The sequence below is a fragment of the Camelus bactrianus genome, chromosome 20 (assembly GCF_048773025.1).
Source record: "Camelus bactrianus isolate YW-2024 breed Bactrian camel chromosome 20, ASM4877302v1, whole genome shotgun sequence".
In the NCBI taxonomy this organism is placed as follows: domain Eukaryota; kingdom Metazoa; phylum Chordata; class Mammalia; order Artiodactyla; family Camelidae; genus Camelus; species Camelus bactrianus.
Genome location: NC_133558.1, coordinates 31834509 through 32122866, shown reverse-complemented (window position 1 = coordinate 32122866; position 288358 = coordinate 31834509). Strand labels below are relative to the sequence as shown.

Genomic DNA, 288358 nt, shown 5'->3' with positions numbered 1-288358 from the left:
GTCGGCAAGAAAGATCTCATTCTGCCTAGGGTAGATATGGTCCCAGTTACTGTTGCCTGTTGGAACTCCTTACTGCTTGTCAGGCACGGTACTAAATGCCTTATGTATATGGACATACGCAGCCACGTTGACACTCTGTGAAGCGGGTTATTCATAGTCTCCATTTTATACATGAGGAACCTTTACCCAAAGACGTGAAGTCCTTGCCATGGCCATTGAATTATTAGATGTTGGAGGCATAATTTGAGCCCAGATCTTTAAAACTCCAGCGCCTTAGGGAATTACCACTGCCTTTAGCACTTCCTTTGGGGGAGTGGGGGTAATCCATACCGTCAATAATAATTACAGCTTATATAAGGCCAGTGTTCATTATATGTCAAACACTGTACATGCATTTCTCTTAATTATTGCCACAATTTTATGAGTTAGGAATTATAATTCCATTGTAATAGTATTATGCCATTTTACTGATGAGGAAATGGGGGCAGAGGAAGAGAAAAAAATTATGGTGGAAGATAAATTCTAATCCAAACAGTTGTGTTAATTCCAAAAGTTGTGTTCCTACCACTGGAGTTGGTATGTTGGTTCAACAGAGGTGTCTACATCGGGTGCTGCTATGAAGATACTCTTTCGGGAAGACCTGCATGCAACTGATAAGGTTCCAATTTGTACTACTATTTATAAAATTGTTTATGTAGACTATCAAAATTGTGACGCCCTTAGAAAAACTGGTCAGAAGGGAAATTTGACCACGTCTACATAAAGAACATTTCAGAAATTTAGATAACACCAAAAGGGGCCGCCTTTTCTCAAGTGTTCTTCCCCATCCCTGACGTTTCCCTGAGCTGCTTGCGTTTTTATAATTAGAAGTAAAAGCTTACTTTTAAGAATCAGTTTTTCATCTGAGCGTGGGAATTTTTTTAATTGGCTGATCCTTCTGAAAATTACATGCAGCTCTCTTCCAGGGTTAAAAATCTTAGGCATCTTTTGTAGTAGTCCTCATCAGGGGTGCCTCTCAACTGGATTCCCTGAGGGACCCCTTCCCCTCTGCCCTTCTTCTCCCTTCTACCAGGTCTCTTCATTATCCCTTGTTCTATAGCCAGATGTCAAGTGATCATTTATTCTGCCAGGCTGTCCTGCCCTAAATCACCCCCGATAAACCTCTCCTCACTCCTTTTCTCTATAATTTTACTGCTCTTTGCTATAATTTTTCCAAGGACAGGGATGTTAAGTCCCCTCAACCAAGATACTGTTCATCAGACTGCTGTTACTGGTGTCCTTATCAAGAGGAATCCATTTATTATGTAATAGTGACACCATTTCAGTCCAAATACAGAGGAAACCTTTCTCACCACGCTGGAGTGTGTGTATTAATTATCAAGAAGCAGATGAGTTACCCAAATGCAGGCTAGTTCTAACTCTAGTTCCTAAATGAATCCACATACCCGTATAAATGTGTAACAGCTTTTAACAAAATAAAGACAAAAAAACAAGACTTTACAAAAGGATCAATGATTTTTTAAAAATTGGTTAGGTGACATTTTTTTTTTCTTTTGCTAGAACACAATAGCTCAGCAGGGCCATAGTGCTGTTTGAATGAAGTTTGAATTCATGACTCCCTAAAATATGATTTTAAAGCAAAATACACAAGAAAGTGAAGGTAAGAGTCTAGCAGTTTTGTCCCCTTTGTGCTTTAATGTAATCATCTTTACCTCCTCTGTTTGCCATAGATATGATTACTTCCCTATGAGCCAGAAAAGAAAGGCAATTATTCTAAAAGTACCGGTGAAAAGTAAGATCATGCGTTTTAGTGGGAAACTATAAAAATGCTTTGCTATTTGCAGAAAGTGTGGACTGAAACTCTTGCATGAACTAATCTATCATTGGCATATAGGGGAAAGTGAATGGGTATTGAGACCATTATACAGTTGGGGGTAAATTATGTAACTTCTGTGAGTCAGATTCCTTATCTGTAAAATGAGAATAATTAGATTTATCTTGAACTATGGCTGTGACAGTAAGTTCCACCACGTGTAAGACATCTGATACATTATAAAGCATCCTGAATCAGTTCTCATTGGTCGTCTGCTTGGCTGAAGCATTGTTTAACAGATATTTCAATGCTTATCACCGTAAAAGGCAGGAAATACATTGCAGCAACTAACTTTAAAGATAAACCATATGTTCTGAAATGACTTTAAGAATTTGTTTCCCTAAGTTCCCAGCCTTAACCACTTTGAATAAGCCTGCAAGGTCGTTGGGGAGTGGCTGCATTTTGTGAGTTTAGGAACCAGTTGTCCTCCCAGAGGCCCTGTAATTTTACGAGCAGAGTCATTGAGCTCCTAATTGAAAGTCATTTGGAAAAATTCAATTTGATATTTAAAGAGAAGTCGTTAAATGCAAATATTAATGACTCTCATGAAACCACTGATTTCAGTTTAGAGGCACTCACTGAAGCCCAACAAATTGGAAACTGAAAGGGAGGCCGTCAAAATTGATAAAGTGTCGTCTGCATTAGTAAACCTTTCAGCTGGAATTTGAAAAGCCCAGAACGGAAATTTATTTCATCAAGCAACTCTGAGTTGCTGTTTTTGTTTTTTGTTTTTTGTTTTTTGTTTTTTTAAATATTCTTCTGTTTAACTTCAGTTCAAGAAGTGTCCTGAAGATACGTCTATGTTGATGGAAAAACCATCCTGATCTATAGTGATTTATACGGATAGCCTGTAAACAAACACTTGGGTAGCTAAGTTCGCTTTGTTTGTAATTTGGAAAGAGTGCTGATCTGTCTTTGGCTTTTCTTACCTTAAAATTGTGAACATCTGTATAGCTTAATTTTTTTATCCCCAAAATGAAGAAATGAAAATAATTTTTAAGGCAACCAGAAAGGAACCTAACACAGGCATCGTTTTGAGTCCTTCTGTTGTTGGGGGCTTTATTTCATTTTCTTTAGCATATTATCCAACTGGTTTTCTAACACAAGGAGTGACTCCTTTAGCACTGCTGCCATACGTAGCTGGAGTTCATCTCAGCCACTGATATCTTTTTTCCCCCTCCAAGTGTTGACACTCACGTCTCCCAGCTCTAATGGTATCACTGAAAAAAATAAAAATGCACCTCCAGTCACTGCAGAGGCTCCTTTATGTGCTGTTCTGATTTATTCCTAACCAGGAGTGGAAATAGGTGTCATTTCCAGAGCCCAGTTGTTATTCTGTCTGGATCCTGGGACTCTTCCTTCTGCAGTGACATTGTTTGCCAGGCAAGCCTTTTGCAGGAGGTTTTTTGGTTTTCTGTTATTAATGTTGTCTTGAAGAGTGAGTCCATTCATGGCTGTGCTGGTTTTACAAAGATTCCGTGACGAAGAGAAGCAGTTAGCATGGCTGTTAGCCATTTAGTATGCGAGGGGGAAAAAAATACTGGAAGATGTGTTTTTAAAAAGGATACTGGAGCAAGGGTAATCCCCCGCCTTTGGTTTCCTGGAGAGGTCTGGGGAGAAAAGAAAATGTATCCAGAACACCACTGAGTCTGTGGATACATTTCTCATAGTTGGTAAGAGAGAACCAAATAGATACACGAGTAAAATTCCATTTTGAGTATGATTTTTAATGGTACAATTGGTCTCCATGTCAGGAGGTGATATGAATTTAAGTTCCTTATATATATATCACTCTGCAGCATAAGGCAGAAAATAATTTTTAAGAGGAAGGATACATATATGTGTGTGTATACACAAACACACACAGAGACACACACATATATATATACACACACACACACACACAGACACACACATCTCCTTGCTCTACCAGTTGAAAGAGCCTTTAAACAATGAGCCCAGGAGTAGTAAATCCACCTGGCACCTGAGATCGTGTTTTCTAATGCCATTCTCCAGTAAAAGGAACAGGGCTTCTTTGAGAAGTGACTGATCTTAGGACTAGGGCAGTGAATCCACAAAGGGAATCTGGAGTGTGTGATAGTTTCAGAAAATAAGAAAGTGCAAAAAAAAAAAAAAAAAAAAAAAAAGAAAAGGAAGCCAAAATGTAATGAGATATCTTTAAAGTAATTAAAGAACCACCATTTGTATCTCCTACAACATAGATCAATCTTAAAATCATCATGCTACATACTATATGATTCTGTACATATAAAAAGCACAGAACAGGTGAATCTACAGAAACAGAATGTAGATCAGTGGTTGCTTGGGGCTGGTGGAGAATTGGGGGTTAATGGGTGGTGACTACTTACAGATGCAGTGTTTCTAAATGTTCTAAACGGAAATGTTCTAAAATTGATTTGGGTGATAATTTCACAACTCTGAATATACGAAAATTGGCAAATATTATACTTTAAATGGGTGGATTATATGGCAAATGAATTGTGTCTCAATAAAGCTGTTTCCCAAATCAAATTGCTAGAAATAATTACTAATAATTATTGAAAGTTCAATGTGTGAGACATTTGCTGCTCTAATTCATATATATGTATATCTAGATATAGACACACATACATATGCATGCAAAAAATATGTGTGTATGTGTGTGTGTGTTTATATATGAATCAGGGCAGTGAGTGCTTAGAACATAAATAGAAATATATATATATACAATATACATGTTATTCATACATGTACACATGTATATGTGTACATGCATATATAAAAATCTCTAATAACTTACTGAACACTGTGAGAAAGTTGAATATTACTATCTCCACTTTACTAATGAGGAAACAGCGGTGTTAAGCAACCTTCTCAGGTTTCGGAGTCTGTAGGTAATGGGGGCTGGAGGTGGGTGAAGGCAGACCCCCCGATCCTGAGTCACCTTCTGGGCAAGCTCTCCGCATTGCCTCTGGCATGAGGAACCAGCACTGAGGTTTCTGGGGGGCTGCTGGACCCTTTCTCCCACGTCACAGCCCTTGTGCCACTGGAGACAAGGACACTATCTTGATGTGTTTCAAGAAAGGTCTGTCATGGTGACATAAAATTCTGTCAAAACTGTTTTCCTGATGGGGTACGTGGTTGCTTATTCTCTCCTCATCAATTTAAGTGTTAATCTCAAAGTGTTTTTATGCACAGAGGTCTGTGTTTTTAAGTTTATCTACTGCTAAGGAATCTTGAACTTCCTGATCACCGTCGGCGCTTTAAATTCATGGTGGATTTCACAGCCTCTGATGATGATACCATCAATGTAAAATTATAACTCTGTGTAGGGAATAATGTTCAGAAAGAAATGATGTAAACTAAAATGACAGAAAGATATATCTATGCAAATATTATTCGTAATGAGCACCAAGGCAAAAAAGAACATTATAAGTGGAGAAATACATTAAAAAATGAATGTATCCTTTTCATCTTTCGTGGGGTAACAGGAGCTGTTTTAAACAAAACAAAAAGCCATAAAAACATTAAAGGAATTTATCCTTATACATTTGTCTTGCTCTTAGAAAGAAATTAATATTCGGGGAACATATTATCACAGACACTTCTCTGCTATATAATAGTTGCAACTACATCTATGTAAAATTGAACACAGATGTGTATAGGGAGTGAAAGGAGGACTGTATTGAATGACATTATTAGTGTTTTTCTTATTTATTCCGATAAATCCCTCCAGTGCTACTAAGGCAGTTTTCATAGAGCTCAAGGAAGTGACATGGAGAATCTGTTATGTGTAACTCATAAATAAGAAATAATATAAGGATTAGAATGTGAGACAGGGACAGCCCAGGTCCTGATGTAAGGGAATGATATAAAGGCAGAAAGATAGAAACAAGATTTCTTTCAGTTCTTGGACGTCTTTGATCCTAAAAGAAGCAGCTGCATCCAGTAGCATTTTCCACGGTATATATTTTCTTGTACCTTAAGTGTCTGTTGCATTCAGTGTGCCTCCTCATGACATTGCTTCTCTCTTCTTGGGCTTGTAGCAATCTCATTACTTGTCATATTCTCCATTAAGAGTAGGAGAGGACATCTACTGAAGAGCTACTGTGTGCCAGGCACTTGTAGAATGTTTCTAGAATGTATTACTTATGATCCTTCAAACAGCTCTGTGAGACCTATCAGCTTCCTCATTTGCAAAGACAAATCAAGAAAACTAAGGTACAGAAAGGCTGAGTCACCAGCCCAAGGTCTCATAGTGAGTTTCAGAGGTGAAATTTGGACTTAAATACGTGTAATTCAAAGTCCATGTCCTTTCCACTTTGCCTTCTGATCTCCTCAGGATAGGGACTTTGTCTCTCTCAAAGTGGAGCTCTATCTGGAGCTTCTGGAACAATCTCAGTGAATTTATGTTTAAGTGAAATGAATTAGGTGAGGTATTGTAGTGTCTTGTAAATATGGCTGGACCAGGAGTCAAGACCTTTGGGTTCTAGTCATGGCTCAATCACAGATGAACAGGAAAGGGTTTTTGAGTGAGTAACCTCACCTTCCTGTGCTTTCATACTTTGTTTCCTCAACTATAAAATGAAGATTCCATGATCATTTTAGTGAGAGCTCAGATTTGAGCACAAGGTGTAAAGATTTTTAACCCTCACTGTGGTACAAGCATCTCGTTTCTGTGTTATCCCTGTTCATAGAACGGTAGCCACAGAGAGTTTCCTGTAACAGTGTTAAGAGAAGGTCATAGGTTTTCAGTCCAGACTTTGGAACCCAAATAAGACCAATAATTCATTTCTTAGTAATAGGAACTTCCCAGTAATTCCCTTGAACGCTAACAGGAAACAGAGCATGTCAGTGTATCTAAAGCATCCTCCTGTTGCTTGGGGTGGCGGTGCAGTCTGTGTTAGCACATCCTTAACTATGTTTTTAAATTGGCTGTTTTTTTTATGGGATGTCACAAACGTATTTTCTTTGTTGTAGATCTCTTAGGAGCAGTAAGTGGCCTGTTGGTACTGTCCCTTTCTCTGACACTGAGCCGCTCTTGGGTTCCTGATATCCTATCTTCTAGGGTACAGTTTATCAGTCTGGGCTAGATGTTCCTTCCTTGGACAGCATTGCATGGAAAGCATGCGTGGAAACCACAGTAACTCACAAAAGAATACGCTACCCCTTGCCATCTGCAGTTTAACTTTCTGAAGTCTCAGGTACCCATGGTCAAATGCTGTCCAAAAATATTAAGTGGAAAAATTCCAGAAATAAACAATTCATAAATTTTAAATTGCGTGCCATTCCAAGTAGTATGGTCAGATCTCATGCCGTCCTGCTCCCCAGCGTCAACCTGATGTCCAACCATCCACATGGTCATGACTCGGTGACCCAGAATCACCCAAAGCAGAAGACCCTCCTTCTGGTGCACAGCGTCAGTCGTAGCCTAACCCTCCGTCACGGTGCACACGTCGCTCGCCTCACTTCACCTCATTACACAATCATTTTACCATCTCACGTCATCACAAGGAGGGGAAGGGTGAGTGCAGGACAACAGGATATTTTGGGAGAGAAAGAGAGAGACCACATTTACATAACTTTTATTACAGTATGTTGTTATACGTGTTCTACTTTATTGTTGTTAATCTCTTACTCTGCCTAATTCATAAATTAAACTTTATCATGGGTGCGTATGTATAGAAAAAAATAGTATGTATAGGGTTTGGTACGTCCGCTGCTTCAGGCATCCTACTGGGGGTCTTGGAACATACTCCTCCGTGGGTGAGAGGGGAACCTACTGTATTGCTTTTCAAAGTGCTCCAGAAATTGAAGCTGCGCTTCTTTGAAAGCCTCCCGGAGAATTTGCCCAAGAGCAGCATCTCTTTGCTGGCATTTCTCATTTCTGCTCTGATGTGGACTCCACTTATAATTACATGGTGGCTTTAAAATCCATTTTAGGAGGTATAGTGAGGCAGGATTAGACAGTTTATTAAAATATGCTTTTTTTTTTTTCTGTAAGGTGTTCTGCTTTTCCCCATCCTAAGCCTTCACACACTTGGATGTGATTTGAAAGTTGAAAATAGGTGAACTGGAAAATGAAACTGTTAACAAATCAGGGAGATGTTTTTCCTTGTACTAAATAGAAATTTCGTACATTAATTGCCAGGCATATGCTCACAACTCTGGCCCAACTATGTTGAAGTTAAATGACTTAAGGTTTCAGGACTTGAAATAGTCTCCAGATGACATTTGGTAGGTAAAGAGGGATCTCGGCTTCCTTGCACTGACTGGTTCACCTGGCAGAGTGGAGCTTTCCTTTGCTTCTTCCCGTTTTTCCTTTGTTATGATCCAAGGCAATGGCGAGCCTCCGAGAATTTTGACAGGACCCTGTTGCCAAAATCAGGAAATTGGGTCTGCTTGGCAGCTGACTATCCAGGGACTACATTTGTGCTGGCCATTGATTCCAGGTCCACACTGGAGCATTCTAGTTTTAATTCTCTATTTCCAGAATTACACGTTTCAAGCTGCTGTGATCGTATGATGTGTGTGTTGCTGTTGCTTAAATTACTATCATTTCATTCCAAACGGTTTGTTACCTTCACGTTGGGGAGTGAGTTCTCTCAAGCAAAGGCAAACTTAAATGAAAAACCCATTAACATCAGGCCATTTAGGCTTTCTTGACTCCTGCCTCTGTCCCCACCCCCGTGCCATGAGGGTCTAGGTTGAAGAATAAATGGGGAAACCAGGCCAGAATGAGATGTTCTGTTGTGACCTAGACACTTTATGCTTCCCCTGCCTGGATTCAAAGTAAATAAATTTGAACAACCAAGCCATCTAAATTAAACTCGGTTGTAGATAAATTGAGAAGTAGGTGTCCTCTCCTGTAGGGACTTTAGAGGATCCATTCTGTGGCTCCTTCATTTCTCTCTGAGGCAGGAAAGCTGACTTGAGGGCTAACAGCCTTGGTGGTGTGGCTGGACAAAGCCCACCACTGCCCGGCACGTGGAGGTTCAGAAGGGTGACCGGCAATGAAGGTTCTCATCAAGACCAATTTGCCACATCTCCAAAGTTACTTCAATACAAATCAGCCTTTCTGTCTCCATAATTAAGAGAATGTAATTTTCAATCAACGTGATTATTGGCTGCTTCCATACTAATTCTAGCTCTAATCTTCTTATAGATATTAGATTAATGCTTAGGACTGGAGAAATATTGGAATGGCTGGCTTCCAGTGTCAGAGAATTGTATAACACTGCCTTTATACAATTATGCCTCCGTGGATATGTATAGGTTATTTGTAACTACCCTTTCTACTCTGATTTTATATGTGAAAACTCTGAAATTCCTGCTAGCTAGGTAGAATTTCTCAAAGTCGCATAATTTCTTGGTGAGTAGAAAGGACCACAGTGCACATTACCTAACCTTCATGCTTTCATTCCCCCAGTTTTCCTGTGGTATCTGTAATATTAAATGCATGCAAATTCTACTCCACACTGCTGCTTTGTGAGCTTACCCTAGCTTCTCCATGCAACAGCCTATGTACTGAGATCTCTACCAGTAAGGGTGGGCACCCAATTCTATCAAATAGGAGAAAGATTTGTGACTCGTTTACAGTTAAAGTTACAACCTACTCCAATAGACAAATCCATTTTTCTGCTGCGGCATTATCAGCATGAGCCCTGGGTAGGGATTCATCCCATTGCAGGGCCTGCCTATCAAAGCAGAAGGTGATGTTTCCTGTGATACCTACGGCCAGGACAGAAACCATGCCCCAGTCTCTGTTAGGGTGTCAGCACGCAGGAGGAGGCAGCACTTGATAGTGGGTTTTCAAACAGAATTAAGATGAATCACAAATGAACTATATATAGCAGGCTGGGATTGCCAGTATAGTTCTGCAAACTATTGAATGAGGAAGTAAAAGACATTGACAAGAGGGATTTTTTTAAAAACTGGGTAAAGGAGGAGTTAAGGACATTACCTAAAACTTGTCATTTAATAAAGAAAATCACAGAGCATGACAATTCATGTAATGCTATAAAAAAAGGTTTAGTTTTGAATCAGTGAAGCTGACTTAATCAATGAAATTATCTCTGCTAACCTTTCTTACAATATTTGAAATCATGGTGCCACTCCATTGAATTTAATTGAACAAATGTTTATTGAAGCCCTACTATGTCCCCGCCACTGCACCAGATGCTGAATTCTACTACTGAACAAGGCTGACACAATTCTCCTCCTCATGGAGCTTACAGTTTAGCAAAACTATGACCCAGAGAGATCAGCTTCATCCTGCCAACACCCAAATATCAGATTTGTTAACACAGCAAAAAGCAGACAATGACTGTGTAACATCTTGAATGATCTAGAAGCATCAACATTGTTCCAAGTTCAGCTGTCAGTTCAGGTCTCTTTAACTTGTACTGCTGTACTGAGTTCAAATTTGCTTATGTTTTGCAACAGAAATCTATAATTTCCCAGTCAACCACAAATGTGTAGAATGTTTTAAAATGCAAAATATATACACCACTTTTGTCAGACTGAAAACAGAAAGAATGTTTATACTGTAGTCTACAAGACTGGTGACCTTTCTTATTCCAGAGTGAAATGTTTGGTCAAACAGTTGCCTGCTGTGATTACAGTGGCAGACACATCCCTCAGGCTTGTGGAAAGAAAGAGCAGGTTGCCGCTTGTAGCCATTATCAACAGCCTGCTGCACAAGAAAAGAAAACTGAATAAAGCCAGCCAGTCTGCCCTCGGAGATGGAAGAGAATACACTTTGAATGAGGGAGGTATTCTCTGCCCAAAACCTATAACCTGAGCTGACTATGCATCCATTAATCTGGGACCTCACAAGCCGTAGAGTCAATGGCTTCTGCAAAAGCAAATGCCTGAGCACAACCAGGACTGTGTGTCCTCAGCCTTTTTCTGGCTCCATCAAAATTCACTTCTGGACATAGGAGTTAGCCTGAGGGTAGGGAGGGGCCAAAGCAGGGGCACTACCTTCCCACATCCTGCCCACTATTAAATTGAGATGCACAGACAAACTAGAAAGATACTTCAAGTTTATAAATCATGTCTTCAGAAGAAAAGTCATTTCTCAAGAAGAGACTTGGAAAGCAGTCTATTTCTCACCCCCCTGTGACTCAGGCTGTAAAGGGTTGTCAAAACAGTTTGGTTCATCAGGCTGTACTATGCAAAGTGGTCATGGCACTCTCCTAGTGCATGCTAAACCAGCAGAATTAAGCAATTAATCTCTGAGAGTCCTTCAAACGGCATATTTTTCTAAAAGGAAAGAAGTAATATCGTCAGCTACATTTATGCTAAAAAGTTGGGGTAAATTAAGAGGAAGGAAATGATTTGAGAGCCGAACTGGCATCCTTCTAGCTTATCTTCATTTAATGGTTTAGCAAGTCCATGGGTTGGATCTTGCTTTCCAATTAAGTGTATTTATCAACGTGGAGCCATTTTCATTCCTCTAAAGATTAAAAATTGATGCCTTTGTTCAGTGGGCAATGATTACTCATTTCTCTCTACATTTATGTTAACTTCATTGCTTATAACTTCTCAGTTATAACAAAATTTTCCCATAAAGTTTTTATTTTATTTTCTCTGACTTCATTCATTACAGCCAATAAAAACAAAACCTTCATGGTCTGTAGTTGTGCTTTCTTTGTTTTTGTTTTTAGCTCAATCTTTGTGCAGTGACTTCCTTTTCTATATTGATGATATCAACCGTTTTTTAATTCAGTCCTACAGGTCTCTCTGTAATAGCTTCCACTATAGGTAGGATTGAAAGAGGACAAAAATCTACTGATGACACAGAAGAACAAATTTAGTCAACTAGTCAAATAAAGTGACTGATCTGAATACATCAGTGTTTCTAAACCTTTTTTTTAATTATTGCCCCCTGCCAAGGAGGTGTTTATTTTTTTTTTTCCAAATTCCCCCAATGAACTAGTAAGACAGATACACTGTGAATCTAACTATGTATTTGGGGCTTTTTGGAAGGACACAAACCATTGCAGTTGCTAACACTTTTCTGTCCCTCAAGAACCAATTTTTGCCCCCAAGGAACAGACGAAAAGAGTCTTCAGATATTTCCACCACAGTTTTGTACAAGAAATTTAATAATTTATTAAGTATCTGGTAGTGTAGACCAAAATGTTTACCTGTAGAGCAGAATTTCTTTGAAGTTTTATTTAAAGCTTCTTTTTATAGTTTCCATCCTAAGTCACAATATAGCCGCATTTTCTTGGTCTTACAGAACATTTCTCCAAAGCCTTTCATTAAAGTAGACCCACTGTGAGAATGTGTCATGGGTGCCCTGTGGTGGTGTGTATACATCTGCTGTAATACAGTGTAGCTTCCTTTATCACTGATATTCCCGTTCAAAAGTAGCAGCAGAAGGCCTGCGTGTTCTTGCACACTGCCTGTGGATGGCAAACATGACTCATGCTGATACAGTGCAACTCAACAGATAATAATAATTAAAAAAAAGATGACAACGTCTTTTTTTAGCTCCTAGTCCCTGCTTCCTGTCCCTTTTCCACCTAATTCCTGGCATCCTTCTTCAAAGAAAGAGAGGGAAAAAATAAGTTTCTCTTCTCAAAATATTGGGGCTACCAGTGAAGAAGGTTGCACAGGAAACATGAAACCAGAATGTGTTTGCTGGGATAGAGAGCCAGTGACATCTCTGAATGTATGTCTGCCTACCAGATCCCTTTCTCTCTGCCCGAAGTCTCTTCATTTCCAGGTGTTACTACAATAGTGAAGGATGTATGGTAGTCTCACAATATGTTGGTAAAGAATTCATAGATGGTCTCCACCCTTACTCCTGGAAATCTGATCTTGGGTTTGCCATATTACAGCACTGATCTCAAATGTCGTCAAGTTAATAAAAAGTAGAGTACTAGACAGATTGTCTTTTGAAGTCACACCAGTAATACATATCTACTAAAAGGAAATTAGGGGAGAGAACAGGAGTCACAGTAATAATGATACTATAAAAATTATGTCATCTTTTATCCGACTACCTAGAGATAACTGGTGTGACGTAACCTCCTTCCAAGTGGATAATAAATACTCTTTCAGACATTTTAAATTTTTGTTTGAATTATATTACACTTTACACCCGCTTGTTATGGACTAAGTGTGTCCCCCCCACCCCCGCCCTGCAAATTCATATGTTGCAGCCCTAATTCCCCAATGTCACTCCTTTGGAGATAGGACCTTGAAAGAGGTGACAGAGATTAAAGAAGGGTGGGGCCCTCAGCGAATAGAATTGTCCTCATAAGAAAAGGAAGAGACACCAGGAACATACAGGTACAATAAAAAGGCCATGTTAGGACACAGCAAGAAAGCAGCATGTGCAAACCAGGAAGGTCCCACTGGAATCCAGCCCTGCTGGTACCTTGATTTTGGACTTCAAGCCTCCAGAACTATGTGGAAATAAGTTTCTGTTGTTTAAGCCATCCAGTCTGTGATATTCTGTTAGGGCAACCCGAGTGGACTAATAATACACTTATATAATGTTCTTTGGATCATTTATTCTTATACAACAAAATGTTTTTCTTTTAATAAACATGCCTCTACCATTACTTTGAATAGTGTGAACTCGTATTTATCTCAAATGAGGAGGCAAAGATGTGCCTGTCACATTCTAGAATTATTAAAAAAAAAGACCAGATTAAATAAAAGATTAGGTTTTATTTATTTATTAGGACTGGTTCTTCAATTTTATGATCATTAATGGTTGGCTTCTAGTTAGCACACTTTACACACCTATGTGTGCTTCATTAATTAGTTAACTGACCTGCTTTCTTACCATCCCTGCTTGGGTTATAACTAGAAAGAACACATCTGGTCTTCTGTCTTCTGCACAGTTGTCTTACAACTGTTCCTCATAACACTTGGATGGGTATTTTGTCTGCTTTTGTTCTTACAATTATGAGTTTGAGAGCCAAATCTGATATGTACCGGGAAAGACTAGGCTAGAACTTCCAGCAGAACTGGGTGTGGAAAGAGATACTTCACTCCACGTTGGTACTGCTCCCTATTCATAAGATTTTTTTTTTTTTTTTTTTTTTGCAATCTTATGTCCAGGTGATGTCTATGGCAAATTATTTGGGCCCAGAAATTAGAACTTGGTTTGAAACTTAACACTCAATTTTCATACAAAAATTTATCTTTAAGGATCGATGTGAAGGAGGTCCCAATTTTTGCTGCTTAAATCTGTAAACCTGCAGGCAAATACTTAGGAAAGGGTTGAGTTTCCAGTAGCTGTTACAGAATTGTTTCAGTGTAAGACCGTCCTTGGGCTCTCAGAACTAGCGTAATCCAGATTCCAAGTGCTAAATTATACATCAGCTGTGGGACAAAACACAGAATAAAGTGGGTCATAGTAACTTGACTGGTCTCTGAGTTGACAAGAGTCTTTGCACAGTGAGTTCCCCATATAGTCAGAGGTAAAGTAAGGACGCAGAGAGACACTGTCATTATCTCACTTCTTATTCTAAGCATCACAACCTGCAGCTTTCGAAATGAACATTGTTCTCATGAACTCTGTGTTATTGATATTCATAAAGTAGAATGCAGAATCTTGATTCATTACTATGCAAACAGCCCTCCCAGGACGTCTGCATATTATTTACATTTTCTTTGGAGAAATTAAATGAGCTTAAAGTCAACATCTATGCATTGTTGTCTTTCTCACCCTCTTAGGCTTACACACACATATATATACCAACATCGTTATTATTAAGTGGACAGAAATTGTAGAGATCAAATTCACTTAGCATAGATTTATTTCCATAGGATTACAGTTTCTACATTTAACTGTAGCCTGTGGAGAGGATGCCAATCTTATCAGTGCTATGAATGACATGTCTGTGTTTTATATAGCTTATCTTGAAGTTTAAAATATCTCATTGGAGCAGGATCCAATTTCTAATAGCACCCTCTTCTCAAGGCCTGTTGTCTATAGCCACTGCTTCATTATTTGAAGTTCTTGTCACTTCCTGATTTCGAAGATGGCATGCCATCTCTCCAAAACTGCCTAACTGCTTAAAGTTGTCTTTCTGTCCATTATTTCCATAAGATTCTCAAAGAAGGGAGTTGCTCCAATAAGCTGAGAACCATGAACTCGGACGCCCTGTGGGTAGACTAAAATTGTGCTGAAGGGATGGTGAAAAAATTCCATTCCTCAGATCCTACCATCCTTGGCTTTTCTCTTTCAGTGCCTCCTAATTCATCCCTCCCCTGCTCACACTCACCTCCCTTTGTGCAGCTAAGCCTAAATTACATGATTCTTCTCATGTTTTAACTATAAAGGACACACACACACACACACACACTGATACATTAAATTCTGGAGGGACTGTTGACCCACCAAACAGTACCAGCGGCCCTGGGATGGCATGCAGAAAGAGAAGCTAAAACGGAGCATTGCTGGGATATGCCTAAGGATTTTTGGCAAATACTTACGTGGAGTGTTTCTTCCCCCTTCTAGATGCATTTGTGATTTTTCTGTGTCTTTGGTTTTTAGTGGTTTTATCACGATGCACCTAGGTGTGATTTTCTTAGAAATTATCCAGCTTGTGATTTGATAAATGTAGACTGATGGTTTTCACGAAGTTCAGGAAATTTTCAGCTGTGTCCAGATGGGCTTGTACCCCTAAAAGAAACATGATTGCCGCTGACCAGTCTCAATTCATCACTCCCTCTACAAACTCAACTCTTGCCTTTCATTTTCTTAGGGTCTCTGCCTCTGGGAAGTTTTGTCCCAAAAAGAAAAAAAAAATCTTAGTGCCCTGTCTTGATTCTCAATAGAGTGGTAACATTTCAGAATTGACCAAAAGCAGTGATTGTTAAGGAATGTGCTGTGGACTTCTGGAAAGTATTTTTGAAGAGATGTTGTGGTAGCCAGCCTCATGATGGCCCTCCAGGGATTCGTCCCCCCATAGAATTGGAAACTGGCATGACTTTTATTCAGTTTGGTATCCTAGTTAGAATAAGAGCAGTGAGAATTATGCTTTACAAACATTGCATTATTACTACATCATTGTGATATGACTTCCTTGGTTGTACAACAAGAGAAACATAACATTAGAATTAAGGCAGTAACGACGTGTGCAAACCAAGCACAGTTCCCTGACACAGTCCTTAGTAAAAGCTTTTTGGCTAGGTGAGAATTGGTGTTACTGCATGCAGGTTAGTTATTGCTTTGAAGGATAAGCTCTGAATAGCTTCATTCATTAAAAAACAAAATCTCTCCTACTGGCCCACTGTGGCCAGAAGAAGCCTTCAGTAATCTCCACGTGCGTCACTGGCCATCATTGTGCCCAGGGTCTTCCGATACATCTGGCTGAACATCTGTTTTATTTGTACAAGATCAGTCTCACTTCAAGTGACCACAGTCCTGACCAGGATGGAGCCATCTGTGCCAGCACCTTTCATAGAACAGCAGAGCCTCTCAGCAAAGAAGGCAGGGCAGTTTAGGACACACTGCAAGATGGTCTTCCAACCACTTTTCAAAATTTCTGGAAAACTCACGGCCAACGCTGCTTAGCAAAGCTCAGTTAGTCATCCTGGAATAAGCCTCCGTGGTAGCTTTCAGCGGAGGAAAGCTTGTGGCAAGAATCACGTCAGAGCAAGATTCATCTGTCCCTAATATCCCCTCACCAGCTCCGTGGAGGTGCTGAGCATCTTCCGGAGCCAGTCGGTGGTCAACGTTCTGGTTCTCGTGACAATTTCCCTGGCACGTGGATATAAGTAAATCCGATATTCATACTTTGGATAATTCTATCCCACCTAGGGCTGACCTGAGTAAGCAGTAGGATTTAGTAGAAATAAAGGCGTGTGACTTTCAAAGCGAGGTCATAAAAGGCATTAAAACTCCTCTCCGTTCTCTCTTGGACTAATCTCTCTGGGGAAAGCCACTGTCATATCATGAGAACATTCAAGCAGCTCTATTAAAGGGTCCATGTGGCAAGGACCTAAGGCCTTCTGCTGAAAGCCAGTCCTGCCTTGCTGACCACCAGCCAGGGAACCACCTTAGAAGCACATCTCCCAGTCTCAGTCAAGTCTTCAGTTGCCTACAGCCCTACCGACATCTTAACCCCCATGTCGTGAGCAACACCAGGCTAGAACCACCCAGCTTTAAGCTTTCTGACCCACAGAAACTGTGCGATGATGTTTATTGTTAAGCCATTATTTGGGAGACTAGTTTGTTTGGACAGCAAGAGATACCTAAGACATGCCATGATAGTGCATGAAAATTCAGGAGAGGAAGATAAAGGGTAAATCCAGTTAAAAGCATGTAAACAGGAATCCAGGGACCCCTCTCTCCATCTGACCTTATTTCCAACATCCCTCATTAGTAGACCTACCATTTGTGTAATAGCAACTGAGTATTGCTTCAGACGAGCCCAGTGAACAAATCCATCAGATATGATTGTCTCCTTTTCCAGTCTTTACAAAACTGCTTCCTGTCATTCTGTCCAGATTTCCCCCAGTTTTTGGAACTACACTCTGCTCTTCCCATTCCCCTCTCCAAACTCAATAAACCTTATGTTATGGACTAAACATTTGTATTCTCCTAAAATTCACACTTGAAGTTCTAACTTCCAAGGTGATGATATTTGGAGGTGGAATCTTTGGGAGGTTATTAGATGAGATCGTAAGAGCTCCTATAAGGGGATTAGTCTCCTTATAAGAAGGAGAAGAGACTTCAGGTCTCTCTCTCTCTCCACATCCACGCAGAGAGATCATGTGAGCACACAAAAACGGTGGCTGTCTATAGCCAGGAAGAGGGCTCCCATCGAGAACTGAATCTGCCAGCTCCTTGATCTTGGACTTCCCAGCCTCCGAAACTCTGCGAAGTAAATGTCTGTTGTATAAGCCATCTCATCTAAGGCATTTTTTATAGCAACCCAAGCTGATTCAGACATCGTATTAATAAGAGCTAACTTCATCCCCTGCAAAAAGAATTGTATATTACAACAAAAGCTGTGGTGCCAATGGAACAAATACATATATATTAGATTATTATGAAAATAAGAAACCCAATGAAGCAAATGAAAAAATGAAGGAAAAGTGACACTTGGGTGTCTATGTAATCATGGTTGTAAACCACACCATTTCTCATGTTGGTTTCTCATGCATCCATTTACATTAACAGGAATTTCAGGGCATGCTTTTTGAGCATTTGCCTCTTTCCACAACTGTATGTACTTTTTTTTTCCCAGAGGCTGTGGGGAATTTTCAAACCCACTCTGGGAAAGACCATCAGCTGTCTGTGTTTGTGTTTACTCAGTGTGTCATTGGACAAAAAAACATTAAACAATCTTAACTGCTGCCGATATTCCTAAAATGAAGATATAAGAGTCAGAGAACTAGGCAGCCCCTCGGTCCAGCCCACACACTGAAAGAAAAGTTCACTTCTTTTAATTTTCCCCACTCCTCTCTGACCCAGAGCTTTCTCCTCCGTTTGTTTATTATAATAGTACCTCAGGGAGGTTACGTGCAGATGGAAAAGCCTAAAGAACAACACGAAACATTTACTCAGGCTGCTGAAAGCATTTCAGGAAGGGAGGGCAGTTGCATAACCAGTTGTCTTAATAATCCCTAAGTGAGGTTAGGAGACCCAAGGAGGACGAAGGTGAGATCTAGAGAGCGATGTTGAGAACTCAAGTGAAACATACTTGTTTTTTTAAAAACTTATCTTAATTTCCTTGGCTGAAAGCCTTATGATGTAAGTTTGTACGAATGATGTGTCCTTGAACCACACAGTATCTTTGCCATGGCTGTGTTCAGCACCATTTTAGGAAAAATAAACACTGCATTGTAGGGTTTCATTTATTTTTTTTCTCTCCTATCATTCATAGGAGAGACAAATGTAAATGATCGTGTCCAGTATTCTGTAAGAGAGACTTTTTCCCCCCAGAGGAAAATCCACCTTTTGGTTTTTCACTGAAATTTTCTTAAGAATATTAGTGGGCTTAAGTGGCAGCTGATAAAATTTTACTGATTCTAAGAAGATTCTTCTATCTCTCCAGAAAGATGACCGCAAGGCATAGCTCACATTAGAGCCTCTGTTCTTTTGATTTAAAAGGGAATTTCATTCCCTATTAAAATGCAAACACCCAGGGAGAAATTAACAAAGAAAATTGATTAGTTAAGTATGTGTCTTGCATGCTGAATCTGATCTTTAATCTTTCCTCCTTAATAATGAAATCAGAGAAGACATAATTATCAATGACAATGCATTCTCAGGAAATGATCTTCTAGATACATTCCAATTAAGAGGTCACTAAGTGGTTGCTGTTTTAAAAGTTATAACACCAGTGAGTTTTTCATGTGAACAGAGGATGATAAAGTCTAAAGTCTTTGGCCAAAAGACAAACCAGTGATTCAGTATTTCATTCACCAGCAACCTTTATGAGCAGAGACATTCCTGTGATCCCTGACCACCTAACCATCTTACTATGTAGAAAGCATGAAAGTACTGGACTTCTGAAGGAAGGAAGCTGGAACCATCAAAAGAAGAAAATTTAGCTGGCATTGATTCAGCCAGCAAAATGAAAAACAATAAAAAAAGAAAAACAACAGAAGTCTCAAGATTAAAAAGCACAAACATCAGTTTAGGGCCCCGGTGGTGCTTTTTCACCTGTGTTGTATATCTAGATTTCCAGAGGCTTCTTCCCAAACCCCATGCTCTTTAACTAAGTGCTCTCTCCTTTAACTCCTCACTCAGAGGCCCTTGGATGATCTGTGACTCCCAAATCTTCATTGTCAGCCAGGATCTTTCTTCTGAGAGCAGATCCGTACATCCAAGCACCTACTCTCCATATCCAGATGAGATGCCCTCAAGGGAATTCAAACTCAGCAGGTCCAAGGGTAAAGTCATCATCTTTCTCCCAAAGCTGCTTCTTATCTAGGGGTGCCCTCTCCCAGCAAGTGAAAGAACTGTCCATCTCATGTATAAGGGAGAACCACAGCCGCCAAGCTTGAAATGGATTGTTTCATCCCTGACAAAAATATCTCTTTAACTACTTTTAATTTTATACCTTCAATATTTCTATGCTGTCTTCTCTTTCCATCCCCCAAATTTCCAAGAGGAAATTCTGGTCCAAGCTGGTATCCTGTCCTGCTGGTCTGCTGCACTAGCCTGCTAACCACTCTCTCTTCTCCCACGCATGCTCTCAACACTCCATTCTCCATAGAAAGTGCAGAAAGGTCTTTTTAAATGAAGCTCTTATGATCCCCCACCCCCTAAAACTCTTACGGAGGATTTTCGGGCTGAGTTCTTTGAATGGCTGAAAGCCCTTGTTTTTTCTCACCCCGACCTTCCTCCTCAGCCTCATTCTCTTCTTCCAGGTCCTGTAGTGCCGTGATTCCTCACAGGTCAAGACTTTTAGACATGACCTGTCTTCCATTAGCCTGCAGTGTCCTCCTCAAACCACTTTGCCAAGACAGCTCCGATTCATCCCTCATGTCTCAAATCAAATGGCCTTTCTTCACGGAAGTCTCTGTTCCAACCCCTCAGATTAGATGGTTTTCCCTAATCCATTACCCTGTCATTATTTTTTTTAATCATAGTGCTTATCCTACTTCTCATTTATAGATCTGTGGGATTATTTGCATAATACCTTTTTTTTTTCTGCCGCCTTCCCATTGCTACTGGTCCATGAGGCATGCTTTGATGACCTCATTCCTGGCACATAGCTGGTTGAATGAATTAGGAGGTAACTTTTAAAATGAAACAAAACAAAAAGCGGCAGCCTCTGGAGGAATCGAGTCTGGTGTACTTCACAACATGAAGACATAATTCTGCTAGTAGTCATCTGACTTTCCTGAATTGTAATGCAGGTAAAGGCTAAATTAGTAGGGGAAAATAATATGAACTCAGAGGGAAAGAGTTAAAAGGAAAGACATTATCAATAAGACTGTTTTGAACATTCTTGAGAATTGCATCAGTTTCCCAATAATTCAAAATGATTACTAGATTCAATTTTGAAAATTGAATATTATTACCTAGAAGATTCATTCTGAATTTAAGGTCAGTTTAAGGGCTATTTTATTACTTGGAATTGGGCATCCACCTACACGGATGTGTACACATGTAAAATTGTGTGCATTATTCCCTTTGACCATCATTTTTAATTCAGGGAAGTCATTCGTTTTTCTCTCCTTCATTTTAACATTTACTACAATTTACATAATGTGATTTTTTTTTTCCATTTAAAACTATATTGGAACAAACACAAGTCTACCGTTAATTCAGGTTGTGAATCATTGCCACGCTGAGACTGACATCATGCGTAATGTTTTCAATAAATTTTAAGTAATATTTTTATTATCTTTGCCATTTTTTCTTGAAAGGAGGTTTTGGAATATTCATAAAATAACTGAATTTGACCATAAAAATGTGGTTATAAATAACCAAAATCAATTCCTGTTTGAAATATATGAAAGTTTTTTCCTTAGCCCAGTTTTTAAAAAAGAGTTCAGTGTTTATGTGAAGTCATCAGGAGAGGACAGCTCATGTAAGCAACTGCTAGGTAGTATATAGATGCACAGAGCAAACGCTTGAGAAAAGGGATGGTACGTGCAGGTAAATCTCTCCTATTCATAGAATAGGCTACTGGATGCTAGTGTTTTCTAAGCAGAGGGGAATTACATCACTTTATTAGAGAGAAGGCATTTGAAACGAGATCTTGGAGCACAGAGTCAGGCAGCAGATGTGACATCATTCTTTTCTGCCTTGTCATTTCCACCTTGGACAATCTAAGAAAGGAATATGCTTTAAATAAAACATTTTTTTTTCCTCTAGAAATATGACCATATGCCTCCTATGTATTATTTTGTTTAGTTTTTCTAAACCTCTGTAAAATATTACTGAGTTGAGCACATCTAAAATGTATTCTTTCCATTAAGTTATTATTCAGTATAAGTTATATTCAGTATAAATTTAGATTAGGCCAACAGTTAAGGAAAGGCTTGAGGGCTGTAGGAAGCTTATGAAATCTGGCTGGATTCCTATATTATAACTCCGTAGGATTCCCTGTTTCTCTCTCTTTTTTTTCCCAGCGAATTTGAGTTAATTTCTGCCTTTCCTACAAGTAATTCCATATAAGCGATACTGGCAGGAAATGAAAAATTACAAACAAATTATTTGGGGATAAAAAACCATTTAAATGTCTGTTGTCAGTGTCCTTTTCTTGGTGAAAGCATGTTCCAAATCTATTTTGCACTAAACAAGAAAATATTTCCCCTCTTTCTATGCATATCTACTGTGAAATCATGTAAAGTAAAAATAGACAAATGAGACCCTATTAAACTAAAAAAACTTCTTCATAGCATAGGAAACAATCAACAGAGTAAAGTGGCAGTCTATGGAATGGGAGAAAATATTTTCAAACCATGTATTTGGTAAGGAGTTAATATACAGTATGTATAAAGAACTACAACTCAACAGCAAAAAACCAAACAATCCAATTAAAAAATGGACAAAGGACTTGAATAGAAAATCAACCAAAGAAAATACACAAATGACTAACATCAAATGAAAAGATGCTCAACATTGCTAAAGAAATGCCAGTCAAAACCACAATGAGTGATTATCTCATAACTCTTAGGATGGCCGCTACCAATAAATAAATAAATAAATAAATAAAATAATAAGTGTTGGCCAGGATGTGGAGAAATTGGATCCCTTGTGCACTATTGTTGGGAATGTGAAAGAGTGTTGCTACTATGGAAAACAGAATGGAGGTTTCTCAAAAACCTTAAAAATGTAATTGTCATATGATCCGGAAATCCCACATATAGGTATATATTCAAAAGAATTGAAAACAGAATTACAAAAAGATATTTGCTCAGCCATGTTCATAGTAGCATTATTCAAAATAGTCAAGAGGTGGAAGCAACCTCAATGTCCATCAACAGATGAATGCATAAAGAAAATGTGGTATATACATACAGTGAAATTGTTTTCACCTTAAAAAAAAAAAAGGAAATCCTGTCACATGCTATGGCATGGATGAAACTTGAGGACATTATGCTAACTGAAATAAGCCAGTCACAAAAAGATAAATACTCCATGATTCTTCTTATATGAAGCATCTAAAATAGTCAGTCCCTCAGAAAAACAAAGTAAAATGGTGGTTGCCAGGTGCTAAGAGGTGGGGGGAAAGAGGAGTTATCATTCAATGGATATAAAGTTTCAGTTTTGCAAGCTGAAAAAGTTACAGCCATCTGGGGCACAATGATGTGCTTGTAGTTACTACTGTTCTGTACACTTAAGAGTGATTACAATTGTAAATATTATATTATGCATTTTAACTCTGGTAAAAAAGTAAATAAATAAAACAAAAGCATGGGAGCCCAATGATACATGTATTATATTTACTTCTTTAGAAGTGAGTCTATATGATTCAGCTTAAAATTTGCATGTGGGCTGGCTTCCTGCAAAGGCATCAATGAAGCAGGAAACTAACTGGTTTGAGGAAGCATCAGAGATTTCTCTCATTCTTCACCAGTGAGTGAAATCATGGAAAATAAAACATCAAGCCTCAGGTTTTGGCCTTTTTAGTTCAAGATGTCCAACAAAACTCTATTCTAGCGACTTTTAGACATGTAAAGGCAGAATTTAGGTCAGGGCTAGAGATCAGCCACTTATAGAGAGGTGAGAAGAAAGCTATGGGACAGAAGATATAAATAGAGGAAGGCTGAGGGCTAAGGAATGAAACTTGGGAGACATTCAGAATTTGTGGCTCTAATAAAGCTAGAGCTAGAGCTAGACGAGGAAAGTTTAAAAGGTCGTAGAGGATCCTCAGTCACAGACTTTTAGCCTGAGCTAAACGATCATGAGTCTATTCCCAGTAGCACCAAAAGAAAAATAATTTTCCCACTAAAACAAGTGGTTTTGGTCTCTTTTACTATCTTTTTTCAGTCTAACATAGTAGTCAGTTCTCATAGGACATCTTTTCTTTCATATTTTATAAAGCATCATTGATGTTCCACCAAAACCTTAGGAAAAATACCCCAAATCCAATTCTAAATCACAGCTTGATGCAAGTGTTGGAGAATGGGGGAAAAAAAAAAAGCAATTAAAACGAAAAGAGCACAAAAATCACCAAAGACCTGAGACACAGAAAAAGGGAAATATATTTGGAGAGTTGAAGAGACATTCATGCTTTAGAAAAATTGAATAAAAGAGGAGATTTCCATCTAATTGCTGTATAGTCAATTTTGCAATGATGACAATTTGCATGTTTAACTGAAAAGAAAATAACAGGCAACATCTGAATGCAAATGAGCGCTTTCGGTTTTTTTCTTTTAATGGGCAGGTAAAACAGTTACACAAAAACCAAACACTGAACACAGAGAAAGGAATGCTCAGCATTTAATTTAATGTTTAGCCAGGAATTTTGGTAGTTTCCCCAAATATGTATGTACATATACAAATACTCTGTAAAAAGCTATGCAAAATGTCATATGTGTGTGTGAGAGAGAATGAAAACTTAAGGTCGTAGTCATAAGCTGCCTGACCATTTAACTCAAGTTTAATTTTAGCCAAAAATTTCCTGTTCTTAACTGCTTAGTGAAGGTATAGCCAATTTGACATACCCATTGTTAAAGCATTAGTGTTAAGAAATAATGCCGAAACCCAGAACCAAAACCAAAATAGAACCAAGGTAAGGGTAAGAGACTCAACCCAAAATTATTGAGGCTGGCTTTGGAGTGAATAATTGCTAAAAATGTCATTTAGAGACAGGTCAGAAACTTTTGTTTCACTGTCCTGCCAGACCGCTGATCATGTTGTCCCCTGCAGTTAGAATGCTGCAATTATAGTCAAGTGGGAACTCAGAGAGGGGAAATGCATTTACTGAGACATGGACAGGCAAGTTGCAAGTGGACAAAGTGAACCAGGAGCTGGGCTTGACGGATACATATTTGGTCTCCGCTCCTCAGGAGTTCACGCTCTTCCAGCCCCTGTTCTGCCACCTCCACCTCCATGGAATGACAGAGACTGGGATCTACCCAGTCTTGTGGCGGTGCCCATGCAATGTGGCAGGCCAGTTGCACAGTCTGCCACCTTGGACATCAGTGACATCCATGGCACAGTCAGGGAGGCCCAAGCTTGTGGTTGCAGCTTCCCAACGTGGCATGTCCTGTGGCTCCATCCACTTTTGTGTTTCACCTGGACTGCTTACCTCCAACATCAGATGTAGCTCATTTCTGTAGAATTTTGCAAGAAGTAGACCTGCAGGGAATCAGTCTCGGAGAAGAGAATCCTTACCGAGAAGGAATCAATCACAGGAGTAAAGGGGACGGGGAGTTGCTTCTGCAACTAAGAAATGAATCTCATTTGGGCAAATCCTACATTTGGAAGCTGTTTCTACAATGAGAAAAAAAGGAATTTAGTAGCATGCTGAGGATGACACAGCTTATAAATGATGAATCAGGATTTAAACCAGATGGCCCAACGCTAGTACCTGCTTCTTTAGCTGTGGAACAGGACAGCAAGTCTGGGGCACTCTGGGCTCCCCTCTGTCATGCACTTGTCCCAACTATTCATTTCTCCATCTTTCCTGCTGAAGAGTAAGCTCCTAAAAGGCAGAAGCTGTTTTTTTTCTTTTTTTTATCTTTTCATCAGGTCAAGTAATTAGTAACTCTTTTTTGTACTAAGTTGCTAGTTTTATCTCATTTTTCCCTCAGTCTGGGAAATTCTAGGATAGTTTGTTCTATTCCCAGCCATGTCCATTTTGGAGCTAAGTAGCTTCTATGTTCATGGTACAAGTCTTAGCTGTACATCAGCCTTACCACCCATACCTGTGGCATCATATCTTCCACCTGGAAGAAAAACTGACCTCCACTCAGTCCCTAAAGGCACTGACTACGTTATAGGAAATCAAGATCATCTTACTTAGTAATTATGGTCTGTATATTTTTAAATCACATGATCTTTTTAAAGTTACCGTGTGCTAACCTTCTATTAACTCATGTAATACACAACAGTCCTTCAAGCTTAGCACTCTAGTTGCTCAACCTTTGACTGGGGACTGACGTTTCCAGACAGAGCACTGGGAAATGACACTGACTGTCAGGCAGCTGCCTCTCTCCCTAGGGCAGTGCTAAAAGCAGGAGGCCTCAAAGCTCTAATTTGGACTGCTTTCTCTTCATCACGTCAGCTGCTTGACTTTGGACAAGCTATTGAAACTCCCTAGGCTCTGGTGGTAGAAGTAACAGTAGCAAGAAGGAGGAGCAGGAGCAGGAGGAGGAGGAATGCACACATGCAGTAGAGGATTGTAGCTGTAATTAGAAACACTGTAAGTAGAGTGCCTGCAATAGACAAGGACTCTAATAAAAAGTAGTTACGGCTGAGGTTCTAGCCCTGGTCCTGCTGTGAAGTAGGTACGTGGTTTATGGAGAGTCACATCACCACTCTGGGCTTCAGCTTATTCGTAGAACAGAGGAAGTCTGTGATCAATGGCTTCAAGTCTTTCTACTTAGAAAGGTCAGGGGATGAGAACTGTGGTAAAGCAGCTGCTATGTCACTCGGGATCTAAGAGTCATTCCTTTATATGTCCTTCAAGAACTCAGAAATGTAAATTCTCGTCCTGGACTACCTGTTCCTTAGAGTTCTTAATTTTACCCCATGAGGTGGTAATATGCATCCATCAGCACATATTGTTTGCACACGTATACACTGGTGCACACCTGTCAGTGTGTTGTGAATATTGGGCACTCAACACGGAAATTTTACTCTGAAGGACAGTAATATGATAATGTGTGTATGAATTATGACTGTCGCTATATGAAAATTTTGAGTAAATCTCAGTTTGCACTCAGTAAAGTGAGGTGTGAAATTGACACACATTTATGAAGGTCAAATGTATTAGGGGCTCCTGTGTTTGCCATTTAATGAGAGGAGATAAATAAAAGAATAATTAGATTTGTGAATGATAAACAGGACCTAGATTTAGTTCACCTTCTCTGCTTCAAACACCAGCTCAAGTTTGCTGTGTAGTATTTCTTTATGCATAAATCTTTGGGAGATTGCCACCACATATGTTTGTTTGTCCTATGATTTAAGCTAATGGATGAAAGCTTAGACAAGGTACAGTGTCCAGGTCCACTTTTATGAAAACCAGTCTCTTCTCTGGGAAATTTTACTTAAGTTCAATAGCTGACTAAAGTGTCAAATAATGAAATTTGTATTTTAATGGTGAATTCTGAAATCATTTCAAATTTGGGCTGTTAAGAATACCCATCCTGTGTTCCTGAAGAATGTCATTCTAAGTGAAGTAAGCCAGAAAGAGAAAGAAATATACCATATGAGATCGCTCATATGTGGAATCTGAAAAAAAAAAAAAAAAGAACATAAATACAAAACAGAAACAGACTCACAGACATAGAATACAAACTTGTGGTTGCCAAGGGGGCGGGGCGTGGGAAGGGACAGACTGGGATTTCAAAGTGTAGAATAGATAAACAAGATTATACTGTATAGCACAGGGAAATATATACAAGATCTTGCGGTAGCTCACAGCGAAAAAAAAATGTGACAATATATGTATGTTCATGTATGACTGAAAAATTGTGCTTTACACTGGAATTTGACACAACATCATAAAATGACTAGAACTCAATAAAAAATGTTAAAAAAAAAAAAAGAATACCCATCCTGAGTGAGTGCAGTGATTCAATCAACAGTGTCAAAACCAACTGCACTTTGAAATATTGGGCTCTAGTTTGCATATAGATTTGCCATCGTATGCTGTTGAACATCTTTCAGCGTGTATTGGGGTTATGTTCCTGTTATTTACATGCGTAATTCTGCCTCTTATCACAAGGTGGTTAAGCATCCCCTCTACCTGAGGATGGATCCTTATCTTGTCATTTTTTGTTATTCCCCACAGCAGCCATTGCTGACTTACAGAACCAACACATCACTGCATTTGAAGCAGCTCACCCAACACTTAGTGACAGTGTAAGCATTTGGGAAAAAAAAAAAATTCCCAGATTTTACCAGGATGACCAAATACCATGGTATGGGTTTGTCTTCTAAATCCTGAATTCTTAAAAGAATTATTAAGCTATCCCATGCTTCAGGAAGAAACACAATAAAACCATCTCCCAAAGATGAAAAGCCATTTTACTTTTTAAAACAACCCTTAATAGTTTTTACATTCTGTCTAAGAAAACATTCAGTGATATTTGCAGTGGCAAACTATTCTTTAATTCAGCTTTGAAAAGCAGGGACATCATGTATGCATGGACACAAAGTCCCGGAGTTTTTAGAGCGTACGTAGCGGGTCCCTTATACAGAAGTGTTAAGGATCTTCAGGGATGCATGTTGGTGGCTAGAGTCCTGTTTTTGGAAGGTGACGGTCACTCCGGCTCTCTGCCAGCTTTCCATCCTGAGGACCAGAGGTCAATGAAAGGCTGAGGAGAAAAACAAGTATATCCAAAAGCTGAGAAACACAGAAGACTTAGGTGTTTAGAGAGAGTAGTGTTTGATAGTAAGGACTTCAAATCAGAGACTGGTCTTATCAGGGTCTGATACTTACGTGATCTGTGCTGTCAAAGGATTTGTTTACATTCTACGAAATTTGTTTAACTTATCAGTATTATATCATTACCTTTCTCTTAACATTATTGTTATTGTTATGGTATTGGATTTATTTACTTTGTGCATTTTTTTTCTTTGTTTTGGTGGTCTTTGTGTGTGTGTGTGATATAAAAGAAGAAGGGGACACTGATGTTAGTAATTCTGGAGAGATTTTCTCCAGTGAGCGTGCTTTCACGGAAGCCTTTCATCCTTCCAATTCTGATCTTCACTATGTACAGGCCAGGGTATAGAAAGCCGTGAAGTCTGCCCCTCTCTGCCCTACATTCGGTTCATTTCAAGATTTATATCAGAGGCTGAATGAAGACCCAGAAGGCCCAGGTATGTGGATGATGTAATACTGACACAACAGATTCCCTGGATGGCAGAAGGAACAGGCCAGAGAAATGGACATTTGGAAAAAAAAAAAAAAAAAAAAGAGGTGGGGAAAGGGATGAAATCTAATAGGAAGTGAGGCAAATGTCCTTATTTGCTCTCATTCCCCTGAAAAGAACTACACACATGCAAGACAGAGGAGACAGATTCATGTGAAAATACCAGGGTGTAGGCTCTCTCTACGAGGCGTCTCCACCCATTACCATATGAAGGGGGCCTGAAACTCTGTTCATCTTAGAATCATTGCTCTTGTGTACTGTGCCTTGAGGACCATTGCTCCTGCCATATCTACCCACTCCTACTTCTCTTTTATAAATTAGGATGAGTATTTTAAGTGTATAAGATGCTGCTTTAGATGCTTTCTCCACTCCTAAAATGTCAAGATAAAGGAGCAAGAACTGGGAGAAGTAAGTACCATTTAGAGTCAGAGAAACCTCTATTTGAATTTATATACGTATTATATACACGCATAGATCCAGGGTCTGTCATGCCAGCTGGGTGCCTTAGTGAAGTTATGGAACATCTCTGAACCTCAGTTTCCTCCTCTGTAAAATGGAGCTGATAATACCCAGGATTTTCATGAGGATCGTAATAATGTGTTTCAAGCTTTTAAGAGTCACTTTACAACATGTATCTCCCTTCACTCTCTCCCACAGAAGGCGGCGGCTGAGATTATAAAATGCTTTCCTGCCAATACCACTTCTTTTCAGTGACTTCATATTTTATTTAAGGTCCTTATTTTTGAAAGTAGAGATATACATTGTCTTTTTTCAAATTTTTTGGGTTTTTTTTTCATTTTTCATTTTATCTTATTTTGTGGGGAGAGGAGGTAATTTATTTAATTCATTTATTTATCTATTTATTTATTTTTAGGGGAGATACAGGGGATTGACCCAGGACCTCGTGCATGCTAAGCACACACTATACACTTGAGCTATACCCTCCCCCTGAGATGTACATTGTCTTTACCAAAGGAGGAAATACCTTGAGGTGAGCCCACCTTGAAATCTTGGGTCTCAAGGTAAATACTATAATCCGTGTTTAGGGAAGACTAAGATAAGGAAAGACAGGAACCCAAATACAAGTTCAGTAGCCGAAGAACAGGGTAGATAGTCAGACTGGGAAAGTGAAAACACAGGACGGAGCTGAAGGCACGTCATGCAGAACAACAGGTCTGTTGCTGCAAAGGGCAGAAGTAGGAACCGAGAATGAGAGTCACCAAGGGACTGCCTTGGGTTTACTATAAATAGGACTTACTTACTATAATAAGAATTTAGAGCCAACAAAATTGAAGGATTAGATGACAGTCTGTCAAACATACTGTAGATACGGTTCTGCATTGAGTGAAGCTAAATAAGCAGGTGGTGACAGTATTAATGACATGTGAACAATATATGAACATACAGATATGAAAATCACTCATTTCCAGTTACGCCTGTGTGAGTCTATTATCCTATGACGGATGACACAGAGTCTGTCGAGACTTGTAAGAAGAGAAACTGAAGGCAATGATAGCATCTCTGTGGATGACTTGAAATATATACTTGTAAGGGATGTGGCTATTGCCTCCAGTGCCCTCACCTCTAAAGATAGCAGGACGCCGGCCCTCTCTCAGTATCGCCAAGTCATATCCAAGAGTTAACCACTCACTTGCATGCAAACCTATGGGCAGCAGATACCTCCACGTGTCTGTTCTGTTCTTACTCTCCTGGTTTGGCTCCCCTGTTCACACATCTTCTGACCAAACCAGAGCCGACTCACAGCAGTCACTGCCAGTCATGGGGATGCCTCGTCCAGCCATGAAAGTTACATCTGGAGGTTCCCATTGCTGGGTTCTGTGCTCTGGGCTCCACACAGAAACAACACCAGCTTCCACATCTCTGGGCCATTCTTTATCTCTTGGGTCCTGAAGCAGCTCCACTTATGCCCAGAATCTTCAACGTCCCAATTTGCCTTTGCATCTGTCACTCTGTCCCTGCTCTGCCAGTTCAAAAACCAAGTCAAGGGACCGATTTGGAAGAGCCTCCACATCCCCTCCATCCTTTTCCTCCAGCCTTTAACTCTTCCTTTATAATTCCCTGGTCCTGCACTACCCAACCAAGACCCTTTCTGTTTCTAGTTCTCAGTCACTAAGCAAAAGCATCAATTCATACAATCAAATAGATTTGAGTGTAGGTTTCTGTTGGCCATGAAAGGAGACAACATGTCAGTGGTGATATACAGAAGGAAGGAAATTATTGTTTATTTTAGCACTAGCGAGCACAAATGCCCTGTTCCATATTTTTTCTCAAGAGGAAGGCAACTTGTAAACCCTTTTAAGATAACTTCAAATATGCTAACATTATGATTCCACAAAGAGTTTTCTTTCCTGCACTATAGAAATAGGCCATTAGATTTGCATGTCTAAAGGAACTCTTCAGTAATTGCTTTCCTTAAACACAATTAGGATGGTCAGCCCCTGAAACTGCAGGAAAAAGGAGGACAAAGTAAATGATCCAACTTTGTTTCACTGTGTGTATTACAGAGGAATAAACACGTCTCCTTTAACAGCTATACCTGTATTTTAATCTGACTTTATAATGTGAGAGGACAAATTGCATTGACCTTTTTTTAAAGCCCTCGTCTGCTTGGTCTCCAGGTATGGGAATTTTCTGGTCTGAAACAGAGACTGATTTAAGAGTCTGCTTGGAGGGAGGAACTGGATGGAGATAATACAGCTAATATTCCTGTAACCAAGAAATATTATGCCCCAGAAGGAAGAATTACATATTTTTAAATATGTAACCAGCTCTGTGTCTAATTAGCATTGTAATTTTGGAAAACTTATTTTACCTTTCTGAGCTTCAATTTGGTATTCTATAAATCTAGGATATTAGATGTCTAAAATTTCCTCCAGTTCTAAAAAAAAAAAAAATGCATCTATTATTCCAAGCCACAAAGAACTTGGGGAGCTTATACACAGAAACATTTTTATTTCCATGTTTCTTTTGTAGAGAAGGAAGGATACTTCCTTTTCTCTCTCACCTTCCTACTCCCATGAAGTTAATTAAACTCAATAAAACATTTATTATGTAGGCCAAATGTTTTCAGTGTCTGGAGTTTTGCTTTGACAACTGCGTGATTAAACTAATTCTGTTGCCATAGTTTGAAAAAGCCGACCCCCTTCTTTCCACCTGGTTTATCCGAGTAGGTTTTCAGGGGCTACCTCCAAAACAAGATTTCTAAGAAACTGGGAGTGGTTCAGTTTTAATAAACAGAACCTCTACTCATATATTCCACTGACAAGCTGTATGAGCTTGTGTAAGGACCTTAACTACCATGTTCCCCTAGATCCATCTGTGAATCGTGGCAAATTTCCTGCCTTCTTCACAGCCTTGCTTTGAGGATCAGTTGAAATATTTATTTGGCCAACCCTTAACTAGTGTTCGCTTTTAAACAGTATGAAACAGTGTTTAAAATAGTGTTATTTATAAAGCAAACAGTATCCCACCCAAACCTTTATTTTTATTCTATTTTATTTTTTACTGATGTGTAGTTGATTTACAATGATATTTTTAGGTGTACGGCAGTGATTCAGTTATACCAATACGTATATATTTTTTTCCCCAGATTCTTTTCCATTATAGCTTCTTACAAGAAATTGAATGTAATTCCCTGTGCTGTGCAGTAGGTCCTTGCTGTTTATGTTTTATATACGTAAACCTTTAAATAGTGTTCTTTGTGGAGGCATTATTTGAAATGGTTTATAAACATCAATTCCATTTTCAAAACAATTTTGGTGATTTGGGGCTATTATTATCCACATTTTAGAAATGAGAAAAATGAGACCCAGAGAGGTTAAGCAACTTACCCAGACTTTCACAGCTTTTAAATGTTTGGTCTGGGATTTTGACACAATCTCCTTGGACTGGGGACCCATTTCTGTAACCCCTATGCTATGCTGTTTCTCACTTTGAAAACTCCAACATGTTGTACAAACGTTGGGCACTAAACATTATTGTTTACTGTTACTGCTTCTTTTGAAATCCTTATTAACCACCAACAGCAGTAATCAGAGAGAGATGGAGCGACAGCTACAGCATATGTCATTTTTCCACTTAGAAATGGCTTGTTTCAATAAAAAGGATTTTGCAAAGTGTATTTTTACTCATAATGTGTGTACATAGACATTCTCTTTGTAACTGTTGCCTTTATTTTCTTTTAATCAAGTGAAGGTTACTTTCCTAAAGAGAGTTCTCACTCATCAACACGCTTGATGGAAATGCAGAGGCACAAAGAGAGCAGGGTCTGTTGAGGAAACACGATGAATCAGGAAAGCAGTTTATACACACTGTGATTGTTTACCTTTTTGTGTAGGTATCAATACAATGTACTCAGAAAGCATTCTGTCTTTTCCATATCCAGTATAATATTTATAGAAATTTAGTTAACTCTGCATGATAATAAGTTAACCATTTATAAGGTGCTTCCATGTGACGGGCACTATGACGGGCTTTATCAAAAAACATGATTCTCTTTAATCACAATAAGGTCAATGCCAATTAACCTAATTAGAAGATGAGGAAGCTTAGGCCCAAGGTCACACTTGTAGTCAGCAAAAGAGCTGGGATCAAAACTCTGGTCTGTCTGCCCAAAGAGATGTTTTTCCTAAGAAGACATACAGATGGCCAATAGGCATGTGAGAAAATGCTCTGCATCACTAATCATCAGAGAAATGCAAATCAGAATCAAAATGAGGTATCTCATATCTGCAAAAATGCCTATCATCAAAAAGCCTGTGAGTAATAAATGTTGGTGAGGATGTGGAGAAAAGGGATTCGCATGCTGTTAGTTGGACTGTAAACTGGGCAGCACTGTGGAAAATGGTATGAAGGGTCCTCAAAAAACTACCACTCTTTCAATTTAAGAAAATGAAAAAACATTTTTTAAGCATTCTGATCTGTCTAACTTCAAAGTAAATCCTCATTTTCATTTTGCTCTGATTTTATTTTTTAATTTGTTCCTTTCATGTTTGCAGAAACTAAAGGAAACCACAGCTGGAAGGGGGTTAAAGTACATGCTACAATAATAGTCCACAGTTGTATTTATTAAGCAGTGAGCTATTTCTGTATGTCACTCTCATTTTTACAGCTAATAATTTATAATTGAGTACAATATTTGATGATGATCAATTGATTTCAATTAGTCAGTTTGCATCCATTGGTTTATATAAATTTATAGGTAATTCTATTTTTAATAGAGGTAACTGCTTCATAAAATTTCATATTAAAAAGATCCTACATACTGCTAATATTGATCTATTGCTACTTATCTTAAAGTTTGGAAACTTAAGTTTGCGCTTGTACATTAAAAGTCTGGAGAGAGACTGTGATTGCTAGTTTTGCCCTTATGCTTCACCACCTCCCGTCAGTACTGATGGTGCAGAAGAATTTCCCGTTTCAGATGAAGGCCCAGAACAGAGGCACGTCTGTAAAGGCACATTTGGGAAAGGTCCTCAGAAATGAGATGGTGATCACTTCGCTCCTTTGCCTCCTGTGTATGAAATAAAATGAAATGAAAATATTTCATAAATTTGAATTAATTGTGACAACTTAGAAAAACACTTCTACAAACAGTCCTCATCTAAAAAAAAAAGTTCGCAAAATTATCTTAGAAGTTAGGGATTTGGATTTCTGAGCATATAAAAATATGAAATAAATTGTTAATTTTTTTTCTTATTTTTTTATTGAAGTATAGTTGATTTACAGTATTGTGTTAGTTTCTGGTGTACAGTATAGTGATCCAGTTATACATATATGTATTCTTTTTCATATTCTTTTCATTTAGGCTATTACAAGATATTGAATATAGTCCCCTGTGCTGTACAGTAGGACCGTGTTGTTTATCTATTTTATATATAGTAGTTTGGATCTGCTAATCCCATATTCCTAATTTATCCCTTGCTCCTGCCCCTTCCCCTTTGGTAACTGTAAGTTTGTTTTCTATGTCTATGTGTTTGTTTCTGTTTTATAAATAAGTTCATTTGTATCATTTTTTAGATTCCACATGTAAGTGATATCATATGATATTTCTCTTTCTCTGTCTGACTTACTTCACTTAGTATGATCATCTCTAGGTCTATCATGTTGCTGCAGATGGCTTTTTTTTTTTTAATAGCTGACTGTATTCCATTGTATACATATACACCACGACTTCTTTATCCAGTCACCTGCTGATGGACGGTTAGGCTGCTTCCATGTCTTGGCTATTGTATATGGTGCTGCTGTGAACATTGGGGTGCATGTATCTTTTTTAATTAAAGTTTTCTCCAGATATATGCCCAGGAGTGAGACTGCTAGATCATATGGTAACTCTATTTTTCATTTTTTAAGGAACCTCCATCCTGGCTTTTCATAGTGGTGCACCAAATTACATTCCCAATTTCTGTTCAGCTCCCTAGAGCAGCCCTCAGCCTATGTGTGACCTAGAGCTGTGGTTACCAGCACCATGTTAAAGTCAAGATGGGTTTGCATATTTTAAGTTTAAACTAGCTCTCAGGTATGGTCAGGGTCATAAAGTCTCCTATTTCTTGACGACTGAGGGATCAGCAGTGGGTGAAACCAGGTGGGCAAGTGGAAAGATGGTTTGAAAAGCTCTGGTTACATTGTTTGAAGGGTTTGTCAAAAGGTGCTAGTACTGAAACAAGTCCATCACCAAATTCAGAACTGTCCAGCTGCCATGTTTATGGACAGATACCCTATGTCTGGTGTACAGTCAGAACTCAAGAAGATACTAAATGCCACAAAGGGCAGGAAAATTTTCTGAGATTATTTTAAGAGCAGTTGCCTCAAAGGTGACGGGAGGCTCCTTCCTGAGAGGGGGTGGTGCTCCTCCTCGGTCCAGCCTCTCAGGCACAGCAGCCAAGACCTCTCTGAGCCAGCCGTCTCTGCCTTCTTGATATGAGTTCTTGAGGGGAGACCGGGCTGAGGGGACTGGGCTTGCCATTATCCTGTAGGGGGGAAGGATGAAATCTGTGAGGTGGATGAAGGGTCCCTGCACCTGTCACGATTCGCTCCTGCCTCCCTGTAATCACAGAAGAGCCCCGACGGAAGGTATTCCCCCTCTTAACCATCTCTCACGTACATACTGAGTTTCAATTCTCCCCTGACACCCTTTCTTGACTTCTCTCTGTTAAAGAAAACCAAAGAAAATAATATTGAGTGTCTGTCGTTCTGTTGTTTCTGTCAGGTTAACAAAAGTATACATCTTCCCCAGTCTCCTCTCTTGTTTGGCGTATGTTCTTGTCTGTTCTTAGCAAATGTATTACATATGTATATTATTGTCTTGAGTTTTTTTCATAGATCGCAACACAGTCTGGCAGTCTGGGCTTTGGACTATTCTGGCCATTTTGCTACAGACCTGCCTGCTTAATTTAAGGCATTAAATTCACACTGTCTGTTCAGTGATCCTAATGATCTGTGTCAATTCTCTCTCTCTTTTTAACCATTTCTTTTATTTTTATTTAAAAAATTTTTAAATTGGAGTATGGTTGATTTACAGTGTAACCCATTCTTTTAAGTGCTGACCTCAGAGAGCTCTGTGAGTAGTCAAATTGTTCTGTTTTCTTTCTCTCTGCCATAGAATTATCAAAATTTTGTCAGGATTTTATCTAGAAGATCCGATCGTTTTTGTAACATATTTTATTTAAAATCGTTAACTTAATAGAAAAATGAGCATGGGTTCACTGTAAAATTGTTTTTCAATAATAGAGAAGTTTAGAGAACAAAACAATACATTTTTCCTGTGCCCATACCAATTTTTATTCCATACCCAGAGGTAGTTGTCATTCATATGTTGACGTTTGAATATTATTTTCTAGGCATTGGTTGGAGGAGGTCATGGAGAGGACGTGACTGCTGGTTGACCTGCAAACTGAACCCAGACAATGGAGGCTCCTCACCCTCTCCTAGTCCTTGGAACGTACACTCTGCGCACTGTTCCCACAGTGGGGCACAGCCTGGAGAGAGCACTTTGTCGTTGAGATTATCAGGTTGGGGTGCGTGACTGAACCCAGTTTCAAGACTCTGGCGGGAACTGTGGAGATCTGTTCATCTTGTGACACCCAAGACAAGCCTCAAAGTAAGTTCTCTTTCTTTTTAAACCTGTCACGACCACAGTGTGGAGTGGCAGCTTCTTCCTCCAGTCTCTCTGGGCCCTCATGTATGGGCCTTAGTTTCAGATTTCACCTGGGGAACTCTCAAGATTTTGAACTAGTAGAATTTAATTTGGCAAGAGGTGTACTATCTGGATGTCTAAACACGAGAATTTTTTAAGGCTTTATGTCTGTTCTTTGATCATCAGTTTATAAACTAAAGTATCATAATAATTAAAGTTACTAGAGTGTGTGATGCTGGTGTGTCACAGTGCGTGGGGACCGGCGATGGTCCTGTAAGTAGTTATTTGTGTTGCTGTGGAATCATGGTTCTTTGTGATCCAGCCCGGAGGTGTGGGACTTCAGGCAGGGTTGCATTAACGCCCCAGTACTGGGGCTGAAATGGCATAAGTGGTCGAAGATTATCAATTGTTTATATATTTGACAGTTAAAGATCTTTGTAAACCACTGCATTGTCCAAATGTGTATTTTATACTCAACTCTTTTTTTTTTTCTATTAAAGTTCACTGTGAGTTTGAAATACCTAAGTGTTGGAAATATAGCATTCCACCCAAACATGGCAAATCTTGGTTATGGATAAATGATACAACTGTGGGTATCTTTTTCGGCCTTTTGAAAATCTAATCTATCCACGGTGGGATTGTTTTTAGGTCAGTACATCTAGTTCCTTTCACAGGATTTGATAGCTGCACGGTACTGCATAGCTGGTCTATCAGTTGTGGTCCTAAGAAGAAACACGTGTGGGCAGGACTAAAGAAACCAGCAAGGGACAGTGACACATCCAAGGGTCTGAAACAGAGCTACCCCCTCAAGGACTGAGGAAACAGGGAGAGAAGGATCTTTGGTCCTGGAACCCAGTGAAGAGTGGTGGGCGTTTGGTAGGAAACTGCTCTTCCAAAATTTGGGGAGAGACTTGCAATGTGTACAGACCATACATTTATAGAGAGCAGCGTGGCCTCTCTTGCAATTTCCTATCCACTTGTCCCATTGTTGGAGGAGAGAAGGGGAGGAGGAGCAGAAGAAATAGGGGAGGAAAGAGAAGAAGCCGGCTAACCTTCTTCCCTTAGATTTTTGCCTGCAGAGGGATCTGGCCTGGAGAGCAGGAGATGGCTTAAATCAAGGTTTGCGTTTTTGATGAATATGTCGGACTGGACATTTAAAAGGCTGAAAGGAGACTCTGTTTAATAAATTAAACAGGAATGATTCCTTTAGAGTAAATCATAAGGCTGCCCAGTTAACCTGAGCTGAGTAGAGGGGGAAATAGCCCCACTGAGCAAAAACAATAGGACAATGAGATGCGAAATAGTTTCTTCATGACTTCCCATGAGCCGTGTTTGCTCACATGGCGGTTACACTTCTTGATCTGATGATCCTGGGATAAACTGTTGTGTCTCCCACTCTAATTACGTGTTTATCTGCTGGTCCTTATGTTTCACTGGGTTTCCTTTGCATGTTTTAAACTGATGTGGCTAGAAGAATAAAGGCTTCTGATTGTTACAAGTTCTTAGGAAAGTAGATCTCTAGTCATAATAAAATAGGTCTCTTTATCCAAATAAATAATCTTCACATTGAAGTCTATTTTTTCTTTTATTAATATTGTCACCCCATTTTTTAAAATACGTTTTTACTTGGCATTTTTTTCCATCCTACATTTTTTAACTTTATGTCGTTTTGTTTGGGATGTGTATCTTGAAAACAGCATTTAAGTAACGTTGTTTGACTTGTCTATTTGTTTTTATTCTGTGTTTGTTTAATTTTTTTACCCAATCCGATATCTGTCTCGTAGGAAAATTGAATCCTTCGGGTTCATTTTGGTTAGTTTTCATCTATCTTTTATTTATTTTATTATTTTTATTTATTTCAATGTAATGAGACTTACATATGGTAAGTTATTTTAGGTTATTAATTTGTCATGGGGGCTTATTACCTCTATGGCTCTTTTCTTAGGGTTTTGATCAGGATTTCTATTCTAAGTGATAGATACACCATTCAGAGTAATGTAAGGAAAAGGCGTGCATGTGTGTTTATGCATATAGGCTGAAGCAAGGAAAACAGAACAGTGAAGGGGAAGCTGGCTTCAGTGTTGACAGAAAATCAGGGCTTAAACAGTGTCAGGTAATCTCTCCACATCTCTGTTATTGATCTTCACTCTCTCTCCTTGTTGGCATCACTCCCTGAGGCTTCTTCTCCACGTGAATGGTGTCTCCTATTTGAATAGTGATACCTACAGGCTCATGGTCTTAGAGCGCAGCATCTTAAGGGAGTAAAAAAACACATTGTTTCTTCTGCTCACTGCTACTTGAAATTATCACTCGCTATTGGCATGTCACTTTATTAACCCATCTCTCAAATCTCTACCCATTTCTCTACCCCTTAGGTCTGCCTTTAAAAAGACAGAATAAACTTCCTCCCAAGACTAGTAGATGAAGTTTAAAGTTTAATTTCTGTAGTAATTAAAAATGCATTCTCTGGCTTGGTGTTATTCACCTGACTGTCTTGTATTCACATTTTTAAAAAGAGAACTGCTTGGGCAAGTCACTTTACCTTTTGGGATTTCTTTCTTTCTTTTTTTTTTTATGAGAAAAATGAGGTGACTTTGAATCGGATGATCTCTGAAGTTTTTTTTGTTTTTTTTTTAAATCTTCAGATCTCCATGAATCTGTGACTGTAATCTCTGCCTTGCAGGAATTCTGCAAGAATTAATGTTTGTGAAATAATTTCAGAATCAAGGATGAAAGGTTTTATGTGAGTGCCAAAACCTCTTTTTTATTAAATGAAGCTTAGCAGGCAAGTCTTTTCCATCTCTTCGTTGGAGAGACGGAGTGCAGCAAGGATTCAGACGGACTGAGTTTTGATCCTGTGACTACTGTTAGACCAATGGTTGTTGCTTGGGACTTGGGTACCATGACTAGAAAGAGAGATTGTGTCAACAGAAGGAGAAGGGAAGGAATTACATGCAAAGACAGACATCCCGTTTCCACGAGGCCTCACTCATTTGGGATCCATCTAATTTTCCCTAGTAGTTTAGATGTTTTATAAGCTATATTTTTTATCTTAGTAATTTCTATTACTATTTTGTCTATATTTTAATTAATCAATTAATCTAAGATATTTTTCAGTATCTACATCCAATGTTTAACTGCAACAGAAATTTTAGCATGTTTCCACATCCCCTCACCCACCTACCATGTTGCTATTACCTGAGGATTAAAATTTTCAATTTTATAAGCTATGTTCCAATAATTATTTGTCTTAACTATGCTCTCTCTGGCCTGTTTGTCCTCAATAATAGTAATTTTGCCAGCATTTACCTTGCCGTTAAAAATCCTCAACCCAGCATGTGGTTTTGAACTTCGTTAAAATGGCCACTAAGAGAAATTACATAGGAGACGTTTGCAGGGAGGTTGTTAGTAAGAGATCTACACTTGTTTATGCTCCTGGCAATACCTCGGTGAAGCAGGAAGTGCAAACAGGCGTGATGCCAAATTCCAGAGGAGTGGAGACTCCAGGGATGTCCAGGAGGCCTGCTTCTATTGGAGGCCCCTTACCACGTGCTCAGTCACTCTGAAGACTGGAAGCAGATTTCCCTGTAAGGCCTGGAGCTGTGCAGACTGGCGACTACTTTCCAGTGCTCCTGCTGTTTGGAAAGCCCCCTCCAAGCATGCGTCGGAAATCTGGATCAGCTCTGCATCAGCTATGCCAACCTTATTATTGCCAGGAAGAAAGCTTTCTCAAATAAAAAGAAGATAAACAAGCTTCTCTGTCATACCAATTCCAGACAAAAATAGCTGACATGCTCTTTAATAGGAAGCAAATTGCTATAGAGGTGCAGGGCTTGTTTTCATTTTAAGGAATCTGTATCCAAGTACTTACGACTTCAAAAAGAACGTAAGATACAGTATGCTCTTTATTGGGCATCTTAAATGATTTCATTTTTACGATATGTTAATTTTACTTCCAATCTTCATCTCTACCTTACAGTTGATGGCAATTCTTATTTCCATTATTTGAATCTTTTTTTTCCCCATAGCCACTCAGGGATAGAATGAGGACAGTTCTAGGGTTTCCCCAAACCCAGAAGGATTTGTGTTGAAAGATCGCTCTCTTTGTGCAGTAGATAGTATCAAACATAAGTGTGATTTGACCAAGGGAAACATTCATTCATAATCGTGAAATTCCCCCTGTCCTTTTAGGCTGACACTTACTTTACTTTTTTGTTTGTTTGAAGCTAATGTAACTCCTATGTTTGCTATTTTGTGCCTGGCATCAAAATTTCCATTTTTCTTGTGGTAATCGTGTGGCACGGAACTGTGGTCTTGATGGTACTTGAAGACGTCCCCAGTGGTTGCTTGCTCCTGGGCCTTACCTGGTGTCTGAGGACGTCAGTTTGGGTGATTGCGGCTGGCAGCCTTAAAAAGGGATGCGGGGCCATGCTTACTAAGACTGTGAGATCCAGCTGCATTGGTGGGACAGATAATGCACAGGAACTCAGCTACCAACCAAGGACATACATGGTTAACATAACTTCTCCTCTACTCGTAACTGCCTTCTCCTGAAGTTGACACCTACGCCGTCTCCTTCGTGCCTCAGCCCTTGACCTGACTCAGCCTATTTCACATATATCTGAAAAGATGCACTGTGGTTATTTGCAGATGGATCTAACGTCTGTATTTATGATCTCTTTGATTTTCCTTCCCCTCAGCAAACCTAGCCTACACCATGTACCTGTGCTCACTCTTACAATAGCTTCCTACTAAAGGTCTATCTTTCTGACTAGATTATAAGCTCTTAGGAGATGGTGGCTGTGCCCTACTTATCCTTATATATACTAAGGTGCTGGGCACAGAGTAAGTGCTCAGTGAAAAGTTGAATTCAGCAATTCAGAGACCCAATGTGGACCTTGTAGAAGCAGGTTGGATGGCACCTTGGGATAGTTCTTCCTCTGTTATTGGCCTTTTCATTAGTGACTTGTTAATTGCCAAGGAATGAGAGTGATTTTTGGAGCTGGGCAGAGTTGAGTTTAAATTCCAAATCTGTCATTTATCTACATTAAGATTTAAATTTCTGAGGCACATTGTTTTTGTCTTTCAAATGGGATAATGCCTCTTTTAAAAGGTTTTTATAAAGACATTAAACTATTCATCATTATTTTTGTCACGTCTTATATGAATTTCTCCATCCTAACAAGAAAATGCAATTATGTCTATCTTTAGCATGATTGTATTAATGAAAGTCTTTGAATTCAGATCTTAACAATAGTCAAACACAGCTGCAAAACTCTAGAGCTAATGAAACCTTGGAAGTTATGAAATCTAGTGGTTTTCAGACTTACATAGCTATGGGATTTCTGTTCACGCAAAATCCTTCTAGGTGACTCAAAACTGAACTTTAATCTCTAGGACGTTCTGGTTGAAGAAAAGGTCGAGGTAGTTCAGCCCCATCTCTTTTGTCTCCCCTTTTTCTCCCATCCAACGAGCATCAGCTAAGGAATTCTCTACGTTTCTAGGACTCCTCCATATGCATTTTTGGGTGAGGTCCAGCCCTGTCATTTCACAGATGAAAAGAACTTAAGAGTCAGAGATATATTACACATTCAAGGTGACACAGCTCATTAATATCAGGTCCGAGGCAAGAATCACATTTCTTAATTTCCATTGTGGTGCTTTTCCTATTCATTACAGGGCTGCCCATGCACATAGTATGAAAAGGATAATTGGTCCCATATTGGTCTTTCAGGCCGAGCTCATCCAGATAATCACAATAACAGCAATATCTAATTTGTATGGAAGGTTTACTGTGTATCAGACATTATCTACGTATTTCAGAATCACTTTCATCTAACCATTGCAGCGACTCTGTGATTTGAATACTGTTATTACCCCCATCTGACGATGGCGAGATTGAGTACCAGAGAGGCCAAGTAACTTGCTTACAGTTACCCAGCAAGAAAGTGCCCTGGTCTGTGCCAAATTCACATCTTCCCAACGTGAAAATCCATATTGAAACACTATACTCCAGATACTAAGAAAATAAATATGGATCTTGTTTATATCAGTAATCGTTAAAAACTTCAAGGCCAAAGATACTGACTCCAATCGGGGAAAAGAAAACATTCATTCTGTCTCAAGTTTTCTACTGCATACATTTGAAAAGAATCTGTTAATTATTTTGCTTTATGTTAATAAGCCTTTTTTGGATTAAATGCCATTAATAACCATGACTTTTTAAACTGTGCTTGCATTTCTCAGGCACATTTAAATTTTACAAGTCTTTATTTCCCAAGAGGAAGTTAAATTTAGTCCATATTGTTTCTAAGAAAACAGTCTTTGATCTATGGTAACATGCTAATATTAAACCTTTAAATTAAATAACAAAGACATATAATCATGACTTAACTAGTTGCTGTAAATTAATCTAGATTTATGTTGCAAAAATTGTTGTAACAGGAAATAAAATTATGGATGCTTGTGGTTGCACTCCTGTATCAATTTTTCTTTATATAACTACAAAATTATCCATTGTAAAACTCAAATATTTAATCAATGAGTTATTTTCAAACTGATTATTTTAGTGTGTTCACCTATTTTTTACTTGTCTAATGCAATGAGTTTTATATTGATTATGTACTTTCATATTTAGAAACTCTAGTGGTTCCCTTGTGTCTAAGTTCTCCAGGGCAGTGTACAAAGCTCATCACAGTATTGCCCTCAATTGTTCTCAGGTTCATTATTCAACATCCTCCCACACTGGTCCTCTCCTGCAAGAACAATGAACTTCAAGCCATCGCCCAAGTACTATGTCCCCTTAGGTCTCTATGCTTTTGCACATATTTCTTCCTTATTGAATCTTCATACTCCTTTCTCTACCAAACTATTCCTTCTTCACACTATTTCTAGCTCCACACTCAGATCATTAGCTCCTGCCTCCTCTGTACTTTGACTGCATTCTGTTCATAATATAATTATAGAATTGAGAGTAACTTATACTTGTATTTGCATCTATCTATCTATCTATCTATCTATCTATCTATCTATCTATCTACCCACCCATCCATCCATCCATCCATCCATCCATCCATCCATCCATCCATCCTGTATATCTATCTATCTATCTATCTATCTATCTATCTATCTATCTATCTATCTAACTATCTATCTACCCATCTACCTACCTATCTATCCAACCATCCATCCATCGATCTATCATCTACCTATCTCTAGGGAGAGAGAGAACACAAGCAATTAGAGAAAGAAGAGCATATCCTATTTATCTTTGTATCCCCACAGCCTTGCAGAGTATCAACAAAAACATTCCAACTATTTCTAAATAATTTCGTCTTTTTTATTAAGTCTGTGAAGTGTGGCATAGACATTTTAATTCTGATTTTGCAGAGGGTAAGATTAAGTTGCAAAATCACAGAGTAAGTTGAAGCCTTAACTGCCATCAGAGGACAGGCATCCTGAAAACAGGTCTAGAACCTTTCCCCCTTTACCAAGGAATCACAAAAACATTCTATTTTTCATAGAGATAGAATAGTTATATCTCTCTTTTCTGTTAAAATCACTGTGGAGTAAGTTCCCTTGTTCCACAGGAAGAAGAGATGCCCAGTGCTGGGTAGGCATAAGTTCTAGGAGCTATTTACGGAAGGGCTTGCCAAGAGTACTGTGTATTCTGGGTGCAAATAGATTTCCTATCATTCGTATAATCTCCTTTTTAAAACTACTTTGTCGAGGTATAATTGGCATACAAAAAATGCACATGTATAAAGTGTACAATTTGATCAATTTTGACACATGTACATTCCTAGAAAATTATGCCAGATTGTAAACCTATCCATAAGACCCACAGTTTCTTCCTGCCCTTTGATAATCCACCTCACCCTGTGCCAGTCCCCAAGCAACCACTGATTTGTTTTCTGTCCCTATAGATGAGTTTGCTTTTTCTGGAGTTTCATATAAATGGAATCCTACACTATGTGCTTTTGGTAGAGGAAGGGGGCGGGATCGGGGAGTGGAAGTTTGGCTTCTTTCACTCAATATAAAAATATTTTGGGACTTGCCTATGCTGTTATTCATATTAATAATAATACCTAAAGTCACTGGTTGCTCTAGCCTGCTGTGCTTTCAAGGAGGAGGTAACACATGTATCTTAAAAATATCTCTTAAAGTATCATTCTCTACTCGCATTTACCATATTACCCTGACTCTTCCTCATTTTCTCAGGCTGCCAAGCACAGTTCTTCCCTTGTGTTATCCTTTGAAATACACATTTCTAGACTGTATCACGTTTCTTGAAAAAGAAGGCTTTGAGAAGCTACCCCCAAGAATTTAAAAAGGTAAAGTTATTTTATGGTTTGGTCACACCCCGTATGTCTTCCAGTGTCCTGTCAGTGCTGTTCTTAGCTGATTGTATCACCCAGCGGTAAGTGAGGCCCTTGTGGGCTTCCTTGTCATCTAGCTGATCTCAGCATTTCTTCATTTTCTCTGAAACGTAGCCCTGCTTCCCCCTTTCCTCACTGACTTCATCAGCCCAGCAGTAAGTTCTCCCAAAATGCTCCAGGTAAGTTCCCTCACATGGAATCTTCTCCTTGGCCATCGTCATGATTCATAGCTTCATTTTCTCACATTATTTTTTTTTTCACCAATTAGTCCTTTGGCTCCACCATAATACTGTCATTCATCCATAGAACTTTTTTTCCCATTGTCTTTGTCTTTCAGAGAAAGAAAGAACATGCTGCTTCTGGTAAAATATATTCCTTTTTATCTGGAATGCCCTTTCCTTCTCCACCTCATTTTGCCAATCATTTTTTCTAGACTCACATTGAGCTCTTCCCCCAGTCTTCCCTAAACCACCTATGCTGAATTTATGCTCTCCATGTGCTCCCACAGCACTTGGTTTGCATCACTATTGTGCACTGAGTACCAATAACTTTGTCATAGGCTAACTTAAGTATAGATATCTTTCTGTTGCCTGTGAAGTATCAAGTAGCAGCTTTGAATCCTTGAAGATGCTTTGCACCTAAGGGATAAGCGTATTATCTCAGTAGCTTTTGCGCCATTCTCCCTTCCCTGAATAGATGCAAAAAGGTCCTATGGTGAGCTTCCTACACCCATCCTTATGGACCAGTAGGTCTCTTCATGGTCAGTTTCTTTCTTCCCCTTCCAAACTCCTTCTTCCTTTAAAGTGGCAGGTGATTAATATGTGGAGGTGGGAGAAGGGAGTGAGAAAGTGGTAAGAGGGGGTTGGCTCTATCTAGGATTAAACGTGGGAGGAGAGTTGTCAGATTTAATAAAGAGATTCATTTCAAGCAATTCCTCTCATCCCATATCTTCCAATTAAGTGAGTAGAAATAACTTGTTTCTTCTGCTCACTGGTGTATGATTTTAAATTATCACTCATTACTGACATGTCATTTTATTAACCCATCTCTACCCATTTCTCTATCTATTGAGGCTGCCTTTAAAAAGGTAGAATAAACTTCCTCCCAAGGCTAGTAAATCAAATTTAAGGTTTAATTTCTACAATAATTAAAAATGCAATGTATGGCTTGGAGTTATTTACCTGACTGTATTGCATTTATGTTTTAAAAAGAGAACTGCTTGGGCAAGTCACTTTACCCTTTGGGATTTCTTTTCTTTTTTCTTTTTTTTTTTTAATGTGAAAAATAAAGTGAGTTGAAGTGGGTGATCTCTGAAGTTTTTACCTTCAAGTCTCCATGAATCTGTGACTCTATTATATCTGCCTTGAAGGAATTCTGCAAGAATTAATGTTTGCGAAATAATTTGAGATTCAAGGATGAAAGGTTTTATGCTACTGCCAAAAACTATTTTTATTAAATGAAGTATGCCAGGGAAGTCTGTTCTGCCTGGGGGTAGCTGCTGTCAGAGTCCCCAGCACTGCCTGTGCCCAACACAGCCTCAGAAAGGGGCAAAAGGAAACAAGAATTCACTAATGGAGTCGGCAATTATGGTGAGTGGAGAGCACAAATATTCTGAAATGCAAACCAGGGAGTGATAACATGCACATTCAAACATTAATGTTTACAGAAAAGAGTCCATGGAAAGATCTTGCCTTGGTGTCCCTATTAACGCTCACTCATGTGCCAGGGAAGAGGAATTGGTGAGATCTCTGTGCACCTGCTTGCACTGGGAATCCCCAGTAACTTCCTCCTGCTGAACCTTTCCATGAATGATCCCTTCTGCACCATCAAAGGAAACCTGTTTGATGACCCCATTTTGGCCATCGAAGTGACTGAAGTGATTACTGAACCATTGCATTGGAATTCAAGACAACTTAAAATTATCAATTCAGTGTTTCCCATGTTTCTCATATCGATAAACTGAGCTTCAGAGCAGTCAGCAGACCATCAAAAATCACAATTAATGCATATTTATAGCAGGGCTGAATAGCAGACCTGTGACTCGTAACCCAATGCGTCTTTCACCACAGTTTTGTTTTTTTTTTTTAACAATTTAACTCTTTTTATTCTGCTCATGAATGATTTAGATGAGGAAGATGGGAGAAAGAGGGTGCACCATGAGGTTGCAGAGAACCAGGGGCACAAGTCAGTCCATTCCACCTTCTGTGTCTGAGGTGGGGTCTCTAAACCCAATAAAAGGGGAGAAGGTAGCTGTAAGGACTCAGTTTGCTTCCGGACCTTTTCTGGAGCCTTTCTGTCCAGTTGTCACTGATGAACGATGACAAGGCAGCAAAGACCAAGGCCACACCCACGACAGCCTCTTGGAATTTCCAGAATAAGTGTTGTTCCGTCAGAGCAGAGGGGCAGCATTTAAACTCCTTCCTCTTAGATGAGCTGCAAGTGATTTTCTCCACACACCCTGTGGAGTCGCACTCAGGTTTCACCACAGCTTAATATCTTAAAAGTTAATTCTAATCTCAATACTAACTGATGGAAGTGTAATGGACCCCCCTCAACTGTGTGTTGACACACGCCTTCAATGCTTTAAGCCAAGAGATTAAATCAGAGAAATGAAAATCAAAACCACAATGAGATGCTACCTCACAAGTGTCAGAATGGCTCTCATCAAAAAGACAATAAATAATAAGTGTTGGCAAGGATATGGGGAAAAGGGAACCCTTGTGCACTGCTGGTGGGGTGTAAATTGGTGCAGCCACTGTGGAAAACGGCATGGAGCTTCGTCAACAGGTTAAGAATAGAATTATCATATGATCCAGCAATCTTAGTTCTGGGCATTTACCTGAAGAAAACAAAAACACTAACTCAAAAAGATATATGCACCCCAATGCTGTTCATGGCAGCATTGTTTACAATAGCCAAGATATAGAAGCAATCCAAGTGTCCACTGACAGATGAATGGATAAAGATGCCATATATATATATACACACACACACACACACACACACACACATACACACAATGATATATTACTTAGCCATAAAAAATAAAATCTTGTCATTTGCTACAACATAGATGGGTCTGAAGATTATCATGCTGTGTGAAATAAGTCCGACAAAGAAAGAAAAACACTGTATGATCTCACGTACGTGTGGAATCTAAAAACTAAACCAAGCAAACAAAACTAAATGAAAATAGACTTATAGATACAGACGTCAGACAGGTAGTTGCCAGAGGGGAGGTTGGTGAGGGGCTGGGTGAAATAGGTGAAGCAGATTAATAGGTAGAAATTTCCAATTATAAAATAAATCAGCCACAGGGATGTAATACACAACCTAAAAGTATGGTCAAAAATATTACAATAACTTTGTGTGGGGACATCTGTCACTAGACTCAATGTGGTGTTCACTTCACAATGTCTGTAAGTGTTGAGTCACCATAAAACTCACCTGAAATGAGCATAATATGATACATCAACTGTATTTCAAAACTTAAAAAAAAAGATTAAGATAAGTAAGCAAAATGTGCTAAAACATGAAGATTGTGTCTACCCATATTTTCCCTCACCTCAGTTATCCTAAATTACAGTAATTTTGCCCAGATTTGCCTTGCTGATGGATACCATCAAACCAAGAGATGGTAAACTTTCACAATACAGGCACTATCAGAGATTGTTTACTGCAAGATTTTCAAGCAAATTGCAGTGGAAAAAGTGGCTATGCTAGACACTTGTTTACATAGTAAATGTGCAAATGAAATTCTGGGTGTGTTAAAACTCTGAAAAACTAACTATAAGGACTAAATACTTAAAGGATGCTTCTTTAAAGGATGACTAAATGCTATTGTAACTTTACTTCTGTCAAGTGTGAAGCAAAGACTGAAGGTGGATAGTTGATGAGCATTACACATGACTTCTTTTAGTGATTTGAACATGTGTGGATTCCCGCTAGCTGTCAATGCTCATTCTATATTTTGGTGTATTGTCTGCTTTATTGAGTGGCCAGCCCCATGCATGGAAAGATGACAAGGGACAGAGATTCTGCAGCCCTTGGTAACCTGATTTCCTCATGGAATAGTTCTTTTTTTTTTTCTTCTCCTTATGAGATTTTTTTTTTTTCCCCAGCCTAACATGGAAGAAAGATGTGCTTTCCAATCAGGTTGATCTCAGTTCCAATCCTAGCACAGAAACTATTAGCAGGATGACCTCCTATGAGGCTGCTTCAAATGGCACTCAAAGTACCTGCATGGCAGGGCTGCTGTGAGGATTAGGGACAGTAAAAGTTATGCAGCGTGGAAAGTGCCCAGCACATAGCACCTGTTTTCCATGGAGGAGTAATGTTTTCATAAGCTTCCCTGGGAATAACTTTCCCTGCAGTCAAATACCCAGTGATCATGTAAAAACGACTCTTGATAATTTATAAATATTGACACAAAAGATAGTAGGTGACTCTAAGAACTGTGTGCATTTCTGAATCCATATTTACTCAATATTGTTCATAATTAGGTTTGGAATTGTAACTGACATTAAATGACCTATTTTAACTTTAAACAGATAATAATAATTTTTCTGTAACAACAGTATAGGTTCTAAATATTTATTGACTAAATCAAAGGTTAATATACTAAGAAGTATTAAAATGGATTAAAAATTTAGGAAATAGCTCTTAGAAACTACAGAAAAATAGTGACGTCGAATTGACCCCTAAGCTAAAACAAACTTCTGTTATCAAAGAAGGCAGATGGACAAGATTAAAGAAAGAGAACAAGTAGAAATGAAAAGAGAGGAGACAAAGTAATCTGTGGCAGTGCAGGGTATGAACAATGAACAAGCCATAGTCAACATGGGAGGCATAGCATAGGACACAATGTGAGACTTACAGCATTGGGAATAAGAATTTGTAACGCAGTTGACAGATGCAGTGAATGCTGTCCCGATGAAAAGATTTTCCCCAGCTTGCAGAGTGGGATTTATCCTCTCTACGAAGAGCTGGTAAAGGGAATTTAAATTTAAAAACAAAAAAAATTTATCAAATCTTACACAAGAATGCAATTCAACAATGGGGGTTTATGACAGTGAGTGGCAAAAATTAAACCAGTAATCTACATGTTCATTCTCAAAAGATTCATCATTGAATTCCAGTCATATTTTATATGATTACTGGTTATTTTTACAATGACTTATGATTAACTACCTTTTAAAATGTGTTAATATTTTCTTACCAATCATTAAAATCTGTTAAAACAATGAGTTCTACATAGGGTAGCCAATTGTGATTCTTCTTTGTTTTATGGAGACAGACTGACAGGGCATATATACCCAATTTACCACTTAGTTAGTGACCGTAACTTCCCAGAGTCTCAGAGCCCAATATTATGGAAAGCATTAAATAAATAATATTTAGAGCATCCTTAAAACCATGTCTGTCCTAGAATAAGTGCATTGTAAGATGTTCTGCTGTCATTATTATTTAACTAGTCTTTTGAGAATGTTCACCTTATCTGGCCTTGCTACCATCGCTCCCACCCCATCATGGCATCAGTGTACCTTTGTCTTCAACAAGGGCACGCTAGCATCAGAGTGATGCTTACCCATGTTTCTTTACCCCAGAGATTTGAGCAAAGCCTATATGTTAGGAAAAGTGATAGGTGCCTTTGACTTTGTGAAATACGTCCATTTCCACTGCACTAAAAGCACAGAGCCTTTTAGTCCCTCAAACACTTTATTGATATTCTTACACTGCATGTTGGACTTTGCCAGAGTTTTGTTCAGAGCTTTGAAATAATGTCATCTTCCACAACTCACATTCACATTCACACAACCACCCAGACTTCTGAGTGTTCATCTCCTGCATTGCTTTTGTTTGATTTAGTCCATCATCATCTTTAACACAATCAACTCATAGTGATTTAAACAGAGGCCAAAAAGTCAATTGCTTTTTATGAAGAAAGGAAGCGCTGGAGACTATAAATCACTTACCCATCTTGGAACTTGGGGTTTTCATAAAACAGTAGATTTTCTTAAATCAAATTGACATATTTTTGAGCAGCTACACTATGCTAAGTGAGGCAAATCAATCGGTACTGACTGGAAAGACCCACACTTCGAAATGGGGCACCCTAAAATGCCATCAGTGGAGACTGAAAAAATACAGAGTATTGTTTTGTGTTTCATCAGATCAACCAAACACTGGATGCTTGCTTCCCTGTAAAGTTTCTTGCAAGAAATGACAAGGAATCTGTGAGACTGAGTAACCTAACATGCTCACCCAAAAAGATTATTTTGATTTTGAAATAAATGTAATTAGTAGTTAAACTCTCAATTTATTGCAGCCAGCTCAGTTGTGTATTATAAAATGGCATTTACATTTTAACTGAGAAGTTGCTTTTACATTAATATGTCCTGCATGTTGCCCATTTTATCTGAGGGTTAACTTCTTAAGAGGCAACCACGTAATAGTTTCTTTGAGGACAGAGACACTTCATTACAGTTGACCTTTGTCTTGGCTGCCTAACTCATGAATAATTGAGAGCTGAAGGAAATGACAGCTCACCCAAGAGCAGGCTAGTTCTTTTTCGGTAGTTATGACTTTTTCACTTGCCTCATCAGCTTTCTCTTGAGAATCTATACGCAGGCTTTGGAACAAGGAAGATCTGGGTTTGAACCTAGGCTCTGCCATCTAGTGGTGATGAGAACTTAAAAAAGTCACTTATCCTCTTGGAGTCTAAAACGCTATGGACCAGTGAGTACTGCCCACCCAGGACTTGCATGAGGATTAAATCAAATAGTGCATGCAAAGGCCCTGGATCTTAGTGAGGGTGCCATAAATTGTAATTATTATGATCAACGTTATTAACATTATCATTGTTGTATTAATAAGTGGTGTTATGACAGCACGACTTTATTGAACTTGCTATTGCATCACTTAAAAGCATAGAGGTGCTGGTTTGAGTACGTGTCATAGGGAATGAAGACAAGGACTGGGTATGAGAATCTGGGTGTTGGGGCTTCTGAAAGTGTCAGATAGGCCAGAGGAGGGAAGCACCAGGGGAGGTCCCAAGGGATGAACACCAAATCCCATTTCACAATTTTTCTAGGCTGGAGCTTGTTCTGTCTTAAAATAAATGCTATGTCACCTCACTACACAGATAAGACAGAGCACAGGAGGGGGTGGCTGGGCAGGTGGGTAAGTAATGGGAGTGGAATTGGGAGCAGCCTCCATGTCTCCCATTTCAGTGCTTTAAATACTAGGCTGTTCCATCTCTGCTTAAAGTGGACTTTGCTACAAACAGCTCTTTTGCATTTTCAATAAAATTCTGAAACTTAAGAGGAGCTGAAGCTTAGAGTATTAAGGTAAAGAGATTCTTCTTATCACCTCTTTAAGATCACTAGACTATTAACATAAAGGAATTCCTATTTGCACTTTTAGAAAAGAACAGGAATAACAAAAATCTAGGACACATCTTCTCATTTGTGCAAATGACAAAAGCAAAGCAAAACGTAGTAACTACAGAGAGTAGTGGTGAGAATGTTTAAGTTCCTCCTATACATGTGATGTTTTTCTCTTCAGACATTCTCACTTTCTTGATCTGAAGCTTTCCCTCAAACTAAAATAATAAAAGTTAAAGGGAAAAAAACCCCCACAAATGTCACTTTTTATTTACATTATTCTATGGCCGTCTGCTCATAGGGACACAGAATTCTTGGTTCATTAGTTCATCTGTAAGCAGACTTACCCTGAGAAATAAGTCAATGTGCTTCTTCCCTCACCTCCATACTCTCCATTCTTACCCATTTTTCACTGATGTATATTTCAAAAAAGAAAAAAAAAGAAATGGTGATGATTTAGCAGTTTAAATTTATTTGAAAATTCTGATTTTTTTATCCAAGGATATTCTTATACAGAGGTCTGCAAACTACAGCCAAATCTCGGCATCTCTTTTGGTATGAATTACGAGCTAAGAATGGGCCTTTCCCTTTTGGATTACTGAAGTCAAATCAAAGGAAAAAATGATTATTTGTGGCATGTGTAAACTATATGAAATGCAAATGTCACTGTCCATAATGAAAGTTTTATTAGAAATCAGCCACACCCATTCATTTACTCATTGTCTGTGGCGCCATTCATGCTCCAACAGCAGAGTTGAGTAGCTGTGACACAGACCATATGTTGCACTCTCATTGCTTTGCACCATTGCTTGGTTCACTACAAATCACAGTGACAGTACTAATTCTACAATGTTTCTGGTGTCTTGCATATCACTGTACCACATTAATTTTATTACCATTTCATTCCGTATCAAAATAGGAAAAGAAGAAAAAAGTAGACAAGTATTGCAATCTAATCATACAGTGGACCATGGATTATTTCATTATCAAATTAGATCGCAAAATATCTTTTTTATTAAGCAATGACAGTATAGCAGTGCTGAAGAAGTGTTGATATTTTCAGACTATGCACTCATCACATCTCCAACTCATGGAAAGCAACAATCAGAAAAAGTAGAAAAATGTAAATGGAATAACTAATCACAACAGCATTTCTTCACACACACACACACACACACACAAACCCTAAAATGAGGCTGCAACTAAATTTCTCAGGAGCTCATTTATTAGCCAAGCAAGAAATCTATTTACCAATGTTGGCTTAGCGATTGAAGAAATGTAATGAAAGAAAGTAATTAAGTATCAACTTTTAGGCAAAAACAGTTTCTCAAAGAGTTGAAAACATTGGGAACAACACCAATAGTCAATTAAAAACAAGGCAAGTAATCTTGATGAGTCAAACAATGTTATCAATACTAGTCTGTTGTTGCTTATCAGTGAAATCAGTGATAAATTTTAAGTGGCTGAAGAATTATTTTCTTTGAATAATCTGCATGGAACAAATAGAAGTGAGAACGTTTTCAAGGAAGTTGAGAAAAACTAATTCAGTACAACCTGAAATGGAATCTGCTAAGATGTGTTACTACTGATGGTGGTAAGAACGTGTGGAGCAGAAAAGGGCTTGGCTTTTTTTTATTAATTCACAGAGCTTGTGAAGAATTAAAGTGCTCAAGCTTAAGGTTATTCACTGTGCTATTCAGAAGCAGTTATTTGCATAAAATATTTCAATCCATCAGGTGTTACTAAACCAGTGGTGTCAACAGTGAATTCCACTCACTTTTGTGAACTTAATCATTGTCACTGGATGTTTGTGGACTCGTAACCAAGAAAGAAATTTTTCTGAATGAAAAGAACTTCTCTTAAGCACTGTGATCAAATACTGAGCAGTTTTGAAATTAGGTTTGCTGTTAACTTGATAATGTTTCTTCGTGAATAAGAACAAAGGCAAAAGAGCACTTACATTATGGTCGTTTCCACAACAACTGAAGTTGTTGGAATCACAAGTAACTTTTTTATAGTCCTATGCTGTCAGAAGTTAAAACACCAAGCGAGGTCTCCATTCTTAGACAGATTGGTAGTGGGCTAAATTGCAGTTCAGAGCTAAAACTACAATCACAGTAGCATTTTCCTGACCTTGATGAAAGTGCAAGGGAGATTTCCATACTTTCAAATCAATTTAACTGTGTTAACTGAGGAGCTTCCATCTAACCTTCAAATTGGAAGTTATTAATCTGCAATATAATGGCATGTTAAAAGTCAGACACCAAGAAGGCAATGTAATAGAGTCTATAAGTTCTTCCCAAGAGATGAATGTGTTCAATTAAAAATCGCATGTTTGTGGCTTGTTACCAGTATTTGGCAGTACCTATCTGTGTGAAAAGACATTTCATAGATGAAATATACAAAATCTCGTTTCAGATCAACATTAACAGATAAACATTTGCAACCAGTTTTGATGATAGAAAACACAAAATTTGAAACCCCAACATTGTGGGTTTACTGTCCCCGCTGTAACAAATTAATTACCACAACTTAGTTGGTTAAAGCAATGCCCATTTATTATCTCACAGTTTTGTAAGTCAGAAGTCTAAGCTGCTGCATGGCTCTGCTTAAAGTCTCACAAGGCCGAAATCATGGTGTCTGCAATACTGTATTCCTTTCTGCAAGTCCTGGGAACAGTTCCACTTCTAAACTCATTCAGTTGTTGGACAAATTCAGTTCTGTGTGGTTGTGGAACTGAGACCCTCATTTCCTTGCTGACTGTTGGCCAGGGGCCAATCTTGGCTCCTAGACGCTCCCCAGGTTCTTTCTCGTGCTTTCTGTGTGGCCCCTCCACCAATAGAGGGTCAAATCCTTCGCATGTTTCTAATCTCTACCACTTCTTCCACTGCATCCTCTGTCTTCAGCCTAAGGGTGTTCCCTGTGCTTTGAAGAGTTCATTTGATTAAAGTAAGCCCAGATGAATAACCCAGGCCAATCTCCCTATTTTAACTTCCATGGTTTTGCTTTTATCTGTCACTTCCCTTTTGCTGTATATCATATGTAAAGGATCCAAGGATTAGGATGTGAACATATTTTTAAAGTCATAATTCTGCCTATCATATACAACTAAGCAAAATGTTATTGCCCCAGAAGAAATCTATTCTTTTTATTAGCAGCTGTGTTACAAAAAATTTCTACTTTATTCTTATTATATTTTGAATTTTGTTAATTAAAAGTGTATGGGAATTTGTGTTTCTCTCTTGTTCTATAAGTACTGTCTAATATCCTCAATTTTTCCATTGGCCCATAAATCTAAAATATTTACTATCTGGTCCTTTACAGAAAAAGTTTACTGATCCCTCTTCTAGTGGAAAAGTAAATTGGTGCAGACTTTCTGGAAGGAAGTTTAACAATATGTTTCAATAACTAATACCAAAAACCCCAAAACCCAAAAAACTGTGCTAGAAACTATATTATGAGGAACTTTTCCTAGGAAACTAAGTACATGTGTGTTCAAATTTAGCAACAGGGTTTTTTTTTAATCATTTATGAAGGCAGAAATTTGTAGCTAAGCCAAGTATGTACCAATAGGAGGATGGTTAAATAAATTAAAATAAATCCATTTGGTACAAAAATTGTAACAAATGAAGCTATTTTTATCATCATTGCTTATATGCATTTTAATGTTTTTAATAATGCATACTTATTATGTTTTGAAGCAATAACTATAATTAAAAGCTATTTTTATAAAATAATTGACTTAATTTTGTGGGAACATTAAAAGAAGCAATTGAAAAAGACTTTGGTCTAAAATGGTTAATCCCAAAATAGAGCTTTATAACCATTATTTAGAGGTATGAAGAAATCTCCCAGAAAAAGGGCTAAGAAAGTAGTAAGTTATTTCTCAGGAGTGACTGAGAGTTGGAATTTTTAGAGCAGGGAGCCTTGCTTTCCATTAGAAGTTCTGTGTACTGTTTGATTTTACTTTGATAAAAGTGTAAAAATAGAGAATTATGCGTGTGTGTGTGTGTGTGTGTGTGTGTGTGTGGTTTCTTCTTTTAAGAAATGTGGGGTAGAAGCTGTCCTTTCCTCAAGAAATCGTTACATGCCACAAAACAGAAATGACTGAGGGACTGAAAGGAGAACTAATTACTAAAATTGCTCCCTGTGATCTAATAGACCAGAGCTTAAGTCAAAGAAACATAAATTAAATGAAATCTCGCAGGACCTGAAATAATTATTTTGTAGGTCATATTTTTCCTTTTGACCAGCATGTTCTAAAGTCTTCCTTCTACATTCATTTCCTAAAGAGGACTCCTGAATTCTCCTAGCTGTAGAAAGCCTTCCCTTTCCATCAAGAGAATGGAAATCATTAAACAAAGGTCTTTTTTTCCTAGGGCAAATCTGACAAGGTGAAGGAGTATTTCCCTTGGATACATGGAGAGGCAAAGCAAGAAAAAGCCAACAGATAGGCAATTTGTCTAAATAAGGAAAAATCCAAGATAGGCTAAGAACACAGAAAATTCTACACAGCAGCCTGAATGTCAGAATGAGCTGGGGCTTTAAAGTAGGCAGTCCTGACTTCAAATTCCAGTCATTCCTAACCCTCTGAACCTTAGGTCTAGTATCCGTTAATTGTGAGTGAGTGATATAGATGTCACGGAGTCTTTAGACATTAATTAAATAACAAATATAAAGTAACTAGCATACTATTTAGCATAAACGTTCAACATAGCTGGGGTTCTCTGCCTGTTACTGTAAACTTCTCCCCTTAACCTACACCTTTTTAAGTATCTACAACCATGTAAATAATCTAAACGTATCTATTGATACACTTAGACACAGCTTTTAGAATGAAGTATTCCTTACTAATGAAGTAATTTCTTTCATTCTATGTATTTTGAAGGCAAGAAGCACATCTAATAATTTTCACATAACTCTACGTAACATGCATCCTTCTATTAAGGTATTTGAATATTTACAGTCAGTATTCTGCTTAATCTGCACAGTGGCATACGAGGTGTGAGCTTTTATTATCCCCGTTACGGACAGCCTGTTACAGATGAAAAGGCTGAAGCATAGAACGGTTATTAAATATCTTGTCCAAGGTGATTCCACTAGAAGGAGGCAGAGGAACGATCTGAGGGCTTTGAACCAGATGTGTCTGTCCAGAGACCAGGATTCTACTGTGTGCATTGCCATCACCCGTGAAACTGATGGGACATGTTACTGACATTGCTTTCATGCGTCTCTTTGTGCGCTGAGGTGCACTAAGGAGGTGTATTCTCTGTTTTCAGTGTACACATCCACATTTAATCCAGCACCAAATTGGATCTACTTTCACTTGTAAGAGACTCTCAAATTCTTTCATTTCCCACCATCCCTGTCCTTATTACCTTGATCCAGACTGCTCTTGCCATTGGCTCAGCCTGCACCGACCTCCCAAAGGATCACCCAGTCTTCACTCTTGCACCCCCTAGTTCACTGTCTACACTGTAGGAAGCTGTGCTCTAGAACCCAGTCTGTTCCCGTGACACTCCAGTGAACTCCCACTGCTCTGAGGAAGAACCTTCTCCTCTTCCACTCCCCCGGCAATGTGGTCGCCAAGAAAGGAGCTGTCCTGTCCAGCTTGCCTTGGAGGCTTTGCAGATTTTGCTTGTTCACTAAGTCTTCAGTCAGCGTGCAAATGAACCCGGTTTCCAATCTCCTTTATGTTCTTGCACCTGCTCATTTCTTCAGCCTCATCTTTTGCTACTTCTGCCCTTGAATTTACACCCCAGATACAATGAATATTGTTTAGATCTTGAAAATCACCTAAAAGAGAAGCGTTATCAGAAACACATTGCACTGAAAAAGAGGAAGGTAAATTCCAAGAACTGGAAAACCGGGAGAGCTGAGGCTGGTGACAGGGTGGATAGGAGGGCCAAACAAAAAGACACTTGGTAAGAAAAGGAAATGGACAATGCACATAAGCAAACAGGAGCACAGACCTGTGTCATCAGCCACAGGGACTTGAGGTCAAAGGTTGTTGTGTCTTATCCTTAGTGACACATATACTTGTCCTATTTCCCTCAGTTCCTTCTGTATTTTTCTTTCACTGGGAGAGCAATTCTGGAATGAGTTAAGTAGCTATTAAGCTACTATATAGTTATTCCATGCCAGCACCCTTCTAGAAAGATGGGGTGCATTGCCTTCATGAAAACCATAGTCTAGGTAGGAAGGACATACTGATTATTTCTACACAATAGAAGAAAGGCTGCACTAAATCTTACAGCTGCTCGGCAAAGGAGGGGCACTTTGCCAAAGATGAGGGCTCACAAAAAGAGGTTTCCTCACCGTTTTTATAAAGGCCTGTTGCTTTTGTTTATGTCTACAAGATGACTGAATCTCCAGATGTTTAGTCGCAAGTTTTCTGGACATGCATGGTGGTTCATGTAGACCATGTGAATGGTCATATGATTTTTTTTTTATTTCCACTTGAGCATTAATTCATTTATGTTTGTATTGCCTTTCCTGGCTGGAAGGTTGAAATTTTCCCAAAGGTCACAGTGGAATTCCTCTCTTGGCTTGACAGGCTGAAGACCAAATTTTTGAATGTCAAATGCACTTATAAGTAGTCTGAGTTTGATGCCTGATGCCATTTCACTTATATTTCTTTCTGAAGAAATGTGTTTTCCCCAGCGTGAAAACTCTATTGGAAATTAAGTCATAGGCAGGTTCCGCTGCAGCAGGAGGCGGGTTTTTCCATGTCTCTCTTCTCAATGTCTACACCATTCTGGGAGGTGGGGGGATGGGGAGTAACCTAAGGGGCCGAGGTGATAATCATATGAGTAAAGCAACTAGGTCTTTCATGCTTTCATCCCAAATATTCCACCCCAATATTTTCAGCAATATGCAGAATTGAACATGCAGAATGGAAAACTGCTCACAAATCAGAGTTGCAAATCCTGGGAGCACTGGCATAGCAGGTGTGATCCCCACCCTGGCAGAGCCGTGGAAGCCCCCACCTCGAATGTAGGTAGTAATAGCACTGGTTGTAAAATATTTAGAGAAATCACAAGACTAAAATCTGGTCTGCTTTTTATTATCACAGTGTGCCGTCATTTAAAACAACATCAGTGGCAACTTCCTTTCTGCGGGGTCCTCTGCACCCTCTCGCTGTTTAAGCCTCTCTTTCTCCCCCACCTGCTGGGCGAGGGCCGCTGTTGGCAGGCGGGGAGTGTTGTTGTCATCTGTTGCTGTTCCCTTTGCAGTGACATCACTGTTGGTATCTGATGCTGCGATAATAAAGGTGGCGTTGTAACAAGGGCGACGTCCCTGCTGCCTCCCAGTTAGAACACCTCTTCCCTGCAAGTACTGTGCCCACTTCCACTCAACAAATGGCCTCATAAAATTCTTTATTTGGCCAGGCTGTGATGGGAGACTGCCTTTTCGGGAAATAGGATGTGTCTTCACAGTCAGGCCTGAAAGCGATGAGAACAGTAATTCATGAGCACTGCTCCTTTAAGAGCAGGTTTCTCCCTGGGTCCAGTATGTACCACCAAAAGCCCAGTTTGGTAACCAACAACCTGTTTTGAATATGAGCACAAACTTTGTGGAGAATGTGTAACTTCGTAACAAACAATATGAAGAAATATCCTACTGAGTTCTTCCCAAAGAAAAGAGAGTGATTTTCTAGAGTAATTAGCAGAACACCTTGCTAGGAATATTTGAGGAAAAAAAGAATTCCTATTGGAAGGAAGGGAAGGAGGGAAGAAGAGGGGGGGGAAAAAAAGGAGGGAAGGTAAAAAAAATTTTTTAAATAAAAAATTAAAATTAAAATTAAATGAAAAAGGACTGAAGGGGAAATATGTAGGAAATCCTTCAGCTTTTGTAGAGTAAACCTGATTGATGTGTACTGCATGTGGATTTAAAAAGAAAAAACAAAATTAAATTCAAAGATACTTTTTTTAAAAGTGTGTTCTACTTCTACCTACATTAAAAAATGTTTATTTAAATGATTAAAAATTGAATGAGCACAAAGCAGCACCCCATCTTTGTGCATTGATCCAATAAGACTCTGCACTGTACTGTATTTTGACAGGCAATTTTTAATCTTCAATCCAGACTCTCCCCTGTGGCCACAGTATTCTAAGTATTTTTCCAGCCTCTTTCCGCCTTTTTCTAGGCCAACAGCAAAGCTTGTGATCGCGCTGTACGTGGGGGCCACTCCCAGTCCTCAGAGATTGCACTTGATAATATGTAAACAGTAACCTGGAAAGGGGAGCTGAGATTTAGTAGGAAATCAGAGATTACTCTTGTTAAGATGTAGCAAACCTAGCAAGGAACTCCATGAACTCGAGTTCCAGAAGATCACGGCATCACAACTGGAGTGAAATTAATACCACGTTAGCTCAATTCTAATGTTTTGCATTCGTTTACAGATACAAATGTAAGGGGTACTGACATTTAATGATTGGACCAAGGTGACACAGGAGTGAAGCAGGAGGAGAAACTAACTAATGATTAAGACAAAAGCAGAACCTTGATTGCCTGAAACCTGCTTCAGAACTTTAACCATGTTCCACCGTAGGAAAACAGTAGTTCTGGCAAAAATACAGTCCTGATGATTTATTTATAAATGGTATATAACTGGATGCCTACACCCTTTTGTTCCTTTTTTGAATATGCAGTGTGGATATTTCACTGTCACAATGAGAACGGTGCTTACTTTAGGTTTTAAGAATACAGGGAGCAGCAGCGTGTCAGTGAGACTAAACCTGTAAGCCACATTCGATGCACAATCTTATATATGATGAATTTTAGATTATCAATTGAGGCAAATCCTTTCCAAACCTCTTATAATTTTCACTAAGGCAAGATGTTTGCACGGACTCTTTGGGTCAGTCAGTTTCATTCTACACAGATACGGTGATCAGAGTGGATTTTCTAGGAGAATAAGACTTGTACATGTATATCCTACTTAAATTAAGGCAATTTTTAAAGATATCAGATATCCTTTGTGTACCATTATAAAGTTTCTTAACATAAATACATGACAAATCAGACAAGCATTTCCTTTGTCAGATTATAGCTCTATTTTCCATTCAGAAAATGTGGTCTCCAAAAACTAATTTGCTCCCGAAAGAAAAACTCAGAACCAAAGTTAGTGTTAGATGCCCAACATCCAAACATCCTTGCCATCACCCCATGCGTCCTAAAGAAACTTTTGTTTAAAGCAAAACACAAGACAAACTGACAAGATAAACCCCATATAAACTTCCATATGACAAAATGCTCAGCGAGGAGGCTGGCCCCATTCCCAGCCCCAGCGTGAGTCCAGATTGGTCTAAGCCAATTACTATGTTACCATTCCTCTCACCAGTGATTGATTTAGACACTAGCACGGGAAATGCAACTTAAGAGGGAATCTGTTGGAGATCTTCTGGGAAATACTTCTTCACTCTTAGAAGAGATGCAGAGAAAGAGGCAGCTTCCTTTCCCTTGGGATCTTGTTTCACCTGGATGTGTTGCCCGAGGATCTAGCAGGGGTCCAAGCCCATGCTCTAGGGGTGGGTAAAGCAGAATCAGGAAGAGGACGTGGATTCCTAATGACCACCCTTGAACCTCTAAACTATTTGGCTCTATAATGGCCATTCTTCTGGACCTCCTGTCATGTGAGATAAGAAGTGGCCTTAGTATTTAAACTAGTTGCAACTGGAAACATCCAACATGATAAAGACCAAAACTGCCTCTAAAACTTTCCCTCTCAGATGTGCCCTTCCTGGATACAACATGCCTTGCCAAGAGGTGTGGGAGATCCAGTGCAAACTCCTTAAAGCCATCACACATGGAGCTTAAGAGCGTTTTCTTAAAGCCCCAGAGCCAGCTTTGCTTGAGATGTCAGTGGCAGAAAAACAAATCCCATGTGAAATGACAGAAGGGTACCAGAGGTTCACCTTGAACACACAACAGGGGTGTGGGGCAAGAGAATCCAGGAGAGGGATGCAGGAGTTTGCACCGTGATCATCATCCCCACCTCCTCTTCTCCCTAGACGCACAGCTAACTTGCACTATTCAGCCTCTCTTGTGACTAAGTTCTAATGTAAGGAATGTCGGAGGAGGTGATGTTTGCCTCTTTCCAGACTGAGCCATAAACCCTCCAGATGGCTCTTCCAGGCTCTCTCCCCCTTCCAGCTGACTGGCTAGGAAATGGCCTTAGGAATGACCTTGGAAGCCATGAGTTAAAGGTGGATGAATGGCTTATGGACATAGACCTCTGCATTCTACCTGTTCCTGCAGGAATATCCACAGTGGACTGGCAACCTTGAACAAGATATAAACTTTTTTGTTTTATACTGCTAAGTTTGACAGGTTAACTTGTTACAATTGTTAGTATTACAACATTAATTAGTACAGAAAAATTACAGAGTTTAGGTTAACAGTGATGTGAGCAAAGTGAACTAGTGGGTTAATAGAAGCCAGGTTTATGAACAAGGAAACTGAGGCTCAGAGAGTTAGGCGTCTTGCCCAAAATACTCAGGAAGTAACTTGTAGAGCTGGCCTAGAACTCAGCTGTTCTGGGTCCAAGTTTATGTTCTTCTGGTGTCCTATCCTGCAAGAGGACAGGTGGATGAAACTCAATTGGGTTCCATGTCTTGAAAACTGATCGTGACCAAGATATATCAGAAAAGACAAATCCTGTATGAGCTAAACAGTACAGATTATTGTGTTGTTACTGTTTTAGTCCCTAAGTGCACTACTTTCAACTTTATACTAAGCTTTATTTTAAATCACATTCACTAGAATTATCATGTGATTGCTATCCACTGATGTTTTAATGCAAACTGGCTTCCTCTAGGTTGATCTAGAATATTGCTAACATTTCCCTGCTTTTTAGCATGTAATTTATCTTTCTAATGAATTCATAATGGTACTTGGCATTAAGTTTTTACAGTATCAAAATTAAGGAACCATGCCTCTCTTCTTTCCCTTAAACATTTTTTCTAATAAAAAATAATATGTTTCCATTAGAAAAAAAAGTGATTTAAAAACCACCCACAGAGCCAGTTCCTCACGGTCAGAGAAGGAGGTCACAAGCAAGCAAGGGGAAGAGACTACAATGACCCACCTGGCGACAGACGACATTTGGAGACATAAGTATGAACTCAGATTTAGCTTAACATAGATGCAGAGAGTTACATAAAGAGCTATTTATAGATACCCATATACAGGGATTGGTATAGACCCGTGCATTTCCTTTCTCTGTCAGCTGGGAGGGCTTAGAAGCAATAACATCCCAAGAGCAAGCAGCACATATGGCACCCAGATCTTTGTTTCTAATACAATTCGCCAATAAAACAAAGCCGGGCTCCTTGGAGAAATGGCTGATTCCAGGACTGGGGGCTGGAAAGATACAAGATGAGCCTGGAATGTCTTATGGTGCCAGAAAGAAGGAACTTAAAAAAATACCCCACAATGATGTAGTATCCTGAATGTCAAAGGGATACAGGAGCTCATGGAAAGAGCTCTCCATGGCCAAAACTGGAACAATTTGAGTAACAAGATAAACAGAGTAGTATCAAATTATAACCCAAAAATATAAAAGGAACCTGGAAATATCCATAAGTCTGTACTGATATAAAATACTGAATAAAGGGATAGAATAGAATCAAATAGACAAATATCCCCTGCAGAAAAATTCCAACTAACTTATGGAGACTCCAACCTCAAGAAAAAAAAGGAGGTGGACCATAACTCCCACTCCTTAAGTGTAGGCTGTACACAGTGACTTCCTTCCAAAGAGGACGGTTTGGAAAGGCAGGTGGAAGAGGAGTGAATTTACAGTGGAGAAACCTGACAAACACTACTTCAGGTAGGCGGTCAAGTTTCACACCAGTAGTGACAAGTCACATAGGTAAAATGTGCCCTTGACGTGCTGTAAGGAAAGTGGCACTTAACCTCTGTGTTATTCCTCCCCTGAAACTCCTAACCCCCGTCTAATCATGAGAAAAAACATCTGACAGTTCTCAGTTGAGGGGCAGTTTACAAATACCTGAGCAGTGTTCCTCCTATCTGTCAAGGTCATCAAAAAACAAGGAACTGTCACAGCCAGGGAGACCCTAACGAGACATGATGGCTAAATGCAATGTGGTATCCTCAGTGGGACCCTGGGACAAATAAAAGGACATTAATAAAAAACTAAGGAAAGCTGAATAAAATATGGACTTCAGTTAATTGACTTGAGTCAATATCGGTTCATGTATTGTAATGAAAGGACCACACCAGTGTAAGATGTTGATAGTAGGGGTCTGGGGGTGAGAAGGGCTCTCTGTACTCCGTGTATCTTCATAACTTTCCTATAACGTAAAACTACCCTAAAATTTAGAAGTTATTTTTTTTCAAAAAGCTACCTATCATCTTCCAGTAAACACTTTGATGCAGATTTCATCTTTTTTCTATGAGTCTATTTTTATTTTTCCAAGTGGTTTCATACTGTGCATACTTTCTCACTTAGCATTTAGTGAATGTATTTTCATGTCATTATAATCTTACAACACGATGTGTATTTATATCAAAGTAGATCATCATAGGGATGTATCATAAATTATTTAGTCAATTATCCATTGGTAACTTTATTCTTCTCTGATCCTGCTGAATTTACTGAGGAAGGAGGGGTGGGACATGGAGAGAGTCAGAAGAGAGGAATAATTCTGACATATTTGCTCATTGTGAGAAAGAGAGGGGTGGATCTGACTCAAAGCTGCCAGGGATCAAGAAACAAGAGACCAACACCAGACACTGGTGTTGGATCTGCAAATAACTCTGAGTGTAGCCTTGAAGTCACTTAACCTGTACAGTTCTTTATCTATAAAATGTCTTTATCTATAAAATGGAGTAGGCAACTTGCTCAATACCATCCATTCCTAAAATCTATTATTCTATATTTTGCAAAAAGACTATTTCTTAGGCAATTTCATGTAGATGATATGGCCAGATATACTTAATGAAGAGGGTGTAGAAAATGGGTGACAAACACACTTCCTCTTTGCTATAGGGCCAAAAACAATTTCCCACCACTTGGCACTAATGGAATACATTGCATGACGTGACAGTTGGAGGCAAAGGGGACTCTTCCTGCTGAAGGAGAGGGAGGACTAGACCCTGAATGTTGCAAGGACACTGAGTTCAGCTGAACTTGGGAAAATTCTGTCTAACGGTGGTTCCTAGAAAAATTAGTGGTTTCTTAGATGTGAGAATTTTGCAGCCTGGGCTGGGTAGAAAACTGTCAGGGATATTATAGAAGCTGTTTCTGCCCTGGGTAGGAATTCAAGCTGAATGGTCACCAAGAATACTTTTCATTTTAAAAGGCTAAGACTTTACTTTAACCTTATGAACAACACCACTTTTAGACCCCTGACCGTAAGCTTTGCCCCTGTTTCTGAGCTCTCTGCTGTCTCATTGGTCTCCTGAACTGAAGAACTGATCCATTAGCAAAAACAAAGGCATCTATTAAGCAGATAAGTCCTTGGGCTTGTTTGTACGCATTGATGGGTTCATCTCTAAGCATCTTATGAAGGATGGGCCGTTTCATTGTGATTAAGAGAGTGTGAGTGGAGTCATCTCTTGAAATTCAATCTTCTCTACTAGGTCAGTGCAGAAAACAGAAATGTTGGAAAGCAGATCTCCAGTTCACAATCAAACTTAAGTACTTGGCCTCAAAATTTCTTCATATTCTTTCCAGAACGTGAACTTGTGAAAGCCCCAATAGGTAGAAAATACTACACACACACACACACCACACACATTAATATTAAAGTTTTTGAAACTGCTCTGATCTGCAGAGGGTTCCTCCCCTTCACACTGTTAGGTTTTGAGGGAGGAACTGCACCTGGAAGGAAGTTTTCTTTCCCATGTGGTGAAGGTGCCTCACTGTTTCACACATTAGTTGACTCTCATGTGTTTCCTCCTACCTACCTACCTACCTACCCTCTTTATTCCGGCAAAGACTATGTGGTGGGTGTCCCAACCTGTTCATTTCTGGAATTCCACTCCTAGGAAAAAAATTAGATAACCTCTCACTCACTTCATCTCAGAATAATTCAGTCCTCAGGGGTGATGGGTGGAAGGGGAAATGGAGGAAGGAGACTGAAACAAACCAGCTTTAAGAACTTTTGGTCCTAAATTTCAAAAGTGCAGATAGTGAATGTAAGATTTTATGAGAAACCACATATTGCCTGCGGATGTTCACTTCCAGCACGCGCGCGCGCGCGCACACACACACACACACACACACACACACACACAAACACAAGCACAACACACCCCAAGCCATAGGCGACTGCTATTCGCAAACGCCTCCTCTCCAATCACCAGAGCAAGGAAGGATCCCCAGAGCCTCAGCGCACCGCCAATAGCTGGGGTCTCTGGCAGCCTCGGCCGCAACCGACCAGTCTGGGGAACGACAGCGTGGAAAGCATTGCAAGGAAATCCCTTGCATGCTTTGTGGTTTGTTAAAAATGCAGCATCATCCTCTCCGCTCCCTTTCTGGGGCCGACAAGCCGAATTCGAGGGCACAGGGAAACCAGAGGGGTGAAAAGGCTGCCTCCTCCGGGAGCCCTCGAGTCCCTCCTTCCACGCGCGCCGCCCCCCCGTCCTTCTCGGGCTCGGATCGCCACCGCTCCAATGGGCCGGCGGCGCCCTCACCATGTCCTCTTCTATTCACTCCAGCGGGGAGAGAAGAGGGAAAACAAAACTCTAAAAATAACTGTCAGCCTCTTAAAAAAAGGAAAGCTTAGCTGCCACCGCCCCCCCCCCGACCCCGCGCTCCCGCCCGTCTCTTCTCCCTCCTCCCGCCCCCCCTCGTGGGGCACATGTCTGCTTCTTACAACACCGAGCCACATGGTTCCAGTTAGGCGCCGAACCCCACCAGGACGGAGAGGAAATCCACATCTGTGGGACGCTCCGCACGGAACCACCTCCAGCCAGGGAGGCCGGGGGACTGCAGCACCGAGATGAAGGGCTAGACCGCGGGATCGCTGCTTATGCGGTGAGAGGGGGCGCGGGAGGCGGCCGGGGCGCAGGGAGGCCGGGGAGGGGTGGGCCCGGGGCCCCCGCAGCGCCCGCCGCCCGCCCCCGCGCGCGCGGTCGGCATCTGCCCGCCTTGCTGCAACTTGCTGCAGTGTTTGAAAGAGTAGTAGGAGCGCAGGGAGGTGGGGCCGGGAAAGACCCGGCAGAGTGGTGGGGGGTGAGCGCGGAGGGGGCGGGGGGCCGGCCCGGAGGGGGTGGGACGGGAGCGACGAGGGTAGCCCGGCGCTTACACATGTCACATGTGCTTTTTAAGACGGCCGGGAGCGCCTGCGAGCTGGATTTGGTGGAGGATGCTGCGGCAGGTGCTTCGCAGAGGGCTCCAGTCGTTCTGCCACAGGCTGGGCTTGTGCGTGAGCCGGCACCCGGTCTTTTTCCTCACCGTGCCCGCAGTCCTGACCATCACCTTCGGCCTCAGCGCGCTCAACCGCTTCCAGCCCGAGGGCGACCTGGAGCGCCTGGTCGCGCCCAGCCACAGCCTGGCCAAGATCGAGCGCAGCCTGGCCAGCAGCCTTTTCCCCCTGGACCAGTCCAAAAGCCAGCTGTATTCGGACTTACACACCCCCGGGAGGTATGGCAGGGTGATCCTCCTCTCCCCACCCGGGGACAATATTTTGCTCCAGGCTGAGGGCATCCTGCAGACACACCGAGCCGTGCTGGAAATGAAGGTGAACCACAAGGGCTATAATTATACTTTTTCCCATCTGTGTGTGTTGAGAAATCAGGATAAGAAATGCGTGCTGGATGATATTATTTCAGTGCTAGAGGATCTCAGGCAGGCTGCCGTCTCCAATAAGACAACAGCCAGGGTGCAAGTGAGGTATCCCAACACTAAATTAAAGGTAGGCTCCTCCTGCATGCTTCTGCCAATTAAAGAGGCAGCGCTTCATTTCTCGCCCTAAACAAGCAAAGAGAATGCAGAGGTCTCATCCTTCAGACTCAGAAGCTGATGCTTCTTTCATTTTTGGGGGGAAATAAATGATGGGCAACTGAGTGAAGAAAACAGGCAATAAATGGCACGACTAGATATTAAGAAATTCAAAGCCAAACAAAACAAATGCCAAAATGAAAAACAAAATGGAAAAAAAAAAGTTGTTTCTGAGACCCTGCAATTACATCTTTGTTCAGGGTTAATAAATCAATGAATGGAAGGGGGAGGGGGAATCCTGAACAGTTTGGGGGATTTCTTTTCATTTTGGGGCTCGATGTATTTCTTATTACTGACTACACATCCACCTGGTGCCATATCCACCTATTTACATCTTCAGCCTGGCTTTATGTGGACATGTAGGGAGTTTGTGTTTCGCTGCCCTGTGTGTGTGTGTCTGAAAGCAGTGGGTGTGAATGTGGTAGGGATTCCAGGAATTATGTTATGTGTTTGCAGAGCAAAAGAAGCAGAGATTTTCTATGTGTGAAGATGGGGATGTGCAGCTAACTGATGTACTAGTTTACTGAGTCCTGTCATCTTCCTTCCCCTCCTCAAAAAAAAAGAAAAAAGAAAAAAAAAATCCAAACCAGAGCAAGACTGTAACAGCCCAATACCAAAAGAAAGGGGAAAATCACAGTCAGCAAAAAATTGCCGTGAATGATTATTTCAGCATTAAATATATGGTGCTGTTTAAACTCTCAATTCAGATTTTGATGTTCAAATGAGATTTCTAAACTCATTCCACACTGTCAGGACTCAGCTACTGCAGGCAATGAGGCATGCAGTCTCCAGGTGACTGAAGTTTCAGGGACAAATGTGACTTCCAAAGGAGTCACTGCACCATTTGAGTGCTCGACCCTGTGCATGCTCAGAGGCTGCACAGCCAAAAATTCCCAAGACAGGGGTTTCCCTGGAAGAAGGAATTTTCTGTCTTCTGAGGTATATGAGTATGTGTGTGTGATTCTGGGGAGATCATGGAATGGGAGGAACCCCCGTTTCAATAAACGAGTGGCCTGAAGTAGGAAATCACTGTATTTCTATTTACCTATTTGATATAGTCGGCATCTGTACACAGTTTAAAAATAACTTTCTTGGGATTTTTTTTGAGGTAAAAAAGCTCTTTTTCCTGACTTGAAGGAGGATTTAATGCACTTAGAAACCAGGGATTCCTCAGGAAACCCCATAACCTGCATCCTTTGAACATGCTGTCCTCGTTGAAATGCATCAGTGGCTGACAGGGTTTCAGCCCCTTGTTCAGAGGAACAGTCCCTTGGGGTCTAGTGAAACTGGACAGATGATTCATCAGCTTGAAATCTAGGTAAGGGCTTGCCTGCCTCACACTTATTGAAGGGAGCATGATGAATGTATGTAGTTGGGCAACACACTTTCTGTTTCCTGAATCCTTGGCCATCGACATTACTGCTTACTCAAGAAAAGGATGCAGTAAAGAGGCAATCTTCCTCGCCTACAGTCTTTTGACTGAGTTCTGTCCTAGGCTTTTACATCCGGTGTAAAGAAAGATTTTGAAACTGTGACATATTTAAACTTCAGTTTGTTTTTCCTGTTGAGGCAAGTTTACAGTTTATTCACATGCAGTCTTGGTTGGATCCCTTAATTCCTTTGGTCGGCAGTGCTCTCCAGGTGGAAGGACTTTGTCCAGTCAGCCACTGTGGGGTTTCTCTTTGTCTGGCAATATCATTATGACATTTACAGTCCAAACCCTCGAGGTCTCTAATTCACTCCTTTAATAATCATTGCTTGTGTTCCTATGATTTACCAGGTGCACCTCTAGGCACATAAAATAGCATCTGAGGCAAGAAAAGCAAGGTTCTTACCTTCATGAGGCTTAATCGTAGATGCCAGGGTCCTCACTCCGAGTTACGTGCAAGCAGGGACTCTGAAATCCGTGGGTCCACCATGCTGGGCCTAAAATAGATGCTCCATCTAAACTTTCTGGCTGATTGGTTGGATGCTCTACATCTTGGTAGGAGTCAGTAGATAATCATAAAAGAATGTGGAGTAACTGATTACAAAGAGCAAGGTCGTACTAGTGGAATTATTCTGCTAACCGTATCAAGAACAGGTGAATTATACACTGGCTCTCTAATCTGTAAAGCCCTTCTCCTGCTCCATTCTGATTGCAATGTCTCCTCAGATGCGTTGGCTTGACTCTTCTTTGCATGGCGTCAGTGGGGTCCTTAAGCTATGTTTGGGTAAAGGAATTTGAGAATCTTCTGAGAGCAGTGGGCCCTCTCGAGCACCTGGATGTAACATCACACATGCTAATGTAATACAAAGTGTAATCGATAGGATATGGGGATACCTAGAACCCCAACAGAGGGTCTTCAAGTGGAGAACTCCTTGGCACAGAGCAAAGCGAGATGGCCTTTTGTTTTGATTCTATGTGATTTGGAAATGATTTCAATTCCTATGTGACAGTGGTGCTCAAGCAGTCCCTGGGATGCTGACCCATGACAGAGTTTGAGAACTTCTATTGTATGGGATTTGAGGGAAGTTTTTAGACATACCTTTTTGGCCCTCTTATTCATTTTGCCTTCCTCTGTCCCACGTGGGTCCCTGATCTTCCCAACTCTGGCCAATATGGAAAATTTGAGTGCTGGATGATGCTGTTGGTGGGCAGAGAATCGATCGCTGAGGAGAAATGCAGAATAAACAGCAGTGGCTGGATAATGTGAGGAGGAATTGGCAATCTCTTACATAAAAGAAGCAGGAGGTCAGAGCTTGGTGATAGTCTGAAGACGTGTAAGCACTGACTGACAGAAAGAAGAGGTCAAGAACCTTGGTTATGGCAATCAGAAGGGCATCTTCCGAGTATTATAAAGACACCCAAGTAGTTCTGAGCACAGAAAGGTTTAGAACTTCTGATAGGCATGATTATCTTGACAAGGTGATCCAGACAAGTAGGGACACAGGAAGTTGCTGGTTTAGGATTCTAAACAGAGGCTCTGATAAAGCTGATATGAAAAAAGGTGCAGTCAGCCAAGAATGCTACAGAAGTGAGACATGTACACATTTTCAAAAGCTGTGTAGAAAAGATGCCAAAATCTGAAACCCTTACACCTGTATGAGATGAACTCTACAATTGTGGCTGTCCTTATAATCTTTATATTGTCGAGTCTTCTATTCCCCACCCGTGGTAAACCTTATCCAGCTCTATGCAGACAGAATTTACATCACTGATTAGTTTGTTGATTAATTTGCTCATTGATGCTGAAACATCAGAAAATTATCATCACTGTTCAAACCTCTATGACACCCTTTTATTTCAAAGGTATTCTCTACACTGTTCAGATTTCTCTACTGTTTTTTGACCCTAATAATTTGGGGGCCATTTTTCCCCACTTATTTAAACACCCATATTGTATACATTAATACAATGCGACCAGACTGAATTTTGAAATTAAACACCTAATGTTTTGTTGGAACCAGTCTTGATTAAATTGAGACAGGCACTCAAAATCCTTAAGCAAGTACTGCTCTAAACCCCAAGAAATATTTTCATTATAATTCAAGGGGCTCAGGTGGTTGCAGGTAATAATTCCCTGCTTCTTAGGTAGCCCATCACGACCTCACTTTGCCATCTGGATAGTTCCAAGAAAGTCATGATTTCCACGTGTCCCCAGTTTTTTTTTATTCTAGCCACTGAAAAAGGCCAAGTAAAGAAGCAGATAAATGTGGCCCATGGCAAATGGTGAGAAAGAAATGAAGCAGCTTTGCTTCTCCTGCAGCCTGTCCTCCTTGCTAAATTCCATTAATACACACCTCTGAATAGACGTTGAACTGAAGTGTATGTACTCCAATGTATCACATTTAAGAATAGGACCACGTTTAAGAATAGATTTTCCTACCTCTTAACAAAGGAGTGTTTCTTTGGGCACTTTTTGAGTACGTCATCCTACTTTGGAAGTTGTTGCCATTCATTACTTCGTTCCAGTCTCAGTAGAAGAGCAACTTAAGCCAACACGTAAAGTAAGGACCAACTTTTTTTTTTTTTTAAAGATTTCCAAGAAAAGTTATTTCATAGACTTCTTTCCCTAATTCATTCTAAAACCTCAAAAGACATCTCTGTCAGGATCTTCTCTGATATTTAGATTTAAGCTTACATTCCTGATTCTATCTCTTAATAAGGGAGAAAAAAATTGCTACTTTATCGAATGTTCGTTTCTGTTCTAACTGATGTGGTGTTTTATACACCGCATGTCATTTTTGCAAGCTTATGAGTCGGAGTATTTTTATCCCCATTTTGTAAGTTAGGAACCTAAAGATCAGGAGGTTAAGTGACTTCTAAGAGGTCCCCATGGAGTACATGTTGGAGCTGGGATTTAAGTCCAGGTCTGTCAGGCACTGGCGTTTATATTCTCACCATGATGCTATATTAAGTCCTTGCACATCCTGCACCATTCTCTGTAGCGACAGCCCTTTTTACTAAGAGAGAGCTAGGGCCGTAACTCCCAAGCCATCCGAGATCCACGCTAAGGTACCGCCACTGCTCTTGCACCCCAGTCCCCGCCGTCAATCACTCACTCAGAGGGACCAGCCCAGGTGAAGTGAAGCCTCTCTTCCCTCATTCACCTACAAGGGAATAAAGCTCCTAGTCTGGGCAAACTCTGTCATGGAACCTGCCACAAAGAGTGTAGCAAATTTCCCTCTGGCACATGATTTCACCTTTAATGCCATTTCACAGCAATTCAGAACAAACTAAGGTGAGGTTCCAGGATCAGCTGAGAGTGGAGAAAGCCTGAGTGTGGTCCACGGTTCTGGGCCAGGGGCTTATGTGCCAGGCAAGTTTGAGAACTTCTATCTTAAACTGACATCAGGAAAATAGAATTGTTGAGACAGCATGGGATAACACGATGCAGGCTAAATTGAGAAATGTTCAGGAGAGATCTGAGTTTTAACCCCAGTTCTGTAAAGACCAGTTTTGTGACATTGGACAAGTCCCATCACTGATCTGAGCTTCAGGCTCTGCGATTCTTCTGTAACATTCCACTGCGTCATAGATAAATATCATGACAGTGGATTTCGGGATATGTTCTAGAATATTTCTCCTCCGGAGTAAAGTAGATGTACTTGAATAGATGTGAACTATGCCACTGAATGTTGATTGTGGTTTCCTCAAGCTGCTGTTTCAAAATGAGTTCATTCATTAAACTTTTATGAATACCCAAGTGGACAAAAGACTTGCTTGGTGTTGGGGCCTAGATTCTGCTCCTTGGCTTACCAAAGACCTACTTTAAACCAAATTAAATAAATTGCATAAGTACTTATTTATGCTTCTTTCTAGAGTTTGGGAATTCAAGGATTAAGGAGAGTTTTTACAAAAGGAGAAGAGAAACAGTTCTCACGGTTTTTCTTATTTTCTCGCCGTCAGCTGAGCTGATGGTGGTTTTCTCCGTGGTTCAGGACCACCAAGGGCTTGGGGGTGGGGTGGGGAGAAGTCAAAGAGACTGACAGCATGGTGGAAATGTAGGCGGGGCTAAGGCCATGCCCACCCCACCCCCAAAAGACAAACACTCCTTTGCCTCTCTTGCCACTTTTGGCAATAATTAGCTCTCAAACTTTTTTCTTACTCTTTTCTCCTTTGAAAGTTATTATAACTGAAACAGGCTATGATGTTGTGCTTTTCAAAATATATCGTATTAGGAGAATATTTTGCATTTTAACCCATTAGCCATCACACCGTGATTGGACCACATTGCTTTTAATTCAGTTTAGAGTTGATCAGCATATGCTCAGACCTGTTCCAGATACACCCAGACATTTCTACACATGCTCAATATCAACATTTTTGAAGAAGAAATCTGGCAATTCCAAGGGTCTAGATTTGCAGAAGACAGCTCTAGATTGGATAGCAGGTCTATTTCTTCCCTAACTTTAGTTAAGCAAATCACCCGGGCCCCATCTACAGGGTGGAAACATGGAAGTGACTCAGTTCTCTGGATCATTTCTGCCAGGGTGCTGGGGGAGAGGGTTAGAGCCGTCACAGCCCTGGCAGCCGGAAACATTCGGCGATGCTTCTGCCCTAGAAGTGTGCCAAGCTGCATTGTAAGCTACACAGTTAATTTCCTTTCGTTTTCTAAGACCTTGCTCCTCAAAGTGTTGCGCAGGGACGGGCAGCATCGGCATCACTTGGGAGCTTGTTGGAAACGGAAACTCCCCAGGTCTCACCACAGACCTACCAGCCGGAACCCGCACTTTATCAAGTGCCCCAGGTGACTCAGATGCACCTGAGAGTTTGAGAAGCTCGGGTCTAAGACACAAGAGGGACTGTAGCCTTCCTCATTCCCAGCTTGAGTTTGTAGTAGCCCATAGACGCAGACCGAAAACACGGTAAGAAAGCTGATCGAGCCTGTAGCCATGCCATGTGGACGTGTGACAGAGACGCTGGCGAGATGCCTGGAGAGTCATCAAGCAGCTGTTCCACGTGGGGAAGCCCTCGGCCCTTTCATCTGTAGTTGGTTGGGCCTGTCACCTGGTTAGGCTTAAAGCTGATTACTGTAGTTCAGTATTTTCCAAAAACCTTGAAATTTAATCTAACGATCTCTTCAAGAAAAAAGAATCAGCAACGTTCTTCTCGAGCCCCTTTGCAGTTATTTTACGATAGTGGCAACATTAAGCCCTCGTTAGCCTGATTATGGTGATACTATATGAGCACACGAGGTACAGGAACTCTACATAGGCGCAAGCGGAGCGGGGGGAAATGAAACAGAGTTAGAGTGGAGTGTATTTTTAAAGTGGCCTGGCAATCCACGCCTTTCTCAGACAGGATTACTATGGCAGAACCATTCATCGAAATCAAGGCTTATTCTCTGTAAGGCGGGGGAGTTCAGGGCCTCTGAAAGGCACCTGTGCGCAGCTCTTGAAATGCGTAAGTTTAGTCACTGGATTTGTGTTGGAACAGCTAGTCCTCTCCCTCCGGAGTTCCCCTCCCAGCAAGGAGAGGCTTCACCTGGGCCGCTGTCTCCTTCCTCTCCTGTCTCAAAGGCCAAGAGGATGGCTCTGGGTCTGGAAAGCAGAAACACGTTTACAGGGTTCTTCCAGCTTCAGGAGGGTCTGAAAGCAGCTCCAGGTGCTCGTGGTAGACAGAGGCTGGACTGCACGTGTAGGGCTCAGTCCCTAAGCTCTGTCTGCCCCTTGAACGTTCAGGTCTGTTCTCTCACCTCACCAGGTCTCAGTTATGCGAGGGAGAGAGTGTTCAGTTCTCATCGTCACTGTGGGGCATGCTAACGTGGACAAGTTGTACCTCAGACTCAAAAGTCGTTTGTAAACACTAGCAGACTAACAAAGCTATTGCTGGGTGTCTGCTCTGTGTCTGGCCCTGGCTGGGAGCTGGAGATTCAGTGAGGAACAAAATAGATGTGGTGCTTGACCTTCCAGGAGCTTGAGTCTAACACGAAAAACAAAAATCACATGGGTACGTTCATAATTACAGATTATCACGAAGAAAACTGCATGGTGCTGTGAGAGAAGGATTCCAAGTCTTGGGCTGTGACAAATGACCTTCTTGAGGAACTGACTGGGAGCTGAAATCTGAAGGGTGACAGAGAGTTAACAGGCAAGGCTGGGTTAGGTGGTAGGACCAACAGGAGGGAGGGGAAGTCATGGTACCTTAGATGTGTTGAATGAAAGCCCCTGAGATGGAAGTTAAAGAGTGACCGTGGTGAGGGCGCTAAGGGCCACATTAAGAACCTCTTGAGAGCTGGTATAACACAGTTTAGATCAGGACCTATTGAGCTCCATTGTCCAGGTCTACATCTGTACTCTGTTCCTTTTGCTCTGTAACTTTGTACAAACGTTTTAGCCTCTTTGTAACTCAGTTTCCTCATCATAGCCCCGACTTCCTAGCATTAAGTGGATTCAGTGAATTTATGATACCTGGGGCGGAGCTTCTCAAACTCCATTTGTCACCTGGAGTTCTTGTTTAAAATGCAGATTCCGTTTCAGTAGATCTGGGATGGAGTGAGATTTGGCATTTCTAGCAAACTCCCAGCTGATACTGATGCCTCTGGTCCTTGATTCACACTCTGAGTAGCAAGGGTATCAAGCACTTAGAACAGCGCCAGATTCTTTGAAAATCCTTAAAATTCAGATGCACTTGAGAGTTTGAGAAGCTTAGGTCTAAGACGCAAGGGAGACCCAATGAGACTTCCTCATTCCCAGCTTGAGTTTGAAGTAGCCCATAGATGCAGACCGAAAACACGGTAAGAAAGCTCCTTGAGCACTGATATTCTGCCCTTGTTCTGGAATTGGTTGATTGACTTCTTTGTGAACTCATGGTGAGATGAAAAGCCCTTTTTGTTTCAACCCTCAAAGCTGAAAGTCTTTCTATCCTGTGGTAGTCATTGCTGTTTACTTAATAAGCAGAGTAGGAGGGGTTTGCATCCCTCTGCTTTTGAGCTAAAGAGCTTGAGCTGCCTCCAGAAACCTTGTTCTGCACGTGACCTCTCTTCTCTAAGGGCAGTAAAGAACAGATAAGAAAACTGTGGGACTTTGGTTTCAGTGTCCCCTGGACCTGGAAATATCTCAGAGGTTGTATATTTGTATCATTTGCAATAGAGCCAACCTTAACCTCTCTCTCCTGTCTGGGCTTCCCAGACATCAGCCTCTATTGAGCCTCAGCTTCTTACTGGCTCACTCCCTCACCATTCCCATATTTATAATTATTCCCACGAACTAGTCTTTGTCATTGTCTATTCTTTAAATATCCTCATTCAAGCCAGACATTGATTTTCTTCCATGTCTATAACTCTTTGAATGGCATTCTCTCCATTCTGTCATTGACTCGGGTGCAGAATCTCAGTCACCTATGATTAATTCTTCCTTTCCCCCTCACCCCCACCCAGCCAAAGACATAGAAACAGCGAGAGCTAATTCATTCCATGCCAAGGTGGCCCTTAGAACAATAGCATCCCCATTGCCTAGGACCTTGTTAGAAATGTACATTCTTGGGTCTCAGTCCAGATCTACTAATACTGGGGGTTGGGGGCCACAAGCTCCCTAGGTGATTCTGATCCCTGCCGACATCGGAGGACCTCTGTTCTGCAGTAGAGGCGTTCAACCTTGGCTGAATGTAGGAATTATGCCGGGAGCTTTAGAAATACTGATGTGTGCATCTCCTCCCCAGAGATTCTGACTTCATTAGTCAGGAGGTGTCATGGACACTGGGATTTTAAAAACCTCCTCTGGTGATTATCCTGGATTACCAGGGTTGAAGTCTTCTTTTCAAATTTCTTTTCCTCCTCACCGTCTCTTCCTCGGGCTTTTAACACCTCTTACCTATTTTATCTAAGCAGTAATCTAGTCTCTCTCACATAACTTCTCACACTTGGAACCTTGCCTGTGTAGCAGGATCATCTACCTCTTTTGATTATGTTTTTCTCTAATCAAATCCTGCAAGAGCTCCCCATTGCCTGGAGAGGACATGACAAACCATAGCCCTTGAGAACGTCCCTTGGCTGGGCCCCAGCTTGCCATGAAGTTTCAGGTTGCAATACACCTTATGCTGCAACTAAACCACAGCAAACCCATCCTGAATTTTCCTGGCTTTTTTTTTTTAACCTTCATTCATACTGTTCCTATGGCTTGAAATTTCTTTCATGGTGTCAAACTCACATCTCTTACATTTGCCTTTTCCATGGAGCTATTCTCAGTGCTTCCAAAGGTAGGAAGCACTTTTATCCACTTTAGAGGTGCTTTGAAGGCAGTTCCCCTAATCACAGTGTAACTTGTGTTATAGACTTAGGGCAAATCTTTGCTGACGTATAACTGTACGTGCCTAATGAACCAGTAATGCTGCTAGCCCTCACTGCATACGTTGATTTGCCTCGGTGGGGTTAGCTAATACGGAGGAGTCTGTGGAACGACCCCTTGGGGGAATTTGCAAGGGAATAGAGAAAGAGCCCATCCAGTCAGTCTGCCATTCTCAGGCTGGGCTAAACCCTCAAGAAAGATGGCCACAGAAGGACATCGAAAGCTGTTTCTATGAGTGGTCCTGAGATACATGAGCCACAAGCAAGACGGCTTTGTGCTTAGGACACAAAGGACAACCAGACAAGAGAGAGAGACACTTTCGCCAGCTATACACAGCACATGTGTGACTTCAGCCCAGGAGAGGCTGAGGGGAGGTGGCTTGAACACCTGGTAGGGTTACCAGATTTAGCAAATAAAAGTACAGGCTACCTAGTTAAATTTGAATTTGAGATAAACAAGAAATAATTTTTAAGTGAAAATATGTTCTAAATACTGCCTTCTCTGCTTATCTGAAATTCAGATTTAACTGGGTGTCCTATATTTTATCTGGAAACCTAGCACGATGGGAATTCACAGAGTGCCATCTGAAGACCCCAGCACAGACTTCAGAGTGTCACGGGACCAGCACCATGTGCTCAAAGGCAAGGAGTGGCCCATCAGCCAGCGGGCCGAAGAGGCAGACCATGAAGACCTAGTTGGGAAATAGTAAAGATCTTCTAAAGACCCCCGGAAGTGCATGAGTAAAGCTTTTCAGGGGCCAGAGTTCCTGTCTTACTCAGATGGGGATGCAAGCAAGTTAAATTTAAATTTCTCTTGATGTAACCTGATAAGTGTACTGAGGCATTAGGAAACACAAGTTACATTTATTGTTTTAATAGCTCCAAATGTTTACTTGCTAATGAAATGAAAATATAATGGATACATGAGAGAAACTTGTCTAGGACTGTGCTGGATAAACATTCCATTTAGAAGATGTCTTTTGTTTTATATTTTATCTGTGAGAAGACGAAAAATATTTATACATAAATAGAAGTGCAGTTAAAGAAATTAAGTTATAAGATAAGTAAGCCTTGGGGATATAATGTTCAGCATGGTGACTATAGTTAACAATACTGCACTGTATATTTGAGGTTGCTAAAAGAGGGATGTTAACTGAAATTATGGTAATCATTTTGCAATAAACACATAAATCATGTACCCCTAAAATGAACACAATATGATATGTCAATTCTGTCTCAATTTTTAAAAACTTTAAAAAGGATGAAAAGACACTGCCCGCATTAGCTAGAACCTATCTGTATTAAACAGCAATTGATTATAAATGAAATAATTTAGGTCAACACTATGGTTTCAGAAGGATTTTTTTTTTTTTTTTGGAAAAGATCCATCAATTACTCAAGTTTAAGAGTCATTAGATTGGAGAAAGGGATATTTATTTAGCTGCCCTAGGACTGAGAATATCATAAGCAAAAATACAGAGGCCATAAAATCTAAAGTGAAAGATTTGATCATTTCTATTCATGTGATGGTAGAGAGTGAAATTAATTTCTTCAAGCATAGGGACTTGGGTAAAGAAGAACAGAAGTCCTATGAGAAAGAGAAGAAGGAAGGAAGGAAGGAAGGAAGGAAGGAAGGAAGGAAGGGAATAGATGTTGGGTGAAGACTGGTGAAAATTTGTAGGGTGAGAGTATTAGCAAGCCAAAAGCTGAACCCCTAGACAGGACAGGTTTCCCTTCCCATGAATGAAATGTGGCTTTGGAATCAAAGATGACGCATGCTCTTAGTCGTTTGTACACCAGCACTAGTAAGTATACGGGCTATTTAGGACCCATCTTATTTTCCTTCAAGATTATAAGGCTTTTAAGGGCAGGAATCGTCACTTGTTCACATTTCTAGTTTAAAAAGAATGCGAGGAAAGCCCAGCTTGTTAGTTCTCCCTTCCCAGGATCCAGGTCTCCCTGCACAGTGCAGTCTGGTGCATGATCTCAGCAGGGCAGGTTCCTGGGCGTGTGAAGCAGGGCCTGAGTACTGGGGCACGCGGTCAGGGCGGTGGGCAGCAGGCGGTGCCCCGGGACACAGACACCCTGCTCAGCTCCGGGGGGGTGGGGGTGAGAAGCTCAGGGGCTGCACTAGTTTAATGACCCCTTTTCGGAGATTGAGCAGACCTCTCTAAGGGAATAGCATACAAAACTGGTACTGGCAGCTTGACATTTATTGTTATTTCATTCTTTTCAACCTTCGTTACCCTGGGGATTATTTTTAAGGAATTGGACCCTTTCTAGGCTGTGAAAACTTTAGACAGTTCTTTTAGTAACTAATCGCATGTTATCAGCGTGTCTCTTGCGAAACAAAGTTCATTTGTATTTTTAGTTAATTTATCTCAAGGAGTCGTTTATAGACTGATGTTACTCTAGTAGTCTTCTTCCTGATAAAAGAGTATTTAGGTAATTGATAACTAAATTGACATAAGATTCTTCATTTCCGATCTTCTCCCTCAGCTCTGTGTCCTGAACTTACTGGTGATGTTAAAGTTATAAGCATTGACAGTGTGGCCCATTTCGCCTAAAGCAACAACCGTTTCTTATTGCGGTGGGTTCTTCACGGGGGATAGAGATAGGGGAGCCTCTTATTGATTAAGCCCTTTTTCAGAATTTTAAGATAATGGTGAAGAGGACAGCAAAGAGGAAATAGACAAATCTATGTTTGAACTCAGTTTGATCATTTATTAGTTGTGTGCCTTTAGACATGCTACTTAATGTCTTTGTCCTTCAGTTTTTCTATGTTAAAAATATGATTACTATTTTCTACGCTACATTAGAAGTATTATTAATATCCACTTGACAGGTTTTAAAACTTTTGAGCACTTAGTAGTTTCTTCATAAGTTGTAACTATTTTTTTTTGCACATATATTTTTACTGAAGGGTAGTCAGTTTACAATGTTGTGTCAGTTTCTGGTGTACAGCATAATGTTTCAGTCATATATGAACACACATGTATTCTCTTTCATATTCTTTTTCACTGTAAGTTACTGCAAGATATTGAATCTAGTTCCCTGTGCTGTACAGTATAAACTTGTTTATCTATTTTATACATAGTAGTTAGTATCTGCAAATCTTGAACTCCCAATATATCCTTTCCCACTCCCTTCCCCCATGATAACCATAAGTTTGTTTTCTATGTCTGTGAGTCTGTTTCTGTTTTGTACATAAGTTCATTTGTCTTTTTTTTTTTTAGAGTCCACATATAAATAATATCATATAGTATTTTTCTTTCTTTTTCTGGCTTACTTCACTTAGAACGACAATCTCCTGGTCCATCCATGTAGCTGTAAATGGCACTATTTTAGTATTTTTATGGCTGAGTAGTATTCCATTGTAGAAATATACCACTTCTTATCCAGTCATCTGTTGATGGACATTTAGGCTGTTTCCACGTCTTGGCTATTGTAAATAGTGCTGCTATGAACATTGGGGTGCATGTATCTTTTTGAATTAAGGTTCCCTCTGAATATATGCCCAGGAGTGGGATTGCTGGATCGTATATGGTAAGTCTATTTTCAGTTTTTTGAGGAATCTCCATACTGTTTTCCATAATGGCTGCAGCAAACTACAATTCCTACCAAGAGGGTTCCCTTTTCTCCACATCCTCTCCAGCGATTATCATTTGTGGACTTTTGAATAATGGCCATTCTGACTGATGAACCTCATCGTAGTTTTGATTTGCATTTCTCTAATAATTAGTGATATTGAGCATTTATTCATGGGCTTATTGGTCATTCATATGTCTTCACTGGAGAAATGCTTGTTTAGGTCTTCTGCCCATTTTTGGATTGGGTTTTTTTTTTATTATTAAGTTGTATGAGCTATTTCTATATTCTGGAAATTAATCCCTGTCTGTCTCGTTTTTTGCAAATACTTTCTTCCATTCTGTATGTTGTCTTTTATATAAATCCAACATCATAATAACACCAAGTGAAAAATCACAATCCTACTCACCAATTTTACAGAATTATAGACCATTTATTTCCAGTCTTTAACTGTAAAGTTCACAGTTGCCACATAGGGTGCATGTCTTTTCTGCTTGTTTATTGTTTTTTTTTAAATAAGCATTTTCATAATTGTTTTTTTTTGGTAGCTCAGAAGTCTGGCAAGTGACTGTGACATAATTTACTTAATTGCTCATTTATTGTTATCTAGAGAGTGTATCTAGGACAGTGTTTTTTGGAGCTGATTCCCACAACCCTTAACAGACAAAAAGGAGAAAGCAAAATATTCTGGCTCATCAACAGAAGCTGTAGGAAAAGAGCATTTTCTTATGTGATTTGAAATGTCGCTTTCATAAGCGTATGCACTTATGAAAGCAAGATACAAATATAGGTCAACAAGTTCCAGGGGAGCAGGTGTCCCAAGAAAAATCTTGGATAGAATTTAGAAGGACCTGATTTATTTATAGATCAACTCCAAAATGCTGTAAATTGCTTTGCTAAGGACCACATCCAAGAGTAAGCTTCTAAGAGTACCTAGTGACTTATCTTATTACAAAGTAATTTTTACTGCTTTTCACTTGGTGCAACTCAGTGCTTCTCAAAAGGACCACTTCAGGAACTTTCCAATTACAAGATGCCTGGGTCCCCTCCCCAGACTAGTGGAATCAGAATCTCCAGAGAAACGGCCTGAGAATTGGGATTTTTTTTTTAAGCTCCTTGTATGATTTACAGTGGATAACCAGGTTGAGAAACATCGAGGGACCTTAAACCAGAAGAAGGTTCCCCCATCCCACCTGACTCCTTGCCAGATGCATAGGATGCGCAGGATGAGAGGATAAGGGGATAATGCTATTTCCCCCGCACGCCCGCTTCAAGACTCATTCTGGGATCTCAAAAACAAGAGATTTGTCCTGACAGGAGCCATCTCAGTACCATTTTCCCGCCAGAAAAGCTGCCTCCTTAGTTGCTCTGTAGCTGAAGTAAACAACTTCCTTCTCTCCTGTAATTCCCTAATCTGGTATTGATTGGCCAGAAATATGATATCTTCATCAATTTGCTCTGCTCCAAAAATATCCTGGATTGACAGTCACTGGGAAAATACATCCCCTGACACTTTAAAAGGCATCCTTTCTTAATACATTTCTGCCAGAAGATTAATAAAGAAAACTTGTAGGCACATGGTAAATACTTATTACTATGGTGATAGGGCCAAAGGTAATAAATCTTGATAGCTCAAAGAAGTATGATACTTCCAATTCTTATTAAGTTGTCATTAGCTCCTTGATTTCCGTCAAGGTGACCTAAATTCATTCATATCCTGAGGTGGTCGGTGTTTGCTACTTTGTAACCAATTCATTAACACTATTCATTGTTAGCCCATCCTTTTGATAAGCATGTATAAGAGACAAAGAAATATGTGTTGAATGGATGACGGTTCGAGTGAATTAATTATTAGGCTTTATAATAGTCCCGTTTTGAGTTTTAAAAGCATCATAGTGAAGAATTTCAAAATACTCCCAGTCTTAGCTTAGTCAGAATTGACTTAATCTTCACCCAAATTCCACACCTTCTTTCTTTTCATCTGTGGAAGTCATATTATCCTTTTCTAGACAGATGTGGTCTGGGAAGGCTAACGACTAGTTTAGCAAGCTTGGGACTTCTAACTCATTCATAAACAGGTCTTGGCATCCCCAGATCAGTGTGGCAAGCCGATTCATATTAGAACCGTATTAGCACAATGTCTAATTAAAGGAAAAGTATGTTCATTAAAGCGCAATGAATATTTAAAGTAGTTTCAACGACATAGGAGCCATAACAATCCAAGTGCCCTTCTTGGGTCAGTAGAAAGCTTTCCATTATCATCCCAGTGGATTCACAAATCTTATACTCCCTCTCTTATTATTTTTAAACGGCAATTATAAATCACTTGATACCGTGAGGTGAAAGGATGTTTTTCTTGTCAATGTGAATGATGTGGTGTGCGCTGCTAGCCACCAGTAACTGGAAATTGTACACCACAAAAAGAAAGCCAAACATTTGGTACCCCACTACCACTTTTATATTAAATAGTTTATCTTTGGCAAAAAGTAAAAGCATTTTACGAAGTTGAATCCGTACTGATAGTTTGCGTAGGCATATAAAATTGGGAATTGACCTAACTTTTAGTTACTGCTAAAAAAACAAAAAAGCATTAAGTAATTGTGACACGGCTTAAAGGAGTTTGACATAATCATCATAGTACATGCATATATCTTTCCAAGGGTTCCTTGGAAGAGATTTGAGAAGGTCATCTCATCTACACGCTTCAGAAAGCTCTGTATATATAAGTTGCTTCAATATACTATTCACTATTTAATGTCTCTCCAGAAGAAAATTAATCTTCATATCTATTTTTAAATTTTTAAAAAAATTTTATTAAAGTCTTGTTGATTTATAGTGTGTTAGTTTCAGGTGTACAGCAGAGTGATTCAGTTTTTTTAAATATATATATATATGTATATATACACATTCTTTTTCAGATTCTTTTCCATTATCGGCTATTCCAAGTTGTTGAGTACAGTTCCCTGTGCTATACAGTAGGTCCTTGTTGTTTATCTGTTTTGTATATAGTAGTGTGCATCTGTTAATCCCAAACTCCCAGTTTATCCCTCTCTGCTGCCTTTCCTTTTGGTAACGTAACTATTTAAAACAAGTATTTCTTTTTGTTCTTTTTTCAGTAAAGGAGAAACCTGATCTTTACTACCATTTGTGAACATCTTCTACCTGTGACCTTGGAAATGGTCATTACATTCTCTTGGACTTCTCTCTGCTGAATAATCTCTTACACATAGACCTCCTTCTCCACTGCATAGCCCTTTTGTTTTAAGCAAACTTTAAAGTTTGGCAAATTAATATGTCTTCCGAGTCTTAATCACCTATGTTGTGTTCAAAAGATGGACAAGTATTTTCCCTGCTCCGCGCTTTCTCCTCTCTGTGTTTGCCTTATCCCAGTGAATAATTTTTCTCAGTAGAGATGTATTCTGTGCTTACATTGTTTCAGACACTGGGCTAGGCACTGGAGATAGAGATAAGTTACTAGCCCTGCCTTCCAGACGCCTATAGTCTAGTGGGGAAGGAAGACAAGTAAATAGAAAGTAAATGGGAACTGGAATCTTAAAGATTAGTTCAAAACGATCCAGAGCACTTAGTAATCCAGGATTGGTGCTACATCAGATTCAGCCTCCTCAAGGGGTCCATAATAAAAACAAACACTCTTTGCTGGTGGAAGAAGTCTTTCAGGGACACTTATTTCAACTGGTGATAAATGTTTTATTTTTCAAAGTGTATTCATTAAAATTAAGGTCAGTAGAGATCTGCTTTCCATAAGCAGGGAAATATTTCGCCATGATCAGTTACTCTGAAGGTTATGAAGTCAGCATAAAATCCCAGACTTATAAATATAGACTTAAAAAAGGAATACAAAGCAGGAAAACTTGATGGGTATGGACCAAGAAATATCAAAATGAAGAAACATGAGCGTTGTTAGTCATCCACAAGACCTGGCCAGAAAGTTGTTGGACAGTGGAACTTTCCACGACCCCAGAAATCTTCCTTCCCTGAGGTCTTTCTTCTCTAGCAGTTGTAACTGATAAAGTAGTCGTGGGATTATTAACCGGCAAGAATGATGTGTATATGCAAGTACGAGGCATCTTTAATAAATTGTGAAACAGTCACAGCTAAGGCAGTGAAAATGGTGAAGGAACCACAGCTCAAATGCTGAGCATTTTTAGAAGGACAAAGGATAAAGAGTTAACTCCTAATTTTGAAGGATAATATCTGGTTTGATAAACATCTCTGACTTAGTGCCTGCTAGGGTGGTAAATCAGCATTTTTATTCCCATTAAACAAATTAGTTAAATCTCTCTGGAACAGGATGGGTAAATATAATCCACAAAAGGGGTCTTACATCTTTACTGATGGAAAGGATGTTAGCTGTCTGCTTCTGAGAGCTAATGTTTATATCCAGCGGCAGGGCATTAAGTCTGCATTAAGAGACATAAAATGGAAAATGTGCCTTTTTCTCTTTTCATAAGGATTCCTTGTACTAAGAAAGTGAAGTGGGGCATTAAATAATCGCCCAGTGAATTCAGTCTTCATGAACAGAAAGTTAACATGTTGTTATATCTGACTATCCTAAAGCAGCACTTTTATTTTTCTCTGCTTTTTCTCAGTAATTATTAGTTCTCTGAGTTTTTGTTCTTGTTTGTTTAATTCACACATAGGAAGACTACAAGTTGGGAACTCTCTTTCTTTGAATTTTTTGGAGGCAAGGACCGACCACGGTGTCTGTGGGAGTGGTTCGACTGTATAATGGTGCGAGGCCCCGTGCTCTGTCTTACAGAGCTGGTACCCTTCCAGAGAACATGCGGGATTTCATGGGGTCGCTCAGTAAGGCGCTACGTTAGAATATCTCCATTCTCACAAAGAGGAAACTGAGGCACAGGTGTGGTTAGGTAACTTGTCAAAGTCTGCTAAGACTGGAGTGGAGCATGTGTCCCTCCTGCAACCCCTAAACTCTCACTCCTAAACCACTGACCATACACTGACCGCGTGGGTCCCTCAGTCTCTAGTCTTGGTTGTATTTCTAAAGTTATTCCTGGTAGTTTTCATGGGAAACTCAAGATTCAAAGTAGAATAGGACTCACTGTATTGTCAGATTCATCCTCACCCAGAACTAATAAAAGTCTATCCCCTATAGCATTTCTTTTCCAAAGCAGTTTGGGCAGTTTTATTAAGTTCAATTTATGTGCACCTCACTTAATTGATCGAATTTCTGCCACTTTTCTTGGAATATTCCTCTAAAGTCCTAATAAACCTGACTAATAATCATGACACTTTTTCATTAAAAAACTCTCTCTCTCTATTATGATATTCCATTATTCCTTTTTCTATTAACAACATAGATTGACCCTAAATAATTCTTTTCTTTCTCATAAGTCATGCTGATTCCTAGTGTTTATGAAGACCAGGAATCAAGGTCCACGTCCACATGCTGGCTTTGTAGAATAGGAAGCATTGTAAATAGAAACATGTTTGATGTAGTTTTAAAATGACCTCTTCCTGTCCCAAATTTAGACTAGGGAAAAGTGGCAGCTGAAGTTCTTCTAATTTTATTTAGTAACCACCCCTCTGAGGGTACCCAGAATACTTGAAGGTATGAGGAATAAACATTTATGAAGTTCTTACTAAGTGCAAGGTAATAATTGATTGTGTGTTTCTGAAGCAGTCTGAAAGCCTGTCCCTACATGTCACACGTGTACAGTGAGTGTGTCTGGCAGTAAATACCCCATGAGGGATGCAGACCCTACTTGCTGTAGAAAGCAGTTCAGAGGAGCAAGCGATCGCCTTTCCCTTTCCCTGAGGCTTTAAGGATGAATTGGGGTTTGAGCTGGTTCCAAAAACAAAGGTTGGAATCAGCTGAAGAATTTCGGGGAGGGTACTTGAGACAAAAGAAGAACCGCTTGGGTGCTCAGTCCGCATTTTTGTTCACATTAAGCAGATGGGGGAAATTATTTTCTTTCCTAGAATTGGCCCAGGTGGGCTAATTAGAGTCATAGAACGCTATCTTAAAACAGTGAGTTATAGGCTACCTCCCGCCTCCCCCACCCAAGTATGCCAACATTTAAGAGCTCTGAAAAACTGTGCAAGTTTTCTAGGTCAAGGTTTCCTAACTCGGCACTACTGACGTTAGGTCTGATAATTCTTAGTCGTGGGGCCGTCCCGTGCATTGTAGGATGTTCACAGCACCCCTGCCCTCTACTCTCTAGACTCTGTTAGTGTCTTCCTCCTCTCCCCAGTTGTGACAGCCAAAAACAAATGTCTTCACATTGTTAGATGTCCCCTGGGGTGCAAAGTTGCTCCTCCTTGAGAACCACCAATCTAATTCAGAATTCTCTTCTCCTCCTGTAGCACAGGCCATCAGGAAAACAGTCTTTTTATCCAACCCCAAGCCCTGATATTGCACGTGTAAGTCCTCTTCCACGTCAGGTGTGCTCAGCCCGCTTGGCAGGATGCCGGGCTCTCATCTCTGGAGAGTTTCTGGGACGCCCGGTGAGAACCACTAAGAAATGCTCACTAATATCTCTTCTCCACTGAGGAGACCTAGGCTTGTTCACTTGTCAAAACTATAGTCCGTTTTAGATTAGAAACCCATTTCAATTGTAAATTCCATTGGTGGGAGAAGCTCAGCGTTTGGGAGCGAGCACAGCTGGTGCTTCCTGGATGTTAAATTATTCATCTTCCTCATTTTGGAAGCTCAGAAACAGCCGTGCTGAGACGCTAAATCCTCAAGGTAATATTGCAAAACCCAGTCCCTGGTACTAAGGAGGGAAAAGGCCTGCTAAATCACAGGAGCCATCATCCACGGCTTTAGGAGAAGCTGTACAGTGAATGCTGTTTGCTAACTTGATTTTTCCCCATTTTGGTAAAGCAGGAATACAAGTTTCCCTGCGAGAATTTTGTGAAGCTCTGTTAAGCGAAATCAGCCTTTCTACCTTTATATAGTCTCGTGCCTGTGTCATTCATGCATGTAGTTCATTTTTCAAGTGAAATATTTTGATCCTCTAAAAAAACATTTTCTCCAGAAATCAGAAGGTAGTCATGGAAATGGGGAAGCACTTGCTCAGTTGCAGTTTGTAGAAAACAGGTGACTTTTGAACAATCGCTTGATGATAAATATTTCTCATTAATGGCTCTATCCTCACACTTGGCTATTTATTGCATAATCCATTTTAGTCCATATTGTCCTAGTACCTGTCCTAAGCTCACCTGGGATTCTCATATTATATTCAAAGCTGCGTTAGATCTTGCAGAATGCACAGCTCCTAGCAGTGTCCTACAGCAGTTCCTTAATGCTTTCTTAGGTAACTAGTAATCTTAGAACCCTTTATTTCTGTGCACTCAAAGAGGTACATTCTAACCAAAATGCCTATGTTACATCTTAACGAGACAATATTCTTCTTCATACATGACAGAGTCCCTACGTGTGCGCCTCCACCTGTATGCTCAATTCAATGGAGATTCTGGGTTATGGGACTCAACTGAGAATTTGTAATGCTCAGTGACTGCAGAAACCTTCGTTTTAATTTAGGCTGCTTGAGTGGTTGACCCCCACCTGATATAAATATCAAAACTATCAAACTTCAAATTTTTCCTTCGGTCAGGCTCTCTAGCTTTGCGTTAGCTCCTCTGAGAGTGCATGTAGACAAAGGTAGAAGGTAATAGAGGAAGCCTGCGGGCAGCCATTGCATGATCAAAGCAACACAAATTTCTAAACGACCATTTAGTTCTTTATCCAGGAGACTTCTCGGATGCATAGCTAGACAACAGTTGGATTCCCCCACTGGAAACGAGCCAAGTGTGATGTGTCACAGCTACGTTCTTTGGGAAAAAAAAAAACTTGTTGTAGGCATTAAAACAAGAGAGAGTTCTAGTGAACAAAATCTCAGCTTGGGTTCATTTATTAAAGACTCTCTTCATCTTATGAAAGCAAAGGGGGAAAAATCTATTCCAGTGACCGAGCCCATGGGCCAGGCAACCCAATATTCAGGCTCTAACTGTGAATCCAAGACATCCCAAGCAATGCTCGGTTTATGGCGGTGGTGCCAGGGGAGACAGCGTGAACATCTGTCCTCTTTTTCCTTCATGATGCTTTCTTCAGGAGTTTGGAATGTAACCTGAGCTTCTCTAGCTTCTTAATAACACGGTTTACTTTAACATACCTGAAAGAGGAGCATTTAATTCAGACAACCTTCATTTTACTATGTTGCAAAGATGTCTTCTTTGGGAAACCTCATTTTACATACATTTTATTTTATTTGAAATTTGACAACTTATGTCATAAAACAGATGTTATCCTGCACAGTAAGATGTGTATTATTAAATAAGGTGTTGGACTTTTTAAAAGTCACAGTGGAGAAACTGTTCCAATATAAGATCAGTGAGTTTGGAAGCGGACAATGGAAGGAAAGTAGAAGTTGCTGGAGAAATTTAAAACTAAAGATCCCTAAAGAAAGCAGAACCAACACAATTCAAATGCTAGTTTGTAACTAATACTAAAAGGTAGAGAAGAATTAACCCATCCTATCAATTAAATGCATATTTGCTTAATTTCAGAAGAAATCGTAGTGCTGGGAATAAATCTGACACTTTAAAATCTGTCTGAATTCCATTCAAAGGAGAGTGAGTGGTTCACTCAGAACACTTTGTAAGAATGGGCTTTCCCAACAGAGCTACTTGCATCTCGAATTCTTCTATTTCTGTAAAGGAACACCCCCAATACAAATGAGTAAGAGAAACAGATTTAAACATGGATGTATAGCTGTGAATTGATGACCCAACCATATGGTTATGAAAAGGCCTTAATAATGAGAGAAGACATTTGGAAATTAGTTAAACTAGTTCAGAGATGCCAAGTTTTACAGTTTATTTTCTGATTTGTCCTCCCAAGTAACTTATACTATTTGTTCTCTGGTATTATTTAATTAATAAGTGTGAGTATTTACTCTCTAGCTTTTTTGTTTTCTCTGAATGTCTGATTCAAATAAATCGTGAAGTAGCCAGGCTGGCTCGGCCACAGCTAAACCCAGATGTGACAACTGTTGAAGATGAAGCTAACATTTTTATGTAGACATTCAATGCCTTGTTTAGAATTTGTTTAGCCCTCCATTCATTCAGCATGCCTTTTAACGAGACTCTCCTAGGAACCAGAACTTGTGCTGGACCCTGGAAAAACCAAAGGGCATTAAATCCTGCCCCCTCAAGCTGCAGAGCTCAGTGGGCAAAAGCTACATCTCTAGAATCAGACAAATCTAGGATTCGACCCTGACCTTGTCACGTATGAGCTGTGATACTGGACCATGGACAGTATATCGCTAAGCCTTGACTTCTTCAATTTAAAATGAGGATAAAGATAGGAATGATCCTCGAGGTCACTGGAAGGATTGAAACGAGAAATACGTTTCAGTGACTATCACAAAATAAAGAAAGAGTAAATGTTAGTGTTTATGCTCTAAAGGGAAGAAACACATTTTAAAAATGAAACACAATTAAATTGTAGAGGTCTCTGGCGTGGGGGTCTCTGACAGTGCACAAGGGATCTCTTGGCATCTCAAGAACAAGAAGAATGAAAAGGAACTATCCTATGTGAGTGTAGGCATTGTTGGAATAGTCAAAACCTGCAATTTTAAAAGATTTAGGGAGAAGAGGGTATAGCTCAAGTGGTAGAGTGAATGCTTAGCATGTATGAGATCCTGGGTTCAATCCCCAGTACTTCCTCTAAGAATAGATAAATAAACCTAATTATCTCCCCTTACCAAAAAATGAATAAATAAAAGTATTAGAACTCAAACATTTTTAAGTAAGATCAAACAATTACTCTACCCCCCATTTCTGCTGAGTTAGAGGAGAGAACAGAATTAAACTAAAAGATGAGGTGGAAGGAAAATTTTGTAATTCTAAAGGTTGTTAGTAAAATTTATCACCTCCAAAGATGTATTTTTAGAAATATGACATGCAGCTGTCTTCCCTGGATGATTTGGATGCAGGGCTGACTGGAGCCAGAGGGATGAAATCTTTAGGCTCTTCCTCGCCTCCTATGATTGATGTAGGAATGATATGCAGAGTTGACGACGTGTCATAAACCATCGTGGCAGAGATGGAAAGGCTGTGGGAGAAGGTCAGGAGAAATAGGTAGCAGTTATATTTTTAACAAGGAATGGAGCAATCGCCTGTAATGTGTGGCATTGCATAGTCTTTTGAAGGTTTCATGTGGAAACATCAACATGTAAATTCTGCTTACAGACGTTGCTTCGAATTGCAGCCTCCAAATCTTACAGTGCGATTGCATTGAAGCCCAACAGCATTTCAGCTCGTTAGACACTGTTTGACAGCGTTTTGAGGGCTTTGTCATTTGCAATGCATGTCAAAAATATTTGGAAATTCAAACCTCAGAATTCCTCTGTTCCTTCATTGGCAAAATGCATGTCACTTATTTCAATAAAAAGGGATTCTAAGCGCAGTGAATCATGGGAGTAAATAAAATCGGAACATTCAGATTATCTGTTTTGCCTGCTCTAGAGCAGGTGCCAGCATGCTCCTCTGTAAAATTCCAGATAATGCATAAAGAAATCAGGGTGACTAGGTACCCAGTACACCTTACTTACAAAAACAGACAAGGGCCAGATTTGGTTGGTGGGTTGTAGTTTGCCAATCCTCAGTTTAGATTTTTAAAGCTACTTTTTCAAAACGATTAATAAGATTTTCCTGGGCTGAATATCAGACACTCCCACCTGAAATCTGGGTTGTGTGTCTCTGCTTTCTTTCAGTCTTCAGAATGCAGCATCTAGAACTGCACTTAGACTCGGAAGACTCAAATCTACAAAAAAAAAAAAAAAATTAGACAAATGTATTGCAGGTTTGCATCACAAACTTGCATTCAATTTAGAGAGAATTTGTGGACACTGAAAGGCGGGGTGAGAAGGCTCTCGTTCCCGATGACATGAGAAAATCGTGGTGTGTCAAAACCTTCCGGCAGCAGGGGAAAGAAAATGTCATATTTCTCCTCTTGCATATCCAACATTGCTCCCGTCATGAAAATGCCTCAGGATGCAAGCACAAAAATTAAAATATTAATTAAAATACATAAAACAACAGCAGTCAACTCCCCTTGTAAGTAAGACCTATGCTGGGCCCCGGAATGTTTCAATCGGGAAAAAATGAGGTTCTCCATGCTCCTCTCTCCTCCCCCTCAAGTCCCTGAGTTTCTGCATTCTAATTATCACATATTGTAGACAGTTTTATTTTAGATGTTGGATCAATGGTCTAGCCTGAAAACTCTCTGCTTCTGCCTCCAGGTTAAGTACCATCCCTTCTTTAGATCCGCAAGAGTTCCCTGTAACTTTCAGCGCATCTGATGAGCTCTCTGCCCTCAAGGAGGCTGACAGTCTCACTTTTATAAATACTTGGCGTTTGGAAGCACGTTTTCTTATTTTTGAATATTGTTATGGGCTTGGCAACTTTTTTTGGTGGCAGTTCTTAGAGACATACCTTAAAGGCTGTTCTTAGAGCAAGCTTTGGACTCCTTTGAAATTAAGGAGTGATACCATTTCGAGGTTGAGATCCTACGCATGCCATGCCATTATAAATCACGCTTTATAGCAAACCTGCTGTGTAAGTTGTCGCTCTAAAGACTTAACTTAAGAGTGAGGAAATGTACAGAAAGTGAAAGTATGCTCGAGGCGGAACTCAGAGACAGACGAAGAAAGTGAGGAAATAAAATCTAGACATTTCAAGTCAGAGTCTTTTGATTTGGGGCATCAGAAAACACTGCCTCTTAGCATGAAAAAAATAATTGGATACTTTGATCAAAAATGGACAGTATTCCCCTAGCAATTCTGTGAGGCGTAGGCCTCAGATTAGCTTCTCTAGTTTGTCCCAACTCTAATAATATTTCTTTCCTCATTTTTTAAGATTTTTTCCCCCACTGTATTTATTTTAAGGGGGAGGAGTGATTAGGTTTATTTACTTATTTATTTACCATTATTAGTTTTCATAGTACTGGGACCAACCCCAGGACCTCATGCGTGCTAAGCATGTGCTCTACCACTGAGCTAAACCCACTCCCTCCTTACATTTTCAGCTTAGTCACTAGCACAGTCCCTCCGTTGGGTCCCCAGTAGAAACTCAACAAATACATTTGATTCATTTGCTAAGGAACTAGACCCAAGACCACTGATATTCATCAGAAGTCAGAGTAGACAGCAATTTGGCAGTCTTTCTTTTTGGCTGCTGTTCCTTGGATAAAAATTAAACAAATGAGAAAATACAGGCAACTGTTTGTGGGGCTGGATTTTGTTGGCAGTTGTTCCTGATTAATCACTTTATTGATTGATGTAATATTTACTAAGTTTCCACAGCATCTGATGTTGGCCCGAGTGTTTTGACTAAGGCAAGTCCTAGAAACTGCAGAGTAGAACTGCAAGGTAGAAAAATAGGAAGGAAGAAACTGCAATGCAGTGGCCGGGGAAAGTTGCCTGAGAGAGCTTCCAGCAAGCAGCATCGGGCAAAACAAGACTGGATCAGCGTTCCCATTCTCAACTTCCATTTCTCTGTCCAGGGTGCTGAACCGATATTTCTATCCCAACTTTCAGCCTCTGTGAAGGACTTGTTTTATAGGGAGCAGGGACCCCTCTAGCCCAGACATAGGTTGGAGCTTATATTTGTATTGTATGGAGTTGCATTTGCATTAGCATCCTCATTTAAAAATCAAATAACTCAGATTCCTGGAAGGAAGTGGTTTATCCAAGGACACAAAGCTAGAAGGAGTGAACTCAAACACAGGTCTTCTGGCTCCAGGTTCAGGTGTCTGCCTTTCTGCACACACCTGCTAAGAGGTTATCTGGAGCCATTCTTACTCCCACGTAGGGAGCCCTTGTTTGTGAGCCTGTATTTGATTCAAAAGTTGCTTAACATGGGTGGTGAGGAGTGACATTACTTTTTCTCTTTTCTTGGAGTTAACCAGGGAGAAGAGAAGGAAGTGTTTATACCTAACGACATATCATAGGTTAATACTACAGCCCTATACAGAGTGTGAACTTTAAGAAACGACCAGTCTTTTCAGTTCCTATGGTTATGACCTTGAAAACCAAGATTCTAATTAGTTCGTCAGTGTATTTTGTGCATGTCGTAAACTGTACCCATCCATGGGAATTTCACAGGGCGTTGCCCTTCCTTCCAGCAAGGCAAACACTTTGAAATTTTATACTAGTTACATAAATATTCACAAATAATTTCAGATGGCTTTTAAAAAGGTCATGAAAACAGAAGAAAGAAGAAAATGAAAATGTTATGACACATATGCTAGCAATTGTGGTCAAATGGTTACTCAGTTACAACTCCGAATTTAGATCAGTTTTCTGGATGCTAAGAGATACAACTGAAAACAGAATGATGTTTTCAACAGGAAAAACACAATTCTATCCGTTTTTCCTATCACTGAATCTTAAAGGATTGACGTCCTGGACAATAATCCCAGTGACATCTTTGGCAAGCACGGAGGGAATTTTATGTAGTTGTGGCTATCAGTAACTTATGATTAAAAAAAATGAAAGCATAGCATTAAAACAGGTTAATGATGGGACTTCAGCAAGGGTGAGGTGTGTAGACCTCTCTTATTCTCACCAGAACCAAGGAGAGATTTTTAACAAATCCAGCAACGTTGGTGGGCGTGTCCCCTAGGCAGTTTTTGCCAAGTGTTACTTTATTTAGCTACACATTTGGTAGGAGGTGAATTTCAGAGTGTTTGAAGTGGCGTGCTTTGATAGGGACCTTTAGGGCCGGTGTCCTATACTCCTCAGAATGGGAGGGTGAATGCTTTCTGGAACCAGAGGAAGTAGTAGCAGAGTTGCTGTTCTGTTATGAAATTTGAGAGTCCAATTAGATTCTCAGTGGGATAGAGGCCCCCATCCTCTCCACTCTGTGGTATGACTCAGTTTACTCACTAAACTGAGCTTGTCACTGCTAAGTTCCTTAGGGACCGGTTTGTAAAACAAAGCTCATCTCACTGTAATAATAATAATAAAAAAAAAACCTGTTAATTTACACATAATGAGTTGATATCTGGATGGTAGTTTAAACGTTTTATTCAGAATGGGTACCTGCCATGATGGGTTTTTGTTATATCAGAGATGCAGGTTTGCAGATGTTTCTGGGTAACCTAAAGTGCATGGTACCTCTCATTGATGCTTCACCAAAATGAGATTGTGCCTCTTTCTGGAAAGTACAGTGAGGCAGCGTTGTGGGCCAGAAAGGGACGCGGTCTTGGAAGCTCGATGGCTGGCTTCTCATCTTGACCGCATCTGTTGTTATATGTGTTGCTTTGGGCAAGCCGCTTGACTTCTTCCTGTAAAGTGTGAAGAATAATAATAATACTTCTTTCACGGAGTTGTGGAGGGAATTAAAGCATAGGAAAGCACCTGCCAGTGTTTCTGACATACAGTTCAAATGCAATGGATAGGTTTTATTTTTTTCTTCCTCACTCCGAGCCTGCTCTTTTCCAGACTATGAAGTTTCCATGCTATAGCACACTCATTACTCCTAATTTACAAGCATCCTATTGGCCCACGAATTTATAATTTACCATTGTAGCTTGCTCATTATGAGAACCAGAAAGCAAGACACACTTGATCATTTTTCCTTCCTTCCTGACTCCTCCGAGTCAAAACCTGACTTACAGTCCAGGTGCCACCGAGGGAGGGAGGAACTTGCCCCTGGACCACGGTGGCTGTTCTGTCTGTGCTCCATAAGGAAAACGTTAGGATGAATGCTTACAAGGTTCATTGCTGCATTTCAGAATGGAAGAAAACAGAATCGTTGTAAATAAAGATGAGGATTGGACATAAAATTGTAAAAGAGAATGCAGGGAAAGTGGGCAAGCAGAGCCAGCGGGATTGATGAGCTGGTCTGATTATCCTGTGAGAGACATGGTTCTCTGTAGCTCGAGTCTGACTCATGCATGCGCCTCAAGTAAGAATTAGAACCATGCCATCATTAGACCTTAGGACTTAAAACTGCCTTACTCTCTTGCCACTCAAAGTGACATCCACTGACCCACAGCATTATCGTCACCCAGTGCATGTCAGAAAGGCAGACCCTCAGACTCCACGTCAGACTTACTTCATCAGGACCTGCCTTCCTACAGCAGCCCCAGGTGACAACTCCTGTGCACACACAAGTCTGGGAGGCGCTGGCCGGGCCCGTGCCCACCCCCTGGAAGCTGCAAGTTGGACATGCATGTCTTTTGTATTTTCATCTGAGTCCCTGATAAAAAGTGTCCATTGAAGCAATGAACAAGGTTGAAGACAGAACTCGTCAGTACACCTCTGAAAAATGCTCTCAGGTCGAGTGTGAGATCAGTGGTTAAATCAGTGTCCTGCTCACTAATGGAAGTTCATCTAATTAAATATATCATCACCCCAAGTATTTGTCTTCATTCTTTTCTACAATAACATCATGAGAGACCTTTTCTCTAACATTTCAGTTGTGCCATATATCATACGTAAGGAAGAATGTAGAGAGACCTGTGTAGTTTGAAGGGTAATTACTAAGCAAACACCAGGTAAACATCACCAGGCTGGAAACATAACTCATTGCCAGCAGTCAGCCTTCCTGTGAATTCAGTGGTCACATCCACTGCAAGTAATGACTTTTTATGATCCTCTCTTTCCTTGTTTTCCTTTATAGTTTTTTCATCGAAGTGTACGTTCTTCAATAATATGATTCTGTTCCACCTATAAGCATTATGTAAGTAGAGGTTTACAGCATGTGTTCCTTGCTGATTTTGCTCAGCTTTGCATTTGTGTGATTTGTCCGTGTTGATGTGTTTAGCTCTAATTGGTTTCTTTTCCTTGCTGTTGTAGTCATTCACTGGCCCCTGATTTCACAATTTATTCTAACGTTGATGAACGTTTGTGTTGTTGGCTCTTTGGAGCCATTACAGATAACATTGCCATGAATATCTGTGTACATGACTCCTAGGACAGGCGTGCAAAGTTGGTCCAGGCTACCTAGCTGAGAGAGGAATCTTGGGGTCATAGAATCTCTGCATCTCCGACTTTACTTGATGATGCCAAGAGTTCTCCAAAACTGGTTCTGTCGTTAACGTTCACATTTACATTCTGACCAGCAGAATAAGTGAGAATCCTGTCACTGCCCAGAAGAGACGTTTTCAGATGCTGCCTTGGTGGAGCCTACATGTGCTTGGTCCTCTGTAATTCTTTGTATATCTGTCTGTGAGTCTGCTTTTGCTTAAAAAAAAAAAAAAAAAAAAGAGAAAAAGAGAGCATTTTATTACCCTTACCTCTTATCTTAACTGTTCACCCACTACTGCCTGAAATATTAAGCTTCAAATCAACATCAATCCTTACAGAGGCATGTGAGAAATTCACCTTCTTTCCTTTTTTTAAACCCAAGGTACACTTGCCTGTCCGCAGGCCTATCCTTCTGATCCCGCATCATTCCCCGTGGTTGCATCAGCATGCCTGCTGGCAGCTCGTGCTCTCTGGGAGCAGTGGGTGGTAATTAACCCGGGTCAGGAGACAGATCATTAAAAAGCACCATTCACCAATGTTTTCATCATCTTCTATTCATTGCTCAGCTTCAGTTCCTTTTCCCCTATATTCTTTCCACCCCTTCATTCTCGTGGGAAGAGAAGACAGAAACTCAGGAGTAGTTTTATTCTTCACGTCTTTCTTTTGGGTCAGCCACCAAGAATAACGTGACTCGCCCACAGCAGTGAGCCTATTTCTTGTCTGATCTTCTTGGTCCACACAAAGAAAAACAAAAGTCACATATCAGCAACAACAAACAAAAAGAACTTTTTTTTTCTTACGTTTAGCGTTTGGTGGCTTCTGTGGGTTTCTCCCATCTTCCTTTCTCCATGTAATTCTATTTGCATTGTCTAAATGGTATTTTAAAGACGTTCTCAGCCTTTGCGCTTTCTTTTTCTGTTATGGAGTTACGTGTCCTAGATTATGTCAACTTTTTCTTTAAACCCTTGAAATCCTTTCTGAAGCTCACTGTGCATGTCTGATTAAGCTCAAGCTTGATCAGAAGGAGATATTTTAAAAAGAAGAAAAGAAAAGGCTCTGATCTGTGTACACTTCCTTTCTGATAACAAGACCCTGACTTCTAGGGTGTGCGTACCTCTTTCTTCCCTCCGTATAACGTGCCGTCATAAAGCGCTTTCCTGCTTCCTCCCCTCACCTCTTTCACCTTTTCTCCCGGCCACCCAAGAGCCTCGAGCTGTCTTGCTAGCATAACCTCATTCTCCTTAAACTGTGTCTCTTTTGGTCCCCTGCTTTTAACCATGTCTCTGCTAACATAACATACGGATTCCTAATTTCTTGGAATTAGAAACTAGGCAAGCCACTTAAGTTCTCTCTATAAAACGTGAAGAACAATAATACTCCTTTCACTGAGTGTTATTAAACGTCTTACCATGTTTCTGGTGTGAAATTTGACTCATCAGCACCAGGCTCACATTGAAAGCACAGGAGAAAGACATTCTTCTGGAGGCAGGATTCTCCAACTTGAGCGTACATTAGACTCACCTAAGAGCTTATGGAAACAAACACGGCTGGACCCTGTTCTCTGAGTTTTTGATTCAGAGAATTAGAATTTAGAGAATTTGCATTTCTACTAAGTTCCCAGATGAGGGTGGTGCTGTCAGGTCCAGGGAACACCCTTTGAAAATCACTGTGAAATCGAGTGAAATATTAGAATCTTCTGAAGGATTGATTTTCCTAATTCAGAGTGAGCCAACTTGTCTTCTTGCTTTGTTATTATAAAAGACAGTTTGAGCTGTTAGTGTGGATTCATATGTTACCATCTTCCAAGTGTTTCAATGGTAGATTATATGTATTAGGAAAAATCACGATATTCCAATATCATGTATTTCTCTGCAAAATGAAGAGGCCATTAATTATCTACCACACAGATAGTAAGGGGAAAAAAGATTATTTAAAGAAGACAAGTAAGGAAAAAGCAGTTACATTTTGCATTTGATACACAATTTTGTGTACAAGACTAGCAGAGTGTCATGAAGAAGGGGTTTTATTCTTTAAGAAATGTGTCTTCTTTCTGCAGGATGAACACAGAATGTGTGTAACAGCTATTCTGGAAAGGAAGGTACTTCACCATTCCTGATATGGTGGCTCATTGCCCAGATATCTTTAACCAGCATTTTATTATTACCCAATTCTTCAAGACATTTTATCTTCTAATCATTGTAGGGGGAGTGAGAAGATTAAGGACATAAAATCAAAATGTTCATTGACTGCAAAGGGAGTTTATTCTGATAAGAGATGGTGCCTGCAGGGATGAGGTCTTGAGTGATGCTGACAGATCTGGAAAAGTGCACAGGTCGCCAAGCCTCCAAAGGGAAGGAAGCAGCAAAGGAATGGGGAACACCCTTCCTCCCACCCCAGCATGCTCCCTGTGAGACTTTTCAAGTATGTTTGAATATTTCAAACCCCCATTCAAACATTAACAACACAACCATTTTCTGAAATCACAGAATATAAACATCGTTGAATGCTTTCCCACCCTCAGCTTTGTTCTCTGAGATGTTACCCGAAAGGTCGCCGGATCATCTTCACTTTTTTCCAAGGGAATTAAGAGTACAGTCAACTCCTGATCTTTACATCTGGGCCTTAATTCTAGCCCCTTTTGGGGAGGCCCACATCCGGAAGCCCCATCTCTCAGGACCTGCCGTGGCAACCATACCCAGTCCCCTGGCCGCGACTTCCCTTCCACAGATGTGCTGTCGCTCAGGTCTAAACCTGCTTACTTAAAACCTGCTGTTTTAGGTCATGTGCACCTGTGGGGTTTCTTGCTTTTTGTTTTTGTTTTTTATAAAATAAAAGTAACTTACATCTATCCCACAAAAGAAATCCCACAGCTCATTTTAGTCAAAAGGGTACAGTGTCTTCAAGCTACCTCATTTTCTCCATCATCCACTAGCCTATTGTCCCTCAGACCTCACCATGCCTCAAGAGGTGCTGCCTGTCTAGCTCTTTAAAACCTATTTACTTAATGGGTTGTTCTTTCAGGCCCTGGCTCTGTGCCTTCCAAGGTATCAGGGCGTTGCTCTGGGCTGACCTGGGAGAGACGCCACATCCGAGCTGATCGTTCCCATCCAGAAGGGGGATGTCACCCTCACGCCCTTTGTCATCTAACACACAGCGACAGCATCTTATGGTGAGAATTCAGGCCCAAATAAGAAGTGAAAGCAAAGCTGAGGTTGTCAATGCAAAAGATATTTGAGACACGGTAGAAGCCCTGTGAATGCACCTGGCGCTGGTCTGACTACCATTTTGGCAGAAAGAGGAAGCCACGCAGTGCCTGGATCTCACCCCTCTGCCAGCAGCTTTTCCGTCCTGCCCTCTCTTCTCCTGTGATCCGGTGTTCTCCACTATTCAGAAAGAAAGCTTTTTAGCTGATAAGGCACGTGTCACTCTTGGTTCAACAAATGATTTTTGAGGACCTATTCTCTTGTGAGGAATTGCAAAAACAAAACAAACACACACATTTATTCTGCCTCCAGGGCGTTTCCAGTACAGAAGGGGAGAACAAAATAATGGGACTACCTTAAAAATGATAAAAGCCACAGGAGCAATCCAGAAAATACCACCTCAGAGGGAAGAGCTTCCTCCCAATTTAAATTTCTTGAAATTTTTTGTCAGTTCTCACTTTTTGTTTACCACTGGTAACAGAAAATTATCTCGCAGATAAGTGAAGTTATCTCAGACAGTTCTGAAGTTCCCTTAGAAATATGGTGACTTGAATGGTCATATATTGATCCGACGTGAAAAACCTGCCCATTTTATTATTTAATTCTAACCAGCAGATGTAGTAAGTTGCTAACATTATTCTTCATGCAAATAAGCTATTGCTTCATAAATAGGAGCTCATTTGGGTTATTTCTTTATTATTTAAGCTAATTTCTGTCTATTCAAGGTGTTGCTCTGGTAAATTAAATTAGAATTTTGGACCCCTACCCCCTCAACTGCCCCACCACACACACACACACTCACACACACACACACACACACACACACAGCCATTTCCTTGCTTAAAATATCCTGCTGACTCATGTGGCCCTGAGTGATCAAATGCCTCTTTACAAATAATTCTGAGCATATTCAATGACCTAACCTAACACGACTCTTTTCATGACTTGTTCAGTCTTCATAGATGTCTGGCTGTGAAACAGGAAATTCGTGAGATCACCTCTAAGGGTTTTCTTTGTATTGTGGACAGCAGAGGAGAGTGTGGCTTTTTCATACTCACTTTACCTGGGCTTTTAAAAAATATCTGAGATAAATTTTCTGGAATCTGTAGTTACTATGTGCTAAACACATGATCCAAAGAAGTCCCTGCTTCTGTGGAGAATAACCAAGTCAAGGACAGAGGATACATCATAATAATGAAATGCAGATTTCTCATTAAAAGGCAAATCCTTCATCTCCAAAGGCTGAACAAGATGCAGCATCACTTGACTGGCAGGAATTTCCTGTTAAGGAAGTTTTCCTATTGAAAAAACATTCCAGCTGAAGACTCTTCTTTGGATCTGAACCACTATCATTTCAACAAATTGGAACATTTGAGGGTATTGTAAGCCCATGTCCTATGAAAATTTATTCTGAGATAATTAAATAAGTGTCAGCAAATGGGTTGCCATCCATTATAATCCCTCCTTTGTTTAACGTATTTTTCCCATCAGGGATGGTGAAATGTTTTGTCAGTATAGACTCTGCAAGGAGTGTTTTCGGTTTTCTGCGCTGTTTCGCCTTTTTATGAATTTTCCTGTCCTTATCATCCTCATTCCCATGGATTCTCCCCCCAGCATCCAGTCTTCCCACAGCCTGTGAGCTGTGTGACCCCTCTCAAGTATTCACCTCTAGCCTGTCTTAAACGAACTCCCCATACTTTCACTGGTTTGTATCTCCATACACGAGTCTGCTTGATGTTTTTCAGGGACCTAAGACTCGATGTTTAGAGCTCCGCCCCTGGTCCCCTCATCCTGTGCAAATGTGGTCTTCAGCTCGGGGAGCGCCCCCATGGTCTGCAGGGCTCCGAAGCCCCACTGTGGAATCACTACCTATTTCTCTCTTCTTTCCTTCCTTTCTCACACTCACTCAGGCACCAAGTTCTATCCATTGTACTTCCTAAATAGCCCTTTATTAATGCACTTTCTCTTCTCTCTGTTGCCACCTGTTCCATTTAGGGGTTCACCACCCCTCACCTGCACTTCTGTTGGAACCCACTTGTCTACCGTTCTGTTGAAATTGTTGTAACATCCCAACACGACACACATAGGCATTTCAGACCATCCTTCCGTTTGCTACCAGGGGCGACTTCTAACCCATGTATCTCACCAGGTCACTTTTAGTTTTAAAGACTTTCAGCGGCACCAGGTTCAGATTTCTTCGGGTGGTACCCAGGGTCCCTTGTGATGTCTCCCTCGGGATCATCTCCCTTTTCTGTTCCAGATGAGCAGTAACAAACATCATTGCTCAAACTGCTGTTGGAGGCAGTGGTGGGCCTCCTTTGCCCTCCTACACCAGGAGCCCTTTATCGTTCCAAACTGGGTAGCTCCGTCCTGAGTGCCACTTTGTTCCTTTAGAACCTCACTCAGTATTTCCTGGTAAACAGCTCCAATGCGGTGCAGACAGCTGCTGGCACTGGCTCTGAGGGAGGGTTGTTTTTGGTGTGTGTTATTATTGGTGTTTTTAACAGTGCACTGACAGCAATATGCATTTGAAAAGTCTCCCCTGAATACCTGCTTATGTAACTGATTGCAGTGGCTTCAAATAGCCCTGATCTTTTTCAGCCAAAACAGACACCCACTTACCAAGTGAACCCTGCTTCCATAAAGTGCCTCCATGTAAATGAAGGATGTTAGCTTTTGTCTTTACATAAACTCTGTAAAAAAGGAGAGCCTTTCACCTTATTCATAAGGAGGCCTGACATAGTCGCCTCGAATCCTCTATTTGCAAAATGATAGGGAATTAATCTGTGCTGCAGTAAGGGAGAGTGACAGAGAATGTTCTTAGAGACCAATGAGCCAGGCTTTTATAATTTTATGTCTGCAAAATCGCTTCGTTTGTAGCAGGTGCTCTGAAAAACGCATTCTTGGTTGACTGTGTTCAGTTGAAAGCAATGTCTTTGTGTCCCCTTTCTGTACTTGCATTTCTTACCCTGCATTTTTCCCTCCTCTTCACTTTGATCGAATCAACTCATCTGAATGAAGATATCTGCGATCAATGGGGAAGATGAAATACGTGGAGTTTCTGTTGACACTGTGTTAGACACAGTGTGCTTGGCATCCTGTGAGCAAACATCGGTGACGCCTCTGGCCTGTCACAGACTATGGGAGAGAACACTGAATACCGAGAGCAAGCATGACGTCTTGTTCTGAAACAAATGCATTCAAACCAAAGTTTGCTGCAAATTACCTCGATGGCATTGTTTTCCTTGGAACAGTCCAGTAAGGTGATCGGATGACACGTCAACAAACACAAAATAAACCGCGTGGGTGTAGGATAACCTTCTCTGGGTTTTGCCTGCTGCCACTTTATACATGAGATTTAAAGACGAGTGACAAAACCGGGAAGCTCTGGGAGGCTCCTGATGATTTCATCAGGCGCTGTTAGCTACAGGAACTTTGAGTGGGGCGGCTCACTGTATGGTGGATTCAGGAGTTTTAGTTCTTATTTCCATCACAGTGTTGGCTGCAAAGAAAGCCACAGAGCTGCAGCCGGCCCCGTTTTCACTGTGGAGTTTGTCACATCCAGAAGCCCCACCTGTCTGATGCCGACACGCAGGCCTGTCTCCATGTCTGAGCCCAGCGTGTCTTGAGAAGCTCACAGTGCAGGAGTGTAAACTTCATGAACTCACTTGTCCCAGAAAATTTACTTTGGCAATAAATTGTTTTCTGGACTAGGGAAATCCTATGTCTAGGTGATCATTTGGAGTTTATTAAAACAAAATTTGAACCAACTCTTTTAGGTTTCCCCTAAAAATACCAAGTACGGTTTTTCCTCCGAACCCGCACGCAGCTGGTCATATGGCAAGTGGACAGTCGGGATTGGAACAGTCAGGATCTTTTGTTCCTCCTTTTAGCTAAATATACCCTACTTAGCGAGCCCTGGAAATGTTTTGTGTTTGCAGTGTAGGCTGAGGGTTGATGGAATGTTTTTGGTGCCAAGGGGCCATGGTCTGTTTTTAATTCGTTTTAAAATCATTGAATCCCTCAACCATCATATTGTAAGTAGCTGTGAGACAGCCCCTAAAGATAATACCGGGGGTGCCATTCCTCATCTAATATCATCAAACATGTCTCATAATAAAGCTCATGTGCTAGACAGTCCTGTTTCACAACTACAGAAGGAGGCTCAGAGAATCTGAGTAACTTTCTAAAAGTCATGGCGGTTCTAAGCGGCCAAGTCAGCCATCAAATCCAAGTTCTTCAGACTTTGAACTAAGCGGCTGTCGCCAGCCATGTGGCCCGTGATGCTGAGGTGACCTGGCGTCACCACCAAGGCAGCCAGGTCATGTGACCTGTCATGTGTGCTGTATGTGTTTCCTCTGCAGGATGGGGAGGGATCTCAGTCCTGTTCTTAACATTTTGTAAGAGCAGCTTTGGAAGAATTCTCTGTACTAAAGTTCTGTCCTTTGCGAAGAAAGGTGGTGATTTGTTGAAGGGAAAAATATATTGAATGTCAAATTATGAGAAATGGGGCTGCTGAAACTTGGCACTATTTGGGAAAATTCAGAAGCAAATTGAAACCAGCCTCAAACAGGAGTGCAATTTTGATTAGAAGCCTTGTCTCCAAACTCCATGAAATAGGGCTAGGTAATATGAGAAGTGACACAGCTAAGAGGGATATTTATGTGTGGCCAAGCAGAAGCTGCAATCATGTTTATGTAGTGAAGGCAATTACACTCCCAAAGGCTGGAATGTGGGTTGATCCGCAGAAAATCGGCCCAATTTTGAATGATAAATTCACAGTGATGATTACTATCATTATAATGAGACTATCTTAAAATTTTCCCCTCTTGCCTAAAAATATAAGTAAACCAATTGTCAAAACCAGATGGGATTATGCGTCATATGTGTCTTTACTCACCGTAACTTACTACCGCCTAACTTGTTAAGGTTACCATATGTTCCAAACCAGAAAAGGGGATATAAGATCAAATTAAAGGTTTTAATTTGTGAATATTATTAAGTAAAAAGCCTTATGTAGGTATGAAACTAAGAGCATGTGCAAGTTAGCATTCCATGCATTGATCTCATTTAAATAATAAAATAACATGAAATGTTACCTGCCTTACTAAAGCTAAAGTCTACAGTCATTAGACATAACTTAATATGCTTCTGGCTTACTTCCTTGCTTAACATACTTAACTCGCTTGAGTCAGTTTTTTCCTACATCAGATGAGCATTTGTAAGTGGATTGCAGAGAAACTTTAATATTAGCCTCAAACAAAAACAACCAGAAAGGTATTTTTTCTTCCTCTCAAGGAATAAAAAGGGAAATTTATTTTCTAAATCTTTAAAGATTTCTGGATAATCTTTTGCAGTAAGTTAAATTATCAAGCAAAATCAAGCACTTTGCTTTTGAATTAATTTTTCATTCAGGTATTTTTAAGGTTTTAATTAATTTAAAAAATTTCACCTCCCAGAGGTGCCCAGATGCTCCTTTGCTAGACATCCAAGAATATAGTTTAAAAATTAGCTCATGTACTTGACTAAAATCTGTCATATCAACCCAGATGTTGTTAACATAGTTACAAAGGTGAGCCCCTCGTCTCCTGTGTTGAGAGAGGTAACATTTAGCTCCCACATGCAGCCAGAAGTGGGAGACCACTTACGTTCTTGGCTTTATTGAAAAGCTTTCAATTATTTTAATATCTTTGAGGCTGAATGCCTTGGTAGTGGGAAAGAACAATTGTAAGGCTCTCATTAGAGTGTCTGTCACACACAGCACTTTCAAAGCATGTCTGTCCTTTTGGGGATTAAAAAGAAAATGTAATTTAGCGAAGATAAAATGGACTTAAGCAAGCGTTGTATTCTTTATCTGGCGTTTTACTGACATAGTTCAATAATTATCCCTAACTGTGGCTTTGCGGTTGTTGCCTTTCAAGTAAAGGAAGGACAGAGGTAGGAGCTGGGAGAGGAGAAAAATGAGGGAATGGGGCCAGAGGAGAGGAGGTAGAGAGTGGAAAAAAAAAAAAAAAGAGAGAGAGAGTGGGAGAGAGAGAAAGGAGGGGTAGGGGAAAAGATGGATCAAGAAAGAGGTAGGAGGGAGGATGTTCCTATAAGACCATGAGGTCTTCAGACCTGATTCAACTTCAGTAGAGAAAAAAAGTGTTACCCTTGTTGTATCAAAGATACAGGTAACCTCATCCACAACTGCAAATGAAGTCTATACCATTGGCTTCTTCTTTTACGATGTCGATTTCTGTACATTTCCTTGAGGTGCATGCCCGCAGCTAGTCCCCTTTAGCCAGAAAAAGGTACCACCTTCATTTCCTATCTTCACTGAACTCGGAAGTCTAGTTGGAGTGATCAAACAAATAATGGTAAAAGGCAACACATATTCATTATCAGAAGAGGCTGCTTAGAATGAAAATGTAATACAATCTTGGAAAGCAAAGAAAAATAGAAATTAGGAAAATGGAGTCCATAAATGGTAACACTATCTTCAAACTGCCTAAATTAATGGCATATCTCCTGGAAGTTTTAATCAATCTTGTAATCTAGTGCTGTATGATTATAATTATCCAGATAATGTAAGAAAAAGAAATCAGCTTTTGCTTATTAGCATGATGTTTTATGCATAGCAAATCCTCAAACATATTTTTTTGTTTGATTGGTCAGGTAATTTGGCCTTTGTTTTCTGATTAAAGGAAAAAAATGCATGGGAAGGAAAGATACAAAGACAGAAAATTAAAAAGAACCTCATGAGGAGCATTTTGGAACTCAAGTTCAGTACAAGGGGAGCAATGCTGAGCCACCAAGGTCCTCATGGTCTCTTCTCGGAAAATAAAACATTTAGCCGAGGGCAAGGTCAGATCAGTTAAGTGTGTGTTAATGCTTTACCCTATGCTTAGAAGCCGGGAATCTGCTCTTACTCACCTGTAACTCTTAAGTAAAATACTGTTGTTCGTTACGTCTCAGCGGGCAAAACCACAGTCCTTCATGAAGAAGAATGAACCAGCATAACTCAAGTTGACTTGGAAGCCACGAGGCAAACTGCTTAGAACTTGAGCCTGGGTGTGAGGGAGTCCCGACCCCTGGGCTTCCCTCCTCTCCCACCGCCTGTTAAGTGAAATTTGATTACAAGTCTTACCTAATTTACCCCTCCCACTTCTACTTATCCTTTATCCTGTTCCTTTAGCACACTTATTTTTATTATTTTAGTTGATGAGTCAATAGGTTTTTTTTAAAAAGATAGTATAAAATAGCCTAAATAACCAAGAAGGCAGACATGACCTATAATTTTCTAACAAACAAGAGCCAATGCTAAAATTTTGACAATTTCCTTTGAACCTTTACACGTGCATGTTTATTTTCACGTGGTTGAGTTCGTGCTGTAGGCATGTTACTCTGCAGCCCTCAGCAGTTGTCTTGATTCTTCAGGAGCACCTTCTGAGTTCTAATGCCCTGTGTGGCTTTATTTTCTTGTCATCTGATGGGCTTTGTTTCCATAACAGAAGTATAAACGCTTCCAAAGAAGAGACTTCATCTTCCATTTATTTGTCACAGTCTTGTTTTCTACACATGGACTAGAATTTTCCTTCCTAGACACTTAACATGGGTGTTGTTTTAATTTGTTAGATTTATGGAGGTCATTAAAATAAGGAGGTTACTTTCAGCAACCCCTGCACCTCTAGAAAGTAAGTTTTTCTCCAAGAATCCCTCAGCATTCTGGAAGACGTAGTTCTTTGGGAAAAAAAAAAAACCCCAGGTGTGGGGGAAATTTAGTTCCAGAATAGTGTGCACTCTATCACATCTGAAAATCTTTTTTTGATGTTCGTCCAATCAGTTAGGTAAGTCTTGGCTTAGATCAGTTAGGTAATCAGTTAGGCCAATCAGTTAGTCCAATCCGTTAGGTTAAATCTTAGATTAGATGATGCTGTGAGGAAGGCAAAGGAAAATGACCCCATGTCCCGTCTCTAGTGTCCCCCCCAATCCCCAAGGCACACCTAAAGTTCATTTTTCACATTACAGCCAAAGAGAGCTTTGGAAGAGGCAAATCTCCATACTCACTACCGGTTCCGATCTCTGCATTCCAGTCTTGCCTCCACCTCATTATCAAAGTCCCAGGAGCGCAGTATGCTTACCCTCCTTTCTAAGCCTTTGCACATGCTATTCATTCTGCCTGGGAGACCGTCCCTCCCCATTCTCACCAACTAAGTCCCCCATCTTCACTTGGATGACTGTTATTCATGCTTCAGGTCTCAGCCGAGATGCCACCTTCTTTGGAAAGTCCTCTTAGTCCCTCCTAGGCTAGTGATTCCATCTCACAGAGGTCTGTCTGCCTCTGGAGTCTGTTAGTCTGGTCTGCTGTTCCGCCCAGAAGTGCTGATGGCCCAGGTGTCACTCTCCTTAGAGAGCATGTGGTTGTCACCTAGAGTCTTTCTGGGAGAGTTTCTTAGCCCAAAGGAAAGGCTACAATGGCTAATGGTGGACTTTCAATCCCTCCCCGGAAGGAGGCTGTCTGCATTCCTCGAGGGCTCCTGCCAGCTTCCTTTGTATGGATCTGCATCAGAGCTCAGTCTCCTTTAACACAGAATATTTGTCCGAAGGAGTCATTGTGATCCCTTTGTGAAAGACTCACTTAAAATAGTAACATTATTTTTAATGGAAATTTCAGAGATAGGGTCACAAATATGAGTTACAGAAGAATAAAAGGGTCACTGTTATATGCTACGCACTTAATGTGGATATTGATTCTACTTCCACACGCTACATATAAATGTGTGTAAAGGTTTTGTATGAGTTCAAGAGAAATTAAATGTAGTTACCCTAGGTGATAAGCAAACCAGTATAGTACAGAGGATGCTCATGAAATAGACACCTGAAGGAAAAATGAATTTACTACCTAAGAAATAAATTAATTTCTCTGGGCTACTGAGAGATGATTTACATCTCGGTAAAGTGAGGCAAATTCTTGATCTTTTTCCATTTGAGGAAAATTCTGTCTGGAAATTACTCTAAGAGAAGAAAAAGCTACCGGGTCTAGATGTCAAAAAAGGATAAAAAGCTTCTTGTTCCTATGGAAATGAACATGGGTCATCTTGTGTTTCTTATTTATTTTTTTTTCCCTTGGGGCAGACTTCTTTAGCCTACTTTGTATTTGTCTCATGATTTTACCACGGATGAATCCTTAAATACAGAGCTAACGAGGTCTTTAGAGAGACTATAAGCCAAATATTTTATTTTGGAGATGAGGGAGTTGGCATTCAGAGAAGCCAAGCATTTTGTCTTCTCTCACCCTGCGTGGAGCAGCAGGACGGGAGCTTACAGCCAGGTGTCCGGACCCTGCACCCTCTGTTCCTCCCATCTCATTACAGACATTTGCTGGGAAGTGTGGAATGATATTAGAGGGCTAAGTAAATCAACAGTATCACTCAAATATTTAATTTATGACGTCCTAATAATATCCAAACACTATTCTAAGCGTTTTGTATGCATGAACACCCTTGACCCTCACTGCGCTTTATGATTCTTACTTTAACCAATAATAAAGCTGAAGAGACATTCACAGCTCGTCAGTGTTGACCCTGGGACTCTGAGTGAGACAGTGGACTCTTGAGTCTGTGTCCGTAACTGCTATTTTGTTCTTCCTTTCATTCAAGTCTATTCACAAATTAGTCAAACATATGCACAGCTGTGTTAAGACTATGAGCCAGAAACGGGAACCAGGGGATTGGCTGTGCAACGTGGCTGTTTAACCTGACGCTGACTTCCTCTGGCTGAGCCCCTGGGTCCTGGTGGGTGACTTGAGGCCACTTCTGAATACTGCTTCCTCAGAGAGAGGCTGGAAGAGTTACCCAGGATAATGCAAATCAAGCTCTTAAGTCTTAGGGCTGAGTCTGCCACACGTGCAAAAGCTAATAGGCTAGAGCGCTTTGTTAGCCTTATTTTATCTTCTCGTTGGCTGAAGTGCTTATTTCATGTCAACAACACAGAAACCTTGCGCTTTTAACCTTCCTCTTTGGAAAAAAAAAATCAAAAACACACCACTGCACTGTTCCAGCTTAGTAATAGGACCTGAGAAATCTGATTTATTCTTTATTAATGCACTTTAATGCTTTAAATTCTTCATTTGGAAAATGACTTTTGATTCTTTTTTCAAACTAATGACGTTGTAGGAACTTGCTTTCTCGTCATTTGCTCGTTTTTGCTAAAGTGAAGCTCTAAAGAGGAAATTCAAGATAGCTGATGGTTTTATTTAATCCTATGTTGTGTGTATATCCAGTGTTGAGAATAAAACAAAGAGAGATGTTAGGAAATAAACATGATTTTTAAAAAATCTTATTTAAACAAACCACCACCACAAATTGTACCTTTCCTTTAGAAACGCCCCTACCTACCGTACATGGGGAGATTTTCCTTCCAGCAATAAAGGTCAACTGACCAGCTAAAGCTTTCCAGTATCCTTGCTGTGTCCACCTCATCGAAACTCACGAGACACGGAGTGCCAGCTGAATGGCAGCTGTGCTGCCGAAGTATCTTGCAGTCTCAGAAAGCGTCCTCATGTCCACCTCGCACTTGTGTGAACAGACACGACACCGACTTCCCTTTAATTTCAAAGCATCGCTGAGTCATTTTTGTTCTCTGCACAATAGTTTATGACAGTAGTTCGATGTCTCTTTCCTCTCCTCTCTCTTGGAGAATTTGTCCTTTGATCTTGTCTCTATGAGTTTAATTTCCTCTTCCACTGTGGAGGTGTGGATGGGGTGGGTGTAACTTTAAGAGCTACAAAGTAGTAAACCTAGTAAGACCGAAAGAACACCAGATCTTGTTTTTCTGGCATTACTGCTCCTGGAGCAATAGCGTGATGAGGTGCCTTCCTGGCCGTGAGACAGCGATGTGACCTGAAATTCTATTGATTTCACAGTGGCACAGTTTACCTTCCAGAGGTGGCCTGGGATGACACTTTTTCATGCTGCATCAAGAACCCAAAATACTGCAGGGACTTCCTAACTGACCTCCTTCCTTTAGAGTCACCCTGACTCCCTAAATCATTTGCCACAGTGTAAGGAGAGAGCACTCCGCAGGGTAAATCAAATACCAGTCCCCTGCTTAACACTCCCCAGTGGTTTCCTGTTACAGGACAGTTAAGTCCAGCTCCTTACTAGACTTAAACCTTTCATGGCCCTTACAGAAGAGGCCCCGCTTCCTTCTCCAGCCTCAGTCCCATCACGTCCTTCAGTTTCTTGACCATCAAGTGCTGTTCTTTGCCTCCAGGCCGTGATGCATGCAAATCCTTTCCCCAGGTACCAAGTCCTCGCCTCTGTTCACTAGCTTACTGAAAACGCTTGGTGCGCAGTGAAAGTAGACTAGATAAAAGAAATCTTAAAAAGTATAAAGTTTACTTTTTCTCTACCAGCCTCTCATTTCTATACACACCTCTCTTCATCTGAGTTCCTCTTGTCCTCAGACACTTGGTAAAAACCTTTTACTTTTTCCTGTCTAAATGAAGTCGCTGCTTAAAAATAACCTTTGAGCAGCGAAATACACCTCAGGATGAATTCACTGAGTCAGAGATTATGGAGTGTTTCATATATACCAGGCTTTGTTCTAGGCCCAGGGAAATGACCAGCGAGCAAGATAGGAAAGGTGCCAGCTCTCAATAAGAATATGTTCTCATGGAGGAGACAGGAAAGGAGGAGTTAAATCATTAAGTAAGCTTATTTCACATAGAAATAGTTAGTAGGAAGAAGATAAAATAGGGCTAAGTAAAAGAGTGACTGCTAAGAAGGAGGTGACCACTTTAGAGCGTGTGGTTCAGAGGGTCCCTTTGAAGCTGAGACCTCGGTGAGGAAGTGGCCCTGGCCATAGAGGACCAGACAAAGGGTCAGCAGGTGCCAAAGCCATGAGGGGAAAATTAGTGCATTCCAGGAGTAGGAAGAGAGACCCGAACAGCTGGAGCAGAGTTCAGGGAACGAGGTCTGAGGGCTAGACCAGCAGCAATGATGTGGCCTCACTGAGAACTGTCCAAGCAGGCCTGGGCTTCAGAGTGAAGAACAGACTGAGGAAGAGCGGAAGTGGACCTAGGGATATGGGTTAAATGGGACTTAAATTCATCGTAAGCTGGTGATGTCAGTGCAATTCACGGAGTGACAGAGCTGAAAAATTTCTTCAACGGCATGTAAACATTTTTACTCATATGCTCGTGTCACTCATTTTATAGATGAGAAAAATGAAACTTAGAAGGGGAAATCAACCAGCCAACGGCTTCTTATCCGATTGGCCTGAGATGCACACTGCAGCCCAGGTCGCATGACTCTGGGTCACATGATTAAGTGTCCGCTCCATTATTCCCACCTGACTTCTGGCAGATCCTGGGCCAGTTGGATAATTGCAGTATATGTTATATTCACTGTTTCTCTGACACAGAAGCACCTATAAATTGATTTGTTTGGGAAACTACCGCCACTTACAAAATAGTAGAACTAGCTCTTACAAGTAATGTATAAAAGTGTCTTTCTCAGGACGATAGTGAGTAGGGTGACTGGGCCGATGGTTTGTACAAGGTGCAGACTGTTCAGTAGAGCTTTGGATTTAAGGGTGTCCAAAGACCTTGTTTGTTTTGTCTTGCTGCATGCTGTAGGGTAGATCAAGACAGAGAAATTCATCCTATTTGTTACATTCATTTAAATATAATGAGATGAAAGCATATCTTTTATGAAGTAATTTTTGTAAAAAGTGGAAATTAGACAATTTCAAAAGGGATGAGAGCAGCTAGCCAAACCTAATATAGATCAGCTACTTAAAAATCTACACTTTGCCTTCTTTAAAATTTTGACTTTTGTCCAGGCACATTATCAGCACCCTCTTTGATCACTATAATCTCCAAATGAGGCCTGAGGGATGCATAAATCTTCGTTCCGCTGCTAAAGATCCCTGAGAAGTCTTTTTGATGACAGAAATGAGTAAAGACAGATAGAACTGTTCCTTCTTAGGTGAACAAATAAAGCTTCTGAAATACTTTCTTTTTCAAATCATTCAAAGCACAGGTCAGTGTCACAGATAGGATTTCAAAGAAGTAGAAACCAGGGTAGCATGCTGGGGCAGGATTTCCTCCTCTTTCCCCAGAGCTGCGCTCCCTTTCCATCTGCATCTCACCGGAGGACCCCACAGAGTTTACTTTAAAGAGAGCCTTGGGAATCTACAGCCAGAATTTCAGTTTGATTTTTATATGGAATAAAAAAAAAAAGATGGGAAAATTACAAAGATGCCGTGGAAAGTGGGAGATATACCAAGCCAAGGGGAAAACAGCCCTCAAAGTACGTTCTTATTTAGAAATATGTTTTTCATTGAGAGTTGGTCAGGTTGAGTTAAATAGAAAGATCGTTTTTATTTAACATGCGAGGGGAAATGGGTCCACAGAGTGAGTACAGAATTTGTCTCTTGCAATTCTTGATGCTCCTACCAACAGTATTTGTACTCTCTGTGCATGTCTCGAACTTTTTGTGTTTCAGCACACTCTCAGGGATGAGGGTGGCTTTGGAGCAGATACAGACAGGTGCCTCAGATGCAGGTGTCTGGTCTCAGCAAGTCCACAGCACTTGTTACAGGTGCCTCTTGAGTGTCCAGTGCCTCACATCTCTGTGAGAACAACCGTGGTTCCCACACTGTTGGGTTTGTTACCCCCCTGTACTGCCCTCCTAGAAAGAACTGCTTCCTGTTCTGACTCTACACTTTCATATCCTCACGAGATAAAGGTCTTGCCTGATGCAGCAAACACACAACCTGTTCACGGCATAAATTTTCTTTTGTGCCTGTGTCTCTTCCAGGACCTGACGCACACTTTCAGAACTGTTCTCCATCTCTCGCAGCCCGCTATTGGGTTTGACATTCCATCTGACAGCCATTGCCACTGAAGTACACGACAGTTGAGGCGAATAAGATATATCCAAATTGATTACAATTTGGCGACCACTGTCAGGGATTTCTTTCTGAGTGTCAGGAACACGGGTTGAGAAGTACTGCTCTGAACCTGTTGCCGCAACGCAGTGTCCACCTTTGTGTTCCTTAAAGATGAGCGATCACCTCTCTTACACATACCCTCCTCTTATGATCTTGTCTACTCTACTTCATGTATAATCTTGAAAACGAGGTGATTTTCAACAACCCCACCTGAGGTCTTATCAGTCTCATGTCAGGGTATTGTCCAGTGTGTTTTTCTGGCCAGCCTACAACTGAGGCAGTTACTTAAAGGGAACGTGGGGGGAGGGTATAGCTCAGTGGTAGAGTGCATGCTTCACATGCATGAAGCCCTGGGTTCAATCCCCAGTACCTCCACTAAATAAATAGATAAGTAAACCTAATTGCCACCCCCGAATAAAATTTTAAAAAATAAATAAAGGAATATTGTGATGAGGGAACAGGTGCTCACATTATATTTAGAAAACATTTCAACCCTATTAAATTATGTGTGAAAAACAGGATTTTCCTCAATTTGTTCTGCAATACACAGCTGCACCCCCCAGAATATAAAGGAGTATGGATGTTTGTAACATTTCGTGTGTGTTTCGCATGCATGTTACTGTGAGTGTGTGTTAACCCTAGTAAGTTTAGCGTCTTTCTGTTACATATATCATCCTTTTAATTTTTGAAAAGTTGTTAACTCATGCCAGGCTTTGCTTCTGGCTGAAACTGAATGCTTAAACTTGATCCCACATAAAGGAGTTGTCATAGAAGGAAAGGGTGAGAGTGAAGGTGTGGATGAGATGCAAATAATGTTCATGTACATTTCCCTATGCATGTGGCCAGTCTTGTATAACTTCATGATGCCCTGTGCACCTTCTCTGATCCCCTTCACCTTGCATGGTGTCCCATGTAGCCCCCAAAGGTTGGATATGAATTCCTAACATGCTGCTCCACCCACATTAGTTCCACAATCGCTAGAGCCTACCCATTTGCCTTTTGCGCTCCTTCACATAGAGTAAGACTCTCTTCCCTGGAGTGTGCCTCCCTCTGGTAACTTAGGTCTCCCCTTTTTTCTGTTTTCAAGGATGGGAGGAGCAGTTTTATTGGACACCAGCTGGGCGGAGTAGTGGAAGTGCCAAACAGCAAGGACCAGCGGGTCAAGTCAGCCAGAGCCATTCAAATCACCTACTACCTCCAGACCTATGGCTCTGCCCCCCAGGACCTCCTGGGGGAGAAGTGGGAGAATGAGTTCTGCAAGCTCATGCGGAGGCTCCAGGAGGAGCGCCGGGGCCTCCAGCTCTACTCCTTAGCATCCTTCAGCCTCTGGAGAGACTTTCACAAGACCAGCATCCTGGCCAGGAGCAAGGTCCTGGTGAGCCTCGTGCTGATCCTGACCACGGCCACCCTCTCCAGCTCCATGAAGGACTGTCTGAGGGGCAAGCCCTTCCTGGGCCTCCTGGGGGTGCTCACCGTGTGCATCTCCATCGTCACGGCAGCTGGGGTTTTCTTCATCACCGACGGAAAGTACAACTCCACCCTGCTGGGAATCCCGTTCTTCGCCATGGGTAAATATCCATCCTTGTGGTAATTGGATTCTTACCGGTTTGGGGCAAGGTAGTACATTTCTTGAATTCTCAGGTGGGAGTCTGTTTTAATTTTGCGTCGGTGTGCCTGTGGGATGCGCTGACATTGACTTGGGGTGGTGTCTGTCTCACCTGATTACGTCTTTTTCAGTAAATTATAGACTGACCAACCCGTCTTCCCATTTGCCCCAGGGACTTCAGTGCTGTCAAATGTTTTTCAAGTACATGTGATTGCAGTTCTCTACTCAGCTTCCTCAAAAAATTGCAGGTTGAAAATTACGGGGTTAAGGAAATTCAAAACCTGCTTCACACAAAATGTTGTGGTTCATATTCGTGCTGCATCCTCAAGTTGATGGTGGCGAAGAGTGGATATCATGGGATGAAAATTCTGAGAACCACCGATATGTTCTAATCTCAAAGAACCTCTTCCTTAAGCTTTGATTATTAATTCATTTCAAAGTTTTCACAGAGGATATACGCCATTTTCCCATCTCATTTAAACTAAGCATTTCCTGCAGCCACTTAGAGATGTGTCCTCAAATTTTTCTGTCGCAGGTGAATTTAATTCATGAGTCTCTTTAGTCAAGATTACCCTTTCTTGTATGTTTTTTCTCAGATGTACATAAATGGTCTGGAAAATGGTATGTGAGGCCATGAGAGTGTGTGTGTGTGTGTGTGTGTGTGTGTGTGTGTGTGTGTGTGTGTGTGTGTTTGCCAAAGAGAAGATCAGGTCTGGGAAGAAAAGTGAGTTCAGCAACAAGATTGATGGACCTTATCAGAAAAGAGAGGATCATGGTGATATTTGTGGTACCACCAAAGAGCTCTGTCAGATGTGATACAGCTCCCTACCTGCAGCGATTTGGAGGTTAAGCTGTAAAAATGGCCTCGAGGTGGTAAACTGACATACACAGGAGAGTCTTCAGCTATCAGAGAATTGCCTTTCGCTCCCCAGGTTAACATCAGCCCTAACTTACAGTTTTATTATCAAGTAAAAGAAGACGTAGACATGTGGTCAGAAAGTCTTCAGGGTGATCTGGGCCCTTTTCCTTTTGACCTAAACAAACACTCCTGCGAGCCACACTGCAAAGTGGATTTATCTGGAAACCCATCTTCCTTGTGGCCCTGTTAGTTCATCTCGGTATAAGCCTCAGTTTCCTCTTGTATCAAATGAGGCTAATAATGGGATGATAATAATCATGAGGATAAAAAGTCAAAGAATTGGCTTTTGCACATAATAGAATGTACCTAAAACTAACAGTCTAGAGTAAGCACTCAGTAAGTATCACCAAGGTTTAGTCGTTAACCTGGTGTGGGAAGTGCAGCAGACTCAGTGATGAACAGAAAATAGACCCTGACTTCAAGAAATAGAAAGTCTTCCTTGCATTCTGCATATCACCTTTAAAAGCATGTTCATCTTGTGAACAGAAAGAGTTTTTCTAGTTACTAAAGAACTGTATGAAATTTTTTTTTCACCAGTGATGATGGGCCTAGATTTGAACCATTTATACTTGTTATATTTTAGGGGCTAAGTCTCTTGACTTAAAATAATAATATAAGAATCATGCAGCGTGATTCACAAAGATGAATGGACAAATTAGACACGTTAGAGCCACGAGGACTTGTAGTAAAACTGGTGGAAATCTAATTAGGTGGTGGAAAAGTTGACCAGGAAAATTCTATAGCATATAGAATTACAGATTCCATACACGTAAGGAGAAAACTTGTCTCCAGTGATGCTGAGTTGTATCATAGGCTCAGATGTGAGATCACAGTGGTGTTTTCATTCCTTAAAAATAAAAATAAGAACACTGAATGCCACAGTGAGGAAAATGTCCAGACCCTAAAACATAACACTTTTTACACTTTTCTCCTCTCTTGGTCACGTTTTCAATCATAAATCAGCCCTGGACACGGGCAATGCTGACTCCCAAAGCCTGGTAGATGGTTGCTTTTCAGCATTCCTGCAATTCATGTTCATAAAATATTCTGAAAGGAACTCTTCTGCTATGTTCTGAAAATATAACACCAGTAGACCCATACATATAAACTTACTTAAAATATGTGCTCCATCAAGGGGGAGCTGGTTTTGTTGTGCTTCGTTTTGTTTGTAAAATGATCCTAATCGTAAAGATACCAAGATTGAAATGGCAGGAAGGGATAGGTCACAGGACGGGGACATCTTGGGTTTCATCCCAGCTTTTCCACTTTTGTATGTTTCGTTGGGCGAGTTATTTAGAGTCACTTTGTCCCAGTTCTTCATCTATTAAATGAAGGATCTGGACTCCTCAGTCTTCAATTTTGAAGATCCTCCCATGTTATTCATTTCATCCCTCAACCAAAGTTAGAATTTGATCATTCCTTTATAAAACCATTTAAAGTTTGTATTATCCTCAACCTTCTAATCTCTATTTCTCCTTTGTTGACTGTGTGTGTGTGAGAGAGAGAGAGAGAGAGATTGCTTTAGAATGAAAAATCACAGCCTTGCGTGCAGAGCCTCAGACACACGGAGCACATCTCTGTGACGGCGGTGAGATGAATGCGATACTGAGCATCAGTAAGTTGAGTCGGGCAGATACTCATCTTCTGCTGGTACCCACAGCATTGGTTAAAACTAGTCCTTTGATGAATTAGTTTACATGGTGTCAAAACTGCATAATCCAATGTTCGTCGGCTGTAAGGGAAAGAAGCCCAGCTCTTTTTTGTAAACTTCTTTCTCTTCCTATCTTCCTGCAAGGATTTCTTTAAGGGAGTGAATATTCACTCCATTATGCTGCAGGACTCAGACCGTTCATCCTCATTAGAACTGATCCCTGAAGCTGGGTCTGTTGCTGAGGTGTTACGCTTTCCACCATCCTATTTTTGACCATCTATCTTCCTTTTATGCTGCATCTGATTGTTCTTTTTTCTGACCACTCATCCATTTAAAATCCCCAATGTCATTTCGGAGGCGTGCACACTGAACTTTTGTATCCTGCCTTTTTTTACGCCTGTACCAATTTTTATGTTTTGGCCTGACGTTCCTACAACAAAGGTATGTTTGTCGAGTTCCACACTCCAGATTTAGGCTTAGAAAAGAAGGTGACCATAGGTATACGTTCTCTCTAGAAAAGATTTCAGAGAGAGAAATCCAGACTTAAAACACTTTTTTTAAAAAAAGCCTAAAATGACCTCTTTTATCTCCATCCTAACGTCCTTTCTCTATACAAGCATAAACTGATGAGAAGGCCACTAATTTAATTTATAACTCATTGTCAGCTTTTTTTTTTTTCACCTCATTTGCTTTATGTGGATGTGTTTCCTCTTTCTGGAAGGAGAAATATGGGCTAATATCACACACAGACGCCAAGCTGGCTCCTGCTGCGTCTTGCTGATCTTCTGTGGACAGTTGCCAGGGACATTAGTGCCTTGGTTCACTATTATTTTTGCTGTCCATCCTGAAATTGTTTCAAGGGCCAGGAACCTTACCTTAGTCAGCCTGACGCCACCGGACATATGCAGATGACGCTTTTTTTTGTTTGTTTGTTTTTCAGGTGAACCCAAGGTTCCCAGATATGAGACTTTCTCATTTGTAATCCAAAACTGAGCTCCATACTCATTTATTTATTAATATATTCAAATATTTATTTAGCACCTACCATGTTCCAGGTATTTTTGTGTTCTGGAGTAAAGGATATTGAACAGAACGGATCAAGTTGTTGCCCGCCTGGATCTTACTTTCTAAGCCTGCTCGGGGAAGGCATAGGACAATGAATAAATAAATGTAAACTGTGTCGTATTGATAAGTGATGTAAAGCATAAAAATAAAACAGGATAAGAGATAAAGAGCAGAGGTGGTCAGAGAAAAGCCTTTCTAAACACGTGAAATTGAAACAGAGAGCTAAATAAAATGAAGAAGCACCCCTGGCTCAGCTGAGAAAAGAGTGCCTCTGACAGAAGGAGCTATCCGTTCCAAGGCTCCGAGGTGGATCTTACTTGGTGGAGTTCAGGAAGAGCAAGAAAGGGAGTGTGGCTGGAGCAGACTCGGCAACGGTCCGAGTATTGGGAGAGGGAGGGTAGGGCCAGGTCATGTAGGGCACTGAGAACATCATACTTAGACTAGTAAGCTATTGGGAGCGTTTTGAGACAAGAATGTGAACTGACTTAGGTTTTATGGAAATGAGGCTCAATGGAGCAAGAATGGTTCTAGGAAGACTGTGTAAGAGGTTGTTGCAAAGTCTTCATGGGATTTAATGGGCACTTGAAACAGCGTGGGAGCAGTGACACAGTGACAAAAAGGGATTAGGCCCAGGCTATATACTGGAAAATAGCATTGACAGGATTTGCTGAGGACTGGGTATGGTATGTCAGAGAAAGAGGAGCCATGGATGACCCCAAGCTTTGAGGACTGAATAACTAATCGAAAGCAGCTGTCATTGGCTGTCGTGGAGATTGTGGGAGGAATCAGTCACGGGGGGAAAATACAAGAGTTTAGTTTCCTATCTGCCGAGTTTGATACCTATTAAGTATCCAAGGGGGGAAATGTGGAGTTGGCTATATAAGGCAGTGTATGGGTCAGGTTCAGAAGTAAAATCTGTTAAGTTGGAGCTGAAAAGTATAAAGTGTGGATTCATCATGGCATAGCTAATAATGAAAGCCATGGAATCTGATAAGATCAACTGGAAAGATAAACACTGATGGAAAACAGAAGTGTAAGACCTGAGCCCGGGAGCATTCCGATGCTTACAGCTTGGGCAGGTGAAGATGATTCAGCAAGTGACACTAAGAAAGACCATGTTATCGAGTGAGATAGCAGGAGAGCCGAGAGAGAGCAGTGTACCAGCAGTCAAGCAAGGGAGGTGTTTCACGAAGGAGCAAGGGATCAATTGTTCCAACAGCTGCTCAGAAACCGTGCTCACTGAGAAGTGGTCGTTTGATTTGGGAGTTTGAAGGGCACTGGTGACTTTGACAAGAGCTGCTGTAAAGGAGTGCTGAGGGTAATTTAAAGTGGTTCAGTAGAGCTTGGAGGATAGGAAGTGAAGACAGGGAGTAAAGCTAATTCTCCAAGGAATTTTGCACTAAAGGGAAATAATGATTGTATACTACCGGGGGTGTACAAGTGAGAAAAGCTTCCTAGTAAAGCGGAGAGATGAAGGCTGCAGTAGCAATGTCACTGAGGAGGAGAGCGAGGACAGGATTCAGAGCATGGCTAAAGTCACCGGCTTTATATCAGCACCTAGACGGTTCATCTACAGTGAAGATAAAGGAAGGCAAAATGTGTGGACAGATCTAGATGGACTGGTCCATGCCGGGGTGGGACCATGTGGAAATTCTCTTCTGTGGCTTCAGCTTGCTTCATCAGTAAAATAGAAAGCAAGTCATCAATGAAAAATAAATTTGGGGAACATGAAGGGAGTTTGCAAGAGTCACTTCGGAAAAAATGGAGAATGAATTAAAGAAGAAAATTTAGGTGAACAACTAGGAAGCTCGAGGGCCCCCTTGAAGTTTACATTCATGAATTAAAAAATGAAATCAGTCAGTGTGGCTGCTGACTCTGTACCCACTCCAGCCATATATAGCTGCTTGGGGGAAGAGTTGAATAGGCATTCAGGTGAATTTCATCGGAAAGAAACTCCCAGGGGAAACAAAAAAAGAGAGGGAGAGAGGGTGTACAGTGTATGCAAAAGAGTGACTGTAATGCCAGATCATGGGAACTGTAATAGGGTCAGCTAGACCACGTTGCAATAACAAATAATGCCTTAAGTCCACTTCACTTAACACAACGAAGATTGATTTCTTGCTCATATCACAGTTTGGTGTGGATCAGGAAACTCTTTCTGGAAACACTTTTTCAAAAGAGATTCAGGAATATAGGATACCTCCAATCTCACAGCAGCTTGTCTTCTCAGACTTTGTGTTCCCAGCCATGGACACAAAAGAAAGACTAATTAGAGAAATCACACCCACTTATACCGTTACTTCTCATCACCTTCTGTTGGCCAGAACTAGACATATGACCATAAGGTAAGTGCAAAGGAATATGGAAAATTTAGGAGAGTAAATGGATTATTTTATGAGCATCAGCTGTCTCTTCCACATAAATTAAGCCGAACGATAAAGATAATGAGGATTTATTCCGCTTCATCATCATGGTTTAAAAAAAAAGTATTGCACGAGAGCAAGACAGAAGTCCCAGGGCTGCCCTAGACCTAGAAGTGACATGGCTTCACATCTGCCATATTCTATTGGCTGCATGCCAGTCACTAAGGCCAGCCCAGATTCCGGAGGAGGGCAGTGGGATGCCGCCACTGGAGAGAGTGGCAGCGAACTGAGAGATTGGCAGAGTCACATTGCAGGGGAGCATGTGGAATGGGAGCCATGGTCGTGGCCATCTTTGGAAAGTACAGTCCGCCACACAGTTACAATGTGAGTGAGCTGGTAAGAGGTGGATTCTAGAGATTCTTGCTATAAAGGCTTCGAGAAGAGATTATTACTAATGAAATGGCTGTGATTTGATCATTTGGGGATGGAAGACAAACGTTAGATGTGCCCTACGCTATGGGAATGAGAGTCCCGAACAGAGACCTAGAAATCGTGGGCCTTTGCAATTGCTCTTTGAGGGGAGATGTATGACTTCACAGTAGTACCAGTAGTCCCACCCAGCAGAGTGATTCTGTTAAATTGCAAGGCAGATCCTATCACTTATCTGCTCAGATTCCTCCGAGAGCTTCCCACCTAAACCAAACTGAACAGACACAGATATTCAGTGACATCCAACGTCCAACAAATCTGGCATCTGCTGCCCCTCTGACTTCTGGTCCAACCTGTCTCTCTTTCTACACTTGGAAAGCTCTTCCTCAGATATCTGTGAACTTGTTTTCTTACCTCCTGCAGGTCTTTATGCTAATGTCACCTTCTTGGAGGGGACTTTCCTGGCCACTCTATCCAAAACCACAAGTACCTCACCAGCATTTCCCATCTCCCTCTCCGCTTCTAACATACAGTATGTTTTACTTGTTGACTTGTTCATTATCTGTCTCCCCGCAATAGAATGTAAGCCCCTGAAGGATGTAAATTTCCATGGCTCCATTCACTGCTATTTTCCAAATACTTTAAACAGTGCCAGCCTAAGGTGGGCACTCAATAAATATATGTGGAATTAATGACTGAATGGTCTCTTAGCATTTCTCAAATGGGTGATGATCTACTAGAGAGTCATTAAACTTATTTAATGTATCATGACCCACATTTATATTTCACTTAAGGAGAAGAAAAGAGAATAGAAAGGGACGGGAACTACCAAAAGGTGTTGCACATAGTAGTGAAGCATTGAGTCATACTTTTGTTTCAGTTTAATATATCTGTTTGAATAATAGATCATGATGTGAGATGCATTTCCTAATGTGGCCCATGCTCAACATTTTTAGATAAAACACTGTCTAGAAACTTGTTTGGGCTAATGTCTCAAGCAGACATGGTGACAGATGGGGATTTGTTAATGGGGAGGCCACCGGGAGAACTCATCAGCTCCACAGCCAGCTGCCTCTCTTAGTTCTGCTGGAGACAGTACCTGGGCTTAGGAAAGGGAAGGTGTTGCCGGGGACCTAAGGGGTTACTTCTTGGGCACTTTTATTTTCCTTGACTTGAACCAGCACACTATTTGACACATAATGAGCTCTCTGAGTTTCAATGGTTAGCTCAAGTTTTTTTTAATGATTATGTTATGATTTTGGAAATGTTTCTCAAAAAGTTTGTTTTGCCACAGGACCTGTTTTACTCAGGGTCATTAAACTCATCAAAAGCGCTCCCCAAATAACCCTATTGCTAAAAGTTCTCTTACGGGAGCTGCTTTTTTAGCCATGTCAATTATAGCCACCCTGCTCTTGGTGAAAAATAGTTATCTCCTTTGGGAAAAGGTCGGCCAATAATGTGAAAATATTCCAATGTTTAGATGCTTGGAATCAAAAGACTTGGAATCCAGTCTAGTCCCTGTCAGTTCAGGTGACTTCTCTTTGGACCCCCCCCACTCCCCCCACCGCCACCATGTTTTCTCTTTCACAAGATAAAGAAGTTGGATTGATTGATCTTTAACATATTTTCCACTTTTACTCTTTGATCAGTGAATCATTTATTTGACATATGGGCTATATGCTGTCTCGTCTAGATTTGTGGCTCTTTGGGGGCTGGAACTGGGTATACTTTGGCATCTTTTCCAGTGTCTAGTCCAAAGTGCCTGTAGCACACACTTTACAAATGTTGACTTAATGATGGCTTTTCTAAGAGAAAGCTTAACTTTTGGGTATCTTTAGCTTGGATGTCTTACTGTTCCTATTTTTACAGGTTATTCTTGAGTTTTAATGTCTTTAGATTGGTCTCTATTCTTTGGTGCTTGTGAAACGGACCTCCAGGGACAGAAGTTTTTAGTAAGTTAAGATGTAGTGTCACTAACTGGTTTTTGTAGACCTTTAGAAGGAGTTGGGAAGGGAACAGATCTTGACCTAGCAAGCAAGAAGCTGAATTTTATGCCAAGCAGTTGAGGTAGCATTGAATAGTATATACTTTTTATTGTGTAGTACTGTCCAACATTAGTAGTAATTATATCCTGACCTCTTAAGAATCTTATTTTCTTTGGAATCCATATCCACCTTTTGCACGTTTTATTGCTAACGAGCTTCCTCTGGTGGTAGCTGGAGTTTAGGAGTGAGGAAGGGTGCTGTTACATAACACAGCTTTCCTCAGGGAGAATGGCTGTGTGCCCATTTTGGTGATGTTGTTTATCTCAAGAATAGCTGACATGCTAATTTAAACTTTTATAATGGAAAGATCTGTAACTAGACCTCATGCTATCTAATATGGTATGCCCTTGATTTTTAGTTCTTGAATCAGACAGTGAATCAGGCCTGAATATGTAAGCAGACAGGGAAAGGAGAAAGACATCAATTTATCCAGTACGTGGTGGTACATTCCTGTGTCAGCTCCCATCACTTCTCCAGCATGGGCATCTAAGCCCTCCTCAGCTACACACCTATCACAAGCAACCTTAACTATCTTCCTTACTTGACGTTGACTTGACTGTCATGTCAGAATGTTCCAAGAAAAAAGCATCCCCAATGCAGGAGAGCTGCAGTTGCCAGCCGGGTCGGGATCTCTGCAGTGCTGCATCAGGGTAAGCACTGTAGTTCAAGTTCTTGACACTTGAAGGGTGAGAACGCACTAAGGCTATGCCATTGCTTTTCTGTAAAAAACAAATTCTCATCCAGATTAAAAAAAAAAATCCTTTAAAAACTGGAGATTTACTTCCTGGATTCATTTTTTTTCAAGCCAGTATTTCTATACCCAGTCATCAAACAAAAACAGAAAATCAGCAGAGAAAAAAATGAGATAAATACTGTGTTGGTTTGAGGGTCCTAGAGGCCAGCCTTAGGCATCCAAGAATTGAAGACTCCTTGTGCACTGAGACCCACCTGCCTTCCTGGAACATGGTGGTTCATATAAGCATCAAATACCTGTGTGTCATCGTGGGTGATTTCCTTTGTAATGAGACAGCAATGCCTTCATCCAGACCAAGGCAAAACTCCATGATTCAAGCCTTGGCTTATAGATATCACTGGGTTACCCTTAGAGAAGTTATAACCCTGAGCTTGACTTTAATATAAAGAAGACGCTGCTACTTTTCCTACTGCTTCCTCACTTTGACTTGGCCTGAATGGAATAGGAATATGTCCTGGCCAGGGATACTTCCGTAACTGTTTTCATTTTAAATGGAACATCCTAAACTAAACATTATACTTAATCATATAAATCAGTAAAGTATGAGTTAAGATTATTTACTCATTGTATTTGAGATGACGTAATAAAAAGCATTGAGTATAACCATAAAAGTCAATGATATAAACCAAATAATGAAGGAAAGGGAGATCATTTTATCAGGAAGAACTGGGTATAAAATTAGGTTCAGCTACATTTTAGGACCCCCACCGAAAAAGTGGCAGATGGGGGGAGAAACAGATTAGACGGCTCATTTCATTGAATGAAAGCCAATCAAGATCATACACACACAAAGAGAAACCAGTGGAAGACCACCGAACTTGTAGATTTTTGAATGAGACTGTAGTGAATATAATGAGGACTCATTATAATAATTAATGGCAAATTGATGGATTTGCTCTATAATTCTATCACCTTTCCCTTCCTTTCCTCTGTCAAAGTCAAGGGTCAAAGCAACTTTCTATAGTTTACTGTGTTGGCATAATATTTTGCAAATAAGAAATGCTCAATAATTATTTCTTGAATGAAAGACTTGTCATTTCACTAGCCCACAGCCAAAGTAAAGATTATTTCTCTAGAAATGGATAAAAATCTGTGTTTGGAATTATCCATGTTCTTTTTACAAATTTTAGAACCATGGCTTTTAAATAAAGCTGTTGAAAGTGATTATGCAATGAGGAGATTCTGGATTTCCAAATATGAGAGTTTAGTCTAAATGTATCTTTTGTTTGGTGTCTCATGTACCTTTAAAGTTATCCCCATGGCCGTTTTATCATGAGAATGGCTTCCTTATTTGCCCAGAGAAAAGCAGGGAGCTGTTCCCATTAAATGGGGAAGTGAAGTCATGAGAACTATTCTCAAGCCTGCTGTGGGACCAAGATCAGAACCTGTATGACTTGATTTTCCTTCCCTGGTTCCTTGACTCTTGTTAGCTGTTCTCAAACTCAGCCTGGGGGGATCCTCAGGGTGTACTGAGGTTACAATGGGCCTTGAAAGGAATTAAGCCCACAGAACTCCTGGCTGCTCCTTCCTGCTCCTGAACACACACGTCATCCTGATATTTTTATGTGGTAAATTTCCATAGAGATTTAGTTTGAGGAAAAATTCCTATAAATTAAAAAAAAAAAAGGTTTGAAAATTGCCTGCCCTCTACCATCCTGTAGTGCCTTCTTTGTAATAAAATGGAAGGCAGAAGCCAAGCTGGTGATGAGCAAAGTTTATTTTACAGCCTGAGTGACTGTGCTTTGATCCATTGCTATATCCACCTATTGCCTGTAGTCTTTTTATTGAAGTATTTCTAGAGGCATGATTTCTACTTAAGACCTAACTTTCTCTCTTGCAGACAAGTTAACCTATATTTTAGATGCAGAAAATCCAAAAAGATGGAGGCAATGAGGCTGTGTGGTTGCCGGGAGAACTGGGTAGGATTGCCAAGAGATTCCAAAGGGTAGAATTAATTGTAATTTTACTGAATTCCGGAGTTAAAATGTCTGTCTTACAAGTCAAGAAATCATATTATAAAGGCACAGCGGCAAAACTCGATTCTCAGTGAAAGAAACCCATTAACTAAGTTGACAAGGGTAATACGTTAGCCAAAATGTTCTGGTAACCTTTTCAAAAAGTGGTTTATACCAGCTAGGCTTCCCTTTATCAAGGTATATAAAAAAGACCAGTTATTACTCAGAAGGCTTTGTGACAAGCGTTAATTAAAGCACACTGACGCCTGATGAATCTCCTTGTTCCCCACGAAGAATGCTGCTAAAGTGCCCACCACCCATGCCTCCCAGTTTCCGTGTCCTTCTTCCCCGCGAAGCTCTGTGTACACAGTACGGATGCTCACATTGCTAGACCTTGCCCTTCTCTGTTGGCCTCCTCCATTGATAAGCGTTCTCTCTAAGATGACTATGTCAGTAAACAAAGGAAGTGAACGGTGTTTCCACTGGGATGAGGAGACATTCTTTCCCCTTTGGTTATTTATTGATGAGATGAGTTTAATCCTCAGAGCATGACCATCTTTTTATGATTTCTGGGTGTTTGAGGTTCCTCCTTTCTGTTGTCCCCATGAACACTGTGTTTTTCTTTTTGGCTGTCTGTTTATCCCATCGTCCATGCTGCTCATTCTTCTCACTCTTATCCTGAAAGATGAAAACTCTACAGCAGTAGCAGGTTCTGTGAGAGTTCCTGTGATCCCCACCCTACCCAGGCACCGTTACCAACACGCCATCCACACACTCAGCTCAGCACTGTTGTATGTCTACAGCAGTCTGGCCAACGGAGGGATGTCTGTCAAAGGAGGCCCGTCGGCTTTGTCTCTGCGCAGCTTCTAATTCCGGTCTCCTTCACATTCTTCGCTCAGACCAAAACCAAACTACTGTGTGTCCAAAGATACAAGGCTATTTCATGTCTCATGACGTTCCCCCTCCTAGAGATGCCCTTTTATATCTACCTTGTTCTAGTTTTCAAATCTTAAATGCCTCTTGCTCCCAGGGCTTTTCTACTGACTTCCAAAGCCCAAGAATGACTGGTTTCCTTTTTTGCCTACCTTTGTGTACAGTCTTCTCTTCACTTCCACGTCAGGCTGCAAAGCTTTCATTAGAAAGGGTCAACTTTCTGTTCTTGTATGTGTTTAGCAACTAGTACTGGGCCTAGCACAAGATAGGAAGTATTTTAAAATTATTTTTGGACCAACTGAATGAAGGACTGCTCCGCCATACTGGCCCATGAAGTATAGACCCCCTTCACCTTGGGTTCCTCGAAAAGCACTTGTGCCCGATACGCTCTGCTTGCACTCCTCGTTGTCGCCAAGCCGCCCTGGTCCTCTGGCTCTGGGTTGAGGCATCAGAAGACGAGGACAGAAGGAGAAAGAGGTCAAGGTCTTTCTCTCCTGCTCTTTCCCTCCCCGCTTTGGCACTGTTTCTGGCCACAGCTCCAGCCTCTGAAAGGCAGCCACTCCTCCATCTCTGCAGCTCTTACTGGACCTCGATAGCACTATTTCTTCCCTTTCTTCCTTTAGACTTAGAAGTGGTAACAGCTTCCTGCTCTTGATACTCTCTGGGGAACTCAGCATCCCTTGCTACTGGTGTTTTCCATTGGCTCTGCCCAAAGCTCTGTAAGTAGTTTTTCTTTTTTTCTTTTTTTTGGAGGGAGTAAGTAATTTAGTTTATTTAATCTTGTTTTTTTTAACGGCAGTACTGGGGATTGAACTCAGGACCTCGTGCACGCTGAGCACGTGCTCTACCACTTGAGCTATTCCCTCCCCCCCAGTAGTCTTTCAATTAAGGCCATTTTATTTATACCATCTGAGGGATTTCAATTTGTCTGGCCAAGCCTTTCAATCTCTTGCAAGATATACAGCACCCTGATATTTTGTTGGATCTGAAGTCCTGCCCTCAAGTCGATCTGCCTGCCTTAATTGTTCTTGACTCTTACCAACCAACTTCCGTTAAGCACACTGGATCCTACCCTCTACCAGCCCAGCTCCAGGCTATCAATAGACCTAAGGTGCAGTCTGCATCACCTACCTGAATTTGATAACCAATTGACATCTAGGTTCTGCCTGCCATTTTGGACGTCTTAAGTCCACAATGTCCAGCTTAAGATGTGCAGAGTGTCTCCTTTTAAAGGCCAGCCTTGTGTCAAGATTCCTTTCCCATTTATTATTTATTATTCCTATACTTTGCATTTATTATTCCTATACTTTGCTTTCTCCAATAAGTTGAAGTTTTGAGGGCATGCAAGCTTCCCATGCAGACTTGTTTCTGTATCTTTCATGGCTATTGTGATAGGTCTCTTTTGAGAAGGGTCCTGCAGAAAAATGTTCCAACACCCATGTTTTTACCATCACCCTTGGTAAAACTTGGGGCCGGCACTAACAGAGGCTATGCCATCTGAGAAGCAAGAGTGAGAAGTGATCTCGCTGGAGTATTCCATGTCACCATACTCACTTTTAGGTCATGGTGGCTATTTTCTTCCTTGAACCTAGTTTAAGCTAAAAGTAGTTTGATATAAAACTGTTGCCTTACAGTCAGATTTTCCGAATATATATAAAAAGAGGCGGCCTGTCCTTGTTTTGTGCCATGGTGCCTGTGATTCTGCAGCTGAAAATAGTGCTGGCGCTCCTTCTTGGCACATTGCACTGCAAGCTTCTATCTAATTTGCTGTCCACACTCGCCCTGAAGTCCTTTGCAGCATTGCCACTTTCCAAGTATTTCCTTCTCAGTGAGCTTCTATGTCTTCCTTTCCATGAGACTATTCATTTTCCATTTTCATGGTTGAGACACATCCTTCTACCAACCTCTCTTCTCTCTAGAAACCCTGTTTTCTGTTCCTGGGGAGTAGTTTTTTTTTTGTTGTTGTTCTAATTCATTTGTTTCTGTTATTACAAAAACAATGCACTTTTAGGAAAACAATGAAAGTCAAAGTATAAAACCATCATCCAGAGATAACTGTTGATAAAAATTTCAAAGTTCCCCATTGCATTTGCAGCTCCTTAGTGATTTTTATTTTTATTTTTTCCACCTTTAAGGAAACCTTGCCACCAACCCTATCTCTAGTGATTTTTAGGTGGCAAGGATTGTTAGGGTGTTTTGTCTTTATTTTTTACCCAGCATTTTTCGTGTTTTCAGCTAAAAGGTTGATCCAGATAACACAGTCTTGTAATATCAGGAAGCAGAAGCAGCCTCAGTATCACTTTTGATGACTGTATATTATTCTAGGCCCTGTTTTTAGTGTTTTCTTGAGATGTATGTGTTGTGTACTTAATGTTAATATTAACTGCCTCTAACCCAAATTTGCTCTTCATGTAATTTCATAGGTGACAATTTGTTCATTATCTTCAGTTTCTGATTCAATAGATAATATTCAAATGCAAGCTTTTTCAGGCTTACTTCGACTGTAGCCCACATATTACTTTTTCTTTGAAAACCAGGTATCTCCTTCCCAAAGGAAAGGGTTTGCCACTCTGAGAACTTTAATCTGAATTTAGACGCAAAGTGTCTCCAAATACGAGGTGAAGTAGAATGACTTTATCTAGAGTGTGACACTTCTATGTCATCAGTGTGGACAGTGATGGTCAACGTGTCCCCCACCCTCTCCCCTCACAATGACTTACTCCTCATATCCGTGTTGAGAAGGCTGAAAGGATGCCGGCCACTGCATTATTAGATTATATTGCTGATCATCCTGTCCTACAATTCGATATACATTTTGAGAGAAAGTAGAAATAATGTTCATGGAGATTCTTAGAGCTTGCAGTTCAAAAATATCCAACTTTGGAGTACACTGGGTTCCAGTTTCATTAGACCAGACTGACAGAAAAACATGATACATCTCCACTAGGCAGAACAGCTCTAGTGATTTGATGACAGTAAGGTACAAAGACTTTCCTATAAAGCAAGTGAAGACAGTTAAGAACAGATACATACTCTTTAATCAAAAGCTTCTGAAAGTAAATGCCTCGGGGACAGGCTGCTAACACTGTCAGGTTTACACTGATGTACACAATATACTATTACAGGACAATAGGGAATGGTGGGGACTGGTGCATTAGAGAATATGTAGACAGCCAAAAGGCATTGAAATTTAATTTTTAAAAATGCACTATCTGTATGAGATACTTCTGCAGACCAGATTGTGTGGTCAGGGAGCCAGGAAAACTGACAGTGGAGATTTAATAATAACTAAAATGTATTTAGCACTTAGAATGTCCCAGTAATAACATTTTACAGGTATTCATGTACCTAATCCTCACAATAATCCATTATATGTCAACTTTTATTATAGATTGGAATAATGAGACAGAGAATTTTACTAAGTGCCTGAAGGTCATATCAGATAGTATGTTGGGGGAGGTGGGCCTTGGTACAAACATAGGAGCACCCACTCCAAGTTCTTTGTCACTAACCATATTGTCTCTTAGTATGTCTTCATTAGTAGCTAATTATTAGACTAATTAAATTTCTAGAAACAAAATTAATACTGTGTATCAGATTCTCTGAAGACTCAGATGTATTTTCCAACCGATAAAAGGAAAAGAAGTATATATAATATTAACATAATATTATAATATATCATATTAATGTAATAACTATATACATATACAGACAATTATTCTGTTCAGTGTAATTTGAAATTTAGCATGAAGCAGGTCTGCTTTGGCCTCTATTCAAAACTATTTTAGATACTGAAAAACCAAACAAGCCAAAAAAAAAAAAAAAAAAAAAAAGGCAAACAAAATTTTAAAAAGGAAAAACTCACCTCAGCAAAGATAACTTAACCACAAATTTTCCTCACCATGTAAACTCCAGGTATATTGCTAAAAACATCAGTGTGTTTGAATAAAAATTTTTCTGTTGAAATGTTAGACTTTCTATACCTGAAATGAATGGTTAAATATAGGGCAGGGTAATAAAAAGTTATCTGAATATGGATATACAACATAAATTGAAATTGAATCAGCAACGATTTTATTTAATTAAAACTAGTTTTTTCACCTTCTGCCAAATGAAAGATTTCTTCTAAGACAAGAACATTGAATGGAAATAGTTATAAAGTTTTCTTCCTCCAGTTTTTATGCATTTCTAATTTTATAGTGAAAAGAATGTTTTGACTAAATCAGTGGCTTTCATACAATGTCTTCCTATCTTTGCCTGTCCTTTGTTACCAACAAATGATAATACAAATAATTTTATTACGGTTCAAAAATATTAGACTATTCTAGCTAGTTACTTCATAAAATTCCGTGTGTCCTGGCATCTGTCCCTGTACCACTTGTAGGTTTTTAGCATGTCCTTCATTTTGTGCTGTGTGGCTTTTTCCAATATTTATTTAAGGCACAGAGAACCAATCCTATCGCCATGATAATTTTTACTCAACTATGTCAGCATAAACGAGCAGGAAGAATGGAATCTATGCCCAACAAAGGCAGCAGTCAGTAAGAAGTCAGGTTCTGCAGAGAATTCCAAGGACTCACACGGAGAGATTTATTATGTTTTATGAATAAAAGTCGGCTTTCAAACTTAAAAGATGTGTTGGAATGGTCACAATTAAATTGAGAAATTCCCCTATTATTTGTTTCATTGCAAAGAACTGAGTTTACCCCACACTCATGTAAACTCATAGAGGAAATCTTAACACGGTTGAAAAAGTGAAAACTTGTCTTTAGCCACAAGCTTAAAGAAAATCTTAAATTATAAATTGTGTAACGGTTTCCCCTACCCATTGGAATGTCTCCAGTCTAAGTTATATGTCATGGCTATTTTATTTTAGGTCACTAGGGTTCAGGGCAGGCTTCCTCAAAATATGCCGCTGTGGCACACTGATTATTTTGAATTGAAGTTGCTCGAGAAGCAGCTGATACAGAAAGGAAGCTCTGACCCTCCTCTGTTCCCCTTAAAGCAGGAAATAATCTCCCATGTGGAAGGTGCCTTCTCTGCCTCTGAGGTAGAAGGGACCCCCTGTTTCCAGAGACAGGGTATTTGGGGCCGAGAAGCCTGTGTAAACAGACCCTGTTCCTTCTGTAACTTACTACCCCAAGCCTAAACTCTGTTTAGAGACTTCCTTACGATTTAAGCACCCAAAAGCTAAGTTTCTTTGTCTTGTCAATTTCTCACAAATGTATCATTTCTTTGTCTAAAAAGTATAAAAGCTGCCTGCTCTGGCCACTTCTTAGGTCCTGTCTCTAGAAGTCTCCATGAGAACAAGTTAAAATTTGTTCCTTGTTCTCCTGTTCATCAGTCTTGTGTCAGTTTTATTACTAGTCCAGCCACGAGACTGGGGTAGAAGGGGAAACTTGCCCTCCCCCTGCCCCCCACCCCAGACAGGTGCAGCTCTGACAAACTGCATGGGCATTAAGGTGTTAAGCCATACTTGTATTAACATTTATTTTCCTTTCTGATGCATAATAATTGATAAATATCTTCAGAAGCTGTACCCATATATGAACCTTAGGCACTCTTTGATCTACACTGAAGCTTTATATGAAATAGCAGCTTTTCTATTTAAAAGCATCATTTTTAGGGCAATTATCCTTAAAATCATTGTTTTTAAGATTTAATGTAGTATAGGACAAAGTAGGGAATCCTTGAATTTTTGGTAATCTTTTTCAGTTGTTATGAAGTCAATGATAGTTATCAAGTTTAATAAGTATTTATGTAGGAATATTACTAATGAAGAATATTTATAATAAAACACTGATAACTTATTCATATAGAGCCTCTCATTTCTATTTAAACATACCATATTACAAGGTGGAGGAAATACGTCATTCTTTTTGTTTAAATGATACCTATGTTGTACTGCCATGAAGATTTACATACGAACTGGGTTAAAATGCCATCCGGTTTACTGAAATGCCTGATATTTATGACTTATAGTAGTTTTGTAAATGCAAAACTAGAATTATCCTGTTTTCTAGGTTCAAAGATTGTAATGACAATGACAGGTTAACATAGATTATCATAATCTTTAGAGTTTTAAAATTTGAACTTCATAAGCCTTTAAGCCATAGCATAGTTTGCTGAGTCTATTGGTAATTTATTATCTTCTTTATTTCTCCTTAATATGTTAAAATAACTTCAGGCATTAGCCCAAATTTTATCCTATTACACACAAAGACTGAGCTTTGTCATATGGTTGCACTATAAAAAACTAAACTTGGAAATCTAAGTTATTTGCCCTTCAAATCTTGAAATACCAAATGTTCCTTCCTAAATAGAAAAAATATATATATATTTTTTCAAAACTGTTTTAATGTCATGCTTTTAAATTGCTCTCAGAATGTCTGTCTGAATGGTAGGAAAACTAAATATTTAAACCACTGAGAACTAAATCTTTCTCTTCTGAAACTCAAAAGCATATTTTGAATCATGCATAAGTCCAGCATTGGCATTTTAAGGCATCATCAAAACTTCCTTTAGTCATATTCTTTTTAACACATTAAAATTCACTTTTTTTTTTTGCAGAAACAAACCAAAAAAGCAGACAAAAAATACTTTGCAAACTTTCACATCCACACAACTTTCTTTCCTTCCTCCATTTTACCTTTAACACACTTTTCTTGCCTTTGTCCTGTCATTTATTTGACTTTTTGACGTCTAGTTTTTAATTTTACCCTAACTTTTAGAAATGTGTAATCTGTATAAGTAATCTTCCAAGTGTGTCTCTAGATTTAATTTAATATCTTCTTATATTTATTAATTAAACTAAGTTATATTTAATTAATTATTTAATTCAATTTCATTCTGAAGGCATTAGGGCACATTCACTCTGTGCTTTTCCATATACATAATATATATATTATTTTATAGTCCTTTTAAAATGTTTTTCAAAGTTATGTATCTTGATATGCATTAGATACCCTTAAAAATATAACCTTGTTTGGAAGTCAGTTTATACTACATTTATGAGTTAATTCATCATTTCATTCAGAGTTCTGATTGAACACTGATTATCTGCTGGGTACTCTGCAAGGTAATTGGGGAAAAGAGGTAAGTCAACTGACGTGGTCCCTTCATTCACGGGGATTAAGTTCTAATTTTCATACATACGAAAAAATAAGGACCGACTTGGGATATAATCTGAGATATTTTGCAGAGATAAGTAGTGAGCACCATGAAGAAGCCAGAAAAAAGGAAGGTCAGGCTGAGGTTGTTTTGCTGAAGAAAATTCATGGGACGATATGATGTCAGCTTCATAGGAAGACAATTCTTCTAATTAAAGATGTAGCTACAGACATTTTTAACAGCATATCTCCTTTGCAAACCACTGAAAGCAAAAAAAAAAAAAAAAAAAAAAAAAGAGTCAGAACCCCCAACAACAAATTGTGAAAAATACCTGCTCTGTTGGACCAGGATGACAGAGATGGCGTGTCCACGTGTACCCTCCTCCTTGGTCTTATGGCAGGCTGCAAAGTTCCTGACAGTTAGATGTCACAATGCTGAAAAGAGCTCAAACCGTCTATCTAATAGATATGGAAGCTGAGACAAACCTTAGAGAGTCAGAGGAGTGTCTCAGAGATCCCAGTCTAATGCTGTAAAAGGTTAGGGAAAATGGAGCCGAGGACAGAGAAGTCTTCACTGATATGGACAAGCCTGGATGAAGGCTGGAGGGGGAGCAGTGTGAACTACTTCAATCTGAGGGGACCTATCATTTCAAGAGGGTCTCCACGAGTCATACAGACGGTCTGAAAAGCAAAAGCAAAAAATATTTGGGCAAGCAGGCTGGAGGACACGGAGGAACTAGTGAGGGAGACTCTCAGATGGCCAGCCCAAACTGAGACCGTGAGCCCACCTCACCCCTGCCAGCATCCCCTCAGGAGGCGGCAGTGGCTGCTCCAGATAGAATTGCCTGCATTCTGTAACCACAGAGGCCCAGGGACACAAAATGAAGGAGAAAGGAATATATGCAAAATGCAGATGGTGAAGTTCTACCAGGAGAGCAGTCTATCCCAAAATGTGGAGAAACTGCAAAGCATGGTTCATAGAAGATACTAAGAATTACGATCATGGGGGGAATAGACACAAAAGAAAACAAAAAAAACTGAAATGACAGCAAAAAAGGGAAAAATAAGCTGGTAAAGCTCAGAGGGAAAAAAGAAAAGGAAAAGAACTATTATTACAGAGAAGAGCTACTTTGAAAGTAACAAAAGAAGCAAAAACATTTAGAAACAGAGCATAGACTTGAGGAAATCAGATAAAATGGAATAAAGAAGAGCAAAAACAGGAAAGCAATTAGAGAGAAGATGATTGAGAAGGAGACAAATGTATTGACATAATGATAAGCTATGATTTTCTGAGGGATAATACAGAAATATGAAACAAATAAAATATTCATAATTACCCCAATTGTCCTTCAAGCATTAAGATTAAAGATGGATAATCTCCTGTTATAGCTCAGAAAATATAGCACACATGACCCCTTCTTAAAAAGAAGTTCCTTTATAAAACAACATTAAAAAAGGTATCAGATTAAAAACTCAGGAAGGAGAAACAGTGATAAAGCTGTTGAATATAGAACCAAAGTTACCAATTCTTGTTGTCATAATCACGTTGCTCAGAGATAATGTTGTAAATACGTCTGTTTTAGTTATTGATTGCTGCATATCAAATTACCCCCAAGACTTGCCAGCTTCAAACAGCCATTATTATCTACAGTTTCTGGGAGTCAGGAACCTGGGTGTGGTTCAGGTGGATTCTCTGTTTCAGAATCTCCTAAGCAGCTGGAATTCACTTTCAGCTGGGGCAGGATCCTTTCCAAACTAATTCAGTGTTTGTTGACCAGATTCAGTTCCTCACAGACTGTTGGATTGAGGGTCTCAGTTCCTCAGTAGCTGTTGGCCAAAAACCGTTTTTAGTTCCTTGTCGCATGGAGTTCTTCCAAATTAGAACGTGCTTCATGGAAACACAAGAGGGTCTGAGCAAGTTGGAAGGCATAGCCTTTCGCAACCTAATCACAGAAGTGACAGTCCATCACTTTTGCTCTCTTCTATTTATTAAAAGCAAGTCGCCAAGTCTGTCTCACACTCATTTTCCATGAAGGTATAATTGGCATATACATTATATTAGTTTCAAGTGTACAATGTACTGATTTGATACTTGTATATGTTGCAAAATGTTCAGCACAATAAGTCTAGTTAACATCCATCACCATACACAGAGAATTTTTTTCTTGTGATGAGAACTTTTAAGATTTATTCTCTTAGCAACCTTCACATATGCAAACAGTATTGTTAGCTATAGTTGTCATGCTGTACAATACATCTCCATGACTTAATTTTATAACTGTAAGTTTGTATCTTTCTACTCCCTTTGTCCATTTTGTCTATCATTCCACCTCCTCCACCTCTGGCAACCACCAATTTGTTATCCATATCTATGACCTCAGCTTTTTTTAAAAATTCCACACATAAATGAGATCATGTGGTATTTGTCTTTCTCTGACTTATTTCACTTAGCCTAATGCCCTCAAGGTCTTGCTGTCACAAATGTCAAGATTCCATTCTTTTTATGGCTAAGTAATATTTCATTTTATATACATGTCACATTTAAAAAATCCATTCATTTTTTGATGGCCATTCAGATTGCTTCTAAGTCTTGTCTATTGTAAATAATGCTGCAGTGAACATAGGGGTGCGTATATCTTTTCAAATTAGTGTTTTCATTTTCTTTGGATGGCTACCCATAACTGGAATGGCTGGATCAGAGGCTGAACTTTTTTAATCTCCTTATATTGGCAATATAAATTTCTTCTTTTGTGACTGACAATTTATATCCTTTGCCTATTTTTAAGTGGGGTATATTATTTGAATTACTTATTTATAATTTCTACTTTTAGAACATAGTCACCTGAGGAATATTGATGAATTGAGATTTTTAGCAGACTTTCAGCCAGATAGAATTCATTTCCCATCTGGGAGCAGCTTGCTGAGAAGGCTCTGAGGAGCTCATCCTTTGTCTCTGGGATGGTAGAACTGTGTGTTTGAGCCCACTCTTGAAAGACAGCCAGGAAAGTATTCATTCCCTAGGTGCTGAACCATACCTAATAAGGGCTTCTTAAGGTTTTGCGAGTTCCAGCAACAAGCTGAGTGAGGTATATCAAATGGAATAGCAGTTTCAGGAAGTACTTTGTCAAAGTAAAAAGCATAAGAAATTAGAGAGTGATGTGGTCTATTAAAAGTCCCGAAATGGTATGACCAACCTGGAAGAATAGGACAGACAAGGCATCTGCGAGTTAAAGGGAGGAAGACGTGAGATCAGAGAATAGAGGAGTTGAAGGCTTGTTTGGGAACCAGTCTCCAACTTATGACCCATCCCGTCTGGCCCCCATCATATACAAATGGCCTGGGACGTGGGTGTAAAGTTGAAGAAGCACATGGCACTCAATGCGCTTTCCAAGAGCAGACATTTCCCTATTTGTCTTTGTATGCAGGGTGCTAAGCACAATGCCAAGTTCACGACAGGCACTTAAGAACTACTACTACTTTAACTGAAGAAGGAGTGTAGTAGCACCGTTAGGAGAGGGCCTAGGTGGGTGTAACCCTGAAACACGGATGCTTGGAGGAAGGGAGGTATGGAGAGTGATGACTGGGAGTTGGGTGTGGTTATGAATGTCAACTTCAGGGAGTAAAAATGATCCACTGAAGACAAGGCAAAATTGGTAGCTAGGCAAACTCTCAGGAATTGCAAAGTTGATGGAAACCAAGAAGGTTGGGAATAGAGGTACTAGGAAACAACAAAGGGACATCTTGATACCGGAAGCATTCCCTAAGTGAATTAGCAATTTATTTACTTATTCAGTAACTCTACATTGGCCACCCCATATGTGGCTAATAAACTACTTACTGGATATATGATTGAGAAGGTATATCCTATAACTTCAAGAAGCAAATAATTACAGCAGAACGTAAAGGCCTGATAGAGTCTCAGTGGGGAAGCCTAAACCAGCCTTGCAGGTGGTGAAGGCTTCCCAGAGGATTTAAGCCAAATGAGGACAACTGTGATGACTGACAACTCAGAGTTCATTAGTTGAGCTGAAGGAGGAGAGTTAGAGAGGAAAGTTGGCCCTCAGAATCTTCACTTTCCACATCCGTGGATTCAACCAAATGCAGGCCAAAAATATTTGAAAAGAAAACCCAGAAAGTTCCAAAAAAAACCCAAAACTTGAATTTGTAGAGTGCTGGCAACTATTTGCATAGCATTTACATTGTATTTATAACTGTTTACATAGGACTTACTTTGTATTGGTTATTATAAGTAATCGAGAGATGATTTAAAGTATGTGACGGGAGGCTGAGCACAGATTATATGCAGCTACTATGCCTTTGTATATAAGGACCTTGAACATCCATGGATTTGGGCATCTGGGAGTGTGGGTTCTGTCCGGCAGAAGTCCCACCGAGACGGAATGAATTACTCGAGACTCTGTGGGAAGTCAAAAGAGCAAGAGGGAGTCGGGGACCAACTCCACGAGCCTCTCAAATGCTCCCACATTTATTGTGTACAATCGAAGGAAAAATCACCAACATCTGTGTGATGGAAGGTAGGAACTTAGGGAAAGACAGGATGGGATAGAGATTGTTGAAGTCACAATGAGTACAAAGGCTTAGTTTATCTTTAGGGAAGCCATGGGGAGAGGGGAACAAGGTACATTCTTTAGACATAAGATGTTAATTACAAAGCAGACCACCAGACCAGTCAGTTCCTTGTCTGGGGTAATAGACTATCTACAGAAGGCACACCCAGCTTTTATAGCTGAGGGCCTGGGTCATTACTTTGCAAGGAGCCGAGTGCTATCTAAAACCTCAACTACGCAAGCAGGGCGTTGTCTCTGCTTTTTTAGGGCAAGGAGACAGGAGTGCGGATGCACAGGCGCCAACTTGCAAAGCAGTTACTAAGCACATTTGTTCTTCTTAAAGGTGACAGGCAGCTGGGGTCTGTTACAATTTGTTGACCCAATCATGGGCTCCCACATGTGAGGGTCCTGGAACCAATCTCCCATGGGTACCAAGGGATGACTGTAAATTCCTGAAAGGGACAGCAGAGTGCACCAACATATGACACTGAGACAGGGTTTGGACCACTCAGGGAACCTCATGTATTTCAGTGCTACTACAACCTGGAAACTGCAATGGAAGCAGGCTTATAATTGCTTGGATTTTAAAAAATTTGAACCGCTAATCCTATTCTTAGTAGCAGGACCTAAGATAACTAAATTTCCTGAAAACTGTTTTAGAATTGTTACGAGTACAATGAGACATAAGAGTCAAAGATCAGCTAGAACACAGCGAGAATTTGCATTTTACTGGAATATGTGTGTGCAGGCACAGAAATGTACGTTCCGTGAGGGACCAGGCGCAACTCTTTTTCACCATTGAATCCTCAGTATCTGGAGGGATGCCTCATAGATAAATACTTGTTAAAGGAGAGTGAAAGTGAATGATGCTGCCACAGCTTGATTATAAAAAATGCAGCTTAGTATGAACTGTTTTAAATTCCAGATTGGTTTTTGGCTGGTATTTTTACATTTATTGGACAGCTTCCCTGTTCGCCAATAATTTGTGGTCAGCAAATAAAAATCAATGTTAATATTAGCTTACATTAAACACAATTAGAAAGGGAAATCTGCAAAAAAATAAAAAATAAAAATACTATGCTTTCCAAAATCAAATATTTCTCTTAGATTCTTGCAGTGTTCTCAACCAGGGGCAATACTGCTCCCCCACAATTCAGCAATGTCTGGAGACATTTTGCACTGTCAGGGTGAGAGGAATTCTACTGGCATCTGGTGGGTAGAGACAGGATGCTGATAGACATACTTCAATGCACAGAAGGGCCCCCAAGACAAAGAAATACACAGCCCCCCAAATGTCAACAGTGTTGTGGTTAAGAAATCCTAGATTTTTAAAATCAGGGTCTCTGCTTATTTGGTACAGATCATCAAAAGATGGTTTTATTTTTGAAATCTTTGAACTTTTCCAGCTCTCAAAGTCTATATTTTTATTAAGTGACTGTATTTGGCTCCTTGATAGAACAAAATACAGTAGGAAGCATGGAGGAGAAAATGAATTTTGGCTCTTGAGTGAAATATGCTTTGAAGAGTTAGCCATTTGCCTGCTGCTAAAATGAGATGAGATATTGGAGCCAACTTTTTTCTTGTTTTCGTTCCAGGATGGAGCCTGGGAAAAATTAACAAGTAGGAGATGTCTCTGGCATTTCTCCTAACTTACCTCTTCTCATTACTGGTGCTCACTGCCCTCCACTTCTTTATGCCTTCTCTTTGTGTGTTAGCTCACTCGTAAAGGGTCCCATTATTTGTATACGGGATTGCCCATATATGAATATATATGTCCCTCATGCTTCCAAAAGTGTCCTTCTCTTGGTAGCCTGTTCTTAACCACTTGAAAGGGCCCCGAGCCAGTGTTAATAGCGTACAAAGGCTTTGATGTACATACTTGATAGCTGTGTTTTCATTTTTTAAAGAGAGATGGTAATGCCTAATCCGAAGTTACTGGTCAGTAACAGTGAGATTTCCAGCAGTGATTTACTAGAACTCTTTGAAGCAAGGCTTCAGCTTTGCTTTTGCCCTTTAGGAATGAATTTGTGTGTAAATTCTACCTCTGTAAACATAAGGATTTATAACCAAGGTGAGTCTTCATTCTTGGCTATGGTACTGGCTGTTGTTAATCACTGATCATAGTTAAACTCCCAAAACATTTCCACATTAATAGATATATAGCTGCTTCTCTAGGCATCCTGAGTGCCCACCATCACCCCCTTTGACCCAGCCCCACTGCGGACCCTTCTTCAGCAACTACAGGGTTAATACCTGCCCCAGTGAGTGCTTTCTAGCTCCAGCAGTTTCTGCTCTGTTTGGCTGTGTCCAGTGGCCACACACACACACACACACACGAGGTTGTTAAATAGTTTGAACAGTGTTTTGATTACATCCCCAGCTACAACTGTGGTCAAGTTATTGTGTCATCATTGTTGGCAGAGGTGGTTCTTATCTTAGATCCCAATAAGCAAAAGGGTGAAAAGCTTCCTTTTCTTGATGTTTGGGCACTTGTTTGAATATTTTCAAGGGAAACAGAAGACCTCAAATATGAACCAAGATTTGATCTTTCACAAAATCTTTTTTTAATTGAAGTATAGTTGATTTACAATATTGTGTTAGTTTCAGGTGTACAGCAAAGCGATTCAGATATACATCTATATGTATACACACACACATAGATACTTTTCAGATTCTTTCCCATTATGGGTTATTACAAGATACTGAGTGTCATTCTTAAAGATCCAAAAAATATATCTTTGTGCAAGAAAGTTAATAATGGTTAAAAATAATCCATGGCAAAAATATCACCATTCTGTTTGTATCCATTTCCAGAGAATTAAAAATAATGGCATAAGTTAATCATAGTTTTCTGACTCATAGGGCTAGAGAGTGCAATGTAATGATATTTACCTAGAGAAAGAATGGTAAATGAGGAAATGAGTAACGTGAAACAAGTGGTTTAATTATCAGACGGCTAAAAGCATGTTATGAAAGACTATAGATCCTATAGAATCGTGATGAAAAGTGGATGACATCATTCAACTTCTAAGCACTACGATTTGTTAAAAGACAATCTCTTCAAATTCAGAATTAAAGATATTTTAATAGTGATATTATTACTATTTTTGTAGAAGTCCAATCAATACACAACGTGTGAAGACAAGAGTCAAAAATAATCCCACATCTCACCACTCAGAACAGTCATCATTAATAGTTGGTGAGCCTCGGTCTTGCCATGGCTCCGTGTGCCTAGGCAGACATAAGGATCAGTGGATGGATGAAGGTTTAGATAAATACGATAGATGGATAGATTGGGGAATAAAATGATAGTATGCTATATGTTATTATAAGTGATGACATTTTATTTACTTTAAACTTGTTAAAAGCCAAAGAATTTTTGGAGCTAAAATTTTGCTGAACTTTACACAATACTCAAAAAAAATAAGAGATTCATATCTAGGATTTCTATGAGTAAAAGGAAAAGACTATGCAAAACATTACAAATTGAATTTTTTAGTATTTGTTTCCCTTTTTAAGCTCCTCTCTCCATCTCTTCCCTATTATGAAACATTTTGAATTCGTCACACTTTATTTCCTTCTTGCTCCCTCTTTCCCAGCTCCTGACTTTCATTTGTTACTATGTAACATTTTCTAACATAGCCTTTATCCTCCTAGTTATTTAGTTTCACCTCTACATTTAAACGGAGTCTGGGCTCACTGACAGCCTTTACGCTGAATCCGTACACAATTATTCTGCTGTTTCATGATTGAGTCAATAACTGTCCATTACCTATTGACTTGCTCTCGCGGAATGTGAGCATTTAGCCCGCTTGCACCACCTCTGCTACACATGCTTCACTCCTGACATCCTCTCATTGTGATTATCATATATCATCATTTTTGTTAAATCAATGGCCCGTGCTTACATTAATATGACTAAATATTTTTTGGAACTGAGCCATGATTACGTTTCTCTCCTGTTCAGATTTCTCCTTGAATTAGTACTTGCCTTAACTTTTCTATATTACTATTGCTAATTCTCCCCCAATTTAGTGTCATCTCCCACATGTCAAAATGCTTTAAGTAATTGGTTAGGTCCATTTTTCCCTCTTAGAGATGTTGCTTTTAGACAATATCTCCGGAGATAGACAGCTGATTACTCTCTCAGTCTGCTGCACTATTGTCATCTTTGGGTGGATCTGGTCCTAAGGGTATGTCCTGGGATGGTGGCCCTATTTCTCAAATCTTATGTCTTCTTGTTTACATCATTAACCAAGATTTCAGAAACAGAGATCTATTTTAATAGGCATTTATTTGGGGTTTGTTGGGGGACAACCCGGGAGACACAGATTCAAGAAAGCACTTGAATTGTGTTCCACCGAACTACAAAATGGAGAAAGTTTATAAAGGCAAAAACTGCAGGGCTACAGTTAGTTACATGAGCTGTTTGTCAAGAAGTATAACTGGAGGTGGCAAGAGGTGTGCTTGTTAAGCAAGGATTGGTTGGGGTCCGACTTGGTTGATAGTTACAAGGGGGAACAACCTTGAGACACAAGGTTGCAGCCGGCAGATGTTTTACAAACAGCTGGCGTCCTTGGGTTTGGTATAGTTCACAGAAAGTTCACGTTCAGTGCTTCAGGGACACATCTGAGTCAGGTCTTCAGTGGCCACCAACTCCATTCAGCATGCCCAAACCCTGACTGCGTCATTATGATTTCAGTCTGTCATCAGCGTGGAGTACATTCTGAGTAAGGGAGCTTGGGAGGTAAATTTTTGAGATCTGTTATATCTGAAAATATTTTTATTCTATCCTTACATCTAAAGAATTAGTCTGGCTGGGCATTAGTCAGAAACTTCTTCCTGAAATTTGGAAGCATTTTCCCATTATCTCCTGGGTTCCACCGTGGCTTCTGCAGTTACCAGATGCCAGTTTGATTCCCTGAGCTTCATGGGTAACTTGTTTTCATCTCTCTTCAGCCCTATTGTTCTGAAATGTCAAGTTCTGAATTGGTGCAGGTATTTTTTTCATTCTTATGCTGGGTGCACAGCAGGTAATTTCAATATGAATGACCTTCACTTATAACTCTTTTTCTTTTTTTAATTTCATCCATCAGGCTTTCAGTTTCCAAAGAGCTCTTTCCTGTTTTCCTATTGCTTTTTTTTTTTAACATCCTATCAAGTTTCAGGTTTCCTGAATGCAGTCTCTTTTCTTAACTTCCTGAAGCTATAATTCATAATTTTTTAAGTTTCTTCAATGTCACCCTTCTCCCTATGTCCTTTTTCCAGTTTTGAAAAAACAGGTTTTGAAAAAATAAACATTGGAAACTGTGTGCATGTTTGGGTAGAGTCAAGCTGCATGCTTCCGGGTCAGTTGATCTGGGTTGTACCAGAGCACTCGAACAGTAGTACTCAAATCTGCGTTTGAGATTCATACTTGGTCTCAGAATCAGCTGGAAGCCTTGCTAAAACACAAACTGGTGGGCACCACCCTCAGAATTTTTTATTATTATTATTATTATTATTATTATTATTATTATTATTATTATTATTATTATTCAGTAGGTAGAGCCTGACATTTTGCATTTGTAAAAATTTCCAGGTGTTGCTGGTGTGGCTGATCCAGGAGCCACAGCAGAAGCACTGGTCTAGAGGAAATGCAGTTCAGTTTCCTGCCCAGTAGGGATATGTCTGCTACCAGAAGCAGAGCAAAGGAATCTGACTGCTCACTAGTGAGCTTTCTCTAAAACCTTCAGTGGTAGGAAAGTTCTTATTCTAGAGTTTCATTGTACCTAGTGTCTTGCAAATTGCATCCCCTCTAATGATTTCATCAGAGAATAAACCCTCTGCCTAGGGTTTTAGCTGTTCCTTATGAAGATTTCAACCAGACCTCATCTTTTCCACCCAACCTCTCATTCCAACGTCTTAAACTACCTCTGCTTCCAATTCCTGCAACTTGCTAAGGTCTCAGTGGCTTAAATCTTCCCAGACATCCTTCTGTTCAGGCACACGCGTTTCATTTTCCCCATGCTTAGTTAACTACCGCTATTCCACCTGCTTTCCATTTCCTCCCATTTGTTAACAATTCATCCATTATTGTCTCTATTCCCAATTTCTTTCTCTCTCTCTTTTTTTTAAATATATGCCATTAAAAAAAAACTATTTCATGGGAATTATAGCCATTACCTTGTAATAACTGTTAATGGCGTATAATCTGTAAAAGTACAGAATTACAATTCTTTACACCTGAAATTAGTGCAATAAAAAAGAATGTGAAAAAAAAATTCACTTTATTTAATAGTTCCAAAGAGGGAGCACATATAAATGCATGTGTTGTTCAATCTACTATTTTATTAAAAATCTCCCTTTTCTTCTTGCCTCTCCGCCACCCCTCGACCACTCCCCCTACCCTAAGCCGTCCTCACCTAGTGATTTCTTTTCACTGGAATAAAACAAAATCATAGGCAATGGACATATTCATGGGCATATGGTTTCTCTTTATGAAAACAATTCTCTCTTATCCCATGATATAGCCATGTGCTCAGACTGTGTTCTTACTTTTAGGGACCAATATGAACTATCCAAGATTTTAAAAGGAGTTATCTGTCAACTTTCTCAACTACTTCATTTATTTTGATCTATACTTGACAGTATTGGAATCACAGTTTATTAGAGTTGTAGGTATGTTCTTGTCTCATTAAGGATAATTTTTCTCTGTAATTTTTATTTTCTGTTTATATCAGTAAATTTCAGGGAAGAAGATTAGATTAGAAAATTACATTCTTCCATCTTCAATTGAAGTTCCCATTTATGAGAATTTTAAGTACCCTGAATTTTTTTTTTTTTTTTTTTTTTTGCTGTGAGCTATGACAAGATCTTGTATATATTTCCCTGTGCTATACAATATAATCTTGTTTATCTATTCTACATTTTGAAATCCCAGTCTGTACCTTCCCACCCCCTCACCCCCTTGGCAACCACAAGTTTGTATTCTATGTCTATGAGTCTGTTTCTATTTTGTATTTATTTATTTATTTATTTATTTTAGATTCCACATGTGAGCGATCTCATATGGTATTTTTCTTTCTCTTTCTGGCTTACTCCACTTAGAATGACATTCTCCAGGAGCATCCATGTTGCTGCAAATGGCGTTATGTTGTCATTTTTATGGCTGAATAATATTCCATTGTATAAATATACCACTTCTTCTTTATCCAGTCATCTGTCAATGGACATTTAGGCTGTTTCCATGTCTTGGCTATTGTAAATAGTGCTGCTATGAACATTGGGGTGCAGGTGTCATTTTGAAGTAGTGTTCCTTCTGGATATATGCCCAGGAGCAGGATTACTGGGTCATATGGTAAGTCTATTCCTAGTCTTTTGAGGAATCTCTATACTGTTTTCCACAGTGGCTGTACCAAACTGCATTCCCACCAGCAGTCTAGGAGGGCTCCCTTTTCTCCACAGCCTCTCCAGCATTTGTCATTTGTGGACTTTTGAATGATGGCCATTCTGACTGGTGTGAGGTGATACCTCATTGTAGTTTTGATTTGCATTTCTCTGATAATTAGTGATATTGAGCATTTTTTCATGTGCTTATTGATCATTTGTATTTCTTCCTTGGAGAATTGCTTGTTTAGGTCTTCTGCCCATTTTTGGATTGGGTTGTTTATTTTTTTCTTATTAAATCATGTGAGCTGCTTATATATTCTGGAGATCAAGCCTTTGTCAGTTTCATTTGCAAAAATTTTCTCCCATTCTGTAGGTTTTCTTTTTGTTTTACTTATGGTTTCCTTTGCTGTGCAGAAGCTTGTAAGTTTCATTAGGTCCCATTTGTTTATTCTTGCTTTTATTTCTATTGCTTGCGTAGACTGTTCTAGGAGAACATTTTTGAGATGTATGTCAGATAATGTTTTGCCTATATTTTCTTCTAGGAGTTTTATTGTATCTTGTCTTATGTTTAAGTCTTTGATCCATTTTGAGTTGATTTTTGTGTGTGGTGTAAGGGAGTGTTCTAGCTTCATTGCTTTACATGCTGCTGTCCAGTTTTCCCAACACCATTTGCTGAAGAGACTGTCTTTATTCTATTGTGTATTCTTGCCTCCTTTGTCAAAGATGAGTTGACCAAAAGTTTGTGGGTTCATTTCTGGACTCTGTATTCTGTTCCATTGGTCTATATGTCTGTTTTTGTACCAATACCATGCTGTTTTGATTACTGTAGCTCTATAGTACTGTCTGAAGTCTGGGAGAGTTATTCCTCCAGCCTCTTTCTTTCTCTTCAGTAATGCTTTGACAATTGTAGGTCTTTGATCGTTCCATATAAATTTTATTATGATTTGTTCTAGTTCTGTGAAATATGTCCTGGGTAACTTGATAGGGATTGCATTAAATCTGTAGATTGCCTTGGGCAGTGTGACCATTTTAACAATATTGATTCTTCCAATCCAGGAGCATGGGATATCTTTCCATTTTTTTTAAGTCTTCTTTAATTTCCTTAATCAGTGTTTTATAGTTTTCCATGTATAAGTCTTTCATCTTTTTGGTTAGATTTATTCCCAGGTATTAAAAACCCTGAATTTTTATGTATCCTAGCTTGAAGTAAAATGAAAATTACTCACTGGGAAATTCTTCATGCTTCCTAAAAAAAAAAATCTCCTTCCAATAGCAATGTAGTTTTATTTTCTTTCCTTACTTCATTAAAAAAAAATGCTTCTACCTTAGAAAAATTTAATACGAGCTATTTAATGTATAATTTTAATATTTAGGTTTACTATCTTTGAGTTTAAATAGAATTTTCCAACTTTACATAGAAATATACCTATGGAAGGTAGTGAGTGTAGATTTTTTTTAAATCTTTTTTAAGAATGAGTCTATATATTTTATTATATTTTAATATAAAAATGAAATATATTTTTCAGATTTTCTGGTGTGATTCCTAACAGTATTAGACATTCAAATGTATTATCTGAACCAATGAGTGTAAAGATGGACCCATCAAGTGCCTGCGTCCTTGTCAGATTTCATGCCCTGTGTTTGGTTCTGTCACCACAAGCAGGTCACTAGTAGGGGCATTCAAGAGCAAAACCGAAGTACGTGAAAACCCCAGGCTCCCTCTGTGCTCCTGAGACCCTGAAGTTCAGGGCTAAAAAGATGATCAATAGCCCTAGTTTCTTTTATTTTGTGTAAATTTAATATGTAGTCTTGTCTTTGTTTTATTTTCTTTTCTTCAAGATCCAATAAAGTTTTATGAGACAACAAGTCAGTATCAGGTGGAATTCAAACCATGAGAGATGAGCAGCTCTGGGTTGTTACAGAATGTATAGCATATAATAGAAACTGCATTTGTCTTTTCACTAAGAGGAATTTTGCAAGATAATCAGTAAAATGAGTCTCACATGAGATACATCGAATCATAGGGGTTTAGAACAAGAACTAGAGAGATCAGAGATGTCTATTCAGTCCCTTATGAGTTTAACAGTTGGGTGCTTAATATAATGTGTGCCATCTTACACCGTTTTCTTTTCTGTCTGTCTCCCTCTCCATATATACACACGTGTTCTCCTTGATGAGGTCTTAGAGTCTAGTCTGTATTTATAGAAGAGTTTTTTCTTCCTTTGAGTTTCCAGGCATCTTTTCCTGCCCACCTTCCTGCCTTCTCAAACCTATCAATAAGACGCTATTTGAGACCACTTGCAGATGGCACTAAAGCTGCCGTGTGAAAAGTGAAGGATTCAGGGAAACACCTCATTCATTAGGCTACAGGGTGGCAGGCAGCATGTTTCCAAAGATGCCCAACTGAATCTTTCACGTGTCTTTGCATACACAGAGCCTTGAATTTGCCATTATGAGACTCTAGGTGCTGAAAGGTCTTTAAAGGAAGAAGCAATGTTGTCATTTCTTCTGAATTACGTCATATATATATTTATATTTCCTCCATTTTTTCTTCGCCAGATGCACCAATTTCAGGACGGAAACTTAGCACAGTATTGAGTTCCTTCACGTCAATGATTCTTGGTTTTCCTATGAAATAATAGATTTCCCTTTTTAAACAAGTATTACACTTATTTAAACACTTAGTTATACACTTATTTATTTTTTATGCACCATAATTTATAGACAGTAGGCCCCTGGTAATGTTTGCTTCCCTTTTCTTTGAATTTCTTCCATCATTATTCAAAATTATTAAGCTTCTATTAAAACAAGAGACTCGTTGTAATATTTTGGATTGCTGTGAGACTTCTTTGAGGAGAGTAATGCTGAAATACTTCTTTCTCCAGATCCTTTAAAAGGTACAAAGCTGCTTTAAGACTTCAAGAGCATTAGCAGTGTAAAGTATACTTTTAAGACCGTGCACCTGTAAGTGATGTCTTCCTTTCTGTTTTTTCATGAAAAATTATCTATCTTCAAATGTATCCTAATAGACTTAAGCTAAAACTCAACCTAACTTAACACGTGTTCACGGCATTCAGATTCTCTTGTTAAAGCACTCAGACTCAGATGAAATTACAGAGGGACGTTTCTTATTTAAAAATATGTTCTCATTACTATCCCATCAAAAAGGCACAACATAGTGAGAGAAATAGTGATGGGAAGAGCCAGCTCATGAGGAACGTAAAGAGTAATGAAGTCCAGGTATTTTCCAAGTAAAGACAGACAGGGACTTGGTTAGAAGCAGAAATGTGTAATGACAGTTATCAGTACGGGACCATCATACTCCATAAGGTAGTTCAGTTGCAAGAAAGAGCCACTTTCCAGGGCTATTTTCAGATCTTCACAATATTCTCCAACAGAGCAAATGGAATACTGCATAAGGGAAAAAAAAATGTTATTTCAAACAGAACTTTAGTGTCGGAATAGAGTGTATTCTGCCACTCATTGCAAAGCTACTGCAGCTTTCAAACAGTCAAAAAGACTGTTAAACAGATATATGGTATTGACATACTGCGATGGGATTAAGTCATTTATTCCCAAGATGAAACTACTTTATGTAAAAGTGTTGTTGCAGCCACCAAAAGTTAAGAGAACTCATGCATAAATCCAGAAATGCATTCAAGACATTTAGAATTATCGATCTACATTTTGTTTTTCCAAGAGGGGAAAAAAAAGTCTTCCAAGTAGTAACATTGGGTGTGTCACTGTCAGCCCAGGGCAGAGACATTCATGCTCACCATGCAATTTCCAGGCCCCCAAAGTTAAGCAGATCCACGTAAGTCATTCTGGCCCATTAAATCCCACAGGGGGTACATGTGTCACTTCCGGGCGGAGGCCACGGAAACTCCTGTGACTCTCCTGTCTTGCTCTTGCTCTGCTGCAGCAGATGTGGCATCTTTAGTGCCTTAATGCAACTTCCAATAGGTTGAAAGCCTGAGTGACTGAGGGGAACGAAGTCTCCATCCATACACAAAGGATGTGATTTGCCTAAAGCAGGAGGTAGACTGAAAATCACTTCAAAATCCTAAGTGCTTGAATACTGACCTTATAGATGGATGTGCTTTCTTTCCACCGACGTATAATAATATCTTTCTTGATGAAAAGAATATATCCCAGTGCTGTATTTATTCATCCAGAAACAGCATGAATGGGAATAGAAGTAACATAAAAAAAAGAGAAAGCTAAATATACATTCTTAGATATCAAGAACTAACAAAATAAAACTAACATGTAATAAAAACTTCATTACACTGTAATCAAAATAAGTCCCCACCTCAAACAGAAGCAGGCTTCATAAACTATCTAAACAAAAGCTGAATTTAGGTAACACGTGTGAGAGAGTGGGAGATGGGTCTTAAACTGTAGGATTGGCAGGGTTCTGGGAGGGCAAGTAGGACCAGAAGTGTTGCGGTGGCCATTTCTGGATATTTACCACACTAGTGCTTCAGCAATACGACTAATGCTGCACTTAAGTCATGCTACTAATGCTGAAAAAATACTAATCATGCCATATATTAAAACTACCATGGTAATACTAATACTGCAACGAGTAATGCCATGTTTTAAGCCTACAGTAACAGTACTAAGCCTGCAATACTTAACATGTACCTCTGGGGCTCACTGCCTCACTGTAGGTCCTTCCTGGTTTTCATGGTCGTCTTTTTCACCGGACACAAGTTCCCTGAGGACAGGATTTGTATCCTAGTTATCTTTCCTTTCAAAACCTAGCACAAGGCTTCGTGCAGAGTAAGCCCTTAATACGTGCTTGTTATATGAGCGAGAAGTTTGAATCATCATAACTGAAAGAAACCAAGATAATATACAGTCACCCCTTGGTGTCTGTGGGGTGTTGGTTCCAGGACCCCCCTGGGATACCAAACTGCACAGATGCTGAAGTCCTTCTCCAGTTGGTGTCTGTGGGCTCCTCATTTGCGGGGATTCAACCAACATCAGATCAAAAGTGTTCAGTAGCAAAGTGGAAAGGGTGATGTCAAAAGAGGAAACATGTAAGGGGTTAAAAAGGTAGAATATTGAATTAGGATGTGAAGTCTTTCCCAGGGGAAATGTTAGGTGGAAAATTGCATGTTTGGAAGATACTATGATGTTTAGCTTCTGCTCCTGCAATCCATTTTGGCGGACAGCATTCAAAATTGAAGGAAGTTTCCAATTTAGTCCAGATAGTGCTTTATGTGATGTTGTCATTTAAGCAGTCAGTGTTTTCCTGAGAAATTACTTCATAGTCCTTAGTTACACCAGTACATCACCCAAATACTCTTTTTCTTAATGGAATATTTTTACATGCAAAGTGCTTTGAACAAGATACACTTGGCTTCATTCTGCTTCTCCATTAATGCATTTTATGTGCTTTATGTTTTATAGTCTGATTCCAGTTTTTCAGAGACTCCCCTGATTTTAATCTAAATCAATGTAATATTTTGTGTTCACACTAGAATCTTTTCTGAAGGGGTATCTCAGCTCATTTAACCTAATGGGATTCTTTTTAAGATGAATAGTGCAGGAGTGATTTTACTTAGATTCCAAATAAGATGCTGAAGGGTACAAAGATTACTTCTTGATTAAAATCTCATCTAAACTCAGAGATAAATCTCCCAAAAGTGTGCAGCTGGTGGATGTTTTTCAAACTGGTTTTCCCAGCAAAGCAGAATTCTTAACTTTTTTTTTTTTTTAATCCAAACCATTCAAAATGCTGACGAAAGTTAAGGACCTCACCCTCAGAGTAGAAACAAAGACATGCACATAGTCACATTTTTTTTTTTTGTGGTGGTTGTTTTGCATACAACTGCTTAAGCTATCACAAGCTCCCAGGAGATCATCCATGATCTGAAAGTTAAGAGGGACTCCTTTGTTCTGGATGGTGCATTTTATCACTGACGTTGTCATGTCACCAGCATCACCGCCATCGTTGTCATCCTCATCCTTGTCACCGCAATCATTGTATGTTGTTTCTATTGTAGTTTAGAATTTTCAGTGTACGTGAATCAAGACTAATCGTGTGTGTGTGTGTGTGTGTGTGGACAGACGGACAGCAAATAATTACAGAGCAACTGGTGTACAAAGAACCAAGAGAGCTGCCGCAGAGAGAAATAAGCAAATGCTGCAGCAGCGCAGTCCAGGAGAGAAGGAATTCCTTCTCGAGGGAGCTTCATCACCAAAGCTTACCTTCCAACAGACGTGGAACAGCAATAGTTTGTCAATAAGATAAACTCAAATTACTTCTACCACTTTCACCATTCATTTAGTTGTCCCCTCTTTTAGAAGGTTCATTTCTGTCCATTTCTTTCCAATTTTTTTCTAACATGTGCACGTATATACCCAGCATCCTGACCCAACCCCTCCCATACTTGTCCAAAAAAATAAAAATCACTTGCTATAGCATCATCAGGGACTAAATGTTGCTTTGTCTCTGTTCGAAACAGTTTTCTTGGACATGCAGTTTATCTTTTCTTCTGGAACTTTCTGGTATCCTGTATCATTGGTATATTATCTTCGTACATTATAGTACATCTCTATCTTGCTTTTCTTTTCTAACTTGGGCAACTTTTTAAAGATCATAGTAATATATATTCAGACACAAGTTAATCAGGTTTTATTTTGTCATTTGTCATTGTTGACGTTTATCTCCTCAGTATTTTTCTCTTCTTCTGTTTTCTGGTAAGCTGATATCTGGTCAACTATTCTAGGATGTAAAGAAGGATCCTCTTAGGAAGGTGGAAAGATCACTTTAGAACCAAAATAAATGGAAAAAATAGCCATCTTTCCTTGTTTTGGGCCCAGGCTATCTTCAGATATTCAACCAATAATTACTGAGTGCAGCATTGGCAACAGGATTTGCGGAACCTAATGTCAAATAAAAATTTGGGGCACTTTATTCAAAAAATTAAGAATTTCAAGACGGCAGCAGCGGAACATTAGAGCAGGTGTGGGGCCCTTCTCTGCATGGGGCCTGGTCTGATGGTACAGGTCACACCCATGAAGACAGCCCTACCTTAACATGTTCTGTGTGCCTGGCACAGTGCGTGTCCAGACTACCGAGAAAATGAGGAGGAGGGAAATTTGCCTTGCAGGGAAAACAGACAGGTAAACAGACAATTGTATTAATAATTTAAAATAAATAAATCTGCACAGCACAGCATCCTAGTCTGTAGAACCACGATTTCTGGCATCTGAAAAGCCCTAAAAAGCAATTTAAATGTCTACTGAAGACTTTCACTAAAGTGCCAAAAGGAAATTATATAGGAAAAGTTAGAAAATGTATTCATTTTATTTTCTTTTCCATGTTCCAAATCGGATGATACTTGTCTGTTATGGACCGAATGTTTTTGTCCCCTCAAAATTCCTGTGCTGAAATTCTATAATCTGATATAATGGTGTTAGGTAGGGGGACCTTTGGGGGGTAATTTGTTCTAAAGGAGGTCACGAGGGTGGAGCTCTCATTCATGGGATTAGCGTCCTTATAAGAGTCACAGAGAGCCTGCTCTTGGCCGTGTGAGGTTACAATGAGAAAGCAGCCTTCTGCAGCCCGGAAGAGGGTGCTCACCAGAGCTCGGCCCAGCTGGCTCCCTGATCTCAGACTTCCAGCCTCCAGAACTGTGAGAAATACGTTTCTAATGTTTATCAGCCACCCTGTTCATGGCACTTGGTTGTAGGAACCTGAACAGACTGAGGCACTGCCTTAAATCTTCCATTGTAGACCCCCCAGATCTCAGAACTTTCTGAAACAGTATCTCAAAACTCATCCACACTGACTTTTTCTCGCCTCTGTATTCTCTCCTCTCTTCACCTCATTTTGGGATGCTGTCTTTTTTTCCTAGAAAGGGGCTAGATCTTGGATCTGGCAGCGAAAATCAATCTAGCTTTCATGGGCTTTCCCTAAACCAGTCACAGGCCAGACCACCCCCAGTCATTCTGATACACTCAGCCTTGGCATTGTCTTCATGCACTTTGCAAAGAAACATAGTTATTTCCCTGTTTGTGTGTTTTCCTTACTGACTTGTTCATTGTCTGCCTGCTGTCCAGAATTTAATTACCAAGAATGAAGACCCTCGGCCTTTCACTTGACTGCTAGAGCTTTGCAGTGTAGGCTCCATGACATTCCGTTGGATGCACGGGCTGCAGGGAGCTCAGTGCGCATGGAGCGAGGGTGAAGGAGGGAGAGTGGTGAGAAATGCAGCCGGAGAAACAAAGTTCTAGGAATAAGCAAGGCAGGACCTGGGTTTAGCCTGGACCCTTAGGGATGTGTGGACCCATCGGGAGACAGAAGCAGAGCTGCTGTGTTCAGAACATCTCTCCATGTCGAAGGACCATATAAGATGCCGTGAAGAGAAAGGATTAAATGGCAGCCACATTGAAGACAAGACCCCAGTTAGGAGAATATTCTAGAAATCCAGGCAAACAACAAAGAAATAGAGAAACTGGGACTGATACCAGCTCCTTCTCTTGTGTTGATATTTTCTGTTTCCTGTGTTAAAGATAAAATCGTAAATTTCTAAAAAAAATTGTAAATTTCTATAATTTTCATGATATAAAAGTTAAGAGAGAGGTGACCTCAGGGAGGAGAGAGAAAGGAAAACATTTAGGGAAGAATCTTTGTAATGTATTTCTTAGGCTGAGTGAGGTGTATACAGGTGTTATGTTTTATTTTGTTTTTTTTTTTAAATGAACACATACGATATACATGCCAGGAATATTTTAAAGAAAATTATATTTCTCAAATTAGGAACTATAAACTTTCACCCTAAAGGTGAATTCTTAGAACATTCATTTTCCTTAAAGATGTTTAAAACAGTTTACCATTATTCAGACCAAGTATAGTCTTGCACCTAACGATCATAGTAAAACGTTGCTTCTCGCTTTCCATGGAAGACACGGTCCGCTTTTCCTATCACCCATTTTGTGTCATTGCCTTGCAGAGGTGAATAGATTCTGTCACCCTTAGATTTATCATTTTGTTTTTATTACCTGCTTAACATCTTCCTGTCCTGATGATTCCTGTTGAATACATGACCCTCCGTTCATCCACATTTTCAAACGGCTTCTGGGTCGATCTCCTTTTCCAGACTTTGAGCCGTTGGAAACAAGAATGGATGGAAAGAGGGACAATAAAGAGGACGCGAAGGAAGGAGCAAGAAGAGCCGGTGGATTCCCACTTATCTTCCTTCGTGTCAGGGAGGGCTCTGACCCCATTGCTTAGACCAAGTCAGAATTTCCTGGCACGTTCTTGTTGGATTCTGCATTACCCTACCCCGACTAGCACATCGTATCTTATTATAATTGCTCAGTGCCTCTCTGTGCCCACTAAACTGTAGGCATCATGAAGTGAAGAACAGGTTTGCCTTATTCGCCACTGTATTTCCGGAGTCCAGCTCAGTGTTTGGCCAAGAGTAGGTCTTCAGTGCTTGTTTGTTGAATGAATGAATGGACAAGATAGATGCTCCCAAGTTTCATCAGCAGCCGTACCTGCCATCATAGCTGTCTGAGAGGAGCAGGAGGGCCCCTGTCCTTTGACTCCCCTCCCTCCTCTTCTCTGCTCTGAGCACTGTACTTGCTAGTTAAATGTAAGTCCCCCAGAAGGGTTTTTTAGTTGAAGTATAGTTGATTTACAATATCCTGTTATTTGGGTGTACAGCATAGGGATTCAGTATTTTTGTAGATTATATTCCATCCTAGCTTTTTACAGGATAATGGGTGTAATTCCCTGTGCTATATAGTACATCCTTGTTGCTTATCTGTTTTTTATGCCATAGTTTGTTAATTCCATACCTCTAGTAGGTTCCTTCCCCCTTCCCTCTCCCCACAGGGAACCACTAGTTTGTTTGCTGTATCTGGGTCTGCTTCTGTTTTGCATGTATATTTATTGTATTATTTTTTAGATTCCACATAAAAGTGATATCATACAGTATTTGTCTTTACCTGGATTATTTCACTGGGCAGAATATTCTCTAGGTCCATCTGTGCTGCTGCAAATGGCAGTATTTCATTCTTTTTGTGGCTGAGTTTATCTGTACCATATCTCCTCAATCCAATTGTCCACTGATGGACGCTTGGGTTGCTTGCATATCTTGGCTATTGCAAATAGTGCTGCTATGAACATTGGGGTGGGTATACTTTTTCGAATTAGTGATGGCTCTAGTTCTGTGAAAAATGCCCTGGGTATTGTGATAAAGATTGCACTGATTCTGTAGATTGCTTTCAGTAGAAAATCCATTTTAGCAATGTGAATTCTTCCAATCTAAGAGCACAGGATATCTTTCCGTTTCTTTGTGTCATGTTTTATAGTTTTCAGAGTATAATAGAGACATGTCTAGCCCATTCTCAGGTCAAAAGCCTACATTAAAGATTAACCATGTACCTTAATGGGTCATTAAACTAGGTAATTTTGGAGGAATAATTATTGTCATCAGGCCTGCCATTAATTTTTTTTTGTCATTTATTTTTCAAGGGCATTTTTTAATATCGTATTCATCTGCTGTAATTAATTATGTCAGAGATGGACTGGGAATACTGCCATGTTATTTTCATTGGTCTAACTGATTAGGATTTTCCTTATTTTTGCAAAATAAAATTTGGGAGACTTGGATTTTTAATGGTGCAGTTATAGTCAGCTTTACCTCAGTCCTTAATTGACTTCCATAAACCACTGTGCTGTGTGTTTGCTCCAGCTGCAGCCCTATATTTTAATTTTAGCCCTTGAAGTTATTATTGTAGAAACATGGAGCTATGAAATGTTGCATTTGGAAGGTTCTTTTGAGATAATCTAGCCCTACTCTCTCATTTTATTTATTGCTACCCAGCTCTGCCATTCCCTTTCTGAACTATGTGCAAAAGTAAGTTTGTTTCCGAATACTGATAATTTCTGGGGGTCAAGATTTCTAGTCCAACATCAAAAACCTTTTTAAAAAGAAGTGTATAGAAAATATTTATTACTAATAGAAAGAAAAATCTCTCTGAGATATTTGTGATTCTGAAAGTTTGACAAGATAAGGGGGAAGGGGCTTTGTAGCCAGAAGGAACTGTGTTCAGACACCTAATTTGTAACTATAACAATCTAAACCAGGGAAAGGCAAACTTCCCTGAAGGGTCAGATTGTAAATGCTTAAGGTCTTGCAACTCCTCCCTTCAGCAAATACTGTGCTTCGCTCTGTCTTTGCAGCTGAAAGTAACCACAGACAATACATAAATGAATGACCTTGGCTGTGTTCCAATAAAATTTTATTTACAAAAACAAGCAGCAGACTGGATTTGGCCTGAAGCCTGATAAACTGATAAGCCTACCCTTCATAAATTGTCATTTTCCAGGTATATAAGCTTAAGAAATTTACTTAAATGTAAGCACTTTAATTACTGGATAATTAATACATTTAACTATTCCAGATTTTGAGATCCCCAGATTAAGAACTGCACACACAGTGCAAAACAATAGTAGTCATTTAGCAAATGTTAGTTGAATGAATGAATGAGGGTATGCTTAGGAAAACTCCGGAAGATCACAAAAATAAAGAAATTTTGTGCATAATCACCAAAGACTAAAAAATATCTACAGACTTTTACCTTCTTTACAGACTTTACATTAAGCATGCACAACACTGTATGATGTGAATCTCAGATTTGCACTTGTGAGTATTTTAAATTTACAAAAAATCTGAGGCCTTTGCAGTCCTCAATCTGAGATTTTGCCCCAAATGGTTAGTATTAGGAAATTGGGCATGCCCTAAAGATGCATCTTGATAAATTACTGTTACCTGCATTCAGTTAGATAGAAATGGGACTGATTAATGAAATTATTTCTCTCATGAAACTCTGTGTTAAAAAAAATGAATCCACAAGCAAGTTGCAAACTGCAATCACAAGCTTCCAGACTGTCAGAACACTATGTTAATATAAACACCTGAGAAAATACTTTTCAGATTATCTGACATATTCTTCCTAAACTTCTCGACTGATTACTGAGACACGAAGGAACCAGAGGGAAATTTTTTTTTAATACCTGAGGGAAAAAACAAGACAGAGATTATTTTTTTCCTCATTCTCCCTTGGAGAGAGAGTTACATCTGCCAAGTAACAAAAAGTGTGTCTCACTTTGCAAAGCTGAGCAAGGTCTGCAAGGAAAATCACAGAAGGAGAAACGCTGGTTTGCTGGGAAATAAGGCAGCCTGCTTTTTGAAACCACATTTTCCCCAACTGGAACTTGCAGGTGTAAGTCTGTGCCTGACAGTTAGGGCAACCTTGGCAACCTTCACCAGCTGTGACAAGAGCAACAGAAAAAGATCATCGTGACCCTGCAGCTTACATTGTCTGTCCTTGAAGCTGTTTTGTGTTATTGTTTTGAGGTTTTTTTTTTTTTTTTTAAATTGTGTTGTGGTTTGCTCTTTTCTATTCTCACTGCAGTCCCTGAAAATGTATGAAGGACAATGACTGCATACTCATGGGTTATTATGAGGTAGAAAACTTATTTTTCTTTAAATATAGAAACAAAGAGTTCTGTCCTTTTCAAGCTATTCTGAGAGGCTGTGAGCTTATGTCAGTGGCAGTGCCGTGGTCCAGGATGCATTCGCAGCTGCCCAGTTGGAATCTTTTCGGATTCTCTGCAACACTGTTTTGAACCTTTTTGGAGGGGAGCAATGCTTTACCCTTTGAGAGTGTGTTTGATTTTTGTATAAACGGTCCTGAGTCATTCAGAACAAAAGCATAGGAGCCAGGTGAGTGGCCAAGTTGCAAAACAGTTTTTCATCCAAAGCTGAGATGGACTGTTGGGGAGAGATCTGTACTGGGGCTCGGGAGCTTCCCTCACCGGGAAGCGGAAGAGACCAGGGTCGGAAATCAGTCCAGGAATGCGTTGAGCATTGGAATTAGTGCCTAACTTCCCAAGCAGAACCCCTTTAAGGGAACGTTCATACGTGTATTTTTTAATTAATTTTTTTCGGAAAAAATCATCTATTACTAACCATGTGCCATTCCTTATGCTACGAATTTCACAAATACAATTTCACTAAGGCACATAACCCTAGGAGGTGGGTACTGTCATCAACTCCATTTTATAGACGAAGAGAACTGAGGTCAAATAACTTATTCAAGGTCAAACAACTAGTGTTGGGGTTTAATTATCTCGTACTCGGTTCAGCTCCGAAGCATTTAGTATGTGTCCCCGTGGTGTGGGTTTGACTACTTTACAGCTGTGCCCCCTAGGAGACTAACTGTGCATCATGGATGCCTGCAGTGAACCTTTGTGTCCCACTTCACATCCTTTCCCCAGTCCGGGTATATCAGACAAGTTCCATCAAGAAAATGCGTACTTGCAGCCAGAAGAGAGTTAACACAGGGAATCGGGAGCCTCGGAAGCATCAGAAGGGCTGGAGGACAAAGGACAGGGAAGGGCTCTGCAAGCCTTCAGGAAGCCAGGTGTCCACCTGCAGAGGCACCAGCAGCGTCCGCGGCTGCCTCCGCACTGCAAATCTCGGATCTGCCAAAGCACACGTGACTTTTGCATCTTCTGGAAGAACGCAAGTGTGTCTTCTGCTTTTCCCCTACCTTCCAGACATCTTGAAAGTGTCTGATTGGTAGACGTTAATCAGCAAATCCTGCTGGTAAAGGTTCTGGAAAAGCTAGCTCCCATGTGCGTAGCTCCTGCCTTACAAGGGAGAGCTCAGAGGGCACGGTGGTGCTCGTTGCCAACAGACGGTCCTGTTGGAAGTCAGGGAAAGTTTGTTCCAGTTCAATTGATATTATGGTTCACTAGGCAGACCAGATAATGAAAGGTCTGTGCGTTAGTCTTGGTGTGGAGAATCAATATTTGTTCGTTATTTGTTGTGGACCAGCAATAGAACAGCCACCACGGGAGATATTAGACTTACAACCACCTTCCATCTTTTAATATTGATTTGACTGTGAGCCTGGAATGGCCAATTCCTCCCTCTTTAAATCCGATAGAAAACCGTATGAGTCCTGATCCTGAGCAGGAGTGAATAAACAGAAGGGAAAGAAAAATGGGAACATGTAAATTGGTTTTTCTCTTCCCTTATTCTCTGTGTCACTGCTTTTAAGCCACATTTTCAAAGTGCTGTTTCTCATAAAAAAAAAAGCACAGTAAAGTGGCAAAGGGAAATGCCTGTTTTTACCAGCTTTTAAAAAGCGTGGAAGTTAAGGCTTTAAGTATTTATGGCTTTAATTTTAGGCTCAGAAGAAATACAGTGACCTAGAAAGGCTAATACTTTATGGTATAAAGTTTGAGAAATATTCAGCTGAATGACTCTGGGGAACTCCCTCTGGAGATGAGAAAAAATCATTCGTTAAATTGCTTCTATCTCTCTCTCTCTCTGATTTTATTTGGAAAGTCAACCACTAGGAGGACCTATTTAGGCAACCTGGACCTCAAGCTTCGCTAAGAACCCACCTAATGCTTCTTCCTAATAACACTGCGTGGGTCATATGCAGGAAGTATGATATGGTAATAATTTAAACCCCATATACAGGCTACTTACAATTTGTTACATTGTCCGGTGAGATTATATGATGACATTAAAGGTGCAGTGGAAATGTTTCCATAGATTTCTGTATAGTTTCTTTTATGATTTTCCTTGTGGTCATGCATGAGATCCAAGATGAAAAGATCATGAGAAGAGCTGTGGTCAAATCCATTTCTACACTGCATGAGAGACCTTTGCAGAAATTAAACAATTATCATTATAAGAATAGCTTACGTCTGTAGAATGACAGTGTGTGATGTTATGTCGGTGTCCTTTACAACATTCCTAGTTCAAAGGAATGAATGCCTAAATCCCCTAAAGTTCCATTGGCTATAAAATTCCAAATAATATTAAGAAAAGTATAGGGTTCCACATCAAACCAGAGGCAAAAGATGAACTTCAGGGCAAGACAGAAGATTTCAGGAGACCTCATTTAAACAAAGAACCTGAGGAAATGAAGAAATAGCAGGGACGACTGTGTTGAGTCTAGTGAACACCACGTATCCACACTGCCCTGAGTTCTTGAGCATTTATTACCTCACTTATCCTACCAACCACCTCGGCAGGTACATTTATTTGTAGCCCTACTTTACCGATGAGGAAACAGAGAAACAAAGAGGTGAACAACAGATCCAAGGTCACAGAGCTAATAAATGACTGGTCTGACTCCAGATGCCTCCGTTGGAGTCACTGCCAAAGAGCAGAATGAAAAGATGAAACATTTGAAATGCATTGGAGTCAGACGACGCTCTCTGCGGCAGCTTATTGAGACTGTTTACCCCCAAACCCTGGGCCAGTCCCCCTCCTTTTGTTTTGGCAATTTTCGCTTTAGATTCAATGTCACTCGCTCTCCATTTATTTACCTCTTAATTCTTGATTTCCGTGTACGTGTAGGGCATGTTTCCCACAGGTAGTTCTCCAGCCAGTGACATCAACACCACTGAATTCTCAGGCCCCGTCTCAGACCAACTGAATTAAAATGTCTGGGAGTGGGGCCCAGCCATCCGAGTTCCAATAACCCCTCCGTGGCATTCTGATACAGCTGAAATTGCACAACCCCTTCTGTGGGTGATCCACCCCCGAGGCCTCTGAGTTCCCTGAATCCCTCTCCTCCAGTGAGATTCCTCCCCCAGCCTCAGGCACTCCCTCCCCTGGCCGTCACCGAGGCTGCCCCAGTGCACGTCTCCTTAATCTCAGGGTCATGCGTTCACTCTCTGAACACCACCTGCATCTCTCCAACCCACTCTTTCCTGGGCCCTGAACTCTCTTTCTCCCCTGCCTTGACCTCCGGCACATCGATTCCACCAGCTTGCACTGCCCCTCACCCCCTGATAGCCCCTCTTCCTCCCCTTCCTAGTGTAAATCTCATGGTTAATGATTATAATCACCCCCTTGGAAGATCCTCAGCTCCCTGGCCCTCTCTCATTTAGCCGAACTCACCTAGTAAAACTATAATCGTTAAATCTAACTCTGCCTGCTCTGCGCCTGTACCTGTGCAGAATATGCCTGAAGAAAAATACACAAGCACACTGACCAGCCTCCCCTTAAATTCACAACCACACACCTGACGTTGTCCCGGATGCTGCCCGGCAGCTGTCCCCAGGCCACACAGCCCCACTCCCCTAGGTGACTCTCCCACTTTCTCCTCTTTTCCTCAGAGACCCGACATCTTCCCCCATCTTCACTTTCAACTGATGTCCTTCTTTATGTTTCACTGAGAAAACAGAACCATTCAGGAGGAAATATCTTGGGTCCATCATCTACCTTTTAGCATCTGCAGCCACATGCTCTCCCTTCTCCCCCCTCTCCCCCTGTTCTAAAGCAAGTCCCTCTGCTTCTTCACTAGGTTATTGCTCCTCAAGTGTGTTCCCTGGATCAGCAGCAATGGCATCACCTGAAAGATGGGACTCATCATACAGAATCTCAGGCCCCATCGTTCCACCAAACAACCCTTGTCCAGTCTCCACTGACCCGAACCCAGTGGTTAATTCTCAGTCCTCATCTTTCTCAATCTATTAGCATTATTTTGCAGTTGGTCAGTTCCTCCTCTTTGAAGCATTTTCTTCATTTGCCCATCAATTCTCTTTCTTGGTTTTTGTTGCAATGCTGTGGCTGGCTCCTTCTCAATCTCTTCTGCAGGTTCCTTTTCTTCTTCCTACCTTTTTACAGTCAGAGTGTCCTAGGTTCAGTTTTTGGTCATCTTCTTCATATACATTTATCTTTCCAGTGATTTAATACAGTCCCTTGGCTTTAAATACAAATATTGTGCTAACAACAATCAAGTGTGTATCTCCAGCCCAGACGACCAGACACCCATCCTGACCCCAAGTGTGTCCTAAGGCTCATGTACCCAACAGCCATTTGATGCCTAACAGACATCTCAAACCCTGTGTGTACAAAACAAAACTCATGACCTTCGCCCACAAACCTGATTTACCTACCGTCTCCCCTATCTAACTTTTTCTCTCACACAATCCATTAGGACATCATATTAATCCTATCTCCAAACTATGTCCAGACTCTTGCTCTCCCCTCTGTTCCCGCTCTGTTCCAGGCCATCGTTATTTTCCGTGGTGATGCTCTGGTAGACTAAGGAGAACCTCCCTGATTCTACTCATGCACCATCAAAGAGCAACCAGAGTCATTCTTTTAAAACACCAGTCATATCATGCTATCATGCTTTTCCTTGGCTCAGAACCCTGTAGTGTGTTCTGAGCCTACACAGAGGAGAACCCAGAGTTCTCCCAGGGGCTGCAAAGTGTCCCATGACCTGGCCGCATGGTCACTCTGACGCTTCCTACAACTCCCGTTGCTCACTCTGCAGCAGGCAGATGGGTTTTCTTGTTTTTTTGTTTTGTTTTGTTTTGTTTTGTTTTGTTTTGTTTTGTTTTTTACCAGACTTGCCATTGTCTGGAGCCTTTACTCCAGCTGTTCCTTCTGCCTGAAATGCTGTCCTGCTTGATTCACTCACCTCCTTAGACTGACCCCGACCACTTCCAGTTAAGACTGGAGCCTCTTTCAACCACTCCTGTCTATCCTTTTCTATTTCTTTTTCCGTTGCACACATCCTATTCTGACATACTAGGTATTTCACTTATTATTTCTATTTATAGTTTAGTCTCCTTTTTACCAGCTAGAGTGCAGCCTGTAAAGGGACAGGGATCTTCGATTGATTGATGTGCCCTAACTGCTTAGAACAGCATCTGGCACATAGAAGCAGACGCCTGATGGAGACATGAGTGACTGGGTGAGAGGACAGATCACGTGCTTGTGCCTTGTAGATGCGACTTGAAGAAACACCAAAGAGCAGGAGGAAGAGCATTGACCTGGAAGCCAGGTCAGGTCTGGATTTGCCATTAGTACTTGTGACCTTGGACAAGTCACTGAAACGTTCTCAGCCTCAGGTTCCATGCCTATCAAGGGAGAATTACAATATCTATTTTTTCAGGGTTTTTTGAGATAATGTTTGAGGAAATGCTTGGAAAGCATTAAGTGTTTTGTAAACAAGGGACCATATGATTTAATCCAAACTGGTGTACTTTTGAGTGTGAAAGGGGGCATTCTTAATAATTATAACCAAAGTGTCTAATGCAAACCAGGACATAGTCATCTTATATGTATCAAATTCATTTGATTTCCCCTTCAAAATATGTATCTAGAATCTCATCATTTCTATCACCACTGCCATTACTACCTTAGTTCAAGCCATCATCCTTTTTCACCTGGACACTGCGATAGTCTCCTGTCTTATCCTCTCTGCTTCCCTGTAAAGTGTCCTCCCCTGCTCACCCTGAACAATGCCATTAAATGTAAATCAGGTCAAGTCACTCCTCTGCTTCAAATGATCCAGGGACTTTGCCTCTCACTCATGACAAGACCCCAACTACTTAGCATGGCCTACGTGATCCATTATGTCACTGACCTTTTCTCCAATGACTGCCTCCTTTATCCGCTTCGTTAGCTTTATTTTTCTCCATAGCATCTATCATTACCTAACATTACATGTTTTGTATATCCTTACTTCTTGTCTGTCTCCCCCATTGGAATGTAACATCCATAAGAGTGAGAACTCTTCTTTTTCTGTTGCTGTGTCCCAGCACCTAAAACCATGTCTAGCACCTAATCGGTAATCTACATATTTGTTGAATAAGGCATGGACGAAAGAAATTGAAGGCATAATTAAGTGCAAGTCAGATAAAAGTCAACTTGTTTAAGGAAATAGCACATCGGTCCCGATGAACTCCTCTCTAAACGCTGTCACGGTGTTTGAAGGCCTCCCCTGACGTGGTTTGGTATGTGGGGAGGAGAATATTAAGACAGCCTCGGGGGTGATGTGAACGAGAGGTGGCAGAAGCACAGGGTGTGCCGGCTGGTGTTACTCCACCTGAGTTCCTGCAGGCATCTGAACAACACAGTGCCCGCAACACATCCTGCTTTTACAAGAATCCAGCGTATTCATTCCTTCCCGGATTGGGACCATAGAGCAGATCTCCAAATGCAATGTAAGGCCACAAATGAGAGGCTGCAACAGGGACGCTCTAGTTCACTGTTGACTTTATAGTTTAATTTATGTATTTCACCTTCCACGGTCAGGCTGTGTGCAACATGTGAAAACAACGTGAAGGGGATGGCTTTCATTCTATGATGAGAGACTCCTGAAAAAGTTCTCATTTCTGAATCGGTGACTCTATCACACAAAAACAATTTACTGGAAATGAACTATTCGCTGTAAATAATACCAAAGAAGCAGTTAGATATCTTCTTTCAACTGGAGTTACCTTGCTACATGAACCTTGTTTAATTTTAGACATAGGAAGAATGAAATATTTAAAGACTTAAATCATACTGTGCCTATCCAATCATTTCAGTTGTATTATCAGATTTAGAAGTATGAAAATTTATTTTAAATCTCTCTTTTCAAAACTGGCGTAGATTTTACAGTCAATACAAATAACACCCTCCACCAAAAGATGAAGATACCAGAATCAAAGTAGGTAAGGGAGAAAGTGAGTGAATATGTAAGTTTGGGGTTTGGGGGAAGTGATGGAGTAAAGAGCTGTCATTTCATTTGAATTTAGTCCCAAATGCTTTATGAAGAAGGTACGGTTTTAGACGCTTAAGGAAGATATTTAGAATAAAGAATTTGGAAATGTGAACTAAAAATCGTACTAGTCATTTTAATTCTTCATAACTGTGCTTTAGCAAACTAAGTCACACCTATAAATTTTTATGCTACTAAATTAAGTTACTGGATTTCGATCAGCAAAATATGTGGGAAACCAAGTGTGTTAATTTTTTCTTTTTTCTTTCCTTAATATCGAGAAAGTTTTCATATATAATAACTTTCAATGTAATCATTTTATGAGGAATTTGGTGGGCGTGGACATGCATGGACATAAAGTATACATGAATGTTTTAAGTTGGGACCAGACGATCATGCTGTTCTACAAAGAGTTTATAAGGACGACACCCTAAGTATTTAGTGTGATAATCGAATGAAACGTAGCAACTTAATCATTTGCAAATTTTATGAATAAGTCATTTCTTTTATAATGTGTGGCAATCAATGGTTAACTGTTCAGGGAAATAATATAATCATCAGGGAAATTTTGTTGTTCACAATGAGGGAGAAAGGAGCTGTTGTTATTATTGTACCTGTAGTAAGGCGTTTTTCTCTCACAAATGAGGATTGGCCTCCATAAATAACATAATCTTGACTTTTAAAATAATGTGAAAAACCATGATTTTCCAACCCTTGATCGACTCGTGTGATACTGCCAAAGCCCAAACTCAGTTGCCTAGAGCTGCGTCTGAACCCAGTTCATCTTGCAGGATCCATTAGGAATTTGCAAACACTTAAAATGTTTTCTAGTATCTTATTGAGACGTGTGGTCAGGATGGATATTCATACTCATTTTGAAAATTCTCCAAACTAAAATTGAATGGTCTCAGGCAAGCTGTCGCTATTGCACAGAACTGGGGCCCTTGCAGATCAAGGGGAAGGACTCTTCCCCGAGAAACACGTGGACTCCGCCCCAGGTGGCCCTGCAGGGCTCGCAGTGGAGGGGTGGTCTTCCATTCACCGGTGTGCCCGTGGCTCCTGATCTTTCATTACAGATGCCAGCCCAGCCTGCCCCTTGGTTGACTGTCAGAGCTTGTGGTTCCTCCTTTAATCAGCCATGTAGAATTTCTGCAGGCTAGTTTCTTGTCAAAAGTGTAATCTGTAACTCACCACTCCTAACTGTGACCAAGGGTGCAGCAATAAGAAACGATATTTATTGTGTGCAGCTTAAATTGTGTGCAGTCTTCCTTCTAGATAGTCTACACTTTTTCCCCTTTGATGGATCATAGCTTAAGCTTTATGCCAGGATGCTCTCCTAAACCCTTCACACTTATCAACTTAATTTAATCCTCAGGAGAAATTTTGAGGTGGTGATAGTATTACTGTTGCTTTATAGATGACTACCTTGAGCCAGGGGGATAAAGTAATTTGTTCAATCATACAGAGCCAGGAAGTCGCAAAGTTGGGGTCCAAACTCAGGCAATTTGTCCACAGAGCCTGGCCCTTAGCCCTTACGCTGTACCGTGAACAGCCAGCCGTGCACTTGTACCAGAATCTTCAGGTCCCTCAGACTGTGCCTTCTTGAGCTTTGCTTTGGCGTTGAGCCACCTGCTGTATTAAGGGCTGTCTTAAAAAGTAGCATTATGAAACTCACCATTGGACATATTGAAAAATATTACTTTGGATACAGGTCATGACATTGTACCAAGTACCCTTTAGGGAAAAAAATCTCTCTCAGGTGTCAGAAACAAAAACACCAAAAAATCTGTGCTTTCATCATGCAGACATCATTCATCTCATTCTCATAACTTAGTGTGTTTGCCCCTTGATTTCAGCCACTAGAAAGCTCCAAACCTAATTTTTCTTCACATCTATCTCCCATCTTAGCCCTCTTGCATTTTGCGCACTGACCCTGCCTGTTATTCAGCTTTATTTCCTACGTTTACTCCCTTGTTCTATCATTTGTGCTGCTTTAAATAACTTCAAAGGCGTTTTTAAGTGCAAGTATGAAAACAAACTATCATTATTACTAACACATCCAGTAAAGATGGCATCGTGCTTGTTGATCAAGACATGTACTGCTCCAAGGAGTGTGAAATGTTATCAGTACTTGTGTCAGGTCCACAAGCATTGTAGGGTCAGCCAGCCACAGGTAACCGAAAGGTGAACACTTTCACCTCCGAGTCTGCAGCCACCCAGGCTTCCCTGTCTTCAGTAGAGGTGTTCAGGAGACATCAGGCTTGCATTCAAAAGCTGAAGGGAGATGGGAAAATCTGAGAGTCAAGCCCTATGTGGCCTGGAAAGGAATGGAATAGATCAGAGCCACTTCCCAGACTGTAGAGGTAGGGAGGAGATCTGGAAGCAGAGAGACAGAACAAAAAAGAAGAAGAAGAAGGATGAGATTCTCGTGTCCAACTTAGAATTTATGAGAAACAAAGGTCTCCTGGAATAAGCCATCCAGTCAGAGCCTTACTGGAATCAACTGAAGTATGTAATTTAAGAGAAATGCCTCCAGAATGCCTGTCCCTGCATCTGGGATTCTAGTATTGGGGGTTCATTTGGACTAATAAGAAAACGCTCCCAGGAGGTGTGGGAAGGGTCCCAGTTACATGAGCCTGTCAACTCATATAATTAGTTAGCTTTCCTGAGAGCTTGCTGAGATGAGCTGAGGGGACCAGGCCTTTGATGGGCGTGAGAGGCAAGAGGGACAGCGGCGAGTTTAAGCTCGGGGCACTCCAGAAAATACGAGCCTGAGTGCCGACCTTAGCGGAGGATTTGACGTGGGAGAAAAATGCTGAGTGCAATTCTGGACGCATTGAGTTTTTGGTGCCTTTGGAGCATGCAAGTGAAGAGACTGGGAACCATTTGATTATGTGACCAGGAAACTCTGAAGAACTGAGAGAGGACGGGCGGGTGGTGTGACGTCTCATGGTTAGCCCGGGGCAGAACAGCCCTTCCCGCCCCGTCAGCCTGGTCCCAGAGCTATTGCTCTTAACCACCATTCCCTGCAGCTTCCACAATAGGAGGAAAGAGGTGGAAGAGTAACAAGCAAGAGAGTGTTTCTATAAAGAGGGAGATTTGGAGTAGAGAAAAATGTAGAGGGTTGGATGGAGCGGTTCCCCTGCTGCATGGAATTTGCAGCCTTGTGTGGCCTTCTCCTGTGTTGTGTCCCTGGAAGCCTGGAGTCCCCGGAAGCCTGGAGTCCCCGGATCTTTGCACCTGCAGACTTCAATTTCCCCACCGGTAAAATCACCGGAGGATTCACGATCCATCGCCTGGGAGCATTCCCCAGCACCTTTGCGAAAAGCATTATTATCACCCCTGCTATTGTCAGGCCATTATTATGCTAATGATGCCTTTTAACAGCTTCAGGCCAAAAGAGGAATCTATGTGTATATTCCGAGACTATACCGCCTAAGTGAGAATGAGAACGTATTGTTTCTTCGCATCCTACTTGGGGACTATGCTGAAGAAGCAAACAGCGTTTTAACAGCAAGTAGGAGAAACATTGTGTTGCTCTTCAGAAGTCAGGCCTGTAAAACGTCCACTTTTTTGCCCTTTCAAAGCATGTGTCTTTGCTCTGAGCTCAGTCTGCTGCTTCTCCTCCCACTCACTTCTTTCCCCCTTTTCCTTCTTTTTCATACACTTTAGAAAAACCATGCTGTCATCTAGCCGCTGATTTAAGGATGCTGACCCAGCTTCATCCACAAGGCATGGAGGTTGATGGAACTGGTCAAGACAAGCTTCTCACCTAAGAGTATACATTTTGTCACAGGAAAAGTGAATCTAAGAAGCTGTAGGAAATGCTGTAGAACAAAAAGCAGGAGGTAGGACCCTTGTGGGGGCCTGGCCTCTGGCTCACTGAGTGCCGGCTGCTCCCACTGGTGTGAAATGAAAAACAAAAGGGAACAGAGAGGGGCCACGCCCAACCGCGAGCAGATACCTGACAATGAACGGGACTGTCACGGTGGCTGGCGTTGGCTCAGTGTCCATGAATCACCTTGAAAACAGCACCACAGTATGCAGGACTCCACTTCCCAGGCTCTGACTCAAACCCCTTTGTAGTAAATTCCTCTCTGGAAACTCACAATTCCGCACCTGTGGGATTAAATGGCACCGGGGTGTCATCAACTAAAACGCAATGGCGATTTGTCAGAGTTTACAACCTCTCTACTTCCTGTAAGAAGGAGAGGGATAAAGTTATGTATGTTTTCTTCAAAACAGGCAAATGCTCAGATGCTTGCCAGGTTCAGGGAGCAAGGATTACCATGAATTGATACAGAAGCATCCCTTTGGGTTTATCAGATAATCTTCCTTATATGGGTTTATTAAAGACAGATGTAAAGATTAAAGAATAATGACTTGTCACCTGGGTGCAGGTAGGTTCTGGGTATTCAGTGACCTACTTGAATTTTTTTTTTTTTTAACTTCTGCTCAATCTTCTTCCTGAGTTAAAATCCCTAGTTCAAGTAAGCGTTTTCATTTTGATGTGTAAATTGTCTTTTTTATGTGGGTAACTTTACTTGCCAGTTTCATTCTCATTTTGTACTGTTTATACAGAAGATGCTGTGCATCAATTTGCTTACATAGCATTCGATAGGGATTCACATTTAAATTGTCTAGTTACTAAAATTGTGCTAGGTACCAATTCATTAGTTTTAATAACAGCTTCATTCTGAATGCAGCTACCTTTAGTGCCCCACTACTTAAAAACATTCTCTGTAGCCCAGATGTGGCTGGATTCAGCTCGGATCTTACTCTCGTTTAGGAATTTTACTCTAATGCGGAAAGTCCATGGTTACTTATAACACTTTTCCTCTTAAGCACCATTATAATAAGTTCCTTATATTAGCACACTGCACATGAATTCACTCATTCAACATTAAAAACACATTTATTGAGTATCAACTGCATCAAGACCTGAGCCTCTGGGAGAAGAAAGGTGATTAGGACTTGGTCCCTGTCCTCACGACCAAGCAGAGCAGGCAGAAGTGGAAACTGGAGCTTCTATGCACCAGGATAGATGTTGTAATGCGATACAGGGTAACTGTATGTAACGCAACAACACAGGGTTCCACACAAGGCGTAGAGCTGTAGCAAAGGTCAGGTCTTCGGAACTGGGAGGACTCAGGGAGATAAAATTCTTTAAGGGGGAGATATTGGTGATTTAATCCAAATCAATGAAGACCAAAGAAAATGCTAAAAAGTAACTTGAGACTTCTCTTCCTCAGTAGTCCAGAGAGGCCTCTTTGGAATTTCATCCCTAGTTGCAGGTCCCTGCCCTAAGATCCCCTTTCATTCAGCATTCCTTTAGATTTATTTCCTTCTCGCTGACTTTTCTACTTACGGAAATAATTGTGAGTGCCAGTTGTAGAAACTATTCCTTGCTAAACTGGAAATGAAAATCTCTCACTCATCTTAAATGATGCTCTTTCCAAAATTATTTGAATAGGCTGTTCCTTTAGTGCCGTGGGAACAGTTCTGGAAACCTCAACCACCTGGAAGTCTCTCTGTCTGTGTGGACGTAGGTAAGCCATTATCCTAGAAAAACAGAGCCGCCGAATGAGGGACTCCCCCTAACCTCACATGGGCCACAAACTGATTATATGAAGAATGACAAGCAGAACAAAACAAAGCAAGATTAAAACCCATTTACGTTGTGATTTATTTATTTTGAAAAAAATGATACAGTGTATTATGGACCAAGAATAAGAATAAAAATAAAAATAAGAAAGGGGAGGAGGAAGGAGAGGCAATTGTTTTTTTTTTCTGGAAGCGCAAACTTAATAGCAAGATGGAAGTTAGAAATGGTCAATTCCCGTTCAGGTTATTTCCTCCTTAACCATCATATGACAAGTGAATGTACATAGTAGCGTAAACCATAGTTTAAAGACTGTTCATGCTCGCATTTTTCACTTGAGGAAACATTGTTTACCTCCTTGCATTTGCAGCTAGGAATAAAGCATTTCTCCCCAAAACCAAGCCTGAGACAAGTTAAGCCCATGAAACTGTGTTCCTGGTGAGATCTCATCTGTGTGCAGAAAGGCCCCAGCATGACCCGGTAGAGCCGAGCTGGCGCAGAGGAAGGCGGTCCAGGGAGAGTAAACCTTGGATTGAAAGGGATGCTGACCTCAGAATAGCCACCCTTAGGAAAAGTGATAAAGTAGGTTTGCAGTGACATGGTCAGGCCACTCATTTTTTCACATGAACACTGTTTATTCATGTTGATAAAATCCTGGTCCCAGGGGCCCCCAACTTTTGGGGGTTTGAGCTCCTAATGAGGGTACAGAAGAAAGCAGTTTTATGGGCAGGGCAGGGACAGCGCAGCCTGTCTGGCAGTGGTTTGAGAAGTCAAGAGCGTTGAGTTGTAGTCATTCAGTCAACCTGTGCCTTCCCCAGAACAGGAGGGTCCTGAGGGGAGGAGGTCGGCAGGGGCCACATGTCCATCAGTCCATCCCAGCCCCGATCTCTCGCTTCCACTCTCCTCCTGGGTTCTGAACTTCTGCGTCCACTGGGACAAAAGGAAGACACAGGATGGTCTTATGCACTGGTGGAATGAAGAGGCAACCGGTACCTATATGCACTGTTGGTACCAACAGGGCATATCTGCTTTCTGAGGCCTGTCTTATTACTGTGTAATCATTTGAATGGCCTTTGATACAGAAGCCCTATTTCCACCCACAGGGAAGTTTCCCAGAAGGGTCTGGAAAAGGACCTCCAAGTTGATTCCAACCTGCTCCAGGAGGAAAGACTGCTGTTATTTATGGGCCGGGCCCCATGTTCTTCACATAGTGGCAGATTTCATCCTCAGGACAACCCTGGTGGTGAGGGACCGCTGCCCTCTCTTCCTGGATGTGCATCAGTACAAAGCACATGCTCCCAAGTGCAGAGACGCATAGCAAAGAGGTTGCTCCCCACGCCCACTGCCAGAGCCAGGGGTGGACCCTGAACCTGGGTGCCGTTAGTTGCTGGTGGTGGAGCTTCAGCAAAGGAATCGGGACATACACACACACTGCTGGAGTGGCTAATCTCTGCTCTCCCAGTGTCTCCCTCCCTGCCACGGGAGCCGGGCTCGTGTCCCTCCTCCTGCTGCAGCGGAGGTCTGTGGCAGAGATCTAAAGCCAGGGATTCTGCTGTGCTTCATGGAAACTTAACCTGGTGGAAAGGATTGAGCTGATTGTACCTGGGGTGGGGAGGGGAGGACCTCTGAGAACAGAGAGGGAGAGAGAAATGAAGAAAAATACAATAATAAATAAAGATATATTCATCTAAGCTGTTTAAGATAACAATATGAAAGATGATGAAATCTATAAATTTTCCAAAAAATTCATGGATTTTTTTTTTATCTCAATCCATATGAGATAAAAGAAAGAAAGAAAAGAAGAAAGGAAGGAAGGAAGGAAGGAAACATTGACTTTTAAAGAGGAAAGATAATTTAATCCAGTATTCTCATTTGAAAAAAAAAAAACCAGAAAATCCAAGGCCTAGATTTATAAAATGTACTAGAAGAGGTGAATCAGATAATTGTAGACGCCTAATTAGACCCTCAGTCTCAGCTCCTGCTAGAAGGTTCTTCTCCTGTTCCTTTTCTATGTGGCATCCGGTTTGGTGTCTACATCTTATGCATTTCATCTTATACCACTTAGATTAAAAGGTGGCTGTTCTGCTGTCACTTTTCATTATTTACCCAAATAATCCTGGACAAGGGGCTCAGGAAAATGTGAGTGGCATCACCTGGAGTAAGCCGGAACTCCTGGACCAAAGGACCACCAGCTCCTGTGAGTCCCCCACGTGGTGGAGGCTATCACAGGCCACAGACTCAGAGACTTGAGACTGGCAAAATATGAAGGAGTCATGATGCTTCTGGCTTTCTTTAGGGTTGTAGCCAGTCCCAAAGGGACTGGTCAGATCCTCGGGGAACAAACTCTTTGCTTTGATCGCAAGAGTTGGTGCCACATATCAGAGAAGAACTTTCATGGCCAAGAAAATGAAGAGTGTTAGGAAACTACCCTGACAGCCCCACCTGTCCCTTTTTGCCTACAGGTAGCTGTAGATACTCATCACAAAACAAGGTACTAACCAACAGGCAGTAGGAAAAAATGACTCGTCGTAGGTCACTCAACAAATATTCATTTAATGCTTTCTTTGTCCCAGATATTTTTCTGGGGACTAGAGATACAGCAATAGATCAAAGTCTCTTCCTTCATGAAGCTTACATGCTGGGGAAGGAACAAAAAGCAGGTTTAATATCACGTCTGGTTACAAGGGCTACGCAGAAAAGCAAGTCCACCTAAGGGGACAGAAAAGGATGGAAAGTGCTGTTTACACGGGTCATCAGAAGGGCTTTCTCTGAGGAGGCGACATTCAGGAAGAGCTTTGCATTAAGTGGGTAAAAGGAAAGAAAGAAACTCATAGAGGTAAAGAGGGTGTTTGTATTCTTTATTTGGGAATCTATTACAATCTGTTCTCAACTGGTTTTTTTTCTTTTTTTTTTTGAACGAACCTCAGTAAAAATTCAGCCAGGGTTCTTGAACCTATTCCTTCAAAATGCCAGTTACAAAATGCATGTTATGGGCCAGACACTATGCTGAGTGGGTCACGTACCTTGTCTCCGAGAATCCTTACAAGGTTACAAGGGAGATGTCATGATCTTCATTTTGCAAGTAGGGTAACTGAGACTCCAGGGGGTAAGAAACCAGCCCAACATAATCGACAGCAAGTGGCAGGGCTCAGATTCACCCCTGGGTCCATCCACCTGACGTGACCTCCAGACATGCCCCCTCCCCACATTTTGAATGCCTCCCCACCACTGAGGTGCAAAGCCGCCTTAATCTTCACTTCAGCGGTCACCTGAGACAGCCTGTTAGACACCCTTCCCTTTCTCTTTCCCTTCCTCTCCTGCTCATTCGGAAGTGAGTCTCCTCTCTCTGGGCTTCTCCACACGGTCAGGACTCCTTCACGCTGGGCGGTGACAGGACTGTCTTGATCAGGAGTGGCCTGGACCAACCATCTGGCTGAGCAGGTGAGACGGCAGCTCAGGAGAGGACAAGGCTCAGAAGAACAGGTGGTAACATTGACCATGACATGGAATTCCATGTAGAAATCGGTCAGAGAAGGAAGCATGCAGTGGGCAAGACGCATAGCCTACACAGGTAGAAAGGTTTAGGGCAGCGTCAATAAGAACTGGAGGTGTTCAGGAGACCCCTAGCTAGAGATGGTTCCTCTCACTCCATTCACATAGTGTTGGTGGCAGCCTTCAGCCCAGCCCCATGAAACATCACTCAGAAATCAGAGGACTTCAAGGGATCACTGCCCTTGGCTGGGACAGGGAACTTGTGCCAGGGACACTGAGGTGACATCGTCCCCTGAGCTGGTTCCAGGGAACCTCTTTACCTTTGCAATCAGGCTTTTTTGCTTATTCAAACTCCTATTTCTGTCCAGCAAATAAAAGTTAAGACAAGGAAAATCTAATAAGGAGCCTTCGCTATTGACCATGGTTTTATAGGCGCTGTCCTCTTTAATGCGAACCGTAAATCTCAAACTTAACACCATCTACGCTCTTTGCATTGGGGGCAAGGAAAGGAATTGAAGGAAAGGCACAGGAACAGCACGGTGTGGTTATGTCGAGTTGGGGAGGCAGTAGCAGCAGGAGTTCCATTGTTCACCCCTAGACATCTGGTGGGAACTGACAGAGAGCTGCAGCCAGTCTTGGGTATTTTACACTCCACCTTGTGCAAATGTATCTTTACACATAAGGACTCTGAAAAGACGAGATATTAAAAAAATGTTTAATGCTATAACTTGTGTAAGGACAAGAGATCTTTGATTATGTTGGTGGGAAGGGCAGTAAGACAACTAGAATTTCTTTAAAAAAAAAAAAAAAAACCACAGTGGACTGTGTTTTACGGAGTCCCAGAAATTAGGAGGAAGAAAGTCTGCCAAGAAAATAAGGTCATTTCCTCGAGCACATTAGCAGAATCTCTCTGTGGAATATGGTGATTTTCCCCCTTACACTTTACATTTGCAGACTATTTTAAAATATCATTTCTGGGATGAAAAGATTTAACTAATGGCTCATGGATTACTACTTAGTCAGCTTGATTAGTGTGGTTGGCATGTGGTTCCCTGACATCCTCGGCCCGCATCAATCCGTAAGGCATCGGCTGAGAATGGAGACAAGAAGAATCGAATGGGAACTAAGGGCTAAGAAAAGCACAATAAATAACCAGGCAGGCCAGCGCAGGTGGTAGGAGCTACCAGAAACAGTATTAGCAATAGAGAGACATGTAGGCAACAGCGAATCTCAGATGAACTCTTGATTATAATCGGGAATAAGATAAGCAAAGAGTTAGGCTGGAAAACCAGTAACAAGAGTGACACTTGATCCTAAGTTTAAATGACCGTCCTCTGAACTGGGAGACCCGTATACACTTATTTTTATCAGAGTCCTGTTGCAGACGGGCTGAGCCTGCAGTGAGGGACTGGCCGGCTGTAAACATAGACATAGAGCTCACTGCACAAGGGCGCCTGACCAAGGGAGTAAGTTGGTATTGGAATCCAGCCCAGGCTTTGCTTGCTCTGTGTGGGCTTGGATCCACCCGGAGGAAGGGGTAACTTTTTCTGATTCCCACAATCAGCCCTTTTGCCAAGTCATGAACTGAAGGAACTGCAGCTGCCTTGGGGACACTGCCTCTCGCTAATGCCTACACGGGGGCCAACTGAGCCAGTGGACGCCCCGGTGGTGGAAAGCAGACAGACGCGTCCAGAGTGGGAAAGTAGGGGGTGAAGAAAGAGAGGACTGGGGAGGGGGAGAAGGGAAAAGACATGGAAGAGTCAGAGGCAAGGGCTCAAATCAAGATATAAAATCTGAAAATTTTAAAAAATTAAGTGTATCTCATGATGATTTCTTTCAACAACTTTCTGGCATTCAGGAAGTCTCTCAAAACTAACCTTCATCTGAAAATGAAAAGTTGAATGCAATACCTGTGTTAGTCAAGATTAGGCTGAGCTATGAGCAACAGAAATCTGTAAAATAGCAACTTGAACAAAATAGAAGTCTGTTCTTCTCTCACATGGAAGTTTGGATGTGGGCAGTCCAGGGCTGGCGGAGTGACTGTCTTGTCATCAGGGACCCGTGTGCCTCCAGGCAGCCAGCTACCAAGGCTGCCTTTGTTCTCACGGCCCAAGATAAAGATTTAACCATCACATCCATGTTTTAAGCATCAAGATGGAAGCAGTACATAAGGGGTCCATACCACTGCCTCTTAAAGAAGTTTTCTTGGTAGCTGATACATTTTCACTTATATGCCATTGGCTAGAATTTAGTCACACGGCCACACCTTGCTACAAGGGAGGCTGGAAAATGTCTTATTTCAAGTGGCCTTAAGCAAAGCTCAAAGCTAGGGCTTCTAAAACATGGGGGTTGGGGCATGGATATTTGGGTAAGAAAATACTAGTCTCTAACACAGAGACAAAAGTTGACATTGAAAACAAAACCCATGGCTCTTACCAGTTAATTGGCAAAGAATAAATTTAACCACGTAGCAAGTAGGAGGGTAGATGTGTGATGTGCTAATATTTAGAGAAATGTCAATTAAAGCAGAGAGGTGGTGCTTTCTCTCCTCAAATTAACCCCAAAAAGAAAAGCAGAAAGAAATCTGGTGACTAGTTGATGGTAAAGTGTAATAGTTAACAGTAGTTATCTTGCTGCAGTGGAGTCCCACTACCAACGATTTTTTTTTTTTCAAAAGAGCTTGTCTTAAATTGAGAGAAGGGACAATAATATCCTTTTTTAAGGTGTTAGCCAGGTTTTTTTTTTTTTTTTAACTATGGCCTCTTTGTTTAAGTTTTGCAGCAGACAATTTTGGACCTCGTCCTGGTGACCTGAATGGACAGTGTGGTAAATGGAATTACACTTAAGTGTTTATCTTCTCTTCTTTCTGCCTCCTGTAATCTCAACAACAATCAGCAGAATCCATTTAGCTGCACTTAAGAGATTCTCAGTCCTCTTGCCTTGTTCTTTCCTTTGACATTAGGTGGTTGTCCCCATTCTCTTGAGAACAGAATTTTAGCTAAAACCCTATGTGTTACCCATGATCTAGTTCTTCACACTGTGTTTACTTGCTTGTCCAGGCTCACATCTTTGTAATGTTTCTCTCTAATTATGGCTGTGTGTGTGGATTTTTATAAGTGTCGTGGGGCCAAACAGAAGACACTGGTAAGGAGTGGGCTTGGGAGAAACGACCTATTTAGTGGGCAAGAACTGTGCGTGCACATGTTGGTTGAGTCCACACTGGATGATGATTGCAAAATTTATCTTCAGACCTCCCCTCTCCTCTGGGATACAGATGCATGCAGACAACATTTCCATTTCAATGCATCATTAAGCATCTAAAACTGTATCCTAGAGGGAACAGAGCATTTGATCCTCTCACCTGCATCCACCTGCCCCTTCCCCAGCCTCCGCATCCAACCTGCACAGTTAATGAAATCACAAGCACACACACAATTGCTCGGGGCAAAGATCCTACAGTCATTTTTTTTTTTTAATTTTGCTCATATCCTTCTTATCTCCACCCCATCCATCAGTAAGTCCTGTTTGCTCCACTTCCTAATTATATCCTGAATCCAGTCACCGCACACTACGTCCAGTGCTACCTTTGGTCCGAGCCACGATCATTTCTTGTATAGACTACCCCACTAGCTGTCTGTACCAATCAGGTTAGGCTGGCTGCTTCAGCAAACAATACTCACACTTCAGTGGCTTACCGCAATAAAAGATGATTCCTAGCAGGGAGACTCTGCTCCACGCAGCCACTCAGGGACCAGGGTCCTTCTAAGTCCTTAAAGTGCAGCATCCAACTAGCAGGTGAGAGAAGAGAGAACACAGGGAGATTCACGTGAGATGTTTTCAGGTTGAAGCCTTAAAGTGATTGACCACATTGCCACCCACATCCCACTGGCCAGAAGCCAGTCACATGGCCCCACCTACCCTGCAAGGGAGACTGGGGAATGTAGTCTTCCCACCTGGCCAGGAGGAAAATAAAACATGTTTTGGTGAACACGCAGCCTTGTTTTTGTAACACCCATTTCCTGCTTTTATAACAATCATTTCAAATAGATTAAAAATCAGAGCATAGCCCTGCCCTTTTTAAAGGCATTCAGTATCTGCCCACTGCAATTACATCAAAATGCAAACTTCTCAGGCTGTTTACAAAATTCTGCATGATCAGATACCTGGGTGTCTCTCTGACCTTGGATGCTTCTACATTCCCTTTTGTTTACTGTTTTCTGATGTCCCTCAGCAACTTGGAACTCACAGTTTACTTGGGACTTTGGCACATGCTGCTCCCTCTGCTGGAACACTCTTCTCCCATTTATTTACATATTTACAGGCATTCCTTGTTTTATTGCATTTCGCAGAGATTATGTTTTTTACAAATTGAAGGTTTGGGGCAATCCTGCATTGTCAGGTGATGGTTAGCAGTGTTTCAGGAATAAAGTATTTTTTAAATTAAGGTATGTACATTGTTTTTTTTTGACATAATGTTACTGATCCAACTGCTGGGGCATTTGGTTGCCCTGGTTCTAGTCTCTTACTCCTACGTCCCACACAGGGTTATTTCCCTAGTCTGGTCTGGATTCCTTCTGGTATGGACTAATTGCAAAGAACTCTTGATTTCAGGTTGAATGCAAAGGCATTGTGTCTTTATTACTTCAACATTGTCCATGGGTTTTCTATTCCTTTAGCTAGTCCTTTTATCCTTAGAAATGCCCCAATCTATGCAAGTGGAAAATTTGGAAGAATGGCTTTCTGATGCAAAATGTGAACTTTCGCAGCTCCGAGTGTCTGTGAATGCCCTCCGCAGCTGCTCTTGCTGGAGGTTTAAGAGGACTTTTGAAATTTTGCATGGGAAAGGTAAATTCTAGTTTGCATCTAGGCTAGAAAAAAGTCTACTTTGAAGCGATCCTCTCCACTGAGTTTTTCCTGTCTCCTCTTGACAGATTATATCCATGGTTCCACCCACACACCCATCCCCAGTCACCACTGGTCATTACTGTTTCAGCAACTTAAGTTAAAATTTCTGCCTAGGTTTTAATGTTTCTACTTCATATCCATTTGTAAAGTTTGCAACTGTGTTACTATCGTGCTACTTGGATTTACTCTTTTTTTTTTTTTAACCTGTCAGTGCCTTCAGGCACTATCAGGATAGAAATGAATTTTTAGGCATGTCTATGTCCAAGAAAGAAAGATGAGGTCTCTGAAGATAAATCTTTCAAACTTCCAATAGCTCTACATTCCAAACATATATACTGTGTATTCACTTGGCACTTGCAAGCCTTCAAACCTGTCTTCTCCAGCATCTCAATTTATTTAGGCTTGAGGAAATGTATAAAAGGATATGTATAGAAAAATCAAGTGTTTTCTTCAGTATTGGCTGATGATGTAAAAGTGCTGTGGCATCCTTAGAGAAGGAAGGCTAAAAAGAAAATCTTTCAAGCCCAGCACACTGTAGTTTACGGAGGTCATCTGTTCTCACACATCTGCCTCCATGATGCTATGCATCTCCCGTGTGTGTCAGAGTCTTGTCCCTCTCCCTGATGCATTTTCCTCTGCCTGCCTTTTGTTATTTGGACTGTGGAGGCTGATTGGTGATGCATTCAGTTCTAAACCAGGCTTAAAACATGACCTTGAGCAATTTTTTTTTTTACTTAGATTCTTTGTGGAATTGGAATTTTGGAAGGAATGACTAATTCTTTTATTTGGGTTCTTTGAAAATGTAGTACTTGTTTCATTCAAAAATAGTCTTTTTTTTTTTTTTTTTTTTAGATTCCACATTTGAGTGATATCATATGGTATTTTTCTTTTCCTTTCTGGCTTACTTAGAATGACAATCGCCAGGTCCATCCATGTTGCTGCAAATGGCATTATTTTATTCTTTTTTATGGCCGAATAGTATTCCATTGTATAAATATAGCACATCTTCTTTATTCAATCATCTGTTGATGGACATTTAGGTTGCCTCCATATCTTGGCTATTGTATATAGTGCTGCTATGAACATTGGGGTGCATGTGTCTTTTCAAATTGGAGTCTTCTCTGGATATATGCCCAGGAGTGGGATTGCTGTAGATCATATGGTAAGTCTATTTTTAGTTTTTTGAGGGATCTCCATACTGTTTTCCATAATGGCTGCACCAAACTACATTCCCATTAACAGTGTAGGAGGGTTGCCTTTTCTCCACATCCTCTCCTGCATTTATCGCTTGTGGACTTTTTAATGATGGCCATTCTGACTAGTTCTGTGAAAAATGTCCAATTGCCAAGAAAGCTGCTTAGGACTTTCAGTGCCAGTGGATCAGTCTTCTCCATAACCAGTCATTGTCATCATCTCCTGGTGATCTCCATAAAGAACTTTTTTCTATTCTGGCATGTACTTGAATTCTGATTCTGCCTCCATAATAGTAAATATTACAATATGAACCTCACCCAGAAATCCACACACCTAGTAATGTAAAGAAATACTGACAGACCAAATATCTCATTTTCTTGAATAAATAAGAGCTTAAAAATTTAACTTCAGCTTTTAAAATTCATATTGACAAGTATTTGGGGGAGCCTGAGGCAACCCTCTTCCTGGCTTTCCTTTTTTAAGCAGAAAGGTAGTAAAAAGTCTGTGACATTTAATTAGGTTTACTTTTCCATGAAATTACCTTGCAGACCTTTCAATATGGACAGTTAATCACTACCTTAGGCAGACATATTTTATTGCCCCAAATCTGAAATGAATTCTAATAAAGGTTCGAGAAGTAGCTTTGGGGAATTTTGACAAACTTGATGAAAGAGGAGAGAAAAAAGAACCTCATAATAAATAATGTGTCATTTTCATGCTCTCTTTAGACTGATTTGTGCAATATTCATTCCTTTTTTTCCCCTCCTTTATTGGTTTGTATAACTGTATTGGGGTTTGCCAAAAAAAAAAAAAAACAAAACAAACAAACAAACAAAAAAACAGAACCAATGTATTTACAGGAGAATGATAAGGAACTGTTTCATGTGGTTATGGAGGCTGAGAAACCCCACCATGTGCCAGCTGGAAACCTAGCAGGGATTGTGGTATAGTTTCAGTTCAAGTCCAAATGCCTGAAAACCAGGTGAGCTGATGGTATAAGTTCCTGTCTGAATGAAGACTGATGTTCCAGCTTGAAAACAGTCAGGCAGAGTGAATATTCCCTTTTGTTCTGTTCAGGCTCCCAGTGGATTGGTGAAGGCCCACGTACATTGGGGAGGACAGTCCACTTTGCTCAGTCTACTGGTTCAAATGTCAGTCTCATCTAGAAACACCTCATACATGCACTCAGAATAATGTTGAACCAAGTATCTTGGCATCCCATGGCCCAGTCAAGGTCCCTTAAAATTAACCATCACAATGACACTCAGAAAATACTTAAATGGCCTCTGAAACAAACATGGAATGTACCAGTGAAGAAAGACAAAAGGATGTGTCATTCATAGAGATATTTTGTGTTCATAATACCAAACATTCGGATTTTGAAGGTATTTAGAAAATTAGGCTTAACTAAAATTAAATTTCTCCATTGTTATCCAGAATTTTACATGGCACAGCCAGAACACTAGATGAGAACAAACATGAAAGGAAAACAAAATCAGTTTCATGTTAACACTTGTGAATAAGGAATATTCTGAAATAATCAAAGACCAGCACCCTAGACCCAGAGTATTTTTTTCTGTTTAGAGCTTTTTTTTTTTTTTAAATTGAAGTATTATTGATTTACAATGTTGTGTTAGTTTCTGATGTACAGCATAGTGATTCAGTTATGTAAGTATATTCTTTTTCATTATAGCTTATTATAAGATATTGAATATAGTTCCTTGTGCTATATAGTAGGACCTTGTTGTTTATCTATTTTATATATAGTAGTTTGTATCTGCTAATCCCAGACTCCTAATTTATCCTGCCCACTCCTTTACCCTTGGTAAGTTTGTTTTCCATATCTGTGAGTCTGTTTCTGTTTTATAAATAAGTTCATTGTGTCATTTTTTTTTAAGATTCCACATATAAGTGATATCATATGATATTTCTTTCTTTTTCTGGCTTACTTCACTTAGTATGTTATCTCTAGGTACATCCATGTTGTTGCAAATGGCATTATTTTATTCTTTTTATGGCTGAGTAGTATTCCATTGTATGAATATACCACAACTTCTTTATCCAGTCATCTGTCGATGGACATTCAGGTTGCTTCTTGTCTTGGCTATTGTATATAGTGCTGCTATGAACATTTTGGTGTGCACATGTCTTTTCAAATTGGAGTCTTCTCTGGGTATATGCCCAGGAGTGAGATTGCTGTAGATCCAGAGTATTTTAAAATCTGATCCAGAGGCAGCCTGCAACAGAATTGCCAAGTATTTAAGATGCAAGTTTCTGAACTCCAACACCAGCTACAGAAAAATGTCTGGGGGAAGGAGCGTTAGAATCTACGTTTTAACACCTCTGCAGCACCAGCCTCCTCAAACATGCTGACGTTTGAATCTCTGCTCTCAGACTTTTTCTTTGAAATAATCTAGAGTAAATAAAACCTGAAAACAGGAACTGGTGTTTTTGAATTTGACCCACTACTGATGGCAAAAGGGCTTTCCAAAGGGGCTGCTTCTATTTTCATCTTCACCAGTCTGGTCCAGAATGTACCACATTGTCCCCACAGTGAGTCATGATGTTATCTGACCAGGCACCAGTTTTACCAAACCTCTTTCTCTCAATTCTTCTCTTTCTCTGATTTTTCACTAGACCTAAGGGGAAGGGAGAAAGTTGTAACAAAAAAGAGCAGAATGTTGCTTAGTTTTTGGAAATGAGAATTGGGATTATAAGTCACCCAGATTGAAAAGAAGCTAAACAGTGTGAAATACTCACCCTCATTAGAGGAATGAGTAAGGTTTTTCTTGGTGGAGAAAGTCATAAGAAACAGCGTCCCAGTGGGGAGCACCATAAAATGAAGTTCATGGAACGTCTACCACCAGGATCCTCCACGAATGATAAAATCTGCTTGTGCCCAGCAAAAGAAAGGGAACTGAGACAGGAGGGAGTTCATTGTTGCTTCCTGGTGAAGACCCTGTTTTGCAAAACTGTGCTGGCTATGTCCGAGGTTTAGTTCACTGCTGGGCAACACTATTTGCCTTTCTTTGGAAAATTTGCAGGACAGAGGTATCCCAAATCATAGCAACTGATGACAATGTGAGAGTTTAAATATAACCAAAGGTGGTGACCGGAAATTCTTGGTAAATCAGGAAATGTGTGTAATTATTTCTAAATAGAATCATGTAATTGCACTTGAGACATTTTCCATTCAGATCACCTCCAACACAATCTCTATAAATACCTAAATGGGGGTTTTCATGCAGGGGAATTAGGTACAAAGATGCCGGAAGACTTAGAAAGTCAAAAGCAAGAGCAAGGGCGTGGAAGATGGGTAAGTAGGAAGGCGTGATACCCAGAGGTCGGGTCTGCTCTTACTGCTGGGCTGTGGCCACGAGCTTACAATGGCTATCGCACCATGGAGATGCTGCCACGGTTGGTTCTGGACCTGCCAGAATTGCCACCTTGGTCCGGGCTGAAACCACTACCTGAAACCACTCTTACAGCTGTCATTTCTGTTGCCCCTGTTATATGGTCACCTCTACTGCTGGCAAAAAGTGTACAGAAACCACATGGAAGAAGAAAGCTCCCTCTCCCCTTCCTCCTGCCTGCTCCGCTTCCACCAGCACCCATCTGTGGTAGAACATAACCCAAAGCCAGCTGGCAAGAGGGTCTGGTTAAAAATAAATATTTGCAGACTGCTAGCCCCTGCAACACACAGCAGAATGCAAAGGAATGAGGGCTGAGATCTGGGAAGCAAATAATCTAATTGGCACTCAGTCTATGCAATGTGGGGCAGAAGTTGGCTTGTAGAAGGTATAAAAACACATGGTGGACAGAGACAAAGTAAAACTTGGGAAAAGAAGTTATTTATTCCCTCTAAACATGATGGCAATTCATGAGGGAGATTTATGCAAGTCCTTTTTCTTAAACTGAAGTATAGTCAGTTTACAATGTTGTGTTCATTGCAAATATTTTTGCTTCTGGAATGACTGGTCAATTTGGGCTTTGAGACACTGGAAAATACTCTACAGATTGTTAATTTAGTAACTCATTTCTGAGTACATATGATGTTCCGGAACCACACCAGGCAAGGCGTGCAGCACTCACACTTCAGGGAGTGCACCTTTCAGGTGCCGGGCTTAAGATACGGTCCTATCCATGCCTTCAGGATGCTGTGAACTCTGTGGCCTGGGAAAAGATCTACAGTACAAAGATTAAGAAGAAGAGGAAGCTGCTCTGAGCTAGAGGGAGAAAGTGAAGAGATGTCCCCTGACCTTTTAGCTACTTTGCCAGCCACACCGTCAGGGTCTTAACAGGTCCCTCCAGCCAAAGGAAGAGACCCTCAAACCAAAGGAAGTTGTTGTCTTCTGGTGCTAATTCAGAGAATTTAATACCAGATGAGGTCTTACAACCCACCTAGTGCAAAATTCTAGATGTGAAAATTGAAAGTCAGAAAAGCTAAGTGACTACTTCAGTTCCACTTAGCCAGAAAGAGGGGGAACAGTTTTCCCCTAGTCGGGGGGGCTGCCGCACCAGACTTCCCACCGCCGTGGCCACGTCTCCCGTGTGCAGAGACGGCTCGTTCCTTGTATCCCAAGGAACAGTTTGTACTTCTTGTTCTAATGTGATACGTGTGCAAGTCCTCCCAGTGTTGCAAATTAGCAGACACCGGATTCCAGCAAGGGTAAGATTTAGAGTCCAATTAGGCATCTACATCTCCACGGTTAACCTCCTGGCCCAGTCAGTTAATTGTTAGTGCTTGCTTGTTCATCTGTAGAAAGGGGGAATAATAATACTGACTCGCTTCAAAGAGCCCTAGAGATGAAATGATACAGAATGAAAGTGGCAAAGTCAATTGAGTTTGGACTTCAAGCTAATAAATCATCACTAGATGACTGAGGATACCCAAAATAGTTGTCGTTTGGCTTTCAGTAACCGTTTTCTTAGTTTTAAAATCCTGACCTCCAAACCAAATGCTTCATTTTAACGCCAGAAAATATTAAAAACCTTTAGAGTTCTGTTTAATATTAATAATATTTTGAGTATATGGTGGTTGTCTTTGCTGTGAATGTGTTAAGGAACCGTGCACTGAATTCGTAATGGTTTACAGCGGTGTCACGTGAGCAGGGGCTTTCAGTCCCCCGCGAAGTAAGCATTTAATACTTATACAAACAGAGTGAGTCAATATTTCCCTGAGATGAGAGACCTGGGATGGCTTTGCAAAATCCGCGGTCTCAGGTACCTGATATATATTCTCTCTGGTATTTCATCTGCTTTCTCACAAGGTCACTGCCTCAGACTGCAGGGATGACTTCAGGATTAGAGTTCACTTCTAGATTTCTTTCGACCATCATGATTAAAGGAGCATTTGAACGGTCCCATTAGCGTGGACAGGTCATTCAAAACATAACTTACGGTTTTAATTTCAGTAAATATATGTTAGCACCCACTGTATACCAGGATCCCCTGCTAGGTGGTTTGACATTCCAATTCGTGGAGCATTGCTGAGAGAGGAGAGGCTTTCAGAACAAGGGAACTGTTACCTCTTTTCTGTTTACATCACTATTATTATTTCATTATTCACATATTGTGATCTCCTCAAACAGATCGTTAGCCACCCACGGTTTTACATTCACTCTCAGGAAAGAAGTTATTAAAACGGTTATTTCATGAAATGAAGTAATGAAGAAAGATCTGGGTCCTACGTGGCTGAATTTATAGAACCGTGGCATAATTAGATGTGGGGGAAAAAAAAAAGAGTCGGTGGGCTGAATTTTCATTTCTGGTAGAAACCATGGCACTTCGTTAAGAGAGTACTGGCAGAAACCATGGTCAGACCTCAACAGCTTGGGTTATTGGAGAAGTAAAGTAATTCCAACCCAGATTGGACTGGCAAAGAGTGTCATCCGGGAAACTAACCCAACTTCGGGCATTATGTCCAAAGAGCTCCCACTTTCCCCTCAAAAATTGGGACGCATCATATTTCTTTTCAGCTGATCCAGTGACAAGAGCCTCTTCACTGCTGAGAACTTGTAAAGCAGAATCAGTTACCTCTCCCAGAAATGTCAGTCCATGTCCCAGAGGCGGGGGTTAGAATCAGGACTCTGGGCTCTAGACAGGAAAAGAAAGACAAAACCCCAACTTGCAGATCAGGCCAGATGAGCAAGAGCTGAAGAGAGAGGGGGTGGCTGAGAGCTGGTTGGTGACCATCAGACTGGCCAAGGCTCATTCCAATCACAGTATCTGGAACATTTGGGGTAGCAGGTTATGAGGCTCTGGATCCTAATCACTTTTTAGCAGAGTCTCTCTTTAGGTCTATCGTGCAGGTCTCGGCCTAATTTTGTGGGATGTGGGTCCAATGACGGCTTAGTTTTCACAGCCTCTGCAGGGATAATCCAGTCTGCTTTGTTTGTGGACACTCAGGGGCCAATAGGAAATCTTGGGCTGTGCTCTACACCACACTTCTGTCTTAAACCTTCTGCAGTGTTCATTCTGAGCAGTTTCATGTGTGAGTTACCGGGGATATGCCCACAGAAAGATTTATAGATCTCTTTTTCCAGCCCCTTCTCCAAAACCCTGCCCCTGCGCCCTCTAATTGGTAGGGAGAGGGGCGCAGCTCGGGGTGGACCTCATGGAACCCAGGTTTTCCCCGCGGTCCTTGTTGACACCGCCCTGGCTGCCTCCTAACTTGCCGCATGCTCCTTCCAGGTGGAACTGGGTTCCCCTTCCATCTCTCCCGGTGCCACAGGGAAGTGAGGGGAGAGAGTGTGGTTTGTTTCATGATGTTTGGCTGGGGTGGGGTGGATATTGTCAAAAATAGTGCCATCCTGCTGGGCCACCCACTTTGGGGTCCTTTGGCTAGAGAGAGCAGATTATGAGGAATTTTTGTTTCTGACTGTGTCTTTTGGCATTTTTAAGTTCAGGGCTTCTCCAAAATCCTACACCAATCCCAGCACCAAGCCTGGGATGTATGGGAGGCAAAAAGAAAGCATAGAGCTGTTTCACCTCACGTTGTTAACATCCCAAGGCCCCTGGTCAGTTTACATTCTGCATTCCCCCTTTCAATGTCTTTTTATGTTTGTTAGTTGTATTATGTCCAGGGATTTTGTAATTGTACTTAGCAGGAGATGGAGTAAGAAATGAGTCTTGTCCATCTTGCCTAGAACCAGAAGTCTCACTTCAATAACAGCGTTGTTATATTCATTAACAAAACACATTCTTCCCTGTGGCTCTGCTCCTGGGCACCTGAATTAATGTACATAAGATCAAGATCATTTGGCTGGCAGAACCTTGGGAAATTTTATTATTGACTCCATGAGCAGGTAGACAGTCTTCTACTGAGAAGCTTTCTCAGTTCCAAGCAATCATTTCCAAAATCCCTTCCCGCCAATTCCACTTGGCCAATAGAAACCTGTAACTGCATTCAAGATTCGAAGGCATCTTTGTTTCAAAGGGTGTTCTAGGGGTAAAGAACAAAATACAAACATATTGGTGTATGCCACTCAGAGAGGTTGAGCTTTGGAAAACAAAGGTGGGGGGAAACACATCAGAGTTAAAATTTTCTGACTCTTCCTTGTATTTACTTATGATTAATATCAGGTTTCTGCATGGGTGATAATATTATAACTTAATAAGTACTAATACAGTAAAACTCACCAAAATCTGTAGGTGGGGTTCCAAAATTGTCAAGGTCACACTGTTATAAAATTAGCGAAATGAGGAGGAGTGAGCCTTCTAAGGGAGACTGCCAATCTCCTTAACATACAAAATTTCCAAAATGAGGCACATTGCCGCAGAATCTCACCATAGCTACTATATATCTAATGCTGATCTCCTCTCAAGATTTACATTAAAGGCTTTCTCCTGTGTGGAAGATTTCATTATCCTCCTATACATAAAGAAATGAAGATTCAGAGAAGTTAAGAAATCTTCCCAAAGTCACACAGCCTGAACATGGCAGCACAAAGCAAGAAAATGAAAGGATTTGGTATCCAAACACCTGGCTTTAATCCGCACTCTATCCTTTCCCTCAAAGAACCGAGGTCACGTCCCCAGGCTAATCCAGGCTCCAGCGCTCAGTGCCATTAAGGTTTGTGTTACACTCTCTGCTGGAACTGGCTCGTGCTGGGCGAGCCGCGTCCCGCAAGTAGAAGCGATTCTAGCTTGGAGGGCGAGGGAAAGACTGGGGCTTGGCAGACTCTCTCACTCGCAGCAGGACAACACCCTGGAATATTCCTCACTGTGTGGAACGTCTGCTGTGAACTGGCTTAACTGAAACTGCTCGCATTTCACTTTGTGGTTTTTTTTTTAAATTTAATTCATGTTTATTAAACACTAGTGTGTGCCAGGCACTCGTGGAGGGGTGGGACCCCACCACCCCCATATAGATCCGAACTGAATCACTGAACTCTGGGCCGCCAGACAGGGTAAATTCGCTAGGTCCTGGGCTTCTGTAAACTCTTTCAACTTTGTTTGGCATGCTTGCTTCTGATTCCTGGCTCCCTTCCACACTGCGAGGACAGACACCACGAACAGCGGGTGACAGTCAGCGTAAGGGCAAGCAAGCCGCTAGCACAGAGGTGGCACGGTTGTCCCGGCAGACTGTCTGATGATGGCACAAGGAAGGTCTGGTGGCAAGAAACAGGCTAAGCGGTAGCCACAGAGCCACGTAGAAAGGAGCCAAGACTGGCAATCCAGGCACTGACGCTAGTGTTTGGAAACAATGAACGAGATAAGAGTCCAGGGACATGATTCAGGACAGTGTCCCAACATTTCCCAAGCCTTCCTTACGTGTGAGGTACTGAGATACTGTGCTCAGCAATGGGAATTGGTGGTGACGAAGATTCTCTCACCAATGAAACCAGTAGAAAGTTTCCTCCCCCTGGCCTCCAATAGCACTCTTTCAAGTGGATGTAAGAATCTAGAATTTTTCATAGTTGACTACATATAACAAGGATTTGTATACTTTTCTTATTCTTCAGAACTATAGGTTTATTGAAGCCAGAGACAATCTCCATTTACCTTTGCCTCCTGCCCCCCAACATAGAACCAAGAATAATATTTCGCTCATAGTAGAAATACAATAAATGTTTGCTGAATTACACTGCAGACACCAGCTTAGGGTAAGCCACTGCCGTCGTCTCTCTCCTGAGCCACGGCAGCTCCTATGTGGCTGCCGGACTTCAGTTCCTGGCCCCCTTCAATCCACTGTCTGCACAGGGCCAGAATTCTATGTAAAAGAGAAAACCTACCATGACTTTTTTGCCTTGCATCCTTCCATGGCTCCCCATTGGACTTACAATAAAAACAAAACTCTTTCCCATGATCTACAAAATCCCAGTGTTTTCCAATGTGCCCTGTACCTCCAACCACCTTCCAGGAGTCTTTCCTCATTGCCATCCAAGGCCCAGCCATGCAAATGTGTGTGTGCTCGTGAGGGCTGTGTGAGTGTGTGTGTCTGTGCCTGGGTTTTCTTCCTAGACCTTCTAATTCTCCCTCCCACTCACCCCCTTTGCACGCCCCGTTCCTTGTCCATGAGCTGCTTCCTCTCTCCCTCTCACTCATCCTTCAGATCTCAACTCCAGTGGCATTTCCTTTGACATCTCCCCCCAATATAAAGTATGTCCCTTGCTCTCTCCATTGAACCCAGTCCTTCCCTTCATGGTGGTTAGTGCTTTTGCAAGTACGTATTTACTTGTGTGCTTATTTATTTGCTGTCTCTATAGCTCATTAAGTTTTGTGACTGATAAATGGCCTTTTCCAACAATATTTCTTGAGTGAATGAATGATTTCTCCATTATCTCTTATTGAAAGACTAATCTTATTTTCCTATTGTCCCGTTCACCAAAACCCAGATATAAACTCTCTCCACCTTCTGCAAAGTGCACACACTGTACAGAATTGTAAAGAAGAGACACAGTGGTTTGTGCCCACTCAGTGCTGCATATCCAGAAGGCAGCTTCCCTGCTGTAATCCTCCTCCCAGGAGATTCTAAGTAAGAGGTGGGCAAAAGTTTTCTGTAAAAGGCCAAATACTAAATGTTTTCAGTTGTCCTAGCCACGTGGTCTCTGTTGCAACCACTCAACTCTATGGAGAGAGGCCATAGGAAAAGGTAATGAATGAGCAGGACTGTGTTTCAATGAAATTTACTTCCAAGATGGGTTTGGGTCAGCAGGCTGTAGTTTGCCAGCTCCTGCTCTAAGTAATCAGAGACAGAGCTTTAGACATCACATCTGTATTGCCTAGATCTGTGCAAAAACCCACGAACTGGTGCTGATCCTTTTTCGGCTGCAGCCCTGCCTTTCATTCTCAAGGTGATTGTGCCCAATGGCCTCCCATCTTACTCCACGTAAAACCCGAAGTCCCCTCTGTGATCTGCAAGGCTGGGTCTGCCCTCTCTGAGCTCACCTCCTGGCAGTCCTCCCTGCTTTCAGTCCACTCCAGCCCACGCTGGCCTCAGGCTGCTCCGTGAACATGGCAGGCAGCTTCCTGCCTCAGTGCCTTTGAACTTGATGTTTCCTCTGCCTGGAATGCTCTTCTTCTGAAAACGTCACAGCTGTTTCTTCACTTCTTCCTGGACATCTTCCAAAAGTTATCTTTACAGTAAGGTCTTTCTTACCCCACTCCCTCTAGAATCTCTCACCTCAACTCCGCACACATACAGTTCCCTTCTTCTGCTTGTCTTTTTTCCTAATTCGCCAATACATATTACAGTATATACTGTGCTTATTTATCTTATTTATTATTTGCCCTCTTCACTAGAATTAAGTCCCTTTAGAGTAGGGACCACCTCTGTCTTGATCACCACTGTATCCTTAATGCCTATTACAGTGCTTGATACATGATACACACTCAGTGAATATATTGAATGATAGAAAGAATGAATAAGCAAGTCCTCATCCCTTATAGAACTTCTGTGCCTGAATCAAGACACCATCACCAATAATTTTTTTCTTTTCCTTTTAATATCCAAGAATACAAGTTTCTAGTAGCAAAAAAAAAAAAATTTGTTCACATTGTGCTCATCTTTGTACTCAAGTTAAGAATGCTTAATAGTTGCATCTAAGCAACTTCTTTTCATCTGAACTGACTCTCTCCACTGACATGATGAAACTAGAGGGAGGGAAATTAAGTTGCAAAACTCAGAAAGAAGCTGTACCTTGTTTCTTAATTAAATGCTTGCACAGAAGTTGGTTGCTGATAAGTTTTACTTAAATTTTGTGGGTATTTGTGAGTGTGCTGACCAAACCCTTACCCCATGGTTCAAGGTTATGCCAGAAAAACTCTTCTTAGAAAGCTCCAAGTACAAGGTCTTTTCCTAACTTTAAACAGAAAGCACTACGTGAACCTATGTCTCCTTTGTACTTTGAAACAAAGGAAAACATGGTTTTTTTTAAGGATTCATACGTGTGCCTGGGTTACTTATGAGCATATGAAATTGACTCAAAGTAAGGCATCGTTGACAATTACACCAACAAAAGAGGAAAAGAAAGATTAGAATTTGGATATATTTATATGTGATTAAAAGGAAATCGGAGTGAGGAAAATTAGTTGACAATCTTCACATTGGCTGCTTTGTTCGAAATGGAAGGGAAAAACCATTGCTAATTAATCTTCAAGCTGAAATCATTACTCATGCCTCCCATTTTTTAATCAATTCATTTCCTCATCGTCTTTTTGTGATCTGGAAGCAGTTTCTTCACATCAACTTTCCCATTTAGTCATTTTCCTGAGCTTTTAAAGTTTCACCTCTGAGTGGCATGCAATACCTTGAACATAGTAGGTAAACACATGCCTATTACCCTGAATTAAAGTGTCTTGAATTCTTATTTAATTATCTCTTAACTATATACCTTTTTCCAATGAGACCGTAGACACCTCAAAATCAAAGGTACCTGAACCTTCTTTCCTCTCTAAACCCAAAAACCTGGAACACACTGTTACTAAGTAAATATCGACTGAACTTGATTATTTAAACCTGGAAACATGGATATACAGCAGATACTTAGGAACTGAAGGATTATAATTTTACGGCGTTTCATAGGAAGCATTTCGGTAAAGCCTAGTGTTGAAGAGGAGCCAGACGGTGTTAGTTCACCCAGAATCAGACGTGGTGCCGGTGTGGCTGCTGCCGTTGCTGTTGGCCCTGTTAACTTCTGTTCGTCAAATCTTTCATCCCCCAGTATTTTCAGAACAGTAAGTGGGAAATGTGAGTTCAGCTAAGACTATAACACTCTAGTTATTGACTTGCTTATTTTATTTATAAGGCACCAGTGGGTTATCTCCACTGAGGTTATCTCAGGCCAGTAGCAGATTTAGTTCTAAAAACGAAAGGAAGGGAGGAACGAAGGAACAAAGGAACGAAGGAAAGGAAGGAGGGAGGGAAGAAAAAAAGCTCTGGCAGGAAGGAAAAAAAAAGAAGCAAAATTTAGAAGATTAAACATGAAGTCTCCTTTCTTAGAGTCTAAAGGTAGGATATAAAATGATAATAATAATAATAATAATAATAATAATAATAATAATAATAATAATAATAATAATAATAATAATTTCACTGATCTGTGAAATACTGAGATTTTATTTTGGTCTATGGATCAAGCTCTCTGCTCCTTGGAGGTTATGTATCCTCCAGGCATCCGTTCCCTCCCTGTGCTTAACAGCTGTATATCTGCAACACACGCCGACTCTCTCTGTCTCCCATCCGACTCCTCTCACGAGAATACTAAATTGGCTTAAATCATGTGGGAGCAATATAAATACTGTTTGGTGATGAGGATAAATTGGTTCAAATCACATAGGTACTTTCCTAAGTGCTGACTGATGAGGAAGTTTAGATGTGCTGTAGTTTATAAACAAAATGAAGTTACCTGGCAAGATTTGAGGGGTAGGAATAATTTTTGTGTCTAAGAAGTATAAAAGGAAGGGAAGTGAACACATCCCGAATCATTCTATGAGGCCACTACTACCCTGATTCCCAAATCAAAGATGTCAAAAGGAAAGAAAACTACAGACCAATATCTCCTATGAACATAAATGCAAAAGAGTCTTAACAAAATGAAAGCAAACCAAATCCAGCAGCATATAAAAAGGATTGTATACAATGACTAAGTAGAATTTACCCCTTAAATGCAAGGTTAGTTTAATATCTAAAAATCAGTTAGTGTAACACACTGTATCAACAGAATAAAGGTTGGAAATTACATGATCATCTCAGTAGACATAGAAAAGGCATTTGGCAAATCTTAACACCCTTTTATGACACTCAACAAACTAGGACTTCTTTTATCAGGCTAAAGAAGGGAGTTTCTGTGAAAAAGCATTGGTGAAAAACCCAAAGTTAATATGTCTAATGGTGAATGCTTTTCCTTTAAGATCAGGAGCAAGACAGGGCTGTGCCTTCACCACTTCTGCTTAACATTATACTGGAAGTTCAAGCCAGGGCAACTAGGCAAGCAAATGAAACAAAAAAACATTTATATTGAAATGAGGAAGCAAAATTACCTCTATTTGGAGATGACATGATCTCATTATAGAAAATCCTGAGGAATCCACCAAGAAGTGGTTGGCACTAATAAAGGAGTTCAGCAAGATTGCAGGATACAAGATTAATATACAAAAGTCAGTTGTACTTCCATACACTGGCAATGGACAATCCAAAAATGAAATTAAGAAAACAATTCCATTTTCAATCACATTATAAAGAATAAGATTCTGAGGAATAAATTTACCAAAAGAAATGCAAAATTGTACTCTGAAAACTACACAACACTGTTGAAAAAAAGTTCAAAAGACCTAAGAACATGGAAAGACATACCATGTTCATAGAATAGAAAAACGACAAAGCTATAGTAATGAAGACACACAGCAATATTGGCACATGGATAGACATATAGGTCAGTGGAATAGAACTGAGACTCTGTAAATACATTCTTACACATATGGTCAGTTCATTGATTTTTGACATAGGTGCCTGGGTAATCCAATAGGGAAAAGCAGTATTTTCAACCAATGATACTGGGACAGTTGGATATCCACATGAAAAAGACTCAAGCTGGACTTCTTTGTCACACCTAAGTAAAATTTAACCCAAAATGGATCATAGACCTAAATGAAAAACCTAAACCTATAAATCTCTGAGAAGAAAATGTAGGAGTTACTCTTCTCAGATATGATACCAAAAGAAAAAGCAACAAAAGAAAAGATGGATAAATTAGACTTTCCCAAAATTAAAAACTTTTGTACTTCAAAAGATACCATCAAGAAAGTGGAAAGACAGCTTCTAGAATGGAGACTGCAAATAATGGGGAAATATTTGCAAATTATATATCTGATAAGAGACTTTTATTCAGAATGTATAAAGGACTATTACAGCTTATTAATAAAAAGATAAATAACCCAACTTTAAAAGAGCAAAGGATTTGAATAGCTATTTAACCTAAGAAGATAAAAAACATCAAAAAAAAGCATGAAAAATGCTCAACATCGTTAGTCATGAGAGAAATGCAAACCAAAACCATTACAAGCCATCATATCTATTTAGACTGTTACAATTAAAAAACCAGATTGTAACAAGTGTTGACGAGGTGGTGGAGGATTGGAACCCCTCATATATTGCTGGTGGAAATGTAAATGGTGCAGCTGATTTGGAAAACAGTTTGACAATTCTTAAAAATGCTAAATGTGGAGTTATCACATGACCCAGCAATTCCACCCATCAGTGTACTTGCAAGAGAAATGAAAACATATGTCCACAGAAAGACTTGTCCACAAACATTCATAGCAGCATTACTCATAATAGCCAAAAGAGTAGAAGCAACCTACATGCTCATCAGTGGATGAATCAATAAAATGTGGTATATTTATACAAGTAGATAATATCCAGCCACAAAAAGGAGTGAAATACTAATACTTGCTATAACACGGATGAACTTTCAAAACATTCTGCCAAGGAAAGAAGCCAGTTGCAAAAGACAACATATTGTATGATTCCATTTATATGAAATGTCTAGGAAATAGACAAATACTGAAGGAAAGAAAGTAGATTAGTGGTTGCCTAGGACTTGGGGTTTAGGAGATTGAGAGGAGGAATGAGGAGTGACAGCTAATGGGTGTAGTGTGTCTTTTGTGGGTGATGAATGTTCTAAAATGGATTGTGGTGGTGGTTGCATAACCCTTTAATATACTAGAAATCGTTGAATTGTACAATATAAGTGGGTGAATTATATGGTGTGTATATCAATAACATTGTGGATCCTTCTACTTTTCTCCCTGAAGTAAGGATATAAGAGGAGAGCTTTCCATTTATTCATGCAAGCCCTTGACCGGATTCTTCTCCAGGGAGAAGAGGTCCCTTTCTGAGTGGAGAAATAGGGAGAATCTGACACCCTATTTGATTCCTACTGGAATCAAAGAAGCAAATCTAAGAAGAGAACTTCCCCATCTTTCTTTCCGTCTTTCCTTTCTGCCTCCCCTGTTCTCACTCCTCTCTATTTCCCCACAGCCGCATGGAGTCCCTCCTCTTGCAAGGACTACATGTCTTTCTGAAGTCACTTTGCCTTGAACTGGAGGGAGGTCTCCATCAGGTTGGGAGGTAGACAGCTCCATTACCCTCGCACTGAGTTTTACCATCAGCAGACTGCTAGGTTGCTGTTTCGATCAGGTCTTGGTGTTTACATATAAGACCCTTGAAAAGAAACGTGAGTAGTAGCACGTGCTCACCAAACTGACCCTGAATCTCCAGCACCACTGACGAGACCTTCTTCCTCTGCCCTCATGCTTCTAGTCTTCTTCAATGTAGAAGATCTTTAGACACTATCTAAGTTTTACCACTCTGTTGAACTACTGCATAGAGGAGAAAATTGACAAGAACAGGGTCAGATCAAATAATGGAGACAGTTCTCCTTAAGCAGACATTTAAAAACTAATATTAGCTTAAAAGATCCTGGAAGTCACCTAAAATTTTAGGTATAGAGTTATGAGAGGTAAAGTGCAGTTTCAAAATGTAAAATGCTCTTTTGGAAGGATTCAGTAATAACAGATAGAAAGAAAACTGCAGCTTTGGTACAATGTGCCTCTGTTGTGTCTACTCTGTATCTAGTCCCAGACTCTTAAATTAGAGCTGTGCTCTCCCACTGGTCGTCTCATGGATGATGTGTGGAAATCAGTCATCTCAACCAGTCAGCCCTCCGCCTTGCTGAGTTCTGTGCAGGGTAGAATATACACCCACGAAACTAAAGGAGAGTCAAAACTGCATCCTTATAAACAGAGGCACAGTATTTCCTAAAGTCCATGGGAAAGCTGGACTGGAGACATTGTATCAGATCAGAGCCAATGTAGTGATCTTTCCCTAACAAATCCTGAACCTAGATATTTTTCCCCTCCAGCCTGTAGGAGAATTAGGTCTTCAAGGCATCCCTGCTAAGATTTCCTTAACAGCCAACTGCATGGAAGGCTGTGGTTTGCCTCACAAATCCAGCTGCTGTCAGAAGAGAGTCTGCCTGAGCCCATTGTTAAGAGATAGATGGATAACCTGCCTCCCTTTAGAACGACAGGGCCAGGAGTTGTTCCTGCAAAAGATGAGAAAGCTGAGGGCAAACTCTGACCTTTCTTATGCATCTGTTACACAAGTAGTACAGGAGAGAGAAATGGGGTTCAGCTTATTTATTGTTTTAGAGGAACAGTGGCCAACTCACGGGTACATTGTCACAAGTGTTATCAGGCTCTCACCCTCAGATCAGCTATTCCTAGTGCTTAGAAGAGTGATATCAAAGAGAAAAAGGAAAGGTTGGCAGTGTGCTCTCCAGCACTGTCTAAAGGAGAGTGGAACTGAAGTGTCTCTTCATGGGAACAAAAGAAGTAGGGATAAGTATCCCCATTTCAACATACTATAGCACCAGAGATCTCCAGAGCTCGGAGGCACACATCCAGTGCTCAAGTTTGCAATAAGTCCTTACTAAGTGGCAAGTACTGCCTTAGGAAATGGTGACATAAAAATCAAAGCAAGACAGATACTGCCCTGAAGATCACAGTCTACTCTCTCTGGGGTAAGAGGCTGAAGATTTGGGTTCTGGTCCTGACTACCGAAAGGACTCTCCATTTCCTAGCCGTTAAACGAAGGAGAAAAGTGGTCTGTCTGTCTCAGGAGTAGTCCTGAGACTCATAGGCAGCTGTGTTCCTCAGGACTCCTTTGTGCAAATCTCCCCCTCGGGGGGTTCCTCCTTTGTACTCAGTCTACTTTGTCAACACACCATCATTTTAGGAAAGGATATGAGAAACTCATTCACCAGAAGAAACAAAGAACTACCATGCTTACAAGGTGGATCTTCCCAGGAGTATTTCCATCTGCATGGAAGACTAACTCCTGAAGTTGAATTCTGAAATAATTTCCACTTGTAGATTCCCATGTAGTAACATTTTTTTTCCCCTAGCATTATTCTAAAGTGGCAGACAACCCCACTTGACAAATCAGGCCAGCCCTGCTGCATGGAGAGCCAGTATAGAGAATCTGTGTCTTTTTTTTTAATATGTGTTAGTTTATCCGCAGACTTTATAAAGCTATCCGAGAAGTATTCTGAGGCTACCCTGCCTCATGAGAGAGAAGCGGGTGTTTTCTTTGAGGACCTCCACAGGTGGGGAGGACAGGCTCTGTGCCATAGTGACTTGGCCACGTCTGTCACAGAAATCACCCCACCATCAAATTAGAAGAAAACATAATTACCCACAACAGAACAGGAGACGGAAGGAGTGTGACAGTGCACAGCATGTGAATATCAATCCTTGGCTGTAATTGAGAGACGAGCACAGGACCGATCACAGCTGTTCCCTATCCTGCCTCAGTCTGCTTCTGAGCTTAGCACGTTGAGGTACAAAACCTTTGTCAACCCTAGACTCAAAAAATATTCCTTCAGTACCTGCTACCTCCATGACACTGCAGGGCACTGAAGGGCAAACAAAAGACGAAGACATGGTCCTTGATTCCAGGGCACTTTCACTGCAATATAGGGCTTCTGATGGAATTCGAGGCAGATGTCATCAGAGAAGCAGTTAAGGTGTAAGGGGATGAGATTATTGGCCTGCAGAAGACGGAAGTTTCCATGCTATTTTGTCCAGTATTTGAAGTACAGGTATATGGCAAAATAATTGGCATATATTCCAAAGGATACAATTAGGAGTAAATTCTGGACATTTCAGGGTGACTAATTTCAACTCTAAATATGGAAGAACTTTCCAACTTTCAGGAAATATGTGGGCAGGTTATGCACTTGGGCACATAGGAAAAGTACACACATCGTGGGGAGAGCTGAGTGTGGTCTCAGGAGGCATCACGATTTGCATACTGTAGGTGCTTAATGAGTGTCTGCTGATTAGTTGACTGATTTCTTTGAGAGGCATGCTGTTTTATTAAAGTTTCCCATACCAATGCTAACATAGTCTACCCTTTGGGAAATCTCAAAAAGTGTCAAAGAGATAATGCACTTTACAAGTTGCCAGCATTCTTTTATCAGCTCTTTATGTAACATTTCTGGGTCCTGAATTGTTGTCAGTTAATTATAGGTGAAAATGTTCTGAAAAGAATAATGTGGACCTGTTTTGTTTTGTTTTGTTTTTTAATTTTGTAATTGCTGAGGTAGCCCTGGGTTTCCATGTATCTCCAAGGATTAGAACTTTCTGGTGGTCACGTGGCCAAAAATCATCCTCCCCAGGTCCAGTTAGCTGTTTCAGAGTCATAGCTATCTGGAGGTCGGGCGGGGGGTGCATTTGACTCTTTCTTACGATTGTTTCTTGATTATTCTTCACCGAATGGAAATGGGCAGGACTAAGTCCAGGAGGATTCTTAAGACAGAAAGGAGTCAGATTTATCCCAAGAGGGCAATAAGAGATTCCTACCGTTTTCATTCCTTGAAGCTGTGTTTGATCGCCTGGCTTGTGACCGTGATTAACAGTCATTTCTATTGGTGGCTTCAAGGATGAAACACAGCAGTGTGTTGTAGTACACTGTGAGCATATAGCTAAGACCCTTAACGAATGTTCGCCCATAAGTAAAAGTGATGGCTACTATTTATTGAGTTTTTAGTATATGCCAAGGACTCTGGTAAGCCCTTTCTGTAAATTACCTCATTTCTTATTCTCAGCAACACTGTCAGGTTGGGGCTTGCGTTTTCTGCTCTGCACATGAGGAAACCGATCAGAGAGGCTGATATCGAGGGTGTGCGGTTAGGAAGGTGTGCAGCTGGGGTTTGAACCCCAACCGTGAACACAAGAGCCAGTATCAGGACCCCCTCCCCTACCCTGCTATGCGTCCATCCACTGTCCTCTATTCTCTGACTTCGAGAATTAACATCTAACATTTTCTGAGATAAACCCTGCTGATTAATTTATGCTGTGATAAAGCTGAACTAAGCTGTGTACTCTGAAAGGGGACAGATTACAGGGAGATGTGGTCAGAAGAGGGCCTTTTATCCTGAAAGGGAAATCTACTCATCAAGGATATATTCAAGTCACCAGTTCTGTCACTTTGAGAGGACCCGCTAGGAAAAGGTCTCCTTATCCCACCCCCAACACCCGCAATCTTCCCACCCCCAGGGCTGGTGGAACTCAGCCTATGGCCCCAAAGCCCTGCTGAGCTCTCGCCTCCTGGAAGCAAGTCTGGTTTGCTCTGTGAGCCGCAGAATAAATTAATGGCTGGAAAGCTCCCTTTCAGCTTCTTTCCTGCTGGTGGAGAGCAGTTCCATTAGCTTAGTCTGAGTAAGAATGTACACATACGGAATGCCACAATTGGTTGAATCCAGTTAACTGAAATCCTTTATTAATCAACATTTTTTTTCTGCAGTTAACTTCTAAGGACAAAAAAGGGCAGATTTCAAAATAATCGTCAGTGAAGAAAACTTTTAAACTTTTCTCTGGGCCTGCTGGTACACAGTCAAACTCCCTCATTTCTACAACTATATAATACTGTTCAGTAATAGCTGTTGTTTGTGGGAACGCTGATGTGGGCCAGAGGTTTGTACAGAGGGATTCAGGTGTCCGTGTTCCCTTTAATACAGCAATCCTTCGAAGCAGGTATCATAACTTTCTCTATTGAATAGATTGTATAGACCTGCCGGTGGGGTCATTAACTTGCCCCAGGTCACACGTCAAATAGATGGTCATGAGGAAGCTTGAACCCACAGGACTCAATTCTTTAACCAATATGCCAGACTTGTGTCCTGATTACTGGTGCATGATAAAACGATGACTCGGAAGTCTATCATTCAATAAATAATAATAACTAACGTTTATTGAGTGCCTCCTAGGTCCCAAGCCTGTTCTAGGCATGTTACCACTGTTCTCTCATTTAATCTTCACACTAACCCATTAAAATAGGTGCTGTTTTTGTCCCTATTTTCCAGAGTAGGAAAGTGAAATACACAGAAGTTGAGCCAATCCTCCCCATACTGCACATCACAAAGGGACGGAGCCAGTACCAGAAGCAAAATGTGTTACTCCAGAGTACATTTTTAATTGCTGCACATAAAGCCGTTTCCCCTCTTTTTTTTTTTTTTTTTTTTTTTAGAACTGAATACAGAAATGGAATACAAGTCTAATGCACTTTCGAAAGATCTCCAATAAAGTTAATCAACCAATACACGCTGAATCGAAAAGGAAGTTCTGGTTGATTAATTTAATGACTATTTAAATAATCAGATGATCCAATTCCGGAGCTTTCTGGTTAATTGAGTTTCCACTGGCTTCAGGACGTTCTGTTCAGAGAGAGTTCTAGTTCATGAGATGTGGAATTTATCTTCATTGGTAAGAAAGGCAGTTTTCAAGGATGCTCCCAGAAAACTTGCCCTTTGAAGCATTATGCTTTTATCAAGCATTTGTGCTGCAACTTTGAAGATTTTCTTTTGAATAATATTTATGAGACACCAAGACTTTGCATCATTTAAATCTGCTAAATAAGATTCCTTCCATTTCAAACATGTTTTTTAATGATTGAAGCAGACATTCTCCAGCTCTTGGTGTTAGAGAAATCCTAGGTCATCATTACTTCTGCTCTTTGCAAAATAGAAGATCCCCAAAGCTTGTAATGAATGAACTGTTAAACTCAGACATATGGATATGATATGGTTTTCAAATGGGACAAGTGGGAGTTACTAAACTTCAAAGCGATGACATTTTACCCCATCTTCCTAGAGGAAGGCACTCCAGAAATGTCCTTCAAATCAATGAATCAATTTTTCTAACTAATTTTTGTTCTTCGAACGTCTTTAGCTCAATAAACACTTAGATTATCTTAATTTTAATTCCTCCAAGTTCTTGTATTTATTATTTTCGTCTTTTATGTAATCTCTTATTCTAGGTCTTGATTTTTTAAGCACATGCTTGTGTTTATTTTATGAGCTATCAATCCACTTCTCTTGACAATTGTAAGATTCTCGGCCCCACCTCTCACCCTCCCATTCACTGCTCTGCTCTGCTTAAAGCGGTGATTTGTTAGGTCCGTGTGGCTCCTCCTCCCTTCTCCTATTTTAATATTCATATTATCTTCCACTGAGAACATCTTCCCACTTCCCACATGCCCACTGGCTTTATCTTTTTAGTGAACATGCAATGAAAATATTCGTTCCACGAGAAAGCCATCCCTTTTACTGGCAACATGGTTTGGAAATTCAAATCGTCCAGGGATTAACTCTCATCCAGTGCTCCTGCTCTAACTCCTACGCTTTTAACTCCTACACCCAAAGATATCCATTTATAAAGCCAGCAATAATGAAAGTTTTATTTTATCTCATTTTCCCCAAAATACTTATTTATTATAAAGTGTTCGTATCCTCCAGCCAAAGACCACCAGGAATGCTATTAATTGGACAAATTTGGGTTTAATGACTCATTGCAATGAGGAAAAACACACAGCTGGGGACTCTAAGCATTTCAAGAAGAAGGTATTAGAATGAACTTATTATATGATCTTTGCAGGTGTCAGGTGATTTGGAAGGGGGTTTAAGGCAGCATGGTTGGTTGCTGTCGGGAAGAGAGGGTAATTCTGTGGTCGATTATCTTAACAATTCTTCTACCTAGACGGCAAGAAGACTGACCAAGATTAAACTGTGATGGGTTAAGAAGCAGCCATCAACCCTGCTATTCTTGATAAGGGGTTGTTTGGTCTATTTTCTGTTTTGGACGATATTTGCATTTTGTTTGTGCTCAGTCATGATTACGGAGTGGTCTTATTTTGTCTCAGTTTATCCTGGTCACAAAGTGATATTGTCTGATACTTTTTTGCCAAACAGTCTGTTGTCAACAGGATAACACAAAGCCCAGCTGGGAGGGCCAGACCAGCTCCTGGCAACACCAAGCTGTCTGGGCTACTTGATCCTTTCTCAAAAGCAATGTGTATTCCTTTCCTAAAGCTAGAAGACAGAGGAAGCACTGAGAAGACAATGAAAAGCTTCCCGGGAGTCTTTTTCTCCCTGAATGGGAATAGCAGAGCAAGGGGGAGAACAAGAAAGCAAACCCCTGGGTGTGCGCTGGCTGTGCCGTGGAGACTCAGGTCTTGGCAGCATTGAGTTCCTGCAGCAGCGAAATCTGAAAAGAGAGCCCCAGAGGTCCCCCTCAAAGCCAGCTCCACTGTGGTGGTAAACAGAGATGGAGCCAGGCTGGATCTGGAAGCTAGCATCCCAAGTCAAATGACTGGAACGTTCTCCATGGCCAGTGTCCTGCAGCGGGCAGCACTGAGCTTCCCCATTCAGTGTAGCACTTCTCATGTGCCAAGCACATGTGTTAACTCACCTTAAACTCAGAACAACCCTATGAGGTGGGTCCCATCGTGACCTCCTTCTACAGATGAGAAAACTGAGACATGGAGAGGTTAAAAAACAAGGTCACAAAGATAGGAAGTAGGAGACCTGGGATTTAGACTCAGGCAGTCTGGCTTTGGAGAAGGTGCTATTAATCACAGCATCAAATAGTGTGACTTGGCCTAGCTTTGCCCACTTTGACTAGTAGTAGGTTTTAGAACACTCTCATCTCCTCTATTATATCTCTTCTCTCTCTTTTTCCCCTCTCTCTCTCTCTCTATATATATATAAAGTATATATATACACACATATCTCTGTCAATATATACACGTGTGTATGTATTTATATGTATGTTCATGTATGTTCATGTATATACACATGTGAATATGAGCAAACACACATAGTGGATTTTTTTAATTTTACCTTTATATAGAACTGCAAAGTAGATTGTCAAAAATGATGGCATGCAAACTCTGGAATGAGACTACATGCCCTTTTCTATGCATTAAGATATGTGTGAAATTTATACCAGCTCTGAAAATCATACAATGAGAATCTGTTACTAAATTCCTTTTTTTCTTATTAGGGACCTGATAAAATCCTCTAACCTCCTGCTAAGAACTAAGGGATGAGTGTCTGTTCAGTTTCATTCTGAATCCCTTTTTCCTTCCTCCCTGCCTCTCTTCTCTGTGTTTTACCCTGCCTCATTCTGTACTGGGAAGGGGACATTTCGAGAGAAGTCACTTTGTGCTTAAGGGTAATATGGAGCTAGACCCTCCGTTGCTGCACAACACCACCACAGGTTTTCAGGTAAAACCATCAAATATGTCCCTGACCTGAGCAACTTGGAGCATTCCTGTTGAATCACTTGCTACCCTCTGACTTTGTGGTTATATAGGTACCAAGATGTAACAGCCTTGGCCATCCTTTATGAATGGAGCTTGGTAATCACCTGTTTATTTCAGATAAGAGTTGATTAAAAGTAGTCATTCTGCAGTTTTGCACTGATCACCACCTCTAGGTCAGACATCATGGGGATTAGAAAATGTCTGAAAAAATTCAGCATCTCTCAGGTAGCAGGGGTGCTTTATCGACCCATTTCTACCCTGCCAAATAGCAACTTAGAACAGGTTTCTTAATTTCATATTCCATTCCCTACAGACATTTGTAACGCTGAATCGGCCAGATTAATGAATTACAAGCCAAGTTTGTAATTTGACATCATTGGTATCTATTACCATCTCTGCTGAGTAACACTCAGCAAATGTCCTTCTCAGTAAAATGAGGCAAACTATATTTCACTAAATCTTACGCTGAATATAAGGCTGTTAATAACAATCATTGCAAGAACTTTAAAAATATCTTTAAAACTAGACAAATTTTGTCAGATCATGGCCAATTCAGTTTCACAAACATTTATGGAGCACCAGTCAATGCCAAAAAATTGGAATACAAAAATAGAAAACATTAAGTGTGTGCCCTGGACAGTGAGGACTGCCAGGCCTTGGGTACCAGGAAGTGATGGACTGGAATTTGTTCAGGTCGTTGTTCCGTGGGACAAGTCACACTTGCTTCACACATCATCATCTGAGATGGTGGACCACCTGTCTTTTGAGTGCATACTGGTGTCTTGGTTTTCAGCTGTGTTGTTTGAATTGAAATAGGACTCTCAGGGTAAGAGTGAGAAAATAGTGAACACAAATTGTTTTAAATGCTATGTAGAGAGTTAAGGATTCTTTCAAGTGATCAGATGTTCAAAAAGTTGTTCTAACCTCAGAATGGAAACCAAAAGGAATAGTAAGAGGCCAAGAGAAAAGAGAGCCCCAGAGGTCTCCCCCAAAGCCATCTCCACTGTAAAGAGAGACGGAACCAGGCTGAATCTGAGAGAGAGAACATTGCAGAGGTTAGGAAAACAGGATCTCCGTGGTTAACAGGCCAACTGGACAGAGCAACAAGATAATCTCAAACCCTAATTTCTCCTTGTAGGAGCCCAGTTTTGTGAAATAATTAAGTAGCTCTTTATCTGGATAGATGGAAAGATGGATAGATGGATAGATGGATAGATGAATAGATAGATAGATAGATAGATAGATAGATAGATAGATAGATAGATAGATATACAGATAAGATACATACATATATAGCTAGAATAAATACACAGAATTGTTATCAGCAGTTATCTGTATTATGGGACTATGGGATAATTTCTTCACCATTATTTTTTCAATATTCCCCAAATTTTTAATGGAAATATGTCCTTTTTATAACCAGCAAAAGGTGATTAAAATGCGTATGTGTGTGAATGTGTGTGTATACTATCTCTTTTTCTTTTGACTAAACCAGTAATTCTCAGTTGAGGGACGTTTTGTCCCCCAGACAGTATTTGGCAATGTCTGGAGACAGTTGGTTTTCACAGCTGTGGAGTGTGCTGCTGGCATCTAGTGGGTGGAGGCCAGGATGCTTCTCAACATCCCACAATGTACAGAACACCTTCTAAAACTCATGTATATTAGAAGCTTTGATCTCTGTCTCAGAATTACCAGAGTAAAAACGGCCTCTGGACTACCAGATATTGGAAAAGTTTGTGTTTCTTGTTTACCTTTATGTCTTATATACTGACCAGCACAGATCCTCATGTGTAACAAATTCTAATAAATATATATTGGGCTCAATTGCATGAAAAGTATATAGCTCCTCTGGACACAATATAGGTATAAAGATGCATAATAAATTTTTGAATAAGTCATTAAAAGATACATTTTCTAGACTCATCTAGAATCAAGAGTTACCATTGATTTCATGGGCATCTATCACTTCGCCAGATGTTCTGCAGAGAATAAAAGTAACATGAAATATGCTCCCTGACCTTGAAGTATTTGCAGTCAAACCAAAGAGATGGAAAACTGTTTTGTTCCAGAGGAAAACAGCACATGTTTGCATGCCAAAATGAGTAACTAATTAGTGCAGCAGGAGTTTAAGGAGCAGAAAAAAAAATCAGTATGTCTGGAATTGTCAGAAATGGCTTCAAGACAAAGAAGGGAACTGAGCTAACAGACTGATGGGCAGAATTTCAATATGAGCAGCAATGAAGGGGAGGCACTGAAAGGCAGAGAAAATAGCATGAACGGAACCAAGAAGGTAAGGCTGAAGATGGCAGGCTGGTGCGGAGGGAGGGGACCACCCTGGCTGATGCAGGTCATGGACCTGAACTGCGAGGAAGTGGCCAGGTGATGGTGAAAATCAAATGGGTGACCATCAATAAGAATATCCCATAAAATATCTAAACCTATCAACTGCATAACACATAGCCAGCTCTAAAGTTTGGAAACTGTGTTTTTAGTTTTTATCACATTTAAAGTGATTATTTAACCTAATATAATTTAGCTTCATCTTCCCATACGTACAGACCTTTGTCCTACAGAAAGCAACAATCTGGCCTACATAATGTACCTAATACTCCATAGAAGTGACGGTTAGCAAAGACAAGCCAAATTTAGCCATAGCCTCGGGTAGCCTTTTACCCTCCTGTGACTACAAAGATAGCAGGAGTCCTCATTTCAGAAGAGAAGTGCTCTAATTAAAGAATTACTTCAATTACTTTAACCAATGTCCTAATATTGTTTTTGTCAAGAGAATAAGAGAACAAGTACTCTGGCCAAGGAGTCTTACAGATGATAGAAATGAATAATGACTGTTGTTAAGAATCATTGGACTAAACTCAATGCACATAGATGTTGAGCTTCTAGTTAAATGCAAGAGCACTGGATCCAAAAAAAAAAAAAAAAAAAAAAAAAAGAAAGAAACTTACCTTATTCGTAAATGCAGTTGTCATAACTCTTTCTACCTGTTAGGACAAACTTATCTTTCCTGACTATAAACCCAGAGAATAGAACTTTGGAGAATAAATCGGTTTTGTATTGGGGATAAAAAGAACTCCACTGCAATTCCTCAAAAAAGTAAAAACAGAGTTACTATATGATCCAGCAATCCCACTCCTGGGCATATATCCAGATAGTACTCCAATTTGAAAAGATACATGCACCCCAATGTTCACTGAAGCACTATTTCCAATAGCCAAGACATGGAAACAACCTAAATGTCCATTGACAGATGACTGGATAAAGAAGTTGTGGTATATTTATACAGTGGAATACTGCTTAGCCATAAAAAAGAATAAAATAATGCCATTTGCCACAACATGGATGGACCTGGAGATCGTCATACTAAGTGAAGTAAGCCAGAAAGAGAAAGAAAAATACCATATGATATCACTTTTCTGTGGAATCTAAAGCAATGATACAAATGAACTTATTTACAAAGCAGAAATAGACTCACAGACATAGAAAACAAGCTTATGGTTACCAAAAGGGAAAGGTTGGGGGAGGGATAAATTAGAACTTTGGGGTTATCAGATACAAAGTCCTATATATAAAATGGATAAACAACAAGTTCCTACTATATAGTTCAGGAAACTATATTCAGTATCTTCTAATGACCTATAATGAAAAAGAATATATATGTAAAACTGAATCACTATGCTGTACGCCAGAAACTAACACAACATTGTAAATCAACTGTTCTTCAATTTTTAAAAAGAACTCCAATGCAATAACAATTAATAGTTAATTTTTTTAAAAAACTCCCAGGTGGATAGAGCAATATGTCTTTAAAATAAAGGATTAGCATTATATACATTTAAACCTATAAATCATGGAGTCAAATTAACTGTAAAGCAAGAATTCTTAGATGTCCATAAAAGAGGTTTTGGTGAATGTTAAGTCACCTACAAAGTTTCGTTGGTTAGGAACAGGACAGCCTCACTTACAATGGTGTAACCTAAGTGGAAATTTGGTTTTCTTTAAAGAGAATTGGAGAGGAAGGTGGGCCATGGCTCTTATTACTGGCTCCGTGATGCCATTTAGGACAAATCTTCTTCCAGTTTCTAGTAAGCACCCTTAGATGACTCCCAGTTGCACTGCATTGCCCAGAAATGCATCATTTGAACCATCAATATTTGAAAGATAAGCTAAGTAAAGTTTTTGATCGTGCACACTGAAACCCCAAATAAAACTAACAAAGAAGGGGAAGTATTATATAGAGCAATTAGCAAGTGCTATCAAAAACACAAAAGTCAGTGGTAACAGTAAAACCCCAGCCGTTATAATACATTTGTTAAAGCACTGCAAAGTGACCTCGGTAACTCAGAGTTCCAAAATGGACCAAGTCCATTTTCCCGGTCTTCTTGAACTAGGTCACCTTGTGCCTTTAAAGCTACTTTTTTGTCTCATGAGTTTCTGGAAGACTAGCCCATGCACGGCTTGCATCCATTCATAGAGTTTTGCACGTAGCACTGCTGTGACTCCAAGGGCAAGAATGATCTATGAAGATTTCCGGTCGGTCAGAAAGTTACCAATTGGTGTTACCCTGGATAGTAATTGACAGAGATAACCCAGGGAAATGAAAAAAAGGAGCATTGAAGGTATGGATAATACTTTTATTTTCCCAGCTGCCTTTGGTTTTTGCTAGAAAGGAAGCATGTGGTGGTATCTTAAGATGTCAAGTGCCTGGGGGAAAAAAATCAGCTCAGTATTGAACAGTATCTGCCACATAGTAGGTGCTCAAGTAAAATCTGTTGAATGAACCTTTGCCCATTGACCCTATCAGAGGGGGGCATGGAAATTGGTTAAAAAGCAGCATTCTCCATCCACTTTAATGACGCAGTCCAGCATTTAGTCATCACCCACTCTGTGATCTCTCACCCTGAAGGTCTTGCCCTGTGTTTTATGTGACCTGACAGATCTCTTTTTGACTCACATCCACTGTGAATTAATCAAATCTGTAGGAATTGGCTTCTAAGCAATTTGGCCACCAAGGTGATTATTAATATTGTAAAATCAATTCAAAGCCATTTTTAAGTGTTTAAAATCATCTAATAATTTCCTAAATCAGCATGTAAGTCAGTTTGGAATGGAGGTTAGGGACTATCAGTCAATACGTCTGTTGACAAGACACTGAATTGCTGAATGGCTAAGGGGCATCTGAAGATGGATGAATAATAGCCCTTGCCCTTGACAACTTCTGGTCCATTTAGGGAGACAACGTGTGCTCAGGGGCAAAAAAAAAAAAAAAAAAAAAATCATCTCATAATGTCACATTACATTTACTACATTTACAATTTGTCAAATCAATAGAACAGACAATAAATGCTTCATTTTGCCCAGAATGCCAATAAGTTTGGACTTTGCTAACGTAGAAACAGGAACCAAATATATCCTGTTATGCAACTGGCATTTGAGACCCCGGTTGGAGGATCAAAGCACTTTGAAGATTAGACTCTGAAGTGCTGTTTAGCATAGATAACCTATCAGGAATTCACTTGAACCATAGGAGGAAATGAAAACAGTTCTTCTTTTCCTTCTTTGTTTGAATTAGGTCACGGAACGAAAGGAGTATTTGAGCTTCTGTCTGGATGGCGGAGAACCAAAGAGAATTTGCCCTTCAAAGACAGGGTAGCGGATGCCTATTCGGACGTGATGGTGACCTACACCATGACCAGCTCCCTGTACTTTATCACCTTTGGCATGGGTGCCAGCCCGTTCACCAACATAGAGGCGGTGAAGGTCTTCTGTCAGAACATGTGTGTCTCCATCCTGTTGAACTACTTCTACATTTTCTCGTTCTTTGGCTCCTGTCTGGTCTTCGCTGGCCAACTGGAGCAAAACCGCTACCACAGCATCTTTTGCTGTAAGATCCCTTCCGCAGAATACCTGGACCGCAAGCCCGTGTGGTTCCAGGCAGTGATGAGCGATGGGCATCAGCAGACATCCCATCATGAGACGAACCCCTACCAGCACCACTTTATCCAGCACTTCCTCCGTGAGCATTACAATGAATGGATCACCAACATCTATGTGAAGCCGTTCGTTGTCATCCTCTATCTCATTTATGCCTCCTTCTCCTTCATGGGGTGCTTGCAGATCAGTGACGGAGCCAACATCATCAGTCTCCTCGCCAGTGACTCCCCAAGCGTTTCGTATGCCGCGGTTCAGCAGAAATACTTCAGCAACTACAGCCCGGTGATAGGTTTCTACGTCTACGAGCCTCTCGAGTACTGGAACAGCAGCGTCCAGGAGGATCTACGGAAGCTGTGCGGCGGGTTCACGGCAGTGTCGTGGGTGGAGCAGTACTACCAGTTCCTGAAAGTTAGCAACATCAGCGCCAACAACAAGAGTGACTTCATCGCTGTCCTACAAAGTTCATTTCTAAAAAAGCCGGAATTCCAGCATTTTCGAAATGATATCATCTTCTCCAAGGCCGGGGACGAGAATAACATCATTGCCTCTCGCTTGTACCTGGTGGCCAGGACTAGCAGAGACAAGCAGAAGGAAGTCATAGAGGTTCTGGAAAAGCTGAGGCCCCTGTCCCTCTCCAAGAGCATCCGATTCATCGTGTTCAACCCTTCCTTTGTGTTCATGGACCATTATGGCTTATCTGTCACGGTGCCTGTTCTGATCGCAGGCTTTGGTGTTCTCCTGATGTTAATCCTGACCTTTTTCCTCGTGATCCACCCTCTGGGAAACTTCTGGCTAATTCTTAGCGTCACCTCAATTGAGCTGGGCGTTCTGGGCTTAATGACATTATGGAACGTCGACCTGGATTGCATTTCTATCTTGTGCCTTATCTACACTTTAAATTTCGCCATTGACCACTGTGCACCACTGCTTTACACGTTTGTATTAGCCACTGAGCACACCCGAACACAATGTATAAAAAGCTCCCTGCAAGAGCACGGGACAGCCATTTTGCAAAATGTTACTTCTTTTCTTATCGGGTTGGTCCCCCTCCTCTTTGTGCCTTCGAACCTGACCTTCACACTGTTCAAATGCTTGCTGCTTACCGGGGGTTGCACACTTCTGCACTGTTTTGTTATCTTACCTGTGTTCCTAACCTTTTTCCCCCCTTCCAAAAAGCACCACAAGAAAAAGAAACGCGCCAAACGAAAGGAGAGAGAGGAAATTGAATGCATAGAAATTCAAGAGAACCCTGACCACGTCACCACAGTCTGAAGGGTGTAGACTAACGGATTATTATTTTTTTTCCAGTATTGCACAACGATGCAGGGCAGGTAGAGCTCAGACCTCAGCAGCTTGGGCTGGCCAGGGGTAACAAGGCAAGTCAGATCAAGAGTGAATTGCTCATGACACACTCGTGGAAGATGTCCACTTCTTGGGGGGAAGAGGGACTCAAAGAAGGGGAAAAAGTTCTTTGCCACCTTGTTCTCCACTAAAGATAAGTTTTTGGTGTTATCTTAGAACTCTTCCAAGGAATGGATGAGTTAATGGAGTGTTAGAAGGCCAAAGGAACTGACTGCTTTTAAAAAATAAAATGCTTAGGAAAGATGGAGAAGAGAGGACAGGGGGCCTCCAAATAGCAGAAAAGACACAGGAAATGTCAAAATTGCTGTGGCACTTTTCATATTTGTTTTTTGAACTGGTCAGTCAAAGGAAACCTATGCACTTGGGAAGTACATATTTAATCCCGTCTAAACCAAAGGACTTCCCAGTCCATTTTATGTGTGCATATATATGTATATATGCTATATATACATATCCTTAGATTTGTCTTTAGTGTACATTCACATTTGTGTGGAGGAAAGTGTCCATTTGCAGATAGGCCAGCCTTTCTCTGGAAAGTCAAATCAGTCTTAGCCAATTATAGACACATGAACGGCCATTTAAAATCAACTTTAAGTGTTGCATCAGCAAGAATATCATTCAACTGTGCAATAAGCAAAATAAACAGAGATGTGAGCCCATTAGAGTCACATTTCATTACATATCATGTTATGAGTCTTTGAGATTCTTGCTTTGGATGACTTAGCAAAATAAAAAAAAACCACAAATGGCATTTGAATGAATTACCATGTGAACGAGGTTTAAGATCTCATGCTAGAGCTAAAGAGTTGATGTAGCTCTTCATTGGCTTTTAAGGGTTCCCTGTATTTGGGAAGGCTGATTTGGTTGTTTTTAGGGAGCTCACTCACTGCAAATGAGCACTTTACACATATTGTCCATGCAAATGTGTATAAGGGTGTGTGTGTGTGTCTGTGTCTGTGTGTGTGTGCATGTGTGAGTCGGGGTATTCCATAGTTAGTGTTCTTATTTTAGAGGGTGAAAATATACTGCCATGGAACATAGATCTTAACACAGGAGAAAGGAGACGTCACTTGGAAACTTGCCATAGAGAGAAGTAGGGTAAATGACCACCACCACCCATCACACGCCATCAACTGTAAGGAAAATACTCTAATCCTACAAAGTCTAGTGTGCTCCTTGCATTGGTATTTGGAACATTGACCCAGGTACGGTCACCATAGCAGTGGTCACTGTAACTACTGCAATATTGTTTTGTAGCTTCTTGCAATATCATTGTCCTTGTTACCTGAAAAGTGCTTGTCAGTTGGCCGGCCTCCTAAGGTGATCGTCACTCTCTCGGGTGACATATTAACTGTCACTGCTGATGAATTCTCCCTCAAAAAAAGTATTGAGGTAAACGTTTTCATTGCATTCAAATTTAAAACTGCTCCCCCCCCAGCAGACAGACTCAGCCTGTTGGGTGCTTCTTTGGATGAACGCCATGCTTCCTGTCAACACAAAATTATTCAAAAATGCCTTTTCCCATGCCAAGCAGTAAAATAAGTTAATTTTCAGGTAGGACTGAACAAATGTCCAATGATTATAAAACCTGCCGGTCAGCTCTTTCACTTGGAAGGGAGCTACTGTTTCCCACCAACTTTGGTTGCATGTTTTAATTGAATTTTAAATATTAAAATCTAAAACAAATGAACAAACAAAAAACTTCTGGACTCAATTGGTTCAGAAAAGAGATACAAACCATCCCATGCTGATGGCAACGCTTGGACATGAAGTGGTTAGATTAGTGAAGTCATGAAACAACAAAACACGTGTAGGTTTACAAATAAAGAATTTACGAGAGCATTAAGGGAAAGGAGAACTATCCCTAAAATGAAAAACATTCAGCCAAATTTTATTTTATTAAATGGAGTTTGTTTTGTCCTACCTTGAGGTTGTTGAGTTCCTATTAGATGTGATCCATGACTTCTCAGTTGTGTTCATGTGGGCAAATATCAATAGACTGAGCATGGAAAATAATTGCCATAACATAAGATTATTGTTCTTACCGTCACCTTTTGCCTCATGAATGGCTCTGCTAAGATAAACTGGTATTTGGCCCTCGTAGACCTGCAGACCATGATCTTATGTCCGAGGTGGAAGTTTCTGAGCCACTGTTTTTTTTCAAGTGGGGGAGATGAGACTTTTTTCAAGGTTTACTCATCATTTGTGATGATTTGCTTTACATCCGTTTCCAAAGATGGGAGGTCATCAGCTGGGACTGTCAGTCCATTTCTTTCCCAAATGTGCCACATGCCATTAATTTACCAATTTTTTAAAAGTTTGCCTATTTGGGTCATTTTTCCTCCATTATTAATCATTATCTATGACAATTCCACACACATAGAAGATTGGCAGACTGGTTTATAAAGAAAGAATTGAGCATGCCAGTTGCCAAATGCCTGTGAGGGTCATGACATAATGACCCAACCACTGTGGCAGTTCAAACAGCCTGCCTCCACTTAGATAGTCTCCATCTGGGCGAAGAAAACAATTCTTTTTTAGGCTTTATCTTCAAGGATCAAAGTGACTAAGGAAACTACACATTTCTTGTAATTCAAGTGACTAGAGGGGTGGAATTTTGGAAGGAACGTTATCTTTTCCAGGACACTACGGTACTCTTTAGTGAACTGTAGCAATAATTCATTGAAATGGAATTTCTTGTTCTGGAAGAGTTAATACACCACACAAAATGCCCTCACTCAGTCCTCGGAAGTAACTTCAGCCCAGGAAGAATGTAACGAAGCATCATCTGACCTCCCACCGTCACTGTGAAACAGACATTTCCAAGAATTCCATTTGCTGAATGCCAAGATGCATCCCAAAATATGAGATCATGATTTGCAGGTACCACCAAACCGCTGTGTTTTTAGTAGCTTCTGTCCAACTCTTCCTAGTTTTCCAAGTTTATTCTCATTCTTTAGTGCATTTGTGAAATATTGTTGGTGTTTAAATTAAGAACTGATCTACTGCTGGAAGATGGCCAGTCAACTCCTAGGAGAGAAGAAACCTGTGGGAAACAGCTCAGATACATAGAATAGTTTCATTTGGTTGAAACGTGTCCTTCCCTTAAAGTGAGAGACTTTTAAAGTTTGTAAAAGCCACACCTTTTCTGAATTTAAACTGGAATATGGATTTGTTTCATCCCATCCGAATTTAAATTTGCATTAGAAAGTACCATAAGAGCGCCACTCTCCATGATGGTTTAATAGAGCTTCAAAGAGGGACTCACCTAAAAGATAAGAGATTTGGCAGACAAATTCTTTTCCTGTTATAGTTAAAGGTAATCAGATGCTAACTTAGACCATGCATACGTTTTTTACATGAAATCTTCAGTGTCATCCTATGAATTCTTTCAGGGACCAGGAAACCTCTTTGAAGGTTGTGCATGAATATTCTATGAAAGAAATATTCTCCACTGTGGCCGTTATCATGTGAGTGTTCCTTTCCTGTTTTATTCCTATTTATTTCTGGAGAATTTTTGGTTTTACCTTGTGAGATTAGAGAAGAATTATGACAAATGAAGGTCCCATGATGCCGCAGGAGCCATTCTTGAATGTTGAATTCAAGAGAGTGAGAGCTTGGCCCATGTTGTAATTACCCATTGCACTTTCCCATATTAGGCTAATCCTTCTGGGCTTGTGGTTAGAGCTAAGGATTAACTATTGCCATTCAGAATTACATGTATTTTTATAAGTTGACTGTAAATATTATCATTACAGTCGCATATTTTTATGACCAAATAGTTACAAATGCCTGGCACTATGCATGCTCTGTTACTAATAGTACATAGATTTTTAAAGACACTGTTTTCATGGTTATTGCAACTTTTATTATAATTCTCATATCACCTGTTCATAAATGCCTTGTAGGTTTTGGTCCCAAGGGCCTGAAGTCCACAAACATTTTCATCCCAAGGGGAACAGTTTAAAACTTGCCTTCCTTGGGTGCCAATGGCAGCAACCTCTTCTAGAATGTCCTTCTGGAAAATCTTAGCGAGTAAATGTGGCTTCCAGGTAAAGGACGTAGCAGATTCTGTGAGAGTCAGTAATTAAGTGTACTTCAGTGCCCTGTGTTTGCTAGTCTCAAGGTAAACCAGAGAATACAATGCCTTGAGGATGGAATTTAGATGTTGTCTCCTATGGCTTGGAGAATTCAGTAATTTGCTCAGTCTCTTTCTAGGGGGATCTCTCTCTGTTCAGTCTATTTTGTTGGTGTTTGCAAAGGGTATTGATAATCCTTTCCAACCTATGAACCTGAAAACTGTCATTTATACCAGAATAGATTTGGGAGCGCTTTCATTCCCTTTAAAAACAAAAAGCAAAACAAAGCAAAAACACTTCTTGCTTTTTCTGTGTTACCAAAAAAAAAAAAAAATTGTAACCAATTTTATGACACTGACTCGAAACCTATCTATAGCTGAATTGGTATGCCCTTGAAATCTCCCCATCTTGAATCTAAATATAAAACTCAACGTCATCACTGTGGTGCAGGCATTTACACCCATCTTTTAAGCAATGACTTGCCAACACATTGTGGAAGGAGGGAAATGAGCCAGATGTTTTTCTACTGGTTTGTTTTCAAAATCATGATGGCAAATATATTTACCAAATGAAAGCAGCAAAACGTCTTTCCATCAGGTCCGGCATGGGAGGGACTATCTCTAGGTATAACAGCAGTAAATTGCTTCAATGTTTCAACAAAATGGCCAAGGTTTGACCCACCATTGTTGGGTGGGCAAGAGATGGTGCTCTGTGTTTGAAGTGTTGTGGGATTGTATCAGGCAACATTTGGAACAGGATGGAAAGGATATTGAAAAATAAGCTCACGTGCTCAGAAATCAAGATGTCTGTAAATCAGTGTGGCAGAACAGGTGGGGAAATGCCACATATTTTACAGTTTAGGATACAGCACAGGGAATTGCATGGTGCCTCAAAATTGTAGACTCTTAACCGCTAGCGAAATTGATCAAATGCAGATTGTCTTCTCATTTGTCAGATTCATAACCTGATCTTTGCGGGCAAAGTGCTCCTGAATTTCCAAGCATGAATCAGAGCCATAGATCATTCTGTGGGTGAAGGTGGGATACTGGGGTGTCTCCTTGAACAGAAGCTTCAAGTAAACCCAGCACAAATATAAGCATTATCTGGGATGGCACTGGTCTGATTTTGTGCGTCTTTGAGACACAATGAATGTATTGTTGATGTTTTCTCTGTACCTAATTAGGACCTCTCTGTTGCTGACAAGGAAGTCACTTGCTTTTCTTATGAAAGGGAAAACAATTCAGAGCAATATGTAAGGTCAAAAATCATACACTAGATTAGAACAGATGACTAGTTTACAGATGACATCGTATTTCCTCTGCACCTCTAAAGATTAAAAATTAAATGGGCTTATACCTTAAAATGAGAACTTCTATAAAGGAGATATTTTTCATAAAGTATTTATTTAAAAATTACTGCTAATTTTGCACTTTTATAAAGTATAGAAAGTCGGTCCCGTCTATTTTTCCCAGTTGAAGTTTTCCCTGAGAAAGTTCTCACAGGTCATGCTATTTACGAAGTCTTGAAAATCAGGAGGTAACTTTGCAAACAGAGGAGTAAGGACGCGTACTGGTTATGTGTGATTCCCGCTCCATGTCACATGTTTGTGCTTATCTGATCTGGGGTATTTAGAAGTCATTAGTAACTGGTCTGGTTTCCCACGTGGCTAATGGCATGGCCAGATAGAAGAACAGCATGGTTTCCTTTCCCTCCATTTTCATAGTTATTAGAGCAACTGCATTACCCACGGGGCTCTGTCAAACCAGCGGAGAAGTAAGAACTTCAATAGTTTGAGAGATTTCACTGAAGAATTTCCTAGGAGTAACTAGAGAGACTGCCATGGGTAAGAGACAAGGGGCATTTATTATAAATGTGTCACTTTCCAGTCCTGTATGAGTTCATTAACGTGGATTTTGGCAGAGGCAGACTGCAGTCTGTTGTGGGGAACATTTATTTCATGTAAGATCATCAACAGAATCTCCCCCTGGAAGCAGAAATACTTTCCATCATTCTATTTGGTTGATTACCTGGTTATTGGTAGACACAGTTAAGAGACCTGGAAAAAGACCAAACCATCATACTCCTGCAGGCCCTGCTGTAGTATGCAGTATTTCTTTTGAAGCAGAATCAGGAAATTCTGACATCTTTTTTTCTCAGACAGAGAAGTCCTGGTTACTGACAAATCAGACTTTAAACCCACCAGTGCAAATACCCCAACATGTTAGCAGAGCTTAAGCAACAACTTTATTATACTTCCCTGTTAATTATGCATATTTTTTCGGCAATAGATTTTTCTTGCTCTTAAATAGGAAATCTGTCACAGCTTGAAAAGGGCAGAGATCTCTCCAAGCTACCTCAAAAGGGTATTTAAAGGCAAAGTGGCAGGCAACCTTTGATTAAATGGCAATACGTTAGAGCCACAAAGCAACATTATTTATCGGCAATCCTTGACGCTCTTCGACTTTGTAAATGTCGACCAGGCTAAATGTGACAGGGACCCCTGTGCGCAGTCCTGCTTGTGCATTCTGGTTAATAATATTCGTTGATGTGAAATCTCTCAGGGCAGTTGTTCGGAGTGTCTCTGCAGACATCCTGAGACTTGGTTCAGAAAGAGCACAACCTGGCATTGACAGTGAGGCAGCAGTCCTCTTAGTGAGAAGCACAGTCAGATTATCTCTGAATAACCTCAGTAAAACTTCCAAATGCACTTCTTATCAATGGAGGGAAAATTCAGTTTGTTTTGTTGATTTGTTTGCCCTAAGCAAACCGGACAAGACGAGGTTACCAGTATTTGGCATTTTACTTAGGTTTTGGTTTTCGCCTTAATGTCATGACTATTATTTTTGGCTAAATTGGGGTTCTGGAACACAAGCCACTTGGAAACATTAGAACCAGTGAAAAGCAAACTGCTAGAAAGAAACACTCTTCACCTAAGCGTAGACAAATTGTAGGAATGAAAGTGAAAGTCAGACACTTCTATTTCATTTTTTTTCCCTAAAGCAAAAACCCACTTGCTCTTAATCCTGGATAGGCAAATACTAATTACTATAACAAAATAAAGGAGAATGATAAAAAGTATGAAATTATGAGACTCTATTGTCTTATCAATACAGACTTCATGGCAAACCACCATTTTCAGATGTCCTTCTTTATAAGAACATTCTTTTGCTTAATATTCTATGACAAATAGGTTCTTACCGCATCTCGCTCATGAAAACAGCATCACTTTTCTCCTAAAATAGTGCAAATAAACTAATATGCCATGTAAAGCTCCCTGCTCTGTAATTCTGTATCTTGAGCTCTAAGACTATAGCTTCTTATTGAGGAAAGCTTAAAAAAGAATTTTGATCAAAAATGTCAATATCAAAAATGTTATATTTTCACCCCAGTATATCTTCAAATTAGGGAACTGCCTGAGTACTGATTTTTTTATCTCACTAAGAAGCAAATATTTCCACGTGAGTCCTTCAAAAGTCTCCAAATTGCCTGAATTTGGTCCATTATCAAAATGTATCCTTGTTCTCTCTAGGTGGTAAAAAAATAATTTATAAACCAGACTTTTCTAACTACAGCAAAAATAAAGAAATAACAAATTATTCCCCATAGATTTGCACACGTAAATAATACATTTAATAATTAAATTAACCGCATAACTGAATCAAGGAAAATTATGTTGCAAATATTTCCCTGTTTATGTCATTATTTTTACACTTTGCATATGCATTTGCATATAGTAATTTTAGCTCAATTCCTCAGGATTATTCTGTTTAAGAAATCTATGATCTAAAGCCTAGAAGTGAAGTATCTTAAGGAAAATATCAAGGTCTTAGCCACTTCCAAAAATGTCATCTCAGTTGTATGTACTATAGTGCCACTAGGCAAAGTTATTTACAGTATTTCTGACTATGTTGACCTTTTATTTTTAAAATAGCAGAAGTCTAGTTCCATTAGTCATAATAAGGAACAGTTAGCATGTTAAAATATTGAAGGATGATAGAGGTGTTTACTCTTTTGTTACTAGGGTTAGGTGACTTTGTCAGTCCGTTCTAGATCACAACTCCAAATGCTGCAAACTAGGTAGCTCGTAGATTCACTGTTCTCTCTTTTATTTCTTATTGTTAATATTTATTAGCACAGAATATAATAATATATGACCTCTTCAGCTAACCTCAGTGGGATCTTTGTGCTCCACATTCCTTAGGGAAGGATTCTTCTAGGCTGGGAATTCAGCTTAAACATAGCATCTCGTGACATCATAATGTCACATAATCTACAGTTGTTTAGCCTTTTATTGAATTACAGTTCCTAAAAGTTATAAATTTTATCCTTTAAAAATACAAGGATACATGCACTAAAAATAGTACCATGATAATATGTATCAATCATTCCTACCTGGTTAAGATAAGGCATTCTGAAGCAAACACAAAATACCTTGGCATTCCTGAGACATATTTTTTATAAATCTCTAAGTTTGCAAATATCTTTACAACATACATGTTGCTGAAGTGTTACTGAAATAGTTAGATAGCCCTTTAAGATCCCTAATAATTGTATTAACTTCAAATCTAAAGCAATTTATAATCCGTTCAAAAAATTCTGCCTGAAACATCTCACTTCATTACATTGTGGGAACATTAACTTTAAAAGTGCATGAACCAACAATTTTCTCACTGTGTGAGAGCCACAGAGATGGGGACAATAATAAATAGGCTGGTGGCTCCTGAGTGGTACCCAGGCTTAGTGACAAAGTACATCCCTTAGGCGCACATGGTACAGTTCCTGGTCTGGGTAAAATTATTCATGAGCTGTCAGCACTATTTCCAAGTCATTAAAACCAAAAAATGCTAAATCTTTGTACACCTAAGTCCACTGTATTCTGATGAATAACGTGGTGGCATTACAAGCAACACAGAGAACCAACGTTCACCAGGTTTGAGAGCCTCTGATGCCAAAATTATACTGAACAATTAATAATCTGTAATCCACTGTAGAAGCTTTAGTTATTGCAGGTTTCATTACTGACGTCATTTGCATGAACAACTAGAGAACTCTATCTAATAACGTTTCATTTTATATAGTTTTTCAGTTTTTTTAAATAAGAATTCCCAGAATTCTGTATGGAAATATTTGATGTGCTCAGTAGCCATTTTCCTGTCCAGATTTAATATTTTAATCATTAATTTATTTTGCTATTTTTTCCTGTTCAATTTTATTTTTTATTTCTAAAGTAATTTTCCTTAGAGTGATTAAAACATGTTTTTCCTTTGGTAAGAATGAGCATGTCTAGAAAGGAGTAAAATGAGAACTGAGCAAAATTAAACTGAACAGGTGAACATATTTGCAGGCACTAAAGCTTAGGAAAACTATTACTCTTTGTTATTTATATGTGCATCGAGCTGAAACTGCCTATTGCTTTTAATAATGGTAGCTGACTTGGCAAACAGAGAGTGCAGGTCCTTCTGCTTAGTAAATGCTCACTAATTCTCTCTTCAATGAAACAGTAAGTGAAGGAATTTCCTGCCTCTGACTTGTCTGCCCTTGACCTGGTGAGAAGTGAGTTATTTAATAGCCTCAATCTGTGGATGTCTTTGTCGTTGTTTTGTTTTGTTTTCTGGAATTCTCCTTCATTGCCAGTTACACGAGAATAAGGCCCTACCATAAAGGAAGAATTTTATGTATGTCAAAACTCACTCTCCTTTCCAATCAGTTGAAAGGCTAAAGCCTAGAGCACATCTTGATAGTGAAGTAAAAGGGAATGTGGTTTGACATGAAAAAAGAAAAAAGGACAGGGATACTAAGAAAGAAAAGTCAGTAAGAAGAGCAAAAAAAAAAAAAAAAAAAAAAATACAGAACTTCTGAAGAGGGAAAGCACCTGCTAAACTAAATTTTTGAGGGTTTTTTTTTTTAAGTTTCTGTTTATTAACTTAGTTATTTTGTTTTTTGTTAATAAACACATTGGAAGGGGTCAGAAAAATATCGACATATCTAAATCTCCAAAGGATTAACCCTTTAAAAAATAGGACCAGAAATTCAGTTATACTTTAGGATCAAGATTTATTGTGGGTGGGACGCTGGTGTACCACCCCTAGATTACTGGGGATTATGTTTACTGAGCAAATATTTATGAGCACCTGCATTGGTCTCTGGGCTAGGCTCAGAGGGAAATACCAGTATGCGTAGCCCTTGCCTTTGAGGCAGCTATGATCTGATTGGGATGTTCAAGGAAGGCATCATGAAGTGATCTATACTGAAGGTTGGATAAGCTTCTATTAGATAGCGCTGGGGGAAGGTACTACGGTCTGGGAGGAAATGAAATACACAGGGACACACAGACTGGAAAGCAGGTTGTCCAGGATGCGGGCTGTGGCAGATGAGCTCACTGGAACCCAAAGGAGAGTGGTTACAGGTGCGATATTATAAAGTAAGGATCACCAGATTATGGGGTGCTGCTTAGAACTGTGAGTGGGATCATGAGGAGAAAGCTTGTCCTGAGGTATATTCTTGGACTTGAATGCAGTGAAAAGTTTTCACAATATAAATACCCTTCTCTGTGTTTTAGCTCTTAAAAATCAAGGAACCAAAAAATTCAGCAACAACACACACATATTCTTTATTGCTTAGAATATCGTGTTTGCAAGAGCCAGTTTAGGGCATGAGTTAGGGTCTCCTGGTGGTGGAACACCATCTGTGTTCTGTCATAGATGCCTGTGGCCATCTGGTCACCTTATAGATACCTGTTGTCTCTCAATGTGCAGGAGTGAGAGACTGACATGGACCAGTTGGAATCCAAATCTCCCAGGAAAACAGCTCAAAACAATACACACAAACTAACCATCTCTGTTCATATTATTAGTTGTAGCAACAATTTAAATAATACTTGCCTAGTAGAGGTACTATTATCCCCACTTTATAGATGCAGATTTAGTCTATAACTAATGAAGCTTAAGTTTCAGGGCCCTTTGCTTGTATGAGTCCCTCCAAGGCCCTGGGACAGTCTTTAGCAGTGTGCTCACATCTTCATGAGTTCATATAAAATTTGCAAAAGGAAGATAATTTGGGGTTTTTTTCCCTTACAAAAGGACTCCAAACTTTTAGACACTTCAGGCCCCACAAAATATTAATCTGTCTCTGCATGCAGAGCATCGTAAGCACCAAACAAAACACGCAGAAGGATACTGGTGAACATTAACTCTACGGTGAAAATGTTAAGTGCAATCAAAGCCCAGACTATTTGAAAATCTATTTGTTCCCATCTCATCAAGAGGAACCCCTTAAAGTCCAAATGGCTTCAACACTGGCAAAATGAAGTCTACTCTTTGGATTACACTAGATGGGTGCACTGAATTTCTCAGTGGTAGAGAACATTTCATTTCCCAAATATATTTGACCATGGGACCCTAGGTTCACGGCGCATCTTAAAAAAAAACTTGCGTTCATGAAGCAGACTTTAAGAAACGTCATATTAGAGAAGCTCACCTTTGTTACCAATGTGCTAATATTTACTCAAATTCCAAAGGAAGCAATAAGGTCTAAATGGAAACCAGTTTTTATTTCCTAAATAATATTGCTCTTTTCTAGAGAATCAAGTGATTTATGTCCTCACAGAAGAATAGGATACTTAAGGAAAAACAACTTGTCAACATGGATAACTGTATTAAAAGTCTAGATTTTAGTTAAAATAATACAGAGCTGATTTTGCCCTTTGGCTTCAGTACAAATTCAGGGAAGCAGAAGTAAATAAATAGAAACCAAGTTGAAATGGACCAAAATAATATAAAGAAAATATGAAGAAAAATTGCCTAAATAGCCTAAAAGCATTGGTTGATATTTTATTTTATCCTTTTGAAAAATGCTATAGCATTCTAGGGTAATTGAGGGGGAAAAAAAAAAACACTTGAGGAAGTATTTCTTTGAGAACTTTATAAAGTAAAAAAGGGAAAATCTGTCAAGCAAAAATATATATGTTGAAATGTCTGTAAGCAGATCTTTGGTCTCAATATTGCAGCTATTAAACTGTGATATATGCCAGACTGGGGATGTCATTTTTTTTAAAAAGCCATAGTTTAGCAAAAATAAATGTTGACAAACCCACAATACATTAAGAAAATTCACCACCACCGGATCCCCAGAAGGCCATGTTGGTCATACAAATAGAATAAAGAATTGTTGACACTTTTATTAGAGTCTAGACGTAAAAGATCTCTTTCCAAATGTTCCAATAGTTTTGCTTTATGTATTATATCTAAATACTCGGAGCACTCCGGTTTTTTTTTTTCAATAATGAGAAGGCACAACTAAAGGTTGACAATGACAGAAAATAATTATTGACTGGAAGAAATTTTTCAACAACTGAAAGTTGAGCAGTTACCCAGGACCTAGGAAAGTGAGACAGTGCGATGAACCAGCCATATCATTCCATCCCACATTCATTAAGCAATTCTACTGTGCCAAGTAATAGGCCACGTTCTGTTCTAGGGACAATGTTTGACTTATTCAGAGGAATATCTTAATGTCTTATAAAAAGACGGAAGTAACTATTTGCTTTAAGTGAAACAGTTGTGTGATTAAACAATGGCCCAGACCAGAGTTATTATTTGCCCGCTATTATCCTAATCTAAAACTTGTTCAAAATGTTTGGTTAATAATTGTTTGCTATAATAAATAGCAGTTATTCTATTATTATTTTGTTTGTTTACTAGAAATGAATATCAATGAGGGCTAGATGAGTTTGGGACAAAATGGTAAATTAGGAAGGCCAGGGCAGGCTGTCAATGGATCTGTGTTATTAACAACACCGAAGATAAAACCTGGAGGGCATAAATTCTTTTGCTCGATATCAATGCACTAAAATAAGTTAGTAAGTACAAGTATAAACAACTTCCAAAACTCATAATTTGACACAAGGGAAAAACATACTGATAGGTAGACCAGTTGAACCAGAATTGAGACAGAGAAGGGAAGGAATAAAAGGAAAGATCCTTTTATGAAAGAGCATTAGCCAAGAACGTTAATGAGGAATCCTTTCCTGCCCTGTTACCACCGCTGCTCACTTTGTTTAGCGTGACAGTGACTAAGACATTCAAAAGGATGGCTTACAGAAAGGGGAAACCACGGCTAATTTGGGAAAGAAGGACGGTTGGGGGAAAACAGTCTTGCTCCTTCTTCACGTTAAGCTCCGAAACGTTTGTCCAGTTGGAGGGATTGCAGAATCCCAGGCTTTGGACCGAGACTGATCTGAGATTGAGATGTTCCATTAAAATAATGATTTGAGAGGCACCAAGCGGAACCTTCTTTCCTTTGTTCAGCGGTGCCTGGAGCACGTCAGCATTTGTTCCTTAAGGTCGAAACTCTCCTGTCTTCGGACTGATGAAAAATGTGTATAAAATTATTCTGAGAATCATAAAGACCTTATCACAGGAGAAATGATTTTTATGAAAATGTTTTATCACCACTGTTCATCCATAATCTAATTACCCTGCTTAATGTAGGGGAATCTTAAACAAATGGTTCAAATAAACTAGTGGCCTCATGGATTTGTACCCTGATTTATTTGTAAACCTCAGCTTCACTCACAGCCCTGACCCTGCTTGGTCTTAGTACCCCCAGGAAATTGGAGATATAATTTCAGAGGGAAAAATCAAAGCTGAAGGTTGACATTAAGGGAAATGGGTAGGAGTACTACTGTTACTAAGTACGAAAGGATGGGGCCCCCTTTTCCACAGGGCAGGAGGAAAGAGTCCACAAAAAGAGAGAGAAAATCTCTAGATGAGGATGGACAATGATGTAAATCATCAGGCAAATCAGATGAAAATGTGTTTTATCCACTGAGTTCCAACCTGCTATTTTTGTCTTTGTTTTTGTTTCCATGGCAACATTCTCCAAATTTCTTAGTTGTTTTTTTTTTTTGAGTTGTAGATTCCTTTGTTCTCTCTCTCTTTCTTTCTTTCAGTTTTTTTGTTTTGTTTTGTTTTGTTTTGTTTTGTTTTTGCTGGACAAAAATATCTTTAGTTATCTTTTAAGGCATGTATTTCTTTCATTGAATTACCTTGAGCTCAGTACTATGCACTGTAAGGAAAGGAGACAATTTATTACGTGGTTTCCACCCTAAATTGCCCAGGATCTTATTTGAAGATGCTAAGGGAAGAAACAGCCATGAGTGATAAAACACGGAAAAATGGTTGAGGATGACTTGGCGTGGCTCATGTTTTAGAGTTAAGAGAACCTGGGTATGGGGGCCTGTTGGCATTAAAAAAAAAATACAATGGGAGGGAAATGGGACTTCACGTACACCTGGACGAGTGCAGCGGACCTGCTGAAGCCGCGGGGCCAGCTCTCCGTGGCCGTTGCGTCTGGTGGAAAGTGCACGGTGGGGGGGAAGTGGTACCCGGTCTGTCCCCTGCCGCCTCCTCCCTGGCCTCCTCTCCCTCCGCTCTCCCCTTCATCCTCTCGAGCTTACAGTTCTCACTGCCCTGGATGCTCCTCTTCCCCACCTCCAGTCATAAGTCTTCTTCACTCTTTTTCATAACCTGTATTTGTAAATACCATGCCTTTAGAAAAGCCTTCATCACCATCTTATAGCAATATCGCGATCCTCTCCGCCTCCTTCCCTCCTTATCACACTGCTTGTGTATTATTTATCTGTCTCCAGTAGATGAAAAGGTTTGCGAGGGCAGAGATTGTTTTTGGTTCTACAAACTGCTATAACCCTAGTACCCCAGAATGGTGCCAGGCACATTAGGGATTCGAGAAATATTTGGGGAAGGAAGGATGAAAGGAGAAAGGGACAAAGGGAGAGAGGGAGGAAATTAGATCAAAGTGTGGACTAATTTCAGGAGAGCGTTGAAAGCTTCCGGTGTTCCCATTGTAAAGTGGAAGTCATGGAGGGATCTCATTGTTCCAGTAAGTAATTCAGGTAGACTTTCTAGTAAATTACAAAATTCCTGGCCTGTACATTTCTTCCCAGGTAATAATAACATCCAGCCTTTCATTCCCTTAAATATTTATCAGTAGCTTAAACTTTAACAAAAGCCATGGTTTCTTTTGACAGAGCAGGGACCGTGTTCATATCCTCGTTTGTCAATGGGAAAAAAAAAATACAGCTGAAAACGTGAACGGTTACCATGCACCCCCAAATTTAAGTGGGGGAAATCACTGTGCTACTTCTCGGCTAAGGAACTCAAAGTTGTGCCCCAAGCCACTTTCTGTAGGATTCTGTACACAAGCATCCAAAGCTAGCCTGACATAAGCTTAGGGAAAATCTATCATCTGATGCCCAGAAACACTCCCTTCTTCCCTCAAAGTGAATAATTTATTGGTATTCTACTTGCTGTTCCCAAACTCACACTAATGATTCATTTATTAGTCTCAAAAACGGATGCTCATAATTAAATCACAGGTTCTGTACCATCACTAGTCCTCTAATGGGTGAAAGAATTAAGAAGAAATTTTGTAGTTTACGTTCATCGGTTCAGGAAGGAAGCTGGGAAGCCTTTCTGTACAGTGGTGATATTTGCTGTATTGTTGTTTCCCTTTCTCGTAGACATTTCTCATCTTCTAAATTCTTGTTATTATAGAACTTGTTTTAGCTTCTTTAACACCAGCAGATTTATTATTCAATTCCAACCACAGAAATTCTGATTCACATGGCTAGTGTATAGCCTTGTTGCTTGTTCAAATTTTTTATTGATTTTTGTTTTATGACTGGTTTTTTTTTATCCTTACTCGAATTTCTCCAAAATAATGTAACTTACGTTGGCGAAGCAGCAGTACATTATTTGTGGCAGAAAATGCTTTTTTAAGTATACCACATAGGTTTCAGCATATGCAAAGTTTTCTTTAAGTTTTGTACGTTCTTGGGAGATATGATAGCTATTTTATTCCCAGTAATGTTTTTCATCTCTGTCCCGTTCTCAGCTGAAATTGTTGCTTGTGTTTTTATCTACTTGAATCTTGCAGTTGAGGTAAGCTGAATATATACAATATTTTTTCCTCATTACTTTGTCCTACGTAAGGAATTAATTTTGGAGCAAGGTGATTGGTATTATAAACTAAAATCACATTTTTCTCTTATGACAGCCTCGGAATCCAAACCCTGGGGGTGGGGGTGGGGGTGCCTACTGCAAAATCAAGTATGTTTCTATCTAGGAACCTTGCCTCTTCTATAATTGCTGGGGTATTCATTCCGGCCTCTCAGGTGGTATAGAATTTCTAGCAGAACACTTCCCAGAGAATGTATGGAAGAGACTGCTAATAACATTCAAATTTCAATGTTCGTAGACGGTCTGGTTCTGCCACTCTTTAGCTGACAAGCTAAATCAACTGCAATATCCCAGAAATGTTTGTGTTTTGAGTTTGCATTTGAGGTGTGAAACAAAATGGCATCCTTGGATGTCTTGTCCTCAGTCCTCAAGGTACCGATACCTAATTACTTCTAGTTACAGTTCGCTCAAAAAACCATTATAATAAAAATTCACTATGGGATGTAAGTGTTAAAGTACCAGCTAGTAAAAGACTATTTAATGACAGCCATTAGTGTGTTTAATATCTGTGTGCTCAACGTGGTGCCGTCTTTATGAGACAGTTCACTTCACAATTTTTACTTTGTCGTTCTCCAAAAGGAAACAAGCGATTCGTTAACAGCTCACACTGTGCGGATACCATCGAAGAGACCTAGCAGCACTTTTAACTGAAACACTGTAGGTTCAAACGGTTCGGTGATGGTAGAAGATTGGGTCAGCGTTGCGATGTAATATTGAAAAAAATCAGAATGCAATAAAGAAATGTAGATGTTATGGGTGGCTACTTCATGCTACCCAGACTCCTCATTTATTGTTTGGACACAGAGCTGTCCTTTTATCTTGCTGAAAGATGATTATCAGGGTGCCAATGTGATGCCGCCTTGCTCCGGACGGGAGTTTTAAGGAGCAAGGTATTTTGAAATGATGCAGTGTTGCAGGACAGAGTTTAACCCCCCTCCCCCGCCCCTCACCCACCAGGAAATTACAGATTTCAGATGAAGCTTGGTATTGTCCATATGCATTTGTTATTACTAGTCTGAGTAGAAAAAAGAAGATTTCTGGTTTACTGTAGATTAAATCCCATTTCCTGCAATCAGCACAATACACCAGCACCCGGTCCGCACCACTCTGGTACCAAACTGCTGACAGAGAAGAAAAAGTCACTGTTCTGAAAACACGTCAAGCAACAATGATCATATGTATTTCTTTTTTCAAGTGAGGCAATACAACATTAATACGAATTCTTGTGTCAAGGTTTTTTCCAAAAGATCATTTTTGCTGGATTCGGAAGACTCAAAAGTTCCCTCAGTATCTTTGATCGTAAATTTTTGTCACGATGCTTCAGCTTTCGGCAGTTTTGATAATTCACTACTGATTATTAGTATCAGCATTTAAATACGAATATTGTCCCCTTCCCATTATGAAAAGCTGTTACAAACATATATGGATTTCTATAAAGGTTGACGACTATATGCTTTTTTTATATTAGAAAATCATGTGAAAACAAAATTAATCTGATGAATGCTGTTACTTATTTTAACTTTTTTATTAGGTCTAAAATGTTCATAAAATTATTCTCTCTATAACTTACCAAGATTTATCAGCTTGTGTAACTTTTATAATCAGAGGAGTCTGGTTTTCTAATTAAAGTTTTGTCAAAGAAAATGAATTGCGTGGCTTTTTCCTTCCTTGGAGGTATATTATTAAAGTGCCAAAAATACTGTCCAGATTTTTCTCTCCTCCTCTATGTGGTATGCAAATGAAATTGTATGCAGCCAACACACCTGGGTTTGGGGCTATTTTAAATTCCCATTACAGGGGAAAACAAACCAAAAAACTCGCAGGCATCTCTGAATACCATTAAAACAAGGTAAAGCCAGGAAGCTCATGCAGTTCCTGGAGGTCTAATTGTACCTACTTAGAAATCACTCTTTCCTTCTACTCCCACTTTGGGGAGAAAGTCAACATGTCAGAAACATTATTAGCCTCCCCTCTAACCAAGCGGTCAGGTCTCTACATCTCATAAGCCTTAATTGTTCTGTTCCAAACTCCAAATGAAAAACTTTATTATGACCCACCCCCAACCAATGCATAGTCACCTTTTACAGCATGTTTCATTTGTGTGCTTTTATTTATGTATTGTAGTGCACCCCATTATAGGCTGGAACAAGAAGTTTCAGGTATAGTTTTTCAATCATTGAAATTAATTTTATTATTATTATTAATAATATTTTTTAACTATTTGCTAAACTCCAGGGGAATCAGATTTTAACCTTTTAAAATTTTTACTGAAGTACAGTCAATTGCCATGTGTAGATTTCTGATGTGCAGCACACTGTCCCAGTCATGCATATATATACATTCATTTTCATATTTTTTTCTCATTAAAGGTTATTACGGGATGTTGAATATAGTACTCTGTGCTGTCTGGTTTTAATAAAGCTTTTTATGTGATTAAAAAAAAAAGAAAAAAGAAAAACTTTATTATGGCAGGGGATGTAATCACTGAACCTCACATCCCTGAGAATCCCGGAGATGATGACCAGAGTGCCGGTGAGAAAAGATAAGCACTGAAACACACACAATAGCACCCCCAAACTGTCTGTGAAAGAGGGAACTGAAAGGAGATGTTATCAGACACAGCTCTCAGCCAGACCCTTCTCCAAGGAGCCGTCCCTGCCTATTTGCTGGGAGCAGATAGTATGAGATAAGTTGCAGGCGTGACAAGCAAGAAAACCATCTCCAAAACCATCGACTTCAGGACCCGGTGTCATTGTAATTTCAGTCCTGGGATCTACAAAACTTACTGCTTTTAAGAGTTCCCCATCAAGATGCAAAAGTCTCTGGAAAATGTAATACTGTAGATCAATAGCGGTAAAGCTTAACAGCTCAGCTAGCCATGTGTTCACAAACTATTTAGCAGGGATTAGCAAAAATGGAGTTTCTTTTTGTTGTTCCCCTGCGGGATGGTGTGTTATAGTTCTAACTGGAAGAAAGGGAACGCTTTGGGTTGGTTAAATTTTACTTCCTCCTTAATTTACCAAAGTCCAGAATGCTTTAAAAAACAAACAAACAAACAGTCAATTAAGTGCATGTGTTTTCAACACAAGTTAACTTGTCTCAGAATAACCAATTCTGCTAGATTAGATGCCACACGAGGCTGCAAGGTAGCTCTTTTAATATAGAAAACACTATATAAGCTGTTATGCACTATTATCCATTGTAACTAAGAGCTAAGCAGTTCGTCTGGGCTTCTGACCTCAGTTTATAATCTCTGAATCTGTCCATCATCTCATACATTACGTAGTCCACACACCACCAACTGGTGCTTAACTAGGGCACACTGGAACCACTGCTTCCTAATATGCAGGATGAATGGATTTTTTTTCCTTAGATAGTAGTTAGCTCGGGGGCCAGGGAGGAGTGACCTGTTAAGAGGAAAGGATCTTGGTAATTGCTACTTGGTAAAGTGGTGAATGAAGTTTGGTGAAATATGAATCTAGTAGTAAAGAGAAAATCAGTAAGTATTTAAGCCCAAAAAGAGCCATGAGGACCACCTATCGATAAAAAAGAAAAGCATTCAAATCAGGATAGGAGAGAAATTGAATGTATAAGCAATGCACCCATACAATCAGACTTTCAGAAAGCATCTAGAGAATATTGCCAAAATCTTACTTGCAAATTGCTTAGGCTTTGCACATTCCCGTGGTTGGAAGGCTGACAGCATCAATAAATGAACAGAAATGAATCTTGCTAAAGGGAGGTGTCGTCCGCGGCCCCTAGAGTCAAACGGCGTTTTACACCTTCATTATTGATTCAGAACAACCAATAAACCAAATCTGCAACTGATAATAAAGCAGTCAGTGCTCCTAAACCTCACAAGGGAAGAAAATCAAGAAATACAGGCAAAAAGATGTTCAAGAGGCCAGCATGAAAGAATCCAAATGAACTGGGCTGAGAAACATACAGGGAAATTTACCAGAAACCTAGGTTTGGTGGTGGGGCTAGGAAAAAACACACAAAAATATAGTTAAGTCAATAGAGCTCAAAAAAGCGATGAGAAAGCAAGGTGAGAGGGCACTGGTGGTATTTATAAGACATAAAGAGCCAGTGCTATTTGGGGTGCCATGCAATATTATACTGAGAGATGAAAATAGTTTTTATGTATCACTGAAATGGATGGACTGGCCATTTTCAATCCCTCCAAAAGTTGAGGGTATTCAATCCTGGTCCATGGAGTTGCCATATTGAGATGTTTGTTCAGTCTTTCACTCAATCATCTACACTCATCAATCATGAGCTGATCACCTACATTCTCCCCTAAATAGCCTGTGTTGTAGCGGGGGGGGGGGGGGTCCAACATGGTTTCCAAGAGTGCTAAATGGAATAATACATTGGTCGAAGTTCATACAAAGAACAGGAGAATGCAAAGGAAAGAATGCTCAATTCCTCCTGCTTGGAGGTGGGAACAACAACATAGAAACACAGAAGGCACTTGGAGACCAGAACACACCTTCCGTGAGGAGACCCAAGTATCTTGTTTGCTCTTGGTCTCCCTGGAGCCCAGCCGAGGATTCAGGTACCAAAGGAGATTGAGACAGATTTTGTCTCCAGTTCCTGGTAAAGCTATAAGGAAAGAGAAACAAAGACTCTTACCAGAAGACATGGAGTTTGTGGCTCTTCTCACAGGGAGTCTGAGAGACTGACTGCCATCAAGGTCTAGTGAGGAGGAGCCTCGTGGAGCCTGGGGCACAGATTATGGCCCCACATTCCATCACCTTGCCCCCTGGCAGGAAGGGCAACCTCAGGAGTAAAAGTTTTGTTTGGTGAGCTTGGATTCAAAGGTAAGGAAATGTGTGATCTGAAGGCTATTTCCCTCAGGCTATGATAAAATCTAGTGGTCCATTGTCTGTCACTCAAAGTAAAGCAAAGTATTACCTGGATGACAGCTGCCCCTGAATGTATCCTTTGTTCTCACTCAGGCCAAGTTTGAAGTAGGGCTCAGCACATCTTTTTATTCCTCAGAAGAAAAGAAAAAAAATCTGCACGTACCCAAAACACTAGTGAGTAGCTTGGGATGGAGGGCAGATTTCAAAAGGGAGATGAAGACATTTTATGCTCAAATCTCCACAGCACGTAACCCTGTGATGCCCTGAGCAACACGTCTCTTCTTCCAAGTCCTGTTGATGCTGCTCACCTGTTTTCTTTCTCAGCCATTCCTTCAAGGGGCTCCCATCCCGAATTCTGGTCTGCTGTCAGGCCTTTCAATCCTTTGCTTTCTTTTTGAAGAAAGCAATGATTTATCTCTTAGTATAGCCTCCAAATTCACCAACTCTCACCCAAGCACAGATCTAAGAAGAACCCTCTGGCTACCAGAGCTCACCCATCTTAGAAGGCATTCAGGAGTTATAAATACCATTCACTAGAAATATGAGTTTACTTCCTCATAGGCTACTGAATTAAACTGAAAGTTGGCTTTGACAAAAAACTTTTTTTTTCAGTATTTCTCATTTTCATGTTTCCAATTTTTATTCTGTGATTTCACTGCAGTATGTTACTCCAAGTTACAGCTTGGAGATTAAATGCATGGTGTTTAGAACTGGAAATATCTTGGCTCATTTCAAGTTGTCCATCTGCCACTCACCTGCTTGAACGTGACCGTGGGAGAGATCTTTAACCTCTCATGGCCTTGGTTGCCTAATAGTTTAAAATGTGAATGTATTGATCCAACAAATACATATTGAGAGATTACTAGCTACATTGGTTTATTCACTTACTCATCCATCAGGTATTCATTCCATACATTCTCATTTGTGTTCATAGGTCTGTTTGAAATAATTAATGTAAAACTCTTAATGTAGAATTTATCACATACATGTGGAGTAAGTCATTGTCAGTATTACTATTATTATTTCTTCCATTCTTGAGAAAGGGCCTTTGAAAATTCCCAGTATTTTGAAAATCTATTCCTGTTGATCTCGAAACTTGTATTCATCTAGTCAATTTGCCTTCTGTTTTATCCCCTCCATCCATTTCAGCCTCAGCCTTGTGGAGGCCAGGTATATTGAACTTTTTGACTGCTTGAATTTGTTCATTCCTCTTATATCTTCAAAGAGTCAGGAGTCAATGGCCTCCATGTAACATCAACACTCTACTAATTATAGAGCAATCTTTCTTCAGGATCTTGAAGTCTGAAGCTGAACTTCAATTATCATTGTCTTGCGGAAATATGGAGATGGAGATACCTACTTGATAAAATGACAGATTGACTTATTTTATTATCTGCCAATTATCAAGAAATAAAATATTTTATCAGTTGTGATGAATAATGAGAAAGACACACCCCTCTGCTCTGTTTCCCGTTGGGATCATCAACCAAATTCCAAAGATGGGATTTGAATTTTCCTTTCTTTTGAAACACTTAATCTTTCCAGATGATGCTGGCTGGAGCTGAGATTAGCTCTCCCCATGGATCCAAGCCCAGGTGGCAGATTCCTGAGAAAAATTAATTATTGTTGCTATAAACCACTAACTTTTGGGCGGTTGTTATGCAGTCATACATAAACAGAACATCATTAAATTATATCTAAAATCTAAAATGCAGAATAGCAGAGTTGGAAAGTACTCCGGAGGTTACCAAGGAAGTCTTTTACTTTTCATAAGTGGCATTACTAGGTTCAAAGAAGTTAAGTGATTTGCCTGTTATCAAGGTGACAGAACTTACACAACTAGAACATACATGATTTCCATTTCTTTCCCATTATTTGGGACCTTTACATTGGCTGTCTCCATTGTTAGTGTCTTCTCTTATTTTCTGGAATAATTTTCACCTATTTAAAATCTTCTCCTCCCCCAAATATTTCAGGATGCATCTTGATTCTAGTTAAACATGGATAAAAAGGATAATACACTTGCTATTTTTTTTTAACTTCGGTGACCCATCGTGACAATCTGTTCTGCATTATCTATATCAAAGACAAAACTGGCAGAAGAAAGGTTCTTTTGCATACTTTCGAGGCAATACTCATTCACCGTCAAGGCAAAACCACAGCGCTTAGTGTTCCCAAGGAAGAAGTATGTAACGGAGGGGGAATACCCTGCCAGGAAGTGGGGAGGAGGGTAAGCCTGCTCTTTCTAGGTTAATTGGTGTGTAGAGGAAGGTCATGAGAAACATGTGTCCTAACTCCGCTCCTCTGTGCCAAAATCCCAGTAGGCAAAGGCAGTGTGTACAGGCTTAGGGAAAACTGAAAGCAAATGATGTTTTCTTCTGTTCAGCTTGGAACAGAGAACCTTGGGGAGAGCTTGCTGGGATGATTGACTCAAAGCCAATAGGAAACATGAGCACAATAGCGTAGCTCAGGGACATGACTGGGGAAATAAATCTCTTGTTCCCCACAGCCTGCACAGGGCGCGTGGAGGCAGAGAAGCTTGAGGATGGTCCAGGCCTGAGTGGGGAGCTGGATTTGTGAGAGGTCTAGAGGTCCTGTGCTGTGTGTGAGGGATGTGCGTGGGGTGGCACTGGAGTGTGAGCTCTGGAAGTCTGCCTTTATCTCCCAGAGCCACCCCGAGCCAGCCAGGCCCTCAGCTGGCCCAGCGCCCGGGAGCCAACCTTCGCTCCCGGCCCAGAGCTTGTCCCAGGCTGTGGGGCCACAGCGCCCCCTGCTGGCAGACTCCTAGGGTCTTAGAGCCGTTTACGTGGGAGAGGCAGCCTTTCCTCTGCCAGGTGGGCCAGACTTACCAACCCACCCGCCTTGACTGTCCCCGGAAGCGTGTCTGGGACTTCCTGGGAGCTCTGAGAATGGTGGGTTGATTTTTAGGTTAATCGTTTTGTTTTGTTTTTTAAGTTTTATCAGACTCCTTTTTATAAAGTAGCAAATCCATTTCCCTCCTTGAGGATGGAATGTGTTCCCACATTAAGGGAGCCAGTGTCTCGTGGGAACTGGGAATTAGGCCCAAGACACAGAAGAGTCCTTATTGGCAGCAAAAAGCCAGAACCACAGCCTTCAGCAATGTGTCAGATGGAACATTTGCACCACAACAATCACTAGTCCTAGAGTCAAACCACATCAAACACCCCTAGCAAAGACCCAAGAGGATCCAGAGGAAACTGCATGACTCCGAAGCCTTCTCTCCCCATCACCCACTTGGCGGCCATGTTGCTAGAAGAGAGAGAGAAGACATTCAAAAGACTGAGCGTGTGACCAGACGAAACCAAACGATCCCAAAGAGATCGTCTAAGCCGGTATAGATAGGGGGTTAGATTTAAATTTACACTTGACCAAAACCAGCTATCTCAACCAAAAGGGACTGAGTGTTGAGTCAGCGTGTTCTGCTGTAATTTACCGTGAGGCATGGATTCATAAAGATCAGAGGCGACAGAAGACCACACTTCAGATTAAGGCTGGCATGTTTATCCTACTGGTTTAAAATTATTCCTCATGGACCAAAAATAAGAAATAAAAAAATAAAAAACAAGGCATTTAAGGAATAAAAAAGGCATATACCCATAAGGGGAAGTAGGAGAAGATAAACAATAACAGATCGAAGATGTCAGCAAAATTGTGGAAGCTTGAAAACAGGTGGAAGTGTGATACCCGACCTAGAAGACAAAACGAGATGGAAAGCCAAGACTGTAAGGTAGGCAACTAGTAAGAAGCACACCAGTTTTCACCAGAGAGCTCTAGAGAGTTCAGGGATCGAAGGGGCAGGTAACGTGCTGGTTGGTGGTATGAGCGGGTCTAAAAGCAGGAGTGGAATTCCTTACCCACACCCCGTCATTCTCCAATAGACCGGGCTTCCCTCTGCCAGCATGCCGTCAGCTGGGGCTGAGACAGATGAGTCCTGGGTTTGCGGGACCCCAGACTGGGTTGAGAGGCTTTTGGTCGTGTGGGAATGAAGGCCATGGGAGGTGGGAACAGAAGGAAGGTGGGAACAGACGGGAACAGATAAAAGAAAGAACTGTCACCCAGACATTGGCCCACCTCACTGCAAATTGGTAGGAAAGGAATAGGATTGATTTAGATCCCACGGGGGAGATCGTACAGTATTTGCCTTTGTCTGATTTACTTCATCTGATATGCCTTCCTGGTCTAGCCATGTTGCCACAGATGGTAAGATTTCCTCATCTTCTATGGCTGTATAATATTACACTGAGTAAATACAACTGCAATCTCCATCCTCTTAGTTAACAAGTTGAGGTTCAGAGAGGTTTAGTAACTTGCCCAAGATCACACAGCTAGGAGGGTGAATCTGGGGCTAGAGTCCAGAGCTGATCCCTATCCTCTTAACCATACTATGCTGTTTGAAAGTTGGTATGAGTGGTGAAAATAGGACCTTATTTTGACACTATGAGTTAAAGTGAATACATGTATGTGCCCTGAATCCACAGGCAACCAAGATCAATTTTCCAGATCTTCAAGTCTTTGAATAACAGGTCACAACAGGCGACTAGAATGGCTGAAGGGTCAGTTGAGGAAAGTCAACAGAGGAGCCCCTTGGGCTGTCAAATATATGTTGCAAGGCGTCACCCAGTCTCCATCAAGATGAAGAACATGGGTGACTGATAATTCTTCTAACATATTTGAAAGCCAGTTGGAGGGTAACGCGTAAAATAAAATTACAAACAAAATCCTCAGGAGAACATGGTTGCTCTGCCTCTGAGATTGTGCTTTCAAAGGCATTGCTACTCCAGCATCAAGAGCACTCTTTTTAGAGGGAAAGAAAGAGCAATCCAGTTATGACAGGCCCTGAAACTTCTGGGTCCCCTACCTGGCAGGCAATTTTGCTGTCTGAAGCATTTTGATAAATTAACTTTGCTCTCCTGCCAAAAGTCTCTGCCGAGAACACCCAGTTATTAGGAAACACCTAAGGAGCTCTCACCCCATCCTGTTTTCAACTGCACTTGACCTTGAAGAAACATTAAGTATGACTTGTTTAGGGAGGAGAAGAAAGGTACTTCATTCTCCCGCCTCTGTCAACTCTTCTTAATCAGAGGAAATTCACACGAAGAGGAGCCTGTGACATAATGAGTTACAGAAGCGTGATGTTCTCCAGAGGAGGCACACTGCTGCCTTGCGGGTGAGGGGCTGAAAATGTCCTGCTGTAAACAGATTTTCATAAGACATCCCCTGTCACCATGCCTAGTGAGATGAAGTCATTTCACCATCACTGAATCTTTAGCTTGGACATGGGAGGAAAGAGAGAAAATGCTTGGATCCTTTTTAAATTTTATTTTAAAGGACTTTTTTTTAATTGAAGTATAGTTGATTTACAGCATTGTGTTAATTTCTGGTGTACACAGTGATTCATATATACATATATATATTCTTTTTCATATTCTTTTTCATTATAAGGAAAGCTTGTTCTATATCTCAACTTCAACCTGATCTTCAAATCATATGAAATAATGTTTTATAATAAAAAATAAGAAAGTGGCAATTTTATTGACCACAGATAGCTCTAAATTTTTTTAATTAATATTTTTATTTAGGATGTATCAAAGTCTGTCAAAGTTCCCTCTACAGAGAGTGAAACATTCCTGATCTGCTGAACCCTCCACATTCCGCACCTTTCAGCCCAGTTCAAACTCACCTTTGTACTTGGTCACCAAAGACAATGTCTCAGAGTCACTGAGGCTCTTCTCTCCTTTTTTCAGCATGTCTGGTCAGTCCCCTGGTCCCCTCACACTTTTTTAAATATGTCCCACTCCTGCCCTTTCACCCCCACTTCCAAAACCACCACCATCCTTCGCCTGGCGCTGCTCTAGGTGATGAACTTTGTACAAGAGAAAATCTGAGCCTCCAAGCCCTTAATGGTCCCTCATTACCCTCAGGATAAAGGGCCAGTGCCTCAAAATCACTTACAAAACATGGTCTGGTCTCGAGTTCCATTTCCAACTTGAGCTCGTAATTCTCCCATCTCCCAAATTCTGTGCCCATCTTCCACGATTCTGAACTGCTCTTTTTAGTTATTCTTATAGACTGAGCTGTCATTCACGTATATTCTCTCTCCCTGCTACAGTTCCCCTTTCAGCCCGGACCCCACCCCCCCCACCCCTAGCCTGGCTGCCACCGCTGCCCCCGCCCCACACGCCTGGGTTCAAGGCTGCTTATCCGTGCCCTGTAGCTGCTGCCCTGCCCCTGCAGTAGGGCGTTCCACCGTGCACTGCTGCAGACTTGTTCACCGTCTATTTCCCACAACAGATTCTCAAGTCTACAAGGAAAGGAGAGAGTAGGTTTTGTTTGCTTGCTTTTCTCCCCCCATACTTTATCCTTAGCGCCTGGCTCAATGCCAAATTCACAGCAGGCACAGAACAGATATTTCCTAACTAAATAAATGAATAAAGGACTAAAGAAACTCATTATCTAATACCTAAAAGGCTACCACCTGCCAGTTTTGTCCCTCTGCCCCTTGGGATCTGTGATAGGCAGGAAAAATGGTCCCCAAAGATGTGTATGGCTTCATCTCTGGAACCTAAGAATACGTCGTGCTGTGTTATGTTATGCTATCTCATGTTCTCTTATGTTGTGTTATATAATATGGCAAAGAAGCATTAACTTCACAGATGGACTTAAGCTTACTAACCAGCTGACCTAAAGACAAGGAAGTGACCTTAAATTGTCCAGATGGACCCAATACGACCGCATGGGGATTAAATGGGGAAGAGGAGACGGAAGGGTCAGAACTAGAGAGATGGCACCATGAGAGGGACTCAACCATCCACTGATGGCTTGGAAGACGAGGGTGGCAGAGAGGTGAGCTGTGGCTGAGACTGCTATCCGTCTCCGTTCTCTCCTTCTCGCTCATAATAATTAAACTGCCTGTTTTAGCCATCGGGGATCATCCTCCTCCCCCCTCCCCCAACAGAATAAAGGCCACTTTTCTTAATCTTTGTTGTAGGTAGAGACAGCTGTGTGACTAGGTTCTGGCAAAAAGACTGTGGGGAAAAAATGCTATGTAGGACTTGCAAGCAGTATCCTTTGAAAGAATGGACCTGCTTTCCTCTCCTTTTCTCCTTCCACTCCACTTGGATGTGGAAGTGATGGGAGGATCTGGAGCAGCCATCTGGGTCATTGAGACGGATTCTACCCGTTGAGAAAGGCGGAGCAACAAGGTAGAGGGAGCCTGGGTCCCTGGTGAGCATGGGTCCCTTCAGCATCAGGGCACCCGACCACCTACCAGAGAAGTAAACTTCTGACTTGCTGGAACCACTGACGTTTGTAGTCTCTGTGTAGATGTTAAGGGAAATGACTGTATCTACGGATCCATATCATGGATACTATTTATCCTCCTCCTCACTGTATTTTAACAAGGACTTAAAAAGACTTGCAGCAGGATTCAGAGTTGGTATCTTCACTGGTGTCAACAGATAAAACAAAACAGCCACCACTACTTGTGTGATGTGTTCAACAAAACCATTTCGTCTTCTTCCTGGGCGCAGAGGAAGATTCATTTTCCTAGACCTTGTTGCAGGTGGGTTGAACCATATGACTGAGTCCTGACTGATGGAAGTGGAGGAAATGACTCACAGCACTTCCTCGTATGACCCATAAAATCTCCCGCTAGAGCCTCCACTTCTGCAGTGACCTTGGAGGAAGGTCATGCTGAAGATGGAGACAGCACAGGACATCCGTGAAGGACCCCGACCCTGCAGGACTGCACGGAACACAATCCCTTTGTGCATCGGCACTGAATTGTGACAGGCACAGGCAATACATTTTTATCGTGTTAAACTACTGAGATTGGGGGGTGGTGTTTTTTTTGGCTTGTTTGGAGTGTTTTGTGCGTGTGTGTCCAGCATAGCATGGCCTTTGTTTTAATAAAACGTTATCACTAGCCATATTTTAAAAGGTTTTCAAATGTGGCTGTCACTACCTATGAGCTGCTTTATGTCTGCCTGTGTTAATCCCTTGTATTTGTGGGATGAACAAACGTGCGCACGCACGTGCACACACCCCCCCCCACACGCACATGCTTTCATACATCTACTTTTTAAGAGAAATTTCTAGAATATTCTCTTCCATGTTTTTTGTTTCTTTCTTAAATGGCCATCATACAGGACTGAGACAGCTGTATGGTATTGGGTTTCTTGGATGGCGTGTCTCTCTACATTTCTGGGGCCCCTGTTGCAATACGCAGTGACTCTTCTATTGCTAGTCAGTGGAGAAACCAGCTTTTCTGACTAGACGGCGCTGCCTTCTAAGGATGAAGGCGTAAAGGTTACAACAGGGTACTGACAGGTTGTTCCAATTTTCAGACGGTGGTCTTGAGGGGTGTGCTGTTGTGTAGACAAGGAAATCAGTGCTGTAACTCCCAGGGACATGTTAAGCTGCTTGGATAACGCCCAGTCAAATGGTAAGAAATAGTCCTAACCAGTGAGCATTTTTACCTAAATCTTACAGTTTTAGAAAAGTCCACACAAATCGCCGTAAGGAACAGATAGAGAGTTACCGACGTGTACGTTCGGGCCAGGCCCTTTAGTGAACAGTATTCCTATTTAGTTCCGTCAAAGCTTCTCATTTATTACCCACTGCGCGGCTGAGTCTTTAGATTTAAAATAAACAAGACCAACAAGACCAAAATAATTCGGAACGACAGTGCGGCATATTTTCTTTATTGAAAAAAAGAAATGCACTTGAACAACACAGCTGTGGCTTGAAAAGAAAAGAGAGAAATTATTTTAAGTGTCTGGCTAAGGAGAAGCTGACAGAGATGAGAAGGACGAGTCCATTTCTTCCCCAGCACAGGCACCAAAGGCGCCCTTCAGGTCAACACCGCCCTGGGGGGGAGAGGTGAAGGGGAAACCAGAGCGTCTTCTGAACAGTCTCACAGAGAGGGCTTACAGGGGCTTTGTACAAGGTGACTCAACAAATTATGCTTCTAGAAAAGTTTCCCAAATAAGAGTCAGGGGTCTAACCATCTACAGGAAGCAATAATTGGTGGTTCCAAAGACATTTTTACAACAAGAAATGCATCAAGAAGCGCAGTTGCTGGCAGGATGAATGAAAGGCTTAAGCCACTCCTTGCCTCCAGGTTGCTAAGGACGCCCCTTCCCCCTCAGGTCAGCATTTTGTAGTCACCCACGAGGACAGCGAAGTGAGTCCTTAACAATGGACTTCACGTACTGATGATTCAACTTCAATGGTAACACTTCAACGGCCATCGGCCCGGTATTTTCCCAAGTTTGAAAAACAAATACAAATAACAAACTACATTGTTTTCCAGGATTTCAAAATATATACTGGAACCTGTCTTTTTTTTTTTTTTTTTTCTGAAGCTCTGATGAACAGGTGAAGGGTCCGTTGGCCCCAGAACATAGCTTCGTATTTCTTGTCACAGTCCCCATGATTGCCATGGCCTCCTCCATCCAGACCACGAGGACCTCTGACAGGGGACTCTGTGGTCATTTGTTTCTGCCTTTCTGCTCTGGCTTTATCTCTCATATTATAAAATTACAATTATTAGTAGTAAACTGTTTAGGACTGTACATCCATAGATCATATTATTTGCTCCCCAGAACAACATGTTAAAGGTTTATGATTATGTTCATTTCCCAATAAGCAAACCAAGGCTCAAAGAAATTAAATGATTTTCCTCAAAGTCAAAAGTATTAGAACTAATTCTTGCCTAACCCCAGTACCAACGCTCCTTTTGTTATCTCATGGTGCCTGCGTGGTTTTCGTAAGTTTCAAATTTACACCTTCCTTAATTATGGGAGGGAATATAATAAATAATGAGAACGGGGCTCTTTGCTCTGTATCCCTCCTCTTTTCAACTGTCTGGAGACATGTATTTTAATCACCTGCCATGATGAGTGTTTATTATATAATTTTATGGCCTAGATACATACAGGATTAAAACCTCCTGAGTTGCCTTTGGTAATTATAGCATGGGGGGTGGGGGTGGGAAAAAGCTATCACATTTGTTTACCTTGACCTACTTTAATGAAGTGATACAATGTTCATTATTAGCAGCCCACAGCCAGATGTTCCCTATCTCCATGCGAGTCTCAGCCAGAGGAAATAAGCATTTTCGTTTGCCTCCATAAAGCTCTGATAATGCTGGTGCTGAATTCTGTGTAGATGGCAGGCAACTGCTCTGCTTCCCATGATACATTTGAAAATAATGGAATAATCTGAAAAATCATCTGCATAATTTTACACTCAGGGGAGAAGTTAGCAAACAAGTATTCTAGAAGACAACATGTCGACCTTGACAAGGGGAAGTCAGAGAGACAACAAAGAGGCGCTCTTCCAACCCTCCATCAGTGCTATTTCCAACTATATCATGGGCACCTCAACCAGGGAACCACTGAGTGGTTCCACAGAGCCTCACCCATCACCAACAGGGCATGGACCAGAGCTTCCAAAACAGCTTGGGGGTTGGGGGTGGGTGGGTACCACCTGAGCACTGGTGGAGTTTCTTCTGGTATAAAGGAGTAAAGGGATATGATGGTAGCCATAGGTTGTCCTAAGAAAATGAAATCTTTAGATTTCTCCTTTCTCACCCTAAAACATGAAAACATGATCCAGATGGTAAGAGACGCACCAGAGCTTGCTTTTAGAATATTTTGAAAAGAGCCTCTCCATTTACGGACTCCCCACTAGCAAGGAATTCTGGATGAAAGCAGTCTCCTCCCCAACCTGCTTATCCTTTGCCTCCACAGTTCACATCCACCAGAACAAGCCAGGAGTCTGGGGCAGTCAAAAGAAGAGGCACTGGACATAAATATCTCGGTCCTCACTCCAGCCCTGTAACAAACCTGTGACCTCGGGAAAGACATGAACCTTTCGGTGCCTTATCAGCTGGATAGGAGTAACACTCAGCCTACCCTTTTCGCCAGACATTGGTAATGATCTAAAAAGTACAAAGCACAATGGAAATAGAAATGGTTATTACTAAACAACATCCTTAGCCTAGTGACTCTGACCAAGTGTGTTTTCCTGCACCTTTGTTGCCCTTGTCACTATAAGAAAACGGGGATATCAAAGCCACTAGAAGATGCTCAGGTCATCAAGTATCACTGACACTTCCTCCCAGTATACAGCATGGTGACTGAGAGCCCAGGGTCAAGGGACCACACACACCTAGCGGTAAACCCACCTGCTGGGGGACCTCCTTCGAGTTCTCTCATATTTCTGAGTTTCGATTTCTTCATCTGAAAATGGGACAATATATTCATTTGGAAATCTCATCTCAAAGGATTATTGTAAAGATTAAAGAAGGTAATGCACATAAAAAATGTTTTACAGAATTCTTGGCACTTAGTGAGTGCCTAGTAAATGCTGTAAATACTCTCTCTCAGCATTTCTTCCATATGATATAAATAGGATCTGCTGGAAGTAAAGAGTTCCAGACTCAGTTCAGTTTGGAAGATGTTAGTTTAAATGAGTTCTAACACGCAGACTTCTCAGAACCATTCGTGGGTTAAGGTGCAGGGAACCTCTTCAAAAAGGAGAGTGATGTCTAGCATTTGCCCAAAGTATTTAAAGATTAGAGCCCTTTATTTTCGCAGTCGCTCTGTGGAATGTACTTTGGAAAATCTTGTTCTCACAAATCAGACATTCATAAAATTGTAGCGAAATCCCAGAATGTTATTTGCTTCAAAATAATGGGAGGAGAGGCAGGTAGAGGAGGAGGCTATATGTGAAACAAGATAAGCTGTGTGTTGCTCACTGTTGACACTGACTGATGGATATATTAGAATTCATTATACTATCCTTCCTCTTTTGTGTATTGTTGAAAAATTCCATAAAAGTTTTTGAAAAGATATGAAGCAAACCAGAAACACACACACACACACAACACACACACACACACACACACACACACACACACACACACACACACACATACACACACAAAGTCCGAGAGGAATGGCTAATCTTCTGAGGTTCACAGATGCATTCAGGCAAAGGTAAATGATCTGCCTCTCTCACTAACTTGGAGGTGAAGCTCTCCACACACCTGAAAGGACCTCAAGAGGTCACCTGTGGAGACACCCAACTAGCTTGATTTTTCTCTCCTGTGCCTGCCAGATACACGAGTTCAGTCAAAATCAGCCAGTGGTTTGGCAGAAGGGAAAACAGAATCAGCGCCTGGCTCACAGAGAATTGGGTAAACCAAACATTCCATTGACCTGACGCCGTAAGAAACAGGCTTGGCTGGAGGAGTCCTTACATCCTTCACATTAACTAAAGCCCTCTTTCCAGATCGCCAAGGTTTCCAGCTGGCAGGGAATCCAAAGAGACTTACAGTTGACCTAGAACCTGTTTCACTTGCCAAAGTGCCCAGTGTATTGGACGCCGAGAAGTCTCTCTACGGATAACAATGAAATCACCAAGCAACTAGCACTTGGCTTTAGACAAATTCTCCCTAACTGCTCTCTTATTCTAAATGTCATTTTGTAAAACATACCTCATTATTTTTAATTATGCCCAATTAAAGGGGCTTGCATATCTGCATCATGTATTTAATGATTTCAACTTACTTTAGGGCATAACAAAATTCTATTATGGTTCACTTAACCTTTAGAAAGTCCTCAGAGAGCTAACCCACGCGTCACCAAGAACTGTGTTCATGCGTTAGTCATTTCCCTGCTAGCCCATTTCCTAGTCTCCTAGTGGGCACTTTTTATTCATCTCTTATATGTTTACAATCCAGCTAAAATTTATAAGATGCTTAAGTTTGTTTCCATCCTCTAAATTTCCTGTTTCCAGTCTCCCTTTGGCCAAGCACTGTGACTTTCTCTTCAACCAAGAGTTACCTTTGAAATCAAGGCAGACTCTTTTAATTTTGTTCCTATTGTGTAGTTCAAATAAGGAAAAAGTAAATTTAAGAAACGATTCTATTGAGTTATAATAATAGGTCACCATTGTCTTTACCAAAAAAGTTGATTCAAGTCGCCCTGGCTTGGTTTCTTATTCTCCCAAGACATCTAACAAGGGACATTCTCAAGATCCTTAAGAAGGGAAAAAAGGAAAGAAAAAGAGGAGAGAGTAAATCAATTTCGAGAACTAGACAGTTTCTGCCTACAGGACCCACATCTGGGGACCTGCTTCTGGAACAAGGCAATAGCCCCCACATGAACTGTGATGACTTGGGAGTATTGTGGGCACAGGAGGCCCACACTATCCCCACTGCAACCAGGAGAAACCCCGGAGAGGTGCTCAGATACTACGGTAAAGGCACCAATTACCAAGGGGTGACCCTTCCCATCACTAGACAACCCCTGCACATTGTTTTGTCAGTTATGAAAATATATTATCACCAGTCACACTCGCATCTGCCCAGCACCTCATCTATAAGAGAACAAGTCAAAGTACATCGGATGTGGATGGAGCTGCCCCAGATGGAGACGCAGACTGACCTCCTTTTACCAGCACTGTGTGCAGACGAGCTCCTGTCACAGGCCCAATTCAGTAGGACGTCAGTCCCTCACTCTCTAGACTGAGGTGTGCACAGGAAGAGGCTGAAAGCATGGGTCTCCGGCGTGCTGCCGTTCATAACGCTGCCGTTATGCTAGAACAGGACAATTCAGCTAAGCTACTTGACTTCAGTATTCCTAGGGTGCACCTCTATTTTGATACTCCTAGTAAACGACTTTTCTCCTGATCGCGTAAATAGGGTGGGGGTGGGAGGTCAGAGAACCAACATTTGTAAGCTAACTTCTCTGTACACGCCTGACGCTGTGTGAGCATTTTACACGCATCCTTTACAATCAGTAAATGTGTTGTTCCCACTGCAGAGAAGGAAAAGTTGAGTTTCATGGAGGAGCACACCACTAGTTAGCAGAGAGATTCCAAAACTCAGACCCTGATCGTACCGCACACTCACACATACGCACACACCAGGAGGACAGGGGCGGGAAAGGACACTGCCAATGAGTACGGCTTCTCCCGTGAACGTCTTCCTTTTCTCACATGTAACTGGCCCTGCAGATTCCAGCTTCCCCAGATGCATCTCATCTTGTTCCCCTCCTGGACGTTCTAACGGTCACTATTCTAGTTCAGGCCTCCTTTCTTCTCTGTCCCACCTGCCTGGTCTCCGGACTCCTTGCCTCCTACGCCCACGTACTGCCTAGAATGAAATGGAACTGCCTGAGACTAAGCTCCAGGCCCTCTACTATCTGCTGCCTCCTCACCTGAACAGCCCAATTTACACCTACACGCTCTTTGCTGCATCCAATACGAACTGTTTCCTATCCTCTAGTCATGCCCCTGGGGTGAGGGTGGGGGTGTACAGCCGCTTCCCCTCCTCCTATGCCTGAATATCGAATCAGTCCTCTCCGTTTCTGCTCACACTGTACTTCCTCCTTGAAGCCAAGCCATCCAGCCATCCAACCCCTGATTCTGCCCTTCCTGCTAGAAGATAAGCTCCTTGAGGTTTAAATTCAAATCTGATTCAACGTCACTCTCCGGTCATGTGCTGGACCAAAGGCATACAATGAACCAGGGGCAGAACCCAGTTCTGACGACCCCCTTAGAGACGTTCTCTCCAATAAAGTTGCTGCCTGGGGCTTTGCTGGAATCACACCGGGTTTTGTGCTACTGAGAACAAAGCAAACTGTACCCTCGAGAAGGTCTCCCTCAAACGCACGGCAGGGACCTCTGATACCACTTCTGGATTCTCTATGACAGATTGGCTCGTGGATTTGTGAAGTCTGAACATTTCATTTGGGGGGATCTGATCCACAGACGTGTGCAATGATAAACTATCCACTAAATAATTTTTTCCTCATAGAAATTAAAAAAAAAATCATGTTGCTTTATAAACAAGTCTTCATTCGCTCTCTAATGGCCAGTCTGCCTCCTTAATTTAACTAGATTGAGCTCCATGCCAGGCTCCACACCCCTCACGTTTGGCGTGACAATTTCCCAAATATACAATACCATGTATCTTCATTCAAATAAGTAGACATTCCTAACAACCACTCTGGACATAGTTCTGAGTTTCTGGGGGAAGTAAACTGAGTGCTCATTTCCAACAGTCTGGTTCATTTCCAGAATGAAAAGCAGAAAGCATCTGAATTAACCTTGGAGAGAAGGCAGGAAGAGGTGCTGTTTTAGGTGGGAGAAAAACACTCTCTATCTCATGTTAATAACCTGAGGCAGAGTTTTTTTAATCAAGAAGAACATTTCCTTTTCCTTTGCTGTCCATTCCCCACAGCCAATTAATCACCAATGCTTACCAATTTTTATTTCCAAAATACCTTTTTTTTCCTCTGAAGCCCAGCTGTCCCTTTTCAAACTGGCCTCAGTCCTCACCTAGATTAATGTTCCCCCTACTCTCCTTCTTAAAACCACCCGTCAATGCTTCTCAAACTGCGAGGTGTATAAGAACCGCCCGGCTGTTTATTTAAATGCAGATATAAATAAACACCACTCAATTTAAACATCACACGGATTTAAATAGGTACCTTTCTGCAGAGAGTCTGCTGTAGGCGGTGTGGAGCAGGGGAGGGAGGGGATGAGTTCCAGTTTAAACAGGCAACTCTGATAAAGGAGCTCCAGTTGCCACATTTTGATGAGAATGAGGACTGCGCTGACCTTAAATATATGGTCCAAACGTGGACATCCGGGGACAATCCATGTACTAAAACACTTCGTTTCCCACAGTTAGCTGAGAGTGAAGGAAGGTATTGACCACAATGTTGTGCTGGTTAAAGACCTTCCTGAATTGATGACTTCTTCCCCAGTCCCTTAACCAACCTCCCAGCCCCTCTGTAACACACTCGCCATGACGTACAGTGTGCTCTTCCTCACAAAGCTCTCTCTGGTTTTGAAGACCCTCCCAGCAATCTGTTCTGGGAGTAGCTCCCATCAGGGATTCCCTCTTCCAGGACTCTCCCAGCGCCCCGTCCCCTGCCCACATGGCTGTGGTTCAGGAGAGCCCTCCCCGCTCTCTCAGCTCCCCAGCAACCTCCATCAAAACACTCCCCTCTTTGTATTGAAATCATCTATCTACTCATATCTGTTTTTCCACCAGATCTTGACCTCTTTTCCTATAATGAGCATGCATTATTTTTTTTCGAGCCTCCCATATAAGAAGCAGTCATGAAACGATTCCTGAATTTACCCTCACCCGCTAGCACCTCACCACACCCCCAGACAACCGGTTCCCTTGTAACATAAGCGGGGTTAGGACCTGATACATCTGGTCTGGGAGCTCCTGCGTGCATTTAAAGGACTAGAAATCAGTTCCTAATTTTCCATCCCACTTGTAAATCAGTCAAGGAAGTAGAATTATTTTAAGAGACTTAGAGTAGGATTGTAAAGTAAGTGAGGGGGAAGGAGGAAATCCAAACCCAGAATAAATACAGCAGTAAGAGGCTCAGGCTCTAGGGGAAGTGAGAGAGCTGGAATCCCAGCTCTTCCACGGCCAGGCTGTGTGATCTTGAGCAGGTTGCACAAATTCTCTGTGCCTCAGTTTCCTCATAGTGGACAAAAAATATCCACCAGAGTCCCTAAGACACATTAAACAGTACAGCAGCTTTTAGCCAAGTTTTTCTGTAATGTACCAGAAAGTACTTAATTTAGGCTCTGCAAGACAGTCTCTCTTGCAGCCATCGACCATATGTAAACAAATGAGTGTCGCTGTGTTCCAATAAAACTTTATTGACAAAAAGTCAGTGGCCTGGAATTTGGCCCAAGAGCCATAGTTTGCTAACCTTTACACCAGAGCAATGCTTGCACGTGTTGAATGTAATAATATTGTAGCTGTTTTATTTTCCTTGGAAAAATGTACTTCTGGCAAATAACTCCAGTTTTGATCTTTTATATAACTTTTAATCGTGTAGCTTCCACTAAAATGAGAACACCTCTCATTTGGGCTAACTGGAATCAATACAAAGCAGGCTGCCATGGGAGGCTCACAACAGATGATCAGATTTCCCCCCACTCCACATTTATGCTGATCATCAGGAATAAAATCAGTAGGGTATAGCTTCCCCTGTAATTTCTATCATTCTGAAATACAAAACGACTCGAAAACCCCACAAGACACTCTAATCAGAAAGGCACAACCATAGCAACAGCCTGACTGATGCAAACAATTTTGTTCATTTGAAAATCATTTACATTGAATGATAAACTCTGTTCATTAACAATGACACTAAATTAAATCAAAATGACACCAGATGCAACCAAAGCACTACACCACTGAATATGGGATAAATTGCTCCCTCTCTCCCCTCCAGAATCCCATTTATACTTACAGTGCCTATCTACATGACCTTCAGAATTATTCAGTTAATTATGGTCGGGAAAGACATGGTACTGGGGCCACTGCCTGGGAAATTTAGGATGACCAAGGGGAGAGGCAACAGCTAGATACTCTACTTGTGGTGTTTGTTGTCCTGCTAATTATGTACACGATGATTTAACCACTTCTGGCATTTTCCTCCAGGAATGAAATATAAATAAATAATTTTTAAATGAATTTAAAGAAGTCATACTTGCCTCATTTTTATATCAACTTCTGCAAGCAATTTTTTTTTTTTTTTTTTTTTTTTGGTAGCGTTTGCCTAGAGCAACTGTTGCCCTCCTCTGGCCACAGAGTCCCCTGCTTGTGAGATCTTCCAAGCCTCCAATCCTCCAGCAGCTGCTTCGACCCAGCACAAGACAGGCAATTCTCTTGTTTGTCCACTATTTCAGTGCGCCGCCCCTCCCTTCTCATTTCTGTCTCATCTGCTCAACCCATTACAGTGCAAGGGCTCTTGTCTCTTGCCATGAAGACTTTGGAGCAAGCTGCTTCTCACAGCAGCACCTGCCTGATCTCCTGGCTCCAGCCTGACCTGACTGCTGGCGTCCAGGACTGTTCTGCTCCCAGCCCACACTCTGCATCACATGCTCCCAGCTACCTCTGCTAACAGCTCCAGGGAAAGGCTCAGAAGAGCTGGGGAGGATCTCTTCTCACCCTGGGCCATCTTCGCCATCTTAAGAGAAGTATCATCTCTGGAAGGCTCTTGGTTTCATCCTCATCCTGAGCTAAGAGCTTCACCTACAACCCACAAGGGGGTTCAACAGCAGAATTAGATTTTCTCTTGGATGGATGCCCTGCCAAGTCCCCAATGGCAGCAAGTTCCTACAAAACACTAGCTGGGAAGTGTCTGCCCAAAAGTGTTCAGGCCCAGTCCTGTATTCAGAGAAGGGTGCCCGTTTCTTTCTCCACTCTCTGGAAGTGTTGAGAGTGACTTGCTATTTTAATGCTCTAATTCTTCACTTCCAATGCTTTTAAAACTTTTCACCAGTCTAGTCTCAGACGTGGCTTTGCTTCCGACATGGATGGAATTTGTCAACATGCGTAGATTCAGATAGAATTCTGGGCAGTTTGGATAAATCCCACAGGCTGGCTGCTGCCAAATTTGGCTCATTTTTAAAAATGGATCAGATGTTTTTCTTTTCCTCTAACAAAATTAGATTTTGTTCATTTGGGTGTGTGGGTGTCGGGAGGGTGGGTGTTGCTAGTGGATGCCACGTTCAAAATAAAAAGAACTTACAAAAGCAGAACTCTCGGTATTCAGGGAAAATAGCCTTCTCTCTGAGCAAGTGAGCTCTGAACAGTCAACCCCCGCTCACATCCCTGTAGGTGAGGAAGGTGCTGACTCACCTCACCCACCAGCCTCCTGGTCCCTTTCCCTGCTTTCGTGAGGGAGAGAAGGGTCCCTGTCTCCAGCATTCCACAGGAGGGAACCCTCCACGACACTAATGCCATATTATCCCTCTGTTCCAAGGACACAGCTTAGAGAGTGTCCTTCCACTGAAGACATCTCTCCAGCACTGAGGGGCACTTTCAAGCCCCCAGTTCCCTGCCCTGACACCAGCTTTCCATTGGACTCATCACCTTAGTCTTAACATAACCACTGCCTTACTGGCACACAAACCACCTTGTTAAATTGCAGCTTTGACTCAGTAGGTCACAACGGGGACCCGAGTTCTGTGCATCTAACCAGCTTTGAAGAAACACCCAAGCTCGGATTCTAAAGACGACACTCTAGGCGACAAGGATTCAGACCACATACTCTGTACGTCATACACTGACGTGAGCCGGTTAAAACTCCTGCATAAGCCTTCCACGTGGAGTCCTCTCTGCCTACAATACGCTCTCCAGCCAGGAACCTGAGAGCCAGGTAACCATGTGAGAACTTCTATCACTAGCTTAAACCCCAAAGAGAATTTCTGATTCTGCCTCTCTTTTCCTTAAAAGATCCACAGCGGGAAATGACAAGGTTCTCACCCCCCATGAAGTGTCTGTGAAGGGCCGGTCATCTTGATCCTTCCATTAGAACTAAATAGACAAGCTACCCCGACGCCCTTCTCCTTCCAGAAGGGTTCCCACTGGAACGGAGCAAACCTCTACTCTCTCAGTCAAATGCACTACCTGCCACCCCCGACTGGGGCTTAAAGCATCTTCCCAAGGTGGCGGTTCCTAACACGAGCAGCTCCCAGGGGCAGAGTGACTGGTGGCCACTCCCACAAATGCTTCTGTTGTGACGCTCACCTTCTCAAGTAGCTTGAACCCCTCCCAGGTCGGTAGTGACCAGACGTCTTGAAGAACACTCTCCTCCCACCTCGAGAAAAGGGTTCACAGCTGTCACCGCAGAGCCCACTGGGAATAATGATATAGTTCTTACAATAATGATAATAGCAGCTTTCACTCATGGTGTAATTTCAAGGGGCCAGAACTGTCCTAAAACCCTTACAAACTCAAATCGCTCACAACAAATCCTAATGAGGGAAGACTGTCCCTATGTCACAGCCAGGACAAATGAGGACACTGAGCGACCCAGTAATTTGCCCAGGCCGGCGCAGCTGGGAAATGACAGAGCCTGGGAGTGAGATCAGCTCTGGCTGAACGAGCAACTGTACTCACTCACTATTTCCACACCCGGCTGTCTTTCTGATGCGCTCATCTTTGGGGGAAAAAATGCATCATTCACTCTGCCCCAGATCACCTCGCCAGCCCAATTTTGTTGTAACCTGGGGAAAAAAACAGATGTGTGAACTTTTCCTTTGCTCAAACCAAGCGTTCAAATATCCAGAGATACAGCCCCAGGAAAGGAATGAATTCAGCTCCAGAAGACTTGGCGGAAACCCCATGGTTCTCTCCTCATCTGAGACACAGAAGCATCTAGGCCAGTTAGTTCTCAGGATCTGTCCTGACATTTGGCATTTTCTCAAGATATCCATCAAAGTAAACCCACTGATGCCTCCAGAGCCCCATCCAAAACGTATTACTATTAGAAACATTTACAGTGTAGATGGAGATCAAAACATTGCCCAAACCCCCAAATTCCTAAAGAACTGAAAACATAGCCTCCCTTTCTCCCATAGCCCCCAAAACAAGCAGCGCAGTGTAGACGGCAAGCACTTTACTAAAAGCTTCCTGAATTGAAAGCTGAATGAGAAAATGCAGCGTTTGCCTCCGCACATTTGGTCCATGTTAAAACCAAAATCAAACAAAGCCAATAATAATGCACATACAGAATCTGAATGACGTTTGCTCTCAAATATGTTTCATGTAATGTATATAATGTATGTCTGTCTTTTCTAGAGTCTGTGGTACATGTGAGGGTAATATATATATATATATTATATATATATATAAAATATATATAATATATATGTATCTTTAATTTCATGATCAAACTGGGAAGATCCCTACACACAGTTAAGAAAAAGCAAGTTGAGGAAAGTACTGACAGTGCTTGCTTTGATTTGAGTCTCTTGGATAAAATTGTTTTCAGAATATACACCACACGATTCCACAACCTAATGAACATCTATACTGAAAGTTGTAGAATCTGAAAAAGCATTCCAGGTCACAGTGGTGACCAGCAGTTTTACTACGTGGTGGACAAAAATGGTTTGAGATCGGACATGCCCTCCAATGTGATTTCTTATCAGATCGCTATAGTTCTTAGGTTTCCTGACATCTGCTCACTTTTTCAGAAGAGGAATGCAGGCTGGTCAACTCTTTGGCCTTCTGAACGGCTCCCGTTCTGCAAAACAAGCTATTGAATCAAAGACTGATGAGGTCTGCCCTAACAGTCTTTCTATACAGATGCAGGCAGACCTCGCTTTACTGCACCTGGCTTCATTGCACGTCACAGATGCTGCATTTTTACAAACTGAAGGTTTGTGGCAATCCTGCATCAAGCAAGTCTATGGGCATCATTTTTACAACAACATTAGCTCACTTCGTGTCTCTGTGTTACGTTTTTCTAATTCTTACAGTATTTCAAACTTTTCATAATTATTAAATCTGTTACAATGATCTGGGATCAGTGACCTTTGATGTTACTCATACGGCTCGCCAAAGGTTCAGATGATGGTCAGTAATTTTGAGGCAATAAAGCATTTTTTAATTAAGGTGTGTACACTGTTTTTTTTTAGACATGATGCTGTCAAACATTTAACAGACTACAGTATAGTGTAAACATAATTTTTATATGCACTTGGAAACCAAAAAATTCGTGTGAGCTGCTTTATTGCGATGTTTGATTGACTGTGGTGGTCTGGAACCAAACCCACAGTATCTCTGAGGTCTGCCTGTGTATCTTCACTCTCTATAAAACGTCCTGTAACATTCCGGCTCTCTGTAAGACATTCTGTGGTGTGGGCATCAGTGACCCCTTCAGTATCCTACCCTCAGTCTCTTCCTCTCCCGCCCACCCCATGCCTTCCTCATCTGCACTAACTTAATGGAGAGGCCTTCCCATTGGTGGATTTGGGATTCATATTTCTAAAGACCATTAGTGGTGGTAGTGTGTTTTTCAAGGGAAAACTAAAAGAGACCAAAATTTTAGTTACCACTTCAGTTCTAAATAAACATAATGCTTGATTCTTGAGACAGCTGTGTTTCTAAGAGTCAAATAATTGGGTTTTGCTGTGTCATAGATTCCTGTTGCCTCGCTCTACTTGGAAAAAATCAAAATATATTTGGATTTTATTATGATTCTTGAAATCCAAACTTTCAAGTTAATAGGGCATTTCTCTTCTTAATCCCCATTTCACGAATTCATTTATTCATTAATGAGACAGGTCATATTTCAATGGAGGTCCGCAGAAGCAAATGAATATGTGAACTTAAAGAATAAATATGGGATCTAAGATTTATACATTCTCGATTTAATATTCTAGTCCATGTTTCCAAATCTTTCCCAAATCTTCACCTGAGAACAACTCTTTGGATTTCAACCATTCAGTTCCCTAGGGCTCATCCCACATCAGGCAGTGGGCCAGTTAACAGAACCTCGAGGAACACAGGCACAGTGTCTGCTTAAGATTCCAAAGTCTGTCTCACACAACCACATCAGCACACAAAATGTAATATGTCTTTTTTTTTTTTAAGCTACAGTAAGCTTAAATCGAATTTGTAGAAGTGTTGGCAACTACACAGAGCTTTCTAAAATCACTGGAAGACCCTGGGGGGTTGGGGGAGGCAATTATCCACCGACAGCCTGGTGCATGCAAGCAGACCCTCAAAGACTCATTCTTTTCTTCCTCCATCCCATCCCGAGGACCAGCTCTCCCATCCCCATCAATACTGGGAACACTTCTGGTGCTTCCCAGCTCCCAAAGTGTCACCCCCCCCCCCAAAATGTGGAACCACAGCTTGGAGGATCACTTTTTAAATCACGTTTTCAAATAGGAAGCAGAAGTTAATTTTCAGAACTTCCCTCAAGGCTCCCAGTATTAAGTGCTTCCTCCCCTCACCGCCGCCCCAAGACTATCCTCAGCTTTTCTTGTTCACGCTTTCTAAAGCTGTGCTAAAGACCACATTCCAGTTAAACAGTTACTAAATGACAGGGACGGGCTGCCTTCAGGGTCTTCCTACCATGTCCGTGTTCAGTTCTGCCTTCTAGACAATCCGACACCCGTCTCAATATTCTTTCCTCCTTACTCCCTGCATCACTCACTTCCATAAACATTCTCTCAAAAACAAAATAAAACGAAAACTCGCAGTTCATTTTCTGCAGGTCTTTTGAAGTCAACAATTTCTCCCTTAACAGTCATTTCCCACCTGCAAACTCCCAAACTATCTAATCGCAGCAGCATCGGCTCTGACTTTAGATGATTTTTAACTACCTGTTTTGAATAGCCCATGTTGGGAACACTGTATTCAACACATCCCAAATATAATTCACTATTTGCCTCCCAGCCCACTCCTCCAGTTGCATTTTTTCCTTCTTTAGAAACCACTGTCCTCAGTCTCCTAAGCAGATGCCCGTGTGTACGTCACCCTGACCCCTCCAGCTCCTGCGCAATCAATTGTGAAGCTCTCCTACTTCTTAAAAGATTTTAAACCCATATTCTCATCTCCATCTCTATTACCACCCCCTAATTCAGGTTCCCATTAATCGTTGTACTTCTAATTTCTTTATAAAACTGCCTAACGGATCTCCCGACCTCTAATTTTGAACCCCACCCCCATCCAGGACAGTCCGCCTCCACACGGCCATCAGTCTGGTCTCTCTAGGTCTTTCTAAAAGTCATAAACTTCATCGCTTCCTGGCCTCACCTGGAATCCCTCAGGGCCTCTCCACTACCCCGGAGGTGAAATTCACGTAACAGCATGAACAGCAAAGCCCTGGGGTGCGACCTGGCCCTGACCTGACCACCCCTTCCAGCACCTACCTTATAACAATTACAGCAGCTGCTGCTAGGTAAGGATCCTCCTTCTGTTCCAGGCTTGGTGCCACGTGACTTAGATGGGTATTTTGAAATCTCACAACGACCGTGTGAGCAAACTACTGTTACTGCCCCCATTCTGCAGGCTCTCCGAAGGGCCCTGGGCTGGGGTGCAGACAGAGGCAGCCTGACTCCGCTGGAAACCTATGTGCCTCCCCACCTGCACACTATTCCACCCGTGTGTACTTCACACTCTGCCTGAAACTCTCATTCATCTCTATTCTAATGACAATCCTGCCTCTTTCCCCAGGACCTTGGGGAGCAGTCCCAAGCCCCAGGGAGAGTTGTCAATCCTTTTGCTTTAATCCTAGAGTGTGTTTTGTGCCCTGACCTTAAGTCACTGACTGACACACACCAGCCCATTCCTCGTTCCCCACCCCAACCCTGGAGAAACTAAAGACAGAGAACCTGCAGGTGCCTGTCCTGAGGGCTGAGCCCTGGAGGAGGGGCCATTCACTCAAATCCTTGAATGAAAGGAGTGGAGAGGGCGGGGGAGCACCAACGGCCCCTCCCCTCCCTTCCTCACTTCCTCACCTGCTGTTTTCAGTAAGGCAGGATCAGACTCGGTGAGCAAGGCTTACGTTCCTAGCAGCAGGGGGAGGCGGACAGAGCCACAGAGCTGGGAGCGCGGAGAACTCCTGGTTGGCCTCAAATAAAGAACGGTAGTACAGATGGCCCTGCTCACTGGAGTAGGAGAAAAAAATCCGCTAGACATGGAGCTGAAGGCCAATTCAGACATTTACGCACCTGACACTTTCATTAGCTCTTAAAAGGCACGCATCCGCCACCGAAATCACTCTCTGCCATTTTTATCTGCATCTCTTTACCTGCAGAGCTCACAGGGTATTTGTTGAGGGGGAAGGAACAGAAAAGAACAAAGGGAACAAAGAGCAAACAAATAAAAGAAACATTTATACGCAGCTACGTTCCCTAAATTCGTTCCTTGAATAATCACTGCTAGTAATGCCCTGTGACGTTTACTATGTTGTGTGCAGAACTTAATGAGAAAAACCCATGTAGTAAAATGATCATCAGTGGGATGATTTCTGTCCTCAAATTCTGAGATTCAAGAGGGTTTTCCATTTAAGGATTTACAGCAAAACTGATTTCCCTAGAGGATTACCTTGTGGCATCACTACCCTTAGACAGTGACCCTCTGTTGGCATGAGGAGAAGCCGCAAGAACCAGAAGCATCTACCTGTCAGGGAACCACTGACCACACCCCACCCCCGTGTCACCCACCTGAGGGACCCCAGGAACTGCCTCCCTGGCCCTACCTTCAGAAATAATCACGATGACAGGATGAGATTAAATACACCCTAATAAATAAAACTTCTAACCATTTCTCTCAGTATCTCAGATTTAACACTGTTTGGCATGACAATGGGTTTCAAAAGAGAATAGAAAGAGAATTCCAAGGAGGCTCATCCCAGAATCTTCCCTAAGGCAGTAACCTACATCCTCCAGGGTCCGATGGGCCATCGGAATTTCCCAGTAAATCCTGGCTTAAGGAGAAAGAGGAAAAGTGTACAAAATATAAAAATATAATATAAAGAGAAAGGTGTGGTCGCAATCACACGCTAACAGCAATGACGAGGCAAATTAGTGAATAACTGTGTCCGTGAGTAACGTGTGTCCATCTTCATACCTCCTGATGGATTTCCAGCACAGCAGAAGACTTCCGGACTGTGGTCACGGTGTGCAGCCTAGACGGAGGAGGGGGAAAACGCAATTGAAAGTGGGTATATTTATATATCTCATAGATACGCATGTATATCATGTTAACCTTGAGCACCATGAAGATTATACGCTCAAGACTTGAATTAAGAGATAGACAGGGAGAGTATAGCTCAGTGGTAGAGCGCGTGTTTAGGAGGCACAAGGTCCTGCATTCAATCCCCAGTACCTCCACTAAGAAAATAAAGATGCTGGTTTGATTTTATTTTTTTTAAAAAAGAGATGGAAAAATAATAATTTAGTTTAGAATATTCAAAGTTGGGGCAAGGGTATAGCTCAGACAGTAGAGTGTCTGCCTAGTATGCCCAAGGTCCTGGGTTCAATCCCCAGTACTTCCACTTAAATAAATAAACCTAATTTCCTCCTTACCGCAAAATAAAATAAATAAAATGAGTTAAAATTAAATAAAGATTAATTAATTAATTAAACAGAATATTCGAAGTCAAGAAATCCCTTGGGCAGAGCTTTCCAAAAATAAGCCACTAGTTTATGAAGCATTTCCTGTGAGTTTCTTATCCTCTAGGACGAAATTCACCGCACACCTACCTACCACTCAGGTGGGCTCACCCACTGAAAGAATGCTCTTTGGAAAGACAGCATTTAAACTAAGGTGGTCAAGGAGGCTCGACTACAAGCAATGCCAGAATTTGGGGCTTTGTTCTTCTTTGTTCTCTACTTTTACTAAAGTTCTAGGGGCATGGAATGTGGTCCTTCTCTATGCACCCCCGGTATTTTTGAGCATTTCTATTCCCCTCCCACCCCAAGACTGGCCTCGCATCTGAAGTCACTGGGGGTGGGTGGCCTCACCAGTTGCTGGGTAGGTGGGTGAGAGGCGTATGACTCCATGAGCCCCCGTGTCAGTGTTTCCCTTTCCCAGACTCTGGGTCACTGGCTGTCAAAAATGACCAAGTGGGAGAATCATCTGGGAGGGAGAACCAGCCAAATCACTGAAGCTCAGGTCCCATCCAGACCGATTCAATCCAAGTTCCTGCAGCTGGGGTCCAGGTAGCAGTTTTTTTTTTTTCCAATTTCCCTGGGTGTGTCTAACACACAGCCAGGGTGCAAAAACATTGCTCACAAAATACGGGAGGCTACATCTGGATAATGTAGCCTAGCAAGTAATAACATTTCAAAAAGCATTCTTGGCCATGTTGCTTTTCCTTCAGTTCATCAGTTTCTACCAAAATTTCAGGGGACTCAATTCAGAGGAAAAAAAAAAAAAAGCAGTGAGTTAACTTTTAGTGAACCATGACAATTACTCAAAATTTACTTCCACGATCTCATAGTCAACACATTAGCTTTTTGATTTGAATTCAAAATATTCCCCAAGAGGACTTCCCATTATAAGTAAATACAGTTGAGAGCTCAGAAAAAGAAAGATAAGGATAAAATTAATCTGGTTTAATTCAGTTGAATTGCTCTGGTGGTACGTTAACCCCTCTGAACTGGCTTCCTGTCACTTGACCTCACTCTGTAAGCTTCTACGTGACCCATTGTCTTAGCTTCTAAATAACAACAAAGACAAATAAAATTCTTTTGGGCAGTTTGTTTGTCTTCTTGGGAAAGCTTAACAAAAACAAAAGCAAAAACCACGTCTGGTGGCCTCTTCACAGCCTTCTGACTCTCCTCCGAAGCAGATCCTGCTAAAATCTGCCAGCTCCTCACATCTCTTCAGCGTGATTTCCCTGAAGATGCTTCGATGTCCAGAATCCAAGGCATCCAGCCTGCTTCAGCACTACTGCCTGCTTTTCCCACCAGAAGCTGAAACTCTGGGGTCGGGAATTGGCCCTGGTCCTCCAGCAAGGCAACTGCTGTATTTCAGATAAACGGCTAAGAGGAGTAGGTGAACCGAATTCTCTCTTGCCTGGCTGATCTTTCCAAAGGTTTGCGGCCCGAGGTCTCTTTCTTCTACATAAATGTCTCTCTTTGCATCGCTAAGTGTTGAATACTGACGTGCTAGTCACACCTGTGAGCGACTAAACAGAACCCAGAGTCAGTCTCAAGCAAAATTATAAGGGAAGTGGAATTTGCCTTCGGCCTTTCCTGTCCAATTCTGCCCTCCTTCGGATGAAAAAGTGCCCCCACCATCTTCTCCCACAACTGCTGTACTGAAAGTATTCTTTCTACCTGCATTCATGTTACAGTATTAATAGCTGACAAGGGCAAAGTGTTTCACGTCCAAAATAGATGCATTTTAGTATCTGAATTTATATTCAACTCAACAAAGCACGTAATAACCACCAACAAGTTGGGGAAGAAAAAACACTAAACTGTTGTCACCTAGCCCCCTTTACATGGGCATTTTGTGTAATTATTACAGCTTATTAAGCATATTATTTAATAATAATTACTTATTATTATTTTACTGTTTATTTTTATTATTTATTATATTATTTATTGTTTGTAATTATTATAAATTATGTAATAAAATTATATTATATATTATTATATTATTTATAATTATGTTAATAAAATAATTAATAAGTTTATAAGGCTTATTAAGACAGGCATTGCTATGAGCTCATCCCAGCCCTAGGCTCTAAGTAGTTCATTTTCCCAAAGATAAAGAACTACTGTAAATAGCAAAGTTGTTCTTAAACACTTGCCTTCTACCTCGAAACTGTTTCTCCCCCCTGGAACCATAGCACCACTGACAACACTACCTTTCATTTGTGCCTTTTTAAATCTTTTTTCTTTGATGCCCTACCTACATGCTGAGGACACATAAAGGTCCAAAGACCTGTCACTTGCTCAACTTGCTCAAGCAGAGTGAGAGAACAAGGTGAAAACCCACATCTTGTAGTCACTTCTACCTTTCTCCTCCGTTCCCTACTTACTCAAAGAAAATAGTATGTGCAACCATCGAGCTTAAGAACTAAGGGGCCTCCCCAGCACCTCTCGCTGCCGACCAGGGATGCGGTGCCTGTTTCACATTCACCAAGGCTGGCCCTGAGTGGGCACACAAAACGACCAATCGTCTAGTCTTTCACCCTCGGACTTTGGGGTCTTTAGGAAAAATGGTGCTGGATCCCCAGACTTGTTCATCGTGTAACAGAAGATGTAAAATAGGACATCAAAATCTCAAAACGTCAGGGAAGGGAGTATAAAAACGTAGATCTTTTTATATTGTGTTTGAACTTGGATGACTATCGGTTTAAAGCAAGTAGACATAGGGGTCTTGAATTTTGAAGCCAAACAGACCCTCACCTTACTTGAACCTCAGTTTCCTCATCTGACAGAGAGAAGGAATCATATGGGTCTGTTGTGAAAATAAAATAAAGAACTTGGCAGAAAGTAAAAAGTCATTTCCCTGATTCCCCTGCCTTGGCCCATCCACATCTTGTACTTTAAGCTAATAGTAGAAATGTTCTCAAAGAAGAGAATCTTTTCTGCTGTGAAAGCTTAATTTTGGCTCAACGCTACGTAGCGCAGTAGCACCGGAGTGAAATGGATTTGCTTCCACGTACGTAAGAGTGATACAAGGCGGCTGCTCAGATCGGCGTGGTTCCATAAGTTAGCTGCTCTACAGTTAAAAACAAAACCACTTTTCTCACCCTTTCCACCTGTGGTCCAATTCCTTCGTACCTGATTACTTGATTTGGGGAATTTTAATGAAGAGAAAATAAAGTCCTTCTAGTGCTAACACTCAGTGATGACCTCTGGCTCTAAGAAGGCAGCACAGCCTAGTGGCTTGAACCCCAGGGGATTTAGAAACAGAGAAGGTGTCATCCACTTCCAGTTTCTGAAATTGTACCTGAAGTCTTCCAAAGATTTCTTCTTGGTTGCTTTCAAACCACCAGTTTGGCAACAGGCAAATTTGTAATCGATGACCTGGTAAATGATGGGGTTGTACATCGCTGCTGACTTCGCCAGGAGGGTTGGCACCACGGAGAGCTGGATGGGGATGGAGTCTGGCCTCCCAAAAGCTGACCACACCGAAACCACGGCGTAGGGAATCCAGGCGATCAGGAAACCAGCGCAAATCAGCATGGCCACCTGGGGAGGGAAGGTGACAAGAGAACAAAATCAAGACACCCGGAGGAAATGATGGGGAGGGGACAAAGATGGTAGCCTGTTTACACCCAAGAAAGTCTATTGGCTTTTCATGTATCTTGCCAATCAGAATCATTTCTTACGGACTTCTGAGATGTTCAGAAGTTATAAGGATTCTTTATCATTTACCGCAGCCTGTGCGTTCTCCACTCTAGGATTTGAATGCACACAAAGACCCAAGGTTTAACCCCACAAAAGCTGTCCAGTTATGCCTACATTGAGCAGGAAATCACACTAAAAAGACATCTGTGCTCCTGAAACTTCCCGACTTCTCAACCCACATTCACTTACAAGCTAGATGGAGACTATGTTCACCTTGATGAAATTTTTAATCACTCATATTTGCCTCAGGAAACTTAGAAACTCTGCCCTTGTTTGAAATTCTAATAGGAATCTTCTTCAGATCTTTCTATTAAATGTTATTTCTTGGGGCTCAAGTTTTTCTCAAGTTTGAGGCTCAGGGAGTAGAAATTCACTGGCTACAAAAGAAAAGAGAGTGATCGAGCTTGAACCAAAATGGCACAGCGGTATCAAATGAGGTTTTTCCAGAAAGTGCTTTTCTCACTCAGAAAATTATATTTACCTTCGGAGCCTCTTAACTTCCAGACCACAGACTGGTTAGAGATGGTGTTTAAAGCACCCTGACTAGTGTCTCACCGCCTTTAGGAATGTAGTTCTAATTTGTACCCGTGACTCTCTGTCTGACCCTGGAGATTGTCCCACTTTAATTCAGCACATCTTTTTTTAGCAAGTGCTTTGTGTAAGACACTGTGTGAGTGCAGCTGGGGACGCCAGCACACCTCTGTGCCTGGGTTGTCACCCTCCAGAACACAAACACCTACAGCACAAAGCTGAACGGGGTTTAAGTGCCAGTCGGAGGAGGACAAAACTACTCGCGATGGAGCCAAGTAAGAACGGTTTCATGAGGAACGTGGCATGTAACCCGCACGTTGGCAAGTGGAAGTAAAGGCATCCTGGCGACACCAGCAGGAACCAAGGCGCAGACAGGTCTGTGTGAGGTTGTACAGCAAGCAGCATGTCACTCTGGAGTATAAGAAAGCAGCAAAGAGAAACGAAGCTGGAAAGACAGCCAACATCCATGTCCTTGGGGTTCTGCGCAACGTCCTACTGAGCCTGCACTTCACTCCACGTGCCTGGAGGCATTAGTGGAATTCTGAGCAGGAGACGTGGGAGAGCTGTGTTTAGGAAGATTGACCCGTAAACTAAAATGCAACGGGAAGAAATAGGAAGCCAGGGGAGGAGATAGCTCAGGGGCAGAGTGCCTGCCTAGCATGCAGGAGGTCCTGGGTTCAACCCCCAGTACCTCCACTTAAGCAATAAGTAAATAGACAAACCTCATTACCTCCTCCCCTAGAAAAATAAATAAAATAAAAAAGAAATAGGAGGGTGAAAGGTCATTGTTTATTCACACAGTCAACAGAGACCGGCAAAGGAAGTCCAAGGTGTGGGTTTTGTCTTACCCCAGTTGAGAGACACTGCGCTAACTTCAAAGAATCCTTCTGCTGTAATCTGCAAGAATATTCTTTCCCTAAGATAAATAATGAAACGGTGGTCAAGTTTGCCCTCTGTGTGGTGGAATTCTGGTGGTGTGTGTTTGTGTTTCTTTTCCTCTTCCCAGTACCTCTTCCACCTTAGTGTCACCTTCGTCCCTTCTGGTTTTGGAGTTGGCATCGCAGGAATCACAGGACCCAAGTCTGACCAGAAGACTGCGCGCCCCTGGCTGCAATCGTAGGAACAGGGATGGACACATGACCAGAAAGAGCATAGTCAGACCCACCTTTGGGATTTTATAAGGCAGTCTGAGGAAAAGTCAGCGTTCCTTTTACCTTTGAGTTCCCTCAAATCCTGGGAGGAGGAAAGGATGGAGGTCTCTGAGGCCAGGCCACCACTTCCTCTTTCCCCCACCCCCTTGCTGAAGAAGCAAAGTGACAATTCCCAACATCCAGGTCAGAGCAAGCTGGCGTGGAGAATCAGGGATGAGAAACGGGACATCAAATGTTTTATTAATAATAGTTCAAGCAATGATATTTGTGCCTGCCTTTTTGTTTTTGAAATCCAGCTGGAGAAGTTTTTCTTATAATGAAGTCATTTGTATGCATGTGCATTTCAAGGTGCTGTAGTGGGAGCAGGGCTCTTGTGTGCAGGAAGTGGTCCGTGCCCTCGGTCTACCTGACGAGTGGAATGGCCTGCCAGTAGGGTGTCCTCGCCCTGAGAACCCCACATTTGTGTGCTGTGTCCAAAAGGAAGCATGGGGAATCTACCTGAAAGTCTCAGGTTCAAAATTTCTACCCCAGAAGTCCAAGGCTCATTTCTAAATATTAACTGCAGAAAAAAAAAAAAAACCAAAAAAAACAGTATCCATTTTGCAAATAGAGAATCTCAGTCCCAAAGTGATGAAGCAAATGAACCCAGACACCCTGCACATCCTGCAGCCCCCGCGCTAGAGTCCTGAGCCAAAATGCTCACCTGTGCTCAGCAGTTATCAGCGAGGCGGGCGCACACATGCAGCTCTCCCGTTTGCTTGCCTTTCCATCTTTCTGCAGAAGCTTACCCAGGAGAAATGGTGTCAGGGTTTGGTCTGTGTGACTTCTGGTTATAAATGGAATGGATGCCCCAAAGCTCTCAGGGAGGGTCTTTTTTTTTTTTTTTTCCCTAAATCCCCAAACAATAACTATATAAATAAAGCCTGCCCTAGCAGGTGTCTGGGAACTTCACACAGCTCCATCCTGTCTCCTTTGGTGAGACGTAAGATGACTTCACAGTGTCTCCAAAGCTGTTTTCTGTGCTGCTGCCAAAGGCATTGACAAGAAACAGATTAGCACTTAGTCGTAATATTTCCCCATTTTACGTATTTGCTGTTTTTAATGGGCGTGGGCAACGGGGAAGAGGAAGGACTTAAAACATGTGCATCCTGTTATCCTTTTTTAAAAAGACACAGGAGACTTAAATACACCGTGGTTTTTAAACACATCGCAAATGAATCGGTGTGCTTTCTCTGAGGTTAGAGTAAAGCCAAATGCTTCAAGCTGAATGACTAGAATCAAGTTTAAAGCAGAAAGAGAGATAAAAGCTTAGCTCTAAGAGCATTGCATAGTGTTACTTATATTTTTGAAGTGAATACAAAGTTAATATGAGGCACAATCGTTTTCTACAAGCTTCTCATGTTCAAATATACTCCACATATCATATTAAGTATTCAAATAATTTTAAGAGAGATTGCAAAAATTTGCAAACCTTTCTTGTTACACCCAGTGATCCCAGAACTTTCTACTCAACTTGGAGCACATTTAATCTTCCCATCAGTCTGTTCCTTACTTCCCACATTTCTGAGTTTCCTCTTTTCTATTTTCCAAAATCTCTCTCCCAGACATCTTTAAACCAGTTCTAACACAGGCACTTATTCCTGTCAATTTCTTCTAAGTTGTTTATTTTTTAAGTGCTTCACTTTTGTCACTGCCTTTTGGTTCACTGGAAAGGGAGCAAAAACCTCCAACTCTTAAATTAGACAGGTTTTGTGGGAGGAAATTCACAGAATACATGTTTTAGCTTCTACAAAAGAATCACACATCTGCAACCCAGTTGATTTTAAATATATCTTGCTGCAGCTACAAACCAAAGGATATCGGTATGTTCCAGCTCCAGTTCAAGCTGGCATCAAGTGTCACATAAGCAATATTGCCCACATGGATCCATTCCAGGGAATTAACCAATGGAAGCAAAAATAGAATAGAGTCGAAAGTAAATTCTCCAAGTTATACAAGGCTCTGCCTCTTGACCTGATACGTCTGAACCATTACAGCAGAAAATGCGTCCAAGAAGGGAAGTCCTGTCCTGTCTGTGTGCCGAGGCCACGTGGGAGAGCAGAAGTCTGACGTGGAGACACTCCAGGACTTGGATTCCAATTATGGTTCAGCTCCACTGACCAGTGTGAGGGAGACAGAATCCCTGCCTCTCTGAGACCTGCCACTTCAGTTCCTCGCACCAGGCTCCTTTGCCCGGACAGAAGTAAGACTGTAGCCAACGTTGGAAGCTGCGTGCTGGCCTTGGATAATGAAATACATGAGGAGAGGGCTTGATGTGGGAGTGAAGGCTTACAATGAGGGCCAGAGACGTGGAATAAATTCTCCACCAACCATAAGACTGAATCACACTCCAGAACCAGCTAGACTGCTGATAACAGAGATATTTCAGTGGCTGGGATGAGATAAGGTCACGGGAAGAGAGCTCACCACATCTGCGCAGTGAGAGATGGGGCAGGGAGAGGGTCCCCGCCTGCTTCCAGGAAGCGCACAGGTGGCAGGAGCCCAGGCAGAGCAGATTTGCTTTTCCTATCTTGGCTCGAGCCAGCAGGTATATGGATCTGTTCCCAACCAGAGGGGAGAACGGTATTAATGGATGACAGTGCAACAATAAATGGCAGTTACGAGACCACTACCATCCACGTGTGGGCAGCTGTCACTGAGTGAGACCCTCAGGGCAAGGGGGAGATGGGGGGGTCGGACAACCGTGACCCACCTTCCTCAGCCCTCAGTTCCCTCATTTATATCAAGCAGGGGTGGTGATATTTAGCTTTCACATCACCTTTAAGAAACTAAGTAATTCGACAACTCCAAACACGTCTAGTCTGAGTTCCTTCCTTCCCTCTATTTTATCAGCAGAACAACAACAAAGGCCAACTGTCTCAGACCCACCTTCAGGCACCGAGAAAGAAAACACTTCGGAGGGCTTTGGTGCCTCTGCCGTGTCAGCCTGGGCTGCGATCCAACTAGAAAACATTAGTTCATACTTTAAAAAGAAATTAGAAGTAGAAGAAAAAGAAGAATTCTGCGCTTCCCAGTTGCAAGTTTCTCAAATCTTAAAATACCCCTACTCCATAAACAAGTGAGAGCTGTGACTGGAGGGGAGGTTGTAAATTAGATCATGTCACTTTCTCCATCTGTGTTTTGGGGTTTTGGTCTAAAGCTGAACGCAGTATTGCCTGACTAGGCGGTGGCTGGCTTACAGAATAGAACATAGACGTTTATAAGTACCTAGCTCAACCAAACAAGGGAGATATCACATTATTCACTACAGATGAACTAAGCCTTCAAGGTGGGGAGGTTGCTGCTCAGACGGCAACGAGTGCCCAGTCCAGAGGCCGGGTGGTTTTGGTGATAAAAGCTTTAAACAACCCCACCACGCTAGCCATTTTCATACAGCCTTGGAGTTTTAGAAGGTAGTGCAGATATCACTTAATTCCTTTCCCCCATCTCCTTTCGCACATAAAGCCCAAAGAGATTATGTGATTCTCCCAAGGCGAGTCACTCAAGATTCTGAACCGCAAGCAACAGAAATGGACTTTCGCTGAGTGAGACAGAAAAGGAAGATACTGGATAAGATACAGCATCACTGGGAACGCTCAGTTTAGAACTGGGGCCAAGCAGACAGAAATGATACCTAAAACCATGACTTCAACCGGTTCTGATACAGAAACCACGGCTTCTATAGCAGTGTCCTCTGAAGCAGTCTCCACCGGGTGCCCCTAGTTCCTGAGACAGGCAGTTATGGCTGGAACCTAGGGTCAAAACTTCACTCTAGCTGCAAGGGAATCTTGGAAAATTAATAACTGATCTTTGTGCATCTTTTAAATTAAGAAGCCATCTTTGCACAGACGCATTGTTCCTCCCCCGCTACTCCCCAGCAAGACACAGGACGTTGACAGTTTCTCAACGTGGACATTTCAGACCTGGAAAGGCTTTCAATCATTGGCAGCCAAAATAACTAACAAATGTCGGCTATGTGAGATTTCTCAGTGAGCTAGTGGCAAAACTGAGCCTGACCCCTTCTTTGAAATTCTTTCCATCAACAAATATATCTGTATATGTTTGAGGCATCGTTTTGGGTCCTCAGGACACAGAGTGAGCAGAAAGACATGGTTGCTACCCCCAGGGGCCTTACTGACAAGTAGTAAAGGCAGGCAATGAACAAATAATCCCAAAAATAAGTATGCAATTGTAATTAATTATAAATTGGGACAGGTTCTAAGAGGGAAATGAAAAAGCAGCAATGAAACGCTTAAACAGGAGGACTCAGATTCAATTTGGAGAATGCTTCTCTGGGAAGTAAGAGTTAAGCTAAAAACAACGAAGATGAACCAGAGGAAAGGAATTAATCAATTGATTAAAAAAAGACGAAAAGAATACAGTTCAGCTTTCCCAGCAACTACACTTAGAGTCCATGTGGGGGTTCTCTGATCTGAATCCTCAATGGTGAATATGGTTCAATGAGCAATAAGGGGGAGGAGTCATTTGAAGGAAGCAGAGGCTTACATTTATGAGTTTTAAAAAGACTTCACAGTCAGTATAAACGAACAAAGCAAAACAAAATAAAAGGGACAGAGGCACTCGAGCGGGGGAGGGGAGTCAAGGAACTGATTAACACCGATCAAATGCATTAGGTTAACGTAGTGTCTTCTGTTAGGTGTCGTACCAGCAATGCTGGTTAAGCAACTAGCAGGTGACAGGAGGTGGCAGCCACGCAAACAGCACTTGCCCTCACCCAGCTACTGTCTTGCACAGAAGAGCCACAAAGATGTGTCATTCAGAAAAGTGGATGCACCACGCGCTCTGATGGCCCACAGCAGAGGGACTTCAACCAGCCAGGAGGGCTCAGGAAGGCGTCCTCAAAGAAGAGAAATTTAAAGAAACCCAGGGGTCCACGGGGTCTGCCTGGAACACCATAAGTGATGTCTGTGTGTTAAATGAATAAATATGAAGTACCCGTGTGCACAGCATAATAATATCTGGAAGAATTAATTGATGCTTTGAGTATTTCCTTCCTGTGACTCTGCCTTTCCCCTCATTAGAGCAGCAGCAAGAGGCACTGCAACGGGATGAAGGTTTTTACAAGCAGAAAACGCCCCGAGAAGTAAGCCATTCGTCTCTCAGCTTCTGAGCTTCAAAACAGAAATTCAAAACTTTCAAGAGAGGAAATTGTTGAGAGAAAGGGTCTCAAGCGTGACAAAAATGACCTTGAGTATCTGCCGCCACAGACCTGCAGGACTCGGGCATTAAGTGCACTGTGTGGACAATTTCCAGGAATGTACGTGGCTACACGGGCCAGGTGTCCCACCCCAAGATGGGTGGAGGGCTTACTGCCCAACGGCGAAGGAGGACAACAGAGGAAGTGGAAGCTGACCTTGTGAAGGTGTCCTGAAGGTACGGCCCTGGACTGAGCGCAGGGGCCAGGGATGGGGTCGGGGAGAAACAGACCCTCAATGCACTTGGGGATATGAGAGCAGAAAGCCTGTGCCTCACTTCCCAGGGTCCTGCCCGCCTCCCAACATCCACCTGAAGGGCTGTGGTCCAACGATGGAGGAGTAGCTGGAATTGCTGATAAGCCTTAAGAGGCTGAAACAAGAATGAAAAGTGACCCACGACAACCCACGCCTGAGGCCAGAGGGAAACTTAGCTCTCTCAGCAACACCAAGGCCAATAAATGACAGCAACCAAACCAGGAGCCCCCACCCACGGGCCCCGTGGAGTCACGAACACCTCCCTGGAACTTACACAGAGTCTAGGAAGGGGAGGAAACCCTGATTCAACTGAATTTATCTTGATTGTGTAATGCTGGTAGTTTCACCAGGTCACATGCAGGCTTAAAGATGAGATGAACCCGAGTCATAAGAACACAGAAATGGAGTTGTCTTCTTCTTCTTCTTCTTCTTTATTTTTTTTGTTTCTTTGGGTTTTTTTTTTTTTTTTCTTTTGCACACTCCGCAATTTCTGTAGTCTGTGAAATTTCAGCCTGCTATAAAAGTCTAACAATACCATTTTTTTTCATTAATTAGAAGGAAATTACAATGTGGAGAAAGGTTTATAGATGGAACGTTGATTTTTAAGTTGACAAGGCCAGGCTGGCAAAAAGTAGGCCCAGATTATAATCCACCCAGAAATAAATAGAGCACAAAAAAAAAAAAAAAAAAAAAGAATGATTTTGATTTCAGAATCCCAGGAGATGCCCTTTAAATAATAAGCTTTTGGACCAGGCCATTCTGCGATCCGAAGCACCAAGTGAATGAACCAACTGCTGACCCTGAGAGGGAGCGGGGTGGAAGACCCGGCTTCTAAGACCATGAAAAGGCCCAGCGAAGGGTTTTCTACTTATTTTTACCCAGTACAGAAAAGCAAGATCAAAATTAAATTGTAATTGAAAACAGTTTAAATTGAGTACAGAAGGGGCCGCCATGGAAAGTTGTGTTTATTTTTCGACGTGGGTTGAATTTTGGCTTAAATTTTTGGCATAAATGTGAATAATTAGAAATCTTGTCTGTTCAGGTTATTTTCATATAGGTTTTATATCTGCAAATGAAATACAAACATCTAGTACAGACATTACATATGGCATAGTGTTATTGAAAGCATAGATTAGAAGATCTGTGTACAATAAAGTCATGCACATGCACGCCTACACTTTCCATTTAGCACCTCTTTGGTTAATCTGGTCTACGTGAGCCGGACTCTGGTCTGCGCAGTGCAGGTCAAGGAGAACGGTACCACAAGTCAAACGGTGGGAGGGGGAGGGCACAGCTCAGCGGCAGAGCACGCATGCGCGCTAGCACGCCCAAGGTCCTGGGTTCAATCCCCAGTACCTCCTCTAAAAATAAAGACATAAATAAACCTAATTACCTAGCCCCCCCCCCCCAAATTAAACGGTGTGAGCTGAGCTTCCACGCGGACGCATGATGTGCTTCAGAAGCTCTGACCAACAAGCTGCCTGTCCTCAAGAACACACAGAGAACCGGATGCGAGGGTGTCGGCAAAAGCCGGCTGTGAGCGGGCTGAGTTGAGCAATTCAACCAGCAGCAGAGAGGATGACGAGTAAAGGCTCAGAGGAACGGGAGAAGGGCCTCCCCGGTAGGAAGACGCAGACTCACTGCGCAAGACCATCCACGTGTCTCCAGGCCAGGAGCACTGGGGATGGGAAAGAGGCCGGAGACGTCCTATAACATCCCGGCAGCTTCCTGGTTTGCCAAACGGCAGAGCTGCAAGGTCAGCAAACATCCACGCACCTGCGTCCCAGACACCGCGGGGTTCCGCGGGCCCCCGTCCAGGAGCTGCGGGAAAGGAACGCTGCTATCTCTGTTGCGTTCACCCAGTTCCCACAATAGCACTGGGTACAGAACGGAATTTGGATTCAGTTTCAGCTACAGTGAACTTGGATTGATTTATTTGGATTAGTCTTTTTTAATCACAGGGAAGAGTTAAAAGAAGAGCTGGAAGTGAAGAACTTAATTCATGATCCTGCATTTTATGGAAATGTTTTCCCTACTTTACAGCCAATTGTAGATCTGCTCTATTTTTAGGTTATCGGCACAGATTTAAAGAAATGAAAAATTCTCTCGAACTTCCTCCTACTCAGATGTGGAGTTTAGAGAGTAAAGGCGAACAAGAACCACGCAGAACCTTTAGCTCACGCTGTGCAGCCAGGCGGTCCCTGTGCAACGTCAAAAGATCTGAAATTTGGAGAGAAAAATAATACTAGGATGCGGGTGGGCAGGGTACAGTTCAAGTGGTAGAGCACATGCTTAGCATGCATGAGGTCCTGGGTTCAGTCCCCAGCACTGCCTCTGAAAATAATAAATAAACCTAACACCCCCCTCAAAATAAAATAATAATTAAATAATGAATTAAATATATATTTAAAAAATACCAGGACAAAGGTCCTGACTTAATTAGGAAGCCGCCTTTGGTCTGGAGGGAACCGGGTTACTCCAGGTCCCTGAGGCCAGTGGTCTCTGGAGAAAGCTGTGAGGACACTTGAAGTTTGGTGAGTAAGGGGCCACAGGATAGACGGGGATACCAGAAGAATGATTAGAACGTCAATCTACATTTATTTTTATCTTTAAAATGTAAGATAGAAACAGACAGGAAAGGCAACTATCATATGCTATCACTTATATATGGAACCTAAAAAATTGGCACAAATGAATTTCTTTATAAAACAGAAACAGACTCACAGACATAGAAAACAAATTTATGGTTACCGGGGTCGGGAAGAGTGGGAAAGGGTAAAGTAGGAGTTTGGGATTTGCAGATATTAACTACTGTATATAAAACAGATAAACAACAAGGTCCTACTGTACAGCACAGAGAACTATATTCAATATCTTGTTAATACCCTATAATGACAAAGAATAAGAAAAATAATATATATGTGTAACTGAATCACCATGCTGTACACCAGAAACTAACACAATGTTGTAAGTCAACTGTAATTCAATTAAAAAAATACATATATAAGATAGAAACTAGGGTGTGCTAATATTAAAAACACAGTGATGGCATTACATGTCATTTATATTGAGGGTATGAGCTGAAAAGTATTTTTTCAATATAAGGGTGGGACACCATGAAAGTGTACAGACCACTGCCTTAGACCTTACCAGAATTCCTAAAAGTTATAAAAGAAAGAAGGAACTGCGGTTTCTTTAACATCGTCCGTGCATCAGTCAACAGGATAGCGTGTTTCAGCTCATTGAATCCCCACCGCCACCCAGTGAGGCAGACGCCACTATTCCTGCTACACAGGTGAGGAAATAGATCCAAAGAAGTTAAGTGGCTCACTCTGGGTCACAAACCCGGCAAGTGCCAGTGATGGAATCCAAACCCTCGTCTGTTTTCAGGTTGTCCGCCCTCACCCTGAGACCCTAATATCGAAGAAGCGGCCAGCGCTGAGACTAGCACTTTCCAAAGGGGCTTGGGACTCGGTGCTGCAGAAACTGCTCTCGTGTTAAGGAAACCAGGTGCGGTGCGCTCTCACTCTGTAAACAAGGAATGTCTCTAACCGTGCCCACCAAAGTCCAGGCAAAACAGTAAATACTGTGAGGCATTTTACGAATCATTAAGATGCTGCTCTTATTAGTGAAATAATTTTTAAGCACCAATAATATCCTATTCAACAGAGAGAATAAGCCCCCAGTAGACCCACTGTACAAATTTGGTGGCTCTTAGAAGTAGTGTGTGTATGTGTGTGTGTGTGTGTGTGTAAATAAGGGACTGAGAGACAGAGGAAGGAGGTACTGCAAAGGTTTAAATAAATGATAACAGAGTTCAGAAGGACAGAAACAGTGGACATTCTAAGTTCTCCAAGTCCTACATCCCCCCCCTTCACCCTGTGACGTCGTAAGTGATTAGAAAACATCTCTAAATCGTCCCTCTTGCACTTACCTTGGTCAGTTTCATTTCCAGCACGTGGCTGCTGTGGATCCGACTGTCAAAATGAGCCACCTCTTTGGAGGAGGACTTAACCTTGGCAATGATCTTCACGTAGGAGAACACGATCACCGCCGTTGGCAGGAGGAGGCAGAAGAAGAGGATGTTCAGGATGAAGATCTGGCCCCCCACCGAGGCCTGGGCCAGCCACCAGTCCAGGGTGCAGGAGGTTCCGAAGGGCTCCGGCGCGTAGTCCCCCAGACCTACCAAGGGCATGGTGGTCCAGAAGGAGGCATAGGCCCAGATGACGGCCAGGCAGATGTAGGCGTGCTTTCTTTTCAGCCAGACCCCTGGAGGTGGAAGAAGAGCATTACCAGGATGTAATCTGCCCGACACCCGGATACCTCCCCTTGACACGTCAAATTCCACATCCAAAGAGTTATTCCACGGGCTTCTGGGAGAAGTGGTCAGTAACCGAAGCCGGAGGGAGTGGGGGTGGAGGGAAAAGCGTTCCACTGGGGCCTTTTTCCAAGAGAATAAAACTGGAAGTGATTCCACAGGGAGGGTTTTCTCTGGCATCTGGGAGCCTTGGGATGGGGAAGTGACAGAAGCTGGGGAAAGGTGGCAGTAAAGAGATGAGACGGTGCTGAAGACAGTGGAGGATCTTGGGAAGCACTGGGAATGACCTTCGAGATCCTATCCAGTGCAAGAGGCCGACTGGTAGACTACAAAGATGGAGCTCAAAAAAAAAAAGAAAAAAAGCACGTATTAAGGGTTCATCTAAGGTAGAGTCTTTGGAGGAGGTGAGAAATGATAAGGCATTGCCTGGGTCTTTAATAAACCCTTCTTCCTAAAAGCTCCCACGTCCCTCACCTCACCTTCTTCCTAAGCACTGGTGGGGTGCAGGCTGATGCCAGGGTTGTGACTGTGTGGTGTGATCTTAGAGGGGTCGACTCTGCTGGCCGAGAGCAGATTTTGAATCTTCAAACATTGTTAACAGAACAATCACACTCACACAGCCATAGTGGTAGAGGTGGAGAATCTAGCTCGCCTGTATCACGTTCTGCAAAAGTAATTCTGTGCAAATATTCTCAGTAAAACAAAACAAAAAAAATGAGCTCTGTTTTCCAGCACTAGTTTCCATTAGCCAAAAGCAAGTTCCAAGAGGAGGAAACAGAGCGGCCATCTAAGGAAAGCTGGAAAGCACGAGCAATAATTTTCCAAAGCTCAGTACAACCACTGACAGGTCAGCCGGGTCTGGGGCTCCTGCCTACATGGGAAGTTACCTCCCCATCCCGCTTGCTGCCCGAAACCGGAAGGGCCAGAGACATGGCTCCTAACTGCCTGGGTTTGGGGTAGCAGAGAAGAAATAGCAAAACTTATTTAATAAAAGCCAAGTGATTTCTTCAGCACAGACTTAAGGCCTGCCTCTGCTTAGGGTCACATGAGGTCTGGGAGGTCAGAAGGGCCTAATCTTTCTCATTTCCAGCCTTTGACCCACTTCACGTAAGCTTTCCGGACATCAGTGATCTTAGCAGTAAAATGGAGGAAATAAAAATATATTGCTTACAGATTTTGATAAGGATGAGAAGAAGAAATGCCAGGCCTCCTTTAGAAACTTTGAAATGCTCCATGGACGCAAATATTTACTCCCCTGTTTGTCTCAACTAATGCTCACGAGAAATACCACCGATGGATTCTTTTGTCTCTATGTTTTCAAATGCATGGCAGTTTGTATCATGAAATGCAAATTTCAGGAGCCCACCAGAGAGGGGGGTAGCAATCTTGTAGCCACAATAGCTGTCGGCTTTGGGTCATCCATTAGGGCGGATAACACCCTGGCACGGATAGTCACGTGTATGCATGGACACGTGCGTAGGCGTGCACGCGCGTAAGCATTCATGGTCAGGGTTACTTGGTGAGGTGCTTTATACTTACATTCGAGTGTGGTGAAAGGCTGTCAAGTACAGGAGGGAGCAGATTAGTAGATTGGTTCTGTGTTGCTCCAGAAGTCAGAACTAGGACCAATGGGTGGAGGTTACTGGGAGGCAGTTTTGTCTCAATATAAGGAATAACATTGTAACAATGAGAGCAGACCAATCAGAGAACGGGCTGCCTTGTGCAGTAGTAAGCTCCCCGTCACTGGTCACTGGAATTATTCTCAAGAAGAGGCCAAGTGGCTGTCCGGCAGGGATGCCTTAAAACAGTTGATCACATTACATGGAGAGAAGGGCTACCTGCTGCCCCCAAGTGGCCTTCTAATTCCAACATTCCAAGACACTGTGTGGAGGGTTTACCAGTGGGACAAATCCAATGACAAAACCAGACCATTGAGAATCAACCTTAGAAGAAGCTGAAAAATATAAACAGTTCCCCTATGGAGCTGTGCCCTGCCATGATTCAGGGAGTGGCAGTACCATCTCTTTAATTGATGCAAAGCCTAAAGTTAAGAAAATATTTAAAAAGCAGAGATATAGAGGTTTAGTATTCCTCAAATATTCCCTAGAAATTAAACTTCTTGCTTTTTCGTCTATAAAGCTATAGATATATTTAAAATCTATTTGATAGGATCAAAAATAAGTTTACAGAAAAAAATTGACTCTGAAATCATCCAGGATATGTATAATTATATTTTTGTATTTTATTGGAATCTTTGATTTAAGCTCTTTCTATTTGCAAGTTTTAAACTGTTTAGAAAAGAGATGCAATTTTTTTTTAAAAAAACTGAGCACTGAAAAAAAAAAGCGCCCTAAATGGTGAAGACATCAGGCCATGGCCCTACCCCTTGACACCCCCCCTCAACATTTTTTCTTTTAATTTAGGACTGTAGACTTTTAAAATATAAAGAAAAATTCCACCCCATTGAGAGTGCCAAATCAACCTGATCTTTCCCATTTCAGGATGTGTCCTCATGGTCACACCCACCTGGCTGATTGAGATTGATGTACAAAACAATGCAATGGGAACCAGTATTAGTCCCTGGTCGTCGCTGGTTCTCAATAATAAACTTAAGAGTGCAAACGCTTCTCTTTTGTATTCAGTAAATTCCCAGAACTCCAAGAAGCCGAAGTACTAAACGTTATCTTTCACATGTGGAACGGTCTAATCATGAAAACAAAACAAAACAGAAAACCTTTAGCCTCTGAACTTGGCTGTTGCGGGCTCACCCCTCACCAGTTCTCTTAACCACTCAGCTTTCTACGTTCCCACACACAAAGAGAATGTTGGGTGGTACTTCTGTACGGGTGTCCTTGCCTCAGGCACGGCTCTCTAACCTGGGGGAGAATTCCTCATCTCTGCAGTTACAGGGAGACTGTGCGCCAAAGGAGAATCAGAAACATCCTTCTCTAGAATTATACTTACTACGTGGGGAAACAGCTAAGACATCTTAGACCTAACATCCTTTCAACGCATTTGATTTCTTCTGTTGCAAGGCAGAACACAGTAAGAGCTTGCACACTTTATACAAAGAAATGGTACTTTTAAAACCATCATAGCCAAGCACCAGACATTCCCATAAAAGTAGTATTAAAAGAAACCTACACCGATAGCAGTTCAAATCTGTAAACCTGTGTTAGAACAAGATAGGCTACAAATAGAAAAGCTCCTGGTCTCTGAGGTTAGTCTTTGTTTATTCCCTATGGGTAAAACATGGACCGCTCTGACAAGCCACCTAGATTTGACTATCAGGGAATAGAAACCTTCCTACTTACCATACGACAAATAGCAGATTTTCAGGTATCGGTCCAGGCTGACCGCAGTCATAGTGATAAGACTTCCACAGCCAAAGAAAAATCCAGCCCACCCGTACCAGCGGCAGCCAATCCAGCCAAACATCCAGCGGTGACAGAAGCAAGAGATGATGGTGAAGGGTTTGCCTACGACTAGAGCACCAAGCAGTTTGTCAAGGAGAGTTCCCTCCAGTGCAGACTTACCCGCCTACCTCGACCTGCTGTTGAGTTTTCCGATTCAGACAAGACAGAGCTGTTTTAGTAACTGTTACGTCCAATGTGTTTACCACCAGAACCAAATCTCTGAGATTTAAACTATTTGTTCCTTGTCTTCATTCGTGTTTGTTTTGTTTGTTTATTTTCTAGAAAGTATTCTTTTTTATTATATAACCTTTTTATTTATAATATAAATATTCAGTTATTACTATATGTTATTTATTTATGTATTCTGATGTTTAAGTATTTTTACTTCAAAATTTAGTTTGAGTTTTTAGCTGATAATTTAGTGATTTCATAAATATATTTCTATTTCCTAATGAAAGTCTTAACCCATAGTAACAATGAGATTTTTTGCCAAACCCTTAATCACACAATCTCTTCTAGAAAGTACTCTACATTAATTCACACCCTGCACCTTCCTCATTCAGCCTCCCTTGAAGGGAATGGCTGAGGAAGGTCTCCAAATTCTCTGTCTGATCTAACTACTGAAAGAGGGTTCTCCAGCCTTAATACCTTAGAAAAACCAAGTAACTGATATTTGCAGCCTGCAGGTGCCGGCCCGCCCCACCCCTCCCAGGCGTGCCCCTCCCTTGGTATATTCTTAGTTCAGTCAGTTAACACAATTTACTGGGCACCTTTGTGAGCAAGGCAGACATCTCTAGTTGTCTGGGCAGCTAGTTCATACTCCCACCAGCTGGACTGAGCACCCTCATATCCGAGCGTCCTAGTCCTACTGGGGCTAACCCATTGTCAGAGAGGAAACCCGGTGGAAAAGAACTGGTCTTTATTCAACCAATAATTACCCAGTGCCCATTATGTGTCAAGGACAAAGTGGAGATTGAGATCAACAGGTTTTTTTGTGAACAGATAGAGGAAACAATAGAAACACACAATCTGAAACATAAGATGGGATATGACGTCATGTTGGGTAGTGAGGAGTGCAGGGAAGGAAAATGAAGCTGAGGATGGAGACAGACAGAAGTGGTTGTGTTCTGAAAGGAGATCAGGGAAGACCTCTCTGAGAATGTGGCATTTAGATGCTAAATCAGTGGTGGAAGATTCAAGCCAATAAAAGGAAAGTATTCCAAGCAGAGGCGAGAGCAAACTCCGAGCTTGAGATAATTGTCTGCTGGCTGGGTGCTAAAGGCAGCAAAAGAGACAATGGAAAGTGGCTCATACTAACTGCTAGATATAAAACAGATAAACAACAAGTTTCCACTGTGTAGCACGGGGAACTATATTCAATATCTTGTAGTAACCTAAAATGAAAAAGAATATGAAAAGGAATATATGCATGTACATGTATGACTGAAATATTATGCTGTACATCAGAAACACACAACACAGTAAACTGATTATACTTCAATTTTTTTGTGAGTGGGGAAAACAACAACAACAACAATAGAGACAGTGACTCAGATGGAGTGAATTCGTGTCTGTTGTGCCTTGGATCCATGAGCAAAATGTATTTTAAACTCCTTCTGGAGTGGAGGTTTGATGAACCTGTGGGATGTCAACTAGAACATCTGGGATCTCAAAGGGTTTCGACAGACATTCTGGAATGTTTAGGTGGAATGGTTTCAAACCCGGCTGCACTTTCAAATCACAAGAAGAGTCGTTTTGTTTTGCTTTATTTTAAATCCCAATGCCCAGGGCTCCAACCCTCAAATAGTCTGATTTAATTTATCTGGAGTAAACACTTAGCCATCAGAATATATATATATATTAGCTCCCTGGGTAATTCTAACACATATACACAATTAAAAGCCATTGATATTTAAACAACAAATATTAGTTATAGAGGTGAAATATGTCTGGTCTGTCGGTTGTGTTTCTTCTAGGTGCTTATCATGGAATATAGTTAACCAAGAAAAGAATTTTAAAGACACTTAAAAAAATGTAAGGTTTATTGGAAGGGAAAAAGTGTCCTTAAGAGATATTCAGAGTTGGAGAAATGATCTGAGTTAATCAGAGAAAACTAACCTACAGAAGAAAATGCCTTCTGGTGAATTACTCTAAAGACATATGCAGAGTAATGAGGTGGTATATCAATTCTAGAGCAGACTCGCTTGGTCGAAAGCATTTTCAATGTATCCGACCAATTAAGGACATTTTTATTCAAACCGAGTCTAATCCAGCCTTCAGCAGGGGTGGTGAAGGATGTGGCTGAAATGGCAGGTTTTATTCAAGCATTTCACGTGCAGTACCAGAGAGGACCGCCAGGGGGAAGCAGGGAGAGCTGACCGGGAGCGCCAGCATTCACGTTGCGACACCGCCATCGCGTGGCAATACCAAGAATGGCAGTCATTTTTGCAGCCTCGCAAATTCCCCGGGGTTCGTCTTGACGATTTTTACAGCAAAGGGCTTGAGATGTCATGCTCCTCTGAATGTGCATGTGTATTTCCCAGAAGAGCTCATGATATTTAAGCCTGTCCATGCTGAGTAAAGTCTTCCCTAATAACCAAGATCATCTGAACTCAGTAAGAGGGCAACACATCTACTGCTGTGTGACAAATGGACAAATAGTGACGCAAAGGGTGTCACAAAGTAGACACTTACTATTGAGCCTTGTTTTTAGGGATGGGCAGTGGCAGAAAAATGCACTCATGAAGAAAGAAACAAGTATCAGGAACATTTTTAAAGAGATACTTTAGATGGGAAACTGCTAAGAGGTTTCCAGCGGGAAGAGAGGTTGGTATATGCTGTTCAAACACAATCTCCCCAGTTTCGATAATTTAACACCATAGGCTAAGTAGCGGAAAATGGGGATCCAAACACATATGTGAGTGTATCTAGGCAACCCTGGAATTTTATACATAAAAACAAAGGGAGGTGACTTACCCCAAAATCATTCCTATTTGTAAAAATGAATTACAGGTAAAGAGAAATTTTATTCCAGATCTTCCTTGCTGGATTATCAGAGAGGCCAGAGAAGCAAGAAATAAGCCAGTGGTTCAAAACTGTGGTTGCACAGTAAACTTCCCTGGAAATTCTAATGTTAAATAACCTGATACCCAGGTAACATTCTCAAACAATTAAATCAAAACTTCACGGTATGAAGCCCAGCTATGGGTTGGTTTTTTTGGTTTTTTTTTTTTCAATTTCCCCAAGTAACGTCTTTGTGCAGACAAGTTCAAGAACCACTGAACTAGCAGCTTCCTTTACTTGTAATCAGTCCCTAAGCCACAATTAAATATGTCATTAGAAGGGCAGCCCTTCCCCCCTCCTATACTCACCTCTCAGACCCATCATTTACCCTGAAGACCTTATCCCCTCAATGTTTGTCTTAACAGATTTCCTTAAGGGTAGGAGGGATATAATAGAGCTCAAAACAGTGACCTAGTTGTGGTATATTTATACAATGGAATACCACTCAGCCATAAAAAAGAATAAAATAATGCCATTTGCAGCAACAGGGATGGACCTAGAGATCGTCATTCTAAGTGAAGTAAGCCAGAAAGAGAAAGAAAAATACCATATGATACCACTCATATGTGGAATCTAAAGGGGGAAAAAAAGGACACTATGAACTCATTGACAAAACAGAAACAGACTCACAGACACAGTAAACAATCCTATGGTTACCGGGGAAAGGGGGTGGGAAGGGGTACATTTGGGAGTTTGAGATTTACAAATGTTAGGCAGTATATATAAAAATAGATTTTTTTTTTAAAGTTTCTTCTGTATAGCACATGAGCTATGTTCAATATCTTGCAACAACCTTTAATGAAAAATATATGGAAAGGAAGGTATGTATGTATATGCATGACTGGGACATTGTGCTGTACAGCAGAAATTGACACATTGTAATTGACTATATTTCAATAAAATAAAAATAACAATTTAAAAAACAGTGACCTAGAGGCTGCCTGTAGGTTCTGTTTTCTGAATCACTCAGCCCACTACACGTGGAACTGTCTAAAGTATCAAGTGTCATTTTACATTGAATCCTCAGCATCTCACGGTGCAGGAACATGGAAAGGACTCAATATATGTTTAATGGATAATCTCTTTAGCCAGACAACACTCTACTGACTTACCACAAACTCTGTAAAGATGATTTGTGAAGTGAGGAACAAAAGGAGATAGGGAGGGGGCGTGATCTGCGAGCCAGGGAGGACCTTAGAATGGGGCGTTCAAACCCCCAAAGAAGAAACAGCATGGTTGTGTTACCTGAAATCCCCAGATCACAGACTGCTAAATTGATAGTCATGATTTCCGCAGGTCTCAGCTTCTTTTTTCGTCTAGAAGACATATAAAGGACATACCCATTTCCAAGTGTGGACAGAATCCCTACAAGGAAAAATATAAATTCCCATCTTTAAAACCAGAAATTAGCATTCCCTCAGATCTGAAACACTTCTCAATTTCAAACATGGACACCATAGATTTAGAGGGTAGTGAGAGGACTCTAAATAAAAATCTAAGTTAAGAAGATGAAATAAAAAGCAGGAGTTGTGAGTGACAGGCGAGGGATGGGTTGCCTCCAAATGGATAGGAGTCAGGGATCATCCAACTGAACTTACCCAGAAAAAGGAACCACTGATTTCCCAGTGAAGCTCCGGAGGGTGTGGGAAGCCCTGGTCGGTTCTTGTACTGGCCCCTGGATGGAGCATCTCCTTAGCCATTTTTATGGATTATTGGCTTTATAGAACTCCTTCCCTCTGATAAAAGGGTTAACCTCTTGGCTATTGACAAAGTCTGAAGACGAAACCAATGAGGTGCTTTCACTATCACTGTGGACTCCTGAGAGGGGACCAGCGTTCAGGAGAGGCAGAGGCCAGAGTAGGCTGGCATGACCCCCTGCACGGACACGGTCAACACCTGGAGACACATCCCAGGACTCTTGCATCCTGGGACACACGGATGCTGGGTGTCTGCGGCTGCTTCTGGACTAGGTACCGAGGGGAAGTGGGTGGCAATTGATAATATGGGCTCTCCCCTCCCACCAAAGGGAGAGAACGTAGCCGTCAACCCTCCAGCATACCAACAAAAGGAATAAATGTGTCCCCACTTTTTTATATCCTTTTATTAATGACTGATGGCCTCTGGCATTACAAAGATACTGTTCACAAGCTCTTACAAACCCAGTTTACATCCAAAAAGACCCAATCCCTACTGACTTTATTTAAGAAAAGAATACACCTACTTCCATAGCTTAACATGTAGAGTAGATTTCTTCAGGAAGTCTTGCTTCATAGTGTAGCTGTGTATAAATGAGAATCTGGTACAGCTGCCTTTAGTAGTAAGGAATAAGGAGAGTATTAACAGGAGAAACCCAGAGTTTTCTGCTTTAACTTCTACTTCTCCACCACAATTCATTTGGGGTGCCAAGCGGGGGGGGGGGGGGGGGATTGTGTGTTTCAGCTGACGGTATGAAACCACCAGAAACTAGCTGCATTGTGCTCTTAGGAACTTCTGAATCCCTGGGGTCAGCGCTGCCTGATGGTCCATTAAAACCTCTTTAGCTTTGTTAAGACAGGAGAGAAAAGAAAAAAAAAAAGAGGAGACTGTGGAGATTCTAGAGAAAACCAACTAAAAAGAAACCCACGCCTCATTAAAGGAAACCGGCGAGCAAGGCACACTAGGAAATTCAAATGTGAAGACATGGCTTGAACAATTGCAAACACGTGCCTCCTATTTCGTATCCAAAAAGATTAGAAACAGCGACTACGCGTATGCATTTGATTCACAAAGCTCTTTAAAACACCCTTCTCGGTTGAGAATATTGATTACGTTATTTCCCCTTTCTTAGATTATCTTTACTAATAAGGCTTCACCCAGCGCCCAAAGTTTATCCAAAAATAGCCTGTTTTCTATAAGTTGCATGTAGATTATTCCCACAGGCAGTCTTCCCTGTAGGGGAGTGTCAGGAAAAGGCAAACTTATTTTTAATGATGCATAAAGGAAATCAAGAAGAAGGTAAAAGCTTAAGTGAGGGGGTCATTTTTTTTGATGATCAAGATCCTAAATCCTTCTATGAATGCAAAAAAAAAAAAATGTACATCTCTTATATAGACCATTAATAAACGAAGTGTTATTGCCAAAGTGTAGAGGATGGAAATGGATCTCTAATTTATTTCTCCTCTATTCCAAACTCATACTGTCTTCTCATCTTCCAGTTTCCCCCCAAGACTTTTAGTATTTCACAAAGCTCACCAAGAATGTCATTCCACTCTGGTTCCTTAGAAGAAATCGGGGCATATCCCCGCACCTGTCCTGGGAGGGGGTGAAACCAGACAATACAGCACCAAGCACCAGACGGGGTCTAGGATGAGTTCAGCTCCTCCGGCTGACCCTGGCCTCACCCTGAACGCCCGTCTGGCTCCACTCCCTGACTCTCTGAGTCATCTGATGCTTCCTTTGCTCAGCGGCTTCCTGGACCTCTTTTTCTGGCTTGCTCTCAGAGCTCCGCTTTGCATATGATCATCGATTTTCCTTCCACCTCCATTTCCGCACCAGGTGAGAAATTCCCCTGACTGCCCACCCAGCCCAGTTGCCTCTCCCCTTCCCACCCGGGGTGGGGAATGAAAGAATCACCCTCCCTACGTTGTGTCCCCTGGAGAAATCTGTCAGGTTAAAGGTGCTACTCTTTAATTCATTCCTTGCAAAACTGATGAGGACAAAATCAATTTATAAGATGTCTGTTTCTCTCTCTTTTCCAATAATTGAAAAGTGCTTATGTTGACTGAAAATGCCATGCAGATTTTACTACCAGATGGTCCCTGTGCGGACAGAGGCTAGTTCGCCCATTTTCCTCGCTGCTGTGTTTCCAACCACTCAAACAGGAGCAAAGAATGGGCACTCGAAATATATTTGTGTTTGAAAGGGCATGAAGGTCCATCTATAAGAATGCAAATTTAAATCAGTACAACAATAACCCTAACAAAGCCATGGATCCCAGGGCGTCCCTTCACAGTGGAATTTCTGACTCAGTGTTAAGCACTGACCATCGAGGGGGCTCCAGACTTTCTAATGAATTTGGCTAATTTCAGGAGGTTAAATGAAAGTCTTAGCCAGCGATGAGTAGATGAGAGAGAGTGAGGGAGGAGAAAGAGAGAAGGAGAGGAGAAAGAGAAAGCTTGACCCAACATCTGAAAAGACTAAAGGCAGGTAAACCTCAAGACGTAACCCATCTGCACACTGGTTGCCCAAATTTAAAACAACGGTTGTGAATTTAAGAAAAGTACTGTGGTTGACTCTAATTGCTTAGACTAGTGCTGTCCAATAGAAACGTCATATAATACAAACCAGAAATGTGAGCCACATACGGGTCTAACCTTTTTCTAGTAGCCATACTAAACACAGAAAAAATATTATCATGTTACTTGTGGTAATACATTTATTTAACCTAATGTGTCCAAAATGTTACAGGTTCAACATGTAGTCAGTTGTTTCAAATTATCAATGAGCTATGTCACATTATTTGTTCTAGTCCTATGTCTTCAGTATCTATTTACACGACATACAGCACATGGCCATTTGGAAAAGTCACAATTCAAGCGCTCGGGACGCACACGCGGCCACCACGTGGACTAGCAGAGCCTGGAAGCAGACGTACCACTCTGTGGATTAGGCACAAAAACGTTTGCCCCTTGACTAGCTTCCGTGTATTATTAATACACTCTTTTTTCAACTCTCACCAAAACCACTCTGTGATGTTTTTGTGGTGCAGCTTGACTTGAGCGGAAGTAAACTCGGTGCTCACTTGGCTCCGCCCGGGGACGCGGTTCCCCGCGTCGTGAAAAGCAGAGGCTGAATCAGATGAGGTCTAAGGCCCATTCTGAGCCTACGCTCTGATCATTATGTCAAAAGCATTTTTCGAAACGTAAAAGCAGTCCATTTAATAAAACGATCGTTGTCATTCATTTTTGTTATTCAGAAGACAGACCTACTACTACACAAGCAACCAAAACGAAACATAGTCTCAAGAGAAATTGTCTTGCGGTAAAACGTCTGTGGATGATGCAGGGGATGTGAATCCCTAACAACAAAGCGAACAGAGTCGTTTCTGAGAGATGCGGACGCGCTCCGGAACGCCACCCCCTCCCCGTCCCACCTGGTCTCCCCCTCGGCTCAGAACGCCCACCTCAGTGCGGGCATCTTTGTGGAAAATCAACATGGCATGAATTTTCTAGATGCAGGCTTCGCATGGGAAAATGAAGGACACTTACCAATTATTGTTAAGTAAAAGCCAGCCACTAAGTCCGCTTCCCAGGAAAGTTTGGAAGCAAACGGGTCCCCATCCCGAAGGTGGCGCGGCCGACGCTCGTCCGGGGGCGGGGCCGTGTGGTTCAGCGCCATCCTGTGCTGCAGCGCCCGGGCCTGAAAAGCAGATGCGATGCCTGGAGGTCGCCACAGACAGACCTGGGTGAGCCCACGTGGCCCATCGTGAGGCCCTGCCCCCTGCTTTCAAATGAACATCCAGTTCCTGGCGCCATGTGTGAGCCTCTAGCCCGTAACTGGTGACGCCTTGAATGCTTTTCTTGAACGATCCAGCTATGCCAATATTCAAGCATTAGCGTGTAGATGAGCCAAGCCTGCATTATCTCATTTCTTTATCATCGCCACCCTCTCTGGGCCACTTGGAACCTCCCTTGGGTGAATAAGAGGTTTGAAGGCCAAACCCCATTCATTTTACTGCTTCTAGCAATTATTTTGCAAAGCTCTGAGCAAAGAAAAGATGCTATATGGAGATTTATATGTGACAGGTTTCATCCATTTTTTAAATATAGTATAAGTATATAACACATTTTTAATTTGCCAGATTATGCTGTTTTTTAAATTATCCAAATTGCCTGGAAGAGCATCTCTGTCAGCTATATGATCCGTGAGCTTCAGAGTTTTGGGGATTTTTTTTCTAAAAGAAAAAATAGTCATTAGTTATTAG

General features: G+C 41.0%; 2 protein-coding genes and 1 non-coding gene across 5 annotated transcripts; 2 read left to right on the top strand and 1 right to left on the bottom strand.

The window, feature by feature from the left end:
• Positions 1–67546: 67546 nt before the first annotated feature.
• Positions 67547–231483, top strand: PTCHD4 (patched domain containing 4). Of its 3 annotated transcripts, XM_074348872.1 has the most exons (4): positions 67547–67795; positions 68090–68501; positions 116376–116856; positions 212005–231483. In XM_074348872.1, the coding sequence occupies exons 1-4, from the start codon at positions 67791–67793 to the stop codon at positions 213636–213638; spliced, it is 2532 nt and encodes an 843-aa protein (XP_074204973.1). In that variant the 5' UTR covers positions 67547–67790; the 3' UTR covers positions 213639–231483. The 3 variants fall into 3 exon arrangements, with proteins under 3 accessions (XP_074204973.1, XP_074204972.1, XP_074204975.1); XM_074348871.1 differs by lacking the exon at positions 67547–67795 and having other exon boundaries at positions 68076–68501; XM_074348874.1 differs by lacking the exons at positions 67547–67795; positions 212005–231483 and adding an exon at positions 164422–169518 and having other exon boundaries at positions 68076–68501.
• Positions 115591–115663, top strand: TRNAV-CAC (transfer RNA valine (anticodon CAC)). Its single transcript has one exon. It is a non-coding gene; the product is annotated as a tRNA-Val (tRNA).
• Positions 231484–259906: 28423 nt separating the features above from the next.
• OPN5 (opsin 5) lies at positions 259907–287772 on the bottom strand. The gene is made up of 6 exons (XM_010973859.2): positions 287643–287772; positions 283642–283761; positions 279232–279402; positions 275534–275868; positions 264007–264248; positions 259907–260221 (listed from the first exon to the last, which is right to left on the bottom strand). The coding sequence occupies exons 1-6, from the start codon at positions 287770–287772 to the stop codon at positions 260158–260160; spliced, it is 1062 nt and encodes a 353-aa protein (XP_010972161.1). The 3' UTR covers positions 259907–260157.
• Between the last annotated feature and the right edge of the window lie 586 nt (positions 287773–288358).

Coding starts and splice junctions, on each gene's coding strand:
- OPN5 (XM_010973859.2), bottom strand. CDS start 287,772: ATGGCGCTGAACCACACGGCCCCGCCCCCGGACGAGCGTCGGCCGCGC. Junction 283,762..287,642: donor CTTTTACTTAACAATAATTG/GTAAGTGTCCTT, acceptor TTTTCCTTGTAG/GGATTCTGTCCACACTTGGA. Junction 275,869..279,231: donor AATCTGCTATTTGTCGTATG/GTAAGTAGGAAG, acceptor TTCCACCTCCAG/GGGTCTGGCTGAAAAGAAAG.
- PTCHD4 (XM_074348871.1), top strand. CDS start 68,076: ATGTGCTTTTTAAGACGGCCGGGAGCGCCTGCGAGCTGGATTTGGTGG. Junction 68,502..116,375: donor GAGCCGTGCTGGAAATGAAG/GTGAACCACAAG, acceptor TCTGTTTTCAAG/GATGGGAGGAGCAGTTTTAT. Junction 116,857..212,004: donor AATCCCGTTCTTCGCCATGG/GTAAATATCCAT, acceptor TGTTTGAATTAG/GTCACGGAACGAAAGGAGTA.